The following is a 288,358-nucleotide window of genomic DNA, read 5'->3' on the forward strand; positions in this document are numbered from 1 at the left end:
CAAACAAATAAAGAAATGTAACCACCAGTTGAACATAGGAAGATGTAACAAGTCCTGTGTCAGAGATTCATTAGTACAGAAGAAGAGCCTCTTAAAATGTTTTTTGATGAAAATAATACATGCTCATTATTTAAAAGTGAAAAAAGAAGGGAAGAAACAAAGAAAACAGAGAGTGCAGAATAGCTTTTAATGAAAAACAATATTCTTGTCCTACTCCTTGCCTCTCTCAATCTTGTTTCTCAGAGCCAGCCAATTTTAAATCTGCTTAATTATTTCTTCTAGTGGCTACCTCTTCATCTCTAAATAACATGCAAAAATGGCTATTTCTTGGTTTATCAACCACAGACCCTGTCTACTGCCTGCCAGCACGGATGGGCAGGAATTTAACTCATTTTTCACCGCATCCCTTCCTCTCTCTCCCATCTTCCTGCTATAATTATCTTATTGTATGTCCTTTCCTTTGCAATTTTAGGAATAAATCTAGGCTACAATTTTAAATTTGAGGCCCTTGTAGATGTGAGGCCCCTGACAACCCAGGAAAGAGGTCTGGCGGCCAAGGGAGGAGTGAATGGACCAAGCTTTGGGGGTGTCTGTCATGCCCCGTTTTGTTTTATAGTTCACATCTGAAGCACCAGCAGATTCTCTTGGCTCTGCCTTCAAGACATAGCCAGAGGGTTTTGTTTGTTTGTTTTATTCATATATATATATATATATATATGTATATATGTATATGTACATATATACATATTTGAAGTAACACTGGTTTATAACATTACATGTTTCATGTGTACAACATTATATTTCTACTTCTTTATACACTACAACTCAAAAAGTTAAGAACAGAACTATCATATGATCCAGCAGTTGCACTTCTGGGTAATTATCCAAAGAACACCAAACATATCCAGAGTTTGACGGCATCTCCTGCTGCCCCGGGTGCTTCCGTTCTGGTGGAGCCCCGTCTTCTCTTCCTGGATGATGGTAATCGCCTTCCCATGGGTATCCTTCTTTCTGCTCTTGCTTCTCTACGGAAGGAAGCTTTTCAAATGGAAGTCGGAGCACATCACTTCTCTGCTCAAAAGGCTTCGATGATTCTCCACCTCACTCAGAGTCAAAGTCAAGTCCCCGCCACACCTGGACCACAGCTTCTGCCCTGATTTCACCACTGACCACTTGCCTCCTTGCTTCCTCTGTTTCTCAGTGGCCTTGATGTCCCTCGACCAATCCCAGAATACTCCCACCTCACAGCCTGTACACTTTTCAGCCTCCGTCTGGAACATTCTTCCCCCAGCAATCTGCGTGGCTCATTCTCTTTCCTGTGTGGCTCTAGAGGCAGTGGTAATAAGTATGTGAAATGCTAGGGGCAGACCATTTGTCGAGGGAGTCTGGCAGGGGAGGAGGAAGGACAATGGGATACTAGAAAAAGGCAGGATGCAGGGAAGCTTTTAACAATAAAATGGCCCCAGGCATGATTTCTGTGTAAAGTAGAAGGAGCTGTGGGAAAGGGAGAGAGAGAAAGAGAGAAAAGTTAATATGGAGAGAATGTCCCCAAGGAGAGAGAGGGTACAGATCAAAAGCATGAGTGGATGAAACAAAATTATTTTAATATTAATTATTAATTATTGTTTTAACAAGTTCATGCCTGAAAGCCATAATTTTCTCTCTGAAATAAAAGGTAGGGGCTAATCCAAGGGGACTGGGCTAATTTAGGGGCCAGGATGAGCTGGTCATGTGGGTTTGAAGCACATCGGCTGCTGAGGCGAGCAGGAGAGGGAGATGATCAGGGATGTGTGAAAAGGTTGCCTTGCTTGCTGGGGGCCAAGCAAGGCTGGAGACCTTGAATTTGAAGTGTCCTTCTGTACATGCATGCGCAGTTTATTTTTCTCCTCTTGTAATGCTCGGCAGTCCTAGTGTTGTGGTGATAAAATAATAATAGTAACCAACATTTAGTAGAGGATCATCACTTCTCCCATTTTAGAGATGAGGAAACTGAGGCACAGAGCGGTTACACAGCCACTTAGTTGTTGTATTAGTCAGGATTCTCTTGAAAAACAGAACCAATAGGGTCTCAGTCTCTCTCTCTCTGCCTACCTCTCTCTCCCTCGGCTAGAGGGAAAGCATTAAGGAAGAAGTAGAGATAGATAAAAATGAAGAGACATGTTGTCTTCTAGATGAGGCAGGAGGGAATGGAATCCTCTCTCAGAAAGAGAGAGAGAGAGGTTGACTGATTAATTGATTATAATGAATAATTGACTCACATGATTATAAAGGCTGACAAGTCCCAAGATCTGCAGTTGGCAAGCTGGGACCCAGGAGAGCTAACCTTTCAGTTTGAATTCGAAGTCAGGGAAGAACCAATGTCCCAGCTCAGCAGTCAGGAAGGAGTTCCTTCTCTGTCAGGGGACGGTCAGACATTTTGTTCCATTCAGGACTTCAACTGATTAGATAGGACTCACCCTCTTTGGAGAGGGCAATCTGCTTTACTTAGTCTACTGATTCAAATGTCAGTCTTATCCAGAAACACCCTTGCAGACACACCCAGAATAATGCTTGACCAAATGTCTGGGCACCCCAAGGCTCAGTCAAATTGGCACATAATCTTAACCATCACCGTGGTGGAGCCCAAGTCCAAACCCAGGCGATCTCTATCCACTGGAGACCAAAGTTGAAAATGTGATGAAGTGGTGAATAACAGGCTGAGTACTAAGCAGTGGTTGATGTAAAGCCCCAAGGAAAACGTAAGCTGAGACATACTAGTCCTGATGTTGTTATGAATAATAATTAGTGTTTGGGGAAGTGAAGGCAGGACTGGGAGGTAGTAGAAGCCTCTGGTGGATGTACTGGTTAGAGTGTAGGCTGAGCCTGGAGGTGCATTAGTTAGGGTATGGGCTGAGCCAGGAGGTGTACTAGTTAGGGTACGGGATGAGCTGGGAGGTGTACTAGTTAGGGTATAGGATGAGCTGGGAGGTGCATTAGTTAGGGTATGAGCTGAGCCAGGAGGTATACTAGTTAGGGTACGGGATGAGCTGGGAGGTGTACTAGTTAGGGTATGGGATGAGCTGGGAGGTGCATTAGTTAGGGTATGAGCTGAGCCAGGAGTTGTACTAGTTAGGGTACGGGATGAGCTGGGAGGTGTACTAGTTAGGGTATGGGATGAGCTGGGAGGTGCATTAGTTAGGGTATGAGCTGAGCCAGGAGGTGTACTAGTTAGGGTATGGGATGAGCTGGGAGGTGCATTAGTTAGGGTATGAGCCGAGCCAGGAGGTGTACTAGTTAGGGTATGGGATGAGCTGGGAGGTACATTAGTTAAGGTATAGGCTAAGCTGGTGCAACAAAGGGACCTGAGAATACAGAGGCTTCAATAGGATGAAAGTTTATCTCTTTCTCACATGACAATATAAAGGTGGGTGGGGTGCATTAGTTAAGGTATAGGCTAAGCTGCTGCAACAAAGGGCCCTGAGAATACAGAGGCTTCAACAGGATGCAAGTTTATCTCTTTCTCACATGACAATATAAAGGTGGGTGTGGCTCCATCTCTGGGTCCAACTTTTCCCTGATGTTACCACCTCCCAGCCAGAGGGAAGAGGGGAGGCAGGGGGGTGCATGCCTACCCTTTTTAGGATCTCCAGGTGGGTTATCCAATATGGTGGGCAAATGTGGCTATTGAGACTGAGGGAGTGAATTCTGGATTTAATTTAATTTTAATTAGTTTAAATTTAAATTAAAAAATGATACTCTGTTCAGTTATTGGAAGACTTTTAAGTATGTTTGGAACAACTTGAATAAATGAATATACTTTTTCAACTGTGAATTTTCTGAAATCTAAATACAGATCAACTATTTCCAGTGAAAGTTAGCATGACTATAGAGATGTGCTAGAAATAGAAAATATCCACTAGATTTTGAAGACTGAGTATGGAAGAAAGAATGTAAAATATCTCATTAATAATTTAAAAATATTGATTCCATGTTGCAATGATAACATTTTGGATATACTGGGTTAAGTAAAATATATTATTAAAGTTAATATAACCTGTTTCTCTCTACTTTAAAAAAGTATGCCTACTACAAAATTCATATATAATGTGGCTCACATAATATTTCCTGGAAAATGTACATATCACTTAAGATCACAACCCACTGGCCAGAAATCAGTCATGAGGTAGTTATCTTCCTGTTTAGAAGAGAAACACACATTCAACTCTTTCCAGTAACTATATAGACACTATTGCTAAGTCTCACCTTAAATTCTGATAGGGCTTTAGAATTTCATACACATCATTATATGATCCTTACAAGAACCAGCTCTCAGCACAAGGCCTGGCTTATTGTAGGTCCTCAACAAACATTTGTTGAATAAATATGGGAATACATTAGGCCATCTGGATGAAGATAAAAGAAGAGGTAGAATATGTAATTCATTCATTCAGCAAATACTTTAGTGCTTTCTCTTTGGGGCACTCTGGGAATACAGCAATGAACAAAACAGACAAAACTTCCTGTTCTCTGGAGGAGTGGGGCTGAAAAATGAACATACAGGCCTGTAGTAAATAATATGATATCAGTTAATAATAAATACGATGACTAAAAATACAAGAGAATAGAGACATTGAAAGTGATGGGTGGGTGGGGGTGCATTTCAGATTGAGTGACCAGAGAAGCTTCTTTGAGGAGGTGACATCATACGAGAGACATGAGTGAAGCAGACAAGCTGGACTTGGAGCTGTCTGGTGTAAGAGCATTACAGGCGGGAGGAACAGCGAGTACAAAGGCCCTGAGGCCAGAACGTGCTAGTAGTGTTAATGGAGTTAACAGCGAGTAGGCAATGCAAGAAAAGGCAAGGTTAAGAGTGAGGGAGACATGGATAGAGTCAGAGCAGGGGGCAGGGGCCAAATGACTTAGATTTCATTAGGTTTGATCCTCCGTGGGAAGGTGGCCGCCAGAAGAGTGTTCTTCTTTGAAGCTGTTCAAAATTGTTACCGCACCTTTTGTGAGCTCTTCCTGCCACAAAAGGCATGGAGGCGTGCACAGCATTGTGGATATGGGCCCAGGCAGGGCTACAGCCAGGTTTTCTCTGACTTTTGCTAAAAGGCTTTCAAAAATTGGTTTACTTAGCTGTGTTTAGCATCCCAACACTTTCTCTTTAGCTCACTGAAGAGGGAGCAGAGAGATGTTTTGGGCTTCCTTCCAGACCTGGAATTAGTTTGTTTTCTATCCTTTATCACAAATATCCTACTGCCCTTTGCCAGTATTCCTGGTAATGGAAGCTTTTTGTTTCGTTATATTTTAATCTGCTTAGTGCATGTGGCTTGTCTATCTGGACCCACAAATCACTGGTTATCATCACAGTCAATGGTCTGTGTCCAGCCAATTTCACAGACAAACACCTCTCTCCTGGTCACAGTCCCTGACATGCGGAAGTCTGATTTACAAAGCCAATAAAAATACATTCAGGGAATTACTGGGCCTGCTGGCTTAATAGATGAGATTAAGATCTCCAGGTTTAGGACAATAAGAAGTCATTTAACACACATAAGGCGGCAAGTGGGTTATGGAAATGTCAGCTGGTCAGGGTCAGGCACCACTGGAAGGGGATTTATTGGAAGACAAAAGGACTAATTGATTAATTGCCTTCAGTGCCTTTCCCAGCATGCCCTGGGGAACAGATATCATGTATATTTCATCGGTTACTTTGGAGAGCATTTTTTCATAGTAGAAGATCACCTAGAACAAAAAAAATAAGGCATTTTATATGGAATTTTTTAAAAATCAAAGTTTTCCTCATTACTGAATGAATGTGTTCATTATAGATGCTGTAACATGGCTTATCTGGAAAGCAGAAGTGAGGAAAGCAGGGCTGGGCAGAGGGGGAAATTGGGCCATGATGCAGTCACAACAAAGGCCTCAGCCAAACCCATGGGAGCTCAAGAGCTGGGATGAAGGCAAGGGAGCAGGCCTTTGTGTGCCAACAGGGACCAGCCACTGGATGCAGATGTCCCCAGGAAGTGTGCGTGTGTGTGACCCTGGGTGAGGACAATTCTTGGAAAGTGTCTGGGAAGCCAGGGGCAGGAGTGCCTCAGTCCTGGAGCAGGGACCTGAGCGCTGCATCACAGTATCCACTACAGTAGACATTTTAGAAAATAGAAGCAAAAAGAGGAAAACAAAAATGACTCCAGATCCCACCAACCTGAGAAAAGGATTAACTTTTCTATATATACCTTCTCCATCTTTTATATCATACAGATATATGTATGTATATGAAATGTGTATTGGGTGTGTGTGTATGCACATACACCCATGCACCCACATATATACTGCAAAAATGAATCGTACTATTTCATATCTTGCTTTTTTCTGAATATATCATAAATATATTCTCTGTGTTAATACAGATTAAAATAGACACATCTAGTCTTTCGTCCAGCAATTTCATATCAAAGAATTTTCCTTAAGGAAATATTTGAAATGTATATACAAAATATTTATTATTTCTAACCAGCATTATTTATACTGGTTAGAAAAATCCAGAACAACCTAATGTCCAACAATAAGGGTCTGATTAAATACATTATGGGATAGCTCTACCAAGACCATTGTAATCAGAAGCCTATTTTAATGATGTGAGAAACTGTGCCAAATATATGGTTAAATATTGGGGAAAAAAACCCAGGATACAAAACACAAGCATTTGGTGGGAAAAAAAATATATGTACATTGGAAAACATAGTAGAATATCCACCAAAATGTTACCAATGGTTATATCTGAATGGAATCACAGGTGCTTTTTTTTCTTTTTTTGTTTTATTTCATTCTTTTTTCAAAATATATTATTTTATAATTAGAAAAGCATTAAAAATAGTTTTGGTTAGTCCCCAAATATTTTTAACACTACTCTAAAAATTAAAACAGTAATTCATGTATATGGCAAAATAGTTGATAAAACAAAAGGGTATACAATGAAAAGTTACTTCTCTCCCATTCCAGAACCAGAAACCTCTCTCTTCTCCAGTTCTCTCCTTTTTTTTTTTTGGCTGTGTCCTTACTTCCCCAAGCAGGGATTGAACCCGCGCCCTTGGCAGTGAGAGTTCAGAGTCCTAACCACTGGACCTCCAGGGAATTCCCCCCCATTTCTCTCCCTAAGAGGCAACCACTATGAGTAGTTTCTTTTACATCCTTGTAGGGATGTCCTATGTAATATAAACATACACATACACAAACACACACGCACCTGTGTAAGAGAGAGAGCGTACTCTATACACCACGCAACATCCTCCCAACTTATTATATCTCGAGAACATTCTAAATCACAACATGTAGATCAGCTTCATTCCTTTAGTGTCTAAGTAGTGTTTTTCATACTCCCCGCCAAGGGAGATGGGTGAGAGTGAATGATAACTCCTAACATCACAGTAGATGTACAGGAAGTATTAGTTGGATGAACAAGCTGACTTAAGAGGCCAGAAGGGATTCCCTCCCTCCCACATCATCTGGAGGATGCTTCCCTTCATTGCCTTCTATCCCAGTTCTTCCTGGGCCCTTTCCCTCCAGCCTCTGTACAGATACTCATCTTACCCTCAAAGGAAGGAAGAAGGAAGGGAGAGATAAGGAGGGCGGTAGGGAGGAAAGGAAGGAAAATTAAAATACAAAATCTCTCAAGTTGACTTGTTCACTGCCCTTCTGCGTAACCGACTCGTGCACTTGCTCTGTGCCAGGTGTTCTTCTAGGATATTCCAGAAAACAAAAACTGAAGAGTGTCTGTCCTCACTGAGTTACATTCTAGTGACATTCGAGATAGACGCTAAACAAATATGTCAGATGCTGGTAAGTGCCATGGGCCCACCTCTCTGCACCATGCTCAGTATCCAGGCCTCCTTGAGCAAGTCTCTGCTACCCTCTGAGGGCACAGGTGGGCCAACTGCTCTGGCCTGCAGGTTGTGGGCAAGGGGCTGCAGTGTCTTCCTTATCTTCCACTGGACCCTCCTCTTCCTGTGCACCCTGCTGTCCTGTCAATGTCTCCCCGGTGACGCGTAGGGCAAGGGCTGGCATAAATAACATCTAGTGTTAGGTAGTTAGACATTAGCAGCAAGGGGGTGACAGTGGCGGAAAGACAAGAGATGAGTAGTCAAGTCACACCCATCTGGGGACCCTGCCCTGACCCCACCCAGAACGGGTGAAACTATGGTCGGGTGCTGGGGGCAACTTATCCTGAGAAAGAGGGAGCATAGTAACACGAGAGAACTTCCCTGGGCTGCGCAGGCCCAGACTAGACAGGCGTATAAGCTATGGTAAACACAAACTCACTATACCATCACTATAATCAAATCTGCATGTGGTTTTGCCCCCCTCCCCGCCCCCCGTGGGCTTTTCTTAGCGAATCAAGGGTAAGGGCATGCGCAATAATGAACTTGTTACATAGCTCGGGACTGTCAATCAAATAATGATCCCCCTGTCACTCACCCATGATCGCGCCCCGCCTCCTCGCAGAACACTCCTTACAATCACCCTTAAACCTGTAAGGAAGTGCTGGCTTCACTTCGCAGAAACAGTCTGCTCCCCCTCTGAGGCATAAGCTTAAGCCTGAAGTGGTACTCTGCAATTCTTTGCCTGCTATCACAAGGACGGAGATTGCTGGTCCGGGTCTTCCGTGACCTCCACGGTTGAAGCTATTTGACCCAATGCACGCCAACCCGGTAACACTACCATTAACTGAGCACCTAGTTCTATGTGCCTGGTGCTGAAATAAGTATTTTACGTGTATGAACTTGCATGAAACTTTTGAGGTAGATACTATTGTTATCTTCGTTTCATAGATGAGAAAACTGAGAACCACAGAGAAGAGGAATCAGAAAATTTGAACCATGGCAGACTCTCAGGAGTCCTTAATATCTTCACTGTGACATGCTAAATATGTGTCAACAGATAGGCAATTTTGCTCTTTCTTTTTAAAAGTCGGGACTCTTGCTTTTGGGACAAATATTCCCAAGAGTTTTGATTTTTCACTCGCCGGCTCCTGAATTTTTGCAACTGTTAATCAATTAAATTATTCAGCATATGTTACTAGCACCTACTCTGTTCCAGGAGATTTCTAGGCGTTGGGGATACAAAGATTAGGATGGACGGGTCCTCGGGTGAACAAATGACCATAAAAGAATGCAGATTGGATTATATACATTGTAAATGTAATAACAGTAACTTAGCCGATAACATTTGCTGAGCACTTAATAGATTACTAGACAATGCGTGATGGGCGTGGCCTGATGTGAACCTCAGAAGAATCATGAGATTTTACAGGTGAGGAAACGAAAGCTCAGAGAAGGTCAGTCCCCTGCCCCGGGGAGTCTTGCAAGATCCAATGTAGGACGCCCAGTGAAATTTAAATTTCAGAGAAGCCTGTTCCATACTTAGACCAAAAAATTATTCATTGTTTATCTGAAATTCAAATTTAACTGTGTGTTCTGTATTTTTATTTGCTAAATCTGACAACCCAAACTCAAGGTCATTCAACCAGCATTTGGACTCAGATCTCACTTTGGGAGAGCAGCTCGGTGCTTTGTGACCACCTAGAGGGGTGGGATAGGTAGGGTGGGAGGGAGGGAGATGCAAGAGGGAAGAGATATGGGAACATATGTATATGTATAACTGATTCACTTTGTTGTAAAGCAGAAACTAACACACCATTGTAAAGCAATTATACTCCAATAAAGATGTTAAAAAAAAATCTCACTTTGGAAACGAAGCTGGCCAACACCGTGTACTGAAACTGATCACAAGGTCAACAGCAGCAGCATGCCCTCAAACGTCCCCCACCCCTCCCCTGTCAGAGATTCTTCAGACCGTACTGGCCTTCTAGGATGTAACAGAATGGTACAGGCCCTCAGAGAAGTTAGTGGTACGTGTGTGCCCGTGCGCGCGTGTGTTTAGAGATGGAGACACGAGGGAAGGGGGAGTCTCGCCACCTTTGCCCTCCAGGTGCGAGAAGACAGCAGCTAAGCAGCGAAGTGAGTGGCTCGCATCTGTGCTGTTCCTTCCAGAGGGAAATCAATGATTTAGTTAAAGCCTCACATGCCCCGTGCTGCGGATCGGGGCCATCCCAGCGGAGCCGCTCTACAGAGCCTTTTTATAAACCAGCAACAATTTACACTCCAAATGAAGTCCTAATAAACTACCGCGCAGCCTTGCCAGGAGGAGGCCGGGTAAACACTTCCTTTTAATAAAACAGTTGAGCGCTGGTCTCAGCAGGGCTGAAACTCTTGCGCATCCAACATCCTGGCCTTGCATCCTGGACCCAGGAGACCGAGGGAGGGGTCCCCGCACAGCCCAGATGCTGTAGGGTTTATCTGCTTTTATTCACCCAGGTCTCTGCTCCTGGTCTTTCGGTTCGCAGGGTGGGAGGAGCCTTAGATTTCAGCCAGGATGGTCTCATGCTGGGTGCTGGAATTCTAGTGTTTCCCAGCCAAGAGTCCAGGATTCCTCAGTGCTGTTCCGGTGGGACAGTGCTGCATGATTGTTGGAACTCTGGCTTGGAGTCAGGCTGCTGGATCATGTACCGCTTACTAGATGCGTGACCTTGGGTACGTTTAACCCCTCCATGCCTCACTTTATCATTTACAAAGTGGAGATAAATACAGCACCTCTGATTTAAAGTTATGGCATAGTGCCTGGCATAAGTGCTCAATAACAATCATTACTGTGATTTTATTATTAAAATGACATTATATATAATGACTGTGAAGTTCTCAGCACATAATAAATGCTTAACAAATGGTCTGATCTTTATGCTATTATATTTAGTATGACTATAAGTATTAATAAGCTATATCAGAAAGATCTTGATAACTTTGAGAAAAAGTTACATTGTTGTAAATTCTACCCCTTGTGCTCACTCCATCCTCAAAAGGAACTAAACAGAATAAATTTAAATAAATTTAATCCTGACAACCCTCAAACATCGGCCCCACTCCCTAATCTACCCAAAGTTATGTTTATTTCAGGTAAAAGTACACCAGTTCTTTCAACGATTCATCCAGACATCCTAGTTCTTTTTCTATCAAGCCTCAGGTTTAAAATGGGGACTAGAATACTTGCCTTCCAGGAGGGAATAAGTTAGTGGATGATAAAGCTCCTAGCATGTTTGTAGCACAGACTAGGTGCTTTTCCCTCCTGTTCTCCACATGAGAGCAGAGTGTCATTGTCCCACTTCCTAAGAGCCAGCCTAGCTAGTGACTGTGAGCACACAATCTGGGGTCAGACTGTCTGGGTCCCAAATAGGCTCCATCAAAGCTGTGTGACCTTGGGCAAGTTACTTAACCTCTCCTTGCCTCACTTCACCCGTATAGTGGGAACAGTAACATTGTGTGCTTGTGTTGATTAACCAAGATGAACCAGGCATTGCACAGTGCCTGATGTGTGGTAGGCACTCAATCAATAGTCTTAGGCTATTATTATTTCAAGTGAGCCACACAGAACTGGAGGTAGTACTCAGGAAGAGGGGACTCTTCCCTAACCCTCTCTTTAGGCAGCATCAGATCACCATCCTTAGCCATCTCCCCCCAATACTGGCTCATTCTGAGCTTATGATCTTTTCCACAAGAGCTACCATTAAGCGTCAACCCTCTTATCTTGTTCTCCACCCGCTATTATTTCCTTTGGACTCAAGTGTAAGCCTTCACATTAATCCCTATTTAATTTCATCCTGCTAGTTTTGTGCTGTGATTCCAATTGTTCAAAAATCTTTCGGATGCTCAGCCTGTCATCCAACATTGGCCAGAGCTCCTGCTAGCCGGGCTTCTGGACAAAGCACATGTTATAAAACCAGGAGGAAGAGCCAGAGCCTGTAGTGGACTTTTGTTGCTCTTGCCTGCCCAGAATTCATGCCCCATTTTTTGGCAACTGCACTTCAATATTTCTTTAAGGAATCACCCCTCTCCCATGGCATGTAGCTTTGGAGGGGTTGTCAGTCAAGGTGTCAGAGGAGGGTACAGGTCCCAAACTGGGCCAATCAGATTCTTTCTCTGGGACCTAACAGGCCAATCAGATTCTTTCTCTGGGACCTAACTGTAGAGAATGATACAAGGAACACTTCCCACCAAAGAAAAGAAAAGAAAAAATCAGAGTTGGTTCATCCTGAGAACAGCTACTTGAAGAGATTGTTCACTAGATCCTATTCAATGGATCATTAGTGCTGCCTTTTTCCTGTCCTGTCAAGGCTTGGTTCTTCAGCTTTGCCTTTGATGGCATGTATCAGGTATTTATTGCCACAAGAATGATGTGTAACAAACTTTTATGGGCTGAGTTGTGTCCTCCCCAAATTTATAGGTTAAAGTCCTACCCCTCAGTACCTCAGAATGTGACTGTATTTGGAGATAGGGTTTAAAGAGGTGATTAAGTTAAAATGAGATCATTAGGATGGACCCTAATCCAATCTGAATGGCATCCTTATAAAAAGAGGAAATTTGGACACACAGAGACTCAACAGACATTCACACACACAGAGGAAAGACCATGTGAGCACACAGCCAGAGGGCAGCCACCTACAAGTCAAGGAGAGATCCCTCAGAAGAGACCCAACCTGCTGACACCTTGATCTTGGACTTCTAGCCTCCAGACTGCAAGAAAATAAATTTCTGTTATTTAAGCCACCTTGTCTTGTGGTATTTTGTTATTGTAACCCTAACAAACTAACAAAAGCCATCTCCAAATTTAGTGACTTAAAGCACTAAGTATTTAGTCAGCTCATAAATCTGTGTGGGTCTTCTGGTCTACTTTAAGTTCACTCACGAATCCCTGGTTAGCTGCAGGTCAACTAAACAACTCTACTGGCCTTGGCTGGACCCTTTCACATGTCTGGGCTGTCAGCTGGGAATTGAGTGAATTCTAGGATGACCTCAGCTGGGACAAATGGGGTGACTCAGTTGTGTTCAACGTGTCTCACCCTCTAGCAAGTTAACAGGGCATATTCTCAAGATAAGGGCAGAGGAGCAAGAGAGGATGGGAAGTGCCAATGCTTTTTCAAGCCTCTGCTTGTGTCACAGTTGCTAAATTCCTATTGGCCAAAGCACGTTGCAGGCGTGGGAGGAGCTACAAAGCCACCTTACAAAGAGTGTGGCTAAAGGGAAGGCGAAGAATTGGAGATGTTATTGAATCAACTACATACCATGAGCTAGTTCAAAACCTCTTGGCAAATTATTTTTTACCACTACCATTACCCCAGCCCAGACTCCCCATGCCACCCCACCTCCAAGTTGGTTTTTGTTGCTTTTTAAGAACCTCATTGATAAAGAGCTGGAAGGTAGCATGGACTTGTATCTATAGCCGAGTCTTGGAAGCCAGTGGAAGAGAGAATTTCAAGATGGAAGCCATGGTCAACAGTACCAAATGGTGTATAGACATCAAAAGATATAAGGACTGAGAAAGGCCCACTGGTTTTATGAGCAAGTGGGTTACCTATCACCTTAGTAAGAATGGTTTCTAGGGAGAAGTGGGGGCAGAGGCCAGATCAGAGTGGGTGAAAGGTGAGGGAAGGGAGACTGTGAGTGTAGACAACTCTTTGAAGAATCTTGTGTGATATAAAGTCAGGAGGGGGATGTGGGGTTAGGGAAGGGTGTATTAACTTTGTGTTTATAGAGGGGAGAAACATGTAAAAGAAGCCGGTCGGGTGCAAAGTCTAATTCTAAGCAACTGAACTAAGATGAAGCAGCCCAGCCTTCAGAGGGCAGGTTCTTTCCTTCTGCTGAGTCCAGGCATGCTTGTTACTCCTACCAGCTTCCACTTCCCTGGGTCAGCATCTAGCAGCTCGCCAGATGCCCCAGCAGGAATGTTGCCCATCTTTACCAGAAATTCCCTGTCTCTGTCTTATACCACGTGAACATTGTCCTTCTCACCCCTTCACAGTACCCTGGGACAAACCTACCAGAGTTGGGGTCCAAGATACTAATGGAGTGGAGGTGGAGTGAGGATGGGGTTATTTGACTTTCCCAGCTTGAGACCACCTCCATCATCCATCCAGTTGGGATGGCAGTCAATGGCACTCCAGTTACATGGAAATCCTGGTAAACTCAGAAAATCAGAAAGAAAAACTTACATCTTACATAACTGAATTACATCTGGGGCACATGCAGCCTCTCTGGAAGACGAGGTAGAATGGAAGTCAGTTCCAGGAAAATGAATTAGAGAAGGGAGAATAACATCCTAATTTGAGTCCTCTGTGAGGGCTGGAGCCAACTCATGGAATAAATATGGACTGTATGCAGCGCCACCACTTTCTGTGTGACCTTTCACAAGTGAACTGACCTCTCTGGGCTTCAACCTCATAGAATTGTGAGAATTAAATAAAATTCCTCTTGTAAAGTAGCATGATGCCCGTTTAGTAAATTCCTCTCTTTTTAAAAAACCATTGTGCGGTTATTAAATTATGTTCTCTCAGCTTTAAACCCAATGCTCTCTTTTCAGCTTCGTGTGACTGGGACTGGGACTCCGTATATTTCTGCTGTGCCAGCTGCTCCTTGTTAGGCTCTGTCCAGAGGGGGCGCTAGAGAGAGGCCGTGAGGTTGGAAGAGAAAGTTGCTTCTTCCCGTTCACGTAAACCTTTCCTTAACATGCACATGATCCAGTCTGTGGCTTTCCCCAAACGCACAGGACCAGTTTCACTGGAGACACCAACACCAGCTAGCTGGTACCCCCTCCTCAGGGATTTGGGTTCCAGACCCACAGGACCCCTCCTCTGAACTGCTGAGTTTTGATAATTCCAACATCTTCCCTTGCTTTTAAAGTAAAAGAATAAAGCTAGCAAACATTTTGAGAAAGTATCCTGTAAAATAATGAATCATTGCTTTCAGGAGGTACTGAGACGATCTCTTTAGAGGGTTTAGTTAATGGATGTGAACAATTTTGGAAGTTTTAAATAATTCTGGTGAGAATAGGTCTTTTTTTCCCCATAGTTTTACTTCACTAGAGGTAAAATCCAATGAGAGTAGACTACTAGTCCCTTCTTTGGTAAAAACTGGTTTGGAGAGAGCTGTTGGGAAGGTCATTATGGTGCAGGGGCTGGGAAAGGGAGCATTGATTTTTATTCGTTTACCTCTCATAGGAGGGAGAAAAGCCATGATGGGTTAAGTATTAACCAATATATACTTATCCCTAAGTTAAGTAGATAATGCTTACCTAAGATTTGTTCTAACTATATAAAATGGAATTAGTAGGAACAATGACTATTAGTTGATGGATCAGTGTTATCATCCTCTAGAGGAGTGGTTCTTGAAGATATAAACCTCCACTTTTTTTTTTTTCAAATTGAAGTATAGTTGATTTACAATGTTGTATTAGTTTCTGGTGTACAGCAAGCTGATTCAGTTATGTATTTGTTTTCATTATAGGTTATTACAAGATATTTAATATCTGTGCTATACAGTATGACCTTGTTGTTTATCTATTTTATATACAGTAGTGTGTATCTGTTAATCCTAAACTCCTAATTTATATCTCCTCCTCTTTTTCCTTTGGTAACCATAAGTTTGCTTACTATATCTGTGAGTCTGTTTCTGTTTTGTATATAGATTTATTTGTATCATTTTTTAGATTCCACATATAACTGATAGATATCATATAATATTTGTCTTTCTCTGTCTGACTTACTTCACTTGGTATGATAATCTCTAGGTCCATCCATGTTGCTGCAAATGGCATTATTTCATTCTTTTTTATGACTGAGTAGTATTCCATTGTATATATGTACCACATCTTCTTTATCCATTCGTCTGTCGATGGACACTTAGGTTGCTTCCGTGTCTTGGCTATTGTAAATAGTGCTGCTATGAACATTGGGGTGCATGTATCTTTTTGAATTAGAGTTTTGTCTGGATATACACCCAGGAATGGGATTGCTGGATCATATGGCAACTCCATTTTTAGTTTTTTAAGGAACCTCCATACTGTTTTTCATAGTGGCTGCAGCAATTTACATTCCCACCAACCCTCCACTTTCAAATGTCCCCAGGTAAAGCTTGGTCAACATGGAATGCAGGGTCTCAGGTATAATTATGCTAGTTATAGGTACATGGACAACATTAAGAGCAGAAATTCTCAGTTGACATTACCTAGAAAGTCTCTATTTGGCAATCTTGACGGGAGGAGAGACACATGTTAAAGTATACCCATTAACCCATCTACTGGGGCATTAACCCAACTATGATGACTCAGTTTCCTCTTGCAGTGTGGAAATCTAGGCGTTCAGAGATAGACACTCTGCATTAACTGTGATCCCTTCAGCCAGCCCATTTCTTGCATATTTTTTTCTTTGCTGTCAAAGAAGAATCTTGACAGGGAATTCATTTTCTAAAATATAGCCCTTTTCAGATAAACCTGAGAGATCAAAATTGGCTTGTAAAACCTTGTCCACCTGCTACATTAGGAGAGAGGTCTCTTGGCCATAGGGAGGTAACACCTGGGAAGCTACAGGGTCTAGGAGATGGTTTAGGATTTTGGAACTGTGGTTGGAGCCTGAGGGACGCCATTGGAGTTGGGGAAGGCTCATTCTTCTGAATTAAACTAAGTCCACATGGCCAGCTTAGTCTTTGGGTTGGAGAGTCTGTAGGCTTTTGGGACCTGGCTACCTGCATAAAGAGAAAGCTCAGTTAGAAGCCAAAGAAAAGGAATGTGTAGTTTGCCTGAGGCAGAAGAAACAAAAGGTAAGAAACAGCCTCAGGGTCCAAGCCTTTGGCAGAGGGGACATCTGAAAGGCATCATAACCATGAAACAAAGGCTTTGGAGAAGATGATCAGTTAGAGGAGAGATAGTTGGGTGGATCCCACAGGTGTTTGAAGGATGGCTTAATTGGCCAGTACATCATAAAGTTGTGCAACTGACACAAAGGTCTCAGTCCTCTTAGATATTATTTAGCCTGTGATGTAAGGACTCACATTTGCCTCAAACGTGTTGCCCCCTCCCCCTGAGGGAGCAAAGCAAAGGAGTGTGGGCAGAGCCAGCTCTTCTCCAAGGCAAACACAAGGGCCTAATACCTGGCTCCTGCCCCCAAAAGATGAATCTGTTGTTCTCGACTGACCTCAGTCCTGCAGTTTGCCCAGACTTGATAAGAATGTGCCCATATTTCAGTCTTTCTGAGGGATGCATGTTGGGGGGCAGTGGAGAATATTTCAGCTGCAGAAGCTATTGAACTGGGCATTGCTCAGTATTTACTTAGAACAAACAAAGTGAGTATGTATGATGCAAACAAAATGAAACAAAAGATGTGATGATACGGCAGCAGTGGTCCCCAAAGCCATGCTGTGTGAACATCCCTGACTGACTTTGGAGCAAATGACCACAAATCCCTCCCACCGAAACTCTATAACATCCTGACTCTGTGCTGATCCTCTCTATGTATCGTGTTCATTTCTACCAGCTCGAAGAATCTGGGTACCAAACTGTAGGAGTAGTTGCTGTGGCACTTTATAAGGAACATATATGGATCAACTGAAGAAAAGCAAATTACCTAGGGGTGGTGAGTGATAAGAAAATAATAAGGTTATATTTGTAACAGGGCATTTTAACCAGCTGATGCTAGTAAAGAAAGTACTCCACCTCTCCTTTTCCATCCCCTCCCGCTGCTGCGCCCCATCTGCCTATGTGCATTCACATCCACAGAAGCTTGTTTATAAAGTGGAAGAGGCGAATGGAGTTTAGTAGGGGAAAGAAACCAGAGAAAGAGGATGAAGGGAATAGAAGTCCCCTGTTCCGAAGTTTAGGGTTGGATTTGGGAGGTAATAGAGCTGCAGACTGCATCACATTTTTCAAAACTGACATTTTACGAAACTCTAGACTCAAGCATATTATGTCTGAGCCTTTGGGTCAAAGGGTGTTGCCCAGAATTGGGAAAGGTGCTCTTCTCTCTGTTTTTTTCAAAGAACCCAGTGCCATCCTGGAACATCCAAGGACAGCATGCTTGGCATGGACATTTTCACAGAGAGCTGGGATGGGGAGATACTCTTCAAGCACCTCTGTAGACAACAGGTGGGAACTAAGGGAGGGTGGCAGATCTGCATGCTGGCTGCAGCTGTTGGCCCGGAGCATGAGTATGCACTGGGCATCCCACTGGGGACTCCTGGAGAGAAATGGCAAGGGAATGAAGTGCTGTTGTGGGATGGGCACTTGTGCTTCCCACTCATTGCCAAAACGTTTACGAAGTGGAGACACCAGGACAGAGCTTGTTAATTAGACCACACACAAAGGACACAACAGGAGACTTTGGAAAAATTCTAATTGGTTCACTTGTGATGCACTAGCTCTAGCCAGACCTGGGCTAATTCAGTTGTGTCTGTAAAAGGAAACGGAGGCTCAAAATCAGGTAACAAGGCTGAAGCCTATTCCCATGGGGCTAGGCTGAGGTGCTTAATAGAAGTTTGGGGTTTGGTTTGCTTGGGGGCCCAGTTACCTGAATCGTGTTTGTAGGATCTGTGTATACCCAGCCAGCCAGAGTGCCTCCTTTTCTTTCCAGGGGGAGAATTACACAGGCTATGTTACAGAATGTGTCATGGGTATCTCCTGGGCTGTCTTTTCTGGACATATTTAGATCACTTATTTTGTCCACAGAGGTGGGTCTCAGCTGCTGCATTCCTGCCAAGTGAACCTCACCCCCTCATAGCAATAGCTGATAGGTCCGGGGGTGGACACTTCACCCAAGCCACACTGATCATCCTCCTCTGGGAGTTTGGAATTTTGCATGGACAGAGGCTCAAGGTCAACTGTATCAATGGCAGTGCTCAAAAGCGGCGAGTCTCACTCTTGCACGCCAGTCAGTGGGGGTCTTGTTAAAATGCAGATTCTGTTTCAGTAGGTCTGGGGCAAGGCCTGAGATTCTGCATTCCAACGAATGCCCAGGTGGTGCCTATGTTGCTGGTTCTTGGACCACATTTTGAGTAGCAAGGACCTATAGCATATTCCTTTTGCTAAGAGAAAATTTTCAATCATATACCCCAAGAGGTGTACGTTTATTTATTTCTAAATTATACAAATATAATACTATGATGTATATTACAAAGCATACCCGAATAAGAAGAAATTAAAATGAGCTAAAACTAAATAGAAATAGACATTTGAGTGTTTTCTTCCTGTACCTCAGCGGATAGACCTTACAGAATTAAGGCACTGGGATGAAAAGAAAGGAATCAACAAAGCAAATGCCAATAAGCATCTGTGTGCTGATGCCACTGGGTTAGGGGGGTGTTTAGATTTGATCTTGTCATCAAAATGTAGCCAAAAACGGATGCAGAGCTGTCCCAGTTGGATGGTGGCAGCAGTCATGTTTGCTTGGTCTGAGAATGTTCTCAAAACGATGCCCATGGGACTTCCCTGATGGCTCAGTGGTTAAGACTCTGCCTGCCAATACCTGTCACTCTTAAGGGTGTGTACACACCACTTTGGGGGCCACTGCTCCAGACGGAAGGTGCACAAACCCACTGCTGAGAGCCCCCCATTTTCCTGGCTCTGTCCTTGATAAGGATTGGATGTCTGAAATCTCCACCAGTTCTCCGATATCCTAGCAGCTGTCTAATGATTTCCCCAGTGTGTACTGGTACTTGCAGGCAAAGGCAGTGCAATGGCCCGAATATTTGTGTCCCCCAAATTCATAGTGAAACTCTAATCCCCATGTGAGGGTATTTGAAGGTCAGGGTTGGGTCTAAGAGGAGAGGTGAGGCTGTATTGGGGAAAAATGAGCTCAGCAGCATGAAATGGGTCAGGGCAAGCAGTCTAGTGCTATGGCCCTGACGACGCAAGGATGTCAGAGTCCTCTTTTCATGCTTTGTGCTGCTTACAGGAATGGTTGGCCGCCAACAAAGAGATCTGCCTCTGTCCTACAGGAAACTGATTAGAGAGAACCCCAGTGGCAGCCCAGCTCTCCTTAGCCTTCATGGTCAGGGAGGAGACATGGGAAGACCGACGTTCTCACAGATTCCTCTGAAACGATGCCTGGTAGGAAGGTATATCAACTTGGTACTAATTCCACAGGAGGTACATTGGTATAAAAGAAAATTTGAAATCTAAGAGGTGAACAAGCACAGGGAGAGATGTTCAAATCGTTTAGTGATAAGAGAAAGGTCAATTAAACAAGAAAAAGAGATCACTTCCCACCTAGACTGGCAAAATTAGAAAGCTAGATGTACCAGGCTCAGGTAGGGAAGAGAGGTTCCGGGAGCCTCCTTCCTGCTGAAGGAAAGGCGGTTTGTGCAGTGGGCTGCTAGGCACCCTGGCAGGGCTAAGGCAGATCCGCTATCCACGAGTACCCTCTAAGCCAGCAAGCCTGCTCCTAAAGGAGGGGACATGGGAGAGAGTGTTCCCCGAAGCACTCACTGTGGGGTGTCTTGGTGTCCGTCACTGGGAGGGCGACAGGCAGAGCCTGGAGGACCCGGCAGCAGTCACACTAGTTGCACGGAGAGCAACACAGATGGATCCTGAACCCACAGGCTGCGTGGTCCATGGTGTGGGAAAGGGGGTGGGGCTGAAAGGGGATGGGAGAGGCCTTGCCTAGATCAGTGCTTATATCACAGGTTGGAAAGAAAAAAAAAAAAAAGAAAAAAGGAATTCTGCTAGCTAGCCAAGGCCACTTTGTGGTGTTTCTTCCACAGAATAATGCTGGGGACTCAACAACTTCCCTGTTGGTTCAAGGTGAACCCAGCGAGCAACACAGGAGCTGAGGGCCTTCTCTGCTCCCACGTTCACCACACACATGCATGTACATACATAACACACACACAACATGCATACACACACATATACATATACACATGCACATATACACATACACAGAGATATACACATGTATACCCATATCCACATAGACACACGTATACAAACATGCACACGTACGCATACACACACGTATACACATATGCATATAGACACACATATACAAACATACACACAGATACATACACACAGATACACACATACACACACCTCGTGCACATGGGTGCCATTTCCCTGCTATTTCTGGGATGCTGCTGCTTCCTTGATCCCATCTCTTTGTCTTAATACATGACGTGGACTTGTCTTCCTGGGAGATAATTCTACCTTGTGAGTTGACTAAATCAGCGGTCCCGCTGGATATTGTAACTATACCTATTCCCAGGGCCTTCCCCAGGCCTGTCCTATCAGGATCTTTCAGAGTTGGAGACTGTGAATCTGTGCTTTGGTTAGTCTAGATGGTAAAATTGGTATGATTCCAATCTGACAGTCTTGGAAACCAAGGGATTCTCAACACGGCTGCCTCATAGGATCACCAGTAGAGCTAAAAACAAACAAACAAACAATAAGAAAAACTGGTACCTGGGCCTCATCTCAGACCAAGAAACTAGAATCTTTCTGGGTGGGGCAGCGGTTTTGTTTTGAACCTTCCTGGGGATTCTACTGTGCAGCCAACGTTGAGGCCCAGGGTCCCCAGGTAATACTTCCCCAAATTCCCAGCTTTTGTGCATCACCTAAAGTGTTTGTTAAACACACAGCTCCTGGGCCCCTCGTCTGGAGATTCTGATACCCATGCATCTGGGTTGAAGCCTAGGAATTTGCATTTCAACAAGTACAAGGCTTGACCTTACCTCCAATGGTGGGATAAAAATAATCCATTTTGTTCTCAGTGTGGAAGAGAGTTCCCTTCATCACTCCCTTCCCCTTCTCCCCACTTCCAACTCTGGGCAACACTCCTCACTAGGAAGCAACGGGCACATTGTTGGACACATGTTTTGTAGTCTGTTTTCCAGTGTTCATCACTGAGTTCTAAGTAGTTTTCAGAGAGGTGCTCCTTTCCGCAGCTATAGCTTTGTGCATGTTCTCTAGTGGAGGTCCCCTGCATTTGTTTCCCATGCCAGGGCTGTATTCCGTGGAGCTGCTAGGGGAGGTGTGGAGGCTAGGGAGACAACATGACATGCTTGCCACATACTAGAAGGGTCTCAAGATGCTCTTTGTCTAGACCTGCTGGCATGTGTTCTGCTTGTCAGCTCTTCCTTGAGACCATCAATCAGGTGAGGGCTCCAGATTGAATCCATTCTCATCAACCAAAGCAACCATATCTGAGAGATCGCTGTTCTCTCTTTGGACCAGAGACTCTATTTGTGGTTCCTTTTGTCATCATTCTCAATAACTCTTGGCCTCATCTGCATTGAGATTTTCAATATATATGATAGATAAATGGCTATTTCCCTCTCCCAAATGAGGAAGAGACATAAACAGAAATAATAGGAGAAAAATACAAATGGCCAATAAACAAGTAATGAAATAGTAATAATAAAAATAAATGCAAAAATTACAATAAAGTGTCAATTTTTCACATGGTCTGGCAAAGATTAAAGATTAATAATAGCATGCATTTTTAGTGAGGTTATTGTGAAACAGGCATTTCCATTGGTGGGAACTGTGAATTGGTCCAAAAACTTTAGAGGAAAATCTGGCAGTAGCTATCAAAATTTAAAATATACATATCATTGAGAAAGCAATTCCAGTTCTTGTAATTTACTTTATAGAGTTATTCACTAAAATATGCAAAGATATCTATATTTATATGTCTCCATATCTATATCTGTCTATATGGATATAGATATCTATTGCAGAACTTTTCATATAAGTGAAACATTGGGAAACAACCTAACTGTCCAGCAATAGGGGAGCAGTAAAATCATCTCTGGTTCATCCAGATACTCTGCAGCTGTTAACGAGAATGAGGTGGGCCTGTATACGCTGATATGGAAAGATCACTTAACTAAAGAAAGCAAAGCTTGTATTAACTAAATAATGAGGAATACCCAGCTTGCTTAGAACTCTAAAAAGTCTTTGTTCTGAGGTAATAAGAAATAAAGAGATCAAAGCAAAGACTTGACTCTCATTCCCATCACTTACAAGCTATACAATTTGGCCAAGTTACATAACTTTATTGAACCTTAGTTTCTTTATATTTGAAATGGGAGTCATAATAGCTACTTCATAGAATTCTTATAATGTTTAAAAGAAATAACATATTAAAACTAAATAAATGTTAGTTCCCATTGCCCCAAAGGTAAAAATAAGGTGATATAAATGAAGGTTTGTATATAACATAAGATTAGATCAATTCCTTATCAATCTTAGTTATCCTCTGTAAACTCTGCCTAACTTTTTTAGAACTGGCCTAGGCTTTTTTCTTGGAGTCTGTGTTTCAGGAAGTTTACAGCTCAGGGGTCGGGTAATGAGAAGATGTGGGGTGTAAATGGATTCATTATAAAACCCACCTAACCCACGTTAGCTTAATTCAGTCCTGATTCATTTATTTTCTCTCTCACTCTGAGCTCCCATTTGATGCCTTTAAGACAGAGATTTAGCTAAAGCCATATTTCAAAGCCAACAAATGCTTATTTGCGTTTAGGATGTAACAAGAATGAGCGAGGCAGGCAGGGGATTCAATAGTAAAAAGTAGGAATCATCTTTATTTCACAAAGAAATTTGCTCATGTCCTGCATCCCCACCCCCACTGTTTAGCTTCTATTTTCCCAATTTTTACTAAACATAGGAGCAGAAAAAATTTTGTTTCTCTCTTAACTCTAAGGAAAACAAGTACAACAATAAATAGTAGGTGACGTGCAATCTCATTATCAAAAAGGCTATAAGGAGTGGTGGAGACTGCAGCAAAGAGGAAATTATGTTCTGCTCCATGTTCTATGTTCAGTGGGCAGCTAACACTTACTCCTAGATCAGTGATGCAGAACCATAGGTTCAGGGTTGCCAGAAATTCTAACTTTTCAAGAGAAGCTGGAAGTTTGGTTTTGATGTGAATTAACCTTGATTTTTTTGGTTATGGCAACTATTCTTCCAAATATAAAAGCATATGAGGGCCAAAGTGGTGAAGGCTCAGGAAGACTCATCTGTGAGCCAGAAGTGGCCTGAGGACCTGAGTCTGTAACCTTGATTTTAGCTTCTTCACAGAGAGTATATGAGAAAAAAAGGGGGAGAGGGAGTGTATCAGTCAGGTTCTGCTCAGAAAACAGATGGCACATTCAAATTAGTACAACTTGAGAAGGATTTACTAAGAAAGAAATGGATCGCTAAATTGTAAGTAGGATTACGGGGAGCCTCAGAAACAGTGCAGTACCTGGGGCTGGCAGTGGGTTGTCACCACCCACAACTGAAGGGATGAGGGGAAGGAGAGTTGTACAGAGAAAGCCTCTCTGAGAGGTTCCTTCTGCTGAGGGACCTAGCCAGCCTGAACTTACCTCTCAGAGAAATAACCTCCAATGACCTCCTTCTGTTGGGGCCGGTGCCTCCCATTGGCCAAACCCAACTGGAAGCAAGAGGACGTGGAGGCTCATCGATGTAATACATATAGCCCAGTATCTGGGGCAGAGAGCAGGTGAAGTGGGGCACAGAGGAGATCTGGGGATCTGGGGGGACAAGTGGAGACATCTCTCATAGGGAATGGAAGCAATGGATGTTGAAGGATTTCTGAGGCTTCTTTTGGGTCAGGCTTCTGTTGGGTTAGGTCCAAACTCTCGGAGCTGCTGTTCACACAGTCAAGTCACTAAGCCTACCCGGATTTTAACTAAGGAGGAAGAGAGCCTGGGAAGAAGGTATCACTGCGGGCAGCCCAAAGAAAGGCTGCAAGGGAACTTGGCTGGGTGGGCAATTCAGACCCATAGAGAGGGTCCATCCTCTCCTAAAGGGACAGAACTGAGAGTGCAGGAGGCTTGCTGGCAGCTCCACAAAGACAGGCATCTTGATGTATCCCGAGCAACTCTAGCAGTGCCTGGCATACTGTAGGTGCTCAATAAATATGTGCTGAATGAATGAGATGTTTGGGCAAGCTGTGGCAGTCTGATTATATTCTCAGTGTAGAACCATCCTGCTGCAATTCTCAGCACCCAGCTCTCCCAGGGCTGTTAGAGTGGCCTCAGCTTTTTAGGAGTCCCTCTTGGAGGAACCCCAACACCAGAAGGGTCCAAATGGGGAAACTATAACCCAGTATTTCTCTGGGATTTCCTGGATCAGAGAACAAAACCTAAAGCCTCTTCCCCAGCTGCCTCCTTCTCACCCGCTGGAAATAACTCTGGAAACTAGTGGCTCACGTCTCTGCATATTTCTCACTTGGCAAATCAGCAAGCAGTTGGATTAGAGGATTAGGAACTAAATGAATGGCTAATGGCTTCTTTGAGATGCTGCACAGAGGACATGAAGCGAGTGCCAGGGAATGACCTGACCTGTAGAGTTTCCTGAGGCAGGTCTGAGAAGTGCTGAGAAGGGGGAAGAGGTAGATCTAGTCCTTTTATGTCTTAAGGCCCGTCTTGGCTGATGTCTTAACCCCTTCCCTGTGGACTGCTAAATCAAAACAAAGTACTCATTCAGTCAACTAATATCTGTTAAAGGTTTACCATGTGCCAGGCTAGTGCCAGGCACTGAAGACAGGCCCATGGATAACACTGGCACGCTTCATACCCTCCCCTGAGCTTACATTTGAGAGTATATAAATCACAGCCACACGGAATTTGTAGTAATGCAGATTCTGGGGCCACATGCCTTGATATTCTGAAATAAGAGACCTGGAGTGGGGACCAGGAATCTACACTTTAAAAAACAAGCATCCTGGGACTTCCCTGGTAGTCCAGTGGTTAAGAATCTGCCTTCCAATGCAGGGGATGCAGGTTCCATCCCTGGTCGGGGAACTAAGATCCCACATGCCGCGGGGCAACTAAGCCCATGGGGTGCAACTACTGAGTCCACGCTCCACAACTAGAGAGCCCACGCACCGCAACTAAGAGCCCACGTGCTGAAATGAAAGATCCCACGTGCTGCAACGGAGACCCCAATGCAGCCAAAAATAAAATAAATTAAAACCAAACAAACAAACCAAAATAACCAAGCATCCTAGGTGATTCTAATGCAGTCAGGCCAAGCCACATCTTGAGAACCAACTGGTCTACCTGGGGTCTTATGCATTATGAAAAAGAGCTCCTGGGTCAATTAGCACCTGCCTTCCTCAACTGGAATTCTGCCTCCTGATAAGGACATTAGGTTCATAAGTGGGCAGAAAAGGAGAAAAATCTCACATTGTCAAAATTACTCTTGAATTGCTTAAGAAGTTACCAAATTGGAGGTTGTTATATCATCTTTTTAAAAGACCAGCCCAGCCAGTTTTCCTCCACTATGGGGAGAAATCTTCATTTCTTCGGCGTCTGGCTTGGCGGTCCTGCTGTTTAAAAAGCACCAATCTTTAAATACTCCACACTGCATGATATTCTCTTTATAAGAGGCACACAAAGAATAGCAGATTCAAGGCCCCATTTCAGTCTCCCTTTGGGGTGTGCACTTATTAAATGAAGTGGCAGGAAGAATTGCCTGTGTTATTTGTTATTATTTCTTTTTCTTAATTTTCTTTCAAATCCAAGTAGTTAGATTTTCAGAAATTCAACGTGCATTTGATAGAAGCCCATAATCCTAGACAGACCATGAAAAGCGCCTGCCACTTGCATATCCCAATTTTGAGAAAGCTGAGAGGGCCTCCAACCAAGCCCACTACTTCCTTTGGGGGGATTTTTTTATGATTAGGTTCCAATATCTGTACCACATGACTCACAGGTTATTGCACCTAGGTCATGCACTGCACAGCCTTCAGCAGTACAATTCACAAGGACCACAGTGTAAATGACACCCTGGATTTGTGCAGTACACAACCTGAGGTGATGGCCCTTATTGTACCCAAAGGCAGTCAGGCAACTCCAAGATTCTGTTCCAGCCTTGGATTGGGTGGGTAAGGAGTACACTTATTGCATTGCTTTCTAACAATACAGCAGTGAAAACTGAAACAAATGAAACACCCAGGAGAATCTGCATATCCATATTTCCAATTACACTGAACATGCATTCTTCACCCACATGAGTGCCAATTTGTATTATTCTGAGTTCCACTGAAATTGGAGTTCCAGGGAGCTTCCTGCCTAGTTTCACTTGTTACCCTGGGATAATTGGTTTAAAACTGATTACTGGGTCACTAATTATGGGGCCTATTGACAGTGCATTTCAGCTTAGGGAAGCAATTAAAAAGTTCACCCTAATTAATCAGGGGTAATTAACAGGTCTTAAATTTTGTCAAGAGATTAATTAGCAAGAAATCCAGAACAAATCAATGTGCATTCCAGGAGGGTGAAAGAAGACTCAGTCATTGGAGCTGGTGGTTATTTGGGCCATTCATTCATTCATTTAATGTTTACTGAGCACCTATATGGTGCCAAGCACAGAGCCCAGGGACTCCAGTGGCTTTGCTGATGTAGCTTCCATTTGGTCAGGCAGTGGCCAGGCATGAGACCAGATGGTTGTGGACAGCCTCTCTGAAGGCATAATAATAGTAATATTCCTAGCTACTTGTTTTGAGTGTTTATTATATGCTACATGCAATAATAAGAGTTTACATCTTTTATTTCATTAAGTATTGACAGTGACCCTACTAGGTAAATAGGTAACTATTACTGATTGTTTAACAAGTAAGAAAACCGAGGTCCAGGTAGGTTAAGAAACTTGCCCAAGAACACCCAGTGCTATGCTTTGTTGCACCTCTCCATGTGTCAGTGTTCTGAGAAAGGAGACAATTAATTGAAGTCTTCCCCCAAGGGTAGCTACTAGGAAGGCAGCATAATGAAGTGAAGGGCAAGGGCTCTGGAGCCAGACTGCCTGGGTCAAATCTGAACTGACTAACGGAGTTCAGGCAAGTTCATCCCACCTTTCTGTAACTCCACTTTCCTCTTCTGTAAAATGGGCATGTAATAGTACCAATCTCACCACCCTATTTTAAGATGATGCATGTAAAATATATTAAATAGTTCCTGGTACGTGGTAAGTGCACAGTGTTAGCTGTTAATACTATTTATTACTGCTTTCTTACAGAACCAGGACTTTTTTGCCTTCAAGCTCTTGTTCTACCAGCTTGCATTATTCTGCCATGGAGTTTCAGGAGTGGATTTCTGTTGAGTTTGGGAGTGTGCTATCAACTGAATTGTGTCCCACCCTCCAAGTTCTCACGTTGAAGCCCTAACCCTTGGTGTGAGGGTATTTGGATGTAGGGTCTTTGGGAGGTAATTAGGTTTAGATGAGGTCACGAGGGTGAGAGCCTTTTGATGGGATTAGTGCCCTTATAAGAAGAGAAGGAAGAAGGGAGAGCTTGCATTCTCTCTCTCTCCCTCTCTCTCCCGACCCCTCCCTCCCTGCCATGTGAGAAGCCGGTGGCTGTCTACAAGCCAGGAAGAGAGTTCTCACAAGAACCTGACCATGCTGGCACCCTGATCTCAGACTTCCAGCCTCCAGAAGTGTGAGAAATAAATTCTGTTGTTTAAGCCACCCAGTCTGTGGTATTTTGTTATGGCAGTCTGAGCTGATTAATACAGAGTGTTTATGAATTTTCTAGAATTGATTGCTTGGGGCCACTTGGGGGGTTAAGTGCTGTGTAGTGGGGGTCAGTCCCATCTCTCTGATACAAAAATGCTCTCTTGAGTACAAGACAGCTTTAATAACAGGGAGGATGGCAGGTCCAGAGAGCTCGGGGTGGGGGGTTCCCACAATAAGTTCCACAGTTACATCTTTTCTGGGGCAGAAACTTAGAGATGGGAGCATCAGGCTCTGCCCAGTGCAATGATGATGCGCAGGGAACTATAGGTGTGAGATATAGTGATGCCAGGATGGTAGGATGAGAAAATGTGGGCTGAAAATAGAGCCCAGATGTCACCCTACGCTCACCTCAGCCGCCAGCTTGAGACTCCAAAAATAAGAATGCATTTCCTTTTATGTCCAACTAATAGCCCCAGGAAGCCATATAAGGCGTGGAGGTTAGGAGTGTGGTTGTTGAAGTCCAAGGGCCTGGGTTCAATCCTGTCCCTGGCACTAACTAGCTGGCTGACTTTGGGTAGATCACTTAATCTCCATGACTTAGCATCCTCCTCTCTTGTTTTTTATTTTTATTTTTTTAAACATCTTTACTGGAGTATAATTGCTTTACAATGGTGTGTTAGTTTCTGCTGTATAACAAAGTGAATCAGCTATACGTATACATGTATCCCCATATCTCCTCCCTCTTGCATCTCCCTCCCACCCTCCCTATCCCACCCCTCTAGGTGGTCACAAAGCACCGAGCTGATCTCCCTGTGCTATGCGGCTGCTTCCCACTAGCTATCTATTTTACGTTTGATAGTGTATATATGTCCATGCCGCTCTCTCACTTCGTCACAGCTTCGTCCCAGTGTCCTCAAGTCCATTCTCTATGTCTGTGTCTTTATTCCTGTCCTGCCCCTAGGTTCTTCAGAACCTTTTTTTTTTTAGATTCCATATATATGTGTTAGGATACGGTATTTGTTTTTCTTTGTCTGAATTACTTCATTCTGTATGACAGACTCTAGGTACATCCACCTCACTACAAATAACTCAATTTTGTTTCTTTTTATGGCTGAGTAATATTCCATTGTATATATGTGCCACATCTTCTGTATCCATTCATCTGTCACTTAGGTTCCTTCCATGTCCTGGCTATTGTAAATAGAGCTGCAATGACAAACAACCCAATCCAAAAATGGGCAGAAGACCTAAATAGACATTTCTCCAAAGAAGACATACAGATTGCCAACAAACACATGAAAGAATGCTCAACATCACTAATCATTAGAGAAATGCAAATCAAAACCACAGTGAGGTATCACCTCACACCAGTCAGAATGGCCATCATCAAAAAATCTTCAAACAATAAATGCTGGAGAGGGTGTGGAATACAGGGAACCCTCTTGCACTGCTGGTGAGAATGTAAATTGATACAGCCACTATGGAGAACAGTATGGAGGTTCCTTAAAAAACTAAAAATAGAATTACCATATGACCCAGTAATCCCAGTACTGGGCATATACCCTGAGAAAACCATACTTCCTCCTCTCTTTAATGGGCATAACAATAGGTTGTCAGGAGGATTCAATAGCTTTGAGTATGTAAAGTGAATAACTCAGTGCCTGGCACACGGTGAGCGCCCCCAAATGGTCCCTTGTTACATAACAACGCCAAGCACCATTTGCCAAGACGGGGAGAAAGTTCAGTTTGTTCCTGGACTTACTTTCTCAAAACATTCCCAAAGACCCTTAAAGGTCCTCTTCTTGCTGTTCTCTGCTTTATGCATCAGGGAATAGTTGGCAAAAAACTTTTGAACAGAGGAGGTCAGTAAATGTGGACTGACCTTAAATTCTGCAGTCTCTGAACCTTTGTTTTGATGCTGTAAGGGAACAATTACTTCTGCTTACTCTCTGTGTAGGTGTTTTATGTGACTATTGTTGCTGCAATGAATTGACATTATTATAATGCTGAGCTTTGGTGGGAGGAAAAACTCCCTTTTTGTAAAGCAGGGGGTCTAGTTATAGGGTTTTTCTGGTGCTACCTGCTCAGGAAAGAGGTGTGTCTTGCAGACCACAAGAAGGAACCAGGGAAGAGCTGGAAGGGTCATTCAGGGTTGAGCTTAGGATCTCTTGCTCTGTACAGTGAGGGTGTCCAGCATAATGCTCCTTGCTGGGGGATGGGACCTACCGAAAGGAGAGTCCAATTTGCATCAGCCTTTGGAAGCTGTGGCACATATATACAATGGAATATTACTCAGCCATAAAAAGAAATGAAACTGAGTTATTTGTAGTGAGGTGGATGGACCTAGAGTCTGTCATACAGAGTGAAGTAAGTCAGAAAGAGAAAAACACATACTGTATGCTAACACATATATATAGAATCTAAAAAAAAAGGTTCTGATGAACCTAGGGGCAGGACAGGAATAAAGATGCAGATGTAGAGAGTGGACTTGAGGACACGGGGAGGGGGAAGGGTAAGCTGGGACGAAGTGAGAGAGTGGCATGGACTTATATATACTACCAAATGTAAAATAGATAGCTAGCGGGAAGCAGCCGCATTGCACAGGGAGATCAGCTCGGTGCTTTGTGACCACCTAGAGGGGTGGGATAGGGAGGGTGGGAGGGAGATGCATGACGGAGGAGATATGGGGATATATGTATATGTAGAACTGATTCACTTTGTTATACAGCAGAAACTAACACACCATTGTAAAGCAATTATACTCCAGTAAAAATGTTAAAAAAAATAAAATAAAAATAAAAGGGGGCTTGAGTGGTGTAGCACAGTGTTTCCCACACATGGCCACACCATTCTTTGCAATCTGGCTGTTGCCTACCTCTCTAGTCTCTTACTGTCTGCTTTTCAGGTGCCTTGTTTTTCCTGTCAGTCTCTCAAATTTGTCATGTTCCTTTCTGTCCCAGGACCTTTGCACCTGCTCTCTCCTCTGCCTGAACTGTTTTCTCTGCATTCCTGACCTCTCCTCCCACCCCTTGTTCAGACACTCCAACTCATTCTTCAGATCTCTGCTCCAGTGTTGCTTCCTCTGGGGAAATTTCCTGACCCTCCACCTAGGTTAGGATGTCTGGAATGTACTTTCAAAGCTTAGGCACCCACCAGATGGAGCCAGGAAGTGAGGGACTCACTTCCGCTTCTTCCCTTCGGGTTCCATGTGGAAATAGACAGGCCTGAATGGCATGGTGAACTGGCTAGATGGGGTAAGGGAGATGCTTTATATGTGGTGTGCTGATTTCCCTTAAAATTTAGCCCAGACTTTTGGAAAATTTTGCCCTGTGTCCCTTATGCTAGGTTGGGGCTGGAGTTTAAAAGGAGAAGCAGCAAGGGCCAGAATCAGAGTGAGGGGCCTCAAATGGAAAGTGAAATTTAGGAGGATAAACTCAAGTGTCCTTGATCAGACATGCCTCTTAACCAGGGGATCCTCCTTCTTGTGTTAATCATAGAGATTCATGGTTTCATGCTATTGAATAATAACAATATAATAATAGCAATAATGCTGCCGAGTGTTCAGTATGTGACATTATGCTTTGTATTGAATATTTACTTGCCTTATCTCAATAATCCTTATATCAGCTCTGGGAGGAGGACTATCATTTCTTTCTGTTGAAGAGACAGGTACACAGAAGTTAACTAATTTGCCTAGAATCATACTTGTAATTAGTGACAGAGCTGGGCTTTGAAGCAGGGCTGTCTGCTGACAGAACTACCAGGCCAAAGCAGCATGCATCCGGCCTCTTTGATGTGGGAGCCTGCCCAGACCTCCCTGAAGGGCTGGAGCCTCTGGGCCCGGGCCCTGGTCCTCAGCAGCTCTTCCAGACCAGCCTCTGCTGTTGGTTCTGGTTCCCCACCCCATCCCCCATTGGCCTCCCCCTCCCACCAGCCAGGCCGCTGGAGTCCCAGCATGCCTCAGGCTGCAGTTGGCCTGAGTTATGACATAACTCCCCTGAAAATTCCCCTGTAAAGGGCAAGGGGCCAATCAAATGTGAGTTATTCTTATTGTAAACTCCCCAAATCCAGGAAATCCAGGGACCTTGTATGATTTATCTTGGTATAACCCACAGCATTGGGAACAGGGCCTGGCACATAGCACACAATAAATGTTTATGGAATTTACTGGAGTTTTTGGAGAGATGGGGGACTAAACACACATATACACACATACACACACACACACCCTGACACACATATTATCCCCACACAGTACACACATGCACATACCCTATACCTCCACACCCTCCACACACAAACACCTACCCTCACTACGCACAAAGACACAGTCTACACACACACACACACACACACACATGCACACACATACACACACACGCACACACACACACACACGCACACACACACACACACACACAGATTTTTTTCTGTGGGTGTGAGTTTGCATCTGTGATCTTTGTCTCCCGTGACACGTTATGTGTATAACTCCATCATTCATTTTAATTATATTATTGTGGGCTCTATTTGGCCTTTGGGTATTTTTGAGATCAAATTAGAAATTTAAAACAGCCATCTTTCTTCCCGGAGAAAATTGTAACAGCCATTGCACTGGGTGGGGTGCTTATTTTCACGGGAGTCCCTTTTGTTCTGTTTGGAATTTTTTTAACCATGTGTGTATATTATCTTTTCAAAGCATAAAAATAGAGACATTTAAATAAAGAAAATCACCACCTAGCTTCAGAAACAACCACTGACTTACATAAAAGCTTTTATAACTGGGTTAGTTAGAGATTAAAGTTGAGGCTTGTTCTGGCCAGGTTCACAGGCCCCTGGGGACACATTGCCGGCATCCCCCAGGGAAAGGCAGCCAGCACAGCGGCTGACACCGTCCTTGGCCTGGGCTCAGCTCACCGTTCTGGATGAGCCCAGACGGATATCTCCTCTCAAGCCAGCACTGAGAAGCCTTCTTAGAAGTCCCTCCATAGAGACCCCGCACGTTCATTTAGCTATTCTCTTTGCTGGGTCAGTGACAGATCTACAAGGATTAGGGGAGGTAAGCTCTGAAATCTACTCAGTAGGATGAAAATCTGTCCCTTCATTCTCAGGCTCAAGTGGAAATGATTAAATCTGAGGAGTCAGGCTCAGGGGGCAGGGGTCTGGCTGTAGTCTTTGAGTTTGAAGTTGTGTCGCATCCTTTCCTGTGATTTTAGAACCACTGGCATCTGGTCCCCAGACTCCATGGCAGCTGCTTGGAGCCTTGGAGTCAAACTCAGGGAGGATTGGGGCCTCCAAGGTGGACTGAGTACTTACAGCCAGCTAATGAGAGAGCCGGGGCTTTCTTCTGAGTCCAAGATATTCCTGGAGGGATTAATTTTTATCAAATGACTTCTTAATGAGAGTCTGCTTACCTCCAAATTTGGAGACTTTAAAGCTCCTGAAATTTAAAACTAATCAGCAAGCTGGTTCTGCTTTGAATGTGAGGAGTTCACACAATCAGAAGCTCAAAAGAAAAAAGAACAAGTAAGAGCCAGGAGCTAGCAGAGTGGAAAACATGAGCTTGAAATTCAGCAAACGCCCTTGCTCTGTATCCCTGCAAGAGGCACAAATGTGCCACGTCAGGATCTGAAATTGGGGTCCTGGGGGCTGGCTCTGACTTGTAGATGTGTTCTGTGTAGTCCACATATAATTTTAAATTTGGGGAAATGTCATGTCCAGATGTGGTTTGGGGACTTTGTGAAATCAGAAACTCTGGCCTGTGTTGCAGCAGAGGGGACTGCCTGGAGGCTGCCCCTCCGCAGAGGGCTGTGTGAGCCCTTTCACCACAGTCCCCACCTTTCCCTATAGCCCTTTCAGCTTTGTGTATCCTATTACCTGCCTGGCCATCGTGGGCATTGGAGTTTTCTGCCCCAGATGAACCACACACATGCTTAGAAACACCCATAGATGGACCATTTTGCAAATTTGGGGATCATTTAGCAGACAGGTGAGGCCAAGTCTAATCCACTGGGCTATGTTTGGGGAATTCCTTCATTCTAACCCACACTGCTGTTCTGGTTTGGCTTCCCCTATGACTCAAATTCAGTGACTAATGTTTCTCACATCCTGTGATAGACTCTAAGATGATCCCAAATTATCCCCACGTCCTGATACTCATGCCATTGTATAATCTTCTCCTCTTAACCTGCAACTTACTTCTAACCAACAGAACATAGCCAAGGTGACAGGATGTCATTCTCAAGACTACATTACATAAGCCTATAGCATCTGTCTTGCTAACAGACTGTCTTCCCTTGCTGGCTTTGATGGAGCAAGTGGCTGTGCTGGGGAGGCCCATATGAAAGGATCTGAAAGAGGCTGATGGCCAACAAGCAGCTGGGAACTGAGGGTGACTTCTGGCCCACAGCCGGCAAGAAATAAGCCCTGAGTCTGACAGCCCATAAGGACCCAAGTCCTGCCAATAACCACATGGGCTTGGAGGCTGATTCTGCCCTAGCTGAGCTTTTGCCTGAAATCACAGACCCAGCTGACACCCTGATTGCAGCCTTGAGAGACCCTGAAGCAGAGGACCCAGCTAAGCCCAAACTCCTGAGCCATGGAAGCTGCAAGAAACTCAGTAACTGTGAGTCATTTAAGCTGCTAAGTTTGTGGTAGTTTTTGTTTGTTGTGTAGCAATAGAGAAGTTATGCAGGCTCCCTTTGGATCTGGAGTTTCAACAATTACATTCCTTCTCAGTTTGATCCCATCTATGTCTATAGTAATTATATTTATTATATAGGACTGCTCAGTGCTGCTATTGATTCTCCTAAATCTGGATGATGTGCCAGAATAGACTTTTCTTGAGGGGGGAAGGGGAAGTGTATGCCACATTCAGTTCACACCTCTTTTGTGTCATTTGCCAATGTATCCCACAGTAAAATGTGTGTTCTCTGATGGCTGGGACTTTGTCTGGTTCATCTTGATATCAGTGGTGCTAGACATATTGAGTACGTGCTCAGTAAATGGGTGTTGCATGAATGGACACAGCAGAATTGTTGGATTATCCTTTGCAGACCCTTTTTCCTCCAGTTTCATTCTTAATGACAGATCACGTTCTTTGTTTGAGGGTACTAGAGCTTAGAGAACTGACTTCCTTCTGGCATTTATCTTGTTTCCAGATTTTTTGCTAATATAACCAATGCTTCAATTAAGCATTCTAATAGCCAAATGTTTGTGTCCATGTGTGATTACTGATGGGTCAAAATTTGTTCATGATATTACGGTTTTTAATAGTTACTGGAAAGATATTTACTGAATATTCCTAAAAATGTGGTATGAGGGAATGCTAACTCTCCTGCACACTTGTCAGTACCTGATAGTATTTTTCTGGATAATCTTTGCCAATTTAATAGCTGGGAGTGGTAGGTTGTTGTTTTTATTTGTATTGATTTGCTTATGAACGAGGTAGAATATTTTAATTAGCTGTTCCTATTTATCTTATAATTTATATTTCACGTTCATTAACTATTTCCCCATTGGAACAGTTGATCTTTATCTTATTGATTTGTCAGAGCTCTTTATGTATTATCTGCAAATGATTCAAGCCAGTTTTTAAAATTTAGTCTTTTTAAAAATATGTTTTGAGGAACTTCCCTGGTGGTCCAGTGGTTAAGAATCCACCTTCCAATGCAGGGGATGCGGGTTCAGTCCCTAGTTCAGTCGGGGAACTAAGATTCCATATGCCATGGGGCAACTAAGCCCATGCACCACAACTACTGAGCATGCGAGTCACAACTGGAGAGAAGCCCATGCAACTAAGACCTGATGCAGCTAAAAATAAAATAAATACATAAATAAATGTTTTAAAAAATGTTTTGAAACATATTAATAAGTTTTTACTGGGTGAAATTTACCAGTCCTTTATTTTGTAGTTTCTATCTTTGTTATCACACTTAGAAAGTGCTTTTCTACCTTCAACATTATATATTCATCTTCCAACCTTTTTTTTCTAGGGAAGTGGGTGAACTTCAGGGGACAAATTTTTATTAAGTTTGGCAGCTGATACATAGACTTGCCCTGGATTAGTAACGTTTTGGTCAAGTATAACTGAAATCTAGTCATGTAGAATCAGACTTGGTTCTTCAGCAGAATCAGGCTTGGTCCCCCAGCAGATCCACACTGATAAATTTCTAACTAAAACCTGTTTCTCCACCCAGGACTCCAGAGACATTCTTCCTCTTCCATTGGTGGTAGCTACTTCATATCTCAAGCTAAGCCTTAGGAATAGACAGATTCCTTGGAAGACAGACTCAGCCATGGGTGTTGGGAGCCAGAATTGGGTCAGTGAGATCATTAGACATTATTAGACAACAGGTGATAGACTGAACAGGTAATCAAAGTGGAGGGTCCTACAGGAAATGGGAGGTCCTTACACATGATCAGAAACATAAAATGGGATTAGGCATTGATTGAGTACTGACTCAGTGCCAGGTACTGTGTTAAAATCTTAACATCCACTGTGCAATTTCATTCTCTTAACTCCATGGTGTAGATAATATTATCCACATTTTGAAAATGAGGGAACTAAGATTCAGAATTTTGACTCAGGTTTGCCTGACTTTGAAGCTCTTTCTACCACTCTAGACTGCCACGTCATGTTTCTCCAGATGAATATAGAAATACTCAAGGTGCAGGTTGGCTGCACCATCAGGAACAGAAGGTCCAAGCTGTGGGGCTAGGTTTCTGGGGAGATGCTTTGTGAGCACTGATTGGCTATCAAGGTGGACATAAAAAGAAAGAATCTGTGGGAGCCTCACAAACTCAGCCTATGGCAGAGATGTACAGTCAGCTGCTCTAGCTTGTAACTGCTCATTGAGATTCTTGCTAGAACTATCTAACACTCTGCATTTTCTTTTTCAGGGATGAGATTGTCCTGTGTTAACCTGAACTCCTTGTAGCAAGCTTGATTTCACCTTCCCCCTCTTTTGTCTGTAGGATTTATGTAATTTGTTTCATCCCTTGGGGATGATCCATAAATAGACCCAATGTTCTCTTTAGTGTTGGGTGTTGGAAGTGCTCCGGTGTATTTTCTTTTGCTTATGAATAGGTGTTTCACTTCCCAAGACTGCAGAGGGATAAGATAAATCCACCACAAGAAATCACTGAGAGCAAATATCTCTGAAACCATATTTCATTAATTTATTCCACAAATATTTATTAAGCACTTAACTATATGCCAAGAACCATTCTAGATTCTTGGAATATATCAAGTGAATAGATGCTTTAAACATATCAAATGAACCAAAGAAAGAACTTGCCCTCAAGGAGCCTACCTTCTAGCTGGGCAGGGGAGAAATAATAAAGGGGAGATGAGGTCACAAAGGTCATGGGGTGAGAAGATCATGCAGGACCTTGTACACCATCATAAGGACTTTGGTTTTTCCTTTGAACGACATGAAGATCCATTGTAGGGCTCAGAGCAGAGAAGTGACATGATCTGGCATATCTTTTAGTAGCATGTGATGGCTGCTTTGAGAATATAGTTAAGCAAGAATAGAGGCAGTGAGGTCAGTAAGGAATCAAATGGGAAAATCTTGAGATGTTGATAACTCAGACCAGAATGATAGGAATAAAAGTGATGAGTGATTTCGGGTGTATTCAGAAAGTAGAGCCAATGGGGTTTCCTGATGTATTGGATGTGGGGTGTAAAAGAAGGAGAGCAGTCAAGGTTGACACGAGCAATTTAAAGGATGGAATTGCCTTGAACTAAGGTGAGGAAGGCTGTGGAGGGAGCAAATGAGGGGGAAGGTAAGGAGCTTAGTTTTGGACCTTTGAAGGCTTATTTCTTATGCCTCTCATAATATTCTTCAATTAGTGGCTTGAGGTGATGGGAGCTGAGATGACTTAAAGGGAACTTGGCATGTGTGCAAATAAAGAGATGGGCTTTGCCCGTATAATCCTTCTTAGAGAGTACTTCATGAGTAAGCTGTAAAGAATCCCATCGCACTGCTGCCATAGTGCTGATGGGTTTCATAAGTCAATAAGATTTCCTGAGAGTCTTAAAGCCACAACCATCTTTGTCCTCCCTCCATAGAACTCTACGGACTCTTTGCTACTAAGCTAAGATGTGGCAAGTGTGCCACTGATGGCGCAAGTACAGACTGAATGGGATTTGGGACGAAAGACCAAGACTGAGTCTCAGGCACAGGGACTAAGACTGAGATTCAGGCTTAAAAATGGTGGTCGCCTCTTGTTGGGGAGACTTCCAGTGCTCACCCTTATCTGGCCCTCCTCTTCTGCTGAGCACACCAGAGGATGGCACAGCCCTACCCCCATGACGTTGGGCAGGGCCATGTGATTAGTTCTGAATACTGGACTGGAATGGAAGTGACATGTGTCATTTTGGGGCCAAGGCACTTAATTGCCATGATGAGCCTGTCCCTCTCTCCCCTGCTGTGGTGACCAAGGAGACCTCATGTTCTTGATGGTGCAAAACAAGATGTCAGAGCCTCCATCATTCTGGGCCCCTAAGTGTCTGTATGGAGCAGAGCCCTCACTGATCTTGCTGCATATGTACAGTGAGAAGGAAGGAAATATAACATGTGAAGCTACTGAGATTCCAGAGTTAATATGTTACCACAGCGAAACCTAGACTGTCTTGGCTAGAAAACCTTCTTTAAGACAGAAGCGAATTACACCTACTCTATTTCCTCTTTCATCTCTTATCCTTTTAAGAAATATAAAAGCTGCTAACACTCTTCTGATGCTCCTGATAATACATAAGTATATCAGAACTCCCACCCATCCTGAGACACTCAGCTCTGTGGGAAGCCTCGCCACTCTCACCCCAAGCAGGGTTCAGGAATCTTCCTTTCAGCTCCCACGACACTCTCATCATACCTCTATTAGAGCACTCACCACAACGTATTGAAATGATTTGTGTACATCTGTCTCTCCCTCTAGACTATAAATGTCAGAAGCTTCCTCTATTTCCCCCTTAAAAATTGGGGGAAAATACACCAAAGGAAGGATAAATACAGATAAAAGCAGCTGTGCGGAGGCTCTCCTCTACCTTTATCTGGCAATGTTTTAGTTAAGGCTCTTTTGATTGCAGGTAACAGAAACCTAGGCTTGCTAGTTCAAGTGAAAAAGGGAATTTATTGGAAGGATATAGTAGTTCTTGGAATCCAAGGGGGAGATGAACAAGCAACTCAAGGAACGGTAGGGACCAGGGCAGCCCTGGGGACCTCAGTGCCAGGACTTAATCATGGTCCCTCTACAGCTCTGCCGTGGCCCGGCACAGCTTCCAACTCCCAGGTTCAGCGTCCAGAAGAGAGAATCCACTTGGGGCAGCTTGGGTTAAGTGTCTGCTTCCCACCAATCACCAATGGCTGGGAGAAGTGTCATGCAGTAGAAACATGAGCTGTGGCTTTGCAATATGGGTGATTCTCAGAGATAATGGGGCAGGTAAGTCATCTAATAGATGCTCATGTCAGATGATATCTTATCGAACCTTCAGAAAAAGCATCTACTTGCTTCACAGCTTTGTAGACTCTCTCTTGACTTGACACTTCCTGATAAATTCCAACCATTCCTGGATCCTGCCTCAAATGTCCCAAATCACCCTGATCTTCTGCAGAAACACCTGGATGCACAATCTCTTTCTAGATATCAGAATGTGCCCAGGAGTTTGGGTGATCTTAGTTGCCCTTATCTGGCTACTCTGTTGCCCCCAGTTGCTCTTCTTTTGGATCGTTCTCAACATCCAGGGCCCTGGGCTCCACTCATTGGCTTTATCAGCCCCAGCGGAGGCAGATCACTCAGCCAAGCTTGACTGTTTAGCTGGGCCTGACAAGGAGCTTCCCCATGCGAGGCCCATAGAAAGTGTTTGTTGAATTAAACTGAAATGGATTACTTGAAGCTAGATTGTGTCTCCTCTTACCAGCCTTTTCTGGAATGGAAAACCACAAGCAAACTGGAGTCCTACAAGGAAGAGGGTGTACAGCATTATTTTTGGAAACAAATCAAACCCCTCCCCTCTCCAAATCCTGGCCATTTATTCTCACTTATGCGTTCATTCATCCATTCAACAAGCATTTTCCTATTATGTCAAGCATTTTCCTAGGTCTGGGGATATTAAAATGAAAAAGATCTTGTCTTGCCATTAACTGAGGTCTAGTGGAGGGGGGGATGCAGACATTTAAATAGCTAACTGAATTTCTTGGTGCTAAAACAGGCAGCGGGGTCTTATTAAAAGGGTGTGCACTGTGGAGAGGCCTTAGTATGAATCCTGCCTCCACTACTTCCTAATACATGACCTTGGACAAGTTACGTATTTGACCTTTTTGGATCTTAGTTGCTTTATGACAAAAGAAGGCAGAAATCATGTCAGCTTTGCAGTGTTGAATTAGATATACAAAGTATCTAGCATATAATAGATTGTAATTATAACTATTAATATCATTACGAAATCCAGGGGTTTTTTTTCTACATATTTATGCTTTTTGCATACTTTCCAGGCCTACAACATTGTCTGGCACATAGTAAGTCCTCAATAAATATTTTTTGAGTGAATGAACCCATTCTTTCTTGTGCACTTACTTCATATTAGGCATTTGTGTATCTGTAAAATAATTTTTAATTTAGAGAAAGACAGTACAATATAAAAGTTAAGACTGTCCTTCATCTTTGGTATTAGAAATATTTGTGTTCTAAGCCTTGCTATGAATCTGGGTTCTGTTCCTAGAAGCAGAACCTGTGAAGGGGCTTCTTGTGCAAGTGCTGAGACTGTTCTCAGGAGAAACTTGAAAGAAAGAGAGGGAGGCAGGATAGAGCAGAGTGAGTAGCTAGACAAAGATGTGGTTGCTTCTGGAGCCTCCATCTGGCCTCAGTGCAATCCTGTAGAGAGCTCTGGAGGCTGAGTTGCACCTGAGTCAGTACTGTCCTGAAGCAAGGGAGCTGGTTTTTGTATGCTCCACATCAGTCAGCTAGCTATTGGCTGCAGGTGGCCTTGGGGAGGACATCATAATCTTTGAAGCATCTCCAGGCAGGGTGGCTCCCATTGTCTTCAAGAAGAATGTGAGTATGAGGCTGTAGCATCAAGATCAGGAGCTGGGTGCTGTCGAGGAGACCTGGTGGGGAACTGAGAGCATATGCTGTAGGCTTCTATGTACCCTCATTAAAAGTGAGGCCCCTAAAAAATGAGGCCCCTGCCATTTACGACACAGGAGGGAACTGAGGGATCAAGAGCTTATAACTCATCTGAGATTATCTAGCTCTGAACAAAAAGTGAATCCCAACAATTACTATGTGTTCATAAAAATAACTACCAATTATTAATTAAATTACCATATGCTAGGTAGTGAAATTAATGCTTTACATGCACTGTCTCATTTACTGCTCATAACAAACCTACAGGGTAAGTAATCTTATTGTCCCCCAATTAAAATGAGGAAACACGATAGGAAGGGTTACGTGACTAGCCCAAATCACATTACTAGCAGTGGCATGGTCAGGATTTAAAATTAAGTGTGTCAGACTTGAAAACCAAAGAATATTAAGCACAACTCAAGGAAAACATTATGAGGTATTAATGCTTATTTCCCCTTCTACAATTTCCCTTCCCCTTCTCCCATTTCTTTCCCTCTGTTCAGTCAGGGAGCAATCTCTGTGCTTTCCTCATGGGACATTTGTAGAGCACTGGAAATCAGAAGAGAGTTTCCTTTTGGGCTTTCCCCGCTCCAAAGCCTAAGCCTTTTATTAGGGAAAAGAGATTTAAGACCACAGGCAAAGTATATTGACTTGAAGAAATGGGAAGATGTCATTTGTTCCATTAGACTTAAGTTGTGCTACCCTGGAGAAGGAAGGAGAGAATTAGCAGCAAGGTAGAGAAAGGAGAGAGAGAGAGAGAGAGAGAGAGAGAGAGAGAGAGAGAGAGAGAGAGAGAGAGAGAAAATATTCGATCCCTGAGCAGTAGAGATGAACCTTGTTTCATGGCAGCACCACTGGGGGAGATCGCAAAATCTCAGGAGAGGAAGGCTTTGTGATGTTCTAGGTAGATGGGACCACAGGAAGCCTGACAAAAGACTCGTATTCTCCAAGCATTACAAGGAGGCGTGGAGAGGGAGTGGATGAAAAGAAGCCATGCAGACAGGGACAATGGATGTATCAGTGGCCACCTGTGTAGACCCATGGCTGAGAACCAAATGCAGCCACTCTTTGGATGCAAAAGATATAGATGTGACTGACCCCAGGAAGGACCAAAGTTAAGTTTTTTATAGAGATCAGAGGGATGGAGAGCATGAAGTCAGATAATCAAGTTGAACTGAAGAAAAAAAAAAAAGAAGGAATTTTTATTGAGTTTATCTGAGTTTGAAGTTTGAAATGTACACCTGTGATGAATAGAAAAAGAATTGGCCTTGGGGAATGTGGAGACAGTGGCCTGCATTATGGTGAGTTGAGAGAACTTTCCTGTACCCAAGTCAGCATGGCTGGTCATTGAAAGGCAAACCCTTACATATCTGTTTGGGGTGTTCTACCCACTGTCCCTACCAGGATGGTGGGTTGAAAATTGAGGTCTAAGTAAGTAAAGCTAGAAGCCTGATAGGGCTACTGCCTCAATGAAAGGGGGGTTAGAAAAATTTTACCCATCAGCCCAGGGAAGCAAATTGGGGAATTTGTCACTAAGCAGGGCTCTGGGTTGGAAAATTACAAAATTAACTCATCAATGAGAAACTGAAATGCAGAGTCTGCACCTTATGGTGATGTTAAAAATCAAATTTACACTACTGATACCTGGATTTCTAAAGTGATAAATTCACGTTAAAAGCTTGTTCTCTACTAGTAAAACGCCCAGGGTTCCTTGCAGATACAAATGCAAAATTACTCTGTAATAACTTTACCATAACCTTAGGTTCCATGGGATTTTTATGATCTAAACAATCCCCACTAGGAATTCACTGTCATTAAAAAATTACAAATAGTAGGAAGAAATTGTCAACCATGAGGAAGAGTCAGCAGACACCACAAACAATAAACTTAGCAACCCCAGGAATGTCAAGTAGCAGAACAGCAATCTGAAAGACACAATAAGTTCATTTAAATTTTTAAAGAGATTAACAAAATAGAAATCATTCTGAAGGAACAGCATACTATGAAAATACTAACAAGCAGATCTGAAAGAGAATCAAATAGAATGTCTGCCAATAAAAAAGTGTGGCCACAGAAAATAAAAGCTCAACAAATACGTTAGATAGCAGATTAACCACTAAAAAGAGAATTGCTGAGTATAAGATAGAGCTAAGAATACTACCTAGAATAAAGATCACAGAAGAGAAGAGATGGATAAGATGGAAAAAGATATGGAACACAGAATACGAGAAGAGTCCTAGAGGGAAAACAATAGAAAGAATCAAAAGTAGGCAATATTCAATGAGAATTTTCAGAATTTAGGAAGCACAATGGGTTCTGAACAGGATAAACATATATCCATATCTGGACACATCAAGTTGAAACTGAAAAATAACAAAGGAAAGGAAAATTTTAAGACAATGAAATTATCTGCAGAAGGAAAAACAGATTGATAACAATAGAAGCCCAGAACAATGGAAGAGTCCCTTCAAAATTCTGAAAAAGAAAACTGTCAATCTAGAATTCCATGCTCAGTTTAAATATCAATAGTGGAGATAATAAAAAAGATATCTCTAGACAGAAAAGATGAAGAGAGTTTAATGCTCCCAGGAATGTACTGCAGTAAAAATATATTGAACACAGAATGAAAGAGTAGGGTACCAGAAGCATTACTGAGCAAACAAACTGGTGATATCTGTGGGTAAAGAAAGCATTTCTAAAAAAAAAAAAAAAAAAAAAAAGAAAGCATTTCTCCTAAAAACTAATACTGGGGGAGAGGGTAAAAGCAAGGTGAAAATAAAATAGACAACAAAAATGAATCAGATGAAAGGAAAGTGATGAGAGTTAAAGGTTTCTAAGGTCTTTGTATTATTTTTGAGGAGAGTAGAAATAGTGATGAACTACAGAGATGAAGTATGCATATTAAAAACTTAAGAGAAACTACTAAAAGAATAGAAATAAGATGTATAACTTCCAAAAGAGTAGAGAGGAAAGAATATCTAATTAATTCGATGTAAAAGAAAGAAATAGAAACTATATAAAATGTAAGATAAAATCACAAAATAAGATGGTCAAAATGAATCCAAATGTGCAATCACAATAAATGTAAACAGACCATTGTCATCAACTAACACACAAGGATTCTTGCATTGGATTAAAAAAATAATGTTTCCAAATGCTATTTATTAGAGATATACCTTAAAAGTAATTTTTGAAAGTGATGGGATGAAAGAAGATATCCCAGGGAATACTGATGAAAAGAAGGCTGGTGTATCAATAGCAGAATCAGATAAAACATTATTTAAAACAACAAAGCATAATTAGGGATAAAAATGACTGTTTTATAATTACTAAAGGGAAAATTCACCAGTAAAATACAAATACCCAAACCTATATTCAACTAATAACTTCAAAACATATAAAGCAAATGTGATTACAAGACAAATTGTGATTGACAAATAATTACAAGAAGAATTTGACAAATCCACAATCACAGAGGGAAATTTTAATAAACATTTCTCAGAAACTGATGCACAAAGGAAATGAAAAATAAGAACACTGCCATTTTGAACATCACAACTAATAAGTTTGGTCTAATGAGCATGTTTAGGATATAAAACCTAAAAATTAGAATATATTCTTGTTAAGCACCCATAGAATATTTATCAAAAATTTTCAAGGCTACAAAGCGAGTCTCAAAAAATACCGAAGAATCAACATCATGTAGACCACTTTCTTGAAGATGCAATAAAATTGGAAAAAAAGGGCAGAAAGGCAGTCCAACCCTCTCCCCGCTCCATTGGGACACTATTATACTTTTAAACAATTCATGTGTCAAAGAAGAAATTTGGGGCTTCCCTGGTGGCGCAGTGGTTGAGAGTCTGCCTGCTAATGCAGGGGACATGGGTTTGAGCCCTGGTCTGGGAAGATCCCACATGCTGCGGAGCAACTAGGCCCGTGAGCCACAACTACTGAGCCAGCACATCTGGTGCCTGTGCTCCGCAACAAGAGAGGCCACGTGCACCGCTATGAAGAGTGGCCCCCGGTCAACACAACTAGAGAAAGCCCTCGCACAGAAACGAAGACCCAACACAGCCAAAAATAAATAAATAAATAAAATTTTAAAAAATAAAATAAAATGCTTTATAAAAAAAAGAAATTTGATGAAAATTAGAAAATATTTAGACATAAATAACAATGAAAAACACTTCCTATTAAAACATTGCGGATACTGAGTCTAAAAATGCATATGGAAGAGTAAAAGGTCAAGTTCAATAGCAATGGGGGAAATGCAAAGAGAAATAGCTATGAGATTCTTTTACATCCATCAGTGTGGCAAAACGTTTGAAAAAAAGTCTGACAATGACAAGTATTGGCAAGAATGTGAGATGATGGAAAGCTGCAACACCGCTGCTAGTGGTCTAAACGCTAGAGCAGTTCTGAAGCATCAAGATAAACTAGCACCTGTGTACCCTCCAACTCAGTATTCTCTAGGCATATGCCCTGGACTGGCCACCACCCATTAGTGGGCTGTGAAGTCAAAAAGCTCCCAAACAGCCTTCAAAGTAAAAGAAGAAAAAGAAAATACTAAGGTGCATTACACATAGTAAGATTAGGTCTTGGTTTTGTAAAAAAAAGTGGTGTGTGTGTTGGTGGCAATGTAAACATATGCTTTCTAGGGGTTGGTCATGGTAAAAAAAAAAAAAAGAAGTTAACAGACGATGCCCTAAAGAAATTCACTTTTGTACATAAGAAAGTGGAGATAAAGAGTGTTCACTGCAGTGCTGTTTGTAATGGTGAAAACAGCCTAAAGTGCAATGAAAACAGTCTTATTTACCTACTTAGTGGAATACTGTCCTGGAGTTAAAAGAACCTAGGTCTACATTTTCCAGCATTGAGAAATCTCAAAATCATAATGTTGAAGATATGGAGAGCATGGCATCATTTCTCCAAATTACTAAAGATGCCTCCATATGTAGCCAAAATCCTGAAATATTCATGGAAAGAATAACATATCAGCTTCAGGATGTGTTTACATCTGAGGAAGAAGGTTGGGAGGGGACTCAGATAGTGCACATGGGGGAAGGGATGCCTTTTGTTTTACCTGTGACATTCTACATGTGAACAAATCTGAAGCAAATGTAGGAAAATGTGAATACCTGTATAATTTGGGTGCCAGGTACATTGATGTTTGTTATTTACTGCATGTCTGACACAGTTCATAAATGAAAATTTTAAAATTAAAGTGATCACAATAAAAATACCTTCAGAGCATCACTTACCCAGCAGAGACTCCCAAACCACAGGGCCAGCTGAAAGTCTGTTGTACTTGGCTGTTTGGAAGGGGATACTTGCTGGTATTTAACCTGGGGGCAGGGAGACAGAATTGTAAATTTGCATCACACGCTCCGACAAAATCAAGAGAGGTAATTTCCTGATTCACACCCATAGACGTGCACAAAACCACCGTGATCTATAGAGAGCTATCCATGTAGAGGGGGGATCTGAGGGTGACTTGGGGCCTGAATTATTCAGCGTCTGTCTTACGGCTCCGTTGCTCGGGCTTCAGTTGGGGCACGATGGAGAAGCCTGAATTCGGCTGCTGGACTGGCCTCAGCTCAGATGCTCTGACAACCACAGACCCATGATGAATGATAATTGCGTTTTCTCTACATCAGTATATGGAAATCTGTTTACAGATTTGGATGACAAATTCTGGAAACTTAATATGTCTAATGATTTTTTGCCGATCTTAAAGGGCTCTGCACTATTTCAACCATGACTGTGACTAAATTCTGAGCATTGTGGAATTAACTCTGATTTCGCCCTCTGGAATTAACTTCTGCTATTAAGAAACACTTGAAATGTCATTTCTTTCACCCACCAATTCCTTGTTTTATTCAGAAGAAAAGTGGGAAAGGGAAAAGGCTGGCCTTTGGTCAAAGACTATACCGAATGACTGTTTTTTTCTCCTAGGCTTATAGGAGACCAGTAATTTCAAACTTCATAACCGAATTCCCTGCTGGGCAGGGGGTAGCCCAAACGGTTTCATTTGTGCCTCTCTAAGACTGAAGCAACTGGTCATGAAGTTCAGTTCTAACAGGATTAAAAAATACAGCAGCAGGCGGAGGGCTACAAAATCAAAAGGTGCTGAGTGACATACACATTAGAAAAAGAAAATTGAATTAGCAGTGACATTTTTTGGCCTGAGGCCTTTTTTGGGGGGCCGTGGAAATAAAGACAAACTTTGATCTATTCTACTCAGAACCTGACGGAGACGTCAAGACCAGAATATTGCCTCTAATCTTATTTGTTATTTCCAGACTGTACTCCTTTGGCTGCTCTGGTCCTTGAGGATGGGGCTGTGTGTATCTCCAAATGCACAGTTCATGCTTCTATTACAGCAACCCCATAAGAGAAGTCACGCCAGGCACTCAAAAGTGGTCCCCGTGATTGTGGAGGGAGGCTGCCACTGGTCTGGCCAAGGCTCTCGATTCACGAGATTTACATTCTTCCTCACTGTGGCAAAACCGTAACTAGTGGAAGTAAACTATAAATGAGGGCAGGGAAATAGCGGCACAGTGAGTATAGAACTATAAAAGACAGAACAAGCAAAATCTTTCCTGTTCTTAAATGAAAAACTTCATTATGTTTTCAGGGGAAAAAAGTTAATGAAAGGAGACCTGTCACTAGACACGATCTAGAAATGTCTTTTACATTTTGAAGATAAAGAAATTATGCAGCAAGCATCCAAGCAGGAAAAAAAAAATGATCTTCAAAAACAAACACAAACACAAAAGGCAAAGAAAACAAAATACATATTAAAGAAAGGATGCTGGGTGCTTCAGAGCTTTCCGCTTCGGAAATAAATGCCACGATTGACTCAAGGGGTGCCTGTACCACTATAAGCAAAGAAGACTGTGACTCCACATGCATCCACGCTGGTATTCACGTATGAAGACAATAGAAAACATGTCACAGATGGTGGCAGGGGGAACCATACTGCAAAGATCTGCAAGTGAAAAGGATCTTGGCCTGTAGAGCTTTGAAGCAGGAAGGGTTTGCACTTTTTCTAAGGGTTTTGAGCAAAGGAGTGATGTGATTTTCATGGATGTTTAAAAAATATTAATCCAGTGTGCTGTGTAAAGAACAGACCAGGGGGCTGAGAGTGGGGTGGGTTTATGGATGGGGAGGTTTTTGCATATGCTGGGCAAGAAGTGATGAAGGCCTGGCCTGGCACGTGATAGGTAGGGAGAAAGAGGTACTTGGATTTGAGATATCGTTTTTAGGAGGGTGATGTCACAGAGATTGGGGATAGGTAGCCATAGGAGTAGGGTGGAGAAGGGGAGGACGTAAGGAAGGCTTCCAGGTTTCAGCTGGGAAGAGGGTCGCGACTTACTGAAGTGAGAAGTGATGGTGGAGGAACACATTTAGGGTTGAAATATCAATGGACTGATTTTGAACCTGCCAAGTTTTCGTGACCAAGACTTCCAAGTGGTGTGGCCAAGGGAGCAATTGGATAGGCAAGTCTGGAATCATGAAGACGTTCTCAGCCCCATATTTCTCTGCATCCCCTACACCATCCTCCCAAACCTTTCCACTGACTCTCTGGAACTCCTAAACTGTGATCACTAAATGCCCCATATCCTCAGTCTCCTCCACGCCAAGCCCCCCTGCTCCTCTCTCAGTCTGCCTCATTCTAGTCAATGGCATGTCCACACTGAACTTTTTTAAAAACATCTTTATTGGAGTATAATTGCTTTACAATGTTGTGTTAGTTTCTGCTGTATAACAAAGTGAATCAGCTATACATATACATACATATACATACGTATACATACGTATACATATCTCCTCCATATCTCCTCCCTCTTGCATCTCCCTCCCACCCTCCCTATCCCACCCCTCTAGGTGGTCACAAAGCACCGAGCTGATCTCCCTGTGCTATGCGGCTGCTTCCCACTAGCGATCTATTTTATGTTTGGTAGTGTATATATGTCCATGCCGCTCTCTCACTTCGTCCCAGCTTCGTCCCAGTGTCCTCAAGTCCATTCTCCATGTCTGTGTCTTTATTCCTGTCCTGCCCCTAGGTTCTTCAGAACCTTTTTTTTTTTGTTTTAGATACCATATATATGTGTTAGCATACAGTATTTATTTTTCTCTTTCTGACTTACTTCACTCTGTATGACAGACTCTAGGTCCATCCACCTCACTACAAATAACTCAATTTTGTTTCATTTTATGGCTGAGTAATATTCCATTGTATATATGTGCCACATCTTCTTTATCCATTCATCTGTCCACGGACACTTAGGTTGCTTCCATGTCCTGGCTATTGTAAATAGAGCTGCAATGAACATTGTGGTACATGATTCTTTTTGAATTACGGTTTTCTCAGGTTATATGCTCAATAGTGGGATTGCTGGGGCATACGGTAGTTCTATTTTTAGTTTTTGCTCAATATCAAAAAAACAAACAACTCAATCCAAAAATGGACAGAAGACCTAAATAGACATTTCTCCAAAGAAGAGATACAGATTGCCAACAAACACATGAAAGGATGTTCAGCATCACTAATCATTAGAGAAATGCAAATCAAAAGTATACTGAGGTATCACCTCACACCGGTCAGAATGGCCACCATCAAAAATCTACAAACAATAAATATTGGAGAGGGTGTGGAGAAAAGGGAACCCTCTTGCACTGTTGGTGGGAATGTAAATTGATACAGCCACTATGGAGAACAGTATGGAGGTTCCTTAAAAAACTACAAATAGAACTACCACGCTGAACTCTTGATCCCTACTTCCCCCACCCCAAATTTGCTTCCTGCACAATCCTTCCCATTTCAATCAATGGCACCCCCAAACTTTCAGCTGTTGAATTCCAAAAGCTTGAAGTTATCACTGACTCTTCTGTCTCTCTAACACCCCCATCCACCTCTTCATAAGGCTTTTCATATGACTCAGGATAAATATCAAAGATCTTATAATAGCCCATAAAGTCCTGCATGATCTGGACCCTTGGATATTCTTTCTCACTACTCTCTCCCTCCCTTACTTTGTTCCAGCCATACTGGCCTCTTTGCTGTTTCCTAGGACTCTGAGCATGTTCCCACCTCAGGGCCTTTGCACTGGCTCTTCCTTCTGTCTGAAGCACTCTTTTGCACTTATCCACATGGCTCCCTCATTCCCTTCATGTCCTTTAATTATTACCTCATCAGTGAGGCATGTCCTGATCTGACACAAAGCAACATCCTTTCCTTTCTTAGCACCACCTGGCATACCCTCTATATTTATTTATTTACTCCTTTATTGTTTGTCCTTCTATACTAGGATGCAAGTCCATGGGACCATTGACTTTTTGTTTTGTTCACCATGGTATCTCCACAGTCTAGAACAGGGTTCAGCCCATGGTAGATGCTCAACCAGCTGTATGTTTTGGCTGTTGACTAGGAGTCAAATAGTCTGGAATTCAGTCTCAATTACAACCTCATTGTAACCTCCCTGACATTCACCTTTCTTAGCTGTGAGGTGGAGACTTTAATATCTGCCCTGCCTAGCTCATGGGGCTGCCGTGAAGACCCAGTGACTCACTGTATCCAATGTCTTAACCGTTAGACAGAAAGATTAGACATTTTCATAGGCCATAGTCCCATGGCCCAAAATGCAAAACAGAATATGTAGAACTCAATAAAGGAATGCCTGATGATTTCCTATATAATTCCCATAGGGAAAAGAAGAGTCAAGGCCCTAGCCTAAGAAACTAGCACGTTCTCACAGGGAATTCTTTGGCAAGTTGCGATCTTGAAATGATCAGTACGTAACGATGGAAAGACGAGCACAAAACCAAAGGTGAATACAAAAGGATGTTAAGCATGGACAAGAATGGTTTCGGGGAGGCTGTGGCCAAAAAAAAGCTAAGGTTTGCAAAAACGTTGAGGATGAGAAAAATTGATTTGGGGGCACATTTGAAGCAAGAAGATAAATGACAGGATTGTGCCAGCACATGACAGATTAAAAGCAGAACTCGGGTCTTAGTTTGCTTCCAACAAAGAAAATGGTCTTTAGATTTGAAATAAGAAATCCTTAAAAATGAGACTTAAAGAGCAACAGAGATACAGGAAGAGACAGAACTCTGCTTCATGAAATGAGGTTAAGCCTCCAGTGTAATTGCCAACCCAATCCCCCACTTTATTTCATGGGTCTTTTTCTACCCACCCCACCCCCCCCGCAAGCTTAGCAATCAGGTTACCCATCTAGTTCTGGGCATATTCCCACCTCGTTCTACAGCTCAGTCTGATGAAAGAGACAGTTAGGGAGCCATATCAGGTGGGTAGAGGAGTCTCTCCTTATCCATGACCAGACTAGAACGGACATGTGCAGGTAGGCAGCCACATGCTTGGTTGTATTGCATATACGTACAAGTGCATTTCTTTACTAGGGAAGTTCAGCGGGTGTCTTCTGATGACAGTGAACTAGGCTTTAGTGTAGCCAAGCATCTCCTCCACCAGAGGTAGGAGAGCTTGGGGTGTATAAGGGCTATTGCTCCCCTGCTGCTAATAAGTCAAACAGAGACATACTTTTGGATTTTCCCGCTTCCCATTAAATACTCCAAGAACAGCTTACAAGACCTTACCTTCTCTCTGGGAGCCCCACAAAATGTTCCTGAGATGCAGGAAACCCTGGGAAGTTTGTTGGAGGGATGTCCCAAATAACAAAGGCTGACCATATCTTTCAAAGTGATACCCTCTGCATCATTCTGGATGGATAGCAAAATTCACCATCCCAGATCATAACTCTGTCCTAATACAATACAGCAAATGTAACCCTTTGCTTCACATCCTAATCCTGCATCCAGATCTCCTTATGCCCTCTCCTCCCATTCTTTATATTGCCACTAATGGAAAGTATTTTTCAACACTCGATTATTGCTTTGATTCAGATGCTTTAATTCATGTATAAATTCTTTCCTCTAGAATCTGCTGCCCCTCTTCCACTCTTTGTTCTGATTCTTACAAATAGTTTATGCCTTTTATCTCCCAGAAGGATATTGTCTTCACTCCAGCTGGGGGCTGGGACCTGTCCCCGACGAGGAGCCTTCTCAGATACTGCCTTTCTGTCTGCCTGGGCTTCTGAGCACTGCTCCTCTGCCCCCCCCCCCCCCACCACATGTCGTCACTCTTCATAGCCACTGTGTCAACGAACCACTCACTTAAACCAGGACCGCAGATAGTCATACGCCTTGGAAACCAGACCTACTGATTCGACCTGGGAGGCCAGCTTCCCCACCTACTTTCCATGCCTTTTTCTTTCTAGGGAAATCTATTCCAGATCATAGTCTATCTAGCCGACCTACTATATTTTGCTGTGAATTCTTTCCTTCCTGACTCACTTTGAAATACAATAGTTCGAAAATACATGAAAATGGGATTCCCAAACAACTGCCAGTAACCGATTGACTTCTTCAGGGGCAGAAACTGAGTCTCATCAATCTCTGTAACCCGGGACAGCAAGCTGCCACGGATTTTATGGGAAGAAAAACCAGAGACTAGAAAAAACACTAATCTCTGTTTCTAAAAGAAGGCAAATTTCTAGATGCAAAAGAGAGTTAAGCAGCAAAACCCTAAGTGAGTCCTTACATTTTTGCTTCGTGAGCACTTGGAAAAGAATGACCTGGTCACCAGGAAAGGGGTATGAGATTGATTTCATTTCCTGATTCTGAGGGGATCGGACTCAGGATATATATGACATAGAAGTTGTATATCTCGATTTTTTTTTTACTATATAATGTTATAATGTTTCTTTTCTTTTCTTTTTTTTTTTTTTTTGCATTGTGGTAAAATATATGTAACAGAGAATTTACAGTTTTAACTATTTTTATGTGTACATCTCAGTGGCATTAAGTACAATTCACATCGCTGTGCAACCACCTCTAGAAAATTTTCATCTTCCCAAACTGAAACTGTACCCATTAAACAATAACTTCCAGGTCCCCTCCTCCTCTAGCCCCTGGCACCCATCATTCTACTTTCAGTCTCTATGAATTTGACAGTTCTAGGAACCTCACGTAAGTGGAATCGTGCAACGTTTGTCCTTTTGTGACTGGTTTATTTCACTTAGTGTAATGTCCTCAAGGTTCATACATGTTGTCAAGTGTGTCAGAATTTCCTCCCTTTTTAAAGACTGAGTAATAGTGTATCTGAATTTTAACAAGACAAATTTTCTCCCAACATCCTGTGGATAATCGGCAAGAATGGGGGCTGAGGGATAGGATACTGGGACATTTCGGAGTCCGTGTCATGTGGGGGAAGTTCCACAGTCCTCTTGTCCAGACTGCCTGAGACAGCACTTCTAACAATGTCTTAAATGAGGACAAAGTAGGGCTGCCACGCTAATAACATGTGAATGACACAAAATTGGGCATAACAGCTCTTCTGTTGAATGACGAATATAGATTCAAAATCTTTAGTATATTATAATGATAAACTGAAACCAAGGAGATGAAATTTAGCAACAGTAAAGACACTAAAATTTAGTAAGACACTAAAATTAGGTTAAAGGGCATATGTGCGGACACACACACACACACACACACACACACACACAGCAGTACAGGATGGCGTAAACTGGCCTAAGAGCAGCGTGACCAAGGTTGTGGGTTTTAATTGACCACAAGCTCAATCTGAGTCAACAGTGGAATGTGGTTGCCAATAAAACAACTAGCGTGATCCAAAGGTGCATTAATAGAAGCACAATGTTCGAATTGAGGCAGGAAATAGCTCCTCTGCTGGCTTTGCTGGTTAGGCCACACCTGGAATGTTGTGTTGGACTGGGTTCCGCAGTTTCTGAGGGACAGCCAAGACCAGGAGGGCATTTGGTGGAGGACAAACGGTCCGGAAAGCGTGCCTTGTGAGGGCAGGAAACAAATCAGGGAGCATAGCAGGTTGAGGAGAAGACCACGGGGGAACACAGGAGGTGACTTTACAATTTGGAAGGCTTCCCTTCATGTGGCCTTAGCAAATGGAACTGGAACTCATGGATGGAAGTTATGGGAAGGTTAAGTTCTCCTTAGAAAAATAAACAACGTCCTTATCACCGATGAACCAGACAATAGAATGGGAGGGTGCAGGAGTGAGTTTCTCATGGTTAGAGGCAAGTAATGAGAGTTGTTTGAGAATAGTGGTTCTCAGGAGCAATTTCCCCCACCCCCCAGCAGATAGAGATATTGTTGATCTATACTAATATGCTTCTAAACACCCTACAATGCACAGGATAACCCCCAGAACAAAGAATTATCCAGTCCACAACGCAAATAGCGCTGAGCTTGAGAAACCTGCTTTAGAAGGAATTCCTACACTAAGAAGGTTAAGAACAGAGGCCCAAGCCCCCTGGCTGGATCTGGCCTGCGGATTTTTTTCTTTTTCTGTCACTTGTCAATTTCATGTAAAGATCTGAATTCCAATCTTCCTTTTAAAAAATCCTTACATTGGGTCTACCTTCCGGCATGGCAACAGCTGCCTGGAGCTGCTGAGTAGCTGAGGGCTCTTTTGGATGAATCCAGAGCTCTCTGGTTCAACACAGTCATCACCTCATTACCTGTTAGATCACCGCAGGCATTTGAATTTGGAACCCCCTGGGCCTTTAATCCAGTGGTTCTCAACTTTGTCTTGTATCAAGTCACCTGGGAAGCTTTAAAAAATCCCAGTGATGAGGCTGCACCCCAGACCAATTAATCAGACCCTCTGGGGGTGGGCCCCAGGCAGCAGTGTTTCTTACAGCCCCCAAAATGTTTCCAAGTTTCCAAGGTGTAGTCAAGGGCAAGAACCACGGTTTTATAATGAAATGATAACCCGTGGGAAGAAGCTCTAAGGCAAATAAAATCATACCCAGTAGACAGAACTTTCTAGTGTCAAAGAATTTAAACAAGCTTCAGAAGTGAGCTCCACATTTCTGGAGGTAATCAAGCAAGAGAATTTTCAAGAAGAAATCCCTACTTTGGAATACTTAAAGGGGAGGGAGACTGGACCAGAGCAGAGGTTCTTTACCTCTGGGTAAGATTCACCTGAGGAGTTTCCCCGAGTACAGAGGTCCAGGGCTCACTCTGGAAGATTATAATCTAGTAAAGTCAGGTAAGGGCTGAGCAGGTACGGACTGAAAAATTTCTCCAGATGCTACTGCTAAGCGCTCCTAGGGAAGAACCACTGAGCGAGGTGGATGACCTCTACAAGCCCCAACCTCAACCTTGGCAATGACTCAGGTTCTTAAAAAAAATCTGCATAAATCTTCAAACACACACTGAAATAGAAACATAAATAAGATGACCACCATGGGTTGGGGAGTATTTTAACACCGGAAGATGAGGTTAAATCTGAAGCTGCAAGATTCTCTGATTCAGTCTAACACTGAGACCTAAAGGATTCAAGGAAGGAATTGTTTTCTAGGTTCCAGCTCTTTTCTGACATACTTGACATGTGATGTTTGCTTACATAACCTCTCAAAAAGCAGCTTATGTGCTTGTGTCAGAGTTCTTAGCTTCAAGCAACAGATACTGACGCTGCCTGCTTTAAGCGAAAAAGAAATCCATTGAATGGTTATTGGGACAGCGTAAGAAGGCTTTAAAATATGCCTGCCTTAATAAAGTGTGATACATCAATTTGATGACTTATTATACAGCCATTAGAAATTATCATACAGATTAAAATGTATTGGAGTATAAAGGTGTCCACAATATAGGACTTTGTGAGAAAATTAGGTTATAGAATAAGTCATAAGATACGATACAATTCATTTTTAAAATAGCATATATTTATATTAATAGTTATATACAAAATCTGGAAAAATCTGAAGAGCATATAGTTATATTAATAGTTATATACAAAATCTGAACCTTGGCCTAACCCTCACAATCTTATATAAAAATTAACTCAAAATGGATCATGGACTTAAATATAAAATGTAAACCTATGAAACTTTCAGAAAAGAAAAAAAACACAAGAGAAAATCTTTAAGATCTAGGGCCAGGTAAAGAATTCTTAGACTTGACACAAAAAAACACAATCTGTAAAAGGAAAGATTGATAAATTTGACCTCATCAAAATTAAAAGCTTCTGCTCTGGCAAAGAACTGTTGAAAGAATGAAAAGCCAAACTGCAGACTGGGAGCAAATATTTACAAACCACACATCTGACAAAGGACTAGTATCTAGAATATATAAAGTACTCTCAAGACTCAACAGTAAAATAAAATAAAATAAAATAGGGCTTCCCTGGTGGCGCAGTGGTTGAGAGTCCGCCTGCCGATGCAGGAGACACGGGTTCGTGCCCTGGTCCGGGAGGATCCCACGTGCCGCGGAGCGACTGAGCCCGTGAGCCATGGCCGCGAGGCCTGCGCGTCCGGAGCCTGTGCTCCGCAGCGGGAGAGGCCACAACAGTGAGAGGCCCGCATATCGCAAAAAAAAAAAATAAAAAATAAAATAAAATAAAATAAAATAAAATTAGAAAATGGGCAAAAGACATGAAGAGACATTTCACCAAAAAGGATATGTAGATAGGAAACAAGCACATGAAAAGATGTTCAATTATTAGCCGTCAGGGAAACATAAGTAAAACCACAATAAGGTATCACTACATACCTACCAGAATGGCTGAAATAAAAACCAGTGACAACACCAAATGCTGGTAAGGATGTACAGAAACTGGATCACTTACATACTGTAAAACAATGCAACTGGGGCTTCCCTGGTGGCGCAGTGGTTGGGAGTCCGCCTGCCGATGCAGGGGACACGGGTTCGTGCCCCGGTCCGGGAGGATCCCACATGCCGCGGGGCGGCTGGGCCCGTGAGCCATGGCCGCTGGGCCTGCGCGTCCGGAGCCTGTGCTCCGCAACGGGAGAGGCCACAGCAGTGAGAGGCCCGCGTATCACCAAAAAAAAAAAAAAAAAAAAAAAAAAAACAATGCAACTATTTTGGAAGATAACTTGGCAGTTTCTTACAAACTAAACACGTAATTATCATTGATCCAGCAGTTGAGCTCTTGGGCATCTATCCCAGAGAAATGAAAACTTATGTCCACACAAAAACCTGTACATGAATGTTCATAGAGGCTATATTTGTAATAGGCAAAAATGGGAAAGGTCCTTTAATGGGTGAATGATGAAGGAAACTGTGATATATCCGTACCATGAAATACTACTCAGAAATAAAAAGCAATGAACAAAAGAATTTGCATGGCTCTCCAAGGAATTATGCTGAGTGAAAAAAGCCAGCCTCAAAAGGTTACATACTGTATGGTTCCTTTAATGTAACATCTGTGAAAAGACAAACTATCAGAAGTGAAGAACAGCTTAGGGCTTAGGGGTCGAGAATGGGTTGGGGGAGAGGTGGGTGTACTTATTAAAAGACAACATGAAGGACACATGTGATGATAGAACTGTTCTGTATGTTGACTGTGCTGGTGGATACATGAACATGTGATAATGTTGTATAGAGATAAATACACACACACGAGTACAATTAAAACTGGGGAAATCTGAATAAGATCAGTGTATTGTACCAATGTCAATATCCTCATTGTGATGTTGTACCATAGTTTTGCTAGAGGTTACCCTTGGGAGAAACTGGGTAATGAGTATGCAGTTCTCTGTATTATTCTCTGTATTATTTCTTACCAGTGCATATGAATCCATAATTATCTCAAAATTAAAAGTTTAATTTAAAAAAATGCATTGGCATGTAAAGATGTCCACAGTATAGGGTTTTGTGAGAAAATTAGGTTACAAAATTGAATAAAGAATACAATAAAGAAACAATTTATTTTGATAATTTTGTGTATTTATATTAATAGTTAGATATAAAATATGGAATATATGCTGAAGTGATAATAATGAATTCTTCTGCGTGAAGGGACTATGGGTAACTTTATCTTTTATTTCTGTGTGTGTTTTATTTTTTCTACTGGACACATGGATTAGTGGGGTGAAAATAAGTAAACATTTAAAAAAAGAAAATAAAAGGCTGTTGGGTAAGTAGTTCACAGAATCGTTGAGATGTCTGGAGAAAGAAAAGTGGGGAAGAACCAGGAGGGGCTGGGCAGCAGGAATCTCTGGCCAGGTTCCCTCACAGGGTCTGGCTGGGGCAGCACTGTTGCTGCCCTGAGCTGCTCTGATGACATAACTTGCCCATCAGCATCACAGGCAATGGACTGGGTGCCCCCAATTTCCCTGCTACCACTTACCACCAGAACTTCAATCTTGCTGCAACCACTACTGCTGCAAACACACACACACACACACACACACACACACACACACACACACACACGGAGAGACAGAGACAGAAAGAAAGATCTCTCTGGTTCCTGCTTCCTGGTATCTTTTGCTGCTGACTCAAAGCCTGGAGCAGGTACTCAAGCAAATCTCATCATTTTCAGGATCTGGAGGTCCACATACTATATGCTTAAACATTTAAAAGTTATGAGTAAAACCTACAAACTATTAAATAAAGTATGTTCTATAATCCAATCCTGACAGATATACCTTCAGAGCATTCTGGGAGGCCAAGTTCAGATTTAGAATTCTGACTCCTCGGAGATCTACACTTGCAGGTGATGGTATGGGGGAACCCCCACCCCACCCGGCCTGTGGGCTACCCCACTTCTCTTTCCACTCCTGGCTCTTCCTTCACGCAAGCATGTAAACATCAGCGCCCCATTCACACCCTCTCTTGTAAAGAGTCATTTCTTGGCCACCCTTTGGTCTTCAGGGTGCTGATGCAGTCCACTCTCAGCAGGACAAACCTTGGGAAGAGATCTGTGTGGACTTAGAAATGAGTTGAGGCTGTTTGACCAGGTATTCCAGGATCCAGGATACCTGGAATGTGGTCTACAAGGAGGGGTGAGCACACCTCCTTAATCCTGTGGACTCCTCACTCCATGGGAAGGGACACAGCCAGAATCTGGCTCTCCCTAGCTGCAAGGGAGTCCAGGAAAGTGAGATCTGACACTTTCAGCTTCTTAGTAGAGGACAGGTTCTGCCAGCTACCAAGACTCACAGCATGGGGAATTCCAGAAACATAGGAAAGATGCTCAGAGCTGGGCAGCTTAAAAGAAGAATAAATGTTTACTGTGATGCTATAGCACTTAGATATTATCCATTGCCATCTCAGAGATTCATACATGGTGATGATGATGATGATGATGATGGAGGCTAATATCTATTGAGTATTCATTTCTGTCAGGCACCGTGCAACTCTCCTTACATACTTTATCTTATTTCATCCTCTAAGCTGTAGCCCCTTTTGTTACTGCCACCTCCATCATAGATAACAAAGCTGTGATGCTAAGAGGTTAGATAACCTGGTCAAGGTCACTTGGGCAGCTAGTAGCAAAGACAGGCTTTGAACTCAAGAATGCTTGGCTCCAGGGTCTACAAGCTTTACCACTACACTGGGTATCCTCTATAGAGTAGACTGGTAGAGATGATTTTGAACCTAAAAATCAAAATGTGTGCTAATAGCTATTTGCCTTGACTGTAGAAAACCTGAATAATACCCCCTACAAATGTCTGACCCTGAATGGGGACACCCACTGGGGTGAATTCACTGTAGGTGTGTCCCCTGGGGCAGGCTATCAAGCTGAGTTGAATGATATTTTACCACTGTTGCCCTGATACCCTTTCCTCTCACCAGTCTTCTTTAGGACCAAGGATTCCCAGAGGTCAAAGTTGTAGAGATAGGGCTAAAGAGTCCCAGTAGCAATGGAGAAGAAACGGCAAGTGATTGGGAGGTAAGCATGTGTCATCCTGGTGCATAGATAGTTGGCCTGGTTTAATGGAAAAATGATCCAAAATGGTGTCTGGGCAGAGAGAGGATCCCACTAGAAATAAAAAGTCGGCCCTGGGCTACAGCAGTGCTTCTCCCACTGTGGGGTGTTTGTTAGTGAGGGCACCAAGATAATTTCAGGTGTCACACAGCCATCAACTCACAAAGAAAGTTATTCGTTTACAAACATCTTCCAATCCTTCTGATTACATCAAGGAGACTTCTCAGTCTGGTGCTAAAATGTCCTTAACACCTCTCTTGTTTATTCACCTTTTGAACAAGGAGACAAGTCTCAAACTCAGTGTCTAACAGACAACAATATCTAAAGGATGAAGTAACTCCATTTTGTCTTTATTGTATAAGTTCTTAAAGTTCCCTCCAGTTTGGGGAAATGATGCTGGTTTTTTACTTTTAGTAATGATCAGGTTCACTTTAACTGTAAAAAGTGAGATGATATAAAGAAATTTTACAGAAATAATCATAATGTTGGTAGGGCAGAAATCACGAAGGTGGCATGTAAATGACTGAAGTTTGAGAAACGCTGCCCTGGAATATCTCCAGTTCCCTGCTTTCTCTCTCTTGAGAGTCTGAGCATGGTGGAAAGGGCACCAAAAATTACAGAACCCCAATAAATAGTATCCACATCTTTCCCCCTTCCATTTTATTCTCTCATTTTATACTTGGAAGGGGGATTCGAGATATGAATACATCACCTCTTTTAGTATGTTAATAAATTATCAGAAATGTGTCCTTGCAACTCACAGTATCATTACACAGGGGTTGGGATGGCTGGGAGGCAGAGACAGGGTGGAGGGAAGGATTAGGGAAGGGGCAGTCGCTGATGAAAATAAAGAAGCATTTTCAAGGTCTGCAGCTAAGCCTCAAGCCATCACTGTGTGAGCAAGGAAGTGCTAGAAAGTTGTTTGTGTGAAATGGAGCGTAAACTGCAAACGTGTTATTGAGGTGGAGGAGAAGGGAGCAGAGATTGAGGGGGTAGGGGTGGAATGTGCGGACAGAAGGAGGGATCCACTTAGGAAGCATCAGTCCCCGCCGCAAGTGGGAGACCGTAGGAGTTTGGCTGTCCTTATTTATACAATACCAGATAACGCTGCAGCTCACACGCCATGTGTTTGTTGCTGTATCTCCATCAACAGATGGAGGTAATAAAGAAGCTAAAAATGGAAACACGAACTGGTGTGTAGCTTTGTTGTGGCAGTTTGTCACGAACAGTCAAGATTCCCTCGCCAGTAAGTGTGCTTGTCAAGGTCACCCATGACCTCTTTGGTATTAAATCTAACAGACACTTGGTTGACCAGGCTGTAGCAAGGCCAGGGAGGCCAGTGTCTTGGGGCATGAGGTTGGCCGCTGCCCACTTGCGATGAGCCCAGCTCAAGCAATGGTTTGGCTTCCCTGGGGCTTCTGGAGGCTGTTAGTTCCAGCTTTGGTCAATAACCTATGTAGTTAATCAACTTAAAGGGAGTGCTGTTAGCAATGGTTCTTGACCCTGGCTGTACACTAGAATCACCTAGGGAGCTTTAAAAATAATACCAGTCCTAGACCTCACCCAGGACCAATTGGCGAGGCCTCAGATATCAGCATTTTTTAAAAGCGCTCCAGTTGATTCTCATGTGCAGTCAGGGCTGAGAACCACTAGGCTAGATCGTTAGGGGCCAAGTTCAGACACAGATACACAACGGCAATCTTGTTCCTTCTCTAGTCTGTGACCTCCTACCTCTCCCTAGTACACTCTGCATTGGGGTGGATATAGGGGATTGGCATTGAGAGAGCAAGAGACAGTAACTTATTTAAGTAAAAACCAATTGGTGCAGTTTTAAGATTGCTTCCAGTTTTATATGAATAATGCTGTAACTAAACAATAACCTCATGCACAAACCTGTGTATTATCCATCATTTATTTTCTTGGGATAAATTTCTACCCTGAGTAAAAAGGTATGAATACTTTCTAAAGTTTGTAATGCAGATTGTCAAATTGTCTTCCAGAACAATTGTTCCAATTGATATACTCAAGGATGCATGAGGGAGCCCTTTCTCCATATATTTGATGGCCTGGAGTTTATCATTTAAAATTACTGGCCAACTTGATTGGTAATAAATTCTACTTAACATGATTTTACTTTGTACTTCTTTAATGTTCGATTTTTCCATTTGTATATTAGTCATTTGTATTTCTTTTTTTCTGAAATAGCCATTCATATAAGTTGACCATTTTTCCATTGTGGTGTTCATCTTTTCTTATTGATTTTTAAATGCTCCTTATTATACTTTTATAAAAGGCATATATTCTTTATATAAGAGGTATAATACTCTTAATATACTTCTCTCTATATACCTCTGTGTTAAAATTTGTGTCATTTACACTCGAATATTTTTCTTGGTGTCATTTGCCCTCAATTTTATTTGAGACTTTTTAGATATATAACTGTAAGTTGCTTATGTAGCCAAATTTACCAGTCTTATCCTTTATGGTATCTTCCACTGCTTTTAGGTTTAAAAAGTTCTCTTTTTATCTCAAAATGTTCTTATAATTATTTTATGACCTAATTTCTAATATTGAATGCTTTGCTTCATCTGGAATTTGTTTTGGCTAACAAATTGCCTTAACTCCAATACCCAAATGCCAACTCCATCACATACCGAATGTAAGAGCCTATTTGTGAGTTTTCTTTTTTGTCTCATTGATCAATGTCTGTTCTGTCTTGATCTATTGACATACTGTTTTAATTACTACAACTTTATCATTTAAGATCTCACAAAGTACATCATTCTTATTTTTATTTTCAAAAGCATTCTGTCTATTCTTCATGATTCTCATTTGAATATTTTTTTGGAAAAGTCTTGTAAACTTGTTACAAAATTAATGCATGTTAAGGCAATGCCGTCTGAAAATTTTGACAAATAGGTCTATGGATCCAAAGAGAGAGTCCAGGAATGAGAAATGTAGTATTTTATATCTGTGAGAAAAGAGAGGACTATTCAGTGATTGATTTTGGACAAATGCTTATTCAGTTGGAAAACATTAGAATGCTACCTTAGATTATATACAAAAAGATTCCAGGAAAATTGGCAAAGTCCACAAACAGTCAGTTTACATACAAGGAATCCTAAATGGCCAAGAAATATATAAAAAGATTTTTACCCTCAGTGATAATCGGGGAAATGCAAATAAAAACAATTAGTTACCATTTTTTTCTTCCATATGACAGGCAACATTATTTTTAAAATATACTTTCTTAATAGTAGAGTTGATGAGATTGGGAGGAATTGCTGGGGGAGTATGGATTAGCAAAGTCACATTGGAGGGAAATTGGGGAGGATCTATTAAAATTGAAAACATTCACACCTTATAACCCAGTGAATCCATCTAGAGAGATACTAGCATGTGTACACAGTAAGGGCAAGGAAAAGCCGGGCTCTACCAGTTGCTAAAATACTGAAATACTTCTCTTTGGGTTGGTAGACAGCCCCACCCCACATCCTACCAGTGCTCTAAATCCCCACTGCCCAGGGCACTTTAACCTTTTTGCCTCAGCCTCAAACTGTCCCTACTGTCCCGTGATCCAGCAACTAAATAGTTATAATGAGTTAACTGAATGGCACAGAGCGGGAGCTTGGACTGCCCTCCAGCCCTGGCCCAGGGACGGTTGTAGCTGGCTGGGGATATTTAACCGTGATCCCTGTGTTAAAAGATGTTCATTGAAGCATTGTTGTAAGAACGACAGATAGGAAATAACTTGAGGCAGAAACTGCTAACAGCCTCTGCCAAATATCCTTGTCTCTTTCAAAACAACTGAACCTAATACCATTACTGCCTGTCAAAAGAATACATGTCCCAGGTTTCCTTGCAGCCAGGTGGCCATGTGATTAAATTCCAGCCAGTGAACGGTGAGCTGACAGTTGTATGGGACTTTGGGAAATCTTAAAAGTTAGGATGGGCACCCTTCTTTCCTTCCTCCATGCAGTCCCCTCTACTGAGGATGTGGTGGTGGGGGCTGCAGCACCCATCTTCAACTACAAGGAGGTGAGACACACCCAAGGTTACAGAGAGCTGGAAGCTTGGGTGCCTGGTAACTTCTTGGAGCCTCCGTGTAGCCACAGACTGCCTACTTCTGCACTTCCTTTAAATGAGATGAATTGATATCCTATTCAAACTGCTGTTGCTTTGGGTTTCTCAGTTATATGCAGCCAAGTTAAACCACAATGGATACAAAGCTAAATGCCTATTTACAGAGAAATGGCTAAATCAACCCTGATCTATAAAAAATGTAAATTGGAAACAACTTGAGGCAGCATCTATATGATGAAGTACTTTGCAGAGACTGAGTTAAGTCTACAGGCATTAACATGTTGAGTGAAAAAAGCATGTTGCAGAATATCATAATTGTATATGTGTACTACTCCCTAAACCCCCAATAAAGAATGCTGTTTTTTTTCGCTCGATTTTTCTATACATGAAAGCGTAGAAGAAAGACTGAAAGTATACTACCTAAACTATGATAATGTTAGTAACTTTTGGGGAGAGGACAAAAATTGCTGGAGGATGGTCAAAGGGCACCATATCTTTGGCTGCAGTATTCTACATTTTTACAAAAGGAATGATTCATGTACTACTTGTATGGTACGAATTAATTAGGTTTCCCACATACCCACCAGCCGACCTTCTTAAACTGTTTACTTGCCTGCTGCTTGCCACCTGCAGGGTCCACATTTGAGAACTGTCAGAGCTTAAGACTCAGACCTGGAGGAGCAGCCTCTTTGCCACACAGAGATTAGCTTGAAAGCCACCACCTGAGTGCTTTCTGTTGGAGCAGTTCAAGGTGCTTTCAGAACCCCTCTGTCACACAGACTGTATTTCTTACAATACCACTAAGTCTAAAGGAATGAAAAAAAGTATTAATCTACAGGGACAAAGAAAGTGAGAGGACACAACAGCAAATGAGAAATTACAATAAAAAATTGGACACAGCACCCAGCACAGCAGAGCTGAGAAAATTGCACTGAACACCTAAAGTAGGAAATACTGCTGGAGAGAATCTTCAAAAGGCTGAGCTTTGGAGTCACTGGGTGTTGCAGAAAGCAGGAAAGAGGTACAAGTCTTAGCAGCTGCACCCTGAGCTACAGGCCTTGCACACAACTGGGAAATTACGCTGCCCATTCTTTAGTCACTTATTCTACAGAAAAATTGACTAAGATGACTTCAAGCAGGGAGACCTCAGACAGAGTGGTGAGAAGGAGAGGAGTGTGGGTATAGACCAAGGGGAATTAGGTTAAAGTCATCCTCCTATGTGGTATTTATTCATTGGTCCCCTGACAGATTCTTCTGTTAACTTCTCATTTTTGAATGAGGCCAGTTTTGGGTCTGCTAGTTGCTTGAGAATAGTGTGGGGACAGGGTAGAAGGGAGCAATCTGGTCAGTTGGCAGTTTTATCTTAATTTTATTGTCTCAAAACAATTCTTACCAGGTTTACAAGTCTTTAGCCTCTGGGGCAGATCTTCTCTGGGTGAGGTCAGAAGCCACAAGGGCTTTAAACAGAAGGACCCCTCTCATTGTTAAGATGACTTTAGGAAGACCTGTTGGGGCTGTATCAATCAGTGCCTGCTCATGAAAACAAAATACTCTTAGGTATTTTAAACAGAAAGAATTTAATACAGGAGGTTGGTTCCAACAGTGATGGAAAGATAAGGGAAGCAAAAAGGGAAGGATAAAGTTACTTAGAAATTAGTAACTGCAGGAACTACCCCTAGACTATAGGAGCAAAAAGGAAAATGTTGTGGCCCATGATTGCTATATCACAGTGATTGCTGGAACATCTGCTACTGTTTCTGCTGCCTTAGGAACCACAGCCACCTCCACCTTGCAAGAAGCCAGGAGGTCACATTCCCACTAACACTGTAGGAACCTGGGGACCCCTAACTGTCCAAGAGGTGGAGGGTCTGCTACACCCATGAGTTCTGTGCTGCTAAGGTTATAGGAATACTCACTTCAACCTCCATACTACATGAACAAGAAATTAGAAACCTGCATTTAACCAACCCTTCTGTTGCTGCTAATGCTATGTGAGACACTTCTAGAAGCAAAGTATGGTTTCTCCCTTCCATTTGTTTTCCAGTCTCCTGCTAGGAACTCACATTGGGCAAACTTAACTGGAAATCAGGTGGCAAGGGATTCTGGGAAATGTAGTTTTCAGGCTTTCAGCATCTTGCAACCCAAAGGAAAGCATGGAAGAGTGGAGATAGAAATGAGAGAGAAGAAATGACTGAGTAGCTACTGCAGGAATTTAGGTGAGAATGAATGGTAGCTGGGACTAAGATGATGGCAATGGAGGTGGTGAGGGGCAGTCTAATCCAGTATATATTCTGAGGGGAGAATCAATATGATTTGCTCATGGATCAGATGTGGGGTATGAGAGAAAAAGGAGTCAAGGCTAGCTCTAGATTATTCTTTTCTTAAGCAAATGGAAGATGAGGATTTCTATTTACTTAGATGACTAAGACTATGATAAAAGCAAGTTTAGGTAACTAGTAAGAGTTCAGTTTGGGACATGTTTGGTTTGAGATGCCTACTAGATGTCCAGGTGGAGATGTCTGAGTAGACAGTTTAGGGGAAAGGAGGTAAGAATTTGAGATGCAGTAGTTTATAAATGGTATATAAAGTCATGAGACTTCAGATCTCACTAAGGGAGTAAGTGTAGACAGAAAAGAGATGACGTCCAAGGACGAATCCCTGGGATACTCCAAGTTAGAGATCATGGAGACAAAAAGAAACCATCAAAGGCAGCTCAGAAAGAAGATGCAGAGAGGTGAAAAAAAAAATGTCAGAAGAATCTGGTGTCTTGAAATCCTGGGGAACAAAAAGTTTCAAGAAGAAAAGGGTGCCAACTGTGTCAAATGCTGCTTATAGGTCAGGTTCAGTGAAGACTAAGAATTGACTTGAGTTTAGCACTATGGATGTCGCTGGTGACCTTGAGAAGAAGTTTTAGAGGAGAGGTGGGAACATAAGCTTGACTGAAATGGGCTCCAGGGTGAGTGGATGGAGAGAATATAGAGTCAGTAAACAGAGATCTCTCTTGAGGAGTTGAGATGTAAAGAGAGGAATGAATACAAATGGTGCTCTAGTTGGAGAAGAGATGAGGTCAAGACAGGATTACGTCTCTCTTTCCTTTTTAAGATGGAAGAAGTATCAATTTATTTGTATGCTGATGGGAAGGACCCAGTGGAGAGGGAGAAGGCTGATGATGCAGGAGAAAAGGGGAACGATTGCTGGAGTCATGTCCTTGAATAGACAAGAGTGGATTGGATATAGTACACAAGTGGAGGGGTTGGCCTTATCTAAAAAGACAGACCATAACATCATATTAACAGGAGAGTAAATAAAGTATATAAACACAGCTACAGGCAGGTGGGTAGAGGCAGTGGTAAATGTTCTCTTTCAATTGCTTCTATTCCCCAGTGAACTAAGAAGCAAGGCCATTGGCTGACGGGGGATGGGGAGGAGGTGTTAGAGGTTTAAGAAGAGGTGAGAAGGAACTAAATCGTTACATAGGGGAATGGGAAAATGGATTAGGGAAATGTAGTATGATTGCTAGGAAGTGTAAGGATCCACTTGAGATTAGAAATGGTAAATTTTAAGTGAGATTAGTCATTAAGCTTGTGCATTTTCTGTGTTCAACTGTCTGGGTGTAGGCATTGGGCACTGAGTGGGCAGAGAATTGATTTTAACTAGGAAATACGGCACTGTGAGAGAAGGTCACGGGAGTTGATGACATAAGCAAAAAAGTGATTATTGTGTTTATCCATGGAATTTACACTGAATAAAGAGGGAAGAGTGGGTATGAAGGAGGTGATCAATAAACAGAGAATTCAGTCCTTTAAGTTAAGTTGTCCCATATCCTCAGGGCTAAAATTATTGTCCTCTAGGCAAAGGGGTCTTTGAGGGTATTACCTATCTATTTATATAATAAGCATTTATTGAACATTTGCCATGAACCGTCCAGAGAGGATATCTGGTTACTTCCCTAGAAACATTTAAAATATCAAGGAGATAAGTTAGATCCAAAGCAGGAGGTGTCTTAGGTGATTAATGAGAACAGAGATTTACTTTATTGTCAATAAAACTTTCAAATAGATTGAAAGATACATACCTAATTGAAAAGTACATACCTGTATCAATCAAAATATCTTAAGTCAAAAAGAATTTATTCATGGATGTAATTGAAAAGTTTGCAGCATAATAATGGCTAATGTTTATTGAGGGCTTATCATTAATGAGGATATGTTTTAAGTGCACTGCATTTATAATCTCATTTAATCTTATTAGCAGAGCCAGGATTTGAACTCAGGCAGTATGCTTCCAGACACTGCACTCCTAACCACTGTACTTTACTGTCTCTTGAAGAGATAGCTTCAGGCAAAGCTGGATCCAGGGATTCAAACACTATCACCAGGACTCAGTCTTTTCCTCCCACTCTGCTCACTTCGGTGGTGAATTAATTCACATGCCTGCTAGGTTCTCTCCATTCATGGTAGCTGCAGGCTTACACCATCCTTATATCCAGCATTTCCAGAAGAATGTTATTTTCTGTTTCTGAAAGTACTAGACCTACACAGGTCTATACTTAGTGATATGACATAGATTCACAATATCGTTAAGTTACAAAAAAAAACAGCTTACAAAACAGTAGCTATGGGCTGGCCCATAAATAAGCAAACAAATGCATTTATAATTGAAAGGATGTAAAAAAAATTAATGACAGTTGTTTCTGAATGTTATGATTTGGGAGACTTTTTGCTTCTCAGTATTTTCATTTGTTTCTCCATTGGAGAATGTATTATCTGTATAATAAAAATGTTGAAAAGAAACAAAAAACTCAGTACAAGCTGACAAATGTATCTCCCTAAATTGTTCTCTGTACCTAGGTAGATCTTCCACTCCTATACTACTAAAATCTATATCACAGGAAATTGATAATTTCAGGGTGACGACACCAGCAGTGACATTCTTATCTGCTTCCTTGTGGTTAAAGAGGGAGTATCAGGAGGTCAGCTCTACCATATTATTGTACAGGTGAACAGGCTTAGTATCTTCCCTGACATTACAAATAATTCACTTTGGAAAAATTCTGAAATGAAATATTAGTTCTTTTTTGGAAGCCCTGATGGGGTGATATTATTTAGTGGTCCATCAAGAAGAAGAAAGGAGATGGAGATATATGTACACATATAGCTGATTCATTTTGTTATATAGCAGAAACTAACACAATATTGTATAGCAATTATACTCCAATAAAGATGTTAAAAAAAAAAGTTAACTTGTGCTAGTGAAAAAAAAAAGAAGAAAGGAGATAAAGAAACCAAGGGAGTCCCAACGTGAATATGCAGCCCAAATTCCAAGTACCAGGCTGAGCTGGAACTAGCTGTTTAATCCCCACCACCAAGGAGTTTACAGTCTTATTAGGAAGGCAAGATGGTAAGATAGGGTGGATATAAGACGATGTGGGTTAAATAATGCAGGATGGGAGGTGGGGCCGTGTAACAGCACTGACCCAAAGGAACATTATGGGTAAAGTTGATCGTCAATCTCCCCATTCATGCTTTTTTGCACTAGTTTCCCCCTTCTTCACCCTGCAGTATCTGAGTGAGAACATGGACAATTCGACCTACTTGACACTGTTTCCTCATGTTTAAAATAGGGATAGTAATAATCTGTGTCATGTTTATCGAGAGGATTAGATTAGTTAATGCATCTAAATGCTTTGCCCAGTGCCTGCTACTGAGCAAATGCACAGTAAGGAGTGCCTATTATTGTTATGATTATTGTTGCCAATGGCAAAAGTAAACCGTCGTGGAGAGTGACAAAAGGCTTGGAATTTAACAAAGTACTTAAAATCAACCACGGTTCCTGGTCTTCTAGATTTGGTTCCCTTCCATAGGAAGTACCTGGTCCCTTGAACTTTTGCCCTCTGATTTCATCCAGAGAAGGGAGCACGTGAAAAATCTTCTCTCATCCTCACTCCTAGCCTCTTTCTTAAACGTGGAATATTCATTCACATCCTCTCGGCTCAGATGTGAATGTTGCATCTCACACAAACTGCAGATCATGTGACTTCATTTCCCAGCCTTTTGCCTCATAAGAACCACCCTCTTTGGAACATTTTTCTCACATTTTATAAAACTCGGCACTAGGGAAATTTTTGAAAATGACACTGAAATAAAACTGAATAATAAGACTTGATTGGGTCCAAAGACTTAAGGGAAAGAAAATGTCATTTTATAATTTCAAATTCAAGGAGGTCTTACATGCAAAGTATTAGAGTGGGAAGGAAGATTCAAGATACTGCTGATGCAAAAGAGAAAACAAAGACTCAGAAGGAAAAGGATGAGAAAGAAATGCGTTCTGTGGCTGCTATTCTGTTTACAAACCCAGTTCTCCATTCTTCTTATGAAATTCATTTATTACCTGGAAGTTCTTCTTCTGTGTGAATTATTCCAAATTTTGCTTTTTGCTTATGTTAGCCAGAGTCAGTTTCTGTTGCCCGCAACTCAGTAACCCTTACTGATTTACAAATAAAGAAAAAAAGGGGAGTTGCCGCAGCTGTTGGCTGAGCCATGTGGCTGACAGGGTCTTGGTGAATCGGCCAGGTGTCAGGCCTGTGCCTCTGAGGTGGGAGAGTCAAGTTCAGGACATAGGTCCACCAGAGACCTCCCAGCTCCATGTAATATCAAATGGCAAAAGCTCTCCCAGAGATCTCCATCTCAACGCTAAGACCCAGCTCAACTCAACGACCAGCCAGCTACAGGGCTAGACACCCTATGCCAAACAACTAGCAAGACAGGAACACAACACAACCCATTAGCAGAGAGGCTGCCTAAAATCATAATAAGGTCACAGACACCCCAAAACACACCACTGGATGCGGTCCTGCCCACCAAAAAGACAAGATCCAGCCTAATCCACCAGAGCACAGGCACAAGTCCCCTCCACCAGGAAGCCTACATAACCCACTGAACCAACCTTAGCTATTGGGAGCAGACACCAAATACAACGGGAACTACAAACCTGTAGCCTGCAAAAAGGAGACCCCAAACAAAGTAAGTTAAGCAAAATGAGAAGACAGAGAAACACACAGCAGTTAAAGGAGCAAGGTAAAAACCCATCAGACCAAACATGAAGAGGAAATAGGAAGTCTACCTGAAAAAACATGCAGAGTAATGATACTAAAGATGATCCAAAATCTTGGAAACAGAATGGAGAAAATACAAGAAATGTTTAACAAGGACCGAGAAGAACTAAAGAGCAAACGAACAGTGATGAACTTAATTTATGAATTTAATTAATGAATTTAATTTCATTAAATGAAATTTGAAATTCTCTAGAAGGAATCAATAGCAGAATAACTGAGGCAGAAGAACGGATAAGTGACCTAGAAGATAAAATAGTGGAAATAACTACCACAGAACAGAATAAAGGAAAAAGAATGAAAAGAATTGAGGACACTCTCAGAGACCTCTGAGACAACATTAAATGCACCAACATTCAAATTATAGGGGTCTCAGAAGAAGAAGAGAAAAAAAAAAAAGGGACTTAGAAAATATTTGAAGAGACTGTAGTTGAAAACTTCCCTAATATGGGAAAGGAAATAGTCAATGAAATCCAGGAAGTACAGAGAGTCCCATACAGGATAAATCCAAGGAGAAACATGCCAAGACACATTAATCAAACTATCAAAAATTAAATACTAAGAAAAAATATCAAAAGCAGTAAGGGAAAAACAACAAATAACATAAAAGGGAATCCCCATAAGGTTAACAGCTGATCTTTCAGCAGAAACTCTGCAAGCCAGAAGGGAGTGGCAGGACATATTTAAAGTGATGAAAAGGAAAAACTTACATCCAAGATTACTCTACCCAGCAAGGACCTCATTCAGATTTGATGGAGAAATTGAATCTTTACAGACAAGCAAAAGCTAAGAGAATTCAGCACAACCAAACCAGCTTTACAACAAATGCTAAAGGAGCTTCTCTAGGCAGGAAACACAAGAGAGGGAAAAGACCTACAATAACAAACCCAAATCAGTTAAGAAAATGGTAATAGGAGCATACATATCAATAACTACCTTAAATGTAAATGGATTAAATGCTCCAAACAAAAGACATAAACTGGTTGAATGGATACAAAAACAAGACCTGTATATATGCTGTCTACAAGAGACCCACTTTAGACCTAGAGACACAACAGACTGAAAGTAAGGGGATGGAAAAAGATATTCCATGCACATGGAAATCAAAAGAAAGCTGGAGTAGCAATTCTCATATCAGACAAAATAGATTTTAAAACAGAGACTATTACAAGAGACAAAGAAGGACACTACATAATGATCAAGGGATCAATCCAAGAAGAAGATATAACAATTGTAAATATTTATGCACCCAACATAGGAGCACCTTAATACATAAGGCAAATGCTAACAGCCATAAATGGGGAAATTGACAGTAACACAATCATAGTAGGGGACTTTAACACCCCACTTTCACCAATGGACAGATCATCCAAAATGAAAATAAATAAGGAAACACAAGCTTTAAATGATACATTAAAGAAGATGGACTTAATTGATATTTATAGGACATTCCATCCAAAAACAACACAAAACAATTTCTTCTCAAGTGCTCATGGAACATTCTCCAGGATAGATCATATCTTGGGTCACAAATCAAGCCTTGGTAAACTTAAGAAAATTGAAATCATATCAAGTACCTTTTCCGACCACAATGCTATGAGACTAGATAGCAATTACAGGAAAAAAATCTGTAAAAATTACAAACGCATGGAGGCTAAACAATACACTACTTGATAACCAAGAGATCACTGAAGGAATCAAAGAGGAAATCAAAAAATACCTAGAAACAAATGACAATGAAAACACGATGACCCAAAACCTATAGGATGCAGCAAAAGCAGTTCTAAGAGGGAAGTTTATAGCAATACAATCCTACCTCCAGAAACAAGAAACATCTCAAATAAACAACCTAACCTTCCACCTAAAGAAATTAGAGAAAGAAGAACAAAAAAACTCCAAAGTTAGCAGAAGGAAAGAAATCATATAGATCAGATCGGAAGTAAATGGAAAGAAATGAAGGAAACAATAGCAAAGATCACAAAGATCACTGGTTCTTTGAGAAGATAAACAAAATTGATAAACCATTAGCCAGACTCATCAAGAAAAAAAGAGAGAAGACTCAAATCAACTGAATTAGAAATGAAAACGGAGAAGTAACAACAGACACTGCAGAAATACAAAGGATCATGAGAGATTTCTACAAGCAACTATATGCCAATAAAATGGACAACTTGGAAGAAATGGAAAAATTCTTAGAAAAGCACAACCTTCCAAGACTGAACCAGGAAGAAACAGAAAATATAAACAGACCAATCACAAGCACTGAAATTGAGACTGTGATTAAAAATCTTCCAGCAAACAAAAGCCCAGGACCAGATGGCTTCACAGGCGAATTTTATCAAACATTTAGAGAAGAGCTAACACCTATCCTTCTCAAACTCTTCCAAAAGATAGCAGAGGGAGGAACACTCCCAAACTCATTCTATGAGGCCACCATCACCCTGATACCAAAACCAGACAAAGACATCACAAAGAAAGAAAACTACAGGCCAATATCACTGATGAACACAGATACAAAAATCCTCAACAAAATATTAGCAAACAGAATCCAACAGCACATTAAGAGGATCATACACCATGATCAAGTGGGGTTTATTCCAGGAATGCAAGGATTCTTCAATATACACAAATCAATCAACGTGATACACCATATCAACAAACTGAAGGAGAAAAACCATATGATCATCTCAATAGATGCAGAGAAAGCTTTTGACAAAATTCAACACCCATTTATGATAAAAACCCTGCAGAAAGTAGGCATAGAGGGAACTTTCCTCAATATAATAAAGGCCATATATGACAAACCCACAGCCAGCATTGTTCTCAATGGTGAAAAACTGAAACCATTTCCACTAAGATCAGGAACAAGACAAGGTTGCCCACTCTCACCACTCTTATTCAACCTAGTTTTGGAAGTTCTAGCCACAGCAATCAGAGAAAATAAAGAAATAAAAGGAATCCAAATAGGAAAAGAAGAAGTAAAGCTGTCACTGTTTGCAGATGACATGATACTATACATAGAGAATACTAAGGATACTACCAGAAAACTACTAGAACTAATCAATGAATTTGGTAAAGTAGCAGGATACAAAATTAATGCACAGAAATCTCTGGCATTCTTATTCTTATACACTAATGATGAAAAATCTGAGAGTGAAATTAAGAAAACACTCCCATTTACCACTGCAACAAAAAGAATAAAATATCTAGGAATAAACTAAGGAGACAAAAGACTTGTATGCAGAAAACTATAAGACACTGATGAAAGAAATTAAAGACGTGATACAAATAGATGGAGAGATATACCACGTTCTTGGATTGGAAGAATCAACATTGTGAAAATGACTCTACTACCCAAAGCAATCTACAGATTCAATGCAATCCCTATCAAATTACCAACGGCATTTTTTACAGAACTAAAACAAAAAATTTCACAATTTGTATGGAAACACAAAAGACCCTGAATAGCCAAAGCAATCTTGAGAACGAAAAACAGAGCTGGAGCAATCAGGCTCCCTGACTTCAGACTATACTACAACGCCACAGTAATCAAGACAGTATGGTACTGGCACAAAAACAGAAATATAGATCAATGGAACAGGATAGAAAGCCCAGAGATAAACCCACACACATATGGTCACCTTATCTTTGATAAAGGAGGGAAGGATATACAGGGGAGAAAAAACAGCCTCTTCAATAAGTGGTGCTGGGAAAACTGGACAGCTACCTGTAAAAGTATGAAATTAGAACACTCCCTAACACCATACACAAAAATAAACTCAAAATGGGTTAAAGACCTAAATGTAAGGCCAGACACTATCAAACTCGTAGAGGGAAACATAGGCAGAACACTCTATGACATAAATCACAGCAAGATCCTTTTTGACCCATCTCCTAGAGAAATGGAAATAAAAACAAAAATAAACAAATGGGATCTAATGAAACTTAAAAGCTTTTGCACAGCAAAGGATACAATAAACAAGACCAAAAGACAACCCTCAGAATGGGAGAAAATATTTGCAAATGAAGCAACTGACAAAGGATTAATATCCAAAATTTATAAGCAACTCAGGCAGCTCAATAACAAAAAAACAAACAACCCAATCCAAAAATGGGCAGAAGAACTAAATAGACATTTCTCCAAAGAAGATATACAGGTTGCCAACAAACACATGAAAGAATGCTCAACATCATTAATCATTAGAGAAATGCAAATCAAAACTACAATGAGATATCATCTCACACCGGTCAGATTGGCCATCATCAAAAACTCTAGAAACAATAAATGCTGGAGAGGGTGTGGAGAAAAGCGAACACTCTTGCACTGTTGGTGGGAATGTAAATTGATACAGCCACTATGGAGAACAGTATGGAGGTTCCTTAAAAAACTACAAATAGAACTACCATATGACCCCACAATCCTACTACTAGGCATATACCCTAAGAAAACCATAATTCAAAAAGAGTCATGTACCAAAATGTTTATTGCAGCTCTATTTACGATAGCCAGGACATGGAAGCAACCTAAATGTCCATCAACAGATGAATGGATAAAGAAGATGTGGCACATATATACAATGGAATATTACTCATCCATAAAAAGAAATGAAACTGAGTTATTTGTAATGAGGTGGATAGACCTGGAGTCTGTCATACAGAGTGAAGTAAGTCAGAAGGAGAAAAACAAATACCGTATGCTAACACATATATATGGAATCTAAGGAAAAAAAAATGTCATGAAGAGATTAGTGGTAGGACGGGAATAAAACACAGACCTACTAGAGCATGGACTTGAGGATATGGGGAGGGGGAAGGGTAAGCGGTGACGATGTGAGAGAGTGGCAGGGACATATACACACTACCAAATGTAAATTAGATAGCTAGTGGGAAGCTGCCGCATAGCACAGGGAGTTCACCTCTGTGCTTTGTGACCACCTAGAGGGGTGGGATAGGGAGGGTGGGAGGGAGGGTGATGCAAGAGGGAAGAGATATGGGAACATATGTATATGTATAACTGATTCACTTTGTTGTAAAGGAGAAACTAACACACTATTGTAAAACAGTTAGATAAAGATGTTAAAAATAATTTTAAAAAAATAAAATAAAATAAAAGAATTTGAGTGAGGAATTAATTAAATTGTAATCAAACACAGAGATGGGATGATGTCAATAGAACGGTTCATGCCTTGAATAATGGAATCAGAATTATGCATCACCAGAACCCCAAGAGGTTTAAGTTTGTCATAACTCCCCATTGTACGGCTGAGAAAACTGAGGCTCAGAACTGTCAACCCATTGCCCACGGTATACCTGGAATCTAGGGTAAAGCTGTTGGCATTCTTTCTTTTTACTTTTTCTTTTTGAATAAATGAAAGCTATGTCATGATTCAAGATTCAAGTAGACTTTTTTTTTTTAATGAAGGAGTGAGATGATGAGATAAGATACCATTTAATCAGGTCAAATGTGTAAGGACCTACCTGTTGGGTCCAAAAAAGCCCACTGTACAAGCACAGTATGGGGTAGATGTGCCTTAATCAGCAGCACTTGTAAGAAACACTTAGAGACATTACTTGGCTGAAGCTTGAGTTGTCAGCAGTGTGATGTAGCTACAAGAAAAAGATGATGGAGTCATGGGAGGCATTACTAGAAACAGAGTTTAGGGAAGGGAGGGGAGAGTCCTGTTGAAATTTTCAGTCTGTTGAGCTTTTCAGTCTACACTGGGGAATTCCTCATTCAGTCCCAGGTGTCAGACTTCAGAAGTGATATAGACAAATTAGTTCAGATCTAGGATGGAATTATGTGAGGAATGGTTCGAGGAACTTAGGAAACTGCAAAGCACTCTAACTAAGAGCTTGAATCTTGGAGTCCGACCGCCTGGGTTTCATCCCAGCTCAACCAATTACTGAGTATGTGTTCATTAAGCCTTAATCTCACTGTAAATTAGGAATTATAATAGTACCTGTCGCTGAAGATAAATGAGGTAGTGAACGCCAAGTGATTTGCATGTTACTGGCACAAAACAAGCACTCAATAAATGTTAGGATTAAGGAAGCGACGTGATGTGAGGATAATGGTAACAATCCCATAGGTTGTGGTGAATATTAAATGAGCTAACACATGCCCAGTGCTTGAAACAAACTTCCTAGTTATTATCATCTGTAGGAGAGTGATTGGCCTAAGGTTTCTAAGGATGGGTCTGGTTTGGGGACAGAATATTCCCTTAGCTTGGGCTAAAGTCCACAGAGCCTGACCAGATTATTCCCCGAAGAAGGACCCTGAAAAAGGATGTTCAGTTTGGGGAGAGAGAGGGGTGCAGTGAGGGTGGTGGTCACTCAGACATTTCATGGGGGTACTCACCTGGTAAACACCTGGACAGGATGACGCGGCACTGTGGAGTGACAGCCCAGCTGCGTTCTTGGCCATGGTCATTTAGGCCTGTCTGCTGAACAGTTCTGATCCTCTAGTGTGGTCACGCAGGGCGGTACTGGGGTTGGTCACTCAAAGCTGTTCTGGGCACGGTCACTGATAATTGTCCTGCGGGCAGTCACTTAGGAGTCATTCAAGGAGGAACCGCTCCTGGATAAGTCCTCCGCGCCCTCTGTTTCCTCCTCCCAGTGCCACTGCGTGCAGAAGTCCTGGACCTTCGGGACGCGGTGGGACCCTGGTCAGCTCCCCGGGGAGCAGCCCACCGCTAGGGGGCGGCGGCTGAGAGGGACCCGCCCTCGGGGAGTCCGCTCCTTTGGGGCTCGCTCTTCCGCCAGGCCCAGGAAGACGTGGAGTGACAGTGGGTGGGGATGCACGCTTCATGGGTGTGAGAGCGAGCCGCCTGGGTGTGAGTCAGCGCGCGGGGGTCCAAGGAGCTCCACGGATAGTCACGGAATCTCACTCACGCTCGGCTCCTCCGCTCATCCCGTCTAGAGCGTGTGTCCCAGTCCTGCGCCTGCGTGCGCACACCGCACGATGTCCGATTCCAGGCTCTGGGTGTCCGTTGGGTGAAACGGGGGTGGGCGAGGAGAGAGTGTCCCTGTGGGTGTTTCTGCGCCCAGGTTAGATTTCTCTCTCCCCTCCCCGTGTGGGGTCTGGGGGCGTATCCCGCTCAGGTACGCCTGTACCTGTGTTTGTGCGTGCGTGCGTGTGTCAGTGTGCTGGGACCTGTTACCAGTGCAGGGTGCTTGCGTCTGTGCCCGGGTCTCTGTCTGGGTCTGGATGTTGGCGCAATCTCGAACCCCTTGGTGTCGGGAGGCCCTGGTGGCCGGGGTATCCAGCCTCCCGGAGGAGCAAATGCCTCGACACCTTCCCCTCACCACCCCAAGCTGGCCCGGGCTCCTTAGGGAGCTGCCTACGTGGGGAGGGCCCGGGGTGGTGTGTCCCTGGGAGGGATAGAGAGTGGGGGCCAAGGTGCTGGCTGGGTCCCCGGGCGGGGCGCGGGCTCGGGGGACCCGCGCGGCTGACGTCAGGCGACTCCTTAAATAGAGCCGGCAGCGCGCTCGGCCCCGCATTTCTCGAGGAGCCGGAACGCGGCCGGCCGCCAGCGCCACCGTCCGGCCCGCCCGCCCGCACCGCCGCGCCGCCGCCGAGCGTTCGGGGCGCCGCGGCGCGAGGATCCGGGATGGGGCTTCGGGCGCTGGGCGCGCTTCTAACCCGGCGCACGTGAGAGCCGAGGAGCGCCGGGCGCCGCCCCGCTGCCCGGAGCCCCGGAGCCCAGGACGCGGGGATGTCGGAGGCGCCGCCGCCCGTTCCCCGAGGAGACGCCGCCTCCGGGATCCCCGGGCATGCTGCGCGCCCGGGCCGGCAGCTCCCGGAGAAGACGGCGCCCCCTATGCCCGACCCCCGTGGCCCGGGCCGCGCCGCTCGAGCCCTCTAGGCGGCCGCAGGGCCCCAGCCGCTCCGCCGCCGGCGCCCCCTCGGAAACCATGACCCCCGGCGCGGGCCCATGGAGCCATGGCCTATAGGGTCCTGGGCCGTGCGGGGCCACCTCAGCCGCGGAGAGCGCGCAGGCTGCTCTTCGCCTTCACGCTCTCGCTCTCCTGCACTTACCTGTGTTACAGCCTCCTGTGCTGCTGCGACGACCTCGGCCAGAGCCGCCTCCTCGGCGCGCCTCGCTGCCTCCGCGGCCCCAGCGCGGGCGGCCAGAAACTTCTCCAGAAGTCCCGGCCCTGCGATCTCCCGGGCCCGACGCCCAGCGAGCCCAGCGCTCCCAGCGCGCCCGCCGCTGCCGTGCCCGCCCCTCGCCTCTCCGGTTCCAACCACTCCGGCTCGCCAAAGCTGGGTACCAAGCGGCTGCCCCAAGCCCTCATTGTGGGCGTGAAGAAGGGGGGCACCCGCGCCGTGCTGGAGTTTATCCGCGTGCACCCGGATGTGCGGGCCTTGGGCACCGAGCCCCACTTCTTCGACAGGAACTACGGCCGCGGGCTGGACTGGTACAGGTAAGGAGGGGAGCCCCACTCAGCGCGCCCCGGCTCCAATCGGCTCCGTCCTCTGAGCCATCTCCTGCGCTTTCGCTTCCTCTTAACCCGGCTCGCTGAGTGGGTTCCGGTTGACACGTGAGGGGGTGGGGGAACTCTAGCAGAAGGATTTATCCAGAACTTCCCAGTGATTGTGCAGACGGGCCCCGGTTTCTTGAACGGCGAAAGACAGTTGGCTCTGGAATCGCCGGAAGGGAAGGGAGATCTCTGGCCTGACCTCGGGGCGAGTTGGAGGGCTGGCTCCGTGTCCAGCGTCTGGGATAAAGCCGAGTGCCCAGGGAAGAGGCAGCCAGGACAGGTGCTGCCTGAACACAGCCGTCTCCTGAGTCTCGCCAGATCTTTCCTGGCATTTGACGGACCCAGAGAAGGGAAAGTCCGAAGAGGGCCCCCTCGCGGCAGGGCTCTGCGCTTGGGCGAGGTTCCCGGAGTTCAGGCCGAAGGAGAGGGCCATCCCCTGAGGTGTCGGCATGACAAAGGTCCCTTCTGGAGTTTCATTCTGAGCTCCAGGTATTTTCTGCTGTATCTGGCCTGAGACTCCCAGTCACTCTGACCCTGAACTAGTGTTTTTGAATAGTGGAAAGGATCCTGGATGTGAGTCTTGGCTCCATCACTTAGCTTAATCAAATTCCTAAAATTCATTGAGCCTTGATTTTCTGGTCCATCACAAGGAGCAGGAAAAGTCCCTGCCCTGTGTGCCTCTCAAGGCCTTTCTAAGCGCTCTAAAAGTGTCAAAGAGACACTTTGCACTGGGCGATGCTTCTAAACCAGCAGCCAGGGTACGGAATTTAGAATAATTGTAGGCACCTCAGATGAAGGCTGGCTAGGGTCATAGGGGCAACCAGTCATAGGCAGACTGTCCACTCCCCCACTGCGCGGCCAGGGATGACAGTCACCCAAGCTGGTGGTGTCTGGGAATAGCCTGAAGCTTCTGGAAGGTAGTAGCCTCCACTGTTCAATGCCCATTTCCCTCCCAAGCCCTGTATGGTGCTGAAGTGTAGGACCGGCCCATGTGTGGGCTGAGCAGGGCATCCCTGGGGGTGGTGTAATGTATGTGGTCCCCATAAAACCTGGGTCACAAATTTCTCACCATTTGCCTGACCCCTTGAAGACTTGCTAGAAATGTCTGCCTAGTAATGGAACTGGGGAGGGGTAACATGGTAGCTGACACAGTAGCTGAGGCTGTTCTTTAAAAATTTTATTAAAGTAAACCCTCGAGGGAGTAGAAAGTCATAAGCATATTGGATAAAGGACAACTTCATTAGAAGGAGGACCCCACTGGGCTCATAATGAGGACCCTGGATTTGTAAGAATCGGGGCAACAGGGCCAACTTGTCCCCTTTGCCAGGGAGCCCTGGCCTGCAGTGGTCATGGCTTATGGAACCAGGGGTGGGACATGCCCCTTCCTCAGGAAGCAGACACACAGTCCATCTCCAGTGGAGTGCAGCAGGGCACAGCTGGTCTGTGGGTGGCCCCAGCACCGTTATGTTGGCTGTATGGAATAGGGAGGGTGGCACAGAATGGCAGGTCTGGTGCTTTCCAAGCTGTGACCCCCGGGCATCCCACCTGGGTGTACGAAGTATTCGAGGACAGCGTCTGAGCCAGACCGTGGGGTGGGAGAGGCGAACACATCTAACAGCAGAGCGCGATGTGGGTCAGCCATGCCATACTCTCATGCATGGCAGGGTTTCCTCGATGGAAAATCTAAAGATCATTGTGAAACCCTTTGCCGAAGTGAAGTGCCTTTTAAGTGCAAAATAGCAAAATTCTGAGCAATGGCTTTTATTGAGCCCTCCACTAAACACCTATTCCCTGCACCCAGCCCCTGCACTCCCTCTTCTGTGCTCTGCCACCAAACACCATACCTCAGGCTTCCTTCTTGGAGCCTGTGTCATTCAGGGATGGCTGCTTTTTATTTTTAACCTTGGCATGTGTGATTCTAAGCCAGCTTAGCTGTGAACCTTAGAGATGGGAGCCGTGCCTTTTTTTTTTTTTTTTTTTTTTTTTTTTTTTTTTTTTTAATATAGCACATTTGGATTCTGCTAAAATTCTCAGCTGAGTCTTGGTAGGTTTTATTTAACATCAAGCATGCTGACAGCTCCACTTCTCTCTCTACTACCCCCCACTTCCCAGGGTCTGTCTTACCGTCCCTTTCCCCCCTTTATATTTCTGAAAGAACATTTGGCCTGCAGGTCGGGTACTAACAGCCCCATCCCCATCACTTCCCCAGTAAGGCTAGGAGCCTCTAGCATCAGGAGGGGCTTTGTGATTTGTGCTTACTTGGGTTGCAAATCCACACCCCCAGAGCCCAGGGTTTCGGGTGTGGATGGTCATTTCTGCATAAGGTAATACTGCCCCATTTGGATGCTGTTTCCGTAATTTCCAGAACATTTCTCTGTATGTGTTTTACTCTTTGTTATCACTCAAGTAACATGCATTAGTTGCAGAAGTGATGGGGATAGATGGTTTTCTTTAAAACCCATGCTCTCACTTTATTCCTGAATTCCATGACTTAGGACGGCAGGTGGTAAGATGCTTCTCTCTCTGCCTGTTGCCCTTATCATTTCACAGATGTGAAAACTGCAACCCAAAAAGAGAGCATCTGGAACGGGACCCAAAGCAAGCTGATGAAATTTAGGCCCAAAAGTCATTGGCATGCAGTGTCCCACCAAGATTTACACATACACGCTGTGTGTGTGTGTGTGTGTGTGTGAGCTCATGCGTGTGTGTATTTCCAGCCAAGTACTCTAACCAGTGTTCTACACAGCTTGTCACCATAAAGCCAGTGTCCACTGGGTAGACATGGCCAAAGAGCCCTTGCACCTATTGTAGGGGACTGTGTTTTCCAAAGGTAGAGTTGCAGAGTTGCAGGCAGTGGATCTCATTATGATCTGCCCACCTTGAAGCCCCTGGGGATAACCTCCCAGGTCTGGAGGCCCCAGTCAGGTAGACAATGGAAAAATCAAAAGGAGAGACTTCTTTCTGTGAGTAAGTGGAGATAAACCAGGAGGTGACAAACGGTGCCTGAAGGCAGAATGAAACAGCCAGAGAGGCACCATTGGCCAGAGACCAGGAGACAGAATCTGCACCTTCCTCACCCCCAGCCTGAATCCTCTCTTGGAACTAGCCCAGTTCAGGCCACCCTAGGAGAGCCCATCACTGAAGCTTACCTCACCTCTGCACCTGGCTAGCTTCCCCTCCCCCAATTTGCTCCACATACAGAAGGGTCCTGGCCTTAAGTTCTACTTTCAGCAGCTCGGTGTGCAGGGCGGGGGTCGGCTAGCTGCTTGGACAGGGAGGCAGAGTGAGACCATGCTACCAAGGGACCCAGGATAGGAGCTGCTGTCAGAAGGCAGGAGATAGTCCCCTATGCTGGCTACTTGGAAACAGTGATCTTCCTGAGTCCTGGCTTCCTCATCATATGATGGCGCCTGTGGTAACTATCAGAGAAGGTTGTTTTGAAGAATGAATGAAACCCTGTATATGAAAGTGCCCTGGAAAATTCCCTGGTGTATAAAGATAGGACAGTAATGTTATCACTGTTACCACTATTACTACTACTATTTCACTAACACTCCTTTTACCACCATCAGTACTATTAGTATTAAAACTATCAGTTTCTTTCCCCACTGCTGTTACTACATGGGGCTGAGGAATTAATTAATTGCTGGAAAAGTAGTTTCATGAATGCCTGGGAAGGGTCCTGGCCTTAAGTTCTACTTTCAGTTCTGCTTTAATTGTCCTTTTTCCCCTCCCTCCCTTCCTTCTCTCCTTCCTCCTGCATTGGTAAAAAGTCACTTCTCATTTCTGGGTGTCAGTTTGCTCACCTTTAAAATGAGAATGATATCTGACAATGTATGTGAAAATGCTTCTCCCAATCTCGGCATGCATCAAAGGTTGAGTATGAGACAGAATATTCAGGGCCTTCATCTTTCGTAAAGAGCCATAAGTTGTGCATTGTCCAGTAGTTTTTAAAGTCTTAGGGGAAGCTGAATTTTGTGTAAAGTGTTCTCCGTTTTGCTAGTTTTCAGCAACTGGGGTTGGGGGGTGGCAGTTTAAAGAGGAAGTGAATCTTCTCTAAATGCATTGAAATGCCAACAAGAGCAAGTTAATATGTGATAATTGACTCTGTGCTCTGGTGTCAAAATTGTGATAGATGAGCCTGTTCTGTAAATTTTAGACTCTACAAGTCTGGTTATTTATTTGTTCAGTGGCAGTGGTGTTCTGCGGATGGCATAAGGCAAAGAAGACACAGCATTTGCCCTAGAGGCAATAGTCTAAGTGAGAAAGAGAATTAAAAGCACAGAATAAGGTCTATCACCCTATCCAGCTCATTTCAATCAAGAAATCAAATTTCAAGAGCGAAGCCAAACCCTAGAAAGGCAAACTTTAAGAAGAAATAAAACCAAAGGCAGAAGGCAGGGGAAGTAATGAATGTGGAAGGCTTTACCACCTTTAACAAACTGATGGACACGTGGCACACATGGACCCGTGCTTACCACGTGCACAGATGTGTGTGCACCCACAGCTCACACGTGGGCACCCGCACACACAATTCCAGTGTCTGTTCAGACACATCTTCATAAGGAGTTTTCCTGCTTCTGTCCAGGAGGATGTCACACACGCTGATTAAATGGATCCACTGAGATCATAAATCCTCTGTCCGCCTTGTAGGTCCCTGTCAGCCTCGCAGCAGCTGGAGATATAGTAGTTAGTTCCAGCACATGTACAGTTCTTGTCAAGCACCGAGGAACATTCAGAATGGGCAAGAAGGACTGTCATCGCTCAAGGCGGCTTTTTGAAGAACTGGCTTTGCTTCCCCCTAGAGCTGGGTGGGACAGTGGAAGAGCTTGGAATGAAGACTGGGCTTTCCCCATGGCCTTTGGTATGTGGCTATTTAGGGGCGAAAGACCCGGACCAGCCCCAGTGCTATTCAGCCGGCACACACTGTTGCGTCTGTTTTGGATGTTAAAATATTACATAGATTCTAAGAAGCACATTTTCTTTTTCACCTTTTAACATCTCTGAAATTAGGATGTGTCTAATGATTGATGGGGTCTTAAGTCCTTGAGATACGATGCTTCCATATTGGATGGAAACGCTCTCCCCCAGAGATACCCTCTGCTCTGGAAACTCACTGGACCTTACAAAGGGCCAGCAACTAGGTGGCAAATGCCCGGCCCAGCAGGGAGCCCCTAAGACCCTGCTTGTCTCTGCAGCCAGCAGGGGTCTCTTCTGATTGGTGAAGGAGCTGTACCCATTTTAGGTTTTTGATTGTTGCCCATGCCATTTTCTATCCTGAAATGAGGGGAAGTGTGGGTTGACAACCACCAGGAGACAACAAGATGCTCTGGTGGTCATGTTCTTCACGGGCTGCTGTTCTGCCCAGATATATGGAGTCATATCCCAAGAGTCCCTAACAGGTCCAGGGCATGCTTGGTGCCCAACGGGTGCTGTTACCTGCAGTGCTTGCTTCTGTTCCGTGCATCGGGCGTGCAGGACTGTAGAACAGTTTTCTTCTCGTTGGTTAGACTTCCACGCATCATTCCTGAATGATTGCGTGACCGAGTGGGCGGGGCGGAGGCGGAAGCACACAGCTGCGGATTGATCGCAGTGCCCTGAAATGAGTGCCCTTGGAGGGCACGCCCTCTCTGTGAGCAAGGGCTCGGCGGCCGCGGGGTGTGGGGCGGGTAGGTAAGCTCGCTGGCTGTGAGTCAGGCTGCAGGGCGTCTGCAAGGTCAAGCAGTCTAACTAAACCTGTGGGACTCTCTCTCCCCTCCAGAACTAACCCCTGGGCGGGTTAATCCATTTATTTGTCAAACACCTACCATTTGCAGGAATCAGTGCCAAGCTGCTGGAGACCGGCTCTGCTGCCACTTTGTTCTCCTAGTGGTCTGCACGGATGGGCTGGAGGGTTTTGTAGTCCATGGGCAGCTGGATGAGGTGGGTGAAAGCCACAGTGATGGAAGTAACTTAGCATTTCAGAGGTAATTGCTGCCTGTCAAGCTCCACAGCTGGGCTGTTGGTCCAATGCTGCACTGACAGGGCTTCCTCAGAGGATAACGGCATAGAGAGCGAGGGGCAAGGGGTTACTACTGAGCGTGTGCTTCCAAGGAACTTGGGCCAGGTGGACTGGTTGGGTTACCTGGGGCCTGAGCATCACATGATTTCCCGGACACAAGTCCACTGGGAGTGGCTTCCCAAGCTCTGAAATCAGCGGCGTTTAATCGTGGTTCCATCTCAGTGCTCGTGGCCACCGGCTCCCACGAGTAAGAAACCCAGGGTGTCTGCTCTGGGTGGAGGCCCAAGGACCTCTCACTGCTGTTCTCTGAGAGGCAGCATCATGCCCACATCTTCGGAGGGTGGCATATTCCAGGCTTCAGTCATTTTTGTACCGCCTCATATTTGCCAAAACCCGGCATGACCTCTACTATTATTTTCTTAATAATTTGTATGTTGACGTTAACATTTTAAAATGATAATTTTTATAAAGAACTGGGTTGATTTTTCTTCAGTGTGTACATTTTAGAATAGATAATATGTTCCCATAGTGCAGACTTCAAAAGTGACAAAGGGGCTTCCCTGGTGGCGCAGTGGTTGAGAATCCGCCTGCCGATGCAGGGGTCACGGGTTCGTGCCCCGGTCCGGGAAGATCCCACATGCCGCGGAGCAGCTGGGCCCGTGAGCCATGGCCGCTGAGCCTGCGCGTCTGGAGCCTGTGCTTCGCAACGGGAGAGGCCACAACAGTGAGACGCCCGCGTACCACAAAAAAAAAAAAAAAAGTGACAAAGGATATTCAATGAAAACCATTCTACTCCTTCCCACTCTGTCTCTCCACCACGCAGTTCCTCTTCCCAGAAGCAGTCACGGGATCCGTTTTTGTGTATCCTTCTAGAGATGTGCTGTGCATTTGTAAACCTAACACCCATTATGCAAATGTAGTCAAAATACATATTTTTAGAAAACAACTTTATTTGAAAACCACCTTAAATGGAAAACCAGCATCAGTTGCCATAATTAGAAAGTAATTGTAAAAATCAGTAGATTGAAAACAAACAGTGCTATTGAATTTTTGCTACTGAAAGTGACTAGAATGTTCCAAACCTGTAGCCTGCTCTATCTTTGTTTAAAAGAGGACATCAGGGGATACTAAGAAGAGCAGTTAAAGAAATACTAATATCAATGTGAAACATTTCTCCTTAATGTAATCAGAAGGAATGAAAGTGAAGTGGAAAAGATAATAAATTTTCTCACCAGTAGGTCTAATGTAGTATCTAAAATTACTGAGATGAGCTATGCACCAACATCATAGGAAACACTACTAGTCTGCAGAAAATCCAGTGTAAGTAAATCCATTGATGTGTCTAGCATTCAGGTTCCTTTGATGTGTTAATGATTGGAAGAGACAAGCCAAAGGAAAACTCAGAACAAATATGAGCATTCAGAAAAGTATTGCTGCCTGCAATATTTACAAAGTAGTCTAGCCTTCAAAAGAACAGGATTCCCTGAATAAAGGGTATAGCAGGTATTTAAAAGGAAAAAAAAAAAAACACCCATAAGTTTACTGTGGGTTTCATCACTGCTTTTGCTGGTGGAAAATCAGCGGTCTTCCCCATGAATATCGTATCTCCATAGGTCGTTACATACCTGCAGGCATCAGTGTTACAAAAGTCAAAAGTAAAGTTGTTTCCACTAGGGACTTGGCAACTTACGTGAAAGGGGCTCAAAGCTTTCTTCTGTTGTGTGTTTTTTTTTAAAATTTTGAGGCTCATGTGAGAGAGGATGTCTTTTTGAAATCACAGGATGCAAAGTCCTTTTTTCCCCCTCTGCGACGCATGATGTGAGGCTTAAACATAACGGCAGGGCAGGGTGTCACTCTTGCTTTCTCAGACAGTTTGATCTCACTGTATAAAGAGGGGAAGACAATGTCATGTCTTTGTAAATACTTTTTAGCTGCATAAAAGGAGTTCCGATGGGGAAAATTGTCCTTGGGACTTACCATATGTTGTCAACAGAACCCATTTAGAGGGTGTCTGTGATAGCAGGGCTCCCCAAGCTTGCCTTCAGATGGGTAAATAGTCATTGACTCTGATGAGGCGGAGGCTTCTTGCTCACTCAGGGCCCCCGGGTCTTGGTGCCCACTGCAGGTAATGGAATCCCAGATACACCCTAGGCCTGGTGGAAAAAAGAGCTGGCATTGAAGCAGTGCCTCAGGGAGCACCGGAAAGAGGGAAGGAGGGCAGCCCTGAGTTCATGGATGAGATGAACTCAAACTAGAGATCAGAAGACAGTTTCAGCACAGTGATTAAAAGCTCGGGCTCTTGAATCAGAATGAACGAGTTGGAATCTTGGTTCTACCACAGAGTGTCAGTCCACCAACAAGTGCCCCAGTTCTATCTGCACATGGGGACGAACCCTCTTGCCTACATGTAGGACTGAACAAGTGATATCATGTAAAAGTGCTCAGAAAATTTCTAGCATGTGGAAGTGTCCAACAAGTGTTGGCTGTCATTATCGGTCGTTGATTTTCTCATCATTCCTTTATTGAGCTAAGTGCTAAGAACCTGAAGGTGAATAAGACACAGGTCCTGCTCCTGGGTTCCTCCCAGTTTGATAGGTTATGAAATGTTCATGGGAAGTTTTTACGCAAGTCAGAGCTGATGATAGGAACCATAACAGAGACGCAAGCAGAGCTATTGTAGCATGCGGGGGCGGGGGGAGACAAAATCCGATGGGGGAATTTTAGAAGGCTTTCTGGAGGGGATACTATGTTATTTGGGTCTCAACGGGCAGACGGGATTTTTGCAGGAGGTGGGTGAAAGGGGTGGCCCTATAGGGATGCTGTTTCTAAATACATTCACTGCACAGTTTCACTTCTGATTACAGTGAAATCAAAAAATAAAGTTTTTTCAAATCACTTTAGTTCTGCGTGCATTTATTGACTACCTACTGTATGCCAGGCACTGTGTTAAGTCCTAGAAAAATTAAGATACAAAAGAACTCTCCTCTAAAGAATTGAAGGGGCAGACAAATCCAATAACAAGATATGCTGAGAGAGAAAATACTCCTGGCATACAGGGTCACAGGAGGGGCCCCCACTCAGGGTGGGTCAGAGAGATTTTCCGGGGAGCTGATACCTAAGCTTTAGGACATTTGCAGTGGCTGTTTCCTCCGCCTGAATCACTCTTCCCCCAGAGCATCCCTAGATCTGGCTGCTTCTCATCGTGCAGGTTCCAGCTCACATGTCACCTTGAAGACACCTTCCTTAGCTACCCAGTCTAAGCTGACTCACCTTCCTCATTACCCTCTATCTCTTGTCTCCACCTTGGTTTATTTACTTTCTACTTCTTATTGCAATTTGAAATGATCTTGTTCATTTTTCTTTTTACTCACCGTCTCCCCCACCAGACCGAAAACTCCGGGACAGCAGGGATCTTGTCTGTCTTGTGCATGGTTGTGTCCCCTGAGCTCAGAGTGGTGCCTGGCACACAGTAGGTGCTCAATAAATAGTTGTTGAGTGACTATGCTTAGGTGTACAGGATGACTAGCAATTGGTGAGTCTGTTCCAAGGCTACAGACTGGCCCCAGCCTTTCATTAGGCTTTGCACACGTGGGTCTCGGGAGGCTGGGCGAGAGAGTGCAGGGTGCGGTGCTGGTGACTCAGCCATCCCTTCAGCAGATATTTAGTGAGCATCTGCTCCATGCCAGGTACTGTTAGAGTCCCCGGGGAGAGAGCGGTTAAAAAAAAAAAAAACAGACAAACATTCCTGCTCCTGTGGTGCTTACTTTCTATGGGGTGGGAAGGAGATGGTAAATAAAGAAGTAAGTAAATTATATCTATATGTCCGATGGTGACAAGTGCTGTGGGAAAGTGTCGGGAGGGAGGATGGAGAGAGCTCGGTGGGCAGGGGGAGGGGCACTGTGATTCTAGACAGGGTGTTTTCGGGAAGGACTTACAGAGAAGGTGATGCTGGAGTAAAGACCTGAAGGAGGTGAAGGAGCAAAGCGTGTGTGACCTGAGCGAAGAGCACTAGGCGGAGGGCAGAGAAATGCACAGGCTCTGAGGACAGCAGGGTCTCTGGTGTGACTGAGGGAAATCTAGGGGCAAAATGGCTGGAGTGGCCACAGCAAGGAGGTGAGGTATGGGAAGTAAATTCAGAGAGGTGGCCAGGCCCCCCATTCAGATCCATGCAGGGCATTGCAAGAATTTTTTTTTTTATGATTTGTTTATTACTTTTTAAAAAAGGATATGCTGTGTCATGCACCAGTGAAAATTGAGAGATCCAAAATGTTCCCCTCTCACTTTTAGAGTTGAAGAAACTGGTCTTCTCAGAGACTCAAAGATTTGACCAAAGCCACCTCACTGGGGAGAAGCAGAACTGGGGCTTTTGTTTGTTTCAAACAAAATTAAGACCCTAGTGTAGATACATAAAGGACAGTTTTCAGTCCTGCATTCTCTGCCTACCGTTCCATCATTAAGATGTTCCCACACCATTAAGTCTTTCCAAACCTTGATTTCGGTGTCTGGGTCTCATTCTATCATGTGGTCCCGTGGAGGGCTGACCCATTCCCCTCTTCTTGGACATTTAGTTGCTGATCCCCAATTTTTTTTTCTATTTAAGTAACTCTCCATTGCCTAGATCTCTAATGCTTTCTTTAGCATAGAGTCCTAGAAGTGAAATTACTAGGTCACAGTGAAGAACTTCTTTAAAGGCTCGAGATACATACTGCCAAAATGGTCTCCAAAACACTGCAAGAATTTTGACTTCTACTCTGAGCGAGTGGGGAGATATATTGGATGGTTTGGAGCTAAGCAGTCATATGATCTGACTTAGATTTTAAGAGGATCTCTTGGGCTGCTTGACAGGAGCAGGGAAACTGATTAGGATACTTTTGCAGTGGTAACGGTGGAGGTGTGAGAGGTGGGCAGGTGCTGGGTACCTTCTGAAGGTACACTTGCAGGTTTTGCTGATGGATTCATAGGGACCAGGTACGAGAGGGGAGTCAGGGAAGATGCTGGAGTGATGATGACATCTCTTAAGGGCTTGCTGTCTTTCAGACCCTTCCAGTGACAGCAGGCTGGGGTCTGAAGCTAACATACTTCCCAATACAGCCCCTGGCTTGACGGGCCAAGCATCCACCTTTAGGTATCCTTGAACTAACCAAAGAAAGGAACGTCACGTTCTACTGTAGCTTGGAGGCTGCAGGGTTCCCCACCACCACCAAATTGGTGAGAGATGGCAAAGTCCCTCTTTCTGGAGGTCTCTGAGGCCCTTTTTTATAAATGCAGTGTTCTTAGGTAATCTCTTGAGATTTTTGAAGATTGAATAAGCTTTGCTCCAACCCAGAAAAGGCACGTGTCACTCAGTGTGTGTATCACCCAGCTTCTCATTCTTGTTCCAGCCTCATAAACATGCCTGGCAAGGGAGCTGCCTTGATGGCATTGCTAGATTTAGGGGGCTTACGTGTGGTTTCTTTCAAACAGAATTGAACACCATGATGCCTTCCCCCAAGATAATCAGGATCTGAATCTCCCCACCTTCGCCAGAGCTGCTGGAGCATGGGGAAATGTTCTCTGCCTTGGCAGCCTCTTTGCAGTGTATTTCTGCTTTGATGGTTTTAATGAAGGTATGAAATCATCCAACCACTTTCATTTTGCTCAAGTGAGGTGGCTTAAAGTGGAGGTAGCATTTCCCAGGATCAATCCCCAATTTTAGAAGTGGCTGGTTAAACTCTCTGCAGTTTATGGCCACTTCTGGCTGAAACAGTGTGGGATCTGAATTATTAATTCTGTGAGAAATGAGTTAAGTCACTGCAAAGCTCTGTGGTGGCAAAATCCCTACTACCTTAAGGCCTCTTTCTCATATTTTCTGTAGCACGAACATCTCCATTAACCAGAAATTCTTGGGCAACTTGGCCAAATCTCTGTCTGACTGTAATTTTGTCAGGAGGGAAAGAATTGGACTTAATTCGATTGTTCTTTCCTACCAAGGATAACAAGGAGGAAATAGGCACAAAGACTCTGAGATACTTATTTCAAAGCTGTTTTTTATAGGTACTCAAACTTGGACATGATTCAAATGTCAACTGTGCAAGCAAGGTCATCTCTAAAACATGAACTTCTGAGCACCTCTATCCAGTCCAGGTGGCTGGTGCCCAGGGAAGTGTGTAGAAGGATGGAGAGCTCTGAGCTGCTCTGAGTATGGCACCAGGAGCTGGGGGTGGTGACCCAGCTGCAGAGAGCTCTATCCCCTGGAGAAGCAGTTTGAAGCAGGGATGGCATCACAGACTCAACATCCTATAGGGACGCTGTGGGCATGTATGTGAAGAAATGAAGTTGGCTGTGGGGCATTAAGGGGTGGGGGGACACCTGTCCCAGTAGTCACTCCCTAACAGACTTTTTGCCATCCTATATTGCCAGATCTTCTAGGTTTGTTTGTTTGTTTTTTAGAAAAAAGCTTGAAATACGGCGTTTTTATAAAATGTGAACTCTCGGTTTATAATTGTGTGTTACTGATTCACACCTTTTATAGAACCCTTGTGGACCAAACAGAACATGTTTGTGGGCTGGATGCTACCCATAAGCTGTCCTCTCAGCACCCTGAGAGGGTGGGCCTTACATGCAGGCTCTACGGCTTTCTAATCCTGCCTCTGCTATATGATAGTTGTGGGGTTAGCTGCTATCTTCTTAAGCTTTGGTTTCTCCTCTATAAGATGAGGATATCAAGCATTCCTACCTGCTAGGTTGTTGTAGTGATTCAATGTCATAAGTACATGTTAGATCTTATTACTGTTGAGGGTCCCCCTTCCTGGATTGTGCTTGGAGGAGATATGACCATCACTAAGCTGATAGGAATGCCTGGAAGACAAAAGGCATATAATGTGGATCTTTGTCAAGGTGAGGAAAGCTGGGGCTTTATCTGTTGGGCCAATGGGGAGGAGAAGAATCTGGAGCCAGGCTGACCCGAGGTTGGAGAAACCCATTTGGTTATAGAACCTACCCCCAGGGAGGGAACCAGCAATCCCCACTGCTTCTCATTGTCATTCTTGTACATGCTCACAGAGTCCCTGAGGATTTTGAGTTTGTGATACCACCACTGCTCCAAACTGCTTCTCCAGGGGATAGAAATTCTCTGCAGCTTGGTCACTGTCCCCAGCTCATGGTGCCATATTCAGAACAGCTCAGAGCCCTCCATTCTTCTACGCATTTCCTTGGGCTTGTGTGGAGATACTCAGAGATTCATGTTTCAGAGATGACCTAGCTTGCACAGGAGGTGAGAGCCTCTCTGATTGGGTGGTTTGGTGCAGATAGAAGTCCAACCTGGAGAGTGAGGTCTTGGTTGCAAGGAGAGGATAAGGGACGGGCAGGGCTGGACCATAAAGATCATCCTGGAAAGACTTCTCTCCAGCCTAGTTGGCACCTGCAGAACAACAGGAGAACATTGGGACGCTGGTGCAGGGGAGACTGGAGGGAGGAGGGTATGATGGAGAAGAGAAGGCAGCCACCCCTCAGGAGGATGAACTGTGTCATTTCTGACACAATTCCCTTTAAAGCCAAAGCAGAACTTTGATGTGGAGAGAGCTCCATTGGGTTGGTTGAATGATGAGTATTGAGAGTCTGTGTGTGTGAACCATTGGTGGAAGAGCTAGGCAGTCATCCAGGTGTGTCTTGCCTCTGGGGAAACCTGTCAACAAGCTTCTCCGATCATACAGTCAGCAAAGTTCTGTCTAAAATCTGACACATTGTTTCCCAATCTTCAGTCATTTGGGGGCCATCTACAAATACTTTTATAACCTTTACATGGTGTTAAAGTCCACTCGTAATTTTTGCTTTAACCTATTTACTTAAACATGAAATTTTATATCACTCTCTTAAATGAGAATCATCACTTGGCAGAAACAGAAAGTGGTCATAGAAACCAATGCAGTAAAAACCAAACAATGCAATGAGACTCCAGCCCGATACTGTTGCCTGTGCCACATTCTGCCTGAGGCAGCCTCTTTTTTTCTGTTAAAGAGAGAGATCAAAATCTGTTAGGGAGGTGTTAACATCATAGCGCCTAAGACTTTCTCTATGATGTAATCAGAAGATTCTTTTTTTTTTTTTTTTTTTTTTTTTTTTTGCGGTATGCGGGCCTCTCACTGCTGTGGCCTCTCCCGTTGCGGAGCACAGGCTCCGGACGCGCAGGCCTAGCGGCCATGGCTCACGGGCTTAGTTGCTCCGCGGCATGTGGGATCTTCCCGGACCAGGGCACGAACCCGTGACCCCTGCATTGGCAGGCGGATTCTCAACCACTGCGCCACCAGGGAAGCCCAGAAGATTCTAATAGAATGAAAAAGGAAAGATGATTCTTTTGTAATGATGTGATTAGGTGGCATTTGAAGGCATGTCTGTGTGCCACCCAAATATTTTTTTAACCACTAGTGGTACATATCTCACGCTTTGGGAAATGCTGACCTACCCACCTGGATCCCTCTTGCTTTGATGTCACTGTATTATTTTATCATACTTGGTTGTCATGGTCCATCAACAGCTTGGGAGGGACTGGCTGACATTCCAAAGTCTGGGTGGTTTAAAAAGCTGTGATTTCGATTTAAATTGCAAATTGATGGGGCATCATGGGAAAAGCAAATACAGACGTGAAGAACTGAAGGAAAAGATCCAGCTAAGTAGTATTTTTAGATCTTTTTCTCTGGACCGATTTTGTATAATTTTTTTCTGGACTCTGGGTTTGATAAGACCAATTACCTGAGGGCTACCCAAAGTTTCTTGACAATTCCAACCTAAATGGCCTATGTAAAATCTTTATTTACTGTTCCTTAAAAAAAGCAAACAAAAAAACTGTGACTTGGATGGCGCTCTAAGGCATTATGCCGAGTGAAAAAAAGGTTACGTACTGTATGGTTCCATTTACATGACACTCTCAAACAGCCAAAACGAAAATGATGGAGAAGAAATCAGTGTTTGCCAGGGTTTAAGGCAGCGGGAGGGTGTGAATATAAAGAGGTAGACAAGGGAATTTGCGGTGGGTGCGCGGTGGGGAATGAAACCCTTCTGTGTCCTGTCGTGGTGATCACATGAATCTATACATGTGTTAAAATTCATAGTGCTTAACACTAATAAAAGTCTATTTTCCTGTGTAATACCTTTAAAGATAAAATTTCAAAGTAAAACTTTATTTTAAAAATATCCATGGGGGCTTCCCTGGTGGCGCAGTGGTTCAGAGTCCGCCTGCCGATGCAGGGAACATGGGTTCGTGCCCCGGTCCGGGAAGATCCCACATGCCGTGGAATGGCTGGGCCCGTGAGCCATGGCCTCTGAGCCTGTGCGTCTGGAGCCTGTGCTCCGCAACGGGAGAGGCCACAACAGTGAGAGGCCTGCGTACAGCAAAAAAAAAAAAAAAAAAAAAAAAAAAAAAAAATATATATATATATATATATATATATATATATATATATTTATATCTCCATGATTGTAGAACTCAGCTACTGAAGGGCCATCCTATATCCCTAATTCTTAATTATCAAAGCGAACCAGCTCCCATATTTTTGGAGTTCACAAGCCTACCTTCCATCTTTGTTATGAGTTAGAATCAAGAACGTGGGTAGCCTTTAAATCTTCCCCATCCCACATCCGCATTTCCGAACGATGCCGGGGTCTGATGCAAAGGTTGGGTTTCCCTTGTGGTCTGGGGCCTTGGTGGCCAATGCAGATGTCCAGCCAGGCCTCCCCCTAAAGGTCTGAGGTCAGGACATGGAAGAGGCAGCAGTGGAAAATGCATCTCATCATCAGAGTGCCTGTTGGTAGATAAGAAGATTTGGCTGAGGTCCTGGGGAGAGTTGACGGGGCATGTGCGATGGGGTAAAACGGATCACAAACCACAGAGGAAGAGGTATCCAAGGATTCCCCCCCCCAAACAAACCAATTCACAATCTACCAACAAGCAGGTCTGACCACCTGAGCACCAGGCAGCCTAAGGACGGAGACAGAAGCACCCCCTGCTCCTCACTCCCTCCATTCCGAGCCAACTCAGCAGGGACAAAAAGCTCCCCTATGCACCTTCTCCTGCCAGGGCACCCCCAGAGCTGGGAAGAGCACCCACCCTGGACTGGAGATGCCCGCAGCTCCCTCCTCCCAGTACTTGGTGAACAACCCATGCTTCCCAGAGCCCCACAAGACTTCACTCCTCAGCCACCACTACAGATGGGCCAGCAATCGTGTTCTTTCTTTCCGTGACATCTTAAATTAGACACAGAGACCACGTGTACAATAGAGAGAGGCCATTAAAGTCTGACTGTACTGCCTGCACTTTATATCCGCAAGGCACCCACCCCAGCATCCTTTCACAAACCCCAGTTTTCCCTTGGGTTAGTTTGAATGGATTTTTTTTTTTTCATTAGGTGATGAAGACACAACTTGGGTGGTTATGCTGAAGTCACCTGGGCTGGAGGCAAAAATGTGAGTGTTGCCAGCCTGTGGGTTTTAATTGAATTCATGGAAGGAGCTGCAATAACTCAGGCTCCTATACCACTGGAGAGGGAGGTCATAAGGTGTGGCATGATCAGGAAGTAAATGGACACAGTGATGAGGAGGGATAGAGACAGGCGGTCTGCACGTAAACCACAGTGAAGCAAGGGGTATGTGCACCAGATGTGTCTGAGGTGTCCACCCTTCCGACATCTCTTACTCTGTGCTGGCCCCTGAGGAAAAGATGGTTTGTATTTCCTAACATTACCTTTTTCCCATGATTATTGGTCTATTTGGACTTTTCCATGGTCAGCTCTCGTTGTTCCTACTAACCTATCTCAAATATGATGAGGATCGTATCACACATCGAGACATCTGGCATCTGCTACTGAGATCATTGTCCCCAACATATAAATGCTTTAATTTTGCTGATTATAATTAATCTATAAGTAAATAAGTAAGCAAACAAAGAAAGATAAGTCCACATGGTAGAATTCAGCATAGCAGATGAAGAAAGAAAAATGGAACGAATATGGAAAGTTCTCAAGATACATTATTATTCAGTTAAAAAATAGCAAGGTGAAAAACATATATTATCTTTTGTATAAAAGAGGGAAAGGAATAATATATATTTAAATTTTCTTATTTGTGCACAACAGATTCTGAAAGAATACACAGAAACTAGTAATGACAGTTTCCTGGGGATGAAATTAGGTGGATGGGGACGGGGTAGGAGAGACACTTTTCACTAAACACCTTTTATTTTTATTTTTTGAGCTATGTGAGTACATTCTTTGAAAAATTAAAATAAAAGTTGTATGTTGTGGAAAGCTTAGGAAACTGATAAAATAATTTAAAAATCACCCAAAATTGGACTTCTGGTTGTAGCCACTGTTAGGATTTTGCTTTTTACCACATTTACCAATTGCTTTAACAATTTGACCTGGATATCTTTCCATGACAATAAGTATGCATCTACAGAATCATTTAAAATGCTTTTTATAGCATTTACTTGTGTAGATGTACCGTAATCTATTTAACCAAATCTATCGATGGGCATTTAGATTGTTCCCACATTTTATCATTTAGTAAGAAAAAGCATAGCAGCAAAAATTTGTCCATCGCACCCCCCCGCCAAGATATATCTCTTGCAGAGGAATTTGGGGTTTGAAGATAAACATACTAAAAGAAAGAAAAATTTCTGATACAAATTGCTAACTTTCCTCTACCCCTATTGCAATATAGGTGAGGCATTTATTCTCCATTAGCAGAGCCTAAAAGGGCTCTTCCCCACAAACTTGTTAACACTATTAACAGTGTATTCGATCTCTGCCAATATAAGATGTGGAAACAATCTCTTTTTAATCTGAAAAATTTGAAAACTATTATAAAATGTTTATTATTGATTTTTATTTACTTCCTGAATTTTTTTGTTAATTGTTTTTCCTATTAGATATATTTCTTTTCTTTTTAAAAGAAGATATGTAGTGATTGAAGATGCTTACTCTGGGTTGACACCACGCTTGTAGTGTCATATTATTTCAGATATGTTTCTGGTGGGGGAATAAAATTTGGCTGGCTTCCATGTTTTTATCTAGTCTGATAATCATCTTTCAATAAGAAAGTTTACATTTTTATATGTGTTCTGATTATTGACATATTTGGACTTCTTTCTATCGTTTATTTTGTTCATTTTCATTGTTTCTTTTTTCCTCTTCCCCTGACTCTCTGCTTTTTGAATTGTTGGAGCTTTCTTTATTCCTCCTTTTCCTCCCGCTACTGGGCTGGAAGTTATACGAACTAATTCTGTGCTTAATAGTTACCTCTATATCTGACCAAACAAAGCCTTAACAAAGAATAACTTAGGGCTTCCCTGGTGGCGCAGTGGTTGAGAGTCCGCCTGCCGATGCAGGGGACGCGGGTTCGTGCCCCGGTCCGGGAAGATCCCACGTGCCGCCGAGCGGCTGGGCCCGTGAGCCATGGCCGCTGAGCCTGCGCGTCCGGAGCCTGTGCTCCGCGACGGGAGAGGCCACAACAGTGAGAGGCCCGCGTACCGCAAAAAAATAAAAATAACTTAGAATGCCGTGACTCCCAACCTTCCCTGCCCCAGCTCGCCATGTTATGGCTGCCTAGTATTTTATTCCACTTGCTTTTGTGGTTTTAATGTTTGTCAAAGTCATATGTCTGCCTCGTCTAAACAGTTTAATGATATCATGAGGCTCATCACAAAAACAGCAGCCTGCTGCCCGTCTCCCCATGTTCTGATGTCCACTTCGTGGAGGTACCTGATGTTGATTCCTTTGGCACCCTCTCCGTCTGTCCCTCCATGTTACTAAATAACATGTTTCTATTGCTGTGTCTTATACATCACAAAAAGATAACTTTGGGAGTTAAAACTGCACCTCTCAATTACTCAGATAAGTGAAGAATTTCAAGATTGTAATTGTGCAATATGTGGAAAATAATGATCATGTGTACAATACTTACTGAAACTAGTCAGATGTAGTCAAAGCTCTACTCCATAGCAGCCAAGCTTCTTTATTAAATGAAGAAGATGAATTGACTAAGGGCTCCACCCCAAAGGTTGGAAGAATGATAAAACAAATGTGAGGAAACAAGGAAGAAATCACTGGGAACGATAAAAACAGGAAATGAATCTAGGAAAACAGTAACATTGGTTTAAACAAAAAACCCAAGAACTGATTCTCTGAAAAAAATCAATAAAATAGACAAACATCTGTGGTATTTAATCAAGAACAAAAAAGAACACAAATAGGCAAAATTAGGAGGAATGAGAAAAAGAGTAGAGCCAGAAGGTTTAAAAAAAATCTGCGAAGGGCTCAAGCATCTTTATAATGCTAAAAAAGAACTAGATATAATCATATTTGTATCTAGTCCTCATAAAACACTTAGTGCATCTTAAAGATACTTTTTCTCATGATTTTAAAAATAATTTTTAACATGACATCCTGAACTCACGTATCATTTCCCTGAAACTTTATCTGCTGGTGAATCACAGAAGTGCTAGGTAAAGCATAGATAATTGGTAAAAGAGTTCAAGTGTAACAGCTAAAAACAAAAAGCTTACCTGCGAACTGTAGAAAGAGACATCTCCAGGGGCCACGGAGGGTGAGAACAGAATAGTTAAGTGGCAGCTGCTGTTGCTGAGGGCTTTATTTCTAAGTAATTATTATTAAATCATCTCATATAATGTATCTCGGTTCAAATATTACATTTGATATTGTCCGTAAGCTTCATTACTGTATTCACAGTGTAAGTCTGTGTTTACTGGTGACAGTATTCACCTTCCTTCCTCCATTAATTTATACCTTTCTTTAGTTGTTTGTTTTTATTTATCTCGCAACCAGTTGGAGAACATTTATCAATAATTTTTTTTTAAGTTACTGTTTTAATTTGAGCCCTTTGGTAGGTTTAAGCGTACCTTTCTGCTTTTCTCACACATGAACAATAATTTGGCTGAATTAAAGTTTTTAGGGCAAAACCTTTAAAAAAGAAAACAAAAACCCTTCTGAAAACAGCATTCTACTGTCCTGGGGCATGTGTGTGTGCGTGTGTGTGTGTGACAGAAGAGAAGTTTGATGTCAGCTGAATTCATCTTTTTCCTCTGCAGACAAACTATTTCATTTTGTGTGGTTGTTTTTTTCCCTGCCTGCATGCTTTGTGATTTTTCTCTACTGTTTAAGTTAAAACATTGAATCAGGATATGTTTAGATGTGGTTCATGAATTTACCTTGCTACTTACTAGCACTTCTGCTCTGATCAATAGCATTCATCTGGATTTTCCTTTAAATTCTTAATAAACTTTACAAATTTGTCCTCTAAAAATCTTTTCTCTTCTCTCTATCACTTTTTTCTTTGGCCTCTGAATTCTATAAGTGTCTCCTGAGTTGTTTTATTCACTGATATATGTGGTTTGAAATGTGGAGTCCCATCTCCATTTTTGGCTTTTACTTTACCAATCAGTTCTTCTTTTCCATGCAACCCTTACTGACTTCAGATTATTCCCTCTTTACAGTTGAATGGATGTAGTGTATTCTGAGTCTTGTTGAGAATGCAGCTGTTTCTAATATTACTTTTGTTCCTTGTAGCGACTATCCTGCTTTAACGTTTACTCTTATTTCTCGCACTGATTTATGAGCTACAGTACTTTATTCTTCCATACGTCTGGTGATCTTTTCTCTTTTCTCTACAGGAGTAGACAGTTGACCTATTTTGGAGATGATTCCTGGAAGCAGGAAGGATAGTGGATAGAGGGACAAGGGGAAGGGGGGAAAGTCAATTACGAATAGCTGGTTGGCACGGTGGTGACTTGGACTCAATTGTGCTAGGGAATCCAAAGAATTCTAAGGAATCATCTAGAAAGTGCCTCAGAATTGTCTCTCCAGATGAGAGCCATTGGCTAAGAGTTTCTCCAAGGGGTGTTTCCCTCCCTGTGCTTCTTTCTGGACTTCCCTGGGTGAGGGGAAAGTGAGCAGGGGTGCTGTCAGGGTTCACAGGAACTGTCCATCATAGCTGCCGCTGAAGTCCAGGGTGGGCTAAGGGAAGTGAAACAGGGCACAGAATGTATCTGTCACATAACATATCGTGCACTCTTTCTTGCCCATGAGCTCAAAAAGAAGTCAAGGTCTCCAGCTGCTACCCTTCCAAACTACTTTCTCTGGAAGCAGACACAGATCTCCCAAGGACCAGGGATCTACTTTGCTGCTCAGTAGTGATAGCTCAGCCGTGACTTTCAAGTCCTCCAGTTTTTTAGATTGAGCTTGGTCTAGACAGAGGGTCCCATCTTAGTCTCTCAGTCCCATCTTAGTGTCTTGCTAAAAGGTGCCTATCAGGCCTTTGTTTGCTCGGAATCCTTCAGACCAGGCCATGTCCTCCAGGAGGATCCCTGAGGCCCAGCGCCAGGGCAGCCAGCCATTCCCAGGGCTCTGTGCTCCACTGTGTCCAGTCAGTGCTGACCTCGGGTGGCTGGGAGATAGCTGCGCCTTCCTAGACTAATGTCTCCAGCATGGTTCTCCCAGGGGAAGCATGTATGCTCGGAGGTCCTGAGCCTTGAAGGAAGGAAAGCTTAGTCCAACAGTGGTGTCAGAAGAGCTCTGGTCTTGGGTTAGGAAACTCATGTTCTAGTTCCCACAAGTTCATCAACTTGCCTTTGCTCTTGGGTGGATGACTTGTGTACCCTTAGTGTCAGTGTTTTCATTTGTAGAATCAGGGAGTTAGACTAGGTTTGTGTAACCTGAGTGGAGAATGTGGCATAACTAGGTGGTTTGGGGTGATCCTTGAGGTGATTTGGGATGATTTATACTCATGTCACACACATCAAAGTTCATGGTGAAAAGATGCCCTTTTCAATACCCATTCCTCATTCCAGTTGAGTCAAGGAGAAGGTCTGCTTGGTGTTCATAGCTAACACTGCAACGCTACCTAGTTAGAGTTTAATCTTTTTTTTCCTCTCTGTAGTTATTTTTACGGTTACCTACCATTGGTGGCAAGAGATATGGTTTTCTGTTTATGGTTCTAACAAAGTTTTTTTAAAACTAAAAAACTATATGTTTATGTAAGAAAAAAAAAAATGAGTGGATTTTAAGGAGAAATAGAAAGTAAACAATAGCGCAAGAATATGGCCAGGATTGTGTGGGTTGTATCTGAACGACTGAATTTGGAGAAAATGGACTTAAAGCTCCTTTGTCTCACTCTAGAATCTCTTTGAGCAAAAATCCATCATGCAGTTAGGACTCAGGATGCAACATTCCATGGCCTGGGATTTTGAATGATCCATGTTGGATTCCTTTGGAAGGTGTTCCCAGCAGACCCACCAAGCACCACCCTTCAGATTCAGTATCCTCTGCAACGTTGGATCAAAGAGGCTTTTTTGACAGTTGGTGGAGGCTCCTATCTCTTACGGCAGCTGAAGAATGAGTCCTTAAAAAGCATAAATAACAAACTGCCTCTTTGGTGGCTTCGATACCTTTGTTTAGTTCAATCCAGGTGTGTCGTAGCTGAATAGTTCGGGCCAGAGTCCTTGCTGGGGAGAAAATCGTTATGAAAAGCTATCGATTAGGTGTCCACGGCTGCTGAAACCCAGCAGTGGAGGCTCCTGGAGCTGTATTTATGAAAGGACAGGGGTCATTGAGAAGTGCAAGAATGGGATTGAGAGAGAAGACAATTTTTTGAAAGGACAATGGCGTAGGCAGGCAGGCGACCACTGCAAATCCAGTTCTTCCTTGTTCCAGGTGGCAGGGTGGGTGGTACAGGGTCTGCTAGGGCAGCAGTCCCCTACCTTTTTGGCACCAGGGACCAGTTTCGTGGAAGACAATTTTTCCACGGATTGGGGGTGGGGGGTGGGGATGGTTCAGGTGGTAATGCGAGCGGCGGGGAGCGACCCATGAAGCGGCCTGCCACCCACCTCCTGCTGTGTAGCATGGTTCCTAACAGGCTGCAGACCAGTACTGGTCTGCAGCCCGGGGGGTTGGGGACTCCTGTGCTAGGGTGCGTGCCCTACTGCCATTTGCAGCCTCGGAAAGAGTCCGGGGGATGCTTTTTCTTCCTGTAAGATCCTGCCTTGGTCTCATTATCCCGGGACTCAGGTATGGTAATGCTGATCTACTGTTTTTACCACAGGGTCCCAGCGCTGCCCTTCACTGCCCAACCGTGAACGCCCAGCCCACACTTCCCTGCGCAACGCCAGCTGGCACTGTCACCCCATCTGTGAACTGCACTAAACTGTGATGATCACAGTGCATCCCTACTTTGCCCTTAGCAACCCTGTGTAACACACTCCCTCACTACACTGAATGTCCTCAAACATCTGTGCATTACTGCAAAAGGAAGTCCAGCCTTGTCCCTGGCCATCTCCTCTGTGCCTGGAACAGTGCCTGGCACCTAATAACAGTGATACCTGTTTGTTGAATGAATCAACGAGGGTTTGCAGCACCTGAGCAGGGCAGGACTCAGCCTCACTCACAGGCGCCCACTGAAACCACATTGCACTGCTGACTCACGAGAGAATGAAAAGCTTCTCAGGAAATCTGGAAGGAGCTCTTGAAAAGAACAAAATTGTAAGTAGCGAAGGAGGAGAGGTACAATGTTCCTTTCTGCCTATAGCTTTAGAATAGTTGTAATTGTGAATGGCCTGTCAATCACATTTGATAAGTTAAATCATACTGTAGAGCAGTACTTCTCAATGTTGTTTTCTTCTTGGCACTAAAGCTTTTGCACGGGTAACTTCTACAAGTTATGTGAATTTTTCTTTCCAGGGTAGAAGCCACTCCACTCTTTTTTTTCCAACTCAAGGTAGCATATTATAGGCTTTTTTTTTTTTTAGATGACACACAGTTTTGTCCCCTTTCACCCAAAGATTCCAATATGCCCCATACCTATCCCTCCTGCTAGTTAGAATTAATGTCTTAGGTGCTTCTAACTTCATTTTGCTCATAAACGTCTCCAAGAACATGATGAAAACTATATTCCCATTCCCCTCAAATTTATAAATATGTACCTGCAACATTTTGCAGAATTCATCTTATTGCAATGGAAATTGACTGCCTTCAAGTCCATGCACTCTGAATGTGACGCTTGCAAAAAGCATCTTTTTACCTCAGCTTTTTAATGTAAAATAAATGGTCATTTTCTAGAAAAAAAGATGCTCAAAGTTGTGCAGAATAAGACAAAAAGTAGCCTTTAACTTTACTCAAAAGGAAGTTTCAATGATGCTGCCACCAGCGTTTAGCTGGTACACGAAGCTGAGATTGTGGTGCAGTGCGCATGTCATCTTTGACATCAAATCAGTTATGACTTTTGGTTTTGATGGCGATGGGCACCTGACTCACAAAGGTAAGTAGAAGCAAGTGAAATCAGAGATTCTGTGGGTCGCTTTGCCCAGTGAGAGTGGCCTGGTGTCAAGGAGCACAACATTTCCCCAAGACTCCTTAAGTTGCATTCACACCACGTCATTTCCTTTGTACTTATGTCGGGGAGGTCACCTCTCTCTCAGTCTGCATATTCTTTGCTTGGCAAAGAAACTTTATTATTTCAGAGATGTCGCCTGCTTTTGCAATTACCCAAAGGGGCTCACAAAATAGGAATTCTTTGATGGTGTCGGAGTGCATATAAGAGGGGAAAACAAGCTTCTGGCTGACCTGGGAGGGAGCAGCGATTTTGTCCACCTGCAAGGCCAGAGAGAATGGCGCAGTTATCATGACCTGCCTCATGCTATTAGGAGAGACATCAGTGGTTCTGGAGTGGGTGACAATGTCCTACCGAGGCACGTCTTACATTTCTTCCACTGCCCCACACCGTAAGCCACACTGACTCCTCTCCTTCAACTACTTTGGACGTTATCTGTAATACTCAGATGCTTTCAGGGGCTATCCTTATAATTTTAACTTCATAGTCTACAACCTGTCAATATTTTACCTTCTTCCCCCAAAATACAAGAACCTCAGCGTACAAATCCCTATCACCGGCCCCCATCTACCGTGTTTTTGTCTAGGATTTTAGTTACACCTTGTTTTTACCAGCCCACATCCTATTATCATTATTACCTCCTTTTTTAAAAACAGGAAACTTCTCTGTAGATCTATCCAGAGGTTTCCTAATTCCTTTGGTCACCATTGCATCTTTCATCCACTTCCTCCTTCTACGTTCACTTGCTATCTACTCAAGTATGCCCTTCACGAGTTTTTACTGGTAAATTCTGTCAATATCTTTTTTTTCTGAAAATGTCTCTATCTGCATTCACTCTTGATTTTAACTCAGTACAGAATTCTAGGTTGGCAGTTATTCTCCCTCAGATCCTGCAAGATATAATTCCAGCATCTTCTGAACTTTCGTATCATTGTTGATAAATCTGCTCTGAATCAAGTTGTGATTCCTTTATAGGCAAATATGTCTTTTATCTCTGGTTGCTTTTCACTAACTCTTTGATGTTCTGTAATTTCATTACAATGTATCTAAAGTATGGATTTGTTTTATTTTGGTCCGAACATACTTTGTTTCCTAAATCTGAAGATGAATGCTTTCTATCAATTCTGGGAAATTCTCAGCCATCATCTCTGAGTATTTTCTTTTCCATTCTCTATTCTCCCTTCTTCCTCCTAGGTCCTCCTGTTAGGCACATGTTGTACCTTCTAATGCGTTTCTCTCATCTCTTAATATTCTCCCCTGTTTGCCTTCTTTAATCTCTCAGTATCAAACTATAGAAATTTTCCTTTGTATTTTTTCATTTGTTGGAGAGTATTTGTTTTTAACAAGAGAAAGGCTCACTTTGGAAAGGTTAGAACTTTTACCAAAACTAGGATTTGCCTGGTTTTTCCCCCATAATGGGCTATTCTTTCATTCATGCTTCTGTTAGTTTTTAATCTCTTTAATTATGTTAAGCATATTTATTTCATAGTTTCTTTTAAATGGCTTTATTATCTCAAGTTCTTGGGAACACCCTTTCCCTTTTTATCATATCATCTTACTTACCATTATGATGAATTATTTCCTGGAGTGTTTTTTAATTTTTAAGTTTCAAGCTCATCTTAGTGGGGATTGTTTCTGCCACGTGAGTACTATGTGTCCTGGGTTGGAAGTGTTTCCACTGAGTGGCTTTGCATTTGCTTCTGCTGCACTGGGACAGACTTTTGTGTTAATTTCTTGCTTTGGGACTCCTGCACCATGCTCAACACACGCTCAAGGTTTCAGTTTTTCAAGACTTAGTTTTCCCTCCCAGAACTCTGAATAAAGACAAAGTTTCTTACAGTTCCCCTGGGCCAGTGGGACAAATTTCTCTAGTCTTCCTTCCCAAAGTTGACAACCCTTGCAGTTTCACAGCTCTATACAGGGGTCTTGATTCCAGGTAACCACCTCCCATGAGCTTAGGGTCACACCTTCAGTCCTTCTGAGGGCATAGCAACTCCATCGACTAAGGCCTATATATGGTCTGTTATCTCTATGGGCCACTGTGGCATCATTCTAACTATCAAAGTTCTCTTCATGTCTGCCATTCAGGGATTTCCCTTTCTTTTTTGTGAACTCAACTATGTATTTTTACTGTAATATTTTATCTAGAATTTCTATTGATAGGAGAGTCCATGTTAACTCAGGCTACTTTGCTACAGGGCCATATGATGTCTCTTTAATTATGGCTGTATTTGCTTAGCAATATGATCGGCAACTTAGTAGGATGTTGAAGATAAGGCTTTTTGATAAAGCAAATTCAACTTTTGATAAAGTTCCAGTCTTTTTTTTTTTTTTTTTTTTTGATGTGGACCATTTTCAAAGTCTGTATTGAATTTGTTACAATATTGCTTCTGTTTTATGTTTTGGGTTTTTGGCCCCGAGGCATGTGGGATCTTAGCTGTCTGACTAGGGATCAAACCTGCACCCCCTGAACTAGAAGGTGAAGTCCTAACCACTGGACCACCAGGGAAGCCCCCTCCAGTCTTCTCAAATTGAGTTTTCTTCTCTTTAACAAAAGATTTTTATTGTCTGATTTCATTTCAGGGTGGTCAGGTGTAAATTGGTCCTTCAGCTTGGTTGCTGCGTTGAGCCAAGAGGTCCAGTCAGCACTTGTTAACGCATTATCAGCGTTGGACAGTGATGTCCCCAATCTCATTGCAAACCCTTTTGTCTTCCCACGTTTAATGCCTCCCTTGTTATATGCTTGGTCTTTCTTTGTACCCTCATGTCATCTTAGTAAGATCCTGGACCAAGTCACCTACTTATTCCATGTCACCCACAGTGCCAAGCACATAGCAGGCAGTTTAAAAAAAAGACCTGTATGCTTTATATGAACTCATTTGTAATTGGAGATATTAAAATTAAAACAATTTGAGATATCATTTCACACCTATTAAACTAGCAAAAATTAGAAAAATGCTATGTGTCAGAGTAGATAAGAGTGTATGAGAACTCTTGGGCACGGCTGATGGAAAGGCAGGCTGGTGTAATTCTGTACAGCGATCTGGCATGACTGTCAAATTAAACATATCAAAAACTCCAGAGTTCCACTCCTGGGCAGACAGCCCAAAGACATCCTCACCAATTTCCGTCAAAAGACATGTACAGGGAAAGATACTGCAGTGTAGTTATAGCGGTGGGGAGCTGGACACAGTCTCCATCCCCAGGAAAGCCGGTGGATGGGGGGTGGGGGATGCACAGGTGAAGTCTCCTGCAGCCCTCAGCATCAGCAGATAGACGAACACGGAGCAACACAGATAGACCTTAAGAGTGGAGCGCCGAGTGAACAATGCAGGAAAAGGAATGAGATATTCAGCGTAACACCATTTGTGTAAATTTTTTAAAACCTACATGCCAAACAATATACATTTTACAGGAACATACTCAAGCAAAAAGATATCCAATAAATATATGAGGATGGCTTGCCTGTGGGAGAGGGGAATGCAGAGAAAAGTGTGTACATTAATTAATAAATACATAAGGAAGGGGCTGTCACAGACCAATGATGACGACAAGCCACAGAGCAAAAAGGAGTATGATTAACTCTCAACACATGGTGTTCAGAAGAATAAATAGGAAAGAAACATTTGTTCATTTGGGAGTCTCATTTTCTCCTTGAATTCTTGCCTGATCAGGCCAGGCTTGTGTGTTTTCTAGAATCCTGTAATTATTATTTTAATAGGTGTCCTTTCCTTCCAACTCACTGATAAGCTCTTTAATTGCAGGAGTTATGTCTTATTTGTTGTTCTATGGCTGCGGCAAGATGTAGCTGAAAGAGGATGGATTTGCAGGTCAGATGAGCCTCTTCCACTGACCGTGTGACCTTGGGCAAGGTCATGTTATCTTTCTGGGCCTCAGTTTCCTCATTTGGAAAACAGGGGCGCAAAGACCTTTGAGGATTTTTTTTTTTACCAAGATTAAATGAGGAAATATGAACCATTGTCCCCAGTACAGTACATGTAGTAGATATTCAGTAAATCCTAGCATCCTCTCCTTGATTCTATTTTCTATCGTCTCCAACATAGCTTAGGTGTTCCAGCAAGATTTTTTGAACAGAAATGGACTGATGTTCACATAGACTGGAGCAGAAGATGGTGGCTTTACGTGTAGCTAAAACAGAGCTTCTGCACAGCATTGTTTTAAAGCATCCAGATTCCTTCTGTGTGTTGTTGTGAAACATTCTCCTTTGAGCACCTTTAGAAAGGAAGTCTCTGCTCCACACATGCCTCTGCCATCCCACTTCCCGGGCCTGTTTCAGGCTTGAGGACTCTGTGACTTCTCATTCAACTTCCTCCCCGCTGGTCTTGGGGAGAAGGACTCTGTGTGTTCAAGCTGATTTCTCTCTCCCTTTTGTTCTCTGCTGTCTGTTAGAGAGACCATAACTTAACGCGAGGCCGGATGATTATCCCCACGCCTGCCACAGAGTCGAGAAACCCTGACACTCTACCGTGGACTGTGATGATTTTCTGAGGCCTTTAGATTGATTGCATTCATCTTAGCAGCAGGTTATACACGCTATAAAATTATCCAGCTGCTTTCTAAAATCTTGTATTCAACCTGAAAGTCTTTAAAAGCGTTCACATTTTGAACATTTTAAATCCAGCAGGTTTTGGACAATGCAGCTGACTCACTGTGATTTGTGTGGGTTTTTCTTACCCCTCTATGCCTTGTTTTTCTCATCTAGGAAACGGGAATGATCTTCAGCATGGTGTATTTAAACACTCAGAGGGTCGTGAAGCAAGCAACGAGCCCCAAATAGCAGGTTTAACAGAGATACTCTCACTCGCTGGCAGTCATCACTCCCCCACTCATGTTATTTCTCCATTGCCAGCCAGCAGGAGCTCACAGACATATACATTTACCTCTTTGAAATAATTGGGTCCTCTGTCTCTTTAAAATAAGCTAGCCCCCCCCCAAATAAATAAATAAGCTAGCCCACTCAGATACTAAGGCCATAAATTAAGAGGGGGAAAAAAAACTTTTGCTAAAATGTTTGCTGTATGGACATGTTACAGCTCAACTTCAGTATGTGGGAATACCATCCATTTTATTGTCTAGTTCTCATTCTAACTCAATTTAGACAGACTGAGTAGGCTAGGTCATGCTGCATAACAAACAACCCCAGCACATCATTAAGATTAGCAGAGCAAAGGTTTGTTTCTTGCTTATACTACATGTCCTTCAAGTGTCAGCAGGGGACCTCTTCTCCTTGTGGTCACTGAGGGACCCAGCTCATGGAGACCTCATCTCAACATGGACTTCCAGGTTCACCAAAGTAGTGGAAAGGGAATGCGACAAATAATATGCACTGGCTCTCAACATTTCTGCCTGGAAGTAGCTTCAGGAAAGGCTTGATCCAGGGCACAAACAAGATATGCTCTATCTTTTGGACCTGCTTCTTCTGGGTTATTTCTATCCTCAGGTTCTGGCAGTTCCAGGCTTCCCATCATCACAGCACCCATTTCAGCAAAAGAGACAGGGTTCCCTCAAATAGTTCCCACACAAACCCTGACGTTCCTCTCTCTTTGTCCTGGATTGAGTAATATAGCCATCCTGAAGTGATAACCAAGGCTAGGGCAATACAACACATTATCAGCTTAGTGTAGTTATCTCCACTTTCAGGGCTGGGCATGGGAGTAATGTTGCTCCCATAAAATAAAATACAGGATACCCAGTTAAATTTAGATTTCAGGTAAACAGAATTTTTTTTTAGTATAAGTAAATCCCAACTATTTCAGGAGGGCTTCCCTGGTGGCGCAGTGGTTGGGAGTCCGCCTGCCGATGCAGGGGACACGGGTTCGTGCCCTGGTCCGGGAAGATCCCACATGCCGCGGAGCAGCTAGGCCCGTGAGCCATGGCCGCTGAGCCTGTGCGTCCGGAGCCTGTGCTCCGCAACGGGAGAGGCCACAACAGTGAGAGGCCCGCATACCGCAAAAAAAAAAAAAAAAAAAAATGGTCCACACCAACTATTTCAGGAGACATACTTAAACTAAAAAATTATTCATTGTTTATCTGAATTTCAAATTTAACTGGATATCCTGTATTTTATTTGCTAAAACTGGCAACACCATATGGGAACCCCCTTCCCAAGCCAGTGGTTCCTTCAAAGCAAAGAGTGGGTGCTATATTATCAGAATAAGAGACTACTTAGTGTCATACTTGTGGTTACAAGTTGTTCACCATAATAACTATGCTATAGGGCTGAATGGTTGTGATGCTTCTCTTAGATGTGTATGTGTGATATAGCTCTGAAATAATACCTTACAATGGCCCCACAACTTAGTCACTTAAACCAATAATTTATTACTGTCTCTCATGGTTCCATGCAATGACTGGGCTCCTCGGAGCAGTTCTTACACAGCATCTCTCATGCAGTTGCGGTCAAGTGTCCGCTGGGCCTGTTATCATCTGAAGGTTCTACTGGAATGAATGTCCAAGGTGGCTCATGTACATGGCTGGCAGTTGATGCTGGCTGTTGGCTGTGAGCTCAGCTGGTGTTGTCAACCAGAGTGATGATGTGTGGCCTCTCCACCCGGCTTGGGCTTCTAGGAGCATGGCAGCTGGGTTCTGAGAAGAAGCATCTCAAGATCAAGTGTTCCAAGAGGTCCAGGCAGAAGCTGCGGGACTTCTTATGACTTAGCTTCAGAAGTTCCAGAGTTTCACTTTTGCTGGCTTCTGTTAGTCAAGCAAGTTACTGAAGCTGGTCTAGATTCAAGGGCAGAAAGGAATTAGACGCCATCACTTATGAGAGGAGACGCAAGTGTGTAAAGGGAGGGAAGGGATTGATGGAGTCATCTTGGAGACTGTCAACCACATGCATTTTATGTACGTTATGTAATTTAACCCTTACATCGACCCTACTGGGTAGAAACTGTTGTAGCCCCATTTTATAGACGAGGAAAACACAGTCTCGGTGGAGTCAAAAGACTCGCCCCAAATCAAACAGCTACTAAGTGGCAAAACAAGGACTAGAACTCAGGTCTTCCAATTCCAAGTCAAAGTTATTTTTTTCTCCATTGCAGCCCAGCTGTCTGTTCTTTGGAGTGGGACCATTATTATACATGTATTTTAGAATAAAGTTGAAAACCCATCCTCCTGAAGGAGGGTATAATCCATATTCCCCTGATCCATGGGAATTTTCCACTCCCCACTTGTTGTATTACATTCCTGGGTCTCCCCTAGGATAACTTAAGACAAAAGGTAGAGAACTTATTAGACTAATATAATTTTCAGCCAATGGTGGCATTGATGGCTGGAATAGTTTGGATTATTATTCCATAAATAATCACTCTTGTCTCCCCTCCATCACTGTTGGGCTTGGCCAAGTGACATGCTTTGCTCAAAGGGATGTTAGCTGATGTAACATGACCAAAGGTTTGAATGTGCTTGTGTCATTGGGCTTGCTCCCTTGTGCTTCTATAACCACCACCTGGTCCTAGAAGGATGGGAGACATGTGGAACAGGCCTGGCCTCAACCAGAAGCTTAGGCTCAAGCCCAGGTGAGCCCAGCCCAAGCTCAGTCTGGACCAGTGGTTCTCAGCTGAAAGTGATTTTGCCCACCAGGTGACATTTGGCAATGCCTGGAGACATTTTTAGTTGTCATAACTAAGAGGAAGGTACTATGGGCATCTAGTGGGTAGAGGCCAGGGATACTGCTAAACATCCTACAAATGTACAGGGCAGCCCCCCTGACAAAGAATTATCTGGCCCAAAATGTTAGCAGTGCTGAGGTTGAGAAACCTTGGACTTCCAGCCTACCTGTAGACACACGAACAGAAATAAGTGATTGTTATTTGAAACCTCTGAGTTTGGGGGGAGGTTTTTAATGCAGCATCATAGGTAATAAATGGCAGATATGATGGCAAATGAGAGAAGCATGTTTTATGGGGCAAGCTCATAAATTGTTCCTCCCAGCTAAGCTTTGTAATCTCCTTGCTGGCTCTGGTCTCCAGGCATTTCCTCTGGCAAAGGGCAGCCCAGCAGATCAGCTTGGATTCTTACTTCCTGGGGAAGGAGGGCACCACTTTAAGCCCCAAAGATTCCTCCCTCAAGCTTCATATCATCCTCTTTCTTGCCTCTTGAAGCCCTTAATGACTCTCTGCCTCACAAGGCCTGCCCCTTCCCCTTTCTGTCACATTCAATTTGTCTGAAGAATTTTCTCCAGCTGGTTATTAATGCTTGTTTTCTCCTGCAGAAAAGCTCGCCTTTTCTCTCATCATTCCAGGCTAGACTCTCCAGTCCCGACGACTACGTGCATTCAATGGTGACTCGTATCCCCAAGGATCTTAACTCATTCTGCGCTTTTTCAGAAAAGATGAAAAGTGTTCCTTTTGGTCCTTTATAAAATCCCCACATCCCTTAGGATGTTTTTATGCAGTCTTGGTTCTCAAACTAAGAATCAGGTTCTGACTAATCTGCACAAAAGAAATGTGTATTATAACTGAATCACTTTGCTGTACGTCTGAAACTAACACAGCATTGTTAATCAATTATACTCCAATGTAAAATAAAAAGTTAAAAAAAATTATAGAAACATTTTTACCTACTGAATATGCAGTCCCGTTTCTTACCAGCTCACCTTCCTCAGCCACTTGGAAGGATTTTTTTATTTTGATTGCTGTAAAATTTACATACAGTGAAATGCACAGATCTGAAGGGTACAGCTTGATCAATTTTTACATCTGTATACACCCGTGTAACCACTACCCAGATCAAGATCTAGAACATTCCATCACCTCAGAAAGTCCCCTTGTGCCCCTTTCCAGGCAATCACTACCCCCACAGAGGTCATCCACTATTCTGTCTTCTATCATCAAACGTTAATTTTGCCTGTTCCTGAACTTCATAGAGGTGGAATTATACAGTGTGTCATGCAGTATTTATTCATGTGTGTCTGGCTTCTTTCCATCCACATAATGTTTTGAAACTCATCCATGTGGTTGAGTGTATAATTTAGAGGATGCTAAATGGCTTCTTCCACAGGGAAGAGGAAAGATTTGGTAACATTTCTACCACTGCTATTTCAGCAGTCCATGAATGGGTAAAAGAGAGGATTAGAGATTTTTTTTTTAACATCTTTATTGGAGTATAATTGCTTTACAATCGTGTGTTAGTTTCTGCTTTACAACAAAGTGAATCAGTTATACATATACATATGTCCCCATATCTCTTCCCTCTTGCGTCTCCCTCCCTCCCACCCTCCCTATCCCACCCCTCTAGGTGGTCACAAAGCACCGAGCTGATCTCCCTGTGCTATGCGGCTGCTTCCCACTAGCGATCTATTTTACGTTTGGTAGTGTATATATGTCCATGGCACTCTTTCACTTCGTCACAGCTTACCCTTTCCCCTCCCCACATCCTCAAGTCCATTCTCTATGTCTGTGTCTTTATTCCCGTCTTGCCCCTAGGTTCTTCATGACCTCTTTTTTTTTTTCTTAGATTCCATATATATGTGTTAGCATATGGTATTTGTTTTTCTCCTTCTGACTTAATTCACTCTGTATGACAGACTCTAGGTCCATCCACCTCACTACATATAACTCAATTTCATTTCTTTTTATGGCTGAGTAATATTCCATTGTATATATGTGCCATATCTTCTTTATCCATTCATCTGTTGATGGACACAGGTTGCTTCCATGTCCGGGCTATGGTAAATAGAGCAGCAATAAACATTTTGGTACATGACTCTTTTTGAATTATGGTTTTCTCAGGATATATGCCCAGTAGTGGGATTGCTGGGTCGTATGGTAGTTCTATTTTTAGTTTTTTAAGGAAGCTCCATACTGTTTTCCATAGTGGCTGTATCAATTTACATTCCCACCAGCAGTGCAAAAGGGTTCCCTTTTCTCCACACGCTCTCCAGCATTTATTGTTTGTAGAGTTTTTGATGATGGCCATTCTGACTGGTGTGAGATAATATCTCATTGTAGTTTTTTTTTTTTTTTTTTTTTTTGTGATATGCGGGCCTCTCACTGCTGTGGCCTCTCCCGTCGCGAAGCACAGGCTCCAGACGTGCAGGCTCAGCGGCCATGGCTCACGGGCCCAGCCGCTCCGCGGCACGTGGGATCCTCCCGGACCGGGGCACGAACCCGTGTCCCCTGCATCGGCAGGCGGACTCCCAACCACTGCGCCACCAGGGAAGCCCCTCTCATTGTAGTTTTGATTTGTATTTCAGGATTAGAGACTTCTGAAGAGGATGGACATCTAAGTCTTCCTCCCCTTCCCCCTCATGCCCATGACAAGAATCAACACAATAGGAGGAAAATCTGCATTTGTTTTATCTTTTTATAATTTTTATTTTTTATTGAAGTATAGTTGATTTACAGTGTTTCAGGTGTACAGCAACATGATTCACTTATACATATACATATCTATTCTTTTTCAAATTCTTTTCCATTATAGGTTATTACAAGATATTGAATACAGTTCCCTGAGCTATACAGTAGGTCCTTTTTGTTTATCTGTTTTATATATACCAGTCTGTATCTGTTAATCCCAATGCATTAGTTTCAGATATTAAGAATAGCTTCACCTGTTTGGTAGAAACTTCAAGGCTTTTCTACTAGATTGGTTACAGATAAGGCTGGTCTGAAGGTGCCTTCGAAGGCAGCCTGACTTTCCCCATCCTGAGAGGAAGGAAGAGGGCCACGGGCAGATGGAGATCCCTAAAGCAGAAGCCCATGTGGTGGCTGGGTTCCCTCCTAGACTGGAAGGCTGCCATGTGCCGCAAAGCTCCACGGAAGGCATCTCCCTGGGGCTAGCATCCTCCAAGGCTGCCTGTCTGGTTGAGCAAGAAGCCTAGCACCTTTATTGGTCTAAGCAGCTTGACTCTTCTTGAGTCGATTTTGGTAATTTATCTTTTCCTAGAAAAACGTCCATTTCATCTAACTTTTCAGTTTATAAACGCAGACACGCATGGTCTCACAATTGTATTTTGAATCAGCCAGTGGTTGGCTGGAATATTATTGCAATAGAATATGGCCATTGAACCTTCTGAGCCTTCAATAGCTGAGAATAGCTTCCTTTTTGTGGCACATGGGGACAGCGGCTTGGCTGTGTGTTTAGAGACCTGGGGTTGCAGGCTTCCAGAACCCCCCAAACTCGACATTGTCTTCTGTTTGATGCTGCAGAGGTGAAGTCTGAGGCAAGGCCGACTCATCCTTTACAGGTTAGCTTTTCCCCTGAATATTTGTAGCTCTTTTCCTTGAAGTTAGAACTTTACCAGGATACACATCTGGGTTTTGGTGTCTTTTATGAATTTTTTTTCCTGATATGATTTTTGCATTCTTTTGAAACACGGATTTGGTTTTTCTTTCATTCAAGAAACTTTTTTTCTCATGTCGAACATTGCTTCTGTTACATCTGTTTTGGCATCTTGTTCACAGATACAAGTTTTCTCGTTCTGCATCACACTGCCTGTCTTTAAGATCTCCCATCTTCCACAATTTTCACCTCTGTTCTCTTCCTCTGAATCCTGGGGAACGTTTTCACACTTGCCATGGTGTCACTAAGTTGCTTTTCTGCATTGTTCATTTAGCTGTTACTGTATCAAATGCATTTAAAAATTGTTTTAAATTTTATATTGGAGTATAGTTGATTCACAATGTGGTGTTAGTTTCAGGTGTACAGCAAAGTGACTTAGGTATACGTATTCATATACCTATTCTTTTTCAGATTCTTTTCCCATATAGGTTATTAAAGAGTATTGAGTATAGTTCCCTGTGCTATACAGTAGGTCCTTGTTGATTATCTGTTTTACATATAGTAGTGTGCACATGCCAATCCCAAGCTCCCAGTTCATCCCTCCCCAGCCCCACCTTCCCCACCTTGGCAACCACAAGCCCGCCCTCTAAGTCTGTGAGTTTGTTTCTGTTCTGTAAACAAGTTCACCTTCATCACTTTTTTAGTTTCCACATACATATATAAGTGATACCATATGGTATTTGTCTTTGTCTGACTTACTTCACTTAGTATGATAACCTGTAGGTCCATTCATATTGCTGCAAATGGCATTATTTCATTCTTTTTTATGGCTGAGTAATATTCCACATATGTACCCCATCTTCTTTATCCATTCGTCTGTCGGTAGACATTTATCAAATGCATTTTTAAATGGTTTAATTTCTTTCTGCCTCTAAACCAGAATCATTTTCGTCTCTTTTTCTTTTCATCTCTTCTATGTTTTTGTTTCATGACGTCTGCATTTTCTTTAATTTTATTGAAAGCCCAAAGCAAATGCTATTGGAATTTACTTCTATTTCTTTCAGTAAACCATTTTCAAAAGTATAATTGTGCTCTGTCCATTTTGTGATGCAGTTTTGAGGCTTCATACTTTTCCTTTTTATCATTTTTAATGGATGAGAGTTGCATCCAGCTCTGGCATTTCCTCCCAAGTAGAGGGCAGTGGATTCTTCTGACAATTTTCCCTCGCCTGGACCCTGAGCTGGAAGATTTTGTAAGTTCCTGGATCGAGCACCCTGGGAGGTAGAGAAGGAAGGTGAGGCCACGGACAGACCCAGCCCTGGGCTATGCCTTCTCCACAATCGACCAGGCCAACATCACAGGTTTTGAACGTTCCAGATGTCCAGACCTCTCAAAATCAGTGAGGGTTATAAGGCTCAGGACTCTTTTGTGTGCAAGTGACATTAAAACAAACCTAGGCTGGCTTGAGCCAAAAAGAACTTTTTATCTGCTATAACTGAAAAGTTCAGGGGTCATTAGGTCCAGCTGGGTGCAGGGGTATCAGAAACGACGCATCAATTCTCTCTCTTTTCTCCGTTCTGTGTATTGACTTCATTCTCAGGCTTCCTACAGTGGCATGATGCCCGCCACAGCTTCAGCCCTCATATCCTCACAGCTCCAAATACACCAGGAAGAATATTTTCTTCTTTCCCAGCATTCCCAGGAAAAGTCTGGTTGTAGACTCGTTGGCTCCAATTGGATCACATGCTCATCTTTGAACCACTCATCACATCTAGGAGATGGGACATTCTGCCCAGTTTCGGCATGGGTCATAGCCCTACTTCTCAAGCAGGGTTTGGAATCTACCCCATCCAAATCCTAAAAAAGAAATGTTGGGGTACTATTACTATAAAAAGGATGAATGGATGGTAGTGACACAAACAATAGATGTCCACTGTAGAAAGCTTCTCCACTTAATTCTGTGAAACCACTCTCCTTCCTCAGAGTGGTAAGTAGTGAATTGGCCCAGCAGGGATGCAATGTACAGTTGGGCAGGTTGTGCATTATGCAGCCATGCCACATTTAAAGGGGCCCAAGTCACATCATAGACATTATAGGTTTGCGTAAATTTTACAGTTTCCCAACCGATGGAAGTATCAGATGGGGCATCTTTTACTAATTGCATAAAGGTGGCTTATAGGCTGATATCAAATGGCAGGCTTCTCGAGGTGTAGTTTACTCAGTGGTTCCTTCTGCAATCTGTAATGGCTTTCCCTAAACTGCTAGTCCTGATGCAGTTTCTTCAGCTTATTTTTGCACGTGTAAGTGTGTAAATCCTCAATCCTGTGTCATTCCCCAGAAGTAGAAATCCTATTGCTAATGTAGGATTATTCCTCTTTCCTGCCTCCATGCCTATAGCCCCCAAACCTATACCATCACTAAGAAACCAAAGCTTTCCCCATCTCTCACCTCTTAGGTTTTGAGCACTTTTGGTGGTAAAGAGTGGTAGGAAGTCCATTCTAGGGCAGGTGGATTAGGCTCTGGAAGAGAAGGAGAGCTCCATGTCTGCTTCCATTTGGTAGCTGATGTGTCATCAGTTGGTAGTGACCTTAAAGTGCCCCAGGAAGCAGCAATCCTGATTTTTCTCTGCCTTGGGCATGTCATGTCTCTCCTCTGGGCCTTTCCTTGAGGGAGCAGGGCTGGGTCATTTCTGAAGGTTTTTCCAGCGCTCAGCTGATGCCTGAGGGTGTCATTCAAATGTAAGAATAGAAACATTTCAACTGATGCTACATAGTCTCAATAACAACACTTTATTCAATGCTAATATATATGAGGCCCTGCCCTAGGCGTTTTATACACACTGCCTCACTTAACCCTTTCAACAACTCCACAGGTATATATTACTGTCACCCCCATTTTATAAGTGAGGAAAGAAAGTGAGGCTCAGGGAGGCTGAATGACACCCGTTTGTATAATAAAAATTCAGTTTATGTGAGATTTCCTGAATATAGTGACAAAAATAACATTACTTTTAATGACTCAGATCTGTACAACAAAGGTGGATGGCCTGTGACATGGATCAGACAGGGCTGCATTCAGACTTGACCTTTGTTCTTTAATAACCTCTTTGACCTGGAGCACATATTTTCTCTTCTGTGAAGTGGAGATGATAACATTTGCCCCGTGGTCAGGAGGATGAAATGAGTTGATATGACTACTTGGCAATGATATAAGCACTCAAGAAATGCTCCTCCTTGATTATTTACATTTATTTACTTGTTAACTTGGGTTTCCACAGTTGTAATTTTTCACGTGAGCCAATATGTACTCTGTTTCTCAAGACCCTTCTTGTGTCTTTCCGCACGTGTGTTATCCAACCACCATTTTCTTTCTTCCAGCCTTTGCATGATTTCCCTTTAAGAAAGCCTTCTTGTTATTTCCACTGGAGCCTCTTGATGAGTATTTGAGATGATTTTAAAGCATAAACAGTGGAAAATGCATTAATATCATTTCCTTTCCAGCCCCACTTCAAAATGAAAGGAAAATGTGTTTGGGGAAAAATTCACTTACAACTTTGGCCAGAAGCCCAAACTCTCAAAAGAGCCTGACAAACAGAGAAAAGTTTAACTCCCTCTAAGTAAAATCCGCATGTCTCTGATTCTGCGCTGGGGAAAGCTCTTACAGCGACCCATTTGCTAATGATAGCCTGGACATCAATAATGGAATGTGAAAGACAATCTTCTAATCAATTTTTATTTTCTGCTGGTTTAGATTAAAGCACAGAAAGTGCCCCACTGCTCCATCTGCCTCCTCTAAGATTTCTGGTGGGCTGGAGCTCAATTATGGCTGCCTTATCCATTTTTAATAATCTACTTATGATTATGCAAACACAGGGTGTGCTTATACCCACATCAGCTTCTGTTTCAGAGCTTCCATTTCCATCCATAATTAATAAGCCACTCGGTGCATCGGAGGGGAGCTGAAGGAGAGATGTGAGGGATTCTTAAGTAGGATAGCTTTTTCCGTTGTTGTTCATTCATTCATTTTACAAACCTTTCCTGACATCTACAGCGTGCCGGGTGCAGTGCTAGACACAAAAGGTAAAAGAATAACACGTGCTGAGGCCCTCTTGAGCAGTTCATGGGCTGTCAAGGAGGATGTGTTTGTGGTGTGGATTGTACTTGTTTTTAAGCCAGAGAATTCACCCGCTGAGACAACAGAATTCTCTATGTTCTCAAATTATGAAGTATAGGATAAGTAGATTACTATATTATTACAAATATAATTCTAGGAAGACCTATTTTGGAATCAATTTCTTCTGTTTGAGGGGGAGTGAGCTATTCTAGGGAGGCAGTCAATTTAGTAAGGAGGCTACAGTCATAAGAGCTTTAAAGATATAGTGAGACAGCCTGGGTTCAAGTCCCTGCTTTGTACTGTATGACCTTAGACAAGTCCCTTCCCCTCTTTGAGCCTGTTTCTGCACTGCAAAATGAGGGAAATGCCTCCCTTGCTGGGCGTCTCTGTGATGACATACATGAATTCATTGGCTATATTGCAAAGTGCTATATAATATACTATATACATATTATATATATAATAAAGAAAACCCAAAATCTTGCTGACCAGAAATATGACAAAACCACTCTGTCCTTGTTTTTTGATCTCGCCTCCCCACCCAGTGATCCCAGTCAAATGCTACCCACACTCAGGAAAGACCCACGCCCCCTCACTCGAGACTAGCACGAAGTATTTTGCCACACTCACGGTACACATTCTTTTTTGCGGGCCTCTCACCGTCGTGGCCTCTCCCGTCGCGGAGCGCGGGCTCCGGACGCTCAGGCCCAGCGGCCACGGCTCACGGGCCCAGCCGTTCCGCGGCATGTGGGATCTTCCCGGACCGGGGCACGAACTCGTGTCCCCTGCATCGGCAGGCGGACTCTCAACCGCTGCGCCACCGGGGAAGCCCACGGTACACATTCTTGTTCGTGTTTGCAAACAATGCAAACGGCCTCTCATAATCCTTGGCACAAAGGGGATGTTTGGGGAAAGATAGTGGGAACCCGCAATTTGAAGAAGGCTGGATAACTGAATTTAGTACCTATTCTGTGTGATTCTTTGCTGAAAATGTAGTTGAGTCAGTAATTTACTACTCAGTCTCATGGTCTGTTTTCCAACTGTCAGGCCTCCTGACAGCCTTTCTGAGCTGTGCCTGCCCTCCTGTCTCAGAGACTTCCTTGTTGGGTCACAGTGGTCCTCTCCTGTCAGAGCTGGCTTCTTAGCCCAACTTAGAGGAATCTGTACCTCCCTTCAAAATTCCCACTGGCGGTTTTGATGGAAAATTCCAGCAATCCGTAACCTGTAATTTATAGCTGAATTAAACCTATAAACATTAATCTCTGGCAGTAACTGAGCAGTCCCAAATGAGGTGGCAGGAAACAAATGCCTTATTTCTGAGGAGGGAGACTCACTTTCAACTGGTCAGAAGGTTTCTTGGGGGAGGGGGTGATTGAATTAAGCCTCCATAGAGAGGTAGGATTGGGCAGGTGGAGAGTAAGCCTCCAGGTGGCTGCAGACTGGGAGAGTTCTGACTGATGTGTGTGCCCCAGCTCCAGCCAGCCTCCTCCCCATCCTGACGGCCAGCCACAGGGCTCGTCCTTAAACATCAAGCACACCTGCCTCAAGGCCTTCACACTTGCTCTTTGCACTGGGATAGCCGCGTGACTTGCTCCCCTGTTTCGCTCAAATCTCTGCTTCAGTGTGAGTGAGACTCACCCTAAACGTTATTTAAAATTACAACATCCCCCATACACACCAGAACTCCCCATTTCTACTTCTGTGCCTTTTCTTCATAGCAAGTATCACTTTATATAATTTACTTTGGGGGAGTCTCTCTCCCCCTCTAGGCAGGAACTATCATCATTTTGTTCACTGCTGCAATCCCCATCACCTAGAACTATTCCTGGCACATTGTAGACCCCCAATAAATATCTGTGGAAGGAACGGATGAAACAGCCATAGTTTTGTCATGGCCCTTGGATGTGTATGCTCCTTTTCTGGCCCCCAGAACTCCAGCCCACTCTGGGGGTCCATCAGGGACATGAGGCTTGCAGGCACCCTTCTCCTCACCTTTGTCTCTGATTGTGGCCTGGGGGCAGCTGCCTCAGCTGATCTGCACTGAGCTGAACCCAGTTGTCTTCTGGTGCAGGGCGTGTTGACACCCTGTACCTGCCGGGAAGGTGGTACTTATTTCAGAGGGGCCTGGACATGGGGTTGTGCTCTGGAATGTCACAGGGGGGCTGGAGGAGCTGAGATCCTCAGACCAGCCTTGGTCCTCTTTCTTAGGCAGGCATCTGCACCATTATCTGAATACGAATTAATTTTTAGTCCAGAGCTGTGGAGGAGGCCTCCTTCCAGGAGTCATGGGTCAATGGAACTTAAAATAATAAAATTCAAACCTCCTACCACGGCCTCCAAGATCTTGGCTACTGCCGACCTCTATGGCCCCCTGGCTCACTGCCCTCATTAGAGTCACAGGGGTCCTCTCTGTTTCCTGAACCCACTGAGCTACTTTCCTGCCTCAGGGCCTTTGCACTTGATTCCTAGAGTGAGCACTCTGCTCCCCCGTCCTGGCTCCCTCCCATCCTTCAAACGTGAGCCCGGTATATCCACTGCAGAGACCTTTCTTGTCTAAATTAGCCTCTCCCATCCTGCGTATTTTCTTCATGACGTATTTCACGTACTTGTTTAATGTCCGCTGCTTGTCTCTCCACCCCACCTTGGGAATGTGAGCTCTGTGGGATGGTGGGGATTGGGGGGGGGGGTTCATTTACCACTGTGAGCTCAATGCCTAGCACAGCATCCTGCACTTAATAAATACTCAATTAACGTTTGTCGAATGAATACGTGAGTGAACGCACCGAAAGGCCTACTAGGCATTCTTGCTTTAGGGTCTAAAGGCAACTGGTGTGGCTGTGTGTCTCATTTGTGAGGCAGGATTCTCCTCAGTTTCTTCGAAGAGAGTCAGCAGCACCAGTTGCACACTGGTGGAATGTGGAGCGAGATGCAGCCTGTGGATTTGTTGAAGTGGTTTCATTGGCCTCCCACAGTGTTTTAAAGGCAAACTAACCAGGCACCTGTTAGCCTTGCAATCCCAGTTGTTTAGCATCACTTGTCTTACGCTCTTCCCATCTCACACATCTCTGTTACCTGCCTGGCTCTGGCAGCATTCGAGCTTACCTACCCTAGACCACTGGATCATTTTGGACTCACATTGCTCAGACACCTTCTGTGGCTTCTACTACTCCCGGCATGGATCAGAGTCCGTTCTCAGGAAGCTGGCTGGGGAACCAGTCATCTCACGTGTCTCTGATGTTCCCAGGCTCAGGGTGGGTAGCAAGCTATACCTGCTGGCTTTCATCTTTCCAAAGGAGCTGAGCAAGGTTGACAGCCGAGAGGAAAAGAGTAAAGGTTTGGAACGCAGCCCGTGAGAGCAGGAAACAGGTTTGTTTTGTTCAATGCTAATATCCTCTGCGCCGGCACAGCTTGGAAAATAGTGGATGCTAAGGAAATACTTGAGTACAATTTTTTAAATGGCCCTGGCTAAAAGGACAGTGCTTGCTTTTGAATTTACAGCATCCCCATTTAGTTAGGTTTTATTACTTTCCCCATCAGCCTGGTAGGAAGAGCAGAGAAAGCAGATAATGGTGATTTTGGTGTCCTAGGATGCCTTTAAAGATGCAGTGGGGCAAAAGTAATAGTGTGTGTGGCTTCCCTGGTGGTGCGGTGGTTGGGAGTCCGCCTGCCAATGCGGGGGGGCGCGGGTTTGTGCCCCAGTCTGGGAAGATCCTGCGTGCCGCAGAGCGGCTGGACCCGTGAGCCATGGCCACTGAGTCTGCGTGTCTGGAGCCTGTGCCCCATGGCAGGAGGGGCCACAACAGTGAGAGGCTCACGTACCAAAAAAAAAAAAAAAGTCACCCTTTTTCTTGATTAGCAGATGATTATATTGTCTGCCCACAAAACCAGAGAATCAACTGACAGTTTAGGAACTAATAAAAGAGTTTAGCAGAGCTTGGCAGAGGGAAAAATACCTACACACACACACACACACACACACACACACACACACACACACACACACACACAATAATCAGTTAAGAATATTGTGGGGCTTCCCTGGTGGTGCAGTGGTTGAGAATCCACCTGCCGTTGCAGGGGACACAGGTTCGTGCCCCGGTCCGGGAAGATCCCACATGCCACGGAGCGGCTGGACCCTTGAGCCATGGCCACTGAGCCTGTGCGTCCAGAGCCTGTGCTCCGCAAGGGAGAGACCACAACAGTGAGAGGCCCGCGTACCACAAAAAAAAAAAAAAAAAAAAAAAAAATCGTGTATTGTTACACACAATACACAGGGAGGAGGGCTGTTTATGACAGAAATAAAATGCTAAATACTTAAATAAATGCTTAGAAAGAATGTGTATGAACTATAAAACTTTACTAGATAATGTAAACAAGACCTGAATGAGTGGAGGGTATGGCATGTACCTGGATGTCAACTCTCCTCAAATTAATCTATTCCTTTCATTCACTTAAATGGAAACACCAATGAAAAGAAAAATCTTGACTTTTAAAGTTCATCTGGAGATCAGTGAGAACACTGGAGAAGATTTTGAATTTGGAGAATAGATTATATTAAAACATAATGTAAGTTTATAATAATTAAAAGTATAGTACTGCTATAAGAAAGTTCAGTGGAGTAGAATAGAAAATTCGTAAAATATTTGAGTTTGTTATATGATAATGTGGCACTTGAATCAGTGAGAAAGACTTATTTAAGAAATGGTATTGGGACAACTGGGTAGCCATTTGGAAAATAATTCTTCCCTCACATATATAAAAATGTCTCTTGGGCTTCCCTGGTGGTGCAGTGGTTGAGAATCCGCCTGCCGATGCAGGAGACACGGGTTCGTGCCCTGGTCCGGGAAGATCCCACATGCCGCGGAGCGGCTGGGCCCGTGAGCCGTGGCCGCTGGGCCTGCGCGTCCGGAGCCTGTGCTCTGCAATGGGAGAGGCCACAACAGTGAGAGGCCCACATACCGCACAAAAAAAAAAAAAAAAAAAAAAAAAAAAAAAACAAAAAAAAATGTCTCAACATGCTTGTTAAAAATAAAACCACTTTATAGCTATGGAATGGTCAAAATTTTCTAAGCATGACACCAAGACAGAAAACATATAGGAAAAGGCTAAGGAATTGGACTACATAAAAATGTAAAAGCATTTTTGCACCAAAAAAATTATAAAGGTGAAGTGGAAGTTAAAAATGGATAATGGTATATGCAAAACAGACAGTCAAGCATTAACTATCCTTAACTTGTAAAGATTTATAACATATAAATAGGAAAGAGACAGACACCCTAATAACAAATTGGGCAATGAGCGTGAAAAAGCAATGTGTGAAGCAGAAATTCAAATGGACAATCTACAAATGAAAGAAAAGTGCTCAACTCAGTAGTCATGAAAAAAATGAAGTAAAATAATGGCAGCATTTTTTCACTTATGAAATTGGAAAATGTGAAAATACCCTCTTGTAGTGGTATTATGAATGTCAATTGGTATAACTGTTCTGGAAGGAAATTTGACTGTTTGTTAGAAAGCCTTAGACTCAGTCACATTCAGACACTCTGCTTTTTAGAGAACAAATTCAAGAAAATAAGGGGTAGATGTATATTTAACTTCAAGGATGTTTAATATAGTTTCGTTTGAATATTTTAAAATGCAAACAAACAAATATCCAATATAAGAGATTGGTATGGAATACTATACAACTGTTTAAAGCGATGAAGTACATAGTGTAAACTATTAACATGGAATATTATCCATTGTATATTAACAAGTTCTAGAAAGTTACAGAACATCACGTTCATTTAGCGTGATTCTGTTTAGTTTTTGAAAATACACTCACAAAATCATATAAATAGAAACATAAAAAGTCTGAAGAATATACAACACACTGTTAATAATGTTTATTTGTATATGGTGGGATTATACAGGATCTTCGTTTTTTCCTTTTTACTTATCCGATGTGTTATTTCCATGTAAATCGGCCAGAGAATGCAAAGTCAGGAAATATTTTAAAGTCAGCAGCAGTTAAGTTTCAGATCCATTTCTGAGGGTGGGCCGTACCCAGGACTGTTGTTAATCTAAAGATGAATTCATCCACAGCTGTACTCCATCTTATAATCCCAGGCATTGAGTTGTTTCTTTTGGGAGTCAATTTTGCTGCTGCAGCATTCTGAGGTCTCCTGAGCTGGGGGTGCCTGTTTAGCTAGCAGCCCTTTGTGTCCCTTGCTAGATTTATTCAGCAGTTTATCTGGTGCTTTTCCTAATTGAATAAAACCCATAATTTCATTTTTAAAATACATGAGTCCATTAGTGTCAGTAATTAGACATTAACAAATATGAAGATGGCCCATTAATGAGCAGCAGTTTTAGGAGGCTCCACTGGTACAGTCTACAGGGGGAATCGCTTATAAATGCTGTCCCCTGAGGACTTTTGATGGACCTGTTTGTGATCATCTGAACAGTGGTGGGACCTACAATGAAATTAGTATTTTCCTGACAGGTATTCAACAGAGAAACCTGCCGCTGTGATTTATGTTGTTGGAAGAACAGAGGGAAAGCCCCAGTGAAGCTGGAGAAGGGGGGGTCTCTGTAAAACTGGCCCTCCGAGGCAGGGCTGATTCTGACTTTGCCTTCTGTTAGAAACCTCCCTCATCAGCCTTGCTGGACAAATCTTTGAGGAGAAGGTCTTCCATCACATTCGGGAAGCAGCACAGTACTGTAAAGATATGGGTTAGCATCAGACAGCTGGGTTCAAACCCAGCCCTGCCATTTTCTAGCTCTGCCGTCTTGGGCAGGTTATTGCAAATTACTCAGCCTAACCAAGACTCGGTTTCCAGATTTAAGATCACAGAGAAGGCCTAAGCTAAAACCTCAAGATCTTCCACCTTTTTAAAATTTAAGCCAGGGGAACAAAAGAAGCCCTTTTTTACCAGATGTGGTCCAGCTCAGGGTGAAGGCAAAGCCTTAGAGTCTCAACCTTATTTGGGTGACTGACACCTTGAAAAAATTGGAGAAAAATAGCTAACGTATATTGAATATTTACTATGAAGTGTTTGACAAATATAGTCTTCAATTCTCAAAACACATAAGGTAGGCACAGTTATTAATGCCCCTGAGTTTACAGGTGAGTATACTAAGGTTTAAAAGCTTGTGTAGGGTTACAGAGAGAGTAAGGCGCTCACGTGGAATTTGAGCTCCGGCCATTTGACAGCAGAGGGCAGTTTATAATCCCTGGGATGTACTGTCATGTACTGACCCTCCCATATATATACAATACACAAAACAGCATTTTGCAGACAATTTCAGGGGATCCGTGGGCCCCAGTGAAGCCCACCAGCAATGCCCAATAAGCCTGTGGTGGCAGTAATCATCAAGAATTTGAGGATTTGACCAGTCTGCCCACTTCTTACCCTCTCTCGCCAAGCCACCATCATCTCTTTTGTGAAAGACTGTCAATAGCTTCCTAACTAATTCTTCCTTCCGCCGTTTGCTAGCTTCTGTCCGTCTCCAGCACTGCAGCCTGTGCGATCTGCTAAAACACAAGTGGATTAGATTACTCCTCTGCTTCTCATTTCACTCAGAATAAACGTCGAAGTCCTTCTATGACCTCCCATGTCCCACACCCCAGCCTTTTCTGCCCTGTCCATCTGACCTCCTCTCCTGCTATTCTGTTCCAGCAGCACGGCTTCCTCACTGTCGCTAGCATACACCAGGCACAGTGCCACCTCGGGGATCGTGCACCTGTGTTTGTACCACCTGGAATGCTTTCTCCTCCAAGAGCCTCGTGCCCCCTCCCTTACTTGCTATAAAACTCTGCCCAAACACCTCGTCTGAGTAAAGCCTTCCCCAGACACTCTTTGTAAAACTTTAACCCCCTTACTTTTCATCATCCCTGTCCCGGCTTTGTTTTTCTCTCCTTAGCACTTACGTTCTCTAATATGCTATCTATTTTGCTTATTCATCTTGTTTATTGTCCATCTCCCCACAACACAATCTCCATGAAGGCAGGGGTTTTTGTCTCTTTTGTTCAGTCTACCTTTGGACTTTGGAACAGTGTCTCACATGTAGTAGGTGCTCAATAAACATTTGACGAATGAATGAACCTGGTCCAATATCCTTCCACCCACAGGGGCCTGGGATTTGGAGGCAAAGTCTCCCAAGGAAGCCAGCAAGTCTCCTACATTGAGAGCAGCCACTATCAGCAACACCTCATGGGCTAGAAACTTGTGTAGCTCAGACTCCGATGTTGGCAAGGAAAAGGATTCATTTTCAGAGACAGGGTAGGCTCACCTGGGAGGTACAAACAATCCTGGAATAGGCCTGTGGGAACTGACCAGGCATATAAACATTTTGCTGGGTGCCAGTAGAACGATTACAGATGGTGCCTATTCTTCTCCAGACTGTGTTTATTGTTGATGGAAACAAGATCTGTGGACTGTTGTAGATACCCAAAGAGCCAGTAGCACACCAGACTCTCTGAGATGAAAATTTCAGAATTTGGCTTGTAAATCTGCTCTCTGCACAGAAATGGGACAGTCTTGTGATTTGTCAACTGAGTATTAGGATGTCAAATGGCAGCCCTGGAGATAAACCCAAGTGAAAGACTATTTAATAATCCACCCTTCACTTCTCTTATCGACCCTAAAGATGATTATTCCAGACTTATTTTCTAGGAGATAAATTCCCCCTTAAATTCATTCTGATTTTTATTGTCATTTACCCCGAGTTTTATCTCCTCTGCCAAATATAGCAAATGCTGCTCTTGGGCAATATTTGTCTCAAAGAAGTTTTGTTTGGCTCACGTGGTATTTTGAGAAAAAAAAAAATCTATTGGATGCCAACTTAAAAATAAAAACACATGAAAAAATTAAATTTCTGGCTTGCCTTGAAAAATGGGAAAATTGGGCAACAGTGGACCCTGCCTGCTAACAATCAGCTGGAAAGAAATAATTTCCTCTTTTGATGAAGTGTGTAGCCAAGGATTCCGCACCAGCCCCACCCAGCCCATTACATTCACCAGTTACCTGCCTGATCCATGGAAGTGCCTAAACTGGCAACTCTAGCACCCTCCACTAGGTGGTGGGCTGCTCCGTTGAGGACAGAGAAGGGGGCAGCTCTGGACCCCAGAATATAAGACTCTTCCAAACTTCATCCCAGAGAATCCAAAACATGGGTTTGTCAGGCAATCTGCTTCCCTGCCTGGGGCCCTAGTATTGGTTTCTAAACAGCAAAATGAGAAGGAGGTAGTTGTATAATGACTTCCAGGCTTTCAGCCACGAATACTGAACAATCTGGCTAAAATGAGCCCTTGAGGCAGAAGGCCTGGTGTCAAATCGACCACTCATCAGATGTGCGACCATGCACACGTTTCTTAAGCTGTCCATGCCTCAGTTTCCTCATCTGTTCCATGATGGTAACAACAGTTCCTACCCCATTGGGTTAGAGTAGAGGATTAAATTATTTATGTAAAGCACTCAGAAAAGGACCTGGCACATTAGTAGCGGTCAACAAGCGTTCGCTGGAATAGGGATCCTGCGGTAACATGAAAACATCTGAAGTTTGAATTAGCAGAGTAGATTTCAAACCCTGGCTCCTCCACTCCCGGGGAAAACAACGCCTCTTTTCTGAGCCTGGGCTTCAGAACCTGCGGAAACAGAATCTATCTTGTAGGTTAAGCGGGGGCGAATGAAACCGAGAATGTTTAAAACACCAAGTTCAAAGCCTGGCACATGGTAGGCATTTAAATGTCCATTAAGTCTTATCTTACTTTAACGGCAAGTTTCTTGGACCATTTTCCCTTATTTCAACTTACATCCGACTAAAACTTTTGGGGGACAGATAAACTAGACTGGGAAGGGAGGAAACATTGGGAGATGGCTTTTTCTTTCTGATACAAGTCACTTTGAGTTCATAATCACTCCCTTTGTTCTTTAAATCTCTATAAATTGCCATCCTGGGATGTTCTAAACAGGTATGTCAGAGTCTAGCTGGATTACGCTGTGTCTACTCTGGTGATCTCTGACAACACAAAATCCATGTGTTTCCGTTTGCTTTTGTTGCGTAGCAAAGTACTCCAAAACGTCGTGACATAATAGCCATTTATTAAGCTCAACAACTCTGCAGTTTGGCAATTTGGCCTGAGCTCACCTGAACAGTTCTTCTGGTCTGGGCCAGGCTCACCTGAACTTGACTGGACTCCCTCATGCATCTGCGGCCAGCTAGTGGCCGGGCTGTCCAGGATGCCTGAGATGATGGGAGCCCCATCTCCACACAGTCTCCCATCCTCCAGCAGGTGAGCCTGGGAGCTCTCAGTGGTGGCCACAGGGTTCCAGGAGCAGCAAGAGGGCAAGCCTTGATGCCACAGCGATTTTCAAGTTTCTGCATGTTTCACATTTGCTGCTATCCTATTGGCCAAAGGAAGTCATGTGGCCAAGTTTAAAGTCATTGTGGGTGGGCTCTACCAAAGGGGGTTCATACAGGAAGGGGAGTTGTTACTATTTTTGCAAACAGTCCATCCTACCCTGACTATAAGCCTACTTGGAAAACTACTCCCTTGACTTCTAACAAGTGGAAAGTCTAGAAAGGGAGTATTCCTCCCTTACTTCCAGTTTCCACATTCTTGGACTTGCGGGGAATTTGTTCCTTGGCGGATGCACCAGCCAGCCTTCCTGTGGAGCCGGTACTCCACTCCCTTGAGGGGAGGGCAGCAGGCTTGAGGCCTGGTTCACGGTGATACTCATTCAAGTCCCCCCACCCCTGCTGCCCTGCATGGCCTGCCTTGGCCAGAGTAGCTTGGACAGCGGGCCCACGCGACCGTGAGTTTGTGCCTCTTGAATACCAAACTGTGCTAAAGCCATATGCTGTCTGGGAAAAGGCATTATTCACTGTGAACATCACGCTTAGAACTGACAGAGGCAGCTGCTGGGGCTGGAACCTGTCACAGTCGGGATGAGCGCTGGTACCTGCTGTGCCCACAGGCCCCAGGAAGCTGAGACGGTCGGTCTAATGACAACTCTCCTGGTTCTCCTCGGATCTCTGGGTCCTACATGCTTAGGCCACTAGAACTAAAGGGGATTAGAGTCCCTCAGGTGCTCTGACGATACTCACCAGGGTTTACACCCCAGAACTTTGCCTGTATCTGGACAATCTGGGACCTGCCTGATCCTTGTACCTTGTGGGGAGACAACATGGGCTACATCCCCCCCCCCTCCCGTGTGGCTCCCTAGGGCTGGATGGATGCAGTGGGCAGGACTCTTACCTGTGGCTAAAGTAGGAAGGTCAATACCAGACACGAACAAGAAAGGGTGTTGGAGGCCAAGGCTGCAGAAACATGCCCTAGTGGGACCATCATAACAGCAGCCAACACTGACAGAGCATTTGCTATGTACCAGGCACCATACTGAGCATGTACCCTGAAGGTCGTATTATTGTTATCACTGTTTAAATAAGGGTAAACTGAGACCCCAGGAGATGCCGTCCCTGTACTGGCCCAGCCAGTGGTAAGTGGAAAGGAGGATGATCAAGCCCTAGCCAGTCTGTCTGACCCTGGTGCCCACGCCCTTAATTGGCTACACCGGCATGCCAAAGACAGGGAGGAGGAGGTGGCCATGAGGGATTGGAATTGTGGGCTCAGAGGATGAAAGAAGAAAAGGGGGATGAGTGAACCCAGAAGGGTGGGCTCTTGCCGTGGTGGGGTTCTCACACAGATCGGATCCCTTTGAAGGGACTTGGACTCTGGGGCCTTGGCATGAGCGTAGGTGTATGTCGGGGGTAAAATACAGCCTCTGTGGGGCACTTAGTCTTCCAAGAGCACCCCCAGTTGGGTCTTGACTATAGATTCCCTGACAACTCAAGCCCAGGTCCTCTGCCTGAGCCTGTGACTTCTGGCTTCTATAGACTCCCAAGACTTTATACCCTGTTGAAAGTTGGGGTGGGGAGGAGGGCAACACGTGAGATTGCATTCCTCTCTTCCCTTCCCCAGTTCAGAACCAGTTGAGTCAAGAGTCAGACAAATGGCAGGTCAGACAGGTCAGCTCTGTCACTGATGAAAGTGGCTGAGAATGTGGTCCAAAGAGCCCGCCGATGGCCCTGCTGAGTTAGACTCACACCTGGTCACAGCAGAGCTGGGACTCTGGGCATCCCCCAGCACTGTCCCTCAGCGTCGATAGACCAGAGGAGTGGGCACTGCCTTTTGGGGGGATAGCTGCTTCTGGCAGGGCTCTGAGAGGATTGCTGACCACAGCATGGTCTGTTACTTCTTCCGAACTCACCAGCTAATCACGGCAATGTGAGGGGTGACTGCAGGGTAGCGAGAGAGACCAGGAGTGTTATTCTAGCTGAAGACTTTCCACGTGGTTCTAAGTGGGCAGGGAAATGGAGGTCCTTCTGACATACCCAGTTGGCCAGGTGACTCAGTGTACAGGGGAGGATGCGTGTCCCTTTGTGCTGGGCTGGGAGAGTCTCACTTGGATAGAGGAGAGGAATCTGAGGGAGCCCTAAGGTCCTGACTTACCCTGAGGAGGGTGCAGGCCAGGATCAGCTTGGATTTCATTCTAGACTCATCCCTGACCCCAAAGTGCCAGGCAATCAGATTGTCCTGCAGTGGCCATGAGATACAGTGTTTCACTCAACAGTTATTGAGCATCTGATGTGTGCGAGCCACTCCACACAGCAGATACAAGAGGCATAGGGAAGTCTCTGCTCTCAAGGAACCGTTGTCTAAACAAGTGCCATGTAATTCGTGCAACAATACAGGTATAAACACGCTAGACAGGCAGCAGAGAGAAGCAAAGGATGAATTCTGTCTTGCATAGAGAGATTGCAAGGGGCTTCTCAGAGGTGGTGATGGTGACGCTGACTTCTGATGCATGAGCAGGGTTTCACTCAGGAGATAATGCTGGGATGCCCATTCTGGGCACAGATGTGTGAAACTGCAAAAAGTGCCAGGGGAATCGTAAATCCTCCTGTATTTCCAGAGTCAAGGTGCACGAGGAGAGTATCTAAGAGACTGCACCAAGTGCCAGGTCGTGAAAGGCTGAGTGCACCATTGAAGGATATTTTCAATCTGTTGTATACATAACGATTTCTTAAACTTGTGTCATTCGTGTAGCCCCTTCATGATTTTCTTCGTATCAGGTACTTGGGCTTTCTACTTAAATTATTTAGAAAGTAAACTTTTTATCACTGGTAAATGAAAAACTGGTATCTTTTGTCAAAGAAATAAATACAACAAACACAAAATGATATTCTTCAATTCTGATTAGACACTGTCTGTCGCCTGCTGAAAGCTCAGAGCCTGAGAACTGATCTCTCTTTGTTAAAAATGGAGAATAAGATGTTAGAGACACGCTAACACTGACTGAGACTTTGTCCTTGACTAAGCAGGAGAGAGTGGAAAGGTTAAACTTTTTGGTCTATGATTCAATGTTAATAAATGCTGAGCCCAAGGACCTACCAAATCACCCACCCTTATGTGAGACCCGTAAGACATGGAGAACCACTGAAAGATATTAAGCAGGGGCATAACATGATCCAAGCAACAGAAATAAGTAGATTATAGAGTATATTAGGAAATGGTAAGTGAGGCAGAGAAAAATAAATCAAGACATGAGGGCAAGGAGTGCTGGGGGAGGGGTGTTGCAACTTTAAGTAGGGTGGTCAGGGATGTCTTCCTCCAGAAGGCGCATTGAGTACAGACTTGAAAAAGGTGAGGGAGGCGTAGAGCTCTGAGGGAAGAGCTTTCCATGCAGAGAACAGCACGTGCAAAGGCCCTGAGGTCGGAGTGTGGCTGGCGTGTTCAACTGCAAAATGGCCAGTGAAGCTGGACTGGAATGAGGAGGGGGGAAATGGTGGGTGATGAAGTCACAGAAGGAAGGGGGAGGGTGTAGAAGGTCTCCTGGCATTTACCCAAAGCGCTATATATATATTCCTGCCACAGTCTTTGGGGGGGAATATGTGAAAAATTCGATCAGCCATTTTGTGCTCTGTTTTCACAAGCTGAGCACCCGCCTTCATCAGCCAGTGCCAGGACTGTCTATTCAGGTTACCTGGGCTCTGGCTACGCACTTGGACTCTGCTTTCTGAGCAAATAACCAGTTTGACTGATTATTTCTTTGGATTCCAACAGAATCCACAAAGAGGTTCAGCATCTCATAGACTTAGGAGCCTTCCTGTGCCTAATCCCCTGCAGGGTGGGACTGTGACATAGAGGCTTCTATCCTCGGAACTGTTACTGAGCTCCCCCACGGGCAGGTAACTGAGCTCCTTGCGTGGAGGGTGTTCTTGTCAGGCGTCCCACACCATGTCCTTGGAAGGATGAAGGCAGATGGTGGACGGAGGTGGGGGGTAGGGGCGGTTTGAGCACCCTCTTGCAGTGTTGGTAGCCCAGCTGGGTACCCACCCCAGGGATCTGCCAATGAGTGCACATGGCCCTAGGAGCTGGCCCCATTTTACATGAGATTAACTGTGTCCAAGGTGTGGCGAGGAAGGAGAGGACCTCGGAGCTAATGAGCTGAGCTTGTGGCAGCATTACTGTGGTTGCACACCCAGCAGGCATCACCATCCATCAGTCTGTCAGCCTCTCTGGGGGCCACTGGAGTGTAAATTAATCTGGAGGTAGCAACTCCACTGCCGAATCCTTTCTGCAAATATGTTTGAGTCTGAAATCTTTCCCTGGGCTCCCAGAGTGGGTAAGGCAGCCACTTTCTTCTTCTGCCACAAACCCCTGGGCATCTTCCATGGCCAAGCATCCCAGGCAGGGGTCAGGGGCCATTGGTCTGGGAGAGAGCCCCTGATTGCCAGCCGTGGACTGGATGGGTCAGGGTGAGAGAGAACAGAGAACACCCTAGCCCCACAAAGCTCCAGATGGCATAGAGCCCAAAATTATTTAAGGACTTTCTGCCAACCTAGATATTAAAGAGTAATCAAATGAATGAAGAAAGGCTCAAATTTACTGTCTCCTATCCAATCTTGATTTGTCTCCTTTCCAGTAAAGGTGTCGGAAAAGTTTTGATATCAGAAAGTGTAGACAACATCTATTGGTTTTTCTCCCCCAGCGTCCATTCCCCTCTTTGGCTGGTACTAGACCTTGATTTCACCTTGGGGAACCTCCTTTGTGCCACGTGGTCCTGGATGAGGAGTATATAGACTGCACCCTGTCCACTGAGGTGGGCACATGACCTAGGCTGGCCAATCAGGGAACTCTATGCCTTGGCCATTTTGATTTGTTCGGGGATCGCATGTGACTCAAATTGAGCCAGGCAAAACTTCCCTACGATATGATATATGGACTCCGGTAGAAATAAGTCTCTCTTTCTCTGGGACCTCAAGCTGTGCCAATGGACATCTTTGACAGTCACATGGAAGGACCGGTCTGCAACATGAAGCCAGCATACCAAGGACAGCAGAGCCAAGTGATGGAGACAGAGAGACCCAGTGACGCATTTGAGCCCCTAGATCTGGATGCACCTGAGACTAGATGAATCACAGGAGTTCCAAAGTGTGTGCGGCAATACATTCTCTTATTGTTTGAGCTGAGTTTCTGTCACTTGCAACCAAGGGATAGACCTCTGTTCAAATCCTAGCTCTGCCATCTACTAATTCTGTGATCTTGGGAAAGAATTTACCTCATCTACATTCACTTTACTTATCTGCAAGGTAGGAATAATAAAGCATGTCTCTTGCAGGGCTGTTGGGAGGGGCAAACATGAGTGCTCCTGATTATTTCGTGGCATTAACAGGTGCTCAGTGCAGTTCTGGTTCCCTTCCCTCCCTGATGCTCTACCTCTTGGTGGGAAGTACAGACATCAGTGCTGTCAGAAGGGGATATGGCGGGGTCCACATGAACACTGCAGGCTCTAAGGGCTGCTCTCAGGCACTGCTCTTGCACTATCTCTACCACTTTCCTCTGTGTCCCTCAGTTACCAGCCTCCTCCATGCTCTAAAGAGGGTACCAGAATGCATGTCCAGCCATGTCAGAATGGAAAGTATCAAATCAAACCAAGTTGAAAGAAAGCAGAGCTTGCAGGAAGCCCACCGGAGTAGAAACAAAGGTTTACAAAGGGGCAGCTGACTTCCATGGCAGAATCCTCACTGCTCACCAAAATAAGGACAGGAAGGTTGCAGTGACCTTGGGAAGCTGGAGAAGACACTTCATAGCATCTCAGAAAGTGATGCCTTAGGTTCTTGCCTTAATTTACTTATTTGCAAGACCTGCAATAGCAAGAACTGTGGGTCCTTTGCTTGCTTCTCTTCTCCCCACATCATCTCAAGTTCTTGGCATTTAATTGGTCTTTAATAAACATCTGGTAAAAGCAAGAACATGCCAGTGGCCTAAGGCACACGGGTTGCAAACTGGCAGCCAGTAGGCTGTAGTGTCAGGGAACACATTTGATTTGGACCTAATCATGTTTTTAGTGGCTGTTGATGTTGTTTAAAAACACTCGCCAAAATTTTATAATTGAGAACTTTCATATGAAAATCTTGATTTCTCACTTCACTTAAAAAATAGCATATGTGGGATTTCCAAGGAGAGTCTTGGGGATCAGTAAGGGAGGTGAACTCAGCTACGTTAAGATTCCCAGACCACAGCAACAATCCTGCCAACCATATGCTCCATTTGGGGCAAATTCAGATCACTTTATAGCACTTGCAGAATATTATAAACTGCAAACAGACGCCAATTTCCAAACATGTTGACCATTTGTGCTTCCTTCTCTGAGAGTCACAGGATGAGAGAAAGTGACAAAAGAAGCCCAGGGAATGCTCTCCAGGATCGCTGTGTCAGGCAAGTGCTGCCCAGATCATCAGCCCAGCAATGAAGAGCGTTTTTCATACCCTTTAAGAGGGAGCCAGGGCTTCCCTGGTGGCGCAGTGGTTGAGAGTCCGCCTGCCGATGCAGGGGACACGGGTTCGTGCCCCAAACCGGGAAGATCCCACATGCCGCGGAGCGGTTGGGCCCGTGAGCCATGGCCGCTGAGCCTGCGCGTCCGGAGCCTGTGCTCCGCAACGGGAGAGGCCACAGCAGTGAGAGGCCCGCGTACCACAAAAAAAAAAAAAAAAAAAAAAAGAGGGAGCCAGATACATCAGAGAAGCCAGAGGAAACAAAAAAAAAAAAAACTGGTCCAATGGGCAAGAGTTGAAGGAAAAGGAGCAGTTTTGCCAGGACCAGAGAGTTCTAAGATAGAAGTATTTGAAAAGCTGTTCCATAGAAGAGCCGTTGATGGAAGGCCTGCCTGTGCTGTGGATGATGGATGGGAAGTTCAAGGCATCATAATTAGCACAATCAAAAAAATAAATGAAGTGAGCTGTCTTGAGAAGTCACTAGAATGGCTGGAATAACCATTTAACTGGGTTTTTCCTTTTTTTGGCTTAAGGATAAAATATTAGATGGTAGTTGAACTGTATACTTCCCTTCTGTTGAGGTTTGAGGTTAGCAATTAATCACACCCCTCTTCACTTCCTGATTCTAAACGAAATTTTAAAAATAGATGTAGGTGGGGCTTCCCTGGTGGCGCAGTGGTTGGGAGTCCGCCTGCCGATGCAGGGGACGCGGGTTCGTGCCCCGGTCTGGGAAGATCCCACATGCCGCGGAGCGGCTGGGCCCGTGAGCCATGGCCGCTGGGCCTGTGCGTCCGGAGCCTGTGCTCCGCAACGGGAGAGGCCCGCGTACCAAAAAAAAAAAAAAAAAATAGATGTAGGTGGAAATGAAACTAGATTCGAGAATGCATCTTGAACACAGGACCAAAAGTAGGCATTCCACAAGTTCCCACTGCCCCCTGAGCCTGACTTTGGGCCAGACTGCAGGAAAAGTTGGGGCACCCCGCCAGCCAGCCACAGAGAGGTTCTGGGTCTGCCTCACCCTCTTTTGAGAAAAGCCAGAGGGTGGTTTCCAGACCCGTCTCCTGAAACCAGAACAGGTAGGACCTGCCCCAGGTGGGATAAGGGCTCCATTTCTAGGCAAGTCACAGAGACAGAGGAAGAGGGAGAAACACAGGGTCAGGAAAGAAGCTGAGCCTTGCTTGGCCCAATTATCACCATGTAATTAATTAATTCTGACATCTCACACTTACAAAGTGCTTATTACATGTCAGGGACCATTCTAAGGGCTTCACGTGATCTATCTCGTATTATCTCATTTAATCCTCACAACAACAATCCTCTGAAGTATTACTATTATTGTCTCCATTTTATAGATAACAAACCTGAGGAACAGAGGAGTTTCCTTGCCTGAGAACATACTAGTAAAAGGTTGAGCTGAGCTTCAAATCCAGGTTAATCTGACTCCAAATTGGAGCTCCTGCCAAGATAGAAGGAAATTCAGAAGCTTCATTCCTGATGCTTCTCGGAGAGGATGCAAGTGTTGGCAGGAGTCTCCCTGGTCCATTGGCCCAGGACTCTGTAATAGAAGGGGCTTCATATCTTGTGTCTCCTCCCTGGATACCAGGTCCTGCAGTTTCACCCTCCAGGGCAGGTGCTGGGTCAGACAGAGCTGAGTTCAAACCTCCGCCACTTTCTAGCTGGATGACCTCGGATAACTTCCCTAACCTCAGTTCTTCCATCTGTAAAATGGAAAAATATCTACTGTCAGCTTTATCCCCTGTGAAAAATTAGGCAGGACCTGATTCCATCTAGACATCTAGGTTGACTGTCATTCCTCTTTGCCAGATACATCTTCAGACCTAGACCATCGTGTTCTTCACTCTTATATGAAAACACACAACCACAGTACCAACCCCCTTCCCCCATTTTTGCCTCTTTAACTTAAGGATCTGTGAGAGGTAGCTTGGAGGAAGAAAGCCTTCCCACCCTTGTTTTCCTAAACCTCAAATACAGGAGAATCCTTCAGAGGCCAACCCAGTCCACAGCCTCTGAAGAGGGAATTGAGAGAAGCAAAGAAAACCCCAGAAAGAACAGGACCTTTGAACTTGGGGCTCTTGCCCTCAAATGTCACTTCCTACCAGAGTGGTCTCATTGTATGTCCCTGTAGATTCCATTTTGTTCCAGGTTTTTACCAGAGATGCTCCTCTACTTGGGATATAGTGGGGACCCTTCCCTAGAAGAACAGCACTGATCTAACCATGGTGTATCTGGAAGAAATGAGGTCTTGGGTACAATACCAAGCGGAAGGTCTGGCCCACAGTCTTGGGGTCAATACCATCTGGTTGCCAAAAGCAGGGGATTCAGAGATTTCAATAGACTACCTCTGGCCCAGCCTGGCTCTCTCCCAGGGTCAGGTCATCAGAAATCAGCCGTTCTCTCACGTGGGGCTCTAGGTCCCTCACACCCAAGACCGAGAGCTACATTTGCATCAATTACAGGGGTGCAGTTAACACATGATTATATTCTAAGTAAAGTAACCCTGGAGGTTCACTTGCTTCTCTGTCAAAAATCTTGCCAGACCACCACAGATCCCAGTTTATAGCTTGAGTTATTTACACAATTAAACCCAAAGCAGCCCAGTTTATGAATATGAGATGCCAAGTTTCCCTGCAAAACATAGCAAAGTAACAGATGCTTTAGAGCAATAAACAAACTGAAATATAGCTCTTCTCTCCCTCTCTCTCTCTCTCTGATACTAATGGGGAAAACCTTTCTGGGAAAATACAACTTGGGGAGGGGAGCTGTAAGTTAAGGGTAGGTTCACATCACTCCCTTGGACATGGGGCCTGGATGGCCCGCCTTTGAGGAGCCACATTTGCCCCAAACCTTGGTAAAGAGGACTCCTTGTATGAAACCCAGGGTCACCACCAGCCTCCTGCAAAATAGACAAAGTCATCACTCCCAGTAAACCAGCTGCACCGGAGAAACGTAGTAAACCTGATGGCGACTGGATTCTACCCCATTTCTCCCTCGGCTGGAGCAGGAGACAACTTGTACAACTTTAGGTCATGGGCCTGATGCAGGCACTTTTATGCTGCCCAGAAAGTGACCTCTGCTTCATAGATTTTTTTTAAAAAAAACAAACTCGAGAAGCCAAGGAGACATTTGCTCCACACTCTCCTTCACTGGATTACACCTCACATTTGAAAGATGTTACTATGGCCTTGGTGCTACTGTTGAATCATGGATCCTGCACTACACCAGAGCCCCGAGCACTTCGGAGTGATTTGTGAGTGAGAATTGAGGGCCCCTCTCTCCATCCCCCAGTGGTCATCTCAGACCTTCCATTCTGTGTCCAGTCGTCTGCTTGCTCTCCCCAGCCCTGCCGCCGGTGACCTTTGCTCCCCCAAATCCTTCCCACTGATCCCGTGCGGTGAACTGTGCTACCACGTGATATAGACTTTCTTTAGCCCTCACAGGAACTCTGTGAGGGACTGTATCAGCCAGGGTTCTCCAGAGAAACAGAACCAATAAGACATATATAGATTATATATAAAAGGAGATTTATTATAGGAAGTGTCTCACGTGGTTACAGAGTCTGAGAAGTCCCACCATCTGCTGTCTGCAAGCTGGAGGACAGAAGAGGTGGTGGAATTCAGTCCAAGTCTGAAGACCTGAGAACCAGGGGAGCCCATGGTGTAAATCCCAGCCCGAGGCCGAAGGTCTGAGAACCAGAAGCCACGAAGTCCAAGGGCAGGAAAAGATGGGCGTCCAGCTCCGGAAGAGACTGAATTCGCCCTTCCTCGCCTTTTTGTTCCCTCCGGGCCCTCAGTGGATGGGTTGGTGCCCTCGTACGCTGGGAGTAAAGAGAGGGCCACTCTCTCTGCTGAGTCTACTGATTCAAATGCTACTCTCCTCCAGAAACACGTTCCCAGACACATCAAGAAGTCATGTTTTACCAGCTCTCTGGGCATCTCTTAGCCCAGTCAAGTTGACACTTAACATTAGTGTTATAGTTGAAATTCTCCATTGTAGAAATGTATCATTTTCTCCCTTTCATGTGAGTTGAAGTGACTTGTTCAATGTAAGCAGTGGAGACTGGATCAGAACTCAGGCTGGAGCTTTCACTGCACTGAAATCATTTCCTTGCGGAGTCATGGTTGACACATTCAGCAGGTTTTCACCACAACTAGGAGGTGGGATAAGACCTGAGATTTGAGGTATTACCTATAACATTTTTCTGAGACATAATGGACTTTTAACAAAAATATTTCTTTAAACATAAAAATAAAATAGACAAAAGAGCTGCCTTTGGAGCAACGGCTATTTTTTTTTTTTAACATCTTTATTGGAGTATAATTGCTTTACAATGGTGTGTTAGTTTCTGCTTTACAACAAAGTGAATCAGTTATACATATACATATGTCCCCATATCTCTTCCCTCTTGCGTCTCCCTCCCTCCCACCCTTCCTATCCCACCCCTCTAGGTGGTCACAAAGCACCGAGCTGATCTCCCTGTGCTATGTGGCTGCTTCCCACTAGCTATCTATTTTACATTTGGTAGTGTATATATGTCCATGCCACTCTCTCACTTTGTCCCAGCTTACCCTTCCCCCTCCCCGTGTCCTCAAGTCCATTCTCTAGTAGGTCTGTGTCTTTATTCCCGTCTTGCCCCTAGGTTCTTCATGACTTCTTTTTTTTTTCTTAGATTCCATATATATGTGTTAGCATATGGTATTTGTTTTTCTCTTTCTGACTTACTTCACTCTGTATGACAGACTCTAGGTCCATCCACCTCACTACAAATAACTCAATTTTGTTTCTTTTTATGGCTGAGTAATATTCCATTGTATATATGTGCCACATCTTTTTTATCCATTCATCTGCTGATGGACACTTAGGTTGCTTCTATGTCCTGGCTATTGTACATAGAGCTGCAATGAACATTTTGGTACATGACTCTTTTTGAATTATGGTTTTCTCAGAGTATATGCCCAGTAGTGGGATTGCTGGGTCATATGGTAGTTCTAATTTTAGTTTTTTAAGGAACCTCCATACTGTTCTCCATAGTGGCTGTATCAATTTACATTCCCACCAACAGTGCAAGAGGGTTCCCTTTTCTCCACACCCTGTGCAGCATTTATTGTTTGTAGATTTTTTGATGATGGCCATTCTGACTGTTGTGAGATGATATCTCATTGTAGCCTTGATTTGCATTTCTCTAATGATTAATGCTGTTGAGAATTCTTTCATGTGTTTGTTGGCAATCTGTATATCTTCTCTAGGGAAATGTCTATTTAGGTCTTCTCCCCATTTTTGGATTGGGTTGTTTGTTTTTTCGATATTGAGCTGCATGAGCTGCTTGTAAACTTTGGAGATTGATCCTTTGTCAGTTGCTTCATTTGCAAATATTTTCTCTCATTCTGAGGGTTGGCTTTTTGTCTTGTTTATGGTTTCCTTTGCTGTGCAAAAGCTTTTAAGTTTCATTAGGTCCCATTTGTTTATTTTTGTTTTTATTTCCATTCCTCTAGGAGGGGGGTTAAAAAGGATCTTGCTGTGATTTATGTCATAGAGTGTTCTGCCTATGTTTTCCTCTAAGAGTTTGATGGTGTCTGGCCTTACATCTAGGTCTTTAATCCATTTTGAGCTTATTTTTGTGTATGGTGTTAGGGAGTGTTCTAATTTCATTCTTTTACATGTAGCTGTCCAGTTTACCCAGCACCACTTATTGAAGAGGCTGTCTTTTCTCCACTGTATATTCTTGCCCCCTTTATCAAAGATAAGGTGACCATATGTGTGTGGGTTTATCTCTGGGCTTTCTATCCTGTTCCATTGATCTATATTTCAGTTTTTGAGCCAGTACCATATGGTCTTATTACTGTAGCTTTGTAGTATAGTCTGAAGTCAGGGAGCCTGATTCCTCCAGCTCCGTTTTTCTTTCTCAAGATTGCTTTGGCTATTTGGGGTCTTTTGCATTTCCATACAAATTGTGAAATTTTTTGTTGTAGTTCTGTGAAAAATGCCAGTGGTAGTTTGATAAGGATTGCATTGAATCTGTAGATTGCTTTGGGTAGTAGAGTCATTTTCATAATGTTGATTCTTCCAATCCAAGAACATGGTATATCTCTCCACCTATTTGTATCATCTTTCATTTCTTTCATCAGTGTCTTCTAGTTTTCTGCATACAGGTCTTTTGTCTCCTTAGGTAGGTTTATTCCTAGATATTTTATTCTTTTTGTTGCAGTGGTAAATGGGAGTGTTTTCTTAATTTCACTTTCAGATTTTTCATCATTAGGGTATAGGAATGTAAGAGATTTCTGTGCATTTATTTTGTATCCTGCTATTTTACCAAACTCATTGATTAGCTCTAGTAGTTTTCTGGTAGCATCTTTAGGATTCTCTATGTATAGTATCATGTCATCTGCAAACAGTGACAACTTTACTTCTTCTTTTCCAACTTGGATTCCTTTTATTTCTTTTTCTTCTCTGATGGCTCTGGCTAAAAATTCCAAAACTATGTGGAATAATAATGGTGAGAGTGGGCAACCTTGTCTTGTTCCTGATATTAGTGGAAATGGTTTCAGTTTTTCACCACTGAGGACGACGTTGGCTGTGGGTTTGTCATATACGGCCTTTATTATGTTGACAAAAGTTCCCTATATACCTACTTTCTGGAGGGTTTTTATCATAAATGGGTGTTGAATTTTGTGAAAAACTTTCTCTGCATCTATTGAGATGATCATGTGGTTTTTCTCCTCCAATTTGTTGATATGGTGTATCACATTGATTGATTGGTGTATATTGAAGAATCATTGCATTCCTGGCATAAACCGCACTTGATCATAGTGTATGTTCCTTTTAATGTGCTGTTGGAATCTGTTTGCTAGTATTTTGTTGAGGATTTTTGCATCTATGTTCATCAGTGATATTGGCCTGTACTTTTCTTTCTTTGTGACAGCTTTGTCTGTTTTGGTATCAGGGTGGTGCTGGCCTCATAGAATGAGTTTGGGAGTATTCCTCCCTCTGCTATATTTTGGAAGAGTTTGAGAACGATAGGTGTAAGCTCTTCTCTAAATGTTTGATAGAATTCGCCTGTGAAGCCATCGGGTCCTGGGCTTTTATTTGTTGGAAGATTTTTAATGAGAGTTTCAATTTCAGTGCTTGTGATTGGTCTGTTCATATTTTCTATTTCTTCCTGGTTCAGTCTCGGAAGGTTGTGCATTTCTAAGAATTTGTCCATTTCTTCCAGGTTGTTCTTTTTATTGGCATAGAGTTGCTTGTAGTAATCTCTCATGATCCTTTGTATTTCTGCAGTGTCTGTTGTTACTTCTCCGTTTTCATTTCTAATTCTATTGACTTGAGTCTTCTCCCTTTTTTTCTTGGTGAGTCTGGCTAATGGTTTATCAATTTTGTTTATCTTCTCAAAGAACCAGCTTTTAGTTTTATTGATCTTTGCTATCGTTTCCTTCATTTCATTTTCATTTATTTCTGATCTGACCTTTATGATTTCTTTCCTTCTGCTAACTTTGGGATTTTTTTGTTCTTCTTTCTCTAATTTCTTTAGGTGGAAGGTTAGGTTGTTTATTTGAGATGTTTCTTGTTTCTTGAGGTAGGATTGTATTGCTATAAACTTCCCTCTTAAAAGTACTTCTGCTGCATCCCATGCGTTTTGGGTCATCGTGTTTTCATTGTCATTTGTTTCTAAGTATTTTTTAATTTCCTCTTTGATTCCTTCAGTGATCTCTTGGTTATCAAGTAGTGTATTGTTTAGCCTCCATGTGTTTGTATTTTTTACAGATTTTTTCCTGTAATTGATATGTAGTCTTATAGCATTGTGGTCAGAAAAGATACTTGATACGATTTCAATTTTCTTAAATTTACCAGGGCTTGATTTGTGACCCAAGATATGATCTATCCTGGAGAATGTTCCATGAGCACTTGAGAAGAAGGTGTATTCTGTTGTTTTTGGATGGAATGTCCTATAAATATCAATTAAGTCCATCTTCTTTAATGTATCATTTAAAGCTTGTGTTTCCTTATTTATTTTCATTTTGGATGATCTATCCATTGGTGAAAGTGGGGTGTTAAAGTCCCCTACTATGATTGTGTTACTGTCAATTTCCCCTTTTATGGCTGTTAGTATTTGCCTTATGTACTGAGGTGCTCCCATGTTGGGTGCATAAATATTTACAATTGTTATATCTTCTTCTTGGATTGATCACTTGATTATTATGTAGTGTCCTTCTTTGTCTCTTGCAATAGTCTTTGTTTTAAAGTCTATTTTGTCTGATATGAGAATTGCTACTCCAACTTTCTTTTGATTTCCATTTGCATGGAATATCTTTTTCCATCCCCTCACTTTCAGTCTGTATGTGTCCCTAGGTCTGAAGTCGGTCTCTTGTAGACAGACTATATACGGGTCTTGTTTTTGTATCCATTCAGCCAGTCTATGTCTTTTGGTTGGAGCATTTAATCCATTTACATTTAAGGTAATTATCGATATGTATGTTCCTATTACCATTTACTTAATTGTTTTGGGTTTATTGTTGTAAGCCTTTTCCTTCTCTTGTGTTTCCTGCCTAGAGAAGTTCCTTTAGCATTTGTTGTAAAGCTGGTTTGGTGGTGCTGAATTCTCTTAGCTTTTGCTTCTCTGTAAAGCTTTTAATTTCTCCGTCATATCTGAATGAGATCCTTGCTGGGTAGAGTAATCTTGCTTGTAGGTTTTTCTCCTTCATCACTTTAAATATGTCCTGCCACTCCCTTCTGGCTTGCAGAGTTTCTGCTGAAAGATCAGCTGTTAACCTTATGGGGATTCCCTTGTGTGTTATTTTTCCCTTGCTGCTTTTAATTTTTTTTCTTCGTATTTAATTTTTGATAGTTTGATTAATATGTGTCTTGGCATGTTTCTCCTTGGATTTGTCCTGTATGGGACTCTCCGTGCTTCCTGGACTTGATTAACTATTTCCTTTCCCATATTAGGGAAGTTTTCAACTATAATCTCTTCAAATATTTTCTCAGTCCCTTTCTTTTTCTCTTTTTTTTCTGGGATCCCTATAATTCGAATGTTGGTGCATTTAATGTTGTCCCTGAGGTCTCTGAGACTGTCCTCTATTCTTTTCATTCTTTTTTCTTTATTCTGCTCTGCAGTAGTTATTTCCACTATTTTATCTTCCAGTTCACTTATCTGTTCTTCTGCCTCAGTTATTCTGCTATTGATCCCTCCTAGAGAATTTTTAATTTCATTTATTGTGTTGTTCTTCACTGTTTGTTTGCTCTTTAGTTCTTCTCAGTCCTTGTTAAACATTTCTTGTATTTTCTCCATTCTATTTCCAAGATTTTGCATCATCTTTACTATCATTATTCTGAATTCTTTTTCAGGTAGACTGCCTATTTCCTCTTCATTTGTTAGGTCTGGTGGGTTTTTGCCTTGCTCCTTCATCTGCTGTGTTTTCTCCATCTTCTCATTTTGCTTAACTTACTGTATTTCGGGTCTCCTTTTCACAGGCTGCAGATTCATAGTTCCCATTGTTTTTGGTGTCTGTCCCCAGTGGCTAAGGTTGGTTCAGTGGGTTGTATAGACTTCCTGGTGGGGGGGGACTAGTGCCTGTGTTCTGGTGGATGAGGCTGGATCTTGTCTTTCTGGTGGGCAGGTCCACATCTGGTGGTGTGTTTTGGGGTGTCTGTGGCCTTATTATGATTTTAGTTAGCCTCTGTGCTAATGGGTTGTGTTGTGTTCCTGGCTTGCTAGTTGTTTGGCATAGGGTGTCCAGCAGTGTAGGTTGCTGGTCGTTGAGTGGAGCTGGGTCTTGGCGTTGAGATGGAGATCTCTGGGAGATTTTCGCCATTTGATATTATGTGGAGCTGGGAGGTCTCTTGTGGACCAGTGTCCTGAACTTGGCTCTCCCACCTCAAAGGCACAGCCCTGATGCCTGGCTGGAGCACCAAGAGCCTGTCATCCACACAGCTGGCACGCAGTCCCCAGGACTGTTGTGGCTTCGGCTGCTGAGGCCTGTCCAGAGCCGGCAGCCTCAGTGAGGCCACCCTCCCCTTGGGCTCCGGGGCAGTTCAGTGACGGTGGAGGGAAGAGACCCTGAGCCAGGAGTTCCAGCTCTGCGGAAACGTGGGCTCCATTCTGGGCGCAGGGGGTGGGACTGCCACAATGGCTATTCTTAGGTTTGATTCAAGATATAGCATTTAAATGGTGACTACCTTCTTCCATGTCAAGATTCTTGATATAATAAGGACAAATCCACGTCTCCTCCACGACAATCTTGTACATTAGAAAGAGAAAAAAAAATTCTGACATCTCTCCTTTGACCGCCTTGCTAATCAGAAAATTACTTTTCACATAAGTGGTTGGAATTAAATAATAATTAGTTACATTTACATGATAGCCCACCCCTTGAAAAATGTTGACATATGAAAGATACATTTAGATAATCATAGTAATAACCAGACTTTGGGGTTTTCTAAAAGGAGCATTGCCTTTTTTTTTTTTTCCTTTGAAAACCAATGAAATGTTTTTGACCATAATGCAATCATACTTTTAAACAGTTTTCCTCACATTTTCCTTTTTAGGATATTTGATAAGCAAATTATTTATAAACTTAACACAGAGGACAATGTGCATGTTCTTTGTGACTGCTTTTTCTGGTCATTACAGGGCTCCTTAAAGAGAGCTCAGCTGCATACATCTTTCTGCAGTAAGTGACTTCCCCATTGCCTGCATGAGGACATGATCCTTCCCGGGAATCTTCTAATGCAAAAGCACATATATCTTTGTTTTGTTATCATTTTTGAGGCCTTGCCTAGCACCAGACATTGTGCAAAATACCTTTAATGCTCATCCATCTTCACCCTTAATTATTACAAGAATCCTATGAGGTAGGCACCATAATTGGCCCCATTTAACAGACGGAAAAAACTGAGGTTTACAGAGGTTAAATAACTTACCCATGATTTGTCAAGTAAGAGGTGATCAAGCAGAATTAAAAGCCATGTCAGACCAATTCCAGGGACCGTATGTTTAACCACTAAGAAATTGTGCCTTCCTAATGTTGAGGAGCTATCAAACTGACCTACTGCATGAGAAATGCCTTACAGTGGGTTAAATGAAGGTTAGACTTTGCAGTTCAACTCCCCCTGCAGTCAGCATCTCTCTGGAACCACTGGTGGGGAGAAGAAATTGCCTGTGTTTAACAGAAAAGGGCCAGGGTTTGCTGACATGTTTAGTTAATCCACATGGAGATGGCTGGTGAGGATTCTGGTTAATTAGTTGTGGAATTCTAAAAAACGAACAGATGTACCGTGGTAAAATGCATTTTACTTCCTGAACCCTGGGGGAAAGCACTGGGTATGTTCTGTGACTGTGTGTACTTACATATTTTGATTGAACATTCAACAGCATGTTTTGCAAGGTTCAGGTATCCTGGCTTTGTTCCAGCATGGATAATTGCATTCTGCTTCAGCTCTGCCTACAGTCTCAGGCAGGTACAAGATTAATCATAATAACCACAGCTAACAAGCACCTACTACGCACCAGCCAACACATGGGGAAATTTCCATGCATCACCTCCAATCCTTTCCACAATCCTGCAGAGTAAGGTTTATTTTCTACCCTTTATTGGGGGAACTGAGGCTCAGAGAGAGGACAGTTACTTGCCCAAGGCTGTACACAAACAAGTGGCAAAACAGAGACTCAAACTTAGACATGTCTGGCTCCAATGCCTGTATTTTTTCCCCTTCTGCATTCTTCATTTGAAGAAAAAATGCACTTGACAAAAAAGCCAAAGGATACACAAAGGATGTGTAACAAAAATGGAGTTTCTTCCCAGCCCTTAGTCTCCTGGTTTCCCTTCCCAGAGGCCCACTCTACCATGCTCTAATGTAGCATCCAATATAACTATGCATGTACACCTCATTTTTTTCTTTGAAGTTGCGGTTATAAGTTGTTTGGTTGAAATGGTCCATATCTCTGTACTGAAGTTTCCTATTTAGAATTTATAAATGCTTTGGGAGCAAAACTGGGAAGGATTTTGTATAAATATCAAATGAAGAACAGTCTGTTCTATCTACACATCTTTCAGGAAAAGTCATCAAGAACAGCAGGTCGTATATTTTTATACATAGTTGGGAGAAGTAGAGGAGACCAGAATATCCAGGGGTAACTATGTCCTCGCTTTTGATATCCAAACACACACACACACACACACACACACACACACACACACACACAGAAGAAGACCAGTTATCATGTGTAATATAGTATTTTCTAACTTCTTTTTTTCAACCTACCAGTTTAATACCAGCATTTTCCCGTGTCTTAAACATTTTCTGAAAAGGTATTTATAATCACAGCTTAGCATTTCTCAAAATGCATATACATACCATCATTTAATCATTATAATATTGTACGTATTTAGGTAGTTTCTGTTAGTTCACCACTTTAAATAAAGAATACTGTGTTGAGCACCCTTATAACACATCTTTATACAAATATCTTAACATTTCAACAGGCTAAATTCTAATGAGAACCTTCCTTTAACTTATTTTTTGAAGTGTAGTTGATTTACAATGTTGTATTAATTTCTGCTGTACAGCAAAGTGACTCAGTTATACACGTATATACATTCTTTTTTATAGTCTTTTCCATTATGGTTTATCCCAGGATATTGAAAACAGTTCCCTGTGCTATACAGTAGGACCTTATTGGTTATCCATTCTATATGTGATAGTTTGCATCTACTACTTTCAACTTATTTGCAAACCTAGCATTGTATGAGAGTGCATATTTCTATGCACCATGGATAACACTAAATAATAACTTTGTGATAGGTCAAAATGCTATCTTATTTGGATTGAATTTGTATTTCTTTGATATCTAGTGAATTTTAATGTTTTGCCAGTTTTATATCTTCTTTCAGGAATCGTTTATGTCTTTTCCTCAGTTTTCTGTTGGGGTGTCTTTCTTATTGATTTATAAAAACTCTAGTAAAGATACTAAATATTTGTCTATCATATCTGGAACACCATTTGCTTTTTTGCATTTTATTTTCCCTTATGGTTACTTTTTTTGTCTTCCAAAACTTTAACTTTTTTTTTTTTTTTGCCCTCACCTCGCAGCTTGTGGGATATTAGTTCCCCAATCAGGGATCGAACCCAGGGCCCCAGCAGTGAGAGCCCTGAGTCCTAACCACTGGACCACCAGGGAATTCCCCAAAACTTTAACTTTTAACTTCTTTCTTTCTTTCTTCTTTGATATCATGGTTATAAAGCCTTCCCAGTTCTCAAGAATATATACATATTTACTGATATTTTAATCTCTTACTCCACTGGTTTCTTTTTAACATTGAAATGTTTCATTCATCTTGAATTAATATTGGTGTAGATGTAAATGAGGAAATCTGACTACATTTTTCCCAGCTTAATCACCTAATTGTCCCAACAAAGTCCCAATAATGTATAATTTCCCAACTGACTTGAAATATTACCTTTATCATGTGTTTTTTATGTAGCTGTGCTTATTTCTGATTTTGTATTCTGTTCTATAAATCCATTTGCCTGTTTCTGAGCCAGAACCACACCGTTTTAATTACTACAGCTTTATAATATATATTGTGTGACACTGTAGCTTCCTTCCCATGATTCTTCCTTCTAACACAATGCATTGGCTCTTATTTTTAATTTATTCATCCAAAAGAAACTTTATAATTGTAATGTCAAATTCAATTTTTAAAATCCTCTTGGGATTTGGATTGGTATTACATTTGATTTATAGATTAATTTGAGAAGAATGGATGTCTTTCTAATATTACGATTTCCCATCTCTCCATTTATTAAAGTTTTAATTGAACTGTCTATACAATATGGAACAATCTTAAATATCAATTGTTTTAGCAGGCATCTTTGTCTTGCCTGACTTTAACAAGACTCATAGCCTGGAGGTTACAGCACATACAACTAGAATCAAAACCCTTGGGTTTACATCCCGGCTTCACCAATTAGTACCTTGGGTCTTTGGCATATTATTCCTATGCACCAAATTTCCTTATGTGAATAACAAAGTTAATACAAATACCTACCTAGTGATATTGTGGTGAGATTTAAATGAGATAATAGATAGGAAATACTTAGAACCATGCCTGCCACGTGGCTTTCAATAAAAGTAAGCTATTGAAGAGAACAGACTTGTGATTGCCAAGGAGGAAAAGGATGGGGGAGGGAAGGATTGGGAGTTTGGGATTATTAGATGAAAACTATTATATATAGGATGGATAAGCAGCAAGGTCCTATTGCATAGCACAGGGAATTATATTCAATATCCTGTGATAAGTCATAATGGAAAAGAATATGAAAAAGAATACATATATGTATGTGTGTATAAATGAGTCACTTTGCAGAAATTAACGCAACATTGTAAATCAACTATACTTCAATAAGAACTTTTTTTTAAAAGTTAGCTATTGGTACTATTTCATCCTTCAATATACAAGTCCCTGTGGGTTTGAGATGGATATTCTTTTTCATGTTAAAGATGCAGCCTTCCTGGTTTCTTAAGGTAATTTTTTTCTTAATTAGTGATGGATGTTGAATTTACTAAGTGCCTCATCAGAATCAGTTGAGAGCATCATTTTTCCTTTTGACCTATTTCTTCACTGAGTTATGATTCTGTATTACATGTAATGATATGGATCTCAATGGGATGTGGCAGCTTTTCTCTTAATAAATTGTGCTTTCGTAGATATTACTTGAAATCTTGACTGGTCAGTTTCTCTCAGGAGGGATCTTTCACTTGTCAGCTTGAGGTAGATAAGCTGCCTGCCAGCATTCTGGCAGGTGTCTCGCCCCCCTCTTCACCTTCACCAGTGTCTGGGGGCTGCCTGTTTTAATAGCGCCACAAGATCATCTCCCCATCTCTGCCCTACTAGGCAAGTGGCTCCAGCCTGGCGGTAGGCCCGGGGGAAGCTCTGTAGGTCCAGCTGTTCGTTCTAGAGACCTCTAACACTGACTGTGCTTCTGCCCTCTCATCCCACCAGGGTCCCTGGTGCCTCCAATTCCAGAGCTATTGGAAGATTCCACTTTCTTCTCAATAGTGACACCCCCTCCTCTCTGCAGCCACTTAAGTTTCAGCTTTCTTTTCCAAGACCAATACCCTCTCGTAAGTCAGCCTCCCTTCTTCCAAAAGTAAGTCTGTCTTCCTTGTCTGCCACCAACTCTTCACCCATTCTCTTGATATTTTGACTTTATACCTTTTATCCATCCATCATCAGCTTAGTGGTGACCAGAGAAGGAAGAGGTGAACACTGTGATTCCCCCACGTTATATGAACGCACTACCATGAATTGGGCCCTTTATCAATATTAAATGATGGCTTTTGTATCATTTAATGTCTTTTGCGTTGGATCTACTTTTTCTGGTGTTAATAACGTGACTCTAGCTTTCTTTAGACTGGCATTTTCCTGCTGCATTTGAACCCCTCCATTTTCATATAAAATATTTCCATCCCCGTGTTCTGGGTGGTCTTATAAACACAAATATGACTGACTAGGTTTTATGTGAGAATGAGAAATCTTTATTGTTGTCATTGTTTTAAATGATGGGGTTTAGCCTATTTCCAGTGATTTTTAATATTAACACAATCAATCCTACTTCTGCACTTCTGTCATCTTGCTCTACAATTTTGGCTGTTTTTTCCTTGCTTTCCTTTCCTGTCTCTTGTTATATGAGCTGCATTTACTTTGCTTTTCTATTTTCCAGTGTTTTGAAGGATGTATGTCCTGTTTTTAATTCTTCATTGTATTTTTCTCTAATAGAGCAAATGAGTAGGAGGGACCTTCTGGTAAACGATCTCCTGTGCTTTCCCTCTACCCCTTCCCTCCCCCTCTTCCTCTACTGGCAATTTCTCAGTCTGTGTTCATTTAACCTGGGATTTTGAATTTGCTTGATGAAATTATTAATTTTTTCAACTGTATTGGGATATAAATTATTACTTTTTACATCTAATTTTTAAAGAAAAACTATTGATATTAAGAGCCAAATGTGGGCTTCCCTGGTGGCACAGTGGTTGAGAATCCGCCTGCCGCTGCAGGGGACACGGGTTCGTGCCCCGGTCCGGGAAGATCCCACATGCCGCGGAGCGGCTGGGCCCGTGAGCCATGGCCGCTGAGCCTGTGCGTCCGGAGCCTGTGCTCCGCAACGGGAGAGGCCACAACAGTGAGGCCCGCATACCACAAAAAAAAAAAAAAAAAGAGCCAAATGTATAAATTCTTTAGACTCTGTGCTGTGTTCAATACCAGTCACTATCCTTTTATATTCAACTTCCCTTTCCCCAGTTCCATCACACCATCACTCAGGTCACTGCTTTTATCTTCAGAAAACTTTTTGAAGAATGATGTGGAATGCTTTTCAAGCTTATGTTATAGTGCTTTTCTTTTGCCTTCACAGGCAAATTGTCTAACTACTAAGTATTGGAAGTAACAATTTTTTTTCTGCAAAACTCTATGAATGATCCTTTGTGTTTTCTAGCATTTACTGCTGCTACAAAGTCCTTGTCTGGCTGGATTTGTAGAAAAACTGTTTTGTTTGCTTTACCCATCCTGGGTGTATATAATACTTATACAACGTTTGCATTTTATGTATAATGTTAAATGTTTGACCTGACGCATGTTTATATAGATAGATGATGGATGGATGAATGGGTTCACTGATGTAAGTTTTATTTTGTTTGGACTACTCTGGCCTTTTGATCTGCCCACATTGCCATCTTTTATCTCTGGAAGTGTCTATTTAATGAAATCTTTGCCAATAGCTCTGTCCAATTTGTTTCAGGTTTCCTCTTCAGTAACATCGGAAACTATTCATTGCCTATGACTACTCTGTCTTCCATGTCATCTTCTCTCCCAACAGTTCAATCTTGTGGATCTTTACTTGAGAAGCCCAAGATCAGGCTCAAGTTTGTTCTGATTTTTATTTTCTACGTCGCTAGTTCTACTCTTGATTTCTGTCAGTGTAGTTTGCTAGTGCATTTTTAGATTTTCTACAGTACCATCTTACCTCATCCATACCTGTTTTTGTCTTATCCTATTGTTTTTCTCATTTCATCATATGTTCTTTTCATCCAAGCCAATGCTTATCTCCTGAACTTCTGCTCAAATGTCCACTCTGGGGTTTCTTCGACCCCTCAATTCCCTCATTACACTTGCTCTTCTTTTCTTCCACCCTAAATTGTAATTATATATTTGCTTATTTTTTGTTCATTATGTCCTCCACCAGACCAGAAGCTCCATGAGGGCAAGTGCTACATCTGTTTTACTTAGAGCCATGACCTCGGCACCAGCAGTGGCTGGCAAACAGTAGGTACTTAATAATTACCTGTTGAATGAGTCTATGTCTACGTTACTCTGGCTTGGACTTCCTTTGGCCAAACTAACACTCTTTTGAGCCAGAGATTCCCAAACTTGAGTCATTATAAGGATCACCTTTTTTCCATATTCATGTACCATTTGTACTATTTATTTAGTATTTGTCTTTAGATCAAGTCACATTTTCTATGCTCACTGCATATTTAAGCCTCATCCTAAGCAGTAAAATCTGTTAAATATAGATGATCTTCTAGTTCTAATTTTCTAAAATACATTAAAATAAACACAAAACTTTTTTAAAAATGTAACTTTCATCCATGAATCACTTGCACACCAGATATTATATGTGACTGCACTTTGGGAAACCCTTCCTAAAGAGCTCAGGCTGCTGCATTTCTCAAGGCACCCAGGTCTTCTTGCCTTTAGGCTTTGATTCTTCCCCTGTTATTCATTTGACCAGCATGAGTCATATGCTTTTTTGACTGCCTGTGGTGGTGTAGCCCAGTGACAAGGACTGAGACTCCACACTCGGCAAGGAAGACAGCATCCCTTCCTGATGGGGTTTGCAGACTAACTGGGGGAAAGGCAATAGATAAACAAATAGATATGCAAGAGATTTACAGGTTGTGCTCAGTGCAAGGAGGGAAATAAACCATGGGGTTTAGAGAGTGACATTTGAGAGTGGTGACATTGGAACAGAGACCTGAGGATGAGAAGGTTTGAGCCATGAAAGAGTCAGGAGAGAGTGTTCTAGGTAGAAAGAGCAGAAAAGCCCTGGAGGCAGGAAGGGGTAGGACTGAAGGATTTGAGAGTCTCTGCTATCTCATCTTGCAAGGTGTCCTGAATGCCTTCCAGAACTGAAATACAGAGCTGGACCATTTTACACCACAGCCTGGACAAGAATCCAGATTTGCACAGTTTGGGTGAGACCTGGACCCTGTAGAAGTGCTGTTGACTCAGTAACCATACATGCAGCTTTGGCCTGGATGATATCTGAGCAGCTGACTCCACAGTCCTTTGCTCAACAGCACTGCTCTCCTTACTCCCTGCATGATCAGAAAGCCAACCCCTGCTCACCTTTGCAGCCACTGGGCTTCGTGTATTCTGATACACCTGCCTCTTCGGGAGACAAAATGGAAAGAACTCCTGATGGTGGCTACCGTGTCCCAGGGAAGCGATGGAATTGTGGAGGACCAGGCAGGAGGTGTTGCCGCCAACAGCTGCAGTTGGATCACCTCCCACTAGGGGGCACTGTTATGCTGCAGGAAGTGGGGGCAGGCTTGTGGAGCTCAACCCTGCAAAATTTAGTACCCGTAGGGACTCTGGAGTGTGAAATTGTAAGCCTTGGTGTTCAAAAATAAGATGAACTCACTGATTCATCCAGTCTTTGGCTGGGGTATTTGCAGATACCTGGGATGCATTCAGATCTGGTGGGGACTGACAGGTCCTTAGCATGGATCCAGGCACAGGTGGAAGGTGGGCCTCCGTGGACACTGCAGGCAGGGAACACTGGGAGGTGGAGGGAGGTGGAGATGCACAGGCCTGCGGGACTAGCATCAGAAAGCCACTGGGTTGACGATCTCCATCCTCGGCTGGTCAGTGTGGAAAAATTTATGTGTTTGGCAGCAGGATAATGAAGATATTTCATGCTAACAGTTTCTCTGTTCTCCATGGTGCGAGCTCATCTGCTGAGAGGGACAGAAAAGGGCTGGCTTTGATCATTTGCAGAGAATGGAAAAGGTCTGAGATAGTCATTGTGCAGAATGGGAGAGCGAGTTGGCCAGAGGAACATGGTGGAATTTGCTGACTGTGCTGAGGCTCCCTTTGTGTCAAGAATAAGGTATTTATAATGGAGCCATCCCGCCAGTTTCAGACGTTCTCCAGTGGCACTTGCCCTTCTTCCTCTCCAACTGTTTTCACTTAGATTGACTTCAGGAGACTGCAGGGAGGATGAAGGTCCCCTAAGCCACCCCTTGGTGCCACCCCTGGTAGCCTTGGAGCCACTTGGTGGAGCAAGCTGGCTCCGAATGGATGCTGGCAAGCAGAGTCTACCTAGAGAAAGATGCTGAGCTGCTCCTTGCAGCTCCGACCATGAACGAGGATGCTGTGATGGGTCCTAAGCTGGCAGGGACCAATGTCAGAAGAGACTGGGCGAGAGGTTACCAGTTGGGTTTGGTTATAGATTAGATGTGAGTGTTGCTGGGGCAACTGGTGGATGGTGGGGCCATTAAGTGAGACATAAAGAGATAAGTGGTCAGTGTGGGAAAAATAACTGAAATATGTATGGAGAAGGACTGGTAAGAGGAGTAAAGAGGAAACCAAGACCTTGTGTTCTCAAAGCCAAGAAAGAACATTCCTCAAGAAGTAGGGCGTGGGCTTATGCCTCAGATGCCACAGAAAGTTAAAGCAAGGCCAGGACAAAATGGCACCAGCATTTATGGGTTTGCTCAGAGAGAGCTGCTTTAAGCGGGTGAGGAGGAAGGAGGCAGATGTGACAAGTTGTGGATGAATGTGAGGTGAGAAAGTAGAACCATTGAGCTTTATTTCATGAACTTTGGGAAGAAAAGGAGCTATATAGGGCTGTAGCAGGAGAACATGAAGGGACAGATGATTGGCTTTTTGAAAATGAGAAAGACAAACACTATGGCACAGAAACTATAGTTAATAATACTCTACAGCATATTTGGAAGTTGCTAAGACAGTAGCTCTAACAAGTTCTCATTGAGAGGAAAAAAGGTAACTGTGTGTAAGTCTGTGTGGTGATGGATGTTCACTAGACTTATAATGGTGATGATTTCACAATATATATGTATGTTGAATCATTACGTTGTACACCTGAAACTAATATAATGTTATATGTCTTTTCTATCTCAATTTTTAAAAATAACTGAATAAGTGAGAGAACAAAAAAGACTTAAATGAAAGGGGGAAAATTAAGTAGAGAGAGAGGAATCCATTGATGGCTGGGTACAGTGCTTTATGGTTTACATGGGCCCCTCAAGTGTTCATGCAGCTTAGACCTCACAGCAGCCAGGGGAAGCCCACCTTATCATCCATCCACCTGTTGCACCGAGGAAACTACTATGAAAGTCACAAGGCCAGGAAATGGAAAAGCTGGGCCTCCAATCTGGTCTTCTGAATTCACATCGTCTACAGTTCGTCATCCAATATCCATTAGCCAATTCCATTTAGTGCATAAACATTCACTGACTATGCAATTCATGCCAGGCTGGCAAGGACCTGCCTACTCAACCTGTGGGCCATGGACCAGCCTGTCAGCCTCACTGCAGAGCCTGTTAGAAATGCAGAATCTCGGCCCCCTCCCTAGACTTACAGAATCAGAATCTGCCTTTCCACAAGACCCCCAGGTGATACAAATGTGCCTCCAAGTGTGAGAAGGGCTGACTTAAGGTACCCACTCCCAGGGAAAAGGAAGGGTAGGCTTACTGCGAGGAAGGAGCTAAGCCCAGACAGTGAGAGAAGGTGAGAGACCCAGAGTTACCCACAGAAGGTGCCCTGCTAGTGTCCCCATGGTCAGGCCAGACTAGCCTGATGGCACCTGAGAAACTGAGGTCCAGTTACCTGGAAACTTATCAGAACTGTACGTGCAGCAGCAAAATCCATTCATTCAACACCCACAGTCACCCTTCCTCCTTTCCGAGCCAAGATTCTGGAGAGCAGAGCTGTGCATTCCCGGCCCTCCATATCTTTGCTTCTCACCCACACCCCAGCTCCTCCAGACACATTTCCTCCCCCTCACTCCTCAAAACTGTTTCCATGCAGGCTGTCTTCTCCCTAAACAATATCAATGGAGATTTTTTAACATAGCTTTTTATTAGCTAGGTTTTTTAACTACAAAGAATGCATGCTCATGGCAAAGGAAAAGAAATCCAACGAGTGCAGAAACATAAAGGTGAAAAACAAGTCCATTCTATACCACGGGCCATCCAGGTCCCCCAAGGTGATCACTGCTAACAGTTTACTGTGTATCTTTTTAGAGATGGTATATGCATATCCATACTGGCATCTGTGTGTATATTTTGTATGTAAATAGGTGCATATTGAACTCGCTGTTCTGCATCTTGCTTTTTTTTCCACTTAAGAATACATCTTGGACTCCTTTTTGTGTCAATATCTGTAGAACCAACTTATTTTTTTAACAGCTGCAAAATAAGCTATTGTCTGGCTTTACTTAACCAGCTTCTTACCAATAGACATGTAGGTTGTTCTGGTCTCTTTCTGCTACAAACAGTGTTTCAGTCATTAGGTCAATGCCAGCTGCTGTAACAAACAAACGCCAAGAGAAAAGTGTATGTCTTGCTCATTGTAGTTCAAAGGGGTTGTTTTCCCAGTTATAAGGGGTCTTCATGCCCCTTCTCCCTTTTGGATCTTCTAGGGCCTCAGAGTTCTCTGCATTTAGCTAGTAGATGGAAAAGAAAATGAAAAGAGCACACCTACTTTGTAAGCACCTGGGTCTGGAGGTAACACACATAGAACCAGCCACAGGGCCCCACCTGGATGCAGGGGGTGCTGGGAAATATAGTCCGTGGCTGGGCCACCGCCCTCTAGAGACAGAGCTACACTATGGAGTGGGGGGCAGGGATCTCTGGTGGACACCTCCCCCCCATCTCTGCCACAAATGCTGCAACAAACATTCTTGAACACGGGTCTTTACACACTAGCACAACTAAATTTCCGGAAGTGGAATTGCTGGGTCAAAGGGTATGTGCATTTTACATTTGGGTAGATAATATCTAATTGTCCTCCTAAAGATGCATTGATTTATACTCCCTCCAATATTGGCAAGTACTTAGTTCTACACGCTCTTGCCAACAATAACAGTTACAATTTTTTAAAGTATATTTTCCAGTCTTGTAGGTGAACAATATGATCTCATCTTAGTTTTAATTTGCATTTCTTTAATTTTAAGAGACATGGAGTATCTTTTCATGTATTCATTTCCCATAGGTAGCTCTTTTGCTATTAACTTTTCACAGCCTGTGTTCCTTTATTCTACCAGCTGGCTCTTTTCCTTATTAATTCGCAAGAACTTTGAAAAACTATATAAAACATATAAACACGTATATAGATATTAAAAATATATGAAATCATCCTTTGTTTCCCTATCTTATATGCTGCAAATATTTTTCAGCGAGTCGTTTTCCCTTTATTTTATTTATGGTATTTTTCCATCCCAGAGACTTCCATTTTTTTATGTATCTAACTTTTCAGTCTTTTCCTCCATGAGTTTTGTCTCATGCTTAGAAAGGCTGTCCTCGTGCCAAGATTAATTTTATATTCCCATGTTTTCTTCTAGTGCTAGAGTCACACTTGCTTGAATCCAGATTTTGCAACTTGCTGCATCGCTTTGGTGACTGACTTTAGTTCCCTGTGTCCCAGATTCCTCAGCCCATAAACAGGAATACTGAGAGTGCCGGCCTCGGGAAGTTAATGTGAAGGCTGAGGGCGGTGGTTCATACACAGAACTGAGAACCGCATCTGACCCTCGGTCACTGCGCAAGAAATGTTAGCTGTGAGCTTGTTTACATCGAAGGCATCAATGACCCCGGCTCGATCAGCTCCAGCTGCTGTAACAAAAGTGCCATAGCCCATGGAGCTTAAATGACAGAAAGGTATTTCTCACAGCCTGGAGGTTGGAAGTCCAAGATCAAGGTGCCAGCCGATTTGGTTCCCAGTGAGGACTCACTTCCTGGTTTATGGACGGATGCCTTCTTACTGTGTCCTCACGTGGCAGAGAGGGAGAGATCATCTCTCCCATGTCTCTTCTTATAAGGGCACTAAGGCCTCCACGCTCATGTCCTAATTACTCCCACAGGCCTCACCTCCAAACACCATCACACTGGGAGTTAGGACATCAGCGTGTGAATTTGGGGTGGGGATGGGGGGAACACAAACATTCAGTCTGTAGCAGACTCTGTGTATGGCAGATGTATGCTGTGTGTATGCACCATAATGATTTAATATACGTTTACATTGTGGAATGATTTTTCACTCAGGTTAATTAACACACCTATCACCTCACATAGTTACCATTTTTGTATGTGTGTGATGAGAACACTTTAGACCTACCCTCGTAACAGATTTCAAGTATACAACACAGCATTGTTAACTGTAGTCACCAGGCTATGCATTAGATGCCCAGAACTTATTCATCTTATAACTGAAAGTTTGTACCCTTTTTCCAACATCCCCCCATTTCTCCACCCCACACCCCAGCCCCTGGCAGCCACCATTTAACTCTCTGGTTCTATGAGTTCGACGTACAGATTCCACCTGTAAGTGAAATCATTTAGTATTGATATCTTTCTGTGCTGGGCTTATTTCACTCAGCCATAAAAAAGAAAGGAACGGGCTTCCCTGGTGGCGCAGTGGTTGAGAGTCCGCCTGCCGAGGCAGGAGACACGGGTTCGTGCCCCGGTGCGGGAGGATCCCACGTGCCGCGGAGCGGCTGGGCCCGTGAGCCATGGGCGCTGCGCCTGCGCGTCCGGAGCCTGTGCTCCGCAACGAGAGAGGCCACAACAGTGAGAGGCCCGCGTACCGCAAAAAAAAAAAAAAAGAAAGAAAGAAAGGAACGCCTGCCATTTGTGACAGCGTGGATGAACCCACAGGACATTATGCCAAGTGAAGTAAGCCGTGTGCCCGTTTCTTCCGATTAGCAAGTGGTAGAACTCTAACTCAGATCTCCTTGATTCCAAATCCTCTACTCACAACCAGCTGCTAAAGTAGTCCACTGCCCTCCGAACATCTCTAGGCTATATCAGGCAAGGAGGATCCCTTTCTTGTCTCCATCGGTCACATGGCAGGACTCAAGACAAATTCCATAATGCACAAAGTATGCGTGAAAAAATAGATGTCACTGGCGGGACTTCCCTGGTGGTCCAGTGATAAAGAATCCACCTTACGTTACAGGGGACACGGGTTCGACCCCTGGTCAGGGAACTACAATCCCATGTGCTGCAGGGCAACTAAGCCCATGCATCACAACTACTGAACTCGTGCCCTTCAACTAGAGAGCCTGCGTGCCACAAACTACAGAGCCTGCGTGCGACAACTAGAGAAGAGAAAACCCGCACGCCACAACTAGAGAGAAACTCGAGCAATGCGACGAAGAGCCCACGTGCCTCAACGAAGATCCCGCATGCCGCAACTAAGACCCGACACAGCCAAAAATAAAATAAGTAAATAAATAATAAATCTTAAAAAAAAAAAAATGAATAAGCGTCACTGGGGAAACTTGCAATAGAAGAGGCAGGCAAGGTGTTACTCTGTCTTCTCACCATCACCCTGGGGGACATACCAGAGCCTGGACCAGCTGTGTGTTTACACTCCAGGGAAGGGACTCTGCCCCGACACCTACATCAACTTCCCTTCTTATAGGTCAGGGGTGAGAACAGCCTTGTCACCTGGGGAGACAATCAAACTACTAGGACACCAGGTAGGCTGGGCTGAGGTGCCAGCTGTGTACAGAAGTTATCTGGGAAAGCCAGCTGCCCAGCCCCCGGGGGCCTTGACAACTGTCAGAGACTGGGTTCAGGCATGGCCCCTCCTGGCAGAGGAGGAAGCCACAAGCCAAGTTCACTGCAGTGAACTTGGGAAGCCAAGTTCAGTGCAGCCCCTCACACTGAGAAAAGGGAACCCCCTTACCCCTGGGGTTTACAAGACTGTTAACTCCTTGAGGACAGAGACTACACCATGCCTGTCTTTGTATCCTGGCATACAGCAGGTGCTCGATAAATCCTTATCCAATGAATACATGAATGTGTACCAAGCACAGGACAGGCCTTGTTGATAGAGATGTGACAGTGGTGATCCCTGCCTTCCGTGACCTAACACTCTAGGGTGATGACAGATGTAGATAATGTGTAAAAAATGGGATGTGTCTGTAGTGACTACCATGGAATCACAAGGGTAACAAATTGCCTAACTCCTGGGAAGGGGGAAATAATAAGGGCACAGTCAGGGAAGGCTCCCTGGTGGAGGTGATGACGAGCTAAGAGCTGAGAGATGAAGTTCTGCCTGATAGGCTACAGAGCCTTCCCCCAGAGGGCAAAACATGTCAGAGGTCCCTTAGCATGAAAAATGCAGTTTCGGGGGAGAACCCCGAATAGTCCAGGCTGGCCAGAGCCCAGGGTGGCTGCGGGCCGGATCAAGATGTGCCACATAAATCCTGTTTCGGCCTTTATCCTGTGAGCAGTGAAGAATTATTGATGGGGTTCAGGCTGGGACTCAGCGGTTTCCTCCTGGGTCACATCAATGTAAGGATTTGGGGCTGTGGACTTTGAAGAGTTGCCACGATGCTAGAGGGGCCTCACTTCTACGCTCACAGGTGCTGTGCCTGCACTCAGCCACCAAGTAGCGGGTGAGCAGGTTTAGCGGGTTTGGTTTAGTTTAGTTTAGTTTTGTTTTAACATCTTTATTGGAGTGTAATTGCTTTACAATGGTGTGTTAGTTTCTGCTGTATAACAAAGTGAATCAGCTATACATATACATATGTTCCCATATCTCCTCTCTCTTGCGTCTCCCTCCCACCCTCCCTAATCCCACCCCTCTAGGTTTAGTTTTAAGAACCAGTTTCTTGCGAGAAAGCCTTTTCCCTCCTTTTCCGCTCCTAATTATCCCTCTGGAGACTGCAATTATTTTTTTTCAAGGAGCCTGGTTGCCCAGCTAGGAGCTAATAAATCACTGAAGTCCCCCAGGCAGCCAGGCCTTTTAGAACACATACACAGAGTGTACAGATTTAGCAGGAAATGAAATCTTCCAGAGAACCCTATCAGTGATAATCAGGGGTGTGCCAGCCCAGCTCAGAGGCCCCGCACAGCACGTCCCTCTGTGGACAGTGGAGCCACAGGAGCTGTCTCTGTCCCACTGGGTGGGTCAGAAAATGCCATTTCCAGAGAGCCTCAAGCTGACAAGTGAATGTCTGGATTTTGTGTGTGTGTGTGTGTGTCTTTTTTGGTAAGGGCCGCAGAAGTCTGTGATTTTTCCCTTAGGGAAAAGACAAAATATGGACTTTTGTGCACACATCTCCACCGGCACACACAAATATGCTTCTCCCTCGTTGTTCCCAAGGTTTTGGGAACCAAAACCTCGCCTTTCTATTTTTTCTCTTCAGCAAATATTGACTACGCCCTTAACTAAGCGCCAGCCATCTCCTAGGTGCTGAGCACACAGCCATGAACAAGACAGACGCCAACACTCTTCTTTTGGAACTTCCAGTCTATGGGTGGGGGCAGGGGTGGGCAGAGACATCCATCGAATAAATATATAACATCTTCGGTAGTAATGAGCCACCGTGTTACTTGTGAGGGTGCCTTTTATTAAGGCTGTGCTTCCCAAGCTTCTCTGATCATGAGTCCTGGGGCAGGGGGCTTGTGAAAAATGTAGGCTCCTGGGCTGCACCCCAAACCCACTGAAGCTGAATGTACTGGGACTCTTGAAGGTGCACCCCCAGTTGATACTCCTGAGCGACCAGACTGAAGGCTATGCGGCTAAAGGAACATGCAGTCCTCAACTGTGGTTCTTAGCCCTGGGGGGCCCACTGGGATCATCTGAGGAGATTTAAAGTTGCAGGTACCAGGGCTTCCCTGGTGGCGCAGTGGTTGAGAGTCCGCCTGCTAATGCAGGGGACACGGGTTCGTGCCCCGGTCCGGGAAGATCCCACATGCTGCGGAGCAGCTGGGCCCGTGAGCCACGGCCGCTGAGCCTGCGCATCCGAAGCCTGTGCTCCACAATGGGAGAGGCCACAACAGTGAGAGGCCCGCGTACTGTGGGAAAAAAAAGAGAAAGTTGCAGGTACCAAGGCCTCTGTGCCCACCCAGAGATTCTTACTTAATTAGTCTGGTGTGGGGTTATTTACATACTTTCAAAGCCCTCCAGGTGGTCCCAGAGTCCAGCTTGACTTCCCCAACTCCTCCTCTCCCAGCCACACTACAGATGACCATAGCCCTGTCCTCTTTCAACATTGGAGGGAGCGAGCCTTGGGCAAAGGACAGAGTGCAGATGGCAAAACAGAAATGGCACAAGATGTGTTCCTTTCAATCTCATTTTACCTTTGTATATTGGGAGGTTTTGACTGAAGCAGAGCTTGGATTCCCCTCAGCCTGTGAGCCTGAGCATGTGTGGCCATGATGAAATTTTTTAAATGGCACAGCGATCCCCTCGCCCCAGGACTATCCGCTGGAACCTTCCTCTTCCCAAGGCCAGAATGCCAAGAAAAGGCCAAGCTTCGTAAAGTAAACACTGGTAACTTCTGAGGATCCGAGGTAACCTCTGAATAGGCGCCTACCTTTGACACTGGATCTTTGATCAATTTATTGAGCACCTATGTCATGCCAGGTATTGTGCTCGGAAGGCAAGAAAGAACGAGAAACACACCCAAGATGCTGATGATCTGTTGAAAGAAATGGATGCATACCTAGTAAGTTCTACACAATGGGGTAAGGTCTTAGTAGTTGGAAGCAGCAAGTGCCAAGAAATTACAAGAAAGGGTTCACAGAGGATATAACTTTTCCTTTGGACTTGGAAAGATGAGTAGACATTTACCAGCATGAAAGAGACAAGAGAGATGATCAAGAGTCTTAAAAAATAAAAAGAAACTCAGCAAGTGCAAAACATATGAAAGAGCAGGATGTGTTTGGGGAGTGGATTTTGTGTTTGGCATAGTATTAAGCATCAGATTGCCAGGTGGTGGCAAGAGATAAATTCCGGAAAGGTAGGCAGCAGCCTTGAGTACCAGGTCAAGGAATGTGGGCTTTCTTCAAAAGAATAACTGATGGGTGACAAGATTGGATTTGTTTGAGAAGGAGTTCCCTGGTGGACACAGACTGCAGAATAAATTGAAAGGGAGAAGAGAGTAGAAGCATGGAGGTCAGAGGGAAATCTGTTGTCAGAGGAACAGAGAGCCTGAGGTGTATGAGTGCTGGGGGCGGGGGGGAGTAGGGGGAAACTTGAGAACTTGCAAGAACGACAGACATTAGATGTGAGAAGGAGTCAAGAATGACTCTGACGTTTTTCTGCTTTGTGAGTGGATTCACAGTGATATCACCTACACAAACAGGCAAAAGAGAGAAGTAAGCTTGGAAGGAAAATCGGGAGTTCAGCTGTTGAGATGAGGTGTCCAGTCCACAGACAGTTGCATGTTCCAGTTCCTAGTGTGGGAAAGCTGGAGCTGCAGTTACAGGCTTGTGAGGCGTCAACAGCTCCTGGGCAGCGCTAATGGCTGGGGAAGGAATGAGGTCATCCAGAAAGATCATGTAGAGTAAGAGAAGTGGGAGATAGACTCCTGGGAAGGTTCCCAGTGGTTTGGAGAGAGTTGAGAATGTGAAAAGGGATGAGGGCTTCATTGCATAACTGGATTAGGTTGTTGGGTTCATGTAACCTCAGAAATATTGATGGAGACTTTACTTGTGCCATGGCTGTGGTAGACTTTGCAGATGTAGATGCAAATAAGGTGCACCTGCCCTCCCTCATGGACTTTATAATCAGGTAGGGGTGAGTGGAGCTTCCACAGAGAGGAAGCCAAGTTGTGTAAGACACGTTGGACTTCTTGGGTTGCAAACAACAGAAACGGACTCTGACTAATTTAAAGTAGTCCAGAAACAAACAAACAGACGAATTAGAAGGATGTGTAGTAACTCACAGAATACAGAGGAGAGTGGGAAAACCAGGTCTCAGAAAGGACAAGAACCCAGAGAGCTGAAGGGATTTGGTAAAAGAAACCGACAGGGAGGCTCTTCCATGCTCCTGTGTCTGGCTGGAAGATTCAGTCCACTTTCAGTCTTTATGATACATTTTTGTCTTTATGACACAATTGGCACTAATTAGCCTAACTTCAGTCATGCACCCTCCCCTTGGCCTGCTAAGATTTTATCTAAAGCAGGAGTGGTGGTTCCTTAAAAAAATCTGGGAGCTGTTACCAGATGTGGTGGAAATTGTTGCTTAGCAGGTTAAAATAACAGATGGCAGGTAAATCCAAACGATGAGTGTTAGACCATTCTTTCAGTAATTTTTGCAGAGCTATACAGAAAAGAAAGGACGCTGAAAGCTTAAAAGGGTTACAGGGTGAGAGAAAAGTTCAGCTGTTTGTTAGCAGCTGGAAACAAATCAGCAAAATTTGAACAATGACATGAGGAGGAAAAATGAGCCTTAAGTAAAAGCCTAATGCCCCCTTCCCACCACAGAGCAGGGAGGTGTGTGTCCATATGGTCTCCTTGTACATTATCATCTCACAGGCCTCCTGTACTCTTTTCCAGTGACCTAATGAGAAATAAATATATAGGGGTGTCCTTTGGTGGGACAGAGAAAATTTGGAGTACACGTTTGACTCACGACGTGATGACCTTGGTGTGCTGTTATTTACAATCTGGTGTTTGCACCTTCCTTAGTATTTGTAATTTGGCTTTGTAGTTGATATGCCAATTAGGAATTAGAGGGGTGGAACTTCAGTGCACAGCTGGGAGAATGATGTGACACTCTGAAGATCACTGGAATTGGTCAGAATTTCCCAAACTGGTAACAGAAAGAGGTGTCAATTGGTGCTCCTGGCAAAAGTTCACAGCTCCTTGGCCAGATAAGCTTTGGAAATGCTGCACTTTCGATTCCTCTCTTGGATGTTCTTTAGCGTATTAAAGGATATTGCAGAGAGGGACTTCCTTGATGGTCCAGTGGTAAAGAATCTGCCTTACAATTCAGGGCACTTGGGTTCGACCCCTGGTCAGGGAACTAAGATACCACATGCCACGGGGCAACTAAGCCTGTGTGCCACAACTACAGAACCCATGCGCCCTGTGCACCACAACTAGAGAGAAGCCCCCGTGCCACAACTAGAAAGAAGCCTGAGCACCACAACAAAAGATCCCGCATGCCTCAGTGAAGATCCCGCGTGCTGCAACTAAGACCCGAGGCAGCCAAAAATAAATAAAATAAATAATAAATAAATCTTTGTTAAAAAAGGATATTGTGAAGAAATCTGTTTAATGGCTTATCAAGTCAACTTTTTGTGTGTTGATATCAATAACCCCCATGAAGTTTGGAAAGTCCTTAAGTTTAAATGCACTCACATATATGTAATTTCATCTACTCTTGTCATAAAGGCCAAAACCTCATTACAATGTATGCCAAGGTCGTAAAATATTACAGGCAGATGTCTAAGAAAATCCAGCCAAAGAATTCTATTCAACTACACCTGTGATTATTTGCCAAGAATGATATCCAACTTAAAAAATGGCCTTCTCAGTATTAATAAATACTTTAAAAGTTTCAACCCATAAGGGTGCATTATAGACTCTGGGCCTAGAAGCAAAATATCAGTCGTATCAGCTTATCAGCTGCAAAGAGAATTTGAAGATTCAAGGGGACAATGGGTAGATTTGTAGGGAAGGCAGTAGGGGAAAGGACAGCACAGGTGGGCAGGTGAGCCCTTGCCTACCTTGTCTTCTGAGATGAGTGGGAGGGGTTCAGGATGGGTAACAGTAACTTTCAAGGTGAAGGAGAGGAAGACTGAAGGAGTGGAGGGGTGGCAGCTTATCCTTTTCTAGAGTAGTGGGAGACTAGTTGTGTGTTAGGGTGGTTGAGTATGGTTGAGAGTTTATGGTGAGAATTTGGAACACTTACTATGAGGAATGATGGGGGCACTATAAAGACAAATATAAAAGATTATTGAGCAGTGTTGAGGGCTCAATTTAAGCTAGAATTAGTAAATATATAAAGGAGAAGCAATCCTTTGTCAGGATCAGCAATTTTCTCTACTGCTGTTTGGCAACACAAAGACAGAATTAGAAAGGATGAAAAGTTGGCAAGATGCATTATTAGAGATTGCAAGAGCAAGTATTACAAAGAAATTAATGATGATGTTGATGGCGATGGGGGTTAGGGTTAGGGTTAGGGTTAGATGTGAAGATGATGCTATTGAAATGATTGTTCACTGGGTCCAGAGAAGGTTTAGGAGAAAGTGAAATCAAGAATATCACAGATGAATCTGAAGATCAGCTATCAATACAATGAATTTGAAATCGTGGAGAAAGAAGGTTGTAGTCTGTTTTTGTTTCCTGTGGCCGCCATAACAAATGACCACAAAATGGATGTCTTAAAACAATGGAGATTTATTCTTTCACAGTGTTAGAGGCCAGAATTCTGAAACCAAATTGTCAGCAGGGTTGGTTCCTCCTGGAGGCTATGAGGAAGAATCTGCTCCATGCTTCTCTCCGGGCTTCTGGTGGCTGGGAACAATGCTTGTCATTTCTTGGCTTGTAGACGTATCACTACATGCTCTGTCTTCATCATCACATTGCCTCCTTCTCTATCTCTTCTCTGCTTCTCTTCTTTTCTAAGGATATTCCTTACAAGGAACCTTAATCCAGGATGACCTCATTTTGAGATCCTTAACTTACTTCCATCTGCAAAGACTCTGTTTCCAAATAAGTTCACATTCATAGGTTCCGGGTGGAGGTATCTTTTGGAGGATCACCATTCAACCCACAACAGAGTCCTAGAGTGGAATTTCAGTGTGAACCTTTTCAGAATTAGGGCAATTCCAAGGACAAGACCTAAGGTATGGCCATGAGAAAGAGTTGTAAAAGGAAGAGGAAAAGGAGATATTTGGTCAAAGAACTGTAAGGCCAGGTTACTGAAGAGAGATGCCGATAGGGCCTGGGATGAAGAAGACCAGGTACCAGGTGCCTCTATTCCAGAGGACTGTGAAGATGCATTCTGTGGGTGTTAGGAAGCCATAGTGTTAAGAGTGGGGGAAGGATGCTGTGTTGGTGGTTCTCACCCCTAACCTTCACATTGGAATCATCTGAGGACCTTCAGAGAGGAACCCACCCCCAAATATTTTTAATCAGTTGGTCTAGGATGGGGCTCAGACATTTGTGGGATGTTTTTTTTTTAACTTTCTTGGGTGATCTAATGAACAGCCAGGATTAAGAAAAACTAGTTAAGGGTAAAACACAACCTTCAGAAAGAAGTAGCAGACTTCCCTGGTGGCGCAGTGGTTAAGAATCTACCTGCCAATGCAGGGGACGCAGGTTTGACCCCTGGTTCGGGAAGATCCCACATGCCATAGAACTAAGCCCACGCGCCACAACTACTGAGCCTGCGCTCTAAGCCTGTGCTCTAGAGCCCGCAAGCCACAACTACTGAAGCCCGTGCACCTAGAGCCCATGCTCCACAACAAGAGAAGCCACCGCCATGAGAAGCCCGCGCACTGCAACTAGACAAAGCCTGCGCCCAGCAACGAAGACCCAACGCAGCCAAAAATAAAAACAAAATTTTTATTTTATTTAGGAAAAATGTAGCGACTGGGAGCCAAAGGTGTTCCCCTTCACAAGGGCCTGAAAGAGACACACCTGAGAAGGAGACATCAGCGTGTCCCACCATCCTCCCTTAAACCTTAAGCAGAACCAGGAAATTAAAAATTTAGGGAGCAAGAGGTTGCATTAGGGCTTCCGACTGAGGTCCCAACCAGCCTGCAGTTCTGTGTTTCTTCAGTCTTATACCAAGAAGGAAAAGACATCAGAACTCATTTCTAAAACACATGTTATTCCTACAAAGCATGCCTTTCCTCCCCCGAAAAGATTTTCTTAATATATTTAGAGAAGTATCTTTTGCCAGAGCAATATTTGGTGGCTTTCTTTGTATTTTTTGAATATGTAATAAACACAAGAAAAATTTCAAGCAGCGTAAAAGATTACACAATAAAAAGTAATTCTCATTTAGCCCTGACCTCCTGGCTCTGTTCCCACTCAAGTGCCCTCCCCAGAAGCAATTACTTTTATTGGTTTCTTGGCATCTTTCCTGAGATAAACAAGTTGTATCTTGCTTTTTTTCATTTAAGCACTAAATCTTGGAAATCATTCCATAACAGTACACGCAGATCTACCTAACTCTGTTAATTGGCTATTCCATCATTTATTTATTTCACACTGATGGACATTCAGGTCGGTTCTTGTCTTAAAGCAAACTGTTAAAGACCTAAAAAAAAAAAGTCAACAAGAGTTAAAGTGGGTTCTTCATCAGATGAGAGCAGGTGAGCCTCAAATGTCCCATTGGTGAGGGGGCGGGTGCTTCACTAGGGAGCTGGGTGGAGGGAAGTGATCTCCTCCAAGCTCCCAACAGAGCCCTGGCTGATCATGTGCGTTTCTTTCCCTCAGGAGCCTGATGCCCCGGACCCTCGAGAGCCAGATCACACTGGAAAAGACCCCTAGCTATTTCGTCACTCAAGAGGCCCCTCGCCGGATCTTCAACATGTCCCGAGACACCAAGCTGATAGTGGTCGTGCGGAACCCCGTGACCCGCGCCATCTCCGATTACACGCAGACGCTCTCCAAGAAGCCGGACATCCCTACCTTCGAGGGCCTCTCCTTCCGCAACCGCACTCTGGGCCTGGTGGATGTGTCCTGGAACGCCATCCGCATAGGCATGTACGCGCTGCACCTGGAGAGCTGGCTGCGCTACTTCCCGCTGGCGCAGATCCACTTCGTCAGCGGCGAGCGGCTCATCACTGACCCAGCCGGCGAGATGGGGCGGGTCCAGGACTTCCTGGGCATTAAGAGGCTCATCACGGACAAGCACTTCTACTTCAACAAGACCAAAGGATTCCCTTGCTTGAAAAAAACAGAATCGAGCCTCCTGCCTCGATGCCTGGGCAAATCGAAAGGCAGAACTCATGTACAGATCGATCCGGAAGTGATAGACCAGCTCCGGGAATTTTATAGACCTTATAATATTAAATTTTATGAAACTGTTGGGCAGGACTTCAGGTGGGAATGAGCCATCGAGATGCAAGGGGTCTTCACTTGTCTCTTCCACGAGGTTTGCCCCGAGAGCCCTCGACCCTCTTCCCCCAGGGAACCCAGGCTCCAACCCCTGTTCCCATCTCGGATTTCATCATCCTGGAACCTGGGAGCCCAGCTAAGGCCAAGAGACCAGAGGGGTCCCTGACACTAGCCCTCCCAGTCTGTCCATGCAAAGCTGATCTGCTTCTGGCATGTCCGGTCAATTCTGAATGGTTTCCCTTCAGCCCTTAAGAGGCCTTGGGAAATTAGGAAGAGTGGGAGTGCGTCTTCCAATTACGATACATATTATAAGGGATGATGGTCTGTTGCTATGAACACAGCAGTCTGTCCCTGTCACCGTCCACCCCGGACAGGGGTTGTTAATTCTGAGTGGCATGTACCTCCCTTCTCAGCTTAAGTCTCCGAGCCACCCTAGGTGATGGATGGGGGACCAGTTTCGCCCTCCTGACCTTAGCAGCTCGTGGCGAGATTACAGAGCTGGGAGTGTCCCCCTGGCCACTCCTAGGAGTCAGACCCTTTGCTGATGAAATAAACCAGCGATTTCAAAGCCTGTGGTCTCAACTCTGCTTGAACTGTCTTTGAAAACCACCCTGTGACTCTCCCTGCTCCCTGTGGACAAAGGCACATAATTCTGCTGTTACGGGTACTTTCCTCACGCGAGCTTTCATGTTCAGCATGTGACAGAATCACGCTTGTCCATGTGAAATAAATACGGCTCTCTCGTGTCCTCATGGCTGGGCTTTCTCTGTAAGTCAGGCTTGGAGCACGGCGCATTCATCCAGCTCCTCCAGGCAGGATGGGCCTGCCCTGGGGATGGTCTGGGAGGGCAGTGAGGGAAGAAGCAAGGGGGTGGAGGAGGGAGAAGAAGAGGTTCTTGCTGGCAAAGGCTGGGGAGGTCAGTGGGGACATCCTCTTTCTGAAACATAGTCTGATGGTGTCAGCTCTCTGTTTAAGCTTTACATCTGAAGTGAAGCCAAACTAGAGGCTGATAGGACATCAGACATGTTTTTGCTTGGCCAGCATGATGTTTTGAAATAATTTCCAACATTTAAAACTTGGGAGTGTTCATATAAAATATGGATTTCCAGCTTCTATTTTTAAAATTTTTATTAGAGTATAGTTGATTTACATTGTTGTGTTCGTTTCTGCTGTACAGTAAAGTGAATCAGTTATACATATACATATAGACACTCTTTTTTACATTCTTTTCTCATATAGATCATTACAGAGTATTGAGTAGAGTTCCCTAGGCTATACAGTAGGTCCTTATTAGTTAATTTATTTTATATATAGTAGTGTGTATATGCCAATGCCAATCTCCCAATTTATCCCGCCTCCCCTCCCCCCTGCTAACCATAAGTTTGTTTCCTACATCCGTGACTCTATTCCTGTTTTGTAAAAACGTTCATTTGTACTATTTTTTTAGATTCCACATATAAGCGATATCATATGATATCGTTCTCTGTTCTGACTTACTTCAGTCAGTATGACATAGAGACTTGTCCACACTGAGCCTGTGCTCCAGCACAGTGACAATGGCTGTCACCTTTGGATGGGACCTGCACTCCTCGGCTTTTCAGTTCCCACCTGGCCCCCCTCATCATCTGCCTGACCCTGTAGGCATTTGCGTTCACAGCCCTGCTTTGGGTGTGTACCGTGGCCTCAGAATGAAATCCGAATCCTCGAGCATGGTGCCCAAAACAGCCCCAATGTCAGTTTGAGGATTATCCACTTCTCCTCCCTCCCCCAGCCTTACAGAACTACATGTCTCTTCTTGATCCTTTTCTATCTCCACGCCTTACTTGGAATGCTTCCCCCTACGTGTCTCCAGCTAATGGAAACCCGGGCTCCCGTAAGACTTCACTCAATTGTCGCTGGCTTGATATTTGTGAAACCTTCCCCAGCCAAGCTGAGTTATCTGCTCACTCTCCCGCCCTTGGTAGTTTGTATGCATCTCAGTTGCAGCTTTTATCCCACTAGAGTATCATTTGTGTAAATGCCTGTCTTGACCATAGACCGTGAACTCCCTAAGAGTCAAGATTGTATCTTGCTGACATGTACTAGGCACACAGCAAGTGTTTGATGGATGAATGTGTGAGTGTGTGGATGGACGTTGGAGGTCTGGTGGCATGGACAGGAATGTCCCATGGAACTGCACTTCTGGGACACTTCCCAGATAGCTCCATAGGACCCACAGGTAGCTGGGAAGGATTGCTGAACCTCCAGGGGCCACTTTGCCTTTGTCTGCTCTGTCAGGCATCATGGAAGCTTCCTGAAAATAAGAGTCTGACTTACAAGACTTACAAATATCAGATATTAGCTCTGTGTCTTAGCCCATCTTTCCACCCCAGGCATCTTAGGAGATCAAGATGAGAACGTGGTACCAAGAACCCAGTTCTGGGAGTCTGCCCCCTCTGTGCTTCCCCCATGAGCATGGAGAAGGGGCACAGAGGCCAATGGGAGCTGCTAGCACCCAGAAGCTGAGCCCTGAATCTCGTGATCAGAAGGAGGAGTTGGATGTGGACATTAATGAATTGCCCTTATAAATTCCCCATCCAAAAGTATTTGGGGCTTCCCCGGTGGCGCAGTGGTTGCGAGTCCGCCTGCCGGTGCAGGGGACGCGGGTTCGTGCCCCGGTCCGGGAACATCCCACATGCCGCGGAGCGGCTGGGCCCGTGAGCCATGGCCGCTGAGCCTGCGCGTCTGGAGCCTGTGCTCCGTAACGGGAGAGGCCACAACAATGAGAGGCTGCGTACCGCAAAAAAAAAAAAAAAAATTTAAAAAAAGTATATGGTGTCCTGTGATCCTGGGCCACACGGTGGCCAAGGTTGTATCCAGAGGGTGATAGAATTACATTGGGACACAAAGGCAATACCCACAAAAGAGTCAGTGAAATTTGCTTTTTTATCCTGATCAGGGAGAATCCGGTTAGAATGAATGAAAAGTCTGAATTTTGTGTGCACAAATGCAGCTTTATTCCTTTGCATTATAAGCATTCACAGACCTCCCAGACTAAGTAGCCTCTAAGTATTAATGAATAGGTCAGAGTCTACTGTAATTAGCATATCAATCATCATATGCAAATGAAAGATGCTAAAGTACCTTAAAAATCCTAATTTAAATGAGTGAAATCACATGTATACATGAGTCTGCTCAGCAACCTCTGATTTTTAATTCAGTGCAAAAGTACCCTTTCGCCCAGGCTGCCCAAGGGCAAACTTGCACAAGTTCCAAATTAGTATGGTTTAAATAGATGAGGTCTGACTATTCAATCTGGGACAAAAAAGCCTCCTCTGGGCCTGAGTGTGTGTGTGTGTGTGTGTGTGTGTGTGTGTGTGTGTGAAGCTTTTTTCTCTCTCACTAACAGTCCAGGGTGCACGGTGATTCCCAACTACCGGAGAATCAGGTTCCTTCCATCCTGGAGCTCACAATTCACGACGGCTCATTCCATACTCACCAGCAGGAAGGGAGTGTAGAAATCAGTGGAGATTGCCCAAAAGAGAACACACAGAGCCTCCTGACTCTTCAGGTGTGCCCTGAAGGTGGTTATTGGCTCCGCAAAGCTGGAGGTGGGCTAACCAGAAGCAGGCATCCTATGTGATTGGTTTTTTTTTTTTTTTTTTTGTTACACGGGCCTCTCACCATTGTGGCCTCTCCCGTTGCGCAGCACAGGCTCCGGACGTGCAGGCTCAGCGGCCATGGCTCACGGGCCCAGCCGCTCCGCGGCATGTGGGATCTTCCCGGACCGGGGCACGAACCCGTGTCCCCCGCATCGGCAGGCGGACTCTCAACCACTGCGCCACCAGGGAAGCCCATGTGATTGTTTTATGGGCATATTTGACTTTCTCTGGTGGGTCCTCAGTTAGAAGCAGAGCCATAAAAGTAGGACAGCTCGCAGTCACTGAGCAGGTCCTGACCGTTCCAGACCAGTTGCTCCAGGGGTATGGGTCAGAGTTCTGTTGTCATATATGGTCTGGCCGTTTTCCTTTCAAATATTCAGTCTCCTGGGAGCAAAAGGGAGAGTGGGCAGAACAAACGTCTTCCAGTCAAGGCTGGAACACCCTTTTGACTCACATATCCCTCATATTGTGAACAGCGCCCCCTAAGCTTGTGCGAGGATAGTGGTACTATTTTTGCTCACATCACCTTGGGTAGAACGCTTAGATGCGAGGGAAGTAGGGAAATATAATCTGTCATTTTGGTGGCACAGGGCTCGGCTAAAACTAGGGTATTCTATAGAAGCAGGGGCGAGCAGATATTGGGGGACACCTCGCTGTATGGGTCACAGAACCTTATCCACGCATCAAAGCTTCCAGCCGCGTCTAGATCTCTTGTGTCTGAGTGTCGCTCTGTAAGTGTGCTTCTCTGAGCCTATCCGAATGTGCCTACACCTGTGTCAGCCTTGCTTTCCCTGCCTCTGTCTAAAGACAACATGTTGTTGGGAGCCCAGTAGGTCTGAGGTTGAATCCTACTCTGCTCTTTCCTACCTATATGATCTGGGTCAGATTGTCAACTTCTTAGAGCTAGTTTTCTCATTAGTAAACTGGGACAGAAATTGTACCTATGCTAAGGGGTTTGTTGTGAGTCTTAGGTGAGAAAGTACATGCCTGACACATAGTAGGTGCTCACTCGTATTCCCTTTATTTTCACTTATTTGGTTCCTGGCAGTGGAAGGTACCACTCCTGTCAGCTTGCCAAAATCATCCCGGTGTCCTGCTCCTGCTGGACTAGACCCTGGGTCCAGTCTTCTCCTAGGTTTTCTTTGGTTCCGACCATTTGCCGTACCTACTACTCTGATCTTACCCTGAACTCCAAGAGCAGCTTATTCTTCCTAAAGAGCTGATCCTCGAGATAGCATGGCTGGCTCCTTCTCATCGTCCAGTTCTCAGCTCAAATATCTACCTAGAGCTGTCCTCCCTTCCCCCTGTCATTCTCAGTCTTGTGATTCTGTTTTCCTTCCATTATGGCACTTACCGCTATCTGGCATTATATGTGTGTTTACTGATTGATATCTTTCTCCCCCCACCCCCCGGGTCTGCAAGCTCCAGGAAAGAAGAGACCATGTCCATCTTCCTCAGCACAGCGCCCAGTGTACAGTAGGTACTTAATTACTATTTGAGTAAATGAATGAACTACTGGGGCTCTGTACCCTGAACGCATAATCCCACTGCTTAACCCCAAGAAAGGATGCTGTGCATAAGCTCTACCTTATGCCTGGGATCTCTTAGGTCTCTTACTGCCATTATTAGCCTATACAGCACCATTGTGAGTTAGGAAAAGGCACTCCCTCTTGGCGGATAAATAGAAAGGGGGCCCCTTTGGTATGCACACAGCCTTTGGGGGACACACTATAGCAAACAGAGTGCAGGTCGGACATCAGCCTCCATGCCCCCTGCCACTCCCAGCTGACATCTTTGTGTAGGGCATAGACAGCACCATCACGCGTGGCAGTCCTGACGGCCATTCCTCACATTCACTGAGATTCCCTGGCCCTGAATGCACCTGAAAGTAGCACTGAGACTTCCAGGATGCTTCCTATTCTCCCAGCTTCCTGCCCTGTCTTTGAGGCGCTCCCCCATCCCTACTGGTGTCGTGATGCGTAGTGACTCCCCACACTTCATATTCAGTCCCTCTGGTCCGTGCACGCATGTGTCTGAGGATGCATGCTTATGTGTGAGTTTGTGTCTTCTTGTATGTGTGTGTCTGTCTCTTTCTTATATCCTCATACACACTTATCAACACTGAAAACTAGTCAACATTTACTGAGTGTTTGCAAAAGGAGAGTATGGAGGTCACAACAGATAACCTTTGTTGAATGCTTTTTCTGTGTCAGCTGCTGGGCTTTCCATATCTTATCAACCCTACAAAGCAAGTCCTATTTCAAAGTCCAGTGAACACAGGGCAGACGGGTGTGGTGGTTACAAACATGGGCTGCCTGAGTTCTGACTCAACTCACTGCTCTCTTACTCTGGGATCTTGGGCCAGTTATTTTATGCTCTCTCTGCCTCAGTTTCCTCATCTGTAAAACAGGGGTGCTAGTAACAGTACCAACATCATAGTGGCTTTATGAGGATTAGACAAGTTAATCCATGTGAGGAGTTGAGAATCACATTCAAAAGTGATAACTGATATTATCAGTTATTATTATCAGGTGAGGAAAGTGAGCCTGAAAAAAGTGGAGAAAGTCAAGTTCACACAAGTAGTAGAGCCAGGATCCAGACCAGGCATTCCTCTAAAGGTCACACACACCCCTCCTTTTTTAAACATCTTTATTGGAGTATAATTGCTTTACAATGGTGTATTAGTTTCTGCTGTATAACAAGGTGAATCAACTATTCATATATATATATCCCCATATCCCCTCCCTCTTGCGTCTCCCTCCCACCCTCCATAACCCACCCCTCTAGGTGGTCACAGACCACTGAGCTGATCTCCCTGTGTTATGCGGCTGCTTCCCACTAGCGATCTATTTTACGTTTGGTAGTGTATATATGTCCGTGCCACTCTCTCACTTCGTCCCAGCTTACCCTTCCCCCTCCCCGTGTCCTCAAGTCCATTCTCTAGTAGGTCTATGTCTTTATTCCTGTCTTGCCCCTAGGTTCTTCATGACCTCTTTTTTTTTTCTTAGGTTCCATATATATGTGTTAGCATACGGTATTTGTTTTTCTCCTTCTGACTTACTTCACTCTGTATGACAGAATCTAGGTCCATCCACCTCACTACAAATAACTCAATTTCATTTCTTTTTATGGCTGAGTAATATTCCATTGTATATATATGTCAAGGCCACACCCTTGATTGCTGCAGTATGGACACTGTCCTGGAGTAACTCACACAAGAGAGATGTGAGCAAATAAGTCCAGGGCAATAATTGGAGAGAATGCAGGGGGGAGGGTGGTGTAAAGGAGGAAACATAACACAATCAGAGAGGACTTCATGAAAAAGGATGGGGAGCTCCTTCCACTTATAACAAATCTCACCACCTATTGCATAAAGCTCAGCTTGTTAGACACTGCAGGTGCAATGACATTACATCTCCCAGGAATGAGAAGGAAGTTATGAGGTCTGGTCGTCACATTTGGTGAAGAAACTACTAGATGAAATACAAAGAAATATAGGAATCAATGGGATTTCATTCGTTCTGCATATATTTACTGAACAATTTAGGCTGACTAGCCAGACATGGAGGATACACAATTGTGTGAACCTTTGTTCCTGTTCCCCTCACAGAGCTCCCAGACTAATGAGAATGAGAGTCACATAAACAAACAATTACTCTATAATGTAATAAACTGAAACTTGGTGATGAGGGGTACAGGGTAGAGAAGTGGAACTTGCCTGGAAGAAGTGACAGTGGAGCCATGTCTTAAAGGATGAGAAGGAATTCATCCTTTGGAGAAGAGTATTATATGCCTGCCTGAAATGCCCAGGAATGTGTTTTTCTAGGTTGGGGCAACTGGGAACAAGGATTAAGGGCACTGGGCTGAATTCTGTTCACTAGATTGGACCCTGGGCCCATCTACACCGCATCCCAGTTCAAGGGCTACTCTCAGTTTTTCCACAAATTCAGAGTGCACCCCACAACTGCCAACCCAATACTAAGGGCAGAAATGGATGTCCACTCCTTTTCCAGGATAAGATGGGCTGCTAGTCAGCTTGGATGCCTTCTATGAGAGACATGCATAATCTCTTCCTCTCCCCCCGCCTCTCCTTGCCCAGACCTGGAGAGCTGAAGAACGAATTCAGGTGGATAAACAGATACCCCAAGGGGCCCCTCGCACTTCAACAATGAACTTGGCTCTTGATAAAATTGGCTTCCTGATAAATAAATAAGGAGAACATGTTGCTTTTATCATTTTGGAGAAAGAAAGAAAGAAAGAAAGAAAGAAAGAAAGAAAGAAAGAAAGGAGGGAGGGAGGGAGGGAGGGAGGAAAGAAAGAAAGAAAGAAAGAAAAAGAAAGGGAGGGAGAGAGAGGGAGAGAGAGAGGGAGGGAGGGAGGGAGGGAGGAAGAAAGAAGGAAACACATATACCTCAGCCTCCAAAACAACTTAGAACAAAATTTATTCCATTTTTCTAGTATGAAATGGAAATATGACTGTACCTTTTAGGAATTATATTCCTAACTGCTTTTTATTGACAACAGTAGCTTAAACAAATTAGGAATTTATTCTCTCAAATTAAAGAAGTCTGGACTTGGACAGTCCAGGGCTGGTACAGCAGCTCCACTATGTTAACAGGGACTCAGACACCTTCTGTCTTTCTGCTACATCATCCTTATTCCATTGGCTTTCATCCTCATGGTCCAAGATGGATGCTGGTGCTCTGACCACCACATCTCTGTTTCAGTTAGAAGAAAGAAAAAAAGAAAGTCAGAAAAACACTCCTCCTAGCCAAGCCTAAACGAGTCAGATTGCATTTCATCTGATAATGAGAGGGAGTCATGTCAGACAAGCATTTAATTCACCTAAATTCAATTATATTCTGTCAGAGAGGTGATTCAAACAGTGTGAGCAGTTCTATCTGCCATTTTGCTTCATGACAGTGACCATGAGAAGACGCTAGGGTCTTCTGTCCCCTCCACCCTTGCATGCCCATCACCATGTGAGCATTTTGCCTTGCTGATTGTGAGGTTAATGTAGATTTTTACTTATTCTTCACCATCCATAGCCCCTAAATGCAAGGCAGTTACTTTCTTAAATGCCCAACTGGAAAAATAAACACCTCCGGAGCAGTGATGGAAGAAGGAAGTGGCTGTGTCATATTGGGGGAATTTCTCCAGGCAGTTTGGCTTCTGTGCCTTTGCCATGTGGCCTGTTGGCTTTAGAAGCCACTCTCTGAGTAAGAGGCAACTCCCTTTGCTTATCTGCCACCCCTTGGCATCCCCCCTCTGTGCGCACACACACACACACACACACACACACACACACACACACTCAGACTGCAGGGGAAGGGACCAGACCATGAATGAAAGGGGGCAAGAGAAAAGCAGGGGAGGATGGGAGAGTTTTCTACATCCACATCCTCCTGCTGGAGCCACGTGGTTGGTGTCCATTCCTCATTCAGAGTTTGGCAGAAATGCACCCAGTGAGCATGTGTGTGACTGACGCTTATTTTATTCCCACGCTCCTTGAAGGACTGGAGATGAGTCTGTGTGACTGACACGTGTCAGGCTGATCCACGTCTAACCAGAACATGATTGATGACACATGGCTAATTGGATCATGGCTGGCTGACACAGGCTTTGTGGGCACAGCCTAGCCAGCACACCTCAGCCGGGAGCTTGTCTGAGGAATACCAGGTTGACTCATGCTCAGCCCTGCAGTAGAGCTGGCATCTTGCCTGCAGTCCTGCCCTCAGGCTTCTGGGAAGGGACTCTGTGCCCCCCTAAGATTGGAGCAAAGGATGCATTTGTAGCTTGGCTGCCGCAGCTCCTCAGCCCCTGACCTGGCCGTCCTTCCACGCTGGGCATCTAGCTCTATCAGAGCCCAGTATGAGCCCTGCAGTTCACACTACCCAGATGAACCTGGTCCTAATGGGGTTTGTTCTGGGTTCCTCAAAGTGGCTTTTCGAGGCACCTCATGCCACTTTCAGAGTCCTGAACCCTCTCTCCAGAGGCTGCAACCACTCAGAGCCCTTGGGCAGAGGTACAGCAAGGGAACTCTGGGTAATATGGAGACACAAAGATAAAATGGCAGAGGCAAAATACCCAGGGAAACAAAGATATTTATACAGGACTTCAATCTTTCTCCTGCTTTTGACTAATATTAACCTGACTGTAAACTTGTTTAAGGGCATAAAGTCCTTTCATATACTTTACATAATTTTCTCTTTATAATAACTAAGATTTGTATTCCCACTTTGCAGAGGGAAGAAACTGAGACCCAAAGATTTTTTTTTTTAAGCTACTTGTCTAGGGTCACACAGCCAGGACTCAAATCTGTAACTTCTCACTCCAGATTCCTTCTTTATGAGAAAGAGACTTGGGCTGCAGCACAAAAATTTAAATTGTATTTTAGGAAGAACTTGACATCAACAAATGTTGTTAGACCTGGGAATGAAGCAACGACATGTGTTGTCTTTTAGCTAGCATTATTCAAGTGCAGGAAAATAATATTTGAGAAGCGAAGAAAATAAGAAATTGGACACAAGTCTGGGTGTTTTGTCTGTGGCAACAAAGGCAAGCAGAGACAGGTGGGTACTTGACCCAAGCCTTCCCTTGGAAATTAAACTAACTTTGGAGAGAAGAGTTACTGCAGGCATCAAGATAAAATTCCAGATCAATAGTTAAATTATTAAGAGGAAGATAGAATCATATCAAGAAATGTATGTGATATATATTCATTCTTTTCCAGATTCTTTTCCCATATAGGTTATTACAGAATATTGAGTAGAGTTTCCTTTGCTATACAGTAGATTCTTGTTGGTTATCTATTATATATAGCAGTGTGCGTATGTCAATCCCAAACTCCTAATTTATCCCCCCCCCGGGAATTTTATTACTTTATTATTTTTGCATAGCAGTATATTAATGTGCCCCATTGTGGTAATAATTTTTGATAATATCTTCTTATATATCTAAGAGTTTTAACTTCGAATGCTATGTTGTTTGATTTACAATATTTGTAACTTTATGTGGACTATGCCTTTTATCAATATAAATATTCATATTATACCATTACAAAAAAAGAAATGTATGTGATAAATGTTCCACGTTGAATGAACTCAAGTGTGGCTCTGAGTTTCCAAAGAGTCAAGGCAAAGAGGACAACTGATGGGTGATGTACTTCCTACGACCTCATGTGAGCTCAAAGGAGAGAGAATCAATTTCCTGAGGGCTATCTTTACATGAGAGCTGGAGGTCAACATAATGTATCCTTGATAATTCCTTTTACAGGAACTCCCGGAATATCCACATATTTGTCTTTCTTACATAAAGTGATGATAAACACGAAATAGTAAGAATGATGAGTCTATTAAGGGGATTCTATGGGAGATCAAGGTGATATCGTGCAGAATTGCAAATGATGGCTGGTCCCAATGGATAGAGGGATAAATAAAGCCTGGAGAATTCTGAGAAGGAATAATTGTGATCTTATCCTTCCTAGAGCATCAGCCACCTGATTTTGGCATTAGTTGTAGGCAAATGATTCAGCACTGATGTCCCTAGTGAGCACATGAAATAAGTATTCCATGACTTCATGTGAAAGTAGACCTTCTAATAAAGAAATTGGACAAATAGTGAACAAAAATGATAATTTATAATGAAAACAACTAAAATCTTGATTATTCTAAAAAGAGGAGGTTTATTGGAGTACCTACTGACGAAGCCAACAGTTTGTCTCCCCAAATGGTCCTCCATTAATTAAAAATTCAATAAATCTACTAAATATCATCATGACCCTAACCTTGAAGATTCTGCAGTTAGAAAATTCCAATGTTGCACTTTCACCTTGAAGTGTGCATATAAGGTGACCCTACAGCTAGGGTGACCCATCATTTTCCAAATAATATCTTTTTGTGTGTATTGACAACTTGAATTTATGAAGTTGAACCAAGTGAAATTGCCAACATTCAGCTGTTTTAACCTGCAAAAATGGCAAATCTCATATGGTTCGACCTAATATAAACTTTTAGAAATCTAAAGGGAATAGTTAACTACTTGTAGTGTCTCATTTATTGTAGATCCTCAGATGAATTTAAAATCACATTATCTGGACAATTATAAGGATTTAAAATACTGCTTTGTTCCCTTTTTTGCATCTTCATGAAAGGATATTATTTAAATTCCTCTCATTAATCTTTGGCATCAGGACCTTGTTTGAGTTAATCTAACAGTTCTCTACCATGGCAGTCTTCCAGTTCCATGTATCCATTCCCAGGACACATGAAGTCATGATCCTGTCAACATAAACACTTAACATCTCATTTAAGATGACCTTCCAATGGCTTGTTTATGTCCAAACTTGCACTGTGAGTTCACATCTCAAGGAATAATGACTGAATTAGTGTTAAATTTCTTTGCCTTTTCTGTTACCAAGTCCATCCAGTGATCTATATGAATATCCTAAGTTAGCATTTAGGATAAGCGAGTCAGCTCACTTGAGGTGTTCTCATGGCTCAGAATAAAGTTATTTAGAGAATGCCCTTTAAACTAAATACGTTTTAAGGACTCAGATATAAGACTCCATTTTCTCTAAGGGACTTTTTTAGTGGAGAGAGCTGTCACTCCTCATTATACACATATTTGGAAACTGCTTTCAATTTTGAGTGTACAAGTGTACAGCAGTTAACCTTTTGGGAAAATTTGGCAGCAAAATGGCACCCAGGTAACCAAGTGAATGAACCTTTTGAGTAGGATAATTTAATGTTTCCCATTTGGACGTCAAGACTTTTTTTGCCAAATGCAGGTTTTCTTTTTGGCATAATTCACATTTAGCTCGTTCTACCTGGCACCATTTAGCCAACAGGTTTGGCTGTTTTCTAGTGTCTCCTGGAACCAGTGAATGTAACCTTGACATCCAGGGCATGAAAGTATACTGGTCTCCTTGTTTCCTGTGGCAGTAGGACATGCTTCTAGTTCACCTAGAAACTGCATCGAATTATTGAAGGACGCAGTCTTATTTTATGCCATTAAAAAAAAAGAATTTGCTATTCTACCTACTCCTATTCTCACAGTGAATTTAGAAAAAATGAGAGAGAGAGAAAGAGAGGGAGAGAGAGGGGAGAGGGAATTAAAAGCCTGGGATCAATACTATTAAGATCATATGACTTGACCCAAAAATGACGTATATATATATGAAATCAAAGGTGATAATATATCAAGAGTCTTGGTTTATTCATTCTAACAACTCTCTATTGAATGAAACAATCAAACCATGATCAATGGTCAAATAACTGAGCTAAAGCTGCCTTAGGAGAACATTAGGATGAGAGACCGACCCTGATCTGCAGTTTGTGAATATGAAATGTGGCATTGAGATTTCAGGGAATATTAATTGGACCAGTGTTTCCCAAACATTAGACATTTGAGCGTCATCTTTACAATTTTTTATATATCCACATATTACCTGTACTATTATTACCTTAATCTTTTTCTTTTAATCATCTCCTTTTTGTTCACTTAAATTTATTTTAAAAGGAAGCCTTTTGTTTCTATCACACATGGAGAATCAGCTCCACTAACCCTGATTAATTAAAATACAAAAGCACAACTATTGCTATGAGGGGATGTTTTTCCCCCGTTTTTCTGGTTTCAAAGAGAAGGGATTTTCACAGAATACCCTTAGATTCTCGTCTACCCTTTCTCCTCTTCCCAGAGGGGTGAGAATTTACCTGGTTGTTGGGCGTATCACTGGTCCATATTTCTTGATTGGGTGGGTGTAGCTAATTTATCAAAATCCTAGTTTTTGTCTCTTTCTTCTTCCCTCTCCCCACAGATTGGCATCAAGTAGTGATCTGGGTAGGTGGGTCTGTTCCTCAAATTCACTTTCCCTGAAGTGGGATTCCCAGGATGCCAGCAAGGAGGCGAGGGCGTTAGTAAGGTCCCTTGATGCTAATAAAGCCAGGTTTCAGCCTTGCCTTTGTCATAATAAGAATGTCTTGGTAGTCTCCCATCTGCCTTGTGCTTTCCCTTTTTCTCAGTTGGTTCAGAACTCAGTGAATGGATGGACCTAGAGATTATCATACTAAGTGAAGTAAGCCAGACAGAGAAAGACAAATATCATTATGATATCGCTTACATGTGGAATCTAAAAAAAAAAAAAATGATACAAATGAACTTATTTGCAAAACATAAATGCAAAACATAAATAGACCCACCAACATAGAAAACAAAGTTATGGTTACCAAAGGGGAAAGGGGGGAGGGATAAATCAAGAGTTTGGGATTAACATATACACACTACTATATATAAAATAGATAACCAACAAGGATCTACTGCATAGCACAGGGAACTATACTCAACACTTTATAATAACCTATAAGGGAAAATAATCTGAAAAAGTATATATATATACATATGTGTGTGTGTATATATATATATATATATATATATATATATATATATATACACAAAACTGAATCACTTTGCTGTACACCTGAAACTAGCACAACATTGTAAACCAACTATACTTCAAATTAAAAAAAAAAGAATTCAGGGGGAAAGAATATTTTTAAAGTCTTTAAAAATTATCAATGTGATACCTAAAATTCTCTCACATGCCAACAATGAGGCATTCATCTCACTTTAGGATATGCTAAAAATGGACAATGATCTGAGACACAGAAATTTATCTTTGTTTTCTAGCTAGAATATATTACACTTTGCATTTACCTTGATGGATTCTATTCAAAGAGTTAATGACAATCATTTGTAATAATTGGGGCACTGAAAACTGAGAGCCAAATCTAACGCATTCTTGTGGTCAGATGTTTTCTTCAGGAACAGGGTGATATTCAACAGATTTAAAGGCCCGTACAACGTTGGCTGTGACCAACGAGAACAGATGCCTGTCACGTATAACCAGGGTGGCCTCCTTCAGCCTGGGGACCACGCCAAGTCCTCGGAGGCTCTGCTACCAAGAGTGAGCTCTGCAGACCAGAATCATCAACATCCCCTGTGAGCTCGTAGAAATGCAGCCTCTCAGGCCCCACTCTAGACCTGCTGGGTCAGAATCCACATTTAACACGATCCCCAGGTGATTCCTATGTACCTGAACGTGTGAGAAGAACAGTGCATTTCTGCATTTCTAAAACACTGCCAGTGGAGAAGGGAGAAATAGGGCATTATGGCTCATCAGATATGAAGTTTCAGTTACACAAGATGAACAAGTTCTGGAGATGTGCTGTATACCACTGCATATACAGTAAAGACTCTGGTACTGTGCATTTCAAATTTTGTTAAAAGGGTAAATCTCATGGTAAGTGTTTATACCACAATAATATATAATAAATCACAAAGAGATACAAGGAAGCTTTTGAAGGTGATGATGGATATGTTTATTACCTTGATTGTGGAGATGGTATCACCGGGAAACGCATATGTTCAATCTCATCAAACTGTATAAATTAAACAAGTGCAGGGGGTTTTGGTATACAATTTATCTTAATAAAACTGCTAAGAAAGAGAGAGAGTACTAAGGATTTTTTTCTCCTCCCCAAAACAAAAAATAAAAAACAGAAACACCTGCCAAGGGATATTAGTCTGCAGACCCCACCTGGAGCGGTCACGCTCTCGGTAAGGCAGGGATGGATGTCACTAGACTCTGGAATTTGGAGAAAGCTTCCAGGCATTAAAGCTGTGTCTGCACCCCCAGCTGCCCTCCTGGGGGCTCTGGCAATGGCAGCAGTGCCCCAGAATCTTCTTTGCGTCCCTGGACAGCCAGGTACCGGGCTTCCCATTGACAGTGCTGGCTGCCTATTCCAGCGTCAAGAAAAAAGTTATTTCCAGAAAAACTTTAGAGAGTTCCTGAGTTAACTTTCTCTGATTGTTAAAGTGAAGCCTTTGATTATAAAAGGAACAGATGTAAAAAAAAAAAAAAGATCTACAACAAGTAGGACAAACGTTAACATTTGTTAAACTTCTACGGTGGATGCACGAATGCCTGTTGTTATTTTTTATATGCTTGGAATTTTGAAATTAAAAGATTAAAATCAAGTAAAAATAATAGATTCCCAATTGAGATCAGAAAAATCGCAAAGAAAAAAATAAAAATCATCCCAAATTCCACTGCCCAGATATACCTTTGGGTATTTATCCTTTCAGTTCCTTTTCATGTGCAAAAGGAAATTTAAAATGTGCATTTTCTTATAATTAGTTAAGCACATGCTTTTAACGCCTCTCCTTCAGAAATCCCAGTTGAAATGATCACAGACAAATAAGTAAAAACAGGTGGGTTGGGGGACGTCAGCCCTGAGAAACAGGAATCTTGCCAATCAACAAGCCTAATGTGGGATTTCCACAAAGAAGCCCAGCTCAGAGCAATGGGGACAGCTCAGGACACAGGTCTGGGGAGCTGTTGGCCCTGGCGAGTCCCCCAGCAGCACGCCAAGCCACTCTAGGCATTTCTGCAGTGAGCTCCTAATTAGGGCACTTAGAGGAGAGGGCAGTGCCCTGCCAACTTCTGCTGAGGAAATAAACTCAGAAAGGAAACTGCTTTGCCCATCAGGAAACTTCGCTCCTGCAATGCTGACTCTCCCGGAAATTCACTTCCTACTCATCACAGGCAACCAAAACTGCAATCCAGCAAAAGAAAACTACAAAAATACAAGCTTCCAAATCTCCCCTTTGTCTGAGACAAACAGATGGAACAAGGACCCGTGGGTTCTCTGACGGAACCTATTTTTTTTTTAAAGCCAGGAATGGACAAGAAGATCTCCCTCTATAAAGATGCACAAGGAGAAAAAATTACGGGGGGGGGGCGGGGGGAGAAAAAACTAAGAGAAGATTCAGGAGTTTAAATAAAGATTATGCTTAGATGTAAGCCAAGAAAAGTGAAAGCTTTTTATAATTATTCTTATTTCATATTTTCTTGTGATTTTAAAAGGCATTGCATTTTATAAAAAGACGGTAATTAAGAAATACTATTTTTAGCCAAAAGAAGGCATGCCTTAGATTAAAAGGACAGGCTTTGGATTTAGATGACCCAGGTTCAGATTCGGCTCTTCCGTTTACTAGCTACGTGAGCTCGACGTCTCTGCGCCTTAGTTTCTTCATCTGTAAGAAGGGCTGTTAATGGTAATCCTCACCTCATAGAATTCTCGAGAAGATCAATGTGATGATAGATGTCAAATGTCTGGCAAAACAGTCACTAATATTATGTATTCTTTTTGTTGCTTTTAAAAAAAACATATCAAATTTTTAAAATGCAATGGACAACTTCTGGTTTCCAGAGGGTGAATTTAGCCTATATGTTTATCTCTCTATTCCCTCCTAAAATACCTCTGAAGTGGTAAAATATAAAAATCATAGAAACCCTGGAAGACAGAGAATAGACAAGAAGTTCTAGGGAGTTCCTGGAAGATGGGAAATGGCTGCAGACAGACGGACAGAAAACTCCATCAGGGCTGAGCACACCCCGTCTGCCCTGTGGGCAAGGCCAGGCTGTTCCCCCAGGGCTCCTTGGCTGGCCTACCCCTCACAGGAAGCAGTGCCGCCTGAGAGGGAGGAAGGCAGAGGAGCGAAGATGCCCTGTCAGGAGCTGATCGAGAATGGAATAAGCTCTTTCAGAATTTTTAAGTATTTCCCTGGATCCATGGTGTATGTTGGTGTTTCCTTCAGAGGAAGGTGCTGTTGGCAGGAGTTACACAATGTGTGTATCTGTGTACTGGGGGCGGGGGTTGCACTGTGGGGATGGGGGGGTAGGTGTGCACTTGCCTGTACATCCCAGGTCCACAGGCGCAGCCACATAGGCCCCTTTCTATGGAAGGTGACCAGATGGAAATTTGAGGAGCCATAGAGAGAGAAGCCCTCCCTCCATCAAAGACAAAGGCAGCTGTACTTTGTGCTAGAACATGTCGTTCCAAACTCCTCGGCAGCTGTCTTCATGCCTCCAGGGTCCGTCCATCTTCCCCAGAATGAGAGGACTCCAAGAGACATTGTTGATTGTTAATAATTTCTAGAATCCTCAGTATCAGCTACTAAGCCAGCAGCCTTCTCCACATAAGCAATAATAATTTATAGTTGCAGTTAACGAGCTGTTTTATAGGAACCCACAATTATAATTGGATGTCAAGTGTTGTGAATCTCAGTGGATGGAAAGCGGCAACCGCTGGGGCCTGGTGTTTAATTTTTTAATGTGATTATTAAAATTTCCCATCTCCTGGCTCTTCTATCTTCTCTCAGTATGGCTTCCAGCTGTGGCCCCATCTTTGTCCATGCTGTCTTCTCCAGCTCAGAATCTTGACCCTTCCTTCTGTTAAACCTGTTTCTGGACCTGTGACTTTTTACTGAGCATGCGTAGAAAGGCTGCATCCTGCAGAAATAGGGCAGCTACCAAATTTCTGATTGGGAAACCCACCAAAACAAACCCATCCAAGAAAATATCCTAAGTCCCCGGGTTTGCTCAATCTTGCTTTGCACAAACGGAACCCCCCAGCACTCGGCCTGGTAGCCCCAGCCCACCCAGAAGGTGACCATGGGAAGTACCCGGCTCCTTCAACCCAGTGGCCACAGGCTCTTGGAACGGACCGCCTTGGCACTTTGCAGTCAGAATCTGTCCTTAGAGTTCTCCTGCTCCAGACTCTAGGACTCACATTAACATAGGACTCACCAATAGCGAGTGTCAGCGAAGCGGTATAGTTGTTTGGGGAAGTGGCAGATAGATTGAGGAACCACATAAAGCATGCTTTTATGTGTCTACTCCTGGGTGAGGAGGAAGTATGGCCTTCTTCTAAGTATGGTTGAGCAAGGGAAGGAAAGAACGATCAGAGGGAGGCTGGCCAGGGTGTCACTACCTGGGGGTGGCCCTGAGTCCACCTGCCTTATCCATGTCAGATCCCAGCTCAGCCAAGAACCCCGTGTCTAAAGCCAAGTACAGAGCCTAATGGGGCATTAACTTAGTCCCAATTCTAGCCAAAATCAAAGCCAGTTGAGGACCCAACAATTCCCCGGGCAATTCAGACACAGGCCAAAGTCTAACCCAAGTATAACCCTAGAGCCCTCTCCATAACCCATTTTAGAGCACGGCCAAACCCACAACCCAGTGGAACAGTAGCCCCGAATTCAGTCCTGCCCAAAATCCATAACTAGGGCCCAAATCCCAAGTCCACGTCAGGATGAGGAATAAGGTGAGGAGTCAAAGACATCCCATTATTGGAAACCATCATCCATTAATCATTCCTGAATCCAGAGCCCTCTGACCCAGCAATTCTCTACTGAGAGGGAATTGCACTCTGCATAGACTCGTCTCATAGCTCCCAAAGCACCATAATTCTCTGGGGACAGAGGTTGTCTACCATTCGACTAGGAAATCCCAAGCTTAGCACAGGGCCCAGCGTCACAAAGGCTTACCCAGTGACTAGATGGAAAACATGGAGTCAATGAAAAAGAAGGTGGTCTCTGAGTTCATCAGATCTGGATGAGAAGCCCTACTCTCCCACTTCTTAGCTGTGTGACCGCAAGCGGGTCCCTTCCCCTCCCTCTGTTGTGAAATGGTGTGAGGAGGAAATGGAACAGTGCATCTAAACCACCTGGCATGGAACGTTGGTTTCCTTTTTCTTTCTCCAAGGGCAATGGCTCTGAGGGTAGTATTAGATAATATCTTTTTTTTTCCTATCCATCACTGAGTGCAGAATCCTCAGAGGGTTTCAGATTCCTAGAGTCCTTGTGACCCACCGAATCCGCTTCACCATCCTGCTGCCCAACTTTCTATTGTGCATAGTTCCAGGGTGGAGTCTCCATAGCTTCCTGTATTGGACATCTATTGCCACAATAGGGCTGGGTAACAAACAACCACAAAACTTCAGGGGGGTACGACAATAAACATTTATTGTTGCTCCTGAATCCCTGGGTTGGCTGAGCCGTTCTGCTGATCTGGGCCAACATCTCACGTGTGATCTAATGTGTCTGCAGTCAGCTGGGGTCCTCAACTCTACTCCATGGGGTTTCTCATCCTCCAGCAGGCTAGCCTGGGCTACTTCATATGGCAATGGTAGGCTTCCAAGAGATGAATGGAAGCCCGCAGGAGCCCCTGAGGCCTGGGCTCAGACCTGACACACCATCACTTCCACAGTGAGTAACGAGGCCAGCCCAGTTCCAGAGTGGGGACATAAACTCTGCCTCTTGATAGGAGGAACTTGAGAGTCATCTTGCAAGGGAAAAGGATTCAGAGAAAGGAAGGATTGTGACCACTTTTGGTAATGAATCCACTATACCTTGTTTGTCCTTCTTCAGTCTCTTTGCTTTTGAGAAGATGGATAAGAGGCTAGAAGGAAAGATATGCTTCGACTGGAGTCAGAAACATTTGGGTTCTACCACTTGTATTAGCCTTTCTGAACCTCAGTTTCCTCATCTATACAGCAACATCAGTAGCGAGAACCGCTGACCCTTAGTCTCTTCCCCTGACTCTTTGGGACGTGACTAAACCTCTGGTACTAAGAACAGGAAGAAAAATCTAAGCAGCAGATTGTCAAAATCACTGTCTGGTGGCGGCCCTGAGCCTACCTGCCCTACAGAGGCAAGGATTGACTCTATGCTGTCCTTCTCAGATCCCAGGTGAGCCACGGCCCCAGTGTCCAAAGCCAAGTACAGAGCCACAGGTCACCAGGAGGATGGCCTTTCACCATCTCCCAGGAAAATGTTTCTCCAGGCAGCTATGCCAATGGTGGAAAAGAAAGTCAATGTGGACAAGCAAGTGCATGATTTACTATCCAGTCCATTTTCACCAAAGCCTGGGGGAGAAACCAGAGAGGTACGTGCCATGCCTAGTTCTCTCAAAGTAACTTTCGTACATAACACAAATGGTTCCCTCCTGCCCTCAACTACTGTATACCTTCCCGCAAGGTGGTCCTAACTGGGCCACACACGGCTCCCTCCCTAATTACTATTTATTTCATTTGCATTTTTCCCATTATAATGCTATTATCCTAATGTGTGAATCCTGTTGCTTGCGCAACCAAAACCAGTGCCTATGTGGATTCAGTCTTGACTGAGACCTAAATTCTACTTGGTTAAAATCACTCTTGGGGTCAAAGAACAAAAAACATCCCACTGTTTCGCATGCCTTATTTCCTTATTTTGTCTTTGTCCAGACAGGACTTAGCTGACCTCTATGGTTTCTCCCAAATGCACTCACATAATTCATTTTACTTTTACTCACCAGCCACAATACCGTATCTCCTCCTATAAGCAGATTCCCCTCTGATCAATACTGCCTACTGAAGACCTACCTCATGGGGTTGGGGTTAAGTGGATAATGCATATAAGTTCTCAGTACATAGCAAACAACTCAATAAAGATTAATGACCAGTGTTACTATTACTGTTAATATTAGTGTCAGTATTAGTCTGTCACCATCCTCCTTAGAAGTCACCGGAGTCTTTACATCAGTTGTTATTCCCATACCCTACATCCTCTCTGCAAGACAAAAATCTTCCTCCCACCCCAAGGTTCTGTAATACTCTCCTCCCAGGTCAACCCAGGTCAAGGAACTGTTACTGTCTAAGTTGGAAAAAAGCTCCGGGGCCAAGTCCAGAGAGGAAGAGAGACGAGATCTCACCATGCGTTTTCTCTCTTGACTCCTGACCCAAGCAGAGGCCAGTGCTGTGGGGAGTGGGTGGTCTTGGGGAGGTCCCTATGGGTTTCCCTTCAGAACTAAGATGAGGAAACAGCAGCTGGCAGGAAATTAATATGACATGAACTGCTCTGCTGGAATAGCTATAAATAGGGAAAGTCAATGGAGTGGAAAGGAAAGCATTTAACAGCTAAGTGTTCTTTGCAAAAGCAGGCTCACACCTCATTTTATCAGACATTATTTACACAAAAGAAGGTGTGATGGTGCTTATGGCATCATTAGGCATGGATACTTCCTTAACTGTGAATACAGAAGCCCAGGGGAGGCAACTGCTCTAGAACTCCTCCAGGACACCCTGGAAACCAAGCACAGACTCAGCTGCCCCCTGAGTCAACTGGAAACGCCAGCATCATTTCCTCAATCGTTTCTTCCGTCACTCACTCAGTTCTCTACCCACCAATAATAAAGATAGAGGGGATACGAATCAAAAGTCAGCGTGAATCAAAAGTCAGGGGTATAAGAACGGTCACATCTCTCTATCCTCAGTAACCAGCCTCATTCCCTGTTCTGAGCTCATGGTGCGAGAAGGGACCTCCACCTCCGTTCTTCAGCCCTTCTTCAGCTCAACCCAGGCTGTGCCGTCAAGGATCTGGGGTCGGACGCAGTGCCAAGGCCGGGGTCACAGGATCTGCTGTCATCAGTCACCCCTGAGAGCTCTATCGTTCCATCTGTGTGGTGTTTTCAGCTCGGAGTTCTCTCTGCTGTTTCCTCTCCAGGCGTGGGACACAGGGGTCTCTGGTGAGGCTGGGAGCCCAAATCCCTTTGGTCTTATATCCTTGCCATACCATGTACCCTTTTCTCCCTGGGTCATTCTGTTTTCCCACTGCTCCAGGGGCCCACTGGCCACTCTCTCATAGTCCAGCCCAGGGGATATCTCTTTTTCTTAGTCTGAGGGAAGCCCCTCTCTCTCTCTTTCGTGAGCCTCCCAAGCCACTCCGCCTCCTCCCACAAACCCATCCCTAACACGTTTAGGTTTTCAGAACAATGACAGAAATCTCGGGGACAATTCTACCTTCAGCTCTGACACATTCCTCCCCTGAGGCAACCAAACACCAAGCCTGCCACCTGCCTGCAGGGGAAGAAGGAAAAGGGGGAAAATGCAAATTATCCACAATATTATCCAAACACTAGCATTTAAGAAACTCTGACTACATGTTCTATCCACCCAGACCGTCTGCCCTTTCAGGAACACACCTGTACTCTCCAAGTGTTGATGGCCTGTTTTAACTAAGCCTTGAAGATATTCACCCGCCCACCAGCTCCCTGCTGGATCAGCTTGTTGGTGCTGGAGGGTGGGAGGTGGTCCGGGGAGAAGGTAGGTGGAAGAGTCTTCGGAAGCTCAGGATAGAGCTGGGTAGGACACCTCATGGGTTGACCCCATCCTGCAGCTTGTTTTCCACATCATTCTCTCTCAGGTTTCAGAGACGCCTCCAAAGAATAAAGCCACCATGCTGCAGACCAGCGTTATTCCTATCCAATGCCAAGAAGCAATTTCTTATTACCTGGCATTGGAACTTTCTGGAAAGATGAATGTTCACATTCCCTAGTTGTCTGCTCATGATGAGCTAGACCTTAGATTTCTAACCAGGTGGTCTCTTGGGATGGGAAGGATGCCACCAAACTGGGTTCTCACTGGGTTTGAGTAAAACTAGTCTCAGGAGTGGAAGTGTTGACAGCTGGATTTCTCATCCAGCATCCCGGTGACACCAGTCTCTGCTCAACTGCCTCCACGTGATGGGAAACTTATTACTTCCAGGACAGTCCATTTTGGCTAGAGATGATTTCGACTACAAGCCTTTTTTCCCTAATAAAAGCTATCTTTAAACCAAATATGAGTCCATATATCTCTCCCTTGAACATATTTTCCTTTAATGCAAAAAGAGTTGGAAAATCAGAAAATAAAGGTCTTTACAAGAACTAGGGATTATTCCTTGTACAGTGTCTTCCAGTTTCTCTCAGTTTTGCTTAATGTACTAGATGGTCTTTGTAGAAGGGACCCCTTTTTGAGGGAAGATGTGAATGAGCCCCTATACCTGATTTACGACAGAATGTATTAGTCAGTATAGGCCAGCTGCTGTAACAAACAGTCCCAACAGTCCAGTAACTTAATGATAAAGCTTTATGTCTTTTTTACATCATAGTTGTGGCAGAGTAAATTCTTTACCACTCCTCCAGTTGAAGGCTAGGGTCTTTTTTCCCTACCTTAAATCTGAACTGGCCCCTATGACTGGCTTGAACAAAGGAATTTGGCAGAAGTGATGCTGTGCCAGTTCAAGGCATAGCCTCTAAGAGCCTGCACAGTCTCTGCTTGTACTCTTGGATGGAAGCCTGCTACCATGTAAGAAGTCAGATTACCCTGAAATTGCCATGCTATGAGGAAGCCCAAGCTGTCATGAAGAGAGGTCACATGAAAAGAAAGAAACAGAGAGTCAGAGGGAAGGGGGTGCTGGCCAGCATTTCAGTCATCCCAGCACCAAAGTGTGAATGAAGACACCATCATGAACATTCCAGTCCCCTGCCTTATATTCTATGCCTGTCTCCCTCACCTTAGCTCAAGCCTCGAGTGATCTCCACAACACTATCCTTCTTGACCAGCACCTAAATGAGATGACCCCAGACTCTGTGAGGAGGAATGCAGACAACAGAGGTCCCATGGAAACAGCACAGTCCTCTTTAGTTTTCAAAACATGACACCTCCAGGTGTGTGTGTATGGGTGCTATTACATGTGCACATCCTTGCCTACTCACGTGTCACCTAGACCTTTAGGCAGGAGGCCCTAACAGGAACTATTTCTGATTTAGGTTACAGGACCCCAGAGCCAGGATGTCCAGAGGTCAGAAATGACCCCAATCAAGGGCCAGCAAGGCCTCAGAAAAACATTATACACAAACTCATTGTGTTCTTTTCAAAAACTCTCAATTTTATTTTATTTTTTGCCTGACCTTATTCAAGATTTCTTTTCATAGACATTTTGGTTGATTTCCAAACAATTTTTTTAAATAAGCCATGGATAATTCACTTCCCAGCTGATCTGTTGCTTATATTAATAACTCCTGCTGTTCAGTTACTGAATTCTCCCAGGTGCCTTGTAGTGACAGGCTACAGAGTATACTGTTAAGACCCAAACTCTAAGGGTCAAATTGCCTAGGTTTGAATTCAGGCTCTGCTACTTATTAGCTGTGGGACCTTGCGCAAGTCCCTTGATCTCTCTGGTTCTCTGCTTCTTCATCTGGAAACGCGAATAAGAGTATCTATCTCACAGAGTTACTGTGAGTATTGAGTTAATATATATCAAGCAGCTGACGTAGTGTCTGGCACAAGTGTTAGCTACTATTGATGAGAGCGTGCCCAGCAGGGACAAGGGTGCTGTTGAGTTCTTGCTCACATCCTTGCTGTGAACTGGCTTGGAATCTGACTGGAATCCCGATATCAGCCAGTCATGGTGGTTGTCCTAGATTGGCTGTCCCAGAAGCAGGCCTCAGAACAAGGATTCACGTGAAAGTCATTGATTAGAGGGGCTCTCAGGAGAAGCCTGTGGGAGTGGGAAGGTGGGCCTGGGAAGGGAAGGGAAGGGGCTGAGTGTGGGCAGGGCATCAGGCAGAGTAGTTTCTGTTTGTGTAGCAGAACCTAATCATAGGTAAACAATGCTCATACATACCCCACGTGCTGCAGTCACTGATATTTTAGTATTAGCGAGTGCTAACTTTTATGGAACAAATGTCATTGTTCTAGGTACTGTGCCAAGTACTTTACATACATTATCCCTTCTGATTCTCAAGACCTATGAGCTATTACAGCATCATAATAGGTCCTAACAAGCAAATGATACGCCAAAGTTTCTGTTTGTTTTAAGTAAATATCTGATGATGTTTAGTTCATTAGAGACTACCCATGAAATGTCTCCAGATACATTATCTTCCTCTAAATAATGGCTGAGAAGATATGCACATTTATTTATAACATATTAGCTGATGCAAACTTCTCTAGTGCAATGAAAGTTGGAACGTGCTTATGTGCAAAAATTGCAGGGTTATTCATTCTTAAGTGAAGCAAAGAGGTATAATTATGATGGAGCTTGTAGTCCTTGGTCTGGCAAGGCCCAAGGCCAGTGATGGTCTGTAGGTTTCATCCTGAGCACCAAACTTAATTGATTAGGCAGCACTTGGAGCAACAGTTGTGGCTATCTAGGCTTAGCAGGGGAGACTGCTATGATTGGTTATGCCTGAATGGCTGTAGGACTGTCTTAGTCCCTTTAGCTGCTGTAACAAAAATACCATAAACTGGGTGGCTTATAAACAATAGAAATGTATTCCTCACAGTTCTGGAGGCTGGGAAGCTTAAGATCAAGGCACCAAGCAGATTTGGTGTCTGCTGGGGCCCAGCTTCCTGGTTCATAGATAGCCCTCTTCTTGCTGTGTCCTCACACCACAGGAGGGGTGAGAGAGCTCTCTGGGGTCTCTTTTATAAAGGCACTAATCTCATTCATGAGGGTTCCACCCTTATGACCTAATTACCTCCCCAAAGTTCACCTCCTAATACCATCACTTTGGGCATTTTAAGTTTCAACATATGAGTCGGGGGGGTAGGGGCGTTGGGGGGTGAGGGGGACACAGCATGCAGACCAGAGCAGACTGGGAGTGAACTGTGTATGCCAAATCTGTAAGAGCACATCAACTTGAGGAAGCTACTTTAATAATTCCATTTTGTAGATGAGCAAACTGAGACCCAAATATGCAACTTACCCAAAGTCGTAGTGAGAGGCAAAGCTTGAATCACACACCTAAGCTTTTTGAGTCCAGAGTGGATGCTGGCAACTACTATGGTATTATGACAGGCTCCTAACTTGACACCAGCCCCTGCCTGGCCCTCAAGCCAAAGGCGATAATGGGGGCTGCTTCTGGTTCCAGCTACAGCCACCCTTAGATCCAAGATCCGTGTTCCATCTCCGCCAACCCTACCCCAGCAACACTCCCAGCAACCCCAGGATTCCTGGGATACAGGGGTCCCAGCCTCCTGTAGGACAAGGAGGCGTTGAGGTGGCCTGGCTTCGGCCCTGCCTGCCCAGTCCAGCAGTCCAGAGCATGTCTTGGCCTCGGCCCACTCCCCAGAATCCCCAACCCACCGCAGGGCCAGCAAGCAATCAGGCCAGCGCTGCGTGGCCCAGTGCGCGGGCTCTAGCTTCCCCAGACTCAGGGCTCAGCTACTATTGATGCTGGCGCTCCCAGCAGCCGCTTCTGCCAAGAGAGGCAATTTACCACGAGCTAGGAGGCCATGGGAGGGGCCCAACCACCCGTGGCTCTTTTATGCCTCTATAAAAATCATTTAAAGGGCCACTTTGTGAGCCACAAGGCGGAGGAGGAGGGAAGCAGGGGAAGCCACGGACCCACAAGCCCTGGAGCCTCCTTTCGAGCCCCCAGTCTGGCTGGAAAGCCCCAGAACCTCTGCTGCCCGCTCCGTGCCTTGGGGAGAGGCTGCAGGAGCTCCGAGGCAGGTGCACCAGGCCGGGAGAGCCGCCTCCGCGCCGCCCGAGTGGGCAGGACGGGAGCAAGATGCCCACTAGCCCTTTTAAGTCAGATCACAAAGCCCAACCCTAACCCTCAAACTGATCACCGCTAGATGCCTGCTCCCTGCTCTGTGCCAGGCAGCCCTGTGCGCCTCTCTTCCCCTTCCGCCTCTGTAGCAGCTCTACGAGGGCGTGGGCACAATTATCATCATGCCCATTTCTCAGAGGGAAAACTGAGGCCCGGGGAAGTTAAGTGACTTGCTCAGGATTTCACAGCCTGGATTTAAACTCGGAGAGCCCAACTCCAAAGCCAATGGTCTTTAAATTTAATCACCGAAAGACGCAGCAGTACCCACATTCTGACGCAATTACTTCGGCCTCAAAAGCCAGCTGCCTAAGGATAACGTGGTTTATCAGCAACTAAGATGAAATAACCTTCGGCTGTACGTAGGGAACCAGTAACACCACGCTACTCCTCACTCCAACCCAGTCCCCACTACATTTCAGGCTACTTCTTGAAGGTCTGTTGGCTCCTAAATGTCCTTCCCAGTCTCCTCTGCCCGTTCAGCTAGCGCCACCTTCAGGTAGAGTTGGTCACTGTTTCTTTTGGGCCACCGGTGAATTCTCTCATTTCTTCATTCATTCATTCGGTGAGTCTGTCCACAGATATTTACTGATTTCTGCTCTGTGCCAGGAGCAGGGAACTGGGCTGGAGGCAGCGGGACACAAGTTGCTTACAGTCTAGCGGAGAGACAGACATTTAAACAGGCAATTATACAGGATAGAAGGACAGTGAAAGGGGAGGGAAGCTAGGGAGGGCTGCCAGAGGAGATCTGCCCTTACTTAGCCAACATTTCCCCAAACGCCTTTAGCTGTCACATCAGTATCCTCCCATCAGAGAGACCCAGGGGCCCTTCGGCTGAGAGCCCTCAACTTCTGCCTGGCCCTCAGGATCTTTGGGTGTCTTCATGATTTCATTCTAAGCTTCATTGCTGCCTCCGAAGAAGCAGCTCCACCGCTTGGGTTGAATCTAACTTGTCTGCCTATAACCTGGATTCCACACCAGCCTGGGTTTTCCAAGACTTAGTTGCACAGATGGTCCCATCTCTCTTGAGTCATCAATATTTTTTCACTTTCCCTCTACCAGTAAGCATACTTAAATATCCCAAGCTAAACAAATGACCCTTGACCCTGCCACCAGCTTTCTTTCTCCGCTGTTACACTTTTTTTTCCAAAAAGTAACCTCTGTTCATGACCCCTGTAACCTCACCCTAGGACAATTTGTCTAATGCCAACAAGGCTACCTCCTCTTAAGCATTTGCTGTCAGCCAGCTCCGTGTCATTTTGTATACATGAGCTCAGCCGTTTCTCATACAATCTTGTGAGTTCTGATCATCTTCATCGTACAGATGGGGAAACTGAGGCTCTAGAAAGAGAGGACTAAGTAAATTGCTCAGTCATACCACTGGCCCTAAATCCTACCTCTAACCATCTAGTCTTAATGAGCCCTCCATGGGGGTAACCACTCATCATTCCCTGCTGTACCTCCCTGGTAGGTTTGAGGCACTTGATAAGTATTTGTTAAATGAATAGATGTTCAAACACTTTGATGACTTTTTGCCAGTTTTTCCAGAGACGTTTTCTGCAAAGTTTCATAATTTAGTAATACATTTGCAGCAATGTTATGTGTATCATGTGTCTCATAATTCCAGAATTCCTTTATGAATTAAGTATCTTGAAAAAGAAATAGAGTGGAATTCAATATAATTCTCAACCCATCTATTTCATGTCTTCATCCTTGCTGTCAAAATGCCAGTGCCTTCTTAAACAGCAGAGAATGCTGGCTACATATTAATTTGGTTTAGCCCCTGAAGTACACTCAGGCATGCATAGCACAGAAAAAAAAAAAATCAAGAATGAGACAAAAATAATCAAAAGGGATGAATCTGGTAAGTACTGTACAAAATGTTGCAGGTCTGAAAATATTTATTGGGAGAAACACACACATAATGAGAGGTTATTCAGCAGACAGAAGAAAAAAGAAGACATTCACGAGAATAAAATACTACACGTTTAGAGACTGTTTCAAAGAAATTAAAAATTAACTCGAAAATTTCCTTAAGGACATTGAAGAAAACATCCTGATATTTATGTGTACAGGCAGCTAGGTGAATTAGTGTTAGATAAATTAGCTGCTACAAATCAGAGTGGGTTAGGTTCTGCTGCAGTAGCAACCCTCAAATCTCAGTGGCTTACCAAAGCAAAGGGTGTTTCTTGCTCCTTCCACATTTCCAACCTGGGTTGAATGAAGCTCTGCTCCATGTTATCTTTATTCCAGGATACAGGCTAATAATACAGTTTCTACCTGGTATGTTACTGAGATGTGAAAGGAGTAACATTGAGAGGAGTAACACATGCCACTTCGGCTCACATGTGACTGACAAAAGCAAATCTTACTGCTTGGTCTGAGCTCAAGGAACAGGGATGTATAACTCTCCTACAGGGAAGGCAGCACATAGCAACCCTCCACTTCAGGCAAATTGGATTTAGGTAAATGGTTAACACTCTATTTCCTTCCTCCCCTCCCTATACATTCCTTCCTTTAGGTTACAAATTTTAATGTGCATAAAACCACTGGGAAACAAGTTACAATGCAGATTTCTGGGATCCACCTCCAAAGAGGCTGATTTAGGAGATCTGGACTGGTCCCCTGGGATCTGCATGGTCACTGCAGGTAATCCTGATGTCTAGTGGCATAAGGAGCTTTTGAGAAACACTGATTTAATCTCAGATGAAACTTGCTATGTGGATCCTTCTCACATCAAATGACCTTTACCTCACTGCTTGCTCAAAATGCTCACTCCTTGCTCCTGGTGGTCCAGTGGTTAGGACCCGGTGCTTTCACTGGTGGTGCCCAGGTTCGATCTCTGGTTGGGGAACTAATATCCCGCAAGTCTTGTAGCGCGGCAAAAAAAAAAAAAGAAGAAGATGCATACAACCAAAACCCCTCAAAATATCAGTAACTTAGTAATTAAAGAGACACAACAACTAAATGCAATGTGGGATCCTGGAACAGAAAAAGGACACTAGGGGAAACACTGAGTAACATTAGGGGAAATCTGAGTAAGGGCTGTAGTTTACTTAACAGAACTGTACTAATGTTAATTTTCTGGTTTTGAAACTCGCACTATGGTTATGTAAGATGTTAACACTAGGGGAAGCTGGATAAAGGATACAGAGGAATTTTCTATACTATCTTTTCAGCTTTTCTGTGAATCTAAAATTATTTCCAAGTGAAAAGTTAAAAATGAAGTTATTATAAAGATATTCATCTCATGGGATCATGGTGATGTTAAAAGAGATTATATGCATAAAGAACACGGTACTATATTGTGCTGTCTGCCTACTGTTTCCCACAGGGCCTACGCAGTGGCCTGGCTCCTGCAGGTGCTTTCTCTGTAAGTGCTTGACATATTGAATTAGCTTGAGAAACAGGAAGGCACACTAACTTTATATAAGTCACACCATTTCATTCTTACGATAACTCTATGAGGAAGGTATTATTATCCTCATTTTACAGATGAGGACTTCGAAATACCAAAGCGTTTACATCTTACGCACTTGAACGCAACTTGTTTCTGCCGAAGCTGCAGTGAAACCACTCTCGCCCACGGTACTTCCAGCCCAGGGGAGCACCTGTCTGCTCTCCCCAGCACCACCCTTGCCAGCTTCCTGGTTTGTGCTTTCAGAAAATAGGGCTGCTTCTGCCAGTTTCCTGCTCCAGCATTTGGATTTCATTAGCAAGCACAGTTCTAATTGAACTTTTATTCACTAGCCACAACTTGGCAATTAATCAAGCTTCTCCCAAGCTCAGAGCCATTGCCTTAGGAATGAGGATTAAAGTTTGCCTTTCACCGAGAAAGAAAAAAAAGAAAGCAAACCTTAATCCTCATTCCTAAGGCAATGTACCCTGCTCCTGTGCTGGTTTCTGCTTCTCCCTGTGTTCCCAGGACACCATGCACTTAGTAATTTCTAAAGAAGACTGTTAGATTCAGATGGTAATCACAGTCCCCTTCTGGCACATTCCCTGGACTCCTGGCCTCATTAGAAATTCTCTCATTGCTTGCTTTCAGCCGTTCACTTGCAAGTAAATGCTGCTCTGCTCTCCCTCCTGCCAGAATCTCAAGGCACCTTGTTTACTTTTTTCTTAAAGTAACATTTATTGTTTCCCCACCCCATTCTCTAATTAAAGAAGGAATAATGTTCGTTGCAGAAAAATTGGAAAATGTGAAAAATCACAAAGAGAATACAACTCAGTCATAAGGCCACCAGCCAAAAATAAGCATGGCTAACACATGGAGATGCAAGTGATCCTTGACTTTCTTAAATACGGCTTTTGTGCAAATTGTCCATTATATGTCAAAAATCTCTAATTCAGAGAACCAAAATGCGAGTAAGAACAGAGGCAGGCCCACCACATTGCACAGTTCTAGCAGGTACCATTCATATTAGTCTATGGGAGTGATACCCTCTGAAACTGTGCAGTGCACAATCTGTGCAGCTGTACTTGGCAGCTGTGGACAAGATCTGAGCCTGGAAGCTGTAGGTAAACTAAAGGACCAGGGCAGCTCCTGACAATTGCTGTAATATAGGGATATGAGGCCTAGTGTCAGAATCCTGTGATTACTTTTTTCAAAGGGAGTTAGAAATCTGTATTTTTAGATAAAATCACCCAGTTTTTAAATGCTGGTAACTAATTCAATTTTTAAAACCCACTATGCTAAACAAACAGGCCTAATCTGGACTGTGGGGTGTCTAGTGACTGAAAATGATTTCTAGTCATCCCAGGGCCTTCCCCTCTCCTGGCCCAGCCTCTCCTTCCCTTCCTACTCCTACAAATATTGTGCCAAATTTTCATGTACTATGTATGAGTGCTCATTTCCCCACCCCTTGGCCCACAGTAGATTTAGAGCTAGATTGTGGGACAAGACACCTAAACACTCAGCTGAGGCATCAATCAAAGCACAGCTGGAGGACTCAAGTGTTACTGAACATTGTATTCACCAAAAGTCCTCTCAAGGAAAGATTCCTATGTGGCTGGAAGGAATATGCTGATGAGCCATTTGTAGAGGATGAGTGAAGCTCTTCAGGAGGCTTATTTAAGGACCAAATAGATCATCATTAAACTACTGTCTGAGGAAAGTGGTTCCAAATAACTGCAAGGATGTTATTTGCTCAATGGGCATGCAAGTTCAGGATCAGAGCTGAATTGTTGGGGCATAGAGAGGCTGAAAGCTACTGTGAATTGTCCTCCTTTTCTACTCTTCTGCACATAGCACTCAGCCACTCCACTTTATAATAACTGAACATTAGTTTTAATCATTTATTTTGCATTAATTGGAAGAATATACATGATAAACAGATAACTGAAATAAAAGCAAGCTGAAGAGCAATAATTTTGTATTCCCCACTTTTTAAAGAAAACCTGTGTAAGTACTCATGTTTCCAGATGTTTATGTAAGCAAAGGAAAATATGGAAGATATACATTTTAAAAATTTTATTTTATTGAAATATAGTTGATTTACAATGTTATGTTAATTTCTGCTGTACAGCAAAGTGATTCAGTTATACACACACACACACACACACACACACACACACACATATATATATATGTATACATTCTTTTTCATATTCTTTTCCACTATGGTTTATCATAGGATATTGAATATAGTTCCCTGTTCTATACAGTAGGACCTTGTTGTTTATCCATTCTATATATAATAGTTTGCATCTGCTAATCTCAAACTCCCAATCCATCCCTCCCTCACCCCCCAATTTTTAATAGTGACTATTAGGGATATTAGTTTGTAGAGGAGAAGGAAAGTTTATTGATTTTACTTTAGATGCTTGAATTGTATCAGTTGTTTGAATTGTTTCAACAAGCACATACAACTTTTATAATTCAAATGTTTAACTTTTTAAATTAGATTTGAAGAGACACCATGCTTCTGGGTAGCATACCCAGAAGAGGCCACATGTCTCAGAACATGCCTGACTGGATATTATTTTTGAAAATCATTGCTGAAAAACTGGCAGTGTTAAATATTGATGACATGGAAATCATAATAGGGATCTCTTTTTGCCCTTGACAAGATGAGATTATTTCTAGTATTTTGCTTTTAAGTTAATGAAAGGTTGTTTTAAGGTAGAAATTGTTCATCATATTAAGGAACTGCACCTTTATTCCAATTTTATCTAGAGTTGTTAAGAAAAGTGAATATTAAAGATTATCAAATGTTGTTTTTTACAAAATCTACAGAGCTGATCATTTGGTTTCCCTCTTTGTACTTATTGATATAATCAGATGTGTTAATAACTTTCCTAATATTAAACCATCCTTTCATTACAAAACTAAGTTTCATTGGGTCATGCTTTAATGTACTTTTAGTACAGTGTTAGAATCAACTTGATTAGAATTGATTTGATGATATTTTATTTAGGATTTTTGCATCCATATTTATAAGGAACTTCCGTAGTATTCTTTTTTGTGATGTTTTTTATCATATTTTGCTATCAGTTATGCTAGCTTCATAAAACAATTTGAGAAACTTTTAAAATTTGCTCTACCTATTCAAGTAGTCTGGAAATGACTTGTTCTTTGTATGTTTAAAAGAACTCGGGCTTCCCTGGTGGCGCAGTGGTTGAGAATCCGCCTGCCGATGCAGGAGACACGGGTTCGTGCCCTGGTCCGGGAAGATCCCACATGCCGCGGAGCAACTAAGCCCGTGAGCCATGGCCGCTGAGCCTGTGCATCCGGAGCCTGTGCTCCGCAACGGGAGAGGCCACAACAGTGAGAGGCCCGCATACCGCAAAAAAAAAAAAAAAAAAGAACTCATCCATAAAATTGTCTGAACATGGAATCTTTTGGGGAATGGGGTTTTGTTTGTTTGTTTACAACTTTTACTATTTCTTTCAAGGCTACTAGTCTACTTACATTTTCCACTAATTTCTTTAGTTAATTTTATTCATTTGTATTTTCCTTGAAAAGAATCCATTTCATCCAGATTTTCAAATTCATTTGCACTGTATTATGATATATCCTTTGATAATTCTTTTAAAACATCCTCTAATTTCCAACTTCTGATTCCTTTTTCACTCTGAATTTTGCTTATATTTTTAGATTTGCCAGAGGCTTGTCTGTTTCATTGGTCTTTTTAAAGAGCCAGATTTTGGATGTAGCTATCGATGTTTATTGGCCTTAGAATTTCTAGTTCAATTTATGATCGTTCTTTTTGTTAAGTCCTCTCTCCTGCTTTCCTTGTGTTTATCTTGTTGACCTTATCTTCCTCATTCTTGAGGTCAATGCTCATTTCATTTGTTTTGACTTTTTACTTGTTTAATGACTAAAGAATTTAAAGCAATTATTTTTCCTGAATTCAGCTTTAGTTTATCCTCTAAAATCAAAGATGTTGCATTTCATTTCCACTTTCTTTGAAATGGTTTATATCCTGAGTTTTAAGGGGAGAGTTTTTATGGTTGGTTTTTTTTTTTTTTTTTTTTGTGATATGCGGACCTCTCACTGTTGTGGCCTCTCCCGTTGCGAAGCACAGGCTCCGGACGCGCAGGCTCAGCGGCCATGGCTCACGGGCCCAGCCGCTCCGCGGCATGTGGGATCTTCCCGGACCGGGGCACGAACCCGTGTTCCCTGCATCGGCAGGCGGACTCTCAACCACTGCGCCACCAGGGAAGCCCTTTATGGTTGTTTTTTTTTTTTTTTTTTTTTTTTTTTTTTTTTTTTTTTTTGCGGTATGCGGGCCTCTCACTGTTGTGGCCTCTCCCGTTGCGGAGCACAGGCTCCGGACGCACAGGCTCAGCGGCCATGGCTCACGGGCTCAGTCGCTCCGCGGCATGTGGGATCTTCCCGGACCAGGGCACGAACCCGTGTCTCCTGCATCGGCAGGCGGATTCTCAACCACTGCGCCACCAGGGAAGCCCTATGGTTGTTTTTTAAACTAACTGTTTCCCAGAGATTATTTTAAATTAAAAATAAGTTGATTATACAAAAGAAAAATAAGGGGAAAATCATCCAGTCAGACAGTTATATACATCTCTCCAATCATTGGTGCCTATGGATGCTTCTTTCCTTTCCTTTTAAAAAAATCATATTATCTATTTTGTCTTAAAAGCCACTTTCTTTCCTAGATATTGTGTGTGTAGTTATTAGAAATCTTGCTACTATTGAGGAGTTGTGGACTTTGGGGTCCTACAGTAACATATGAACATGGAGATTGTTTGACCGGCAGATTTTAGGAGATCCCTCCTTTTGAGAGACAAAAAAGGAACTGTGACAAAGATTTCATATACAAAAATATTGCTTTGCCTCCGTCTCCTTTAAGTAATGATCCCTTATCAAGCTGGAAGACAAAGGGCATACAATGGAATATTACTCAGCCATAAAAAGAAACGAAATTGAGTTATTTGTAGTGAGGTGGATGGACTTAGAGTCTGTCATACAGAGTAAAGTAAGTCAGAAAGAGAAAAAAAATACCATATGCTAACACATATATATGGAATTAAAAAAAAAAAAAGGCTCTGAAGAACCTAGGGGCAGGACAGGAATAAAGACACAGACATAGAGAATGGACTTGAGGACACGGGGAGGGGGGAGGATAAGCTGGGACGAAGTGAGAGAGTGGCATAGACATATATACACTACGAAACGTAAAATAGATAGCTAGTGGGAAGCAGCCACACAGCACAGGGAGATCAGCTCGGTGCCTTGTGTCCCCCTAGAGAGGTGGGATAGGGAGGGTGGGAGGAAGGGAGACGCAAGAGGGAGGGAAAGGGCTTCCCTGGTGGCGCAGTGGTTGAGAGTCCGCCTGCTGATGCAGGGGACTCGGGTTCGTGCCCCGGGTCCGGGAAGATCCCACATGCCGCGGGGCAGCTAGGCCCATGAGCCATGGCCACTGAGCCTGCGCGTCCAGAGCCTGTGATCCGCAACGGGAGAGGCCACAACGGTGAGAGGCCCGCGTACCGAAAAAAAAAAAAAAAGGGTGGGGATATGGGGGTGTATGTATACGTATAGCTGATTCACTTTGTTATAAAGCAGAAACTAACACACCATTGTAAAGCAATTATACTCCAATAAAGATGTTTAAAACCAAAACGAACTGCTTTTGCTGCATTCAAAAAAAAAGGGGGGGGGGCACAAGAAACGGTTCCTCGGGTCCAGGACGCCTGCCTTCTCCCCAGCATCCCCAGATTTACAACCACACCCATCCTTTACCAACCAGGCAAATCACATCCCTTCTTGGGAGCCTCACTTTCTGCATTTGTAAAATGGGAACAATCATAGTCCCTCGCTCATAAAATAGTGGTGAGTTTTAAACAAAGTAATGCATAGAAAGCATTTAACACAGGGCCTGGCACGTAATAAATTCTCACTGAATGATAGCTATTGTTGTTGTGACCGAGCCCCCTCCTTCCCAAACCAGCAAAATGAATAAAAATCTCCCTTCCCAGCTGAGACTGGGGGAGACCTCAATGCCGGCTACTCATCTGCAGTTTTACCAAAGCAATTAAAGCTCGCCTGTGATCGTGAGTCTCTTGATTGTCCTTGAAGCCCGAGTTACCCTATTGTGAGAGGAAGCGGTGCCCTCGCACCCGTTCCTGTGCTGTTTATTATGCCGGAGAGGCTCTGCTCAGCCTCATTACTGCCGCGGGATACAGGCCCCCAGGGGCTGAAGTGGAGCCGGATAATTGCCAACAGATTCCTACTAGGGATGGACTCAATGGAAACAAGTCAATCAGGAGCGAGGCATGTATGTCTAAACTATTCCAATCCACGCTTGGGGGCACCGGAGACTGCTAATGAGGGCCGTGCTCCCAAGGTCGAGGGCCTGACCACCAGTTCCAGCCTTGAGGGCCCTGTGCCTTAGAGGATCCTAACACAGCTCCTCCTGATCTACCCAACAGCTGACCTTCGGGAGAGCTAAGAGGCAAGCTGGTTTGGTTTGATACCAGTAGCTTCTCTGCCTTGATGGCCTGGCCCTGCCCACGCCAGTAAAATAGCTGGTTCTCCCAGAAATTCCACCTTTAAGAGAAATCTCTCCACGCAAGCCTCCCCCTCTGCTCTTCTTTCCTTTAACTCCTGCTACCTGTCTCCTCCTGTATTCTCACCGCAGGTAGCATCCTTGTTAAAGTCTGCAGTGACTTCCAGAAGCCACCTCACCCCTGCTCACCAGTCCTTTCAGAGCCGCAGCGTTGCCTTGAGGTAGCATGGTTTTATTTCTCTTTTTTTTTTCCACTTTTAATATTTTTTTAATTGAAGTACAGTTGATTTACAATGCTGTGTTAATTTCTGCTGTACAGCAAAGTGACTCAGTTATACACATATATACATTCTTTTTTAATATTCTTTTCCATTATGGTTTGTCCCAGGAGATTGAATATAGTTCCCTGTGCTATACAGTAGGATCTTGTTGTCCATTTATTCTATAGATAATAGTTTACATCTGCGAATCCCAACCTCCCACTCCATCCCTCCCCCAACCCCCTCCCCCTTGGCAACCACCAGTCTGTACTCTATGTCCGTGAGTCTGTTTCTGTTACTGTTTCATAGTTAGGTTCATTTGTGCACATTTTAGATTCCACATATAAGTGATATCATATGGTATTTGTCTTTCTCTTTCTGACTTACTTCACTTAGTATGATAATCTCTAGTTGTATCCATGTTGCTGTAAAAGGCATTATTTCATTCCTTTTTATGGCTGAGTAATATTCCATTGTATATATGTACCACATCTTCTTTATCCATTCATCTGTCGATGGATATTTAGGTTGTTTCCATGTCTTGGCTATTGTGAATAGTGCTGCTATGAACATAGGGGTACATGTATCTTTTTGAATTATAGTTTTGTCAGGATATACGTAATGTGGTTTTATTTCTAACATTTGCTATCAGTACAGCATGTACACGTGCAATTCAATCTAAAACATGACAGATTAGGGTTCTTGCCAAACTGCCCCCTGGAAGTAAGAATTTCAGGCCACGAAATAAGGGTGCCAGGAATTGAGCTTTCTGGATGTTTCTAGAGCTGATCTTTATTGGTATCCCAAGCCCCATTTCTTTTGGGTGGTGGAAACACAATCTCAGCAATTCAAGAAGCCCCCGTCACTTGTTCTCTGGATGGGTGGGGCACCTATATTCTGGGCGCAGAAGGGCCAAGTGCCAGAGGGTGAATCTGGTCCTTGGTCACTGTCTGCCATGCATGCTGGCATCCTCCAAGCCACGCTTCACCTCTCCTGCCTTGGTCATTGTCTATCATCCACGCAGAGTCCTTGCTGAGACCTGTGCATTCCCATGGCAGACTCACACTGGTCAGTCATTCAGCTATTTCCAAGCCCTTCTCCCCAAATGGCACACACTCACCAGCTTTTCTGCTGTACCATCCCTCCTCTGAAGCACTAAAAGCCACTAACTTCATGGACCAGGAAGGACAGAGAATCCTTAGTTAATATCTAAAATAAGTATTTTCCCACAAGGGTTACAAAGGGAAAATGGTGGGTGGTTAGGAGATAGTCAAAGGTCCAAAAGGACCCTTACCGCTTGGGAAGCGTCTGCTACACGAGTACAGCTTTGGACACAGCTGGTGCTCCTGCGACGAGTGAGATAAGGAGGATCATAAAGGAGAAGGTAGCCGTGGAAGTTACCTCCGGGAGGGAGCTTCCTCTGGGTTCAGAGGCCATCGGTGGCTTTCTTCATTCCAAAATTCCATGGAAACATAAAAGCGTAGCCATGAGGAGGGATAAATAATTGCACAGAGGGAAAGAAGCAGCAAGGCTTTTTTCTCCCCTAAGGCTGCGGGAACATGTGTGATTATGTGTCATCCAAGTAACAGCTGGGTCCACCATGGCGGCTTCCCTACCCCCTCTCATTTGCTTCTGAAACAAATTGTTTGTCAAGACCACAAACTGGGGACTTACCTGGTGGTGCAGTGGTTAAGAATCCACCTGCCAATGCAGGGGACGTGGGTTCGACATGGGTTCGAGCCCTGGTCTGGGAAGATCCCACATGCCGCAGAGCAACTAAGCCCGTGAGCCACAACTACTGAGCCTGCGCTCTAGAGCCCGCGGGCCACAACTACTGAGCCCGTGTACTACATCTACTGAAGCCTGCACGCCTAGAGCCCGTGCTCCACAACAAGAGAAGCCACTGCAGTGAGAAGCCTCCACACCGCAACAAAGAGAGTAGTCCCCACTCGCCGCAACTAGAGAAAGCCCACGCGCAGCAACGAAGACCCGACGAAGCCAAAAATAAATAAATAAAATAAATAAATTTATTTTTTAAAAAAAAGACCCACAAACTATGGGAGACCTTGAGCAAAAGTCAGAAGAAGTCAAAGCCTCTTGGGCTCCTGCAAAAGCATTAGCCTGATCCAGAAATTTGAAGGCAGTTCATGCCACCAGACAGCCCTACCATTCTTGGCCACCATATAGGATACAAACAGCTTGGGGCTGGAGCCCCAAGCAGAAAAGAAGCCATGCCATCGGACCACCTCTAGTCTCATCCCTGATATCCTGGATACCCCCCGACAGCTTGGGTAACTTCAGTGTCCATGAGATGGCCTATCCAAAAAAAAGCCCCCATTCTTGAGCTCCACAACTTTGATGTCTCCCCGCATCAACTTGAGTGGTACCTGGAACTTCTCAGCATCTCCTAGAAGTGCCCCATGTCATAAATGCTAAATTCTCCAGCTGTAATCTCTTACCCTCTCCACTGCTCCAATAACACTGAGACCTCCAGGGTCTTGTCTCTTTTACCTCGCCTGTGAGCTTCTTCTTAGCTTTACATCTTTCCCCAACCAGCCCAGACCCCACAGTGCCTCCTTTCAGCTAACTGCTTGCCACCCACACTCTCAATGCCCCGCTCCTCTGCCACCCCCTCCCTAACCCAGAATTCATCCAGGCGGCTGAGGACCACCACAGAAATGCACACAAAATGTCACGACGAATGCCTGCTCTCCACCATCGGCCTCACTCTCCAGCCTGTCAAGGAATCAGCTGAAGAATGAAGTCAAGTATAAATATGTTTGGTTTAATTGTCAAACTGAATCAAGTAGTTTAGCTGCATTGTGATGTCAGTGCTTGTACCTAGGAGAACCTTTCTCGAAAGTAAAACCAACCATTGCTTCTAACACAAGGAGCAACAAGGTTCTGTTTTAATAGATTCTGTGGCCTGTGAAACTCTTGCCATTGATCCATTTAAGAGACCACCATGCTTGCCCTGGGGACAGTTTCTGAGGCTTCTGGAATTAATTCCTCACCACCTCTAAGTGGAGCCTGGTGGGTCACAGACCCTCATGGGTCACTGTGTCCTAGCGCAAGGACCTAAGTAAGCAAGGGGCTGTTCATGTATTGAGGGATTAGCACTCGGGGTCAAGGTCAGCTCACGTGTCCAGAGACATTCTCAACTCTAGAGTGAGGATGAGGCTAGTCTCTTTGACAGCAGATCTCCCCAGTTTGGGGAACTAAGAGTACACCGACATCTTTGCTTATGGGCAAGACTTAACTCACACGAACCATGGAAGCAGTGCATGAGGTGGTCAGAAAGTGGCAAGCCCTTCCCACCAGTATAAGCACATATGACCTTTCTTATTAAATGCATGTAATACACTACACCCGAATCCCTTCAACAGTGATACAGCTACACTACTCCATCCTCTTGAGCCGTAGCCATCAGACCATGGCTCACTCCAGCACTCAGTCCGCATGGCTGCTTTGGGAATCCCTGAGCTATGTCTCACCTTGGTGGCCTGAGTGACGGGTCTCACTTGGCTTGTCTGTCTTTAGTACTCACGCTGTGACACCATCACTCACCCGCTCCTTGTTGACAAATCCCAGGCACAGGCAATAGGAAATGAATGGCATGGAAGGCCAAATTGGGTGCAATTAGTGAGACTTATAACCACTCTGGGAACCCCAGAGTTCCTGCCGCATTCCTCATTTCCATTTGGTGTTAAATAAGATAACAAAGAACTTAAAACAGGGCACATAGTAGGTGCTCAGTAGTGGCTAGTTGGGTAATAATGTTACGTAGTGTAGGGTAGTGGCTCAAAGCGTGGACTCTAGAACTAGATTCCTTTTTTCCAAGCCCAGCTCTATTGTTTACATGCTGCATGATGTTGACTTAGTTGCTTAGTGTCTCTGTGGCTCAGTTTCTCCTCCTTGAAATGGGGACAATAATAGTCACTACCCCATTGGACTGTGTGGACAGCACTTAGCACATAGGAAGAATTCAGTAAGTATTAGCTAACTTTATTAACAAGCTGATGACAATGACAATGATATGATGATGATGGTTAGAGGAATGAGGAGCCTTTGGATCCCACCTTAATGTCCCCCCTTTTCTCCATCCTTTTAGCCCCACCTATCCTGCAAAACCCCAACCCGGGATCCATGCACCCTTGTCATCTCAGCTGGGGTGCTGGGGAGCCATTTTCATACTTGCTTGGATTGGCTTATATAATGGATTAAAGATGGGCACGAATTCCTTGACACTTCTCCCACTGAGAGTTGGGGTTTGCCCTTGAATCTGGAATGCTCTTAGTGACTTGCTTGACTAATAGATTGAAGCAAAAATGATGATCTGGGACTTCCGAGCCTAGGTCATAAGAAGTCTTTCAGCTTCTGCTTGGATCTTGTGAATGCTCACACGTGAGATGCCCCTGCTCAGAACCCAGCCACCATGCTGTGAGAAGCCCAAGCCACACAAAGAGCTCATGTGTAGCCTACAGAAAAGTCAGAGAGAGGAGGTTTGTGCAGAATCCCTGAGGGGCATGAAGTGTTGCGAGTCTCCCAGAAACCCAAGAGCAGGAGTCATAGTCAGGTCTGCCTTGGTGAGGCTGGGAAGCAGGAGGTAGGCAGAACCTGAGGAAGTTCCAAATATTTCTTTTCACCCCTTCAGCATTCCATAAACACCTGCCGACCAGGTCCACTCTTGCCCAGGCTCCCTCGGCTGCATCCTGACATCTGCCTTTCCCCAAGCTGTCTGCATCTCTTGATGCTTCCCACCAGCCTCCTCATCATGTATAACTTTCTTTCCTCTGCATTATAAATCCTTTTGTTCACAACTGTCCCCTGATCGTGACACACACCCCTCCCTCACGTGACCCGTACTCAACGTGACAACTGCTCGAAATGCAGTTTGATCACTTCGGCTGAAACTGAATGTCCCAGACCAAAGTCCTGACAGCAAGGACAGAGCCGCCCCTCAGGCTGGCTGTCTAGCCCAGGGCAGTCATTGCTTGGAAGGCTGGTCCCATGTTGATGCGGAGAGGTTCCTAACAGCAGGGGCAGATAGAGCGACAAGTCAAGGGCTTGGAGATCAGGGGACCTGAACTCCAAGAACGACTCTGGCACTATGTCTGGTGCAACCTGCTTCCATCTTGGGTCTTCTCGTGTCTTCCTGTATCGAATGAGGTAGTTCCATCAGGTGGGGGGCGGGGGGAGATTGCATCTAGTAGATTTTCCAGAATCTAAGGGTAGAGAAGCATGTGGAGTTTGTCAAAGGAAACCTACCTTATCTCTTTCAATCCTCAAACAACTCTATCCAATAGGAACTAATGTCACCCTCACTGTACAGCTGGGGGAGCTGAGGTGTGGCGAGATGAAAGGCACACCCGAGCTCACACGGCCAGTACATAACTCAGTTGGGACACAGACACAGATCTGTTTGCCCTCAAAGCCTGTGTTCTGAGCCATTCCCTTTTCCCCTTATCTATGCCCTGGTCTGTGTGCCCAGGAGGAAAACGGTATAAAATAAAAAAGGTTGAGAAATGCTGGAACAGTTTATAGTACTTTTCTCAGCACTGCATCTTCTCTTATACCCTAATATTTTGTTCTGTTAAGCGTTTCAGGACCTTGGGGGTTGAGTAAGTATTAATGGGCTGGATATAAACCAAAGGGCTCAAGGAGAGACGACTGCTCACAGCACCACCCCTGCCATGGGGTGATTTCACAATATCACAAAATACAAGGGTCAGGAGATGGCTCCATCTCTTTCTATTAATACTGTTCAGTGGAAATTTGTTAAAGAAACTGACCTGCATCATTTTCTGCAGCTGGGGAAATGGTCAAAGGCCTTGGTCTCTGTAACCCTTTGGGCCCTATGAAGCTATGTATGCAGAGCATGTGTGGGGTCCTGGCAAGGGTGATGAGCACCCCCATTAGCTGAGCTCTCCCTCTAATGAGCACAGCCCCCAAGGAGGGAGGACAGAGGCCTGGGTCAGCGGGAAGGACTCTGCCCTCCCTACAGATCATGGTCTAGAGAACAGGCTTCATGGGGTCTCAAATGTGCATTTGAATTTCTGTGCTGTCACTCCCTGGCTTGAATACAGATGAAGGCTGCTGAAATACAGCAGCTGCTACAGGCAGGAAACTTGCTCCAGCTTTCTTAAAGGCTGCCTGGAGATGACAGAGAATCCTTCCACCCAGGGGTTCTCAGCTGGGGTTTCCCCAAACTAGAATACACTTAGGGCAAAAACTCAGGGGGTACACACCCAGTGAAGGGGTAGGGAATGCTGATGGCAATTAGTGTTCAATAGTTCTGAAACAAACTTGGTAGGCATCCTTATATGTACTCATGTTTTCTTAAGTTTTCATTTTAATTACATATGGGATGAGTGGTGGAAACCATAATCTAATAATTATAAAATAGCTACTCTTGTGTGCAGCGCTCACTGTGTACCAGGCCCCATTCTAAAAAAATTTTTTAATATTAATTCATTTAATACTTTAACATTTAACAATAAATGCTGGAGAGGGTATGGAGAAAAGGGAACCCTCTTGCACTGTTGGTGGGAATGTAAATTGATATAGCCACTATGGAGAACAGTATGGAGGTTCCCTAAAAAACTAAAAATAGAATTACCATATGACCCAGTAATCCCACTACTGAGCATATACCCAGAGAAAACCATAATTCAAAAAGACACTTGCACCCCAGTGTTCATTGCAGCACTACTTACAATAGCCAGGTCATGGAAGCAACCTAAATGTCCATCGACAGACAAATGGATAGAGATGATGTGGTACATATATACAATGGAATATTACTGAGCCCTAAAAAGGAATGAAATTGGGTCATTTGTAGAGACGTGGATGGATCTAGAGACTGTCATACAGAGTGAAGTAAGTCAGAAAGAGAAAAACATATATCATATATTAACACATATTTGTGGAATCTAGAAAATGGTACAGATGAACTGGTTTGCAAGGCAGAAATAGAGACACAGATGTAGAGTACAAACGTATGGACATCAAGGGAGGGAAAGGGGGGGTGAGCAAAGGAATGTGGTATAGGCCAAAAGAGGGGGGAATAAAGGGAGGTCATCTTCAATAGAAGGCCAGTTGAGAGGAAGCCAACTGGGAGGGCCAGGGGAAATGGCATGGAAAGCGGAGTGACTGTGAGACAGTTCTCCATAGATCTCATGTGTTTCTGCACATCTTGGAAGCAGAGGTCCTGACCACCTTTGTCCTAGGCTTGCTTTTCAAAGATATTTTTATAGCAAACAGCCTTGGAAGATAGAGATAATAGCTCCCTCTGGAGCGATGGGTAGACTTGCACCCTTCCCAGTATAAAAGGTTCAGGCTCCCTAAGCTCCAGGTTCCTCTCATATAATGCAGCCCACTGGGTACACAGGTGGCACTTGGCCCTCTTCCCATCCCCCTGTGGGAACTGGGGCTCAGAAAACCCAGCAAAATGATGATACTCTGGACTTTGCTATTGCTGTGAGTAATCAACTGTCCTCTCGCTCTGACCCAGGTGTCTCATGTCTTCTGCCGGCAGCCACGAAGCCATGGCCAAGCTCACAAGTTAGCTTGCAAGGAAGGCAGAGCTCAGACCCGTCACAGTTCTTGATATTCTCAGGTTCTCGCAGCGACACAAAGTGCAGCTGGAGAACGACTCAAGCAGGAGGAGAGAGGGAGGGAACAGAGTCCTAGCTGAAATCAATCTGTAGAAAGGTTTGGAGGTGGTGGAGAGCAAGGAAGTGGAGAACACGATCTGTTCAGTGCCCTGGGAGTAGAAAACGTGATGAGGAAATGGAAAGAGAGGAAGCCAGAGGGTGGGGGAGAGGTGTCAGCCATGTTAAGCAGGAGACTTTATCCTAAAGACAGTGCAAGCCTCTGAAGGATATTTCAGGCAGACTTGGCTCAAAATCCATCAAGGGAGATTTGAATGCTCCCCACCCCACATCTTAGCCTCCAGAACCCTTTCTACCTCAACATCCCCTGGAAAATAGCCTTGGGTACAGCACAGGTTGGCATAGCAACTGACGTGGCTCTTTTCACCATAGTTTTATTTTTACCAGCTCTAGGTTGTCGAGCTGGGCCTAGGTGTGTTCGGACAATTACAGGGCACTGGGCAAGGGAAAGAGAATTAGGGGGTCAACCTCTTTCTGGCTGATGACTGGACAGCGACAGGAGCTAATTTCTTCTGGGAGACTGTGACCCCTAACCAGTCCTTTCCGGCCTGACAATGACTGCTTATCTAATCCAGCCAGGCCAGGCTGCTTATAGGATAGCAGCCTCTTTCCTATAATCCACAAAATACGTGATGAGAGAGGTTACACCTGGAGTTTCGAAGGCACTAGTTCCTCTCATTTGAGTGTATACGATATATACAGTGTATTTGAGGGTATACAGTGTACAGTCAGACTGCTTGGGTTCAAATCCTGGCTCCTCCACCTACTAACTGTACGACTTCCGGCAAATTAATTACTCTTTCCTCAGTTTTCTTATTTGCCAAGTAGGGCCTAACTCATAAGGTTGTCATGAATATCAAAAGAGGATTAAATATGTAAAGTGTTTAGAATAGTGTGTGGCACATAGTAAACAAACATTAGCTATTATTATCACTACTTATATGAAATGTACCTTCTCACCACCTCTGTCATTCAAAAACTCCAAACATTTACACCACTCCCACCAGAGCACGCTTTGTGCAGCAAGTTAAACACCCGTAGTCAACTACATCATGGTAAAAGAAGAAATTCCCTCTTGGAGCCCGTTGGAATCACTACATTTTGATATTTGAAACTTGCCCAAATACAGTTTAGGGGTTACTTCAACCTAATTCATTGATGACTCCCTAGTGCTCACAAACTTTCCTTCCTAAAGGACACATGTTAGAACTGGGGGATTTCGCACAATTGTCCTTGGGCTCCAGGGTCTTTGAATTGGGGAGGTCCCAGTCAATCCACAGACCATGAGAAATAATGAATCGTTATTGTTTTAAGTCGCTAAGTTTTGAGATGCTTGTTACTCAAGAATAGATAAGATATGGATTTCCTTACCACAAGCCCAGAGATTCTGTGAGGTAGGGTTTGGGTAGCTACTGTCCACTTGTGTCCCCAGGCGATTCTAATTTACATGGTTTTCATCCCCCTCCCCCCCACCCCCCGTTTTCTGATGATAAGAATCATCTGGAGACTCCTGGGCCCCAACCCAGACCTTCCGAATCAGCTAGTCCAGGGAAGAGCCAGGAATTGAGAGACTGAATATACAAATGGACAACAGCCAGACTACATATAAAAATAGAACTCTGACCCATTATCTGCAGCATCCAGCCCGGGAAACTAAACAACCCCCGAAACCACTGGCGCAAAATGACCAGGCCAAGGGGCCAACCAGAGAAAGCCAAATATGCTCCCCTAGCCAATCACAGGATGCCCCACTCTAGTAAGCCCTGCCTCCAGCTTCCCCAAGCCGATAGCCTCCAATCAAGGCACACCTGATGCCTTCCCTTTTTTCCACTATAAACCTTTCCCTCTCCTCCCTCTGTCTTTGAGTCTCTGCCAAAACTCAGATGGTGGTGGCTGACTTCTCTGCTAGAGCAAGCTCTAAATAAGTAGGCTTTGCCTGTTCTCATTTGTGTGGTCTTCATTTATTTCCACAGAATGTATATATTTAATAAGAACAAGTGATGATTACCGTTGGGGTAGTTTGGAAGACACCATCCCTGACCCTTGCCACTCAGAGAGTGGTCCCCCAGAGCCACAGCAGCAGCAGAATCTGGGAGTTCATTTAAAATGCAGAATCTCAGTTCCCGCCCCAGACCTGATTCAGAAACTGCATTTTAACAAGATCCCGGAGGTGACCCTCCAGCACATTAAAGTGTGAAAAGCATTGACCAGGAGCATTGATCCAGGTCAGTGGGTCCCAGCCCTGGGTGCCTGTTAGAATCCTTTAGGGGCCGTTTGAAAGACCAAAGCCTCCCTACTCAGAGCATCTGATTTAATTGACCCTGGGCAGGGCTTGGTCTAAAAGGTGATTCTCACATGCAGTGAGTGCTAAGAACCACTGATCCAGGGTAACATTCCCACCCTTGTGTGTGTCAGAATCATCTGGAGGGCTCCCCAGCTGCACAGAGGTCCAGGCTTGACCCAGGCTTAGGACAGCCCTGGCTTGGTAAGAATCTCCAAGCTCCCAGATGATCCAGAAACTGACCAAAATAGAACTGCTGGACTAGGAGATCGGTGGAGACGGGGAGGAGCCCCATGGAAACCTCCCATAGAGTTCTCTTCCTATTTCTTCTTCCTCAATTCTACTTGTCCAGCACCATAGATCTTCAAGCTCAAAGAACAAGAGGAGGGCTTCCCTGGTGGCGCAGTGGTTGAGAATCCGCCTGCAGATGCAGGGGACACGGGTTCGTGCCCTGGTCCGGGAAGATCCCACATGCCGCGGAGCGGCTGGAACCGTGAGCCATGGCCGCTGGGCCTGCGCGTCCGGAGCCTGTGCTCCGCAACGGGAGAGGCCACAACAGCGAGCGGCCCGCGTACCGCAAAAAAAAAAAAAAAAAAAAAAAGGAACTGGAGGCATCTTCAAGCACAGTGAACAAGGGGCTGTCGGCCAAACCCAGTTCAGTGTGTGCATGTGTGTGTCTGGGTGTGTGTGTGTGTGTTTTAATTGGCACCGTTTTTTTTTTTTTTTTTTTTTTTTAAGTTTTGAATTCATTGCCAACATTTCTAAAAGGAGATTGTACATAAAAATCTAGCTTTCTAGATTCTACTGGAAAATCAGGGGATCTCGCAACAACCAACTCACATTCTTGTGTGGCAACAGCTGGCTTTAACAGCCCCTTAAATGGGGCACGTGTCCACCAGTTTCCCACAGTCCCTGCCTGACTCAGGTCATTCGTTTTTGTCACCTGCCTGGCACTGCAAAGCATTTGAGTTTGGAACATTTATATAGAGAGAGTCCAAGCCCTTCTTTGGTAGACGAGAAAACCAAGCCCCACCCCACAGTGGGGTCACGTCCCTGAGTCATGGCCGGTGGTGGAATTTGAGGTAAAGTTTCTGTGTCCTGCTTGTAGGAGGTTGGGGGTTCTGCCTTCCTGAGACCTGACTTCCCCACCAGAGAATAGGGACCTAGACCCCACCCCCAGTTCCCACTCAAAACGTGAAGTATAAGCAATCTCTGCTCTTGGCCTTGGGGCTGTCACCTACTCAGACACACCTACAGAGCAATTCACTTAACCTCTCTGAGCCTCAGCACACACATCTACGCAGTGAGAGTAGCAACAGGGTCTGATCTATAGGGTTATTTGAGGATTCAATTAAATTGTGTTTGTAAAACATTATTCTGGCGCCTGAGAAGGGCTCCACGGTGAGCACTAAATACTATTTATGGCTTTTCCCAACGTATGCGTTCACCTGAGAGCACCGTCGCTGTTCAAAATGGCTTTGGTTCAGCTTCTGCCAATCGCAAACTTACTCAGAAAGCAACGTGTTGGGCTTCCCTGGTGGCGCAGCGGTTGAGAGTCCGCCTGCCGATGCAGGGGACACGGGTTCGTGCCCCGGTCCAGGAAGATCCCACATGCCGCGGAGCAGCTGGGCCCGTGGGCCATGGCCGCTGAGCCTGCGCATCCGGAGCCTGTGCTCCGCAATGGGAGAGGCCACAGCAGTGAGAGGCCCGTGTACCGCAAAAAAAAAAAAAAAAAAAAAAAAAAGCAACGTGTTAATAGAGCCCCTTTGGATGGGGGGCTTTAGACAAAGCTCTTAAAACTTGCTAAGCCTCAGCGTTTTTCATCTGTAAAATAGAGATAATAATAGCACTTGCTGCTCAGAGTTGAAGTTTAAATGAGGTAACGCATGTAATGTGCTTACCTGTCACAGCGCCCAGCTGCCAATGATAACCTCAGGTTTTGACTTTTCGAAGCACGGTCACCACCTGGTGGTTTGAGACAGCAAGTGCAGGCTCTACAGCACATTAAGAGGAAGGAAAGGCAAAAATATGGCCCCCAATGGGTGGATAGAGAGGTCTGACCGGACAGCGGAAACTGAATTCAGAAAGAGTTGGTTAGCCACCCAGTGATCTTAGGTATTGTCCCTAGGTCCATTTCGGGGCCATTCTCTGCCATCGCAATCCACTCCTCATGACAACCCTGGCTTTTCGGCTTGTTTGGGGAGTTTCCTCTTGATGTTAGCCTGCTGGACTCTGGACTGAACTGCTTGGCCCCTGGTTTGGTTTCTGGTTATTCAACCGACTGCTTGAGCACTAGCTTGGTTAATGTGTCCTGCTCTCAACTATGCAGCTGCTGGACGCTGTGCATGTTTGGACCCTGATTTGGCTCTGCGCCATCATGATGGCTCAAGTCAGCTGGACTTCCCCCAGCTGTGGATAGAGCTGCCCTTCTCTGCTTGGAGATGTTGCCAGCTAGAGGGGCCCCTTCCCTCCCGTGAGGGACCTGGAAACTGACCCCGCCCTGCCCAGGAGAAACCCAAAGCACGGCAAGGTGGCATCATCTACTCACCACTATCAAATGGGGTCTCTAATTGGTCTGCAAAAGTGCCCTGTATTGGCCTCTAAAAATGTACATGGAGGTTCCTTTTCTCTGCCACTGTCCTCACCTAGCTTCTTACTCCTCCCCAGGCAGGACCCGGGAGCAAGAGAAAGATACTCCTCCCTCAAGGAGAAAGAGAGCTGCTAGGATAAGTTGAGTTTAAGGATGTCTTATGCTTTCCACTATCCCAGTAGTGGGCAGGGAAAGCCCATGCCAGGTGAATGGGACTTCTCGCCACACTTTCTCTTTTTCTCAGTTTCCCTAGTAAGACAGGTAGTAGAGACTATGGCCTGATGAGGGAAAATCACCCAAGGAGATGGAGACTGAAGGGTCATTCTTTCTTTTTTCTTTTAATGAGCACTTACTACGTGCCAGGCACTGTTCTAGGTGCTGGAGATACAGCTAAGAACAAAATACATGCATGCTCTCCTGGACCTGAATTCTGAAGCAGAGAGATGGACAAAAAATAAGGTAAATAAGTAAAACACAATGTGTTAGTGTTAAGTGCTAAGGAAAAAAAAAATGGGGGAGATGAGAAGGTGACATTTGGGTGAAGACTCAAAGGTGGGGAGGGATTGAACCATGTGAATATCTGGGAGAGGAACATTCCAGGTGGAGGAAAGGGCAAGTACAGAGTCCGGAAGTGGGACTGTAGGTGTCCTAGGAGCTACAATGAAGCCAGTGGGGCTGGGTGGGTGCGTGAGGGGAGAACAGCTGGGGATGAGGTCGAAGAGGTACTGGGTGGGCCAGAAGGAGAGGGTCTTGGGAGCCATTGGGGAGTTTCAAGCAGAAGAGTGACAAGACCTAAATTATGCTTACCAGGGTCACTTTGGCTGCCATGCGGAGAATGGACTGAGGCGGGCAAGTGCGGAAGGAAGACATCCATCTAGAAGTAGGAGATGCTTGCGGCTTGGACCGGGGGTTGCAGTGGAGAAGAGAAGTTGTGGGAATCCGAAAACAACTCCGTTTGGCGACTAGTCTTACAAAGGACGCAATGCGCCCGCCACAGGTGCAACTGATTCCGTAATCTCTCGTGTTCCATCTATCCCACCTGATAGAGTGTAAGCACTCTGCCGTCAGGACCCAAACCTGTCTTTCTCAGTCTGTGTCCCAGCATCCAGCATAGTGCCTGACACTGTGTGGGCACTCGAATGGATGGATGGATAGATGGATGGATGGATGGACAGGTGGATAGATGAATGACAAGGATGGAAAGTTCCATTTCCCCAGCTTCCCCTTGTTCAAACACCAGAGTTGTGATTGATCAATTTGAGAATAATTCATGGAGCTGACCACCCAGTGAAGGATACTCCAGAGATGCCCCCAAGTAAAAAAAAAATAGTTACGGACACAGAGGAAGCCCCAGGGAACCTCATCAGATGCCTGGGGGAAGCCAGAACTAGAGACTCTGTATTTATCCCAACTGAGCTGAGACACATTCTAAAAACTGGGCTTTGGACACTGAAGGGAATTTTCAGTGTGTGAAACATCTGCTGACTTAGGGCTTGGTGTATGGTTCTTTTCATAAGCACTTTTTACATAACCCTGCACAAAGAGGGCTCTAGAGCCCATGCCTGCCCCATATAGTACATATTCCCAAGGGGATAGTCCTGAAGGGACCATTGTCTGGGTGACATTGAGGGAAGATTGCACCTCATATGGGTATTGTGTCCAAATACTTATCCAAGGACCCGCTCACTACCCCAGGAAGAAACCTCTTTGTTGTTAAATATTCAGGCTCTCAGGGGCCCCCAGCTCTGTCCAGACTGCTCTCCCAACTGTGCTTCACCTGTAGCCACAGAAAGACTGGAGACAGAAAGTTTATCAAAAATAAAACCCACTTTGATGATCTCAGCAAACAATGTATCAAGAATGGTTAGTCATGTGATTCCCAGCCTGGACTCAGTCTGGCCGCAAAAGCTTCCACACGGTCATTAGCAACCCTGAAATCAATAGATAGCCCATGACAGCTCCAAGAAATGCAAAAACAATCATAGCTGCAGCCTGGTTAAGGTACTGTGGTGTTTTGGGAGCTCGCTAGGGAGAAAACTGCAGTCCAATGACTATATATTTTCCCATTTTCTCATAAAGACATCTGCATAGCAGGTAAGTACATATGTCTGTGAGTGTCTTCAGTCTCTCTCTCTGTCTCTCTCTGTCTCTGTGTGTATATGTCTCACTCTTTGTCTTTCTCTCTCTGTCTCTTTCTCTCTCTATCCCTCTCTGTGACGCTCTCTCTCTCTCTCTCTCTCTCTCTCTCTCTCTTTCTCTCTCTCACACACACACCATTCTGGATGTTTTTGCCTTTATAAATAGCACTGGCAAGCATGTACAATGATAATGATGTCTGAAACAGTTAGCTAAAGAGAGGAAAAAATGTCTGCACAAGTAAGAAACAAAAAACCCACATCTGGGACAAAAGTTCAAGGGAGTATCTTAAGTTATCATTAAGATGCAGCAACAATAAGAATGTAATTGTCTATTTGCCCTACAAAAAAAAAAAAGCTAACTTTCAAAATAGAGAAATCAACCCATATGTTTCAATTTGTGTAAAAAATATTTTTAATGAAATATAGACCTCTTATGGAAATGTACAAAGAAATACGCAAATAGGTAAATTCTTTCATTCATAAAAATTATGTTTTAAATGAATATTTATTGACACCAAATATGTTCATTTTATATTGTTAAGGAAAAAATGAAATAAAACAACATAGGATTTGCATTTCCAGTAATCTAATAGACTGACATCCTGAAAAAATCCCTGACACAAAACATGTAAAAATCTTTTCAGTTAGTGAATAGACTAGGATTCAGTTAGTGAATGAGCTAGGATTCAAATAGCAGAAATGCCAGATGCCAAAATATGAAGTGAGAGCTGAAAATCAGAGTGACAAATTGACACTGAGACTGTTAAGGGCTTGAGAATATCTGCCAACCTCAGTGACCAAGAGGTTTTTACAGTTTTATAGATTTTAACTGTTACAAGGGGACAAAAGACCAAAGTCCTAGACCTACCCATGGTGGAAAAATAAGGCCAGGACCCTCAAAGGTCTATGCTCTTGGTGAAAATAATTCACCCACTGACAAAGAGGTTAGAGTAAGGAAACCTGTTGGACTTGATCTGGAATCAGAAAGGGAAAAAACATTTCCCTGAGAATTCATAACCACAGAATTATTCTCATGTGCATTTGGGGTTTAAATTGCACTCCCTACATGGTTTGGAAAACCTCAAGGTGAAAAATTAGTAGAGTGATTCCAGGTTGGTGGCATTTCAGAGTGCCCAGAAGAATTCTCTCTAAAGGTACCCACCTTCAATCCTAGCCTTCCAGGAACCCACAGAAAATGTCTCACTAAACATTAGCTTGCTAACCAAAACGAAAACACACATGGACAAGTAAGCCACCATGAATGAAAATAAGCAGAGGAACTTCCCTAGTGGCGCAGTGGTTAAGAATCTCCCTGCCAATGCAGGGGACACAGGTTCAATCCCTGGTCGGGGATGATCCCACATGCTGTGGAGCAACTAAGCCTGTGTGCCACAACTACTGAGTCTGTGCTCTAGAGCCCCCGAGCTACAACTACTGAGCTGGCACGCCACAACTACTGAAGTCCATATGCCCTAGAGCCTGCGCTCCATAACAAGAGAAGCCACTGCAATGAGAAGCCTGCGCACTGCAACAAAGAGTAGCCCCTACTTGCCACAACTATAGAAAAGCCCGTGTGCAACAATGAAGACCCAACACAGCCAAAAAAAAAGAAAAGAAAAAAAAAAAGAAAAGAAGCAGAAACAACAAACAGCTGCATTAACTCCCCAAGAACTTTATTAAATAGTATTGTCGGGTTCAGAGTATTAAAATAGGTATTTTTAAAGGAGAAAGAAAGAAAATACTATCCCAAAAGAGCAGAGGCAAGAGGGAAAAATAACCAAATATCATTATTCAAGGTTAAAAAGTAATAATAATTTAAATGAAAAATTCAATGAACAGATAATCAGCAGATAAGAAACAGATAAAGAAAAAATAATGACCTAGAAAACAGACCTGAAAAAAAACTACCCAGAATATTGCATAGAGAGATAAAGAGATATAGAATTATGAGTGGTTAAGAGTTATAAAATTAAGAGTGATTCTAGAATGTATATCTCATCCTAGCTCCAAGGAAAGGAATAGAGAGCTGCAAGGTGATGTAAGCAAGATGGTGGGATAGAAGATTCCAGTCCTTACCCTGACAGAAACACCAATTTGACAACCATCCATGAATGGGAATACCTCTGTGAGAACCCAGGAGTCCAGTGGAAAGCACCCCATTCAAAATCCAAGGACAAACACATTGTAGAGGGTGAGAAAAACAGTTTCACTTTACCTGTGTCACCCCTTCCTCACAAGACGGCACGGCTCACTGCCAAGAGAGACCCTGGCCTGAGATTTCTCCCATGGGGGGAAATGAGAGCATAGTGAGTACCTGGCTTCCCCAGACTGGAGGGATGTTGCCCAAGAAACCCACTTCTATCTTGCTCCACCCAGATCACTGAGGGGATCGGCACAGCTGAATAGTCCTGGGAGAGCTAGAATCAGGGAAAATCCACAGGGACTCATAGCAACCACCCCATGGATCTCGAAAACCAGCCATAGGTCCTACTCACTGGCTCTCAGACTCCACCAAGAGACCTGCCCGTGAGTCCTATGGAACTTCTCACCTGTAGCATCCCCGGCTGGCCAATGCAGCCCCCAGCACTACACACATACCCCCAAGACAGTGCATGTGAGCCTCTGCAAATGGTATGCATGTGCTCCCACAGAGGACCCCCACAGAAGGCACAGAATATCAGCAGTGGGCTCCATTCTTCAGGATTCAAGGCACAAACAGTAAACACTTCAAAGCACTGCCCTGGGGAAATAAATGGGAGGGTCTCAGCATCTGGTCTGACTTTGTGAAATTAGAGAAGGCACACAAGAAGGAATCCTAAGACTTCCCCTCCAAAGAGGGGACAAAAGAAGGGAATAGAAGGAATGAAGAAAAGTGATCTTTGAAGAAATAATGACAGAATTTTCCAAAATTAAAGACATTAATCCTCAGGGTCAGAAAGCATACAAATTCAACTCTAAAAAAATCCACACCTGTGCACATCACAGTGAAACTAAAGAATATTCAAACTCCTTCTCCACACACCCCACCACCAAGAAGAAAGATCTTAAAAACAGCCAGAAATAAAAGAAAAAGAAATAGAAATTTGAGTAGCAGAAGATGTCTCAATAGCAGCAATGGAAACCTGTAGACAATAGAATGAGATATCAATGTGCTGAAAGAAAAAAACCTGTCAATTTAGAATTGTATACCTAGCTAAACTATCAGTCTCTAACAAGAACTAAATAATGCCATTTAAGACAAAATAAAATAATGTCTTCACTAAGGAATTAATAAAGGACAGTATTTCAGGGAAAAAAACAGTTGATCCCAGAGGATAGGTCTAAAATATATAAAGAAATGTGTATAGAATTATATCCGTGGATTTGATGGTCCTACATAAATTTGGCCAGAATCATAACAGTAAGGTATCTCAATGGTGTTCTCAAGTAAGGATGGCCAGGTGTTCCTTTTGAAGATGCTAAAGTATGCAGAAGCTCCTGCTCTTAAACGTGCTGGTATAGAAAATCTTTTGCCACCAGAACATCAGAAACCCTTTTCTGATGATGCTCCACAGTTCCCCTGTTGCCCGTTCTGGATGAACTCAACCTGCAACTTTATCCTTCATTAAAGATACAGAGCTGTTAATTTTCCAGATAATCCATCAAATCCATATGCCAGCTTTCTCCTCAACTGACCACAATTCTGAATAAATCAGCCTGATGCCTCATATAAGTAGCAAACATATTTAAGTCACATATTTTATATTAACCACAAAGTTTCCTTTGCCTTATGAAGACATCTGCCAGAAAAAAAGGAAAGGTTGTTGGAAGCTTTTAATTTTTCTCATTGGTCTTTGATTCTGTGCCAAGGATTTTCCAAGATCTAGGAACTTGAGATAAATCTTTAGGCATTAAGTCATCTAAAATGTCTGTATCTTTATTTCACTACAAGAACCAGAGAAAATAAGACTAGTTGGGGAGCAGATCAAATCTCCATTTTTAAGAAACAAGTTTCCATTTATAGCCAAGTCCTCTAATTTAGACCTTGGTAACCAGACATATTGCTTCTTCTATATGAATTGAGTCCATGCCATTCTCCCATAGGAAATAGGAAGAGAAGTATATGTTCATGTGCTGAGGACAAGGCTTTATTATCCTGAACCAAGATTTATTACCATGGACCTCTTGAGACAAGTAACTCTTGTACTTAACTGCAATCATAAAAATATCAGTCTTGTAAAACTAAAAATTATTGTCTTTGGCAAACATTCCTCCAATTTATTTGATCAATACAGATCTTCCTTGACTTACAATGGGGTTATGGCCAATAAACCCATCATAAGTTCAAAATATCATAAGTCAAAAATGCATTTAATACACCTAACCTACCAAACATCACAGCTTAGCCTAGGCTACCTTAAATGTGCTCAGAACACTTACACTAGCCTGCAGTTGGGCAAAAATCCTCTAACACAAAACCTATTTTATAATGAAGTGTTGAATATCTCATGTAATTTATTGAATGCTACACTGAAAAAATAGGTGTCTGGATACAGAATAGTTGTAAATGTACCGGTTATTTACCCTCATGGGTCATGTGGCTGCCTGGAAGCTGTGACTTGCTGCTACTTCCCAGCATCACAAGAAGGTATCATACCACACATCACTAGCTTGGGAAAAGATAAAAATTCAAAGTATGGCTTCTATTGAATGCATATCACTTCCACAGTATTGTAAAGTCAAAAAAAAAGTAAGCTGAAACATTGTAAGTCAGGGACCATCTGTATTAAATGACTGCTACCAAGTTAACATTTTAGGGCATCTGTGTATGTTTTGCTGCTAACTGGACTTAGCAGACTTATAGTGAGACTCTGATGTCAATAGCAAATGTCCTTGGAAGCATGACTGAAGTTTTCCTAGTCCAGGCAAAAATAATAGTATGTACAAGTTCGTGATGGGGAGAAACAACATGGTTTGTTCAAGAACTATGAATATTGCCACTGCATGAGTATTGGGGGAGAAGAGTAGGATGTAAAAGTGAAGAAATAAGTAGTGGTCAGGTTGCAAAGACTGCACTATGCCTTGCTGACAATTTGGAACTTTATCTTATAACTAGATTTCTACCCAAAGGGTATTGATCTGGGAAGCATTAAAAGTACTTTATATCAAAAAATATGGATGTATCCAATGTAGCATACAAAGGTAAATTTATAGCTTTAAAATCATCCTAATATCTAAAATGTTTTTAAAAAGCATTTCATCTTAAATTTTTGAAAGGAGAAAAATCGTACTCAACGGAAAATAAAAGGTAGGAAATAACTAGGCTCTCAAATCTCATTTTATACCTCATGCTTTATATTTGTTCTCTTAAAATGTCCTTGTCCCTGTTTTGTCATATGCAAACTCCTACTCACCCCTCAAGACCCAAATCAAACGCAAGTTCTGTGAAATACTTCCTGAATCCCTCTATACTAACACTGTACCTTGCAAATATTTCAGTTTTTGCCATTATTTCTATGTGTCTATCTCCATCACTAGACTGAACTTCCTACGGACAAGAGCTAGTTTTTTCTTTATCTTTGTATCCCCAGGAGTTGGATATATAGTAGGTACTTATTCACATGTATTTATTGAGTGAATAAATGGCCCCTATGTCCCTGGATTTACAGATGAAGTATTCAATGGATATAGCCTATTCAATCACTAGGTATTCAGGTCCTACATCAATAATTTGGATCCCAGGAGAAGTCTAGCTCACACAAAATGTAAGAGCCCCTCAGTAAATACTTTCTAGTGAAGTGGGAGGCTGTGGTCCACAACAAAATAAGTGACTAAACCTTGGCAATATATGACGTCCCATAGGGTCTGGGATCAAAGATCAAGGAAGTAATGCAAAATTGAGCCCTGGGACTGTAAGAAATACCGGAGGGCTCTAGGACTTTATCAACCATCATGGTCCTGGGGACATTTATTGAGAAATCTACTCATTGAGGTTGGTGACCTCTAGATTTGGATTTGTCTGTCTACTCTCTCAGCTACTCATTGATCTGCAGGAAGTTCTCTGAGCCTTGATCATCATTGCCTTGTTAGCATACCATTAATTTCCATGTAAAGTAGGGGTCACAGACCATCACTGTGACACAGTAATTCCCAAAAGGTAGAGAATTGCATCATTTAAATTTCTGAACAGAAATGAGAAGATATGTCTCAAAAAAAATGGTTCACTCATAACAGAACAAGAGCATCCTTGAGTAAGAAACAAAAGAGTAGGAAAGAGAATGTCAAAAATTCCAGGCAAGGACTCTAAATGTCTGTGGTAAATGTCCAGAAAAGACAAATCTTTAGAGACAGAAAGTAGCGTAGTTGGTGCCTGGGGCTGGGGGTAGGAAAGGAGATTAAGTATAAGTGGGTTCAAGGGGTCTTCCTGGGTGATGGAAATTTCTAAAACTAGATTATGGTGATGGATGCACAACTCTGTCCAGTTATTAAAAATCATTTAATTACGCAGGTGAGTTTTGTGTCTGATATGTAAACAATACCTCAATAAACATGTTGTTTAAACGGTTTTAGTGCATCAAGGCAGAAACGAGGTTCGGTCAGACACCACTCGTAGCAGCTTTGGACGCAGCCACACCAAGAATTAAGGAGACTGAGGCCAGGGAAGACCTAAGTAGGGGCTTATGACGAGATGTTAATTGCAGCGCAATTAACTTTCCACTATAGAGAATGTCAAGCATGTATTGAAGTGGAGAGAATGGTCTAACAAACCTCCATGTACCCAACACCCGGTTTTAACACTTAACCAACTTGTGGGCAATTTTATTTAATCTAAAACCCCGCCCACTTCATCTCACCCCACATACTGGATTATACAACACTGTTTTTTTTTTTTAATTTCTTAGTATAGAAATGTCAAACATATACTAACGTAGATAAAACAGTACAATAAACCTACCTCCCAGCTTCAACAATTATCAGCACATGGCCAGTCTTGTTTCATCTATAGCGTTCTTACTGCCCCCATCCCTGTATTATCTGCAAGCGTACCTCAGACATCAAATCATTTCATCTGCAGATATTCCACTGAGTATCTCAAAAGGTGAGGACTTTATTCTTTTAACTTAGCCACAGCACCATTATCACATCCCACAAAATTAACAATACTTTCCTAATACCTCTAAATATCCAGTGTTCAGATTTCCAATTGTATCATAAATGTCAAAAAAATATTTTTAAGGGTTTGTTTATTTGAATCAGGATCCAGTGAAGGGTCACATGTTGCTATTTTGCTGATATATCTCTCAAGTTTCTTTTCATCTGGAGGCCTTCTCCCTGACACCATCCATTTCTGCCTCATTTTCCTTGCAATTTCTTTGCTGAAGAAACCAGGTCATTTGGCTGTAGAGTTTTTCACAGCCTAGACTTTGCAGCACTATTTTTAATAACAAAACATTGGAACCAGTAGATGCCGTCCATCAAAAGGAAGTCAGTTAAATAAATGATGATATAACCACGTAATGAAATTCATAAAAGCTGTATGATTAATTTACACCAACCAGAAAGATGCAACAAATATTTATTAAATACATGCTATGTGCCAGGTTCTATTCTAGATGTTAGAGAGAGAGCAGTGAATAAAAGAAAATCTCTGTCCTATCAGAACCTATATTTTAATGGAGGGTGACAGACAAAAACCACATAAATAATTAAAATGCATAGAATGTCAGGTGGCTGTAGCTGTGATGGAGAACAATACAGCAGAAAAAAGGAATAAGGACTGCGTGGAGGTGGGGGAAGGGCAGGATGCAATTTCAGATAAGATGGCCAGAGAAGTCTGAGATGAGAATGAAGCCAACCTAGACAGTTCAGCAGAGCTGAGAGACAGAGACAAGTCCTAATGATATCCCCAAATCCAGCCGTGTCTAGAGCTAACTGTGCCCTTGACCTTTACAGTTCATAAGCTACTAAATTCTTTTTTCCATCCCTTAAATCAAGAGTTCTGCTTGATGCAAATATCTGCCAGCTGCCAGGAAGTTAACAAGGCGTGTTTAAGCATCTTTTCCATCTAACCTGTGGAAAATCCCTTTTTGAGCACTTAGCTACCCTTGTCTTTTTTTTTTTTTTTTTTTTTTTTTGCCCCTGGAAGTTCAATATGCTAATTTTTTCTTCTCCTTTGGCATTCTCTAAGAAAAAGAAAAATGGACTTGGGGGGGAGCATTCCCTGCCATTAGACAAATGAAGGTCTGTATTTTTTAAATAAGTCATTCAGTTTGATAAGAAACTCATCAAAATCCCAACAGAGACACGGGGGAAAGGCAAAAACAATTTATACAAATGCCAGGCAGAGAGGAGGGAATATATGAGCCCAAGCATCCCCCTGGTGCCCAGATCAGCCTAACCCACCAAGCAGCATCGCATTTCAGAGAGTTCCTGGGGCCCTCGGGGTGACAGCTTCCCAGATGAGATGCAAAGTAGGAATATCTCCAGATTGGAGAAATTTCCCTAGTAGCCTTGCTTCTCATGTCTCTCCTGATAGCATCCTTGCCACTTTTCACGGAACGTGGCTTGTATGGAGATGGTAGGGAGGGCTGGAGAATGGACTGAGAGGGCTGAATATTTGTACTATAGAAACGGTAGTTTGCTTTACCCATCCCTTTCTGTTGCACACCCTCCTTCCATGGTGCCAGATGGCACTCTGAGGCCCATAAAATTTGCTAAAATTCTTTAAACCAGAATAGACTCTGCTCTTCTCCCTATGACTCTAGGCCCAGGCAGCCTCATTGACTAAGCAGGGGAGGGTCCTGGTACTTTTTTTTTTTTTGGCCACGTTGCTTGGCTTGGGGGATCTTAGTTCCCCAACCAGGGATCAAACCCGGGCCCTCGGCAGTGAAAGCACCGAGTCCTAACAACCGGGCAGCCAGGGAATTCCCAGTCCTGGTACTTCTATCAGCTCACACAGGTTGGCAAACACAGGGAATTCTCAGTCCTGGTACTTCTATCCACTCACACAGGTTGGCAAACACCAGCTTCACTCAGCTTGTCCAAATCACTCCTGCCCTTTTCTCCCTCCTGCTCAGTATTGATTTCTGAAGTACAGCATTGTTCAAAAGTTGACCTCCACGGAGCTCCAAAACCCCCGCTCCAAGATTGTGTATCAGTTCTCCTGCCTAGATGGGCAGTCTCCAGGGGCTCGTCCTCCCCACGGATAAGGAAGCAACCTTATTAAAACCTCTCTTCTCCAAGGCCACGAATACAAAAATAATTTATTCACGCAATAGCCATAATAATACTCCATGCAACAACGAACTTTCTTTTTGCTCACATATTCTGTGGCTGCACTCAATCAGGCAGGGATAATACAAAGATAAACCAAGCTTGGTCTCTGCCCTCGAGGAGTTCATGCAAATCTAAGCAAATAGCAAGAGGGATGCCACCCATATAAAATCATCAACTGTTAACAGAATTCCCTATGAAGTTTAGCTTCCAGATTTTCCACCCGCCTCTTTCCCACTGCCTCTGTGCTCCCCCGAGTGGTCCGTCATTGTCTCACTCTCTCTCCAACCCTGGTCCACCCCACCCACCTATGCCTTCCTCCGTCTACAGCTCTGGGTTTCCTCCATCTCCCCCAGGTCCTGAACCGATCCTGAAAAAGCCTTCCCTCCTGTGACGCTGAGCAGCGTAGATTTCTCTGCACTGAACTCCAGCAGCGCCCATGGCTTCTTTCCCCCATCCCCCATCCCCCGTCCCACACCTACCCCTTTCCCTCTTGGAATGCAGCATTAGTCACAGACCCAGACTTGGGATCTGGCTGCCCCAGCGCTCACTTCCAGGCTGTCTCCCTACCTCCTTTGATGAGTAGGGCATCTCCCTGCCACTTGACGTTGAAGGCAGGTTATTAAGATGATGGGAAGGATGGCTGAATTGGTCAGTCACTAATGAAACACTTCAAATACACATAACTCCTTTGAATTTGCTGAGAACAGCATAGTCTTATTGTCATGTGTAGAAAGTATCATGACATTAATAAAACTTCAAAGGTGTTGTGATCCGTTCTGGTTTGTGACTTTTGCGCTGAATCCTGGAATCTAAAGGGGTACGTTCACAGCATCTCATCACAGCCCAAGCAGATTATTTCCTCTCTCCATTCCAGCTGCTCCTCCAATTCCTAAATCAATGGGACCCTTTCTGCCACTGCCCTGGCACCTCTCACGGTCTCATCCAGCTGGGATAGGGCTGGTAAAACCCCAGCAGCTGGGAGTCTAAGAAACAAGGAGTGAGAGAGACATAAGCCATTCCAGGTGGGTGGGGAGTCTGGCACCAGGATAGATTTGAAATGATTCGACCCTAAATTGATAATCCTTGTCAAGAGGCTTCTGTTTGGCAACCCCTCTCTCAATTCTGTTCAACTATTCATTCATTAGAAAGGCACACACATCAAATTTTTTACTAAAGAGGGATGAATTCTAGTTTGAAACCCATTATTTTTCTCAATTCTCCTTCTTCCTCCTGGTTCCTTCCTCCAGCCTATGTATTCAGATATTGCATCTGAAAGGAGTGCAGCTAAATACACTGAATTTCCCGACAAATTTCTGCCGTGTGAAACACTGCCACATGGGAGTATTACGCGCCAGGGTCCAGATCCGTGATACCTAGTGTTCACTTTGTGCTCTGCTTTTCAAGTAAACAATGGCACCCAAGAGCTAAGATTCTTTGCAACTTACTAAGTAGAGGGTTTACTTACTTTCTGTGCCTATATTTCCAGGAGCCTGGCTATGGCCTCCCCTCTCCAACCCAAAAAGCATTTCCATTAACTCTTTTGTGGAGTCTTCATTAAGAATTTCACAAACATAAAGGAAATTCTTAGCTACAAATTTTTTGCTGCTAAATTAAATTCAAGTAGCATTTACTAAACACATGCTATGTATTGAACATTATGGGGGACACACCAAAAATGGGAAAATCTTGGTTTCTTCCCTCCGGGGGCTGATAAATTGAGAGGGAGAGCTGGACATACACAAATAAGTGAGCTATAGCAGATTCTGCTAAATGCTACACATGGGGCATGTAGCAGACACCCTGTGGGCTGCCCAGATCTTCCCAGTATGGCTTCATTCCCCAGCTGCCACAACTGTTGGTTGCCATAAGCTCACAGCTGGATTCTCGTGCAGGCGCGGCCCTCAGCTGAGGGAATGTGAATTGCTCACCCTAATGCCTCCTTCCCAGGGGCAGTCTCGTGCCACGACGGGCTGAAAATGGCGTCACGGGAGCCTCCTACCTCTGAAGATCAGTCAAGGTCTCTTTTGCAACTCCACCGTGGCCCAATTTCTCCCTCCACCCATTCCTGCTTCTCCAGCTTTCTCACTGGTGCTGTACCCAAGACCACTCTCCACTGTCTTTCCTACATGCAAATCTCTGCCTCAGAGTCAGTTTGCTTAGAATCCAAGCTATGATAAGGTACAAAGGGCAAAAGAGTTTACTCAAACTAGAAAATTTGGAAAAGCATTTTAGACATTTATTCAAATAACCAGTGGTTATTAAGTACCTATTCTGACCTGGCACTGTTCCAGGCACTGGGGATGCAGCAGCTAACAAGACAGATCTGGTCACTGGCCTTACAAACACTGCTAGGTATCGGCTAAAGAAGGCTACGAGACCAGGATGACTCCCAGATTTGGGGCTTGGGCAACAGGATGGACACTGGTGCCATTTAGTAGAAAGAGGAAGACAGATGCGTAGGCAATTAAGGATAGACATCAGATGAAAAGGATTCCGGGTGGAGGTAACATTGACGCCATCGAGATAGGAAAATTCAGCACACATTTGAGAATCTGCTGCTCATCTAATGAGTCTAATGTGGTTGGAGGGTAAGTGGGGGTGTGGGGAGGAGAGGTTGGAATAAGTCATTCAACAGGATAAGGAACACAGAGAGAGAATCAGCTGTGAGAGAAAAAGATAACTGAGTCTGGGTTGGGCTTTTTTTTTTTTTTTTTTTTTTTTTTTTATAATATTTTGTTTGTTTGTTTGTTTTGCGGTACGCGGGCCTCTCACTGTTGTGGCCTCTCCCGTTGCGGAGCACAGGCTCCGGACGCGCAGGCTCAGCGGCCATGGCTCACGGGCCCAGCCGCTCCGCGGCACATGGGATCTTCCCGGACCGGGGCACGAACCCGTGTCCCCTGCATCGGCAGGCGGACTCGCAACCACTGCGCCACCAGGGAAGCCCTTGAAGTCTTCTTGACAAGTGTGGCCTCAGGGGGTTGCTCATTTTTACGGGAAGAGTCTTCTGCACCTCCAGCAGAGCCCAAGTCCCGGTGGCCAGAGAGGACTCCCAGGGACCAATACCCCCTCTGCCAACTTCATCTCTTCTGCTTTATCTTCTTTGTTTCTTTTGTTTTTTCGATTTATAATATTATTTTAATTTCAGGTGTACAGCATAATGATGCAGTATTTTTTACAGATTATACTACATTAAAAGTTATTACAGGACAATGGCTATAACTCCCTGGTCTATACAATATGTCCTGTTGCTTATCTATTTTACACATACTGGTTTGTATCTCTTAATCCCATACCCCTAATTTGCCTTCCCCACCCCTCTCCATAATAGTAACCACTAGTTTCTTTTCTATATTTGTGAGTCTGTTTCTGTTTTGCATACACATTCATTTCTACTATTTTTTATTTGTAGATTTCATGATTCCATAAGTATTTGTCTTTCTCTGTCTGACTTATTTCACTAAGCATAATATTCTCTAGGTCCATCCACTTTGCTGCAAATGGTAATATTTCATTTTTTTAATGGTCTTTACTCATTTGTTGATGCACACTTGGGTTGATTTAATATCTTGGCTATTGTAAATTGTGCTGCTATGCACATTGGGGTGTATCTTTTCAAATTAGTGTTTTTGTTTTCTTCAAATATACACCCAGGAGTGGAATTGCTGGATCATACGGTAGTTCTAATTTTAGTTTTTTGAGGAACCTCTATACTGTTATCCATAGTGGCTGCACCAATTTGCATTCCAACCAGCAGTGTACTAGGGTTCCCTTTTCTCCATATCCTTGCCAGAATTTGTTATTTGTAGACTTCTTTTTTTTTTTTTTTTTTTTTAGAATTAAAAAAAATACCTATTTATTATCTCACAGTTTCTGCAGGTCAGAAGTCCAGGTACAGGCTGGTTGGATTATCTTCTCTATTTGTAGACTTTCTGATGATAGCCATTCTGACAGGTATGAGGTGATATCTCATTGTGGATTTGATTTGCATTTCTCTGAGGGATCTACATTTTTTACTCCCCTTCCTTAAACTTTGTGGTTTTGTTGTCATGTTTCACATCTTTATGTAGTTCTGGCTGCTTTCACAACTTTTTTTTTTTTTTTTTTTTTTTTTTGGTGATACGCGGGCCTCTCACTGTTGTGGCCTCTCCCATTGCGGAGCACAGGCTCCGGACGCGCAGGCTCAGCGGCCATGGCTCACGGGCCCAGCCGCTCCGCGGCGTGTGGGATCTTCCCGGACCGGGGCACGAACCCGCGTCCCCTGCATCGGCAGGCGGACTCTCAACCACTGCGCCACCTGGGAAGCCCTGCTTTCACAACTCTTTGCCTTTAATCTTTACACTGGCTTATTTAGGCAGTTGGTCCTCAGACCTTGCTGAACTAAACCTATCCTTAAAGAAATGTTGAAGGGTCTTCTCTAAGTGGAAGAGAAGTAAGAATCTTTTGGAAGGGGAAAATTCCTCTTCTTTGTTTCTTACAATAGCAAGGCCATGGCTTGGAAACACTGCTCTCTGGGTTAACGCGAAGGCACTTTACAGCGATGGTTCTCACACTTCACATGCATGTTAATCACTGGAGAGCTTGTTACACTGCAAGTCCAATCTTAGAGATTTGGGATCAGAGGTGTGAGATGGGGCCCAAGGGTCTGTATTTCTAACAAGCTCCGAGATGCTGCTGCTGCTACTGCAGGGCTGCAGACCACACTTTGAGTTGCACTGCCTTAAAGCAGCCTGGATTGAAATGCTGACTTCTTGCAGGCAGGCTTCTGGAGTTGTACTAAGATAATAAAAATAATAGTAAATACTTCTTGAGCTCTTCCGATGTGCTGGTCACTTCTAAGTGCTTCCTATGCATTGTCTTATTTGATCCTAACACAATGCTAGAGGGAGGTATGATTATTAGCTTCATCTGTACTCAGAGAGTTTGAGTAAGTTGCCCAAGGTCACACAGCTTTGGTAGCGTTGAGGTCCTGTTTCTGTCTCCTCCCTCTGAGCCTGTGACCTTAACCAGTGCTTACGTCAAATGCCCAAGTGGGTGGGACTCGCCAAGAACCCAGCATGCTGAGGACTATGCCAGCCCTGCCAGGTGGCCCTGAGACCTCTTGTTATGAGACTGGCCATCTGTCCCCTGCAGCGATGGTTCTCATCATTCCCCACTATTGACACACATACCAGTGGAATTCACAATGTAACTCCACAGACACAGCAAAGTTTCCACTTTGCGCATGGGTAAAATGTAAAAGAAACTTGAAGCAACGATAAATCATGACTCACAAGCAGTCCGATAATTCCCAGTTAAGACAACAACATCACAGCAACAATCGATCACAATGAACTATGGCCAAGACGAGAGAGTCTGCGTATATGTGTGATTCTTAACACACTAAGTGTGATGCAAAGGGGGTGAGAGCAATGTGCTATGAATGCAACCTAAAACCCACTCAAATGAGGGGAGTCGAAAGGCAAGTCCTTTGAAAACCTCATGTGTCCCCATCTGAGTGACATCTGTGTTTTGTCCTGCCTTGTATCCATTCCACCTCCAGTTGAGCCTGAGAAACAAGCCCTCCCTCTGTCTCATGCAGACTGGGTGGAGCCATTCAGGCCTAGTGCCAGGGGTGGGCATGTGGCCCAGACCTGGCCAGTGAGAACACGAGACTCCCTATTGCTTCAGGATTGGTCACCTGACTCAAGCAGGGCCAGTCAGACTCAGGGCTGGGACTTCAGTCAGAAGTCCTGAGAAACAAGGACCTCTCTCATCTCTTGGCCTTAAATCTGTGAGGATGAAGGCCCAGAGCTGCTGGGGTCCACAGAGTTGGCCGACTACATAACTTATCACCCAAATCGGAGCACTCTTGAGGGTAAAAAGAGATGCTATTAATAATTATGCTGGACAGCAGGCAAACATTAGGACTTTCTCAGTCAAACTGGAGTGATCGGTCATTCTACCCATAAGAAGAGCTGACAGCAAGGAAAGCAGAACTCAGAAGTAGTGGGTCCTGCTGATAGTTTTGTTATTTAATAATTTTTTAAAATAGATTTGATTTTTTTAGAGCAGTTTGAGGTTCACAGCAAAATTGAGTGGAAAGTACATAGAGTTCCCTTACACCCCCTAGCTCCCCACATTAAAATACAGCGTCCCCTGCTGTCCACATCCCACGCCAGATACATTTGTGATAATCGAAGAAGCTGTATCTTCACATCATTATCACTGAAAGCCCATAGTGTTTACTTAGGGCTCATGCTTGATGTACATTCTATGGGTTTAGACAAATGTATAACGACATGTATCCACCATTATAGTAGCATATAGAGTACTTTCACTGCCCTAAAAACCCTCTATGTTCTGCCTATTCATTCCTCTCTCCCCCGAACACCTGGCAACCATTCACCTTTTCAGTGTCTCTATAGCTTTGCTTTTTCCAAAATGCCATATATTTAGGATCATACATTATGTAGACTTTTCACATTGACTTCTTTCACTTAGTTATATGCATTTAAGTTTCTTCCATGCCTTTTCATATCTTGAGAGGTCCTTTCTTTTTAGCACTGAATAGTATCCCATTGTTTGGATGTACCATAGTTTATTTATCCATTCACCTACTGAACGACAGCTTGGTTGCTTCCAAGTTTCGGCAATTATGAATAAAGCTGTTATAAACATCCATGTGCCAGTTTTGTGGAGACATAAGGTTGTAACTCATTTGAGTAAACACCAAGGATTTAATAAACTTTTTATTTTGGAACAATTTTAGACTCACAGAAAAGTTACAAAGATAGAACAGAGGGTTGCCATATACCCCTCACCCAGTTTCCCTTAATGTTAACATCTTACATCACCATGTACATTTATCACAGCTAAGAAAACAACATTAGTACCTCACTATTAACTGAAGTCCAGGCTTCATTCAGATTTCACCAGCTTTTCCACTAACAACATTTTCTGTTCCAGGATCCCATCCAGGAGATTACATTACATTTAGCTGTCACGTCTCCTTAGGTTACTCTACTCTGTGATGCTTTCTCAGTCTTTTCTTGTTTTTCACAGCATTGAGAGTTTTGCAGAGTGCTGGTCAGGTATTTGGTGGGATGTCCCTTAATTTGGGTTTCTCTGATGTTTTTCTCATGATCAGACTGGAGTCATGAGCTTGGCGAAAAATACCCCAGAAGTGCCCTCCTGGTCACAGCGCGGCAGGAGGTACATGTTTTCAAAATGACTTGTCACTGGTGATGATGACTTTGATCACCTGACCAACATAATTTTTGCCAGGCTTCTCCACTTAAAGTTACCTTGTTTATTTTCCCTTGTCCATATTCTGTTCTTGGGAAGCACGTCATCAAGCCCAGCCCATGCTCAAGAGAGGAGGTAATTAAGCTCCAAATCCTGACTAGTTTTGAGCCCCTGGATCCACCTATACCTGAAGCCAAACACCCCCAGCCTTTTCGGTTTATGTGAGTCAATACATTCTTTTATTGCTGGAACCAATTTGAGTTGAATTTCTATCACTTGCAAATGAAAGACTACTAACAGATGCTCCATACTCCTTTTTGCCTCATTCCAATCCATCCTCCACACAGAAGCCAGCATGATTTGTGAATATATGATGAGTTCTCAGACCTACCACTAGGTCACAGCCTATTTGTACAGCTTGTGTGATGAACATCCCTTGAGCTCTCGAAGTGATGTGGCCCTGAGGCTTCAACCCCACCTGCCCCTCTGGGATAATATATTCTGTTGACCCGGCGCTGTCAGGAAAGCAGTCTGTTTAGACTTGCTGTTTTACCACATTTAAAGAGCTTAAACACCCAGCAGTATTTATAGCCATGATCTCTATCAGAGTGGGGGGAAAGGGTACTTTGTCAATCTCAGCGACCCACATCGGAGGTTAATGATCTTGCTGGGGCTGTTAAGTTCAATCCTGTGATTCTGTGCATTTCACAGTAATGAGAGGAGCCCTGATCTACTGGAACATCCAGTTCCTTGCCTGTTCATTCATTTATTCAATGAATAGTTACTGAGTTTGTTATATGTTGGGTACTGTGCCAGGCTCAGGGTACACAGAGCTGAACAAGACAACATCCTCACCATCGTGGGGCTTATCTCTAGCGGGTAAACAGATGATAAAGAAGTAAATGAGGAGATAAACCAGGTGACTTCAGACAATGAGGGAAATAACGGGAAGCCTGACAAGAGAATAACTGGTGGGTGAGAGGAGAGGAGGGCTTTTCGTGGGGCTCTTTGGGAAGATGTCTCAAAAAATCAAAAGGAGAAAAGGAACCAATCATGAGAAAGCTATTTCTAGGCAGACGGAAGAGCAGTGCCAAAGCCAGAAGGCAAGAAAGAGCTTGGCGTGTTCCAGAAACAAGAGAGAAGCCAGGTTGAGTATAATGTGGGGAGTAAGGAGAAAAGCAATCAAACATTTCATTGAAGAAGTGAGCAAGGGCCATCGTGTAGGACCTTTGTAGCCATGGAAACAAGGAGTTGTGAGAAAGAGAGCAATACTCTCCAGTTCGTGTTCTTAAAGACTGCTCTGGCTGCTGAGTAGAAAAGGGATGGCAAAGGTGGCAGAGCGGAAAGAAGGAAGCCAGTTAGCTGTCACTGAAGTCCAGGCGAGAGGTAATGCTGACTAGATCCGAGGTGGTGGCTATAAACTCAAGGACAAAGGGACAGATGTTAGACACATTTTGGACAATAGGACACGCTGGTGACTTCGAAGTGAGGAAAGCAAACTGATTCCTAGGTTCGGGGCTTGAGGATGGCACCATCACCTGAACTGCAGTGTAGGGTTCCACTTTGGACGTATTTCATTTGTGGCGCCTGTTGGTGGATAATGAAGCTGGACCTCTGCTGGGAGGGAGACGTTGGGGGGAGGGGGGGCGTTAAGAAGGGATGAAAACATTTGAAATAGTAGTCTCAGAGAGCATTGAAATAAATGCCGTGAAGAACATGCGATGAGGTTTCTGTGGAGGGTTCTGTGCCCACTTGAAACCTGTGGTCCTAAAGCTAACATGAAGCAAGGCAGCCCAGATGTGTGATTTCCTCCTGTAGTATTTAACTGCATGAGTACAAACTGATTGTTTGGTCCAACCAACAGGGAGTTTTTTCTAGATGACTAGATAAAGGGACATTATTTCAAACTGGGAAATAGAATCTGCTTTGGATAAGAAATAATGGGAGGACATTCAAGAGACGGGATGGAAACTTAATGAGGTCAATGGACCAGAGCTGCTTTGTCCAATTTGATAGTCACATGTGGCTATCGAGCCCTTGAAATGTGTCCGGTCGAAATGGAGATGTACAGTAAGTGTAATGTACACATATTGCAGAGTATGAAAAATAGAATGTAAAATATCTCATTAATAATGTTTATGTTGGTTACAATGATGATATCTTGGATCCATTGGGTTAAATAAAAATATTATTTAAATTTAACGGTTTATATTTCTTTAACGCGGCTACTAGAAAATTTTAAGCGACACACGTGGCTTGCATTCTTTTTCTGTTGGATGGGACTTAACTAAAGGTCTCACCAAGTCAGGAAAATGTTTGGAGTTGGAGGTATTAGAGTATGAGAGGAAATATTGGTCAAAAAGGGGGAGATTTGAAATTCAGATTTAAGAGGTTGTACAGTTACCATCAATGACAAGGCCACGGGAAAGGCTGAGAAGTGATGGGGAAGAGACGTGGATGTGTGGGAAGGCCAAGGAACGGAGACATCAAAGGGTTGGCGGAGTTGTCCGTTGTGTAAATGTCGAAATCACTGAGAATGACAAAAACAGGGTGGGAATAAAGATAGTGGCTCGTTAAGCAGGAGCGTCTCTAATGATTGAGAGAAGCGCAGATGACCATTTTGAGGAGGAACCGCTGGCACTGTAATCTGGGGGCTTCGCTTGAAAGATTCTGGGGCTTTTTGGAAAGGGAAAATGTTTTGGAAGTGGCAAAGGGGAACCTTGGGGTACCTGAGTTGAGAGCAACTTATACTTGGGAAGGCTGGCCAGGAGGCGGCGGGGAGCTCTGGCTTAAGCCAAGGCAAGAAATGAAAGAAAACGTTTGGAGGAGAAATTGAAAATATAGGGATGTCTCCTGGTTACAAACCGGGAATTCCAAAGGGCTCGGAGGAAATGTTTGGAGAGGGGAGGTAAGCTGGTCCAGTCAGTACGTAGAAAGCAGTGTGGATCTAAGATTCTGGGTAATGGCCGATGCCCTAGAAGAGTTGGACTTCTGGGGGTGAGTGATGCCATCATGCATGTGCTGTGTGAGGGCTCTGGCCCTGAAGGTCTCCCAGAAACAAATGGATGATCAGTTGAAGCCATGTCCTGAACACTTAGCTTGATGATTTAGAAGCAAAGTGACAGTCTGCAGGCATCTGACACCCTCACTGGTTCTGAGAGGTTTTAAAGTAACAGTAATTAGTAATGATAAGAAAGGATCATTAAAATGAGAGGTACCAGGAATAATTAGAACTTGCAATGATGTTGCTATTGTGAAGATGAGATAGAAAGGGCATCTGATTAAACTAGATCAATGAGGAAAGATATTGGAAACAATGAGTGAGAATGTCTGCAAATGTGCCAGTGGAGACATGGGTGGAAAATGCTGCTGATGGAGAATTTTAAAATGCTTACCCAGGAAAATGTGCTCACAGAGAGATTTATGTCTTTTTTAGTATTATTTTAATGATATATGTGAATTAGTTTATGCACTGAAAGGAATCAGGAGGAGTCTACACTGACTAGTTAACTGAGGCTTACCAGTAGGAATTGAGTTTAAAAAGGGATGGTTATTATCATGATTACGTATTTCTGTGATGTTAATATTTTTATAATTAGCATGTACTACTTTTGTAAACAGAATGTATATACACATACATGTATAACTTTTGAAACTACATTTGGGAACAGAAAGGGTAATATATATGTAAAATTTGAAATTCTATATAAATTCTTTCAAAAGGATTTGTGGTTTGTGACATAATGCAGGGATTGACAGACTATAGAGGGCAAATATTTTAGGTTTTGTGGGCCACACAGTGTCCGTTGCAACTACTCAACTCTGCCCTTGTAACATGAAAACGGCCATGGACAATACATAAATTCATAAGTATGACTGTTATTCCAGTAAAAGTTTATTTACAAAAAGAGGCAGTGGTCCCAGATCTGGCCCACAGGCCATAGTTCGCCAACCCCTGCAGTAATACACACATAGAATGAAATAATAGCCAATTGAAGAGAAGCAAAAAGGCAAAAGACATAGGCTTTCTCTCATGTTTGCTTGGCATAAATTATTTAATGTAATTCTGGGTGCAATTTACACCATGTTAACACTTTTAAAGAGAACAAAGATTTTTAAAAAAACAAGGCAGAGTCAATGAAACAATTATCTCAGACAACATAGACTGACAGATGCTGCTGACATGATCCAGAGAATTTACCTTGGGGTTTCTTAGAGGTCAAGGTAAAGAGGGAACATGAGATATTCAAACCTCCCATCAGCAGATAAAAGGAATCATCCCTGTTTAGCAGGAGAAATGGTCTTTTTCCATTTTTTGAGCTTCAAGAGAATCTTGCTTTCCTTTGAGTTTTTATTTAAGGGAGAGTGACCAACTGAGTTTTCCTGGGACTTTCCCAGTTTTAGCCCTGAAAGTTTTGTGTCTTGGGAAATTCTTTCATCTCGGTTTTAAAACTGAAAGTCCTGCATCCCAAGAACCCCTTCATTCGTGGGCATGTGAGGACTATTGGTCACTCTAATTCATTAAGGGACATTAAGGGTTGAGTTTTCAATAGTAGTGTCTACCAAAGTGTTCTTTTCACACATGTCTATTTCTTGTATCAACCAAAAATAATGGGCAACTTCTCATTTGCCCAACACTCAAATATTTATTGAGTGCATCCCCTGTATTAGGCACTGTAGATACGAAGGTAAATAAAATAGTTATCTTCCCAGCCCAGAGTCAGATAGTAGGTACTAGGAAACGGAACAGAAGCTTGGACAGCTGCCTCAGTTGATGAGACCATGAGGAGGAAAAGGTAGACACTGGATACCAGAGGAGCAAAAATTTGAATTGAAGTGTGAGCTTCTAACGTGCATGGCAGAGAGGGCAATGCAATTGTTCCCATGGTCACAATGGAAGGGGAGAAAGAGAAATCTCAAGGAGACGCAAGGTTTCCTCCATTGAAAGCGTGCAAAGGCATTTCTGATGCATAACTTCAGGCTGGGAACCCTGGGATACAGAGGCCACCTGCGCTTCTCAGTTAAAGCTGATGATGGGGGGAACTTCTCTGGTGGTCCAGTGGGTGAGACTCTGCACTCCCAATGCAGGGGGCCCAGGTTCAATCCCTGGTCGGAGAACTAGATCCTGCATGCATGCCGCAACTCAGAAGACGGAATGCCGCAGCTAAGAGATCCTCATGCCGCGACGAAGATCCCACGTGCCGCAGCAAAGACTTGGTGCAACCAAAATAAATAAATAAATATTTAAAAAAGAAAAAAAAAAAAGCTGATGATGTGACACCCAAACACGACTCAGTGCGGGCAGCTCTACTGAAGTTCACAAATAGATGCCTGCAGGCTGGCCCTGTGCCACAGACACCTGCACGTATGTCACCTCTCTGAAGATCTTTACATTTTAAAAAATTACTTAAATTTTTAAAATCGGGGATTTTCCACAAAATCCTCTGAATTTTGTCAAACATCAGAAGACCTGATGATTTGTTCCTGATGGTACAATCAGCTGGAGTAGGTACTGGCAACCCCTGTAGACAGGTGTCCATGCTCCAGTGTGCGGGGACCCCAGCACTCCCTGTAACCCCCGGACACCAAAGCCGCAGGCCAGTCACCATTTGCCATCACACTTTCCCTATTCTTTTGTTCACATTCAGATGCGCCACTTATTTATGTCAAGTTCCTGCCCTTGTAGGCATTTCTCTATTCAAGTTAGTGACTGCCAGGCTAAGCTAATAAGCTGAGACAGAGTTTCCTGGTGATCTCTGGGGCACGAGGGGAGCTCAGGATCCTTAGAGGACTCAGTGCTCTTTAGATCAGCCTATAATTGTTTGAGCTCTACCTCACCTAGGAGATGGTGTCCTTCCCCTTCCTCACATAAGCTGTAAAAATTTACCTGAACCCCTGCCCTCTTTGCCCTCAGATGACAGGCTAGCCTTCGTTTCCCTCCCGCCACTGAACCCCATACTTCTCTTTGGGGAACCCTCATCACCCCAACCAGACCATCAGCTCCATGAGGGCATGGACTGTGTCTATTCTGTTCACTGCTAGATCCTGGGCACCTAGAGATTCTCAATAAACATGGCTGGATGAGCAAATAAAATGTCTGTCCTTCATCCAAGATTAATCATCCTTCTGACCCTTAATCCCACTCCTTTCAAGCATCCTTGGACGCTTTGCCCTAGTGAGAGTCTTCCCCCAAATCCAGCATCAAGCGATCAGCTTTCCTGTGCCCCAAGGAAAGGTGAAGTTTGAACATTCTAAAATTCAAGGCAGTGTAGATGAGGTTGGCAGAATTCTAAGACGTCCCCACGATTTCCTGCTCGAATCCCCAGGACTGTGAATATGATGCAAAAACATGCCTGTGATCACATTACCTTATGTGGCAAAAGGCATTTTGCAGGTGTAATTAAGGTTACTAATTTGTTGCCTTCGAGTTCATCAAAAGGGAGATCATCCAGTGAGCCTAATATAATCATGTGAGCTTTGGGCTTCCCTGGTGGCACAGTGGTTAAGAATCCACCTGCCAATTCAGGGGACATGGGTTCAAACCCCGGTCCGGGAAGATCCCACATGCCGCGGAGCAACTAAGCCTGTGAGCCACAACTACTGAAGCCCATGTGCCTAGAGCCCGTGCTCCGCAACAAAAGAAGCCACCGCAATGAGAAGCCCACGCACCTCAATGAAGATCCAACACAGCCAAAAATAAATACATTATATATATATATATATATATAATCATGTGAGTTGTAAAAGCTGAGACTTTTCTCAAGCTGCCAGCAGAAGAGTAAGAGAGGTTCGAAGGATGCAAAAGGTTCAATGTGCTATTGCTGATTTTGAATATAAAGGGGACCACATTAAGGACTAGAGAGTGACCAACAGCTAGCAAGAAAACTGGGACCTCAGTCCTACAACCACAGGAACAGAATTCTGCCAACACTCTGAATGACCCTGGAAGAAGTTTCTTCCCCAGGGTCTCCAGATGAGAGCCTAGCCCAGCCAACACCTTGATTTCAGCCTTGGGAGAATTGAAACAAAGAATCCAGCTAAACTCTCCTTGACCCCTGATCCACAGAACTGTGAGATAATAAGAAGATACTGTTTTAAGCCACCAAGTTTGTGGTGATCAGTTACACGGCAATAGAAAACTAATACCGTGAAAAGATGCACCCCATTGTTCGCTGCAGCAGTATTCACAATAGCCAAGACATGCAAGGAACCTAAATGTCCATCAACAAGTGAATGGATAAAGAAGATGTGGTACCTATATACAATGGAATACTACTCAGCCATAAAAAATGAACAAAATAATGCCATTTGCAGCAACATGGATGGAACTGGAGATGATCATACTAAGTGAAGTAAGCCAGATGCAGAAAGACAAATAGGATAGCTGACAAGAGCCAAGAGATACAGTGTGAGCTGACCTGGGCTGGGGACATGCCATCCTGTCTACTCTGAGCCTAGAAATGAACCCTTAAAAGGTCCTCACCACAGTTTCCTTGCCCTCAGGCAAGCCACCCATGCAATTAATACCTCAGGAACCTAGGCTTCTGGGACCAGTCCTGGCTGAGGCACAGCCCTGACCACCGTGAAAGTTGTCCGTTAACATGACTGTCTTCTGGAGGTTAAGTGGACTCATCAAAGCATTCCTGGCTCTCAATAAATATTTGGCATTGTTATTATTATTATTATTATTATATTGAGGGTTTATGAACAATGCCTGGCTCCCACGAGGCAGGCTGTATGTAATAGATAAGATAGCATTATCTGGGGTCAAGATCACACAGCTATTAAATGGAGCCAGGATTCAATCCAGGCAACTTGATTCCCCATCTATGCTCTATGCCACTATGGCCTGCCACCTCTCCAGGATAATCACCAGCAGCTTTATTATATCATAATATAATTGTGATGCTAATGCATGGGGCTTCCTCAGGAAGCCCCCAGGAAGAGTGCTCAGGCATGAGAAGGGACACTGCAGGAATTCACAAGAAGCAAGCCTCCAGGACAGCTGTGCTCCCAGCCCCAAGCAGAAGAGAGCATCTCGGCAGCTATCCTCGCTGAATCCCTCAACTGCTCCCAACAGATGGAAAGGATTAGGAGGCAGGGACAAGGCTGGGGCCTTGGAGAGCACCAAATACTGGTGCAGGACTTTTAGAGCCTTGGTATCAGCGATTTCAGCTTGGTTAGCTTTTTAGGACACTGCAAACAAATTGGATGTGGAGGGGCAGGTGCAGGGAGCAGCCTCTGGTCCTGGAAGGCTGCCACCCCACCTGCAATGGGAGAGAGCAGAGGAGGAAGCTCATTAACCGTCCCCGGATCATTAACTCTTGGTCCCCAGCGGCACAATCACTGAGTTTGGACTTTCCCTTTTTGTCCGTCTCTCTGCAGGAGTCCCTCGGGGCTCCAGCCTGGGCCAGGGCGTTCATCTCAGGAAGAAAGTGGTACAAACCTCCCCTCTGGACAGAGGAGTTAGTAACCATTGTTATTTGGGTAGAATAACAAAAACTACTGTTTACTGAAAGCAGCTCTGCTCAGGTGGGGAAACTGAGGTTCAGAGAGGTTAATTAACTAGCCCAGGGCACACAGTTTGAAAGTGGCGGAGCCAGAGGCCAAAGCAAAGCCATCTGATGTCCAATCCATATTCTTAACTATCACCTTGCCCTCCTTTTTGTAGGATGGATACCAACAGTTCTCCACGGTCAGCTAGAGTATCCGAGAATGTACTTCAGGGGCCTGAGGGGCAGGCAGGGGGTGTAGGCAGGAGAGCTGGTCAGACGGCATGGGTTATTCAGGTAAAGCATTGATGGTCCCTTGCTCAGTAAATAAATTTGTTGGCTGATATTTATTGAGCACCTCCTATTTTTGAGGCCCTGGGGATGGAGGGGCAAATGGGAGAAATTGGGTCCCAGCTCCCGAAGGGAGGGTAGGGGAGAGGGAACCGCGACACCAGTCATCTCAGGTGGTGGTGGGGACGATGATAGGAAGGAAAAAAAGGACGAGGCACATAGTAACAGCGACACAGACTGCAGGGCCATCTCGGAGATGCTCCCGGGGAGGTGACACTTGGCTGAAGCCGGAACAGTGAGAACTGACCCCTGGGGAAGTCTGGGGAGAGAGAATCCAAGGGAAAGAAACAGCAAAAGCCCTGACACGAAGAACAAATCTGAAAGCAGCAGCGTGTCTGGGGAGCAGGAGTGACGGGGGTGAGATAAGAGAAATCCAAACAACTGCTGTCCCCCAGGCTGACTCCACGCCTCTTCTCTGACTCTCACACTTGGATTCTACTTTTCTGTGTCAGCTTTGCAGGCCAGGCTCTGACGGGTCCTGGCACAGGTCTGGGCACAGGATCGGTGCTTAACTGGTCTTCACTGAACAGATCTGACCTGAACCCACGGGGAGAAGGTGGTACCTGTCGGCAGGGTTTGGGTGACAGCCCCTAAGGCCACCGGGCAGTGAGGTCAAACTTTGCTTTTGTAATGAGATGGGAGTAACCGCCCAGCTTGACTTCCCTCGGAACTGGGGACTATTTAGGGCTTTTGGTGCGGGGTCAGGGGTCTGCGTCTTGGCTGCTACAGGATTAAGCAAAGCTGTGTCCTCTCTGCCTGCACCCTCCTCCTGCAGGGCCATGTGGCTCCCTCACCTCTTTTAGGACTTTCTTTAAACCTCACTTTGGGAGAAGACTTCCCTGATAACCCCTCCTCCAAGCTCCAGAACTTTTCTCCCCTTTCTCCATCTTATTTTTCTCCAGAGGACTTATAACTCTTAACGTGCCATAGATTTTACATATGGACTTTTGTTTCTTGCCTGTCTCCCCAGCACTAGAATGCAAGCTCTGTGGAAGCAAAGATATTTATTTGATTTTTGGTTAATTGCTGTGCCAAGCTCAATAAATATTTGTTGCATGAATGAGTGAAAGAACAAACGAATGAATGTTACCAGAGCCGGATGACTTGAGGCGGAATAAGTGTCCTCTGTAGGACACCAACTAAGCAGGGGCAGCCCCCCAAATAAGACAGTTTGCATTTCAATAAACTTACTCAACATTTGCCAATTAGCACTTCTAGGAGGAAGCTATTTCAACATGTACACTTTGTGTTTTATGCTTCAGTATTATTTTTATTTTGAAGTAACTGTGGTGATCTGGGGAATTCGATCTTTTCCATGCTTAGAGTCTTCAAATCCAGCCTGAAACATCGCAGCTGTCTATACTGCCAAACCTTAACTATCAAACAGAGCCCCCTAGTGAAAAACTCATCTCCCATTCCCTGCGTATTTTTTTAAATTTCCTCTAAAATTTAGAGCCGTTCTCAGTTCAATCTCAATCTTTCCTTTGAGTAAGTTTTACCTAGCTTGGGTATGGTTTAGTAAAATGCAGATTTCTGGGCCCAGCGGGTCTGGGGCGGAGCCTGGCCACGGACTTTGCTGTGAGAAACACTGGTCTCACTGCTGTGAAGGATGGATTTAATGTTGGTATCCATCGAGACGTGGGGTCAAAGGAGGGGGACTCAAGCACTACAGTGGTTAGTAAAAAGTGCATATCCTCCAAATACCCCAAGTAGGCATGAAAAAATCCTAAAGTGATGAAGAGTTCAGGAAGAGAAGATGGGAACCTGCCCAAGACAGAGCAGCAAGTGAATTTCTCCCTTGTCTCCTGACAGCATTCCATCCCCAACCTTGCATCCTGCCTGGTTACACAATGTGACTACTTCTAATGCTGCATGGGAGAGACTAAACTTTGGGAAAGACTGTTTATTATTGCCCTGGGAGAAGGTGTTTCCTACGGCCTATAAGTCTTATGCAAAATCATCCCCTTGGAGATAAGCTTGGAGGAAGTAACTAGATACCTGAAAATGTTTAAATGTCACAAATATCTAGTCAAGGTAGGAAATCAAAACAGCCCTTGGCTACCTTCTCATGTAAACATCCACCACTGCTACTGAGTGTGGATAAAAGCATGGACACCAGGGTCAATTTCTGGCTATTCCACTCAGTGGCTGTTTGCCCTTGGAAGTTAATTAACATCGTGTGCCTCAGTTTACTCATCTGAAAAACGGAGATAATGCTTGCATCTACCTCATTAAGCTGTTTAAGAGAATTAAAGTCCTTAGAACAATGCCAGCCAGAGTACCAGCTGTTCTCTTCATTTGAGATTCTGGAACCACTCTTCCTAGGTCATTCTCTCGTGCCATGTTTTGGAGGGAGTCACCTGCAACTCTCTCACTCTGAGTTTCCTCATCTGCCAAAAGGAGATGAGAGCAGCTGCCTTTGTTGCCTGGGATTTGACCCAGGCATTGCTGAGTAGGCTGGATCCTAGATTCAACATCGAATGGGATGAAATGCAGGTAAGTGGAACGCAGCGAAGGGGAGGGTGTGGCTGGAATGAAACTGGAAATGTGGCATGAATGGAAGAGAAATGAGTGGAGCAGGCAGGAGGCAGAGGAGGAGTGTGGTTGAATGGGGGCGAGAGGAGGGAGGGGTGGTGTGAGGCAGAAAGGAGGGAGGAAGGAAGGGTTGGTGAAGGGGGGTAACAGGAGATGGGACCTGCCTCCTGACCAACACGGGGTGCCCCAGCATAGCTGTTATCTGACAGGGCGTCAGGGATGGCGTGGGGAGGGGGACCTCAAGGCTGCCTTCCTTGGTAAGACCAACAAGAGGAAAGGGTAGAGAGGCCATGATACAGGTGCAAGAATGGATCCCCCTAAATGCTTGAACTTCCTGACTCTCACCCACTTCAAAGCTCACCAAGACTTGTGCTTCCCTCTCCCTCAACCTGTAGAGCAAGCTCCCAGAATCTGGCTATGACCTCGAACATTCTTTGAGGACCTCAGTGAGGTGCTACGACCTTTATGCTATGATTTCACCCATGGTTCTGGTCTAGTAACTAGCAACAGAGGCCTCTAGGCTTCCAAAATTAGCCTTCATTGGTGGGGACAAATCCCCGACAATGAGGGCAGCTATTCTCATCTCCCTTGAAGCTGGCGGTGGCGCCCCATGTCCCCAGCTAGTGTCAGAGCCTTGGTGAGAATCTGCTTTCCCAGAGTCCCACTGTAAGTCATTTTGGAGATGAGCTGACAAATGAAGTGGGAAACAGACTCTAAGGCATAGCCTCCAAGGAAAACCCATTGTAGATTGGAGCTTGCTACTTACTGCTCAGCTCAGAGGCACTGATCCCGTCTCAGGACGCAGCCTCCCTTCTCCCCCTCCTCAGACAGGGCTCAGAACACCCTGCAGAGGGAAGCTCAGATTAGAATCTTCAAATATCTGGGAGCTGGCCAGCTCTCGGCACACACAGGGCTGTGAGTTTACTAATGAGTTCTGAGGTTGAGTAGGGCTTGGGCTGGTGGGCAAAGTGCTAAGAGGCGTATAGCAGGTGGGAGGTTATATGTTGGAACTCTTTGGTTGCAAAGAATAGAAATGATACTCAAACATATCTTAAGCACCCAAAAAGTAAACATAGAAGCATTCAAGAAGTCCATGAGTTTGAATGCTTCAGCTATAAATACAGAGAGATGACATTGATATAGATATACATATAAATATAGACATAGATGATATAGATATACATATAAATATAAAGGTATTTATACATATAAATATTGATATCGATATATAGACACAGATGCTCAATTTTTATCGTCAGCTTTTTCCTCCCTTCCTCTGTCCCTCACCTCTGATCTTACTTTACTTTCAGGTATACTATTTCTATGTGGTAGGAAAATGGCACTCAGAAATTTCTGTTTCAATGGTCCCTTTAGAACGAAAGAGTCTCTCCTTCTCAGTGTCCCTGTTGATTCCTCTAACCCAACACAACATGGCTTAGAATAAGCTGCAGAGTCAAAGAGCCCTCCTGCACTCCTCCTCTCTGCTGTGGGAGTGGTGGACACAGAACTCACATGCCCAAACTTGAATGTGGGTAAAAGCCTGGGCCTTGCTACTGAGGGGTCAAGACCCCTTGATTGATCACATCGCTAGGCTTAGATGGAGAGAGGAAGGGGAAGGTCCCAGAAGTAGAGGACATAACAGTCTTTTATCAGGTGGGGAGGTGGCACAGAGCAGAGGATATGAGCCCAAGGAGTTTTATTTGCCCAATGTGTGGACTTGGACAAGTGCCTTTGTTTCTTCCCTCTGTCGTCTCTCCATCCATTTCTCTCACTGACATCAAAAGGAAAAAAACCTCTTTATTTTAAGAAATTGTAGATTCACGTGCAGTTTTAAGAACAAAATAGAAAAAGATCATAGAGAGGAGCTTCAAGATGGCGGAAGAGTAAAACACAGAGATCCCCTTCCTCCCCACAAATGCATCAGAAATACACCTGCACGTGGAACTGCTCCTACAGAACACCTACTGAGCGCTGGCAGAAGACCTCAGACCTCCCAAAAGGCAAGAAATTCCCCACGGAGCTGGGTAGGGCAAAAGGAAAAAGAATAAACAGAGACAAAAGAAGAGGGATGCGACCTGCACCAGTGGGAGGGAGCCGTGAAGGAGGAAAGGTTCCCACACACTAGAAGCCCCTTCGCGGGCGGAGACTGCGGGTGGCGGAGGGGGAAGCTTCGGAGCCACGGAGGAGAGCGCAGCCACAGGGGTGCGGAGGGCAAAGCAGAGAGATTCCCGCAGAGGATCGGTGCCGACCAGCACTCACCAGCCCGAGAGGCTTGTCTGCTCACCCGCCGGGGCGGGCGGGGCTGGGAGCTGAGGCTCGGGCTTGGTCGGATCGCAGGGAGAGGACTGGGGCTGGCGGCGTGAACACAGCCAGAAGTGGGCCAGTGCGCCACGGCTGGCCGGGAGGGAGTCCGGGAAAAGGTCTGGAGCTGCCCAAGAGACAAGAGACCTTTTCTTCTCTCTTTGTTTCCTGGTGTGCGAGGAGAGGGGTTTAACGCGCCGCTTAAAGAAGCTCCAAAAACGGGCGCGAGCCGCGGCTATCAGCGCGGACCCCAGAGATGGGCATGGGACGCTAAGGCTGCTGCTGCCGCCACCAAGAAGCCTGTGTGCGAGCACAGGTCACTCTCCACACCTCCCCTCCCTGGAGCCCGTGCAGCTCGCCACTGCCAGGGTCCGGGGATCCAGGGACAGCTTCACCGGGAGAACGCAGAGCGCGCCTCAGGCTGGTGCAAAGTCACACTGGCCTCCCTCTGCCGCCGCAGGCTCGCCCCGCATCCGTGCCCCTCCCTCCCCCCGCCTGAGTGAGACAGAGCCCCCCAATCAGCTGCTCCTTTAACCCCGTCCTGTCTGAGCGAAGAACAGACGCCCTCAGGTGATGTACATGCAGAGGCGGGGCCAAATCCAAAGCTGAACCCCGGGAGCTGTGAGAAGAGAAGAGAAAGGGAAATCTCTGCCAGCAGCCTCAGGAGCAGTGGATTAAATCTCCACAGTCCACTTGATGTACCCTGCATCTGTGGAATACCTGACTAGACAACGAATCATCCCAAATTGAGGAGGTGGACTTTGGGAGCAATGATATATGTATTTTTCCCCCTTTTTCTCTTTTTGTGAGTGTGTATGTGTATGCTTCTGTGTGTGATTTTGTCTGTATAGCTTTGTTTTTATCATTTGTCCTAGGGTTCTGTCTGTCCGATTTTTTTTTTTGGTTTTTTTATTACTTAAAAAATTTGTTTTTCTTAATAATTATTTTAATTATTTTATTTTACTTTATTTTATTTTATCTTCTTCCTTCTTTCTTTCATTCTTTCTTTTCTCCCTTTTCTTCTGAGCCGTGTGGATGACAGGCTCTTGGTGCTCCAGCCAGGCGTCAGGGCTGTGCCTCTGAGGTGGGAGAGCTGAGCTCAGGACACTGGTCCACAAGAGACCTCCCGGCTCCACGTAATATCAAATGGCAAAAATCTCCCAGAGATCTTCTCAACGCCAAGACCCAGCTCCACTCAACGACCAGCAACTTACACTGCTGGACACCCTATGCCAAACAACTAACAAGCCAGGAACACAACCCAACCCATTACCACAGAGGCTGTCTAAAATCATAATAAGGCCACAGACACCCCAAAACACACCACCAGACGTGGACCTGCCCACCAGAAAGACAAGATCCAGCCTCATCCACCAGAACACAGGCACTCATCCCCTCCACCAGGAAGCCTACACAACCCACTGAACCAACCTTAGCTACTGGGGACAGACACCAAAAACAACGGGAACTACGAACCTGCAGCCTGTGAAAAAGAGACCCCAAACACAGAAAGTTAAGCAAAATGAGAAGACAGAGAAACACACAGCAGATGAAGGAGCAAGGCAAAAAAACCACCAGACCTAACAAGTGAAGAGGAAATAGGCAGTCTACCTGAAAAAGAATTCAGAATAATGATAGTAAAGATGATCCAAAATCTTGGAAATAGAATGGAGAAAATACAAGAAACATTTTAAAAGGACCTAGAAGAACTAAAGAGCAAACAAACAGTGAAGAACAGCACAATAAATGAAATTTAAAATTCTCTAGAAGGGATCAATAGCAGAATAACTGAGGCAGAAGAACGTATAAGTGACCTGGAAAACAAAATAGTGGAAATAACTACTGCAGAGCAGCATAAAGAAAAAAGAATGAAAAGAATAGAGGACAGTCTCAGAGACCTCTGGGACAACATTAAATGCATCAACATTCGAATTATAGGGGTCCCAGAAGAAGAAGAGAAAAAGAAAGGGACTGAGAAAATATTTCAAGAGATTATAGTTGAAAACTTCCCTAATATGGGAAAGAAAATAGTTAATCAAGTCCAGGAAGCACGGAGAGTCTCATACAGGACAAATCCAAGGAGAAACATGCCAAGACACATATTAATCAAACTATCAAAAATTAAATACAGGGCTTCTATGGTGACGCAGTGGTTGAGAGTCTGCCTGCCAATGCAGGGGACACGGGTTTGTGCTCTGGTCTGGGAAGATCCCACATGCCGCGGAGCGGCTAGGCCCTTGAGCCATGGCCGCTAAGCCTGCGTGTCCGGAGACTGTGCTCCAAATGAGAGAGGCCATGGCAGTGAGAGGCCCATGTACTGCGCAAAAAAAAATAATAATAATAAAATTAAATACAAAGAAAACAAATTAAAAGCAGCAAGGGAAAAACAACAAGTAACACATAAGGGAATCCCCATAAGGTTAACAGCTGATCTTTCAGCAGAAACTCTGCAAGCCAGAAGGGAGTGGCAGGACATATTTAAAGTGATGAAAGAGAAAAACCTACAAGCAAGATTACTCTACCCAGCAAGGATCTCATTCAGATTTGACGGAGAAATTAAAAGCTTTACAGAGAAGCACAAGCTAAGAGAATTCAGCACCACCAAACCAGCTTTACAACAAATGCTAAAGGAACTTCTCTAGGCAGGAAACACAAGAGAAGGAAAAGGCCTGCAATAATAAACCCAAAACAATTAAGAAAATGGTAATAGGAACATACATATCGATAATTACCTTAAATGTAAATGGATTAAATGCTCCAACCAAAAAACATAGACTGGCTGAATGGATACAAAAACAAGACCCGTATATAGTCTGTCTACAAGAGACCCACTTCAGACCTAGGGACACATACAGACTGAAAGCAAGGGGATGGAAAAAGATATTCCATGCAAATGGAAATCAGAAGAAAGCTGGAGTAGCAATTCTCATATCAGACAAAATAGATTTTAAAACAAAGACTATTACAAGAGACAAAGAAGGACACTACTTAATGATCAAGGGATCAATCCAAGAAGAAGATATAACAATTGTAAATATTTATGCACTCAACATGGGAGCACCTCAATGCATAAGGCAAATACTAACAGCCATAACGGGAAATCAACAGTAACACAATCACAGTGGGGGATTTTAACACCTCACTTTCACCAATGGACAGATCATGCAAAATGAAAATAAATAAGGAAACTCAAGCTTTAAATGATACATTAAACAAGATGGACTTAATTGATATTTATAGGACATTCCATCCCAAAACAACACAAAACAATTTCTTCTCAAGTGCTCATGGAACATTCTCCAGGATAGATCATATCTTGGGTCACAAATCAAGCCTTGGTAAATTTAAGAAAATTGAAATCATATCAAGTATCTTTTCTGACCACAATGCTATGAGACTAGATATCAATTACAGGAAAAAATCTGTAAAAAATACAAACACATGGAGGCTAAACAACACACTACTTAATAACCAAGAGATCACTGAAGAAATCAAAGAGGAAATCAAAAAATACCTAGAAACAAATGACATTGAAAACACGATGACCCAAAACCTATGGGATGCAGCAAAAGCAGTTCTAAGAGGGAAGTTTATAGCTATACAAGCCTACCTTAAGAAACAAGAAACATCTCAAATAAACAACCTAACCTTATACCTAAAGCAATTAGAGAAAGAAGAACAAAAAAAACCCAAAGTTAGCAGAAGGAAAGAAATCATAAAGATCAGATCAGAAATAAATGAAAAAGAAATGAAGGAAAAGATAGCAAAGATCAATAAAACTAAAAGCTGGTTCTTTGACAAGACAAACAAAATTGATAAACCATTAGCCAGACTTATCAAGAAAAAAAGGGAGAAGACTCAAATCAATAGAATTAGAAATGAAAAAGGAGAAGTAACAATTGACACTGCAGAAATACAAAGGATCATGAGAGACTACTACAAGCAACTATATGCCAATAAAATGGACAACCTGGAAGAAATGAAAAAATTCTTAGAAATGCACAACTTCCAAGACTGAACCAGGAAGAAATAGAAAATATGAACAGACCAATCACAAGCACTGAAATTGAAACTGTCATTAAAAATCTTCCAACAAACAAAAGCCCAGGACCAGATGGCTTCACAGGCAAAATCTATCAATCATTTAGAGAAGAGCTAACACCTATCCTTCTCAAACTCTCCCAAAATATAGCAGAGGGAGGAACACTCCCAATATCATTCTACGAGGCCACCATCACCCTGATACCAAAACCAGACAAAGATGTCACAAAGAAAGAAAACTATAGGCCAATATCACTGATGAACATAGATGCAAAAATCCTCCACAAAATACTAGTAAACAGAATCCAACAGCACATTGAAAGGATCATACATTGTGATCAAGTAGCATTTATCCCAGGAATGCAAGGATTCTTCAATATACGCAAATCAGTCAATGTGATACACCATATTAACAAATTGAAGGAGAAAAACCATATGATCATCTCAATAGATGCAGAGAAAGCTTTTGACAAAATTCAACACCAATTTATGATAAAAAACCCTCCAGAAAGTAGGCATAGAGGGAACTTTCCTCAACATAATAAAGGCCATATATGACAAACCCACAGCCAACATCATCCTCAATGGTGAAAAACTGAAACCATTTCCACTAAGATCAGGAACAAGACAAGGTTGCCCACTCTCACCACTATTATTCAACATAGTTTTGGAAGTTGTAGCCACAGCCATCAGAGAAGAAAAAGAAATAAAAGGAATCCAAATCAGAAAAGAAGAAGTAAAGCTGTCACTGTTTGCAGATGACATGATACTATACATAGAGAATCCTAAAGATGCTACCAGAAAACTGTTAGAGCTAATCAATGAATTTGGTAAAGTAGCAGGATACAAAATTAATGCACAGAAATCTCTTGCATTCCTATACACGAATGATGAAAAATCTGAAAGTGAAATTAAGAAAACAATCCCATTTACCATTGCAACAAACAGAATAAAATATCTAGGAATAAACCGACCTAAGAAGACAGAAGACCTGTATGCAGAAAATTATAAGACACCGATGAAAGAAATTAAAGATGATAAATATAGATGGAAGATACACCATGTTCTTGGATTGGAAGAATCAACATTGTGAAAATGCCTCTACTACCCAAAGCAATCTACAGATTCAATGAAATCCCTATCAAACTACCACTGGCATTTTTCACATAACTAGAACAAAAAATTTCACAATTTGTATGGAAACACAAGAGACTCCAAATAGCCAAAGCAATATTGAGAAGGAAAAACAGAGCTGGAGGAATCAGGCTCCCTGACTTCAGACTATACTACAAAGCTACAGTAATCAAGACAGTATGGTACTGGCACAAAAACAGAAATATAGATCACTGGAACAGGATAGAAAGCCCAGAGATAAACCCACGCACATATGGTCACCTTTTCTTTGATAAAGGGGGCAAGAATATATGGTGGAGAAAAGACAACCTCTTCAATAAGTGGTGCTGGGAAAACTGGACAGCTACCTGTAAAAGAATGAAATTAGAACACTCCCTAACACCATACACAAAAATAGGGCTTCCCTAGTGGTGCAGTTGTTGGGAGTCCACCTGCCGATGCGGGGGACACGGGTTCATGCCCCAGTCCAGGAGGATCCCGTGTGCTGCATAGCAGCTGGGCCCGTGAGCCATGGCCACTGGGCCTGCACGTCCAGAGCCTGTGCTCCATGACGGGAGGGGCCGCAACAGTGAGAGGCCCGTGTACCGCAAAAAATAAAATAAACTCAAAATGGATTAAAGACCTAAATGTAAGGCCAGACACCATCAAACTCTTAGAGGAAAACATAGGCAGAACACTCTTTGACATAAATCACAACAAGATCCTATTTGACCCACCTTCTAGAGTAATGGAAATAAAAACAAAAATAAACAAATGGGACCTAATGAAACTTAAAAGCTGTTGCACAGCAAAGGAAACCATAAACAAGACGAAAAGACAACCCTCAGAATGGGAGAAAATATTTGCAAATGAAGCAACTGACAAAGGATTAATCTCCAAAACATACAAGCAACCCATGCAACTCAATATCAAACAAACAAACAATCCAAAAATGGTCAGAAGACCTAAATAGACATTTCTCCGAAGAAGATATACAGATTGCCAACAAGCACATGAAAGAATGCTCAACAGCATTAATCATTAGAGAAATGCAAATCAAAACTACAATGAAATATCATCTCACACCGGTCCGAATGGCCATCATCAAAAAATCTACAAACAATAAATGCTGGAGAGGGTGTGGAGAAAAGGGAACCCTCTTGCACTGTTGGTGGGAATGTAAATTGATACAGCCACTATGGAGAACAGTATGGGGGTTCCTTAAAAAACTAAAATTAGAACTACCATATGACCCAGCAATCCCACAACTGGGCATATACCCTGAGAAAACCATAATTCAAAAAGAGTCATGTACCACAATGTTCATTGCAGCTGTATTTACAGTAGCCAGGACATGGAAGCAACCTAAGTGTCCATCAACAGATAAATGGATAAAGAAGATGTGGCACATATATACAATGGAATATTACTCAGCCATAAAAGGGAACGAAACTGAGTTATTTGTAGTGAGGTGGATGGACCTAGAGACTGTCATACAGAGTGAAGTAAGTCAGAAGGAGAAAAAAAATACCGTATGCTAACACATATATATGGAACCTTAAAAAAAAAGGAAAAAGAAAAAAAGAAAAGAAAATAGTCAGAAGAACCTAGGGGCAAGACAGGAATAAAGATACAGACCTACTAGAGAATGGACTTGAGGATACGGGGAGCAGGAAAGGTAAGCTGGGACAAAGTGAGAGAGTGGCATGGACATAGATACACTACCAAACGTAAAATAGATCGCTAGTGGGAAGCAGCCGCATAGCACAGGGAGATCAGCTCGGTGCTTTGTGACCACCTAGAGGGGTGGGATAGGGAGGGTGGGAGGGAGGGAGACGCAAGAGGGAAGAGATATGGGGATATATGTATATGTATAACTGATTTACTTTGTTATAAAGTAGAAACTGACACACCATCGTAAAGCAATTATACTCTAATAAAGATGTTTAGGACTTCCCTGGTGGCGCAGTGGTTGAGAGTCCGCCCGCTGATGCAGGGGACACGGGTTCGTGCCCCGGTCCCACATGCCGCAGAGTGGCTGGGCCATGAGCCATGGCCGCTGAGCCTGCGCGTCCGGAGCCTGTGCTCCGCAACGGGAGAGGCCACAACAGTGAGAGGCCCGCATACCGCAAAAAAAAAAAAAAAAAAAAAAAAAGTTTAAGAAAAAGATCATAGATCTTTTTCCCCAGTGGTAACATCTTGCATAAGTAGAATATAATGTCAAAGCCAGGAAACTGACACTGATACAATCCACCAACCTAATTAGTTTTCACTCGTTTTACATGCACTCGTGTGTGTGTTTCGCTCTAAGCAAGTTTATCATGTGTGTAGATCTGTGTGACTGCCACCACAGTCAAGATCCATTACCACAAGAATTCCTTGTGCTGTTCTTTCATAGCCAGAGCTACCGGCCTCCCTCCCTTATTCTCTAATCCATGGCAACCTGGATTCTCCATTTCTATAATTTTGTCATTTCAAAAATGTTATTTAAATGGAATTTTACAGTTTGTAAACTGTGGGGACTGGCTTTTTTTCCCACTCAGCCTAATTCCCTTGAGATCCATCCAAGTTGTTACATGTATCAATAGCTTGTTCCTTTTTATTACTGACCAGTGATTCATAGTATGGGTGTTCCACAGTTTGTTTAACCAGTCACCCATTGAAGGACACTTGGATTACTTCCAATTATTGGTTATTATGAATAAAGCTGCTATGAACATTCATGTACAGGCTTCTGTGTGAATGTTAAGTCTTCATTTCTCTGGGACAAATGCCCCAAAGTGCAATTGCTGGATTGTATGGTAAGCACATGTTTAATGTCATAAGAAACTGCCATATTCTTTTTCGAGAGAGACTGTATCATTTTACATCCCCACCAGCAATGAATGAGTGATCCAGGTCCTCTACATTCTCACCAGCCTTTGGTGTTATCGCTATTTAGAAAGAAAAAAAATTTAACCATCCTGATAGATACATAGTGGTATCTTGTTGTGGTGTTAATTTGCATTTCCCTAACAGCTAATGGTGTGAACATGTTTTCACATGACCCTCACTGACTTTTACAGGATTAATCTTCAGAAAGTTTTCTCACTTGGTAAATGAAGATAATAATGACAATAGCACTTACCACACAGAGATGCTGTGAAAGTTCTCATGAAGCACCTGAAGAGTGAATGGCACATAAATATTCAAGAAATGTCAGCTGTTACTTTCCTGTAAGAGAGGGGTTAATAGTACAAGCTGCAGAGTCAAACAGAACCTTACTTCACTGTAGCTGAGATTCGTCTCCCTAAGTCTTACTTTATTGCTCTATAAAATGGGAAGAATAACATTACTTACCTTACAGGGTTGCTGTGAAACTCAGATAAGACATGTAAGGCACTTAGCACAGTGCCTAACAAGTACTGAACCCTGCTTTTCCCTCAAGTATTCAGTTTATCAGAGGCCCCTATTGAGCCTTGGCTCCTTAACTGACTCTTCGTGCCTCTCCCTTCATTGCTTTCCAGTCTACCAGGGTCACCCCGCTGGGGCTGGGGTGGGGGAATACTGGATACAAACTCTCCCTCTGAGGATTCTTATTCCACCGGGGCCCTCCACTGCTCCCGAAGAAACAACCGATTTGGCTGGGGAGCTGGGTGAGATCACATTTATCTAAGAAGCTTCCAAATGAAAACTAGCATTTGTACTTATTGCATTTCACCTCCAAATTTGATTACATTTCTCTTCTGCTGTAAATCTGCCTTTCCCTCTGCCAACTTGTTATTAAAGCCAGGATGGAATTGGTGGAGCGATATGCCAAATTTCCATCTTGGCTTTGACATTCCAGGGAGTTACAAACCAATTACAGCTGCTGAGCCTCAGGCCCTGATGAATCACAGAGCACAGCAAGGGACGGAAGGGGCCAGAACGGGGACGTTGGCGAGACAGTGAGCTAGGAATCAAAGGTCAATTAAAATAAAATGGTCAATTTTAATCCGAATGTCTTGCTTATATTCACATCATTTTCCCATAAATGAGAAAGTAAATGAAGCTCTTTCATTTGTGTGGGTGTAGTGCGTATTTTTTGAGGGCAATGACGGGTTTCGAAATGGTTTCAGGGTCTCAAAGACTTGAAATTTTAAATGTCCCAGGGAGAAGAAAATCTGGTGACCTGCCCAAATGTCAGCAGCTGCCTAAAAAAGAGCCATCAGCCCAAGCCTTAGGGGTGTGTGGGTCTCATGTCATCAGTTCCAGCTTTGGGAATAAGCACCTCTGTGTTTGGGGCCTGGCTCCACCACTTAATAGCTGTAGGAGCTTAGCCAAAGCATGAGCAACTTCTCTGTGCCCCTACTTCCTCATCAGTAGAATGAAGATAACAGTGCCTAGCCCTGCTGGTTGTTTTAAATATTAAGATAAATAATCTACCCAAAGTGCCAAGCACATTGCCTGTCCAGGTGTTCGACGTTATTTCCTTTCTCCTTGATCGGTGGACCTGAAGCCAAACCAGATGACCTCAGACAACAACAGTTTAACTAGATCTTAACTTAGTGGTATTCGCCTTCCTGATGGGGACCTAGGTTTCAGGACAGTTTTAATTTCCTTCACGTGGGCTTTTTGAACCTGTTCCTCTCCCAGAGGCAAATGGTTGGATGGGGTTCAGCACCGTGGACAGCGGAGGTGCTGCTTGCTAGATTATCACGGAGTTCGTTCGCTGGCTGGCACTTCGGCTCAGGGTTCAAAGACTTGCTGTGAGCTGTACAGTTGACTCGGTGTTAGGCTGAAGTCTTGTAGCTTTGGCTGTCATGAGTGGGGAACATTTGCTTCCAAGTTCGTATTTCTCTTCTCCAGTTCAGGTCAGGGATTCCTCCAGAAGGAATTCCCAGTCTTTCCTTTGGGGGTTGCTCTGTCTGCAGGTGTGGGTTGCTGGTAAGGGAAGGGTGAGACAAAGGTTGCTAGGGAGGACTAGGAATGGGAACTACCCATGATAACCCAGGACAGTGTAGCTCAGGGAACTAAGAAGTTTTTGAGAAGAGCCAAATTCATATGAATCTGAAGGATGAGGAAGAGAGACACATGGGAGAATGCCTAGCAAATTCAATAGCCAGAAGAGTCAAGTCCACAGTAAAGCAAGGTGCAATGCATGGATCAAAGTGGTTCAAGAATAAGACCATGAATAGCTAGGGGGCACCAGAATGCCCTTACGAAGTGCTGCGTAGAATATGCAGGAGAAGGTATTCGTTTTAAAGGAGCTAGGTCAGCCGGTTGAAAACAAAACATAGAGCACCCACCAGGGAAACAGAGACCAGAAGTGGAGCCAAGTCCAGATTGGTGGATGAGAAGCAATGCAGTAGCAGTGATTTATTGTCTTTTTCCATCCCTCCATTGACCTTTCCCAGGACACTGAGAAAAATTCTAGCAAATGTGGTGGTGATGGGAATTGCGGGGGGCGGGGTTCCAAGAGGGAGGCAAGAAGCCTTCTTTTCCCCACTCCTTTCTCATATTCCTCATCATGCCACAAACAATTGCCTTGGATGAAGAAGACAGAGTAAAAATGTGTACCTAGGGAAAAGCCCCAAATTAAGTCACAGAATGTACATGTGGAGAGTTCAATAGCAGCTCTAGCTGAGGAGGATGAGGTCATGGTGTTAGCCTGAGATTGAAGGGAGAAGGTAGAAAACAATATCCACACAGAACACACCTCTGCCTGGCAGCAATCAACACCTGTTAATTCATTTGCAAGGCTTGGTTCCTGAAAACACCTGCTCCTCTATTCCCCAAGCATCTGATGTTGTCCTTGAAACCAGAATGCCATGTTCCCAGGGAGGAGCAGAGACCCCAACAAACACAGTTGGCAGAAGTCACCCAGCTGACCCTCAGTCCTCCTCCCAGCCCTGTACCTTTGCTGGTGAGGCCAACCCACAAGCTTCCCCCTCCCTCTGTCCTCAGCTAAGACCCACTCTGCAGGAACCCCTCGCATTCATGTTTGCCAAGGAATCCAGCCACATTTGACCTGACCCATGCTCTGAGGGATCAGGTGAGGGCTCCAGGCCAACAGAAGGGAAATCAGAGGGGACCCCTCACCCACCTCCTGGACCCCTGCCCAGGCCTCTCTGTCTTTGAGTGTGCTGCTCCCAGATCTGGTTTAGGTCTTACTTGAAGAAGGTTTTCTCATTTCTCTCCGTATCAGTGGTTCTCAATGTGTGACCACACTTTGGGACCTGCAGCATCGCCTGGGAGCTTATTTGAAATGCAAATTCTGCAGCTCCACCCCAGACCACAAAAACAGAAACTCTGGGGATGAGGGCCAGCAAGCTGCTTGAGCAAAAGCCCTCCAGAGGGTTCTGACGCACACTGACGCTGGACAACCCTTGTCTGCAGGAGTCACGAGAAGAAGATGCCTCAAATTCCATGATGTGCAATAATAGTTCCACTGTTCACCCCAGTTGGTGACCTCCTGGATTCATTCCAATTTTTTCTTACAACAACAAAAAGTCTCTATCGGACATTCTTTCATATACATCTTCATGGACCCATGCAAGTATTTCTGTAGGGCACATTCTTAAAATGGATTTACTAGGACGAAGGATGTACACACACTCAAACACTGATAGATATGCCAAATGGACCTTTCAATGCACCAACTTGCATTCCCACCACAGAAAACGAAAGGGCATGTGGCCTCCACAGTCTTTCCAGCTTCAGCTAAGTGTTCTCACTGTTTTCATTTTCTTTTCCAATCTGAGAGGTGAAAATGATATCTTGTTTTGATTTGCATTTCTTCAGGAGTGAAATTGAGCATCTTTTCTTATGTTTATTAGCCATTTTAGCATAGTTCTTTTTTGGTTATCTCTGTTTTCAGCAATCAACATGCATGACTTATATAATAAGAAAGAAACAAAGAAACAAAGAAAGAAACAAATGCTTGCCCCCTCTTTTCTGCAAAGTGCTTTACAGTCCATGAAGGAGCCAGAGGGAAGTTTTATGGCCGAGTGTAACTGACCAACTGTGCAACGGTTTGCAGGGGTGAGAATGGGGGTTCCTGGGATACAGGACCCTTCGTGTTAAACTGGGAAAGTCCCAAGCAAAGCGGAGTGAGTTGGTCACCTAGTTGGGTGATTTGCTCAGGGCATCGCACAGCAAATCAGCAGCCAGCCTTAGGGGAGGCTCCCAGACCCCTGATCCCCAGCCTAGGGCTCCTCCTTCACCCCAGACACCTCTCATGGAGAAACAGAAATAGACATGGGTGTGCTGGGTGACAGGACTTGTCAATCTCACCCAACTAGACAGGAGACCCCTTTTGCTCATTTACCTCTTAAGCCCAGTGTGTATCACAGAGCCTGACAAAGAGTTGGTAGCTAGAGTTAGACTAAAGTCATCATCACAGGGTTGAGGAGGGAGAGACCCGACACCGCAGGACAGCCCCACCCTCGAATTTCGGTAGCAGTTGACTTGGGGTTTGGAAGGCCTATTGTCTTCATTGTACTACACCGTTTTATACAAGAGACCTGAGTGTCTGCAGATCTTGTTATCCGTGGGGGCCCCTGGAAAAAATCTCCCATGGATACCGACAGATGAATGCGTCCTGATCACAGAAAATTCGAATCCATCCAATGACTTTATAAGGAAATGTAGTTGAAAGACCATGGGTGTTGGACAGATTTGAGTTCTAATCAGCCAAGTCCAATCACTTACAAGCTACATAGCCTTGGAAAACTGCTCTGATCCTCGGTTTTCTCATCTCTAAAATGGAACAAATAATACCAACATCACAGCAGAATGGTTAAGACATGAGGAGGACATGAGGAAGAAAAGGCAAAGAGGGTAGATTATTCTTTCCCTCAAAGTGGGGAGGCTGGCCCAGTTGCCACAAGAGAAGCTGTGGCATCTGCTTTAGGCCTAGGACTGAAATACAGTCCACACTCTCCTCACTACTACACGCTCCCTGGCACAGAGCTGAGTGTGCCCAGAGAAGGTCACGTTTCTTCCTAGAAGGAGACCTCCCCTTCTAACTGTGTGGCCGTGGGGCTGTGTCTACCCAGAGGAGACATACTTTGCAGTTGCACACAAAGGCAATCTATAGGCTGGCAGCAGCCCTGGTCTGCAGCACCTCTGCTCTTCATGGTCCATCCATTTCTCCCACCCAGAACACGAAGAATAGTTTCCTCTCCTATGGACCCCAGTGCTGGGTCGGGCTAACCCTGACAGGTCATCTGAGGAGCAGTCTTTTGCTCATTATGAATCATAAGCCATTTGAAGCCATTTGCAAAAGAGTATGCTGCCTAAACGCTGGCATGAGATCTCTGGGAACTACTACGTAGGCAGATGGCTGCCAATTAAGGACGGATTGGCCATCATAAATTAAGTAGGGCCTCAAATGGGGCTTTGTTCAGCGAGTTTCCTGCTCTAAATCCTGACACACCTTTATCCCAGCCTGGCCTCATGTATTTACAGACCTGACAGGAACCCAGTTATGGATGCTGGGGGATGTCTTTGGTCAGAATACCAAGCTTCCCGGCAGCCAGCCCCCGTTCAATTAAGAGAAGAAGAAAAGATGACTGCTAAATGTTCAGTTTACTTCCAACCCTACAAAGATCCAACCCAAGGGAGAGGGTAATCTAATATATCCGGAGTGATTTAAACTCTTAAATAAAACAAAGAATTCTGCAGCAATGAGCTGCAGAGAAAACGGGGGTTTGATGACTCCACAGAACAAGCCAAAAATGTGGCTCAGAAAAGAGAGGAAACCCACAGAGGTGATCTAAAGTATGACTGCTCAACCAGCTAGCTAACCAGCTAAATGCACAGGCAAACCAGGACCAGGACTTGAGCCTTCTCAAGTATTTGCAATGTAGACAATCCAAAGAAGAGCTGGACGAGGAAGGGGAGTGTCTAGGGAGGGCAGCCTTCCTGAGTTCCCAAAAGCCTTACAGGGAGGCACGGGCTTTGGTGCATTTCAAAGGTTCACAGTCCAGTTCTCAGTTTCTTAGGCTGAGTCCAGACTCTGACAGTGAACCCATTTCTCTGAGGTTGACTCACCTGAAACTGAGGCTGGAACTTGAGCTATAATTCCAAAGTATTCACTTACGATGAGAGATACAATCGTTCACTCAAGCCTAGTGGCCTGTGCATTCTTTGCTGTAGAGAAGGCTGCATGGAAAGCCAAATTATACTCAAAAGTTTGCCAATTAAAAATAAAGCTGGACAAGGACTTCCCTGGTGGCCCAGTGGTCAAGAATACGCCTTCCAACGCAGGGGACGCGGGTTCGATCCCTGGTTGGAGAACTAAGATTCCCACATGTTGTGGGGCAACTAAGCCCACGCACTCTGGAGCCCACGTGCTGCAACTACTGAGCTCACGTGCTCTGGAGCCTGCAAGCCACCACTAGAGAAAAGCCTGTGCAAAGCAACTAGAGAGTCCCTGCGCTCTGGAGCCTGTGGACCACAACTAAAGAAGCCCGCGCGCCACAACAAAAGATTCAGTGCCGCAACTAAGACCCGACGCAGCCAAATAATAATAAAATTACATTTAAAAAAATTAAAGCTGAACAAAATCAGTTTGGTTAACCTCGCATGTGATGGCCATGATGAGTTCGGGCAGGACCCAGGGCCTCTGACTTCTCATTCAGCTGCTGGATGTCACCACAGGCTCTCAATAGAAGGTATGCTCCAGGCAAAAGCACACTTTGCAGAAAGGGTTTTGTCCCATATGTAAAACTTTTGGCTCATTCCAGAGGCAGGCCAAAGTCCTCCTCCAATGCAAGCCAATCTTCCTCCCGGGCTGTCCCCCTGTGTTTACTGCTTGATCTTGGGTCTTGCGGAAGATCCAGAGATGAGCCACTCAAGTCCCCCTTCAAGAGATGCACGCTGCCCAGCAGCAAGGAGTATGACTGACTGACAGCCTCCATCAGGCGGCTCCTTCAGGGGCCTCAGGTCATGTTCCTCTTGGGCTGGCCCCTGCCAGTGACTGAGCAAGGCAGTGGTACTATGGCCTGGCCATTTTCTGTTCAATTCAGGACCCCTCGAATGGGCAACCTGTGCTCCAGAGCACTCCCTGGGCTGGCAGAGACCTTAAAAGGTCTGCAGAGTAGTCTCACGGCTCCTCTGGCCCATCCTGCCTTCTCCCGTTTTCTTAACACAGATGTTACTCCTGACAAAAGGTTTTGCTTCTAAGTCCACTGCAGCATCTTGAGGAGCCCAGCCTACAGCCATGCTCTAGGTCAGAAGTCAGCAGATTATGGCCCGTGGCCCAATCCTGGCCTGTGGCCCGTTTTGTAAATAAAGTTTCATTGGCACACAGCCAAACTTGTTTGTTTACTTGTTGTCTGTGGCTGCTTTTGCATTGCAATGGCCAGGGTGAGCAGTTGCAACAGACCTACAAAGCCTAAAATACTTCATATCTGGTCCAGAAAAAATTCTGCCGAACTCTGCTCTAGATATTAGAGTTCTGAGGGCAACCAAAGACTAATGTAATGAAAAATTATGGTCTCTTCCCATGAGCCTGAGACACCCCCTCGGTGCCTCATTTTATGTGTGGTTCTCCCTGACTCACAAAGACCCTAAAGTAGATAGGAGCTACAAGTCCAGAGTTCAGAGCCTGAAAGATATTGGAAGGTCAAGGGTAGGATCTGTGTCATCTCACCATGTTCAGACTGGCTCCTCCTTCTGGCCACTACCTTCCTGACAAAGCCACAAAGCCATCTGCCTTGCCCAGTGTGTGTCTGGCCTTAAAGGGACCTACAAGCTTTTAACCATGACTATGAAAATCAGGAGGCGAGGATGTGGGGTAATCGGTTGTTACCCAGCAAACCTCCACCACTTTGGGGAACTGTACTCTGATTTTCCTGGGGGAAACCACCCCTCTCCGACTCATAATCGTGCGCTTTCTGTAGAGGCTAATCTCACCTCTGAATCCAAGGATGAACATGTGACCTTAACCTGGCCAATCCGAATGTTCCACTCATCTGGGCGGCACATAGGCCAAGCTGGTCTTTGACTAGAGCTATTAGGAGAAGTGTTTCTCTATTACCACTGCTGAAAGGCTGATGCATAACCCTGGCACTTCCGGGAGCCATCCTGCCACCACTTAGGGAGAGCTTGTCTGAGAGTGATGCCAACACCTTAGGGAGGGCAGAGTCAAGGGTGAGGGGGACGGATTCCTATGGGTGTCATTTTAGCACCCGGATTTAGCCATGTCTGAAGCTAGATCCAGCCTTGGAGTTCTCAGTTACATAAGCCAACAGGTTCTGCATTTTGCTTAAACCAATCTGAGTGGGATTTTCTGTCACTTACAACCCCGAAGACCTAACCTGTACTAGGACTACCTCCAGACCATATCCTCATGACACACTGGGTATTCCAGAAAGAAGACTGGAACTCCTAGAGAGAAGGAGGGAGATGTTGAAAGGATACAAGGAAGAGGTGACCTGGGCTTGCACCTCTACATGCCCAGAAGCCTGGGCAGGAGTCCTGGCTGCAGAGACTCAAATCTCAGCAATGGATGGTATCTTTATCTCAAAGCCCTCTGTGGTGATGGTGGTGCCCTTTGCAGGCATTTTTCCAGTTGCTGTGAAGCAATTCCTTCATGAAACACTCTGAAGTTATTCCCAAATCCTCAAAGCTGGGTAACCAGGGGGATTTTATTAGACGTATTTATTCTATAACCCAGCTTCTCACAAGACATCCAGGAGTTTCTTTTTAAGCTGTCTCTCCTCCCTCCCAGGCAGAATTCTCATGTTGCTTCTCAGACATTAAAAATAAGATGAAAAAGCCCCTGTTGTTCAGGTCCAAACGAGCTTAGCTGAAAGGCTCCTGCCCCCACCCAGCCAGCTGGTGGACATGCCCACCTTCCACAACCTTCCTGTCTGTGCTGAAACCCTTTGTGGCTGACAGCCTTCATCCACCATGGTCAAATAGACTTTTAGATCCACAAGCCTGAGGAAACAGCTGAAATGAAACACAAAACTACGCTATTTATATTTTCATTTCTATTAGACCTTTATAATGATTTCTTATTGAACTGAAGCTTAAATGGCTCAAGACTGATCGTAATAGAACATTTAATTGTTTGCTTGTCTAACTCTCTCAGCCCTAATTAAATATTGTTTTCCATTGAGCGGCTTACACAGTGATTTTTTTTCCTGTCACTGAATAGAACACGGGGACCGAGGCAGAATTCAGATGAGCCCAGGCTCACTCCGTGCTCTCATGTTATTCGTTTTTCGTCCAACAATGGGAAGCAGAGCCCTCTGGAGGGAGAATCGCAGAGTTCTCAGGAATCGCTTTCGGAGATGATCTCACGCTGGTCCTCAGAAATGACCAGGGTGGGGCTTCCCTGGTGGCGCAGTGGTTGAGAATCCGCCTGCCGATGCAGGGGACACGGGTTCGTGCCCCCGGTCCACGAAGATCCCACGTGCCGCGGAGCGGCTGGGCCCGTGAGCCATGGCCGCTGAGCCTACGCGTCTGGAGCCTGTGCCCCGCAACGGGAGAGGCCACAGCAGTGAGAGGCCCGCGTACCCACCCCCCCAAAAAAAACAAAAAGAAAAGAAATGACCAGGGTGGTTAAAAGATGAGTTATAAGAACTCACTCACGTTTTCCTTGTAGCGTTTCCTGTAGAAGATACGGGTTCTTGGCATTAAAATCTGGTGATGGAGCCATTGCTGGCACCTTTCTTTCTCTAAAACCCCATTCTCAGCAGCACTACCTTTAGGGTCACCAAAATCCAGCCATGTCTCATCACCTCCATGCCATCATCCAGGTCCAAGCCACCTTCACCTCTCACCCAGATTATTGTAGAAGCCCCTTAACTGTCCTCCTACATTTATCTCAGCCTCGCTACCTGTCTGTTCCCACCACAGCATCTGGAGGCCTTCCATGGTCCCCTCCCCACCTCAGGACCCTCCAAAGGCTCCCAGCTCACGCAGAAGAAAGCCCAGGTTCTGCCAATGGCCTCCAACCTGCTGTTCCTGTTGACCTTGTCTCCTAATTCTCTCCCCTTTGCTCATTCAGCTCCAGCCCCCCTGACCTCCTTGCTGTCTCCTTGAATGCTCTTCACGTGCTTCCTCCTTAGGGCTTTTCACTTGCTGTTGCCTCTTCCTGGAATACGTCTCTCCCAGAAAGCTGCGTGCTCACTCCCTCACTCCTTCATGTCTTCATCCAAATGTCACCTCTCAGTTGGGCTGGGAGGGGCGGGGCTGGGGGGTGGGGGCGGGGCTCTAACCATCCCCTTTAAAATTCCAACTACCGCATATTCCCTATCCTCCATCTCGGTTTTATTTTTCTCCATAGATTTTACTACTGACATACCTTTTTTTTTTTTTCTGACATACCTTTTTAGTTCACCTATTTATTTTGTTTATTGTTTATCTGCCCTACTAGAATGTTAGCTCCAGGAGGACAAGGATTTTTCTCTGTTGGTTTCACTGCTGAATCCCCAGTGCCTAGAAAAATGCCCGGCACTAAGTAGATGTGCAAATATTTTTTGAGTGAATGGAGTAAATGAATAAATGTAAACATATATAAATGGATGAATAGTCTGTCACTGGTCTCTGGACACAAATTCCAATGGCCAGAGTCTACTCGAGGCCAGGAGCCTGGATGCATTTGCACTTTGCATCCTCGGATGCTGGGCATTCACGAAATCTTCCCATGGGACATGGAGATGCTAAGGGCATCATCCAGTGAGCATCTACAGAGCGAGGTCCAGAGCTCAGAATGAGCCTTAACATTCCAGCCATAAGTGTTTATTTAATCCTGAGGTTAAATGGTGAAAGAGGAGGGAGCTTGAACCTGAGTTCAAAAAGGGCCCTGGTTCATAGCATAAGAAGGGACAAGTTAACTCAAGGAGCTTCCCTGGAGGCTTCAGAGGTGAGGACAGCTCAGAGAATACGTAAGGCATTGCTGTGAATGCCCACAGAGTTTGTGGGTGCTCTGGGAGCCTGGGGAATGATTTTGTCTGTTAGAGCAGCAGGAGAATCCAGGAAAATTTTCTGGAGGGGTAGAGGCAAGGGAGGTGATATCGCCAGGACCATTCCCTTTGTACAGGATTCATAGGATCATGGGGTCATTCTCCAGGCGGCCCATCGCCAGGACCAAAATGATTGAGACACATCCTTCTCCAAAGGCTGTTGTAAAGGGTGTTCCACTTCATCCCCTATTCACCAAGCCCAGGGTCACAAACTTCTTATAAAAGAGTATTTTTTCATGAGACTTCACATTTGAGAACCTCATTCCATTCAATCTAACATTTATTTATTCATCAAATGTTCAAGGTATGAATGTTTTACATTTTGACTGTTGTGTCAAACCTCTCACCAGAAATGTTGTACCAATTTATACTGTCCTTTTCTCGTACCTCACATTGAGTATCTATCATGTTTTCACCTGCTTTGAGAGGAGTCAAACTTCCCAGAGACTTGTCTATTTCATTTATCTTTTCAAAGTTCTGGTTGTTGATTTGATTAATCAATTCCCTGACTTTTTGCTTTGTGATTAATGTAGCCTCTTATCTTTATTAATTTCTTCCTCTCACTATTTTGCTATTTGTTTTCCAGGTTCTTATTTTGAATTCTTAATCCAATTATTCTCAATTTTTCAACATTTAAGCATATTTATTTTAGTAATAACAGCTTTAGATTATGGATTTTACTAAGAATAACTTTTGTCATATTCACATATGTACTTTTATACAGTGGTCTCATCATCTTAAATGTCTGAATAGTCTGTCTTTTCAGTATTGATTTCCACTTTGACAGAAAAGCTATTTTTTATTTTGCTTAATTTCCAAATGGCTATCATTTATCTTAATCTAGGCATACTCCTGCTATTCAGGTGACCAGGAAATATAGTTTGCAAAATTTTAATTTGGAGATTTGTTGTGGATTTCTTACCTGATACATATATCACATCAGTCAGGATAAATCAGGTTAAGCTGCAGCAACAAACAACTCCCGAGAAATATCAGTGGTTTAAATAATATGGGTAAGCTCAGAGTTCTTCTCATCGCAGTCACTCAGGGACCCAAGCTCCATTTTGACACATGCTTCCATGATCACAGAGACAGAGAAAACAGCCTGGCTCTTGAAGCCACTTCTGTGCCCATTTCATTGGCCAAAGAAAATTCAGATTCCTGAGTTCAACAGAGCATGGATGTCTTATCGTCTAAAGGGAGGAGCACTGAGTGTTCGTGAATAAACATTTTACCATATGCATTCAGCAGATACTTAAAGGACTATGGGGATACCTCCTACTATATACCAAAGATTGTTATAGACACTGAGATCCTGACAGGTAATTTTTAGTCGGCATCCTGCCTCCTTTCCTCATCCACTCTCCAGCCAGAGGTGGCCATGTGACCCAGATATAAATGGGAGTTGGTGAGGTTCCTGGAAAAGATTTTGCTTTTCTGGTATTGGTGCTACCGTGTCGTCTTCCTCCTTCTCTCTGTCTTGACTGCTAATGTGAGAAAGGCCAAGAGAATCCCGGAAATATTTGCCTTGACATTGTTGAACATCTGAACCAATACCAGCAGCAGCCTACCTTCAGATACCTCATATGAAGAAAAAAATAGACTCATGTTTGTACAAGCCACTGTGGTTGCATTTCTTGTTACCTGCATCTGAAAGAATTCAGCATATAAACAAGAAAGACAATTTCCATCTTAAATGAATGATAATCCTTTGGAAGTATTCTGTTGTAAGACAATAGAAATATATATATATTTGTCTCTGACCCCTGGTTCCTGCACAGAGCTCCTAAAACCCCTGTAACTTTCTAAGTGATAAGAGCATTAGGAGCATCTTTTGTTCTAATATTTGGTATTTGACCACAGTTCCTGACACAGAGCTCCTAAATCCCTTGGAGTTTCCTAGATGATAGCAGTGTCTTTTGTTCTAATGAGGGGACTCTTGGTGGACTCATGGACGGAGGCTGGTCACTAGAAGGACCAACACATAATTAGAAGCTTGGAATTTTCATCCCTACTCCACCCCATTCTCCAGAGGGGAGAGGGGCTGAAAATGAAATTAATAATTGATCATGCCTATGTGAGAAAGCCTCCATTAAAAAAATCCAATAGTATAGGGTTTGGAGAACATCCAGGTTGGTGAACACATCCATGTACTAGGAGGGTGATGCACCCCAACTCCACAGGGACAGAAGCTTCTGTGTGGGAAGTGTTGCAAGTGTGGTAGTGGTAGTAGAGTGAGAGTTAAGGGCAAAAGACACAAGAGTGATGAGTTTTTCCAATTCATCTGTAGACATCTGAAAACAATGCTAAATATGCTTTCTAAATGAAAAAAAGGGACTTCCCTGGTGGTGCAGTGGTTAAGAATCTGCCTGCCAGTTCAGGAGACATGGGCTCAATCCCTGGTCCAGGAAGATCCCACACGCAGCAGAGCAACTAAGCCTGTGCACCACAACTACTGAGCCCACACACCCTCAACTACTGAAGCCCACACACCTAGAGCTCTGCAACAAGAGAAGCCAGAAGCCACCACAATGAGAAGCCTGTGCACCACAACGAAGAGTAGCCTCTGCTCGCCGCAACCAGAGAAAGCCCACGCACAGCAATGAAGACCCAATATAGCCAAAAAACATTAAAAAATAAATAATAAAAAAAAATTTAATTAAAAAAGAAAATAAATGCAAAAAAGTTTATATGGTTCTAAATGTCACAAAATCTTTATCCTTAAAAATATGCTGTGATTTTGCCATTTATCTTGGGGGTTTGTCTGTTTGTTGTTTTGGGGGGGGGTTGGGGTTTTGTTTTATTTTTTTCTTCCTCCTTTTCTTCAGTTCTGTGTGGCTCACAGGATATTGTTGCTCTGGCCCGGGCTTGCACCTGAGCCTCTGAGGTGGGGGAGCCGAGTCCAGGACACTGGACCACCAGAGAACTCCCAGCCCCATGGAATATTAATCAGTGAGAGCTCTCCCAGAGGTCTCCATCTCAACACTAACACCCAGCTCCATCCAATGGCCAGCAAGCTCCAGTGCCAGATGCCTCACGCCAAACAACTAGCAAGATAGAACACAACCCACCCATTAGCAGACAGGCTGCCTAAAGTCATACTAAGCTCACAGATGCCCCAAAACACACCATCAGATGCGGCCTTGCCCATCACAGGGACAAGATCCAGCTCCACCCTCCAGAACACAGGCACCAGTCCCCTCCACCAGGAAGCCTACACAAGCCATTGGACCAACCTCACTCACTGGGGACAGACAACAGAAGTAAGAGGAACTATAACCCTGCAGCCTGCAGAAAGGAGACCCCAAACACAGTAAATTAAACAAAATGAGGAGGTACAGAAATATGCAGCAGATGAAGGAGCAAGGTAAAAACCAAAGACCAGACAAATGAAGAAGAGATGGGCAGTCTACCTGAAAAAGAATTCAGAGTAATGATAGTAAAGATGATCCAAAATCTCTTGCATGTAATATCCAGCTGTCCCATCACTATTTGTTGAGAAGACTATTCTTTATCTCATTGGGTTGTCTTGACACCCTTGTTAAAAATCAATTGACTGAAAAAAAAGAGAAAAATAAAATCAATTGACTGTAAATATGAGGGTCTATTTCTGGATTTTCAATTCTATTCCGTTGACCTATATGTCTATCCTTATTACAGTACCACACTCTCTTGACTACTACAGTTTTCTAATAGTAAGTTTTGAAATCAGGAAGTAAGATCTTCCAACTTTTTATTTTTCAAGATTTATTTTTGGCTATTCTGGGTCCCTTAAATTTCCATATGAATTTTAGCATCAGCTTGTCAATTTCTGCAACAAAGCCAGCTGGGGTTTTGATAGGGATTTCATTGAATCTGTAGGTCAATTTGGAAAGTATTGCCATCTTGACAATATTGTCTTCCAATCCATGAGTATGGGATGTCTTTCTATTTATTTAAATCTTCTTTAATTTCTTTCAATAATGTTTTGTAGTTTTAGTGTACAAGCCTTGCATCTCCTTTGTTAAGTTTATTCCTGAGTGTTTTATTTTTGATGCTATTATAAATGTAATTGTTTTCTTAATTTCACTTCGAGATTGCTCATTACTAGTGTATAGAACAAGAATTAATTTCTGTGGATTGATCTTGCATCCTGCACACTTACTCAACTTATTAGTTCTAATTGTTTTTTAGTGGATTCCTTAAGAATTTTCTACATACAAGACTGTGTCATCTGCAAATAGAGATAATCTGAGTTCTTCCTTTCCAATCTGGATGCCTATATTGCATTTTCTAGACTAATTGCCCTGACTAGAACATCCAGTATGATGTTGAATAGGAGTGATGAGAACAGACATCCTTTTTGTTCCTGATCTTAGGGAGAAATACTCAGTCTTTTACCACTAAGTATGATGTTAGCTGTGGGTTTTTCATAGATGCTCTTTACCAGGTTGAGGAAGTTTGCTTCCATTCCTAGGTTGTTGAGTATTTTTTTATAATGAAGGGGTGTTGAATAGTGTCAAATTCCTTTCTTCAGCTATTGAGATGATCATGTGGCTTTTGTCCTTTATTCTATTCATATTGTCTATTAAATTAATTGACTTTGGGATGTTAAACCAACCTTGCATTGCTGGGATAAATACCATTTGTTCATTGTGTATAATCCTTTTTATATATTGCTAGACTTGGCCTAGTTTTTGTTGAGGATTTTTGCATTCATATTAATGAGATATTGGTCTGTACTTCCCTTTTCTTGTGAAGTCCTTATCTTGTTTGGGTATCAGGGTAATACTAGTCTCATAGAATGAGTTGTAAAGTGTTCCCTTTTCTTCAGTTTTTTGGAAGAGTTTAGTACCAATTCTTTAAATATTTGGTAGAATTCACCAGTGAAAACTTCTGAGCCTAGGCTTTTCTTGGTGGGTAATTTTGTTTTGTTTTACTAACTCAATCTCTTTACTTGTTAAAAGTCTATTCAGATGTTCTACTACTTCCTGAGTCAGTTTGGGTAGTTTACATCTTCCTAAGAATTTGTCCATTTTGTCTAAGTCATCTAATTTGTTGGCTACAGTGTTCACAGTATTCTCTTATAATCTTTTTTACTTCTGTAAGGTCAATAGTTATGTTGTAAGGAGAAAAAAAAAAAAACCTGCTTCTTCTCTCAGATCTCTACTACTATTCTCAGTATTTCATGGCTGACACCCAAATGTGAGAGGGTTTTCTCCACACCAAGCAATTCTCCAATTTTCTGCAGACACCAACTAGATGCCCCACAGTTCAATAGCTCTGACACTGTCTACTGGCACAGTCCAACAAGACTGCACACACACCCCAACTTCAGACACCAACTGCAAGTCCAGGTTGTTACTTGTGCTTCTGGCCAACTGGCTATAAATCACAGGTTCCCATGACCTCCTCTTCTGGTCTGATAATTTGCTAGAATGGCTCACAGAACTCAGGAAACAGTTTATTTACTAGATTATCAGTTTATTATTAAAGGCTACAACTCAGGACAGCCATATGGAAGAGATGCATAGGGCAAGCTATGTGGGAATGGGCAAGGAGCGTCCATGTCCTCTCCAAGCAAGCCAACATCCCAGAACTTCTGTGTTCACCAACTGGAAAGCTCTCCAAACTCTGTACTTTAAGGATTTTTATGCAGGCATGATTGATTAAATCATTGGCCATTGGTGATTAACTCAACCTCCAGCCTGTCACCCCTCCTCCCTGGAAGTTGGGGGTGGGACTGAAAGTTTCAATCCTCTAATCAGGTGGTTGGTTCCCCTGGCAACCAATTCCCCCCTCCCCCAACCCTTAAGAGCTTTCCCAAAGTCACCTCATCAACATAAACTCAGGTGTGATTGAAAGGGGAGTGTTAGGACTAAGAAAATACACTCCTTTCATCTTTATCACTCTTATCACTTAGGAAATTCCAAAGGTTTTAGGAATTCTGTGCCAGGAACCTGATGATGACCAAATACATATTTCTTATTATAAATCACAAATGTCCTCTTTTTCATTCTTGATTTTAGTAATTTGAGTCTCCTTTTTTCTTGATCTTTCCTTAACTAAAGATTTGACAATTTTATTGACCTATTCAAAGCACCAACTTTTTGTTTTGTTGATTTTTCCCTATTTTTCTATGCTCTATTTTATTAATTTCTACTCTAAACTTTATTGTTTCCTTCTGCTTGCTTTGGGTTTAGTTTGTTCTTTTTCCCATTTCGTTTTTTTTGTTGTTGTTGTTTTTTGGCTGCGCAGCATGTGGGATTTTAGCTCCCTGACCAGGCATCAAACTCACGCCCCCTCCATTGAAAGGGCGAAGCCTTAACCACAGGACCGCCAGGGAAGTTCCATCCTTTTCCCATTTCTTAGCGTGGAAGGGCATGTTATTGATTTGAGATATTTCTCTTTTTTTTTTTAATGTATGTGTTTACAGCTATATCTTTTTCACTGTTTTAGCTGCTTCCCATAAGTTTTGGTATGTTGTATCTCCCTTTTAATTCATTTCAAAGTATTTTCTAACTCCCTGTGATTTTATCTTTTACCCATTGGCTGTTTAGGAGTGTGTTGTTTAATTTCCATAGATCTGTGAATTCTCCAAATTTCTTTCTGTTGTTTTTACTCCATTGTAGTCAGAGAACATTCTTTGTATGATTTCAATCCTATTAAATTTATTGTGGCTTGTTCTGTGGCATATCATATGACCTATCTTGGAGAATGTCCCATGTGTGAACTTGAGAAGAATGAGTATTCTGCTGGTGCTGGGTAGAGTGTTCTATAGGTGTTAAGTCTAATTCATTTATAGTGTTGAAGTCTCCTTGTTGATCTTCTGCTTAGTTCTATCCATCATTGGAAAATGGTCTATTAAAGTCTCCAACTATTACTGTTGAATTATCTATTTTTCCCTCAATTTTGTCCATTTGTCTTTTATGTATTTGGGGGCACTGTTGTTAGGTGAATATATATAATTGTCATATCTTCTTGATGTATCAATCCTTTTATCATTATAAAATGCCCCTCTCTTATCTGTTTTTTGTTTGAAAGTCAATTTTGTCTGGTATTAGTATAACCATTCAGCTTTCCTATGGTTGTTAGTTGCATGCTATTTCTTTTACATCTTTTTACTTCCAAACTACTTCTATTTTTGAGTCTAAAGAGTATCTTCTGTAAATAGAAAATAGTTAGATCTTGTTTTAAAATCCAGTCTGGCAATCTCTGACTTTTGATTAGATTGTTTAATTCATTCACATTTAATGTTATTATGTATATAGTTGGAACCACTGTTTTTTGAATACCAAGTCTTCCATTTGTTCAGTTCCTTATTTTGAATTTTTCCATTTTGCTGGAGAGCTGCTTCCAGTAAATTTCTTATGGCTATATGTGGATGGTATCTTTTCTGAGTTTCTGAACACCTAAAAATATTTGTCTTTTATTCTTATGCAAAAACAATAGTTTGAAAAGGTATAGAATTATGGGGTCACAATCACTTTTTCTCAGAACTCTGTAAACTTTTTTGCCATTGCCTTCTAATACTCACTGCTGTAGGGGAACAATTTGATGCATCTTTTTTTTTTTTCCTGTTCTTTTTTTTTTTTTTTTAATTTATTGTAGTTTGGGCTGTGTTGGGTCCTCATTGCTGTGTGTGGGCTTTCTTTTTTAGTTGCAGTGAGCAGAGGCCACTCCTCTCTGTGGCGCGTGGGCCCCTCACTGCAGTGGCTTCTCTTTGTTGCAGAGCATGGGCTCTAGAGTGCAGGCTTCAGCAGTTGTGGCCCATGGGCTTAGTTGCTCTGTGGCATGTGGGATCCTCCCAGACCAGGGCTCTAACCTGTGTCCCCTGCACCAGCAGGTGGATTCTTAACCACTGTGCCACTAGGGAAGCCCTCCTGTCCTTTTTAATCATTACATTTTAACCTACCTTACTGACCTTAATATTTTTTTATACCTAGAATTTATAAAAATCCACAAAATATATCCATGTGCAGGGTCTTTTTTCCAGTTAATCCTGAGGATAAATCAGGAAACCGTTTTGACATAAAGATTTAAATATTCAGGTCAAGTAAATTTTCTTCAATTATTTCTTCTCCTCCATCTACTTCACTTTGTATTTCTGGAATTTCTTTTACATAAATATCGAATAATTTGATCTAGTTTGACATTGTATTTTGTCATTCAGGATTTTTGTTTCTTTGTCTTTTTTAACCAAGTTCTAGAGGAGTTTCTTAATAAAGCCTTTTAATTAATTAATTTGATTGTGCCATTCCATTTTTTTCAATGATGCTTTGTAGCTCCAAAAATTCCTTTTGCTTCTCTAATACCTTTTCATAGTATCCTGCTTTTACTTGTATCATTGCCATATCCTCCCAAGTCTCACTGCAGTAATATGGCTTCGTAACATGTCACTTGTTTTGAGTCCTCAGAGACTCACTCTGATGAATTTCTTCATGTGTTTAGAGAGTTTTCTTGGAAATGAGGTGAAGACAGTTCAATGTCAGTAGCTGAGGGAGCTTCATTAATAATTCCTCACGTTGATGAATTGTGAGACCAAAGGAGAAGGAAATTCTACATTAGAATGTCTGTTTATCTAATTGACCTCATTTGCAGAAAGTGGAGATAAACATACCCCTCTTTATGGCATATGACCATTTTCAGGCTGTGAAAATCCCTCTTCCCTTATTTTATTTATGCATTTATATAGTTATTCCCCTCATCCTAGAATTCTGAGTGTGCCAAAGTTAATGCCAAAGGAAGCATATGTTAGTTGGGGTACAGGCTATGCTGTCGAAACAAAGACCTAACAATGCGATACCTTCAATAAAATAATAGGCTTTTATTTTCTCTCACACAATAGTCCAGAGCTGCCGGATTGCACTGCCCTCCTGACACATGACTTCCATTTCTGCTCCAGGTATTATCATTTTCTGGCCAGCAAGAAAGGGGAAAGACAGGAAGTGGAGGGAAACCTGCTTCCTTTTAAAAGATGTGATCTGGACATTGTACATACTACTTCCTCTTACACTCTCCCAGCCAGAAGTTAGTCACATGGCCATACCTACCCTTAGGAGGCTGGGAAATGCAGCCTCTGGCAGCATAGAGAAGATGAGATAATGCAGGACAGTTATCAGTGTCTACTGCAGAGAACAAGATCATCAACCCAGATAAATAAATTCACTTCTCAACGCCTCTTAGCACTTGCTTAAGTGTCAACAGAAGTTCATGGGCCAGAGCAGGAAAACGGATGGTCCCCCCAGCCCCAAACCATAGTGAATGATCTACCCCAGAATATTTCTGAACGCCAGCCATTTTAGAGCCAACTTCACAATTTTTGCCGTATTTATCATCTGTGTCCCATGCAAAATCATGTCGTAGCCTTTATACCCGAGGTGCACGCAGCTTCCCGATCTGTCATCATCACTCCTGCAGATGCTCCTGACTCCTTCATCATGTCCTCCCCTGGTTAACAAGGAATGTATTGCATCTGGGAACCACAAAAATACCCTGTCGTCCAGGCCTCCCCTTAGACCCATCAGATCAGAATCTTAGGTGAGGGTTCTACACTTCAGACAAATTTTTAAACCTCCCCAGGGGATTCTTATGTGCAATGAGGGAAGAGATCAACTGCCTTAACATTTAGGAATAATCCTAAATTTCCACAAAGAGCAGGAAAGCTTTCTTCCTTTTTACTTCTTAAGAAGAGAGAGCCTTCATATATACAATGGAATATTACTCAGCCATAAAAAGAAACGAAATTGAGTTATTTGTGGTGAGGTGGATGGACCTAGAGTCTGTCATAGAGAGTGAAGTAAGTCAGAAAGAGAAAAACAAATACCGTATGCTAACACATATATATGAAATCTAAAAAAAAATTTTTTAAGGTTCTGATGAACCTAGGGGCAGGACAGGAATAAAGACGCAGACATAGAGAATGGACTTGAGGGCACGGGGAGGGGGAAGGGGAAGCTGGGACGCAGTGAGAGAGTGGCATTGACATAAATACACTACCAAATGTAAAATAGTTAGTGGGAAGCAGCCGCATAGCACAGGGAGATCAGCTCGGTGCTTTGTCACCACCTAGAGGGGTGGGATAGGGAGGGTGGGAGGGAGACACAAGAGGGAGGGGATATGGGGATATATGTATATGTATAACTGATTCACTTTGTTATACAGCAGAGACTAACACACCATTGTAAAGCAATTATACTCCAATAAAGATGTTTAAAAAAAATAAAAATTATGGTATACCCTCCCTCCACCAAAAATGAGAGTGCCTTGCTCAGCCCTGGCTTGGATGAGGGTGGTTCATCTTATAAACCTAACATCACATTTAGGCTCATACTAGGGGGATAAGGGAGGCAAGGGGGATTTTTTTTTTTTTTTTTTTTTCAGTGGCTCAGGCAGACAGAAGAGGATGTATATTTTCCCATGGCCATTCAGCAGGTCAACAAGCTCCTAACTCCCTCTCCAAAGCTCCAGCCACACGACCTTTCAACATGGCCCAAGCCTCGGTCACTGAGCTCTAGGGCCTTTCCTCATCCACCCCCCTGGATGAAGATCGGGGAAATCCGATAGTTAATCCAATTAACACCAAGCACCAGACATTTTTCTAAGTACTTTACATATGTGACATTGAGGCATAAAAATGTTAAACAATTTGTCTAAGGCCAGAAAGTTAGGAAGTGGAAAAGCTGAGTTGTGAACCCAGGTGGTCTGGCTCCAGAATCCATGATATTAAACTGCTACATTAGACCAAGCCTGCTGCAGGAAGGAGGTGGCTACTCCCACCCCTATGACCACAGGTCAGAAAGAAGCCAACTTGAGATTCAGAGTGAACAAACCTTTGTTGAGTATTTAAATGTGCGGGGAAACTTCCACTCCACCGCCTGTGGAGGTTCTGCAGCAACAGAACCTTAAGCCTTCCCCTCTTCCTCTCCTTGCCCCCTCGCCTGTTCCCCAGGTTCTCCCACACTGGAGCATCTCTGGAATATCTCTGCCCCAGCCTGCCCTCTGACTACCCCCTGGGGGGCTGCCTTCCTCCTCATGCTCTAAGCCCAGGATGGTTCGGCCAAGTCTGGTCAACTGGTCACCCAGCTCTGACCACAGCCCCTTCTCCTGCTCCCACTGGGGTGGAGAGGAGGGTCAGCACACTCCAGACACACGGTCTGAGCTACTGTGCAGAGGCAGGCTCTCTGCCCTCAGCCTGAAGGGAAGGTCTGGCTGCTGAAGCCCCATTAGCTCAGACATGCAGGCTTGGGAGACGGCAGTCAGGGAACACAAGGGTGGTTGTTAAGTAGAAAGCACCGCGCGTGTCGCTCCTGTTACTCCCCGTCTGCACTGTCACTCTGACAAGCTCTGACACAGGGGCATTAATTTTTCATGCCACCCTGCCGCAGACACACAGATTTGTTTGGAGCGACGACGTACAAAATCCAAATGTGGCTGAAAGCCCAGGGCTGAGATGCTGAGACCACGGGTCACACATCCTGCTCCCGCCTCATCCACCTGTCCTGTGACACCTGCAGCCTCCCCTTTACATCTGCCACATCGCATGATGCCAAGGAACTAAAAGTTACTGGCGAGGAGAGGGCATACAATATCCTCAGTGGGTAGCAGGAAAGTTGATTAAGAAAAATTCACTCCCTCAATGCGATTTCTGATCTCATGTTTATCTTCATTTGAACCGTCCTGGGTAGATGTGTTTTAATTGCAAGCCACTTCCATCCTTTTTCCAGAAGCAGGCAGGGCATAAATTGTAAAATAAATAAATGATTAAGGAACATCTAATTATTGTTATTAGTTTCTTACTTGAAGGTACTTCTAAGCTGCTTCTTATTAAAGTCATTCATCAAGGAGCCACTGTGCCCTTTCTGGAGGCGCTGCTCCCAGGACTGACACGAGGCTCGCTGTCTCACAAAACCCGCGCTGCTTAATAAACAAGAGAATATTGATGGCTGTGAATTCTTCCCTCAGCCTAAACTCCAGCTTGATGGATTGATGCTTCCTAAACATGGAGAATATTTCTCTGGCCATTCATCAGCCCCACCACAAATACAGGTGTCAGCACGAACAGACGTCAGCCTCTAACTATCTCCCGCAGAGCAGACGTGGAGAGAAAGCCTGCATTTCCCACACAGGGATCTCATCAATTTTTCATGTGCTGAGGTCCCTTGACTTATTAAATATTTATAACAATGTCACTATTTACCAAACAAGCTACCAGGCTGTGTCCGAGGCCCCCAGAGCCAGACTCCTTTGTGTACAGAGCAGGAACCTCCCTTTGGCTCCCTTCCTCCTTTGGAGAACCTTCTTAGTAGAGGCCGTTGGGTCTGGCAGACAGATTTCTCTGCCTTCCTGCACCAACGCCTCTGTAGGTTCTCCCTAGGCTTTGGTAGAGGGAACTGCGGGGCTGGAGGTGCATCACCCTGCTGGAGACCAAAGCATGAGGAAGCTAAGGTGTCGTGAGTGGGGACTCCCAGCGGGGGTCCCCTTGCCATTCCACCATCATTGCCACGCTGACCTCACCTTTCCCCTGATCTGCTCCCCACGTCACACTCTCTATCCGAGGCCACAGTTCAGAGCTCTAATGCTTCCAGGTAATGGCAGATTATGTCTCCAGGCAAGAGACAAAGAATTCATTGGCTCCACAGAGGTTAACTGAGCACCTGCAGGTGTAGGGCGCTGCCTTGGGTGCTGGGGACGATGCAGTGCGGCAGACATGGGGCTGTCTCCCCAGTACTCATCCCCCTCAAGTGTCTTCTCTGCCAGAGCCCATCCTTCCAACACTGGCTGGAAACAACACTTCCTTTGCTTTCCTTGCAACTTGGTCACAGGCAGGTAACCAAGATCCTGGTCAATGGGATCTGAGGGGAGGTTTTCAGAGAGCAGGGGGTAGATCTGAGAAACATTCCCCAACTGGGCAGAGAAAGGCCCCGTCTTTTTCAACTGGATGTCGTCACTGAAGGCCAAATCTGAGGACACAGGCTAACCTGCTGAGAACGGCGAAGGGAAGAGCCTTGGTCCTGGCTGACCCTGTCGAGGCACTGAGAACCCTGCACCTGCCCTGTTTCTGGACTTCCTGTTAAGTGAGGTGTTTTGTTTGTTTTTTTTGTGTGTGTGGTACGCGGGCCTCTCACTGTTGTGGCCTCTCCCGTTGCGGAGCACAGGCTCCGGACGTGCAGGCTCAGCGGCCATGGCTCATGGGCCCAGCCACTCCGCGGCACGTGGGATCTTCCCAGACCGGGGCACGAACCCGTGTCCCCTGCATCGGCAGGTGGACTCTCAACCACTGCGCCACCAGAGAAGCCGTAAGTGAGGTTTTTAAGATGTCTTTCTTTCACCACTAGAATACCCCAGTAATAAAAAAATTGTTGGAGGCCAGATCCACTACTGGATGCTAAAATTCGTTGGCCAAAGGAGGAGAGACAGAATATTTGCATGATCTAACATTACCTCCCCAAGACATTTATTAAGTTCATATGGAAAAATAGTAACTTTACAGTGGAGAAATCCAGAAGACATCACCTTAAACAAACGGCCAAGGTTTTAACATCACCAGTAATAAGACATATCAATGTCACATTCTCCCTCTGATGCACTGCTTTTGGGATATTCTTGCCAAAAAATGCAAAACCTCAATCTAACCATGACAAAGCATGAACTAAATCCAAACTGAGACAAATTCTATATAACAGCTGGCTCATACTCTTCAAAATTGTCAAGTTCATAAAAGAATGAGGGCTGTCAATTTGGAGGACCTAAGGAGACATGTCACTTAAATGTAACGTGGGATCTGGGGTTGGTTTCTGGAACAGAAAAAAAGACATTAGTGGACAAACTGGTAAAATCCAGATCAAGTCTGTAGTTTAGTTAATAGTGTTATACCAATGTTAATTTTGAGTTTTAAATCCGTATTATGGTCCTGCAGTATGCTGACACTAGGGGAAGCTGAGCAGAGTACATGGTAATCCTCTGAACTATTTTTGCAACTTTTCTATAAGTATACAATTATTTTTTTAAGTTTCAAAATATTAAGCCAAGGACACTCTCCTAAATTGTTTCCCCAAAGTAGCAATTTCCTTACTTCCTGAATTTGCTGTAGTAAAAAATTGCTCAGAGATTACACACAAAAGAGGACTTTATACAATGTAGAAGGATTCCACTTCTAGTAACTGCATTACTAAATGCAGTTGAATATGTTAATTATTAAATTCCCTTATTTAATATAGTGTAGGGTATTGGGGTAATAATGTAAAAAAAACACAAGTTTTGAAGTAGCAGGCCTAGGTTCATATCCAAGATGTACCACTAATGACTGGTGTGATTTTTAGGTAAGTTATTTTCTCTCTCTGCACCTCAGTATACATATGTGTAACACTGAAACAGTGGAGCCTACTTTGTTTGGACATTTTGTTCCTTAGAGCTGAGAACACCCAAAATGACCTAAGTAACAGAGCAAAGACAGACAGAGACTCTGATCTCATGGTAACTATGTTTTGGTGGGGCAGACTCATGATAAACTAGTGGTAGTGAATAAATAGAGTTTCATAGGTTTGTTTTCTATATCTGTGACTATTTCTGTTTTGTGAATAAGTTCATTTGTACCATTTTTTTAGATTCCACATATAAGCAATATCCTATGATATTTATCTTTCTCTGACTTACTTCACTCAGTATGACAATACCTAGGTCCATCCCTGTTGCTGCAAATGACATTATTTTGTTCTTTTTAGGGGGTAAGGAGGGGGAGGGATAAATTGGGAGATGGGGATTGACACATACACACTACTATATATAAAACAGATAACTAATAAGGACCTACTATACAGCACAGGGAATTCCACTCAACACTCTGTAATGGCCTATATGGGAAAAGAATCTAAAAAAGAGTGGATATATGTACATGTATAACTGAATCACTTTGCTGTACACCTGAAACTAACACAACATTGTAAGCCAACTATACTCCAATAAAAATTAAAAAAAAAAAAAGAATTTCAGAGACTGAGGAGTGTTATGAAAATACAACCAGAAAATGAAATAAAGAATGACTGCAGAGCTCTATTTACAATAGCCAGGACATGGAAGCAACCTAAGCATCCATCAACAGATGAATGGATAAAGAAGATGTGGCACATATATACAATGGAATATTACTCAGCCATAAAGAGAAACGAAATTGAGTTATTTGTAGTGAGGTGGATGGACCTAGAGTCTGTCCTACAGAGTGAAGTAAGTCAGAAGGAGAAAAACAAATACTGTATGCTAACACATATATATGGAATCTAAGAGAAAAAAATGTCATGAAGAGACTAGGGGTAGGGCGGGAATAAAACACAGACCTACTAGAGCATGGACTTGAGGATATGGGGAGGGAGAAGGGTAAGCTGTGACGAAGTGAGAGAGTGGCATGGACATATATATACTACCAAACGTAGGGTGGATAGCTAGTGGGAAGCAGCCGCATAGCACAGGGAGATCAGCTAGGTGGTTTGTGACCACCTAGAGAGGTGGGATAGGGAGGGTGGGAGGGAGATGCAAGAGGGAGGGGATATGGGGATATATGTATACATACAGCTGATTCACTTTGTTATACAGCAGAAACTAACACAACATTGTAAAGCAATTATACTCCAATAAAGATGTTAAAAAAAAAAAAAAAGAGTGACTGCAGAGCCGGGCAACAACGACTCTGGATACGGGGGTCCAGAGAGGACGTCCTGGGGTTCCATTTGAGATGAGAAGGGACTTGCCAGATGAACATGCAGGGGAAGAGCATTCCAGGCAGAGGAAACAGCAAGTGAAAGGCCCTGTGGTCAAAACGCTCAGGTGGCTTCTGTGCTTGCAGTGAAGCAGAGCGACATAAGATGGGGTTGGAGAAGTGGGCAGATTTATTTAAGAGGCTGATGCAGAAGTCCAGTCAAGATACTACAGAGCCTTGGACTCGACTCGGGTGTCATCAGTGAAAAGAAAGAAAAGTGGGCAGGACATAATTGTGGAAGTAGGCTTGGACTGGGCTTCCAAATGGATTAGATGTAAGGATGGGGGCTGAGAGGAAAAGCAGAGTCAAGGATGGATCCCTGGCTTCTGGGCTGAGCACCTAGAATGGATGGTGATGCCATTTACTGAGCCCTAGAAGGGGCTGGAAAAACGGATCAGAAGCAATATTTAAAGAGTTAATGGCTGAAAACTTTCCCAAGTCTGATTCATGAAGTGCAGGATAGAAACAAACAAAACAATAACCCACACTAGGCCCATCATAATGAAACTGATGAAAAACAAAGAGAGGCATCTTCAAAGCATTTAGAAAAATAAAATAAAATACCTTCAAAGGAACTGACTTATCAACAGAAATAATAAAAAGCAAAAGACCATGGAATGAAAATGAAAGAAAATAACTTGCAACCTAGAATTCTATTCCCAGTGAAAATACCCTTCAAAGGCAAAATAAAGACATTTCCAATCACATAAAAACTAAGAGACTGCATCATTAGCACGGGCTTGAAAAAGAAACACTAAAGGGAATTCTTCAGGAAGAAGGAAAATGATCACAGAAGAAATACTGAAATGCAGGAAGGAATGCAGAGCAATGGAAAGTAAATATCTTGGTAAATCCATGTGAATATTGACTTCTAACGTTAATAATAATAATAATGTTAGTTATGACATCTAACATTAATAATAATAATGTTAGTTACATGAGTTATATATACAG

General features: G+C 43.8%; 1 protein-coding gene and 2 long non-coding RNA genes across 5 annotated transcripts; 2 read left to right on the plus strand and 1 right to left on the minus strand.

Annotated features, from left to right (window-relative positions):
- Positions 1-712: 712 nt before the first annotated feature.
- Positions 713-78,836, minus strand: LOC136792518 (uncharacterized). Of its 2 annotated transcripts, XR_010836420.1 has the most exons (5): positions 77,797-78,836; positions 76,917-77,045; positions 46,710-46,793; positions 4,243-4,382; positions 713-1,494 (listed from the first exon to the last, which is right to left on the minus strand). It is a non-coding gene; the product is annotated as an uncharacterized lncRNA (long non-coding RNA). The 2 variants fall into 2 exon arrangements; XR_010836419.1 differs by lacking the exon at positions 76,917-77,045 and having other exon boundaries at positions 794-1,494.
- Positions 78,837-78,990: 154 nt separating this feature from the next.
- On the plus strand, positions 78,991-171,357 carry HS3ST2 (heparan sulfate-glucosamine 3-sulfotransferase 2). 2 transcript variants are annotated; one of them, XM_067012572.1, is made up of 4 exons: positions 78,991-79,865; positions 91,387-91,529; positions 96,303-96,360; positions 169,982-171,357. In XM_067012572.1, the coding sequence occupies exons 1-4, from the start codon at positions 79,381-79,383 to the stop codon at positions 170,598-170,600; spliced, it is 1,305 nt and encodes a 434-aa protein (XP_066868673.1). In that variant the 5' UTR covers positions 78,991-79,380; the 3' UTR covers positions 170,601-171,357. The 2 variants fall into 2 exon arrangements, with proteins under 2 accessions (XP_066868673.1, XP_058893011.1); XM_059037028.2 differs by lacking the exons at positions 91,387-91,529; positions 96,303-96,360.
- Positions 171,358-192,633: 21,276 nt separating this feature from the next.
- LOC136792540 (uncharacterized) lies at positions 192,634-222,100 on the plus strand. The gene is made up of 3 exons (XR_010836481.1): positions 192,634-192,655; positions 220,628-220,740; positions 221,092-222,100. It is a non-coding gene; the product is annotated as an uncharacterized lncRNA (long non-coding RNA).
- The last annotated feature ends 66,258 nt before the right edge of the window (positions 222,101-288,358 follow it).

Source organism: Kogia breviceps, chromosome 14 (assembly GCF_026419965.1).
Source record: "Kogia breviceps isolate mKogBre1 chromosome 14, mKogBre1 haplotype 1, whole genome shotgun sequence".
In the NCBI taxonomy this organism is placed as follows: domain Eukaryota; kingdom Metazoa; phylum Chordata; class Mammalia; order Artiodactyla; family Physeteridae; genus Kogia; species Kogia breviceps.

What these genes read in the sequence shown, in the direction of transcription:
- HS3ST2 (XM_067012572.1), top strand. Translation starts at nt 79,381, where the DNA reads ATGGCCTATAGGGTCCTGGGCCGTGCGGGGCCACCTCAGCCGCGGAGA. An exon ending in CTTTGATGGTTTTAATGAAG is followed by an intron (nt 91,530 to 96,302) that starts GTATGAAATCAT and finishes TTTTTTCATTAG; the next exon opens with GTGATGAAGACACAACTTGG. An exon ending in CCTGGGCTGGAGGCAAAAAT is followed by an intron (nt 96,361 to 169,981) that starts GTGAGTGTTGCC and finishes TCTTTCCCTCAG; the next exon opens with GAGCCTGATGCCCCGGACCC.